We start from the raw sequence: 239,248 nt of genomic DNA, 5'->3' as shown, positions 1-239,248 counted from the left end.
GGAGGGAAAGAGGCTTCATTAATTTCAGTAATTATGACATTTCCTGATTTCTGAGTGGTTAACCACAGCTGAGATATGTTAAATAATACTAAAGCGTTAATTTTTTTTTTCTTAGTGTTTGCTGGTGTAGGTTTTCTTAAGCATTTTCAGTTGCACAGGGTAAATTTTCCATTCTATCTCAGGCGCTGAATTTTCTTTTATTTTGCATTTTGAGCGTAACTTGTACAATGCAGTTGTTATTAGTTACTATTGTTTTACAGTAGGGATTAAATTCCATGATTAAAAGCTTAAAAACTTCTTGAGGCAGAAATCTGCAAAAACATGATAAAGACAACTCATTTTCCAGAAAAGTTCTTAAGCCAATGTCAAGATGCCACTGTGGATAAATAAGCAACAGGAAAGAACAAGAGCAGGAAAATGACTGAAACCACAGAAGATGATGATTAATTCTTATGTCCTAAACTGGATAGAGCTATACAAAGAATGGCATAAGTTAGTTATACCAAGTTATAGTTGTTCTTCAATTGACAAGGCTTCATTTGAACAGAAAAAAATAAAAATAAAAGATATATCTGTATATTCTAAACTCAGGTTTAGTACTGTAGCTTCTTTCACTGTAATGAATGTCACCTATTATCTCTGGTACTATATTTGATAGAATTGATGACGTTTTAAAGTAAAAGTAGGGGCAAAGGGGAAAAGCCCTGTAGCCCAGTGTGTTTTACGTGAGCTGTATCCGCATGATTGAACGCACATGAGATTTGTTTGTGAAGTAATCATTTATTATGCAAACACTAGAACTTAATTATATCAAATTTTATTAAATATGTACATGTTATTACTACTCAAAAGAACTAGTATCATTCTCAGATCTGCAGACTTCTAGCTTTGAGAGCTGCAGCAGAGCCTGTATTAATGCTAGTTTGAAAGCTGTAAGCTAATGCAGTGTCACCGTGAGTGACACAGCACCACCCTTGAAGGCAAAACTTCATCAGCTGTATTCTTCAGTTACAATACAATCAAAAAAATCTTTCATGACAATAATATATTTGTACATTGCTTATATTTCCCAACTCTGTCCAATTTGTAGGATGGAAGCAAAGAATTCTGTCATGTTTAGGATTCTCAGATGCTGAAAAAGGGAATTCGTACCAGAAACATCTGATGGTAAAAGCCCTTTAGAGGCAGAGAAGGGGGCACAGGAAGCAAAGAGAAAGACGCGTCCATCTCCTCTGCTGGTTTCCAACCAGGAGGTCTTAATATTTTTCTTGCTTAGGGTCCCATGGCTTCAGTGAGGATAATGCTTCCTATCAGTGACCCCCCTTCCCATCACCTCTCCACTAAACTGGTAGGTCAGCTTCTTCTTGACCTTCTTGACCTCCCCTGTCTTGCCGTAGTTTCTCAAAGCCCGTGCCATCTTCTGGTAGGTCATTTTCTTGCGATTGCCTTTCTGTATGCCCCAACGATGTGCCAGTGCTTCTTTGTGTTTGGAGGAGAACTGGAAAGTACCTTTTTCTTTATCTACCCACCAGATGCTGTCCTTCATGTCTCCACTGCGAAGAAGGTCCAGAAGGAACTGATACAGACGTATCTTTTTCTTGCTGCCTGCATGAGAGAAAAAAGGCAGTGGAACATTAGTATTATTGTGCAGGATCTGATGGAACAGGAGAATTTGTCAGTTGTGTATTTCTTCAATTTGTTGTATTTATAATAATAGACAGTTTTGCACCATGTAGACATAAAGTGGGTTGGTGTGCCAAGAAGAAAAACATAAGAATAAGAAATTCCAAAGATCTAACCTTTTCTATAGGGTGAAGATAATTGTTTGAAACCAATTGTTTGAAACCAAACAAAAGGAAGTGGGTGGTAGGAGTACATGAAAAAATATTTGAGATACAGATACAACTGTAGTGACAAAAGATTCAAAGAACAAGAGAATGCAAAGGAGTCAGGGAAAGTATAAGGTTTGGCAGTGGGATAAAATACTAACACAGCAGTCCTACTTTTTTATTCATTATTGTCATAGTAATGTAATAGCTGCTCAGAAAGAAACACCATGAAATCCCTCTTTTCACTGACCTGTTTCACCATGCATGATTCCAGGCCCAGGGTCCACACCATCAGTCTCCCCATCTGATACCTCCAGCGGTGGGCTCTGCCTTTCAATGTCCTCCTCATCAGAACTGGGCTGTGGTGGAGAGGAGTACTGTAGGCACATCCGGGGCAAATAGGAAACCTTTGAGAGAAAAGAGTAGTAGGGGGAGCAGGTAGAAGCAGAGAATAAGGGCATTGAGAGAAAAATTGAGATGTCAGAGAGAGAGTTACAGAGAAAGGGGGGAGAAAGCAACAAGCATGTGAGTTTATTTATGTTAACAGTGAATGACTTAGAGGCATTAAAAATAAATACTACACAGATTAAAAAAAACTTCCACATAACAGTCAACACTTAACATATGTGCAGAGATGCATCTTAAGAAAAAAATATTTACAAGAGAAGGAGAAATTATATTGTGAAAGAACTTTCTCATATGTTATATCCTATGCAAGTGATATTGCCCTCCTGAGTACCTTCTCTTTCTAGTTTACATGCATCTCTTCTTGCTGATGATGGAGATAGACTAAGAACTTTTTGTAGTGTTTTTTTTCTTGTTAAAGACAATATATTACTATAATTAGTGTTCTACCTAATATACTGATAATTGCATGAACCTTTTTTTTTTTTTTTTTTAAGTGAAAATCCAAATTCTAACCTTCTGAATAAAAAAGCTCTATTGGTAATAATTGCTCTGAAAATAACTTCAGTGCTTCCAAAACACAGCCGGACTCTTGCTATATAGTGGTTATGTACCAAGATAGTTGAGTTTCTGATCTCTGCTATCCATCCCCTGCATACAATCACTTTTGAGATCAACTTCCTTTCTGCTTTTCTGGATTTGGGAAAGCTGAATGTTTTTTCCCCAGCATAGCCTCTTTGACTGTCCTTGGCTCTTGGTTCAATTCCTTTCTCAGATTTAGTTGCTTCTGACAACGCTAAATGACTGTGGAACTGCATTTATCTCTGGAGCCAGGGTTACACATGTCTATCAGCTTCTTGTCCTGAATTTCCCACTTGAGGAAAGAAATAGCCTTACCACTGGGGATACATTATATTGGATCATGTTTTCTTTTCCTAAGCAGCTATTTGAAAGTTCTCTGTTGATGGGGATTTCTCATCTGCAGAGCTAGCAAGCTGGCTTCTATGCTAGGGAATTCCCTTGGCCTTATATAGAGGTCTTGTCAGGAGCAGTATGGAATACACCACACCTCTGCAAATTCTCAGTTATGTTGTAGTTTGTTAGGGCTCATGATCAACTGCCTGTAATTACTGCAGCTCCTTGATGAAGAATAAGAAATAGACCAGTCTGAGGAGCAGGGAGTAAGAACCTAATTTCTACGTTTAAATAAATAAAAACCAACCAACCAAACAAAAACAAAAAAACAACCATCCCTCAAATTTAGCAGGAAATAAAATGTGGTTCCCATGAAAGGAGACAGATTGCTAACCATGAGAGGTGAGCTCCTTTTGAATTGTTCTTCCTTCCCTCCATCATGACACGACATTTTGAGTGTGATTCCCTCTCTACAAATTTAGGTGCTGAAGCACGGAGTGGGTGTTCATTTCATGAGTCAAACCACCCACCCGATGTCAGGCTTGGCCAAGTGGTGCTTTTCAGATGAGTTTTGCACCAGTTTAAAATGTCCCAATAAGGAGTAGTGTGCAAAGCGCTGGTTTCAAGGCAGAGCAGCTGACGGTTAATGAGTTGGCAGATTGGTTGGAGCTGAACACAGCAGGAAGGCCAGGATTGGGTAAGAGTGTGTGTAAGCTTCCTGTCAGATCCCCAAGAGCAAAACTTCAGCCCTCACCACAGAGTCACCTTCAGCTTTTCTACAGTTACAAAAGCTGCAGCCTCGGGGGTAGCAAGGAAAGAATGTTGTGGGGGAAGGGGAATGAGAAGGTGGGATGATGTTTTAGAACGGAGGAAGCAGAACCTGCTGTCTCTGCAAAGACAAAGGCTGTGGAAACCTGGAGTGTACTGGGGAGCAGTGGGAGTAGATTCTGCTGGAGCTGGAGTGGGAAAGTGGGAAAGTGGGAACATGCTGTGGAAGATGCATCTCACAAGCAAAGGAACATGCAGAGACTAACCTGAGCACTAAACAAAATTTCCTCATTCTGTCTCTATTTTTCCTGTCTCCTGTACTTTTGCTTACACCCAGGTCAGCAGTGCCTCAGTGCCTCCATTTCTTTCACTCTCCCTTCAGAGTAAATATTCTTTTCTTCATTTTTATTAATAGACCATCTGTTTGAAGGTACTGTTGTTTGAAGACCGTTTGTGCTTTGAATTTGATTTGATAAAGTAGTATTCTATCAATTGAAGACCAGAGAAATACAAGGTCTGCTCTGAAAGTTATGCTTTCTGGCTTTTTTTTTATGTTGGCCCACAACCTCAGAGGTGGATGTTGATGGTATGGCAGTAGAGGATGAACCTTCCAGCCAATATTCCATTACATTTTGTTGCTATACAACAGATGGCAGCAGAGGAGCAGTCTGACAAAATGGCGTCTGATGTGGAAGTGCATCTGAAACAAAAGTGTGTTACTGAATTCCACTGTGTGCAAAAAAATGGCACCGACTGACCTTCATTGATGCTTGCTGAATGTTTATGCAGATCAAGCAGTGGATGCGAGTATAGTGAGGCAGTGGATGGTGTATTTCAGCTTTGGAGACAGCAACAGTGAAGGACTGTGGGCAACATTTTTCTAGCAATGATTCAGCCATAGGAGATGTTAAAGAATGGGTCACCTCTGCTGATGCGGATTTTTATGAGCATGGCATGCAGGCTCTTGTTCATCACTGGTGAAAATGCATAACTAATGGTGGTGACTGTTTTGAAAAACAGCATTTTGTAGCTGAGAATTTGTTCAGTCAAATAGTGGTACTGCAATTTAAGTAGAAATAAATAGGAGGCGTTACCATTGGAGAGATGAGACCTAGGTATCTTTGCATGTTTTTCCATTACTTACAAAGTGTAACTCTGCATGACAGCCAGAGGAAGTTAGTTAAGAGGAAAATTCAGCTGAGGAATAAATTTTCCTTCCTGCTTCAGTTTCCTTAGAAATGCCTTGAATAGCAAAGTGTTGCCTAGAACTGTGGCTGAGATGCAGCAAAGTCTGAACTTCAGAGCATGCTGAGTACCACGTGCATGAGCAACCATAGGTTAAAGTGAAAAAAAACCAAACACAAAAACAAAGATTCCTAGCTGGTTAGGAAGAGGAGGGTAGTGATGGGATCTATTAGTGTCTTCTCTCCTTTGGGAGAGAGAGAACACAGTGCCACAAAATTAATTCTCTGACAGTACTCCTGAGACAAAAGATGACAACTGAAGAGAACGAAAGTGGGTTAAACAGAAGTACCCTCTCTTGTTTTTTGGTGGTGTTTCCAGAGACACTGTAACATGGTCAATTTTTATTTTTTGCCTTTGGTTGGATGTAACGGTTGTTACATGCTGGCTGTTGGCACTGAGCAACTGAAAGAACCTGAAGATTCCAATAGGATGATGTTCTATTTTTTGTCCTAATTTTTTGTTTGTAACTACATCTTATATTCAGTTCCTGATTTATTATTTTTTTCTCAGTGATACTTAGTAAGTTTGATGGTTTTCAGTAAGTCAGTTTCCTGTTGATCATGTTAATTTACTCAATTTTAAACTTGTTTAGTATGGCATTTACATTCAATTTCAGTTTGCTTCGAACAAGCAAAACCCCTAAAATAATAATTGTGTGCATCCAGTTTCTCTCACAAAATCTCAGCATTGGCACCATTACATGCAGAAGGGTAATCAGCAAACAGTTCTTTCTCTGGTCTCATTCCTAGCCTGTATTGTATTGAGCACATTACTGTACTTTGTCTGCTCTGGGAAACTCCTTGGCACAAGATAACACAGCTTTCTGGTTGTTTCCAACAATTAAATGGGGCATATTCTTATTGGATCAGGAGTTAAAAGTGGTCTCCATACCCACTTTGCTCTAATATCTTTGCAACACCATGGAACTCATTATAATTTCAGCTTTAGTGAGCATTCACCGGCACTTTGGTGACTGCTGTACTTCAGAGCACAATTATATATATATATATATTTATATATATATAAATTATATATTATATATTGTATTAGTATTAGTATTATATATATATATATATATAATATATATATATATATATATATATATATATATTTTATATATATATTTATATATATATATATATTTTTTTTTTTTTTTGCAAGAGGCAAGGTAGTGTGTTTTGGCTCATGATTTAGCTACTTTCAGATAAAAACAAACTGTGAGAAGAATTCTTTGAGAGTAGCCCTGTTGAGAAGAACTTAGAGGCCCTTGCTTATGAAAAACTTAACATGACGCAGCAGAGTGCGCTTGCAGTCTCCAAGGCCAATGGTATCCTGGGTTCCATCAGAAGATGGGTGGCCAGCAGGGCCAGGGAGGTGATTGTCCCCCTCTGCTCTGCCCTCATGAGGCCCCAGCTGGAGTACTGTGTCCAAGTCTGGGGTCCCCAGCACAGGAAAGATGTGGAGCTTTTGGAGAGGGTCCAGAGGAGGGCCATGAAGATCCAAGGGCTGGAGCATCTCTCCTGTGAAGACAGGCTGAAGGAACTGGGGTTGTTCAGCCTGGAAAAGAGAAGGCTGCAGGGAGACCTCATTGCGGCCTTCCAATATTTAAAGAGAATTTGTAAATGAGAGGAATTAACTTTTTACATGGGCAGATAGTGATATGATAAGGGGCAAGTGTTTTAAACTAAAGGAAAAAGGATTTAGATTAAATATCAGGGAAGTTTTTAACTGAGAGAGCATTGAGGTGCTGGAACAGGTTGCCCAGCGAGGTTATAGATACCCCATCCCTGGGGTTGTTTATGGCCAGGTTGGATGGGGCCTTGGGCAATCTGATCTTGTATCTGATTTAGCGGCAGGAAACCCTTCTGTGGTGGGGTGTTGGAACTTGTTCCTTGAAGTCCCTACCAACCCAAGCCACTCTATGATTCTGTGAAAACACAAGTAGGTTGGCCACAGTATAACATCACTGATGACTTATCTTTACTATGATTCCTTGCTGTAGATCATATAAATTTGCTGGGGTCGCTTGGAAACTTTTAAAACATTCCTGACACTCTGCAGTTCAGAATACTGCCCAGGAGCCAAGGACTATTTTGCTACTACAGTGCACAGCTTTTCAGGCCCGGTTTCTCTGTAGAATTTCAAAACAATTTATTTTCATTCCAAATTTTTAAAAAATCTGAACTTCAGAAACCTCCACAAAGTGCAATAATCTTTTTATGCACATTTTGAGGAACATGGTTTCTCATCATCCTGATTAAAAGAATGTCTAAGCCACATTTGTCCTGAGAATAATGAGTTTTATATCAAGTGTTTGTGCAGTAAGAATTCATATAATTCATAAGCAATCCCTTTGGCATAAAATTATGCATTCCCTGATGCAATCTGTTCCTTGTCCTTAACCGTGGCCATAATTCTGCATAAGGGTTGGTGACCATACCTGATGGTTGAGTCCAATATGTGTGGTTGGGATTGTAGAATCCAAGACATGCATTTGTTCAATCTCCATGTGCCTGTAGAGCTGCTGCAGCTGGGGAGGCTGTACGCTCTGCAGTTCTGTAAAGTGGTTATCTCCAAAGGTCTCAAACTCACTGTGCATGTGGTGTGAATGATATTCCCAGTAATGATCTAAAGAAAATAAAAGTTTGTCATTAGAAAAGTAAGAAACACAGCATTTACATGTCTTTCACTGGTTTCTGCTTTTGCCACTCTCCTTTCTGCTTACTCCATGCTATCCCCGTAGACTTGTCTTTCCTTGGTGACAATCTCTGTATATTTCTGTAAAGTTTCTTTCCCTAATCTCCAAAACACATATGCCTGGAAAGCAGCACTTATGCCTCGTTATGTAGGAAATTTATATTAGAAAGAGAGATGGATTTTGGTGAGAATGAAGCACAAGATGCAAGAGATATTAATGTTGGTGCCTTTCTTAGGAAGAGGCTGTAACAATCCTACATTTTCATTCTCCAAAAGTAAACCAATTTACATACTGTCAGATTGTTGTTGCTGTTTTCCTCATGTCATGGAAATGAGTATATGAAAATTCTTTATTTTCAACAATTAACAAAAAGTTGCAGGAATGCTACACACAAGGCACAGGACTTCACAACACATTTCTGTGATCTGTTTCTTGATTTATTTTCTTCTGAAATTGGATTAATTTCCATACTATTCTCAGTTTTAGATCACTGTTCAATATAAGCTCTCCAAAAATTTCATATCATTTTTGCTGCTCCAAATTTAAATCTGCTAGATGAAATTTGTATCATTGCAAGCTATATTTCTCTTACATGCAGTCATAATCATGTACATATTTATGTATAATCTTGTTTAAAATCAAAGTCAACATCATGTCCTCTGCTCTCACTAAGCTTGGATCTAGCCCTCCAGACTGTAATTGTTCATACATCGCTCTGTTTAACACCAGAATTTCTTTATAATTTCATGTAACTCTTACAGTTTATATCTTGCTATTCCAAGTTTTCTTCTTTTGTATTATTACAAATAATTTCTTCCCCACCCTCAGTCTTTCAGTATAAACCTGTGTATTCAGCTCCTTAATTATACTTGTGCATTTCTCTGAACGTTCTCCCAGCTCTTGGCAATGTTCTGAATGTGATGGGCAAAACTAAGTATGTTGTTCCGAGTGTAGTTTTACTGAAGTAGTAAAGAGAAGAGCAATTGCCTCATTCTGCAGTATGGTGTTATTGTCTATGACATTATCTACTGTACTATGAATATTGTATCCTCAGTATCAATTTTGTTCTTTTTCTCAGGCTCTCACTTCTCATCCTTCCCCATTTATGTTTCAAGCAAAAGTCTCGCCTCACGGGGGATTTCAAAATGGGGGCCGTAACTTTGAGTGTGGCTTCCTTTAGAGGGACCACAGTGACATGTTTATTACAAGTGTAATTGTACTTGCTAAGTTGTAACTTGTAGCCACCTATATATTTCAGGTCTGTATTTGGAGGCTCTAGCAGACTATTAACTATGCTAGTAATTGCTTTCTTTGTCCTTCCTACTTTTCTAAATTGTGAACGAACCATGGACAAACCAAACTTCATGTTTAAGGGATGGAAATGTGCTCATAAAAGTATTTGGGGAGGTGCTGTATTACTTTGTAATTTCTTTGCTTTGTTGTATAGCACAGCACTTTCCATGGGCTAAATATGATTTTATAGCCCTAAGTTTTAATGCATTATTATAAAATAGCAATTCTTCCTAGCTTAGTGTTAGAGATAAATTTCATTTTCTCTTGTAGAAGGGATTTTGTGGATGCAACATACCCCCAGGTACTTGTTACATTCAAATCTGCTCAGGGAATGGCAGAGCACATGAGTATGACTGCACAAGTTATCTATTTTTCCTCTCCTATAGGAGAGTTCGGACACTTTCAGTCTGAAACGTAGTTGCTTATTTGGAAGTCTGAGCCATACTAACTTGTGCTTTCACTTGGTTTATTCACTGAAGAGTTCTTTACTTAGAGCCAACCACAGAGACCCAACTACCACTGGCAACCCATATGATAAATTGTTAATATACTGCATGGTTAATCTATGCTCTTGTTCCTTCAAGTGATTTCACTCTGCTCCCTGTGCAGAAGCTCCTTAGTCAGATGTCAGTGTATCTTCTCAAAGATCTTTGAATTTGAATATTTACTGCAGCAAAAGAGGTCAGTTAATAATCATAAGGATAACAAAACCTAGACAAAACTCTGTCAGGATGTCAACAGTACATTTTCAGCTGTCTTACTTGTAGTAGCTAAGGTAGTAAAGAATCAAGACAGTATATTTCTAACATGAATTGCCATGAGTATTTACGCATGCATACTCCAGGTAGTCTACTTCTGATTCTTAAACATTTTTATCGTCAATGACATTTTTGTACTTCAAGATACTTCTTAATCTGCTGAAGCCTATAATAAGCTTATAACAAGGTTCCTGCTGTCTCTGGGGCTGTTCTATATTCTTTCTTGGGAAAAAAAAAAAAAAAATTAAAAAAAAAATCAGTGGAACATTATTTCTGCATGTTCATATTAATTGCTCATTACTGAATTCCTTTTTTATCGAACTATGTGCTGTTGTAAAAAGTACTATTACGAGGACTTATCAGTAACCACATAATACTAAAATGTTACAAAATAAATATATATCAGAAATTACTTTAGCATATTAAAACTGTGACAGAAGAGAAAACTCTGTATCTTTCTAAGTTATTGACAGTCTCACAGCAATACTTAAGAAAAAGATACTGGTTTAGGTGTATTGAAAGTGAAATTCCAAATTCTGCACTTCTCCACAATAAACCTTCTTGCCTAAGCTGTTGCACATTAAAAAATAAAATAAAATAAAAATTTAACACTCTAATTATCTGCATCTGCGGGTATTAGAGTTATTCCCTTCCATGTTCTTGTTACTGTTAGTTTAATAATGCATAGTAATTCTTTTCAACAACAACAACAAAAATTAAAGTGGAGAGAAGAAAAAATAAAGGAGAAAAAGATTCTAGAAATGGAAAGTGTCTATTATTTTGGTCAAGGAAAATGTAATTAAAAGCCAAGCAATGGCTACATAATGGAGTCATTGTGAGAAAATTCTTGTGAAGTGAAAGAGGATGTGAAAAAAAAATCTCTCTTATAGAGACATGGAGACGGTGTTTGTTTTGGTGTTGTATGTAGTGAAAGGTTATAGGAAGGACAATCATGAGCTCTAAACTGCCTCCAATGGCACGAGGCATGTTAGACTGTTGGGAAGCAATAGTGGACATAAAAACATTGTGCTACTGTTTGCCATGGAGATAGATCCTTAATCTAAAAATGGGAAACATTACTGTAGTTTCTTGGTCATCCTTTGCCCAATGTAGGTTGCTTTGCTCCTGTTATAACAGACAAATAACATCAGATCCAGAAGCTAAAATATGAAATAGGCTTAGGAAAAGTGTTTATTATAGAGTAACAAGGTACATTTTCATCATGCAGTGCAAAACTGTGCAAGAAATTTCTGAGCCAGCTCTTAACAGGAAATGCAACAGCTCTGTCAGCACAGTACTTTTGCCTCATCTAAGATGATGAGTCCTGAAATGGCTGTGCTTATGATCTGATCTAGTGGCTGAATGGTTCTGCCCTTTGCTGCACAGATACTAAATGTGGCAGAGGATTTCTTTCTACCACATTGTACAGCTTAGATGTTCCCATTGTGTTTCACTTGTCAGAAAAAAAGCAAACCAAGAAAAAGCCCATAAAGGAAATGAGAAAAATATTGGATGACACTGCAAAATGATTAACTACAAGACTGCTTTATGTTGAGTAAAATGCCATAGTACTGAGCAATTTAGCAGTATTATCTCTATTAGCAACAGAATCACATAAACTCTCGCTTTAAATCTGACAAACTTCAGTATTTGTATAATGTTAAATGTTTGAAAATCCCTAAGTCAGACCCAGGAAGTCATGAGAATGTCTTAAAAATGTGAGGGGATTTTTAAATGGAGTTTGGAGTTCTTTCTATTTTCCTTGTAGTGTTTATGGCTAAGGTTCATGTTTGGACTTTCCTCCTTTCTACATTGGCTAAAATCCTAACAAAATCAAATCAGAGTTTTTTTATATGATCACATTACTCCAGGAGGTGGGAAGAAAATAAAATTCCAGCCTGCTAAAACTGGTAAGTTCTATTGAGGCTATCAACAAAATAAACAATAGTCAACATTCAGCTTCAAACAAAAGGTGATTTTTATTAAGCCAAAGCTGGTTAGTAATAAAGTAGAGATAAATCTGCAATTACTAAGATTGTGTTAGTGTTACAAAATATGCTATATTGCGTTTACAGACTCACTACTGAACAGTCTCAGGACAGAGTGACTGTCTAATACATGATCACTCAAAGTAGTTTCTGTCCTTTATGAAAGTATGTGCTTACAGTATTTACAAAATAATTGAACTATGGCATGCAAAATAAATTCAGACAGTGCATGTTATGATCCAACACATGGATTTTCTGTGGTGTGTTTTTGCATGTTAGATTGAGTGTTCACTTACTGGCAGTGATCCCTTATGTATTAAGTTAGCTGATGTGCCATGTGCATTTTGCTACCTACGCTACCTACTCAAGTACACATGGAGTAAGGGTTGTCTTTAGCATTGTCTTCCAGAAAAGTGTCAGCAATGTATGTAGCACAGATTTACAGTTTAACCCACTGCCCTACCTCCTTCACAAAAATAATTTGTTATCAGTGAGTGAGATAGTCTGATGCTTGAGCAAGACTCCTAATTAGTTTCTATTTTGTTAGCAGTCCTACATCAGCACAGTCAGGATAATTATTATGTCTTGTAGTACCTATTTGTTGTATCTGGCACTAGGCCTGCAAAACTGGAAAAGGTTTCCAAAGGAGGATGTGGGTGCACCATCCATGGGAGCATTCAAGACCAGGATAGATGTGGCTTTGGGCAGCCTGGTCTAGTGGTTGGCGGCTCTGCCTATGGCAGGGGGGCTACATGATCTTTGAGGTCCTTTTCCACTCAGGCCATTCTATGATTCTATAAAAACTGTTCTGTATATATTCTTAGTAATCTCACTGTATCTAAAGCTGAATTCCTCTTCCACAATTCTGTTCTATTTCTTTTTTTTTTTTCTAATCTAGTTGTGCTTTTTTACTTCACCATTATCACTGCAGCACCTTATTTATTCGTTTTCCCCATAATTTGTCAGCCATTGCACTTTTATCCACATTGTTCTGAACAGCTAGTAGTTCATAACTTCCCTGCGCTTCTGCATGGCTTTTCTCAATATCCTCGCTACCTGGCTTTTCACTTTGTGTACTTCACTCCCTCTGGATGCACTGTTGTTCATTGTCTCTTACATGGTGACTAATTCAGGAGAGCATTTGACATGTTAGGTATTTGGACATAACAAACTACATTGCAAGTGCTGTCATAAATAAAAATTAGAATGAAATGTTCAGGCGGGGATGAAGTTGCCTATTCCATAACCACTTATTGCAGGAGTTAAATTGTTAAATGGTGTTGATTTTTTGGAGTCTTTTTGAAAAGTATGGGTATGACTTAGGCCATAACCCACAAAGGTGATGTTGTGTTTTTGTAATAATTATTATAAATCATGTTAATGATCTGAGCAGTGTAGCTTAGGAACAGACTTCCAGCAGAAAAATTGGGCAGTAAAACAGGTGGAATGATAAGCCTATGAAAGATAAAGAGGTGTTGCTTCTTGATGTAACCTGTGTTTAATGACAGAAATGTCCTTTCCCAGTGCTTTTTCCTACATGGCATATTTTATATTTATTGTTTAATTGTCACAATTGCCTTCTGAGATAATAAATGTTATCCTCATTTTATGGATGTGTAAATAGTCTTGGTTTGTACTGTAAAAACCCTGAATTTCCATGTGGAATTACCTAGGTTTGATGAATGTTACTTCACAGAGGCCATGAGATAACTTATTAAAAAATGAAGTAATTCTTTGTCTCTAGGACTTAAGAACATCATTTGTCTTGTTTGTCTTTCCTGAATATGATGTAGAGAACAAATTTAGGTAGGAATCTTTTTCAGTGTAATGCCCTGTTCTGTAACTTGCTGTCCCTTCAGGTAATTTCTGTCACCACAGATAAAATAGTGCTATGCTATGAAATTGTCAGATGCCTTAAATTATGTGGTGATGGGTCTAGTTGCTATATCAATAGGAGTCTCTTAGGGAAATTCCAGGTTCTGAAGGGACTGCCACAAGTGATACAGAAAAACGGTGCTTTTCCTTCTTGAGTCAATATTGACCCTGATATTTTCAGGGTGGTGTTGTCAGGCCATTGTATTGCACAGTAGACAAAAGTCACAGAGCAGGACTCTCCCCTCTGCATTGACTTACAGTTCAGTCCCCACAAGATTTGAAAATACAGAAGATACCAAAGCTTTGAAATTGTGTTCATAATAATAATGACAATTTATTTTACTTTTAGCTAGTTTTATGTATAAACAGCAACGAGGAAGTTTTACATAGATTTAGAGAGAGGAAGTACTTGGGTATACTGGAGGAAGAGTGAAAGTTGAAGCTAGGTGTGGTGGCATGTAGAAGAGACCAAAAGAAAGAGAAATATATGGAGCTGGAAAAAGCCAAATGCCAGAGAAACAGAATTAGAATAAAGGCACAGAGTACTGAAAACCTAATTCAGAAAGAAACTGGAGATGGGAGCACAAGAAGAGAAGTATAGTATTGCAAATTCATGTCCTCTGACTTCTGAAACAAGCAGAACGTTTTTTGATCTGCAGAGGAAATTAAAAATGCCCTGAATATAATGAAGAATGGAGATCATGAAGTCCCACTTTCCTGGCAATACACTGAATGTCCTGGAAGGCTCTTGCATCATTTACTGTTTTTTAATTTCTCTGTCAGAGAAATCCGTGTTGCAATTGCAGGGTTGGAACAGTACCGTTAAGCAGAAGAGATTAAGCGGAATAGCGTATCTGAGCTAAAATTATGTGCTTGTAATGTTATAGATCACAGCAGCTTGTTTGTACTTCTCCTGATTGTCCTAAAATCTTTTTCCAGTGGTATAGCATGAGACTTTATGTTCCAAGGAGATATTTTTTAACTTACCACCATGACTCTCTCCATCACTGTTGAGATATTGGTAATAGTCATGGGGCTGTCGGTAGAGATCTGACTCATAGGACACCATATCTTCAGAGGGCTGCAAAGCGAAAAGGAATTTTTAGAACTGTAAGCTTAGACAAATTCCTTCAAAATTATAAATTATTCATATCTGCTTGTGAAGAGAAGATGCCAACATATTTTATAGTGCCTAGAAAAAGAAGGGGGAGGCTTCAAATTCTTCTTAAGGAAGCAGAAGTAAAATGCTTGACACCAAATAATGTTCTGCAAGAAAATAATAATAATGGAAAAATAAATCCATATCCATAGATGTTGTGAGAATTTTCTGCTGTCTGTATAACATAACTTGACATGTGGTATTGCACAAGTTCTTCATATCCCTCTCTTGAACCTTCTGCCCAGGTACCTTGGACAGGAGGCCCAAGCCAAGATACCACCACACCAGTACAGCAGAGAAACATTCTCTTTTACAGTAACAGATGCTTTTTCTTCTTTCTCCTGTACACAACAGAGAAAGAATAAACTTGCCTTGCCTAAGCACGATATTCTGGGTGTTTTTAAGCAGGTCTTACTAAATTGTGACAGTTTGTAGGGGTGTAATGATGTCAACAGAGGGCAGGAAAAGAATTTTTAGCAAGGCAGTGGCCAACTAAGTTCATGACAATAATTTCTTCCAATCTGAAAAAAGTCCCATGAGGTCAACAGCAATGTAGAAATGAAAAACCTTCTTGCTATTTGCTCTGAAAGGAGATGATTTCTGAGAGATTCTAATAGAACCATTTTTCCTCTATTAATGACTTTTGCATAACAAACTTGAAGGAAAAGGATAAACTTAAAATAATACAATAACTGATAGAAATACATATGCATATGTTTATGTGCTCATATATTCACCAGTCTTTTGCGAGCTTAAGCTATGGTGACAGCATGCTAGAGATGCAGATGAGGCTTTTCTTTTTCTGCTGCTTTAGATTGCTTGTGAACAAGCACCCTATGGTATTAATTGCCCTTAAGATCCAAATGGAGGTGGTAGATAAGCAGCTGACAAAAGGAAAGGATTTCTTCCTGGAGAAAACTAGATCAGACTTGCCATTGCTCATTAACTCCTGCATTTAATTCTTCTATTTGTCATCTCATTCTGTTAGAAATTTGGTACTAAAAATTTGTCCATTTCCTAAGAATTTATTTTTTATGATGATACTGAAGAAAGCAGGTCAAGAAAAAGATGGACTTATTCCCAGAAGATTAAGATGTTAGAACACAAAAGGTTAGAGAACAATTTTGGAAAGTACCTTGGACCTTCATATATCTTTAATACCAGATAGATGTTTTATCAGTTTATTCTATTAGAATCTGGCAGTAAAATTGCTTAAAACATCCTGGCTTCCAGAACATACGCATTGCCTGGTCATTAGACCCATGGAATACTCAAAGCCTCAGGAGCAAATCCATTGCCTATCTATCAGCTCCCCAAGTAATCTATGATGATAAACGGCTGTTCTGAGGAAATCTTGAGAAAATTATAACCTACAATAGACACTGTAAGGAAATACTTTGGAAACAGACAGTAAGGAAATGCTAAAGAAAGAGAATATCATCTACTAGTACAACAGCAGGAATACCATTTAAGAGACTCCTCTTATTTCTGGTCTCTAGAAGTAATAGTTTCAGTCTCCCTTTCCAAATCACTGTGATTCCAATAAGATTTCCCTTTGTCTAGCAGAGATTTAATGAAATGGGTAACCCACTTTTGGATCTCAGAGAGGTGATCAAAAGAGACAGGCAGCACACATGACTTCTCTCCAGTGCTTCAGTTTTTACTATGCTTATTTTCTTTGTGTTCTCTCTAACCATGACTGATTATATGCATTCAGTCATCTTGATTTCTCACACCTGTAGTGTTCTCTGATCTCATCAAAGAAAAAGCAATGAGGCTTGGCTTTGCTTTCTTTGTAGACCAGACAGGAAGATGACATTCTGAATGGAATTTCTTGTCTTCCTTATCTGTGTAAATTAATTCACCCTACTACTTCGTATTCATAAATATATTCTTTCTGTTAAAATTGTGTAGCCTGAAGAATGTCACTATGAAGTTCTGTCTTTATGGGATATCAGAATTAATACTCAGAAATGGTCATCTGTCATAATTCAGAGGAAAACACAGAGAGACTTCAACATCCAAATGGAAAATGAGTATCATTCTCATTGGAAGAAACCGGTGTTAAAAAAATCATAGAACAGCACATCATGTGGAAAAAAATAACAACACAAACTTGTTTCCTTTCAATTCAAATATGCTAAACTGTCTGAAATTATACATATTTCCCATATACAATTGCATCAAAAGTTGTAACTCCAATAGTAAACAACTTTCCAAAGAAATCAGTATACAGTCAAGTAAGCTTTATTTGCTATGTATAAAATTTCTACTGTGACAACAAAAACGTTATCAGCCATGCTTTTATAGTTCAAACAGCAGTCTAAAAGAAAATAAATGACAACAATTTTAGACATGGAAAAGAATAATTGACTTGCCTAGTTGCATTCTTCCTTAGCTGTCTCTTCTTCCCTAAGATTTTCCAAACTCTTGTATTTCAGTCTAATATATACTTTATCAGCCAATGGCCTTTCACAGACTGAAAGCTGACAATGAAGTCCTACTGATCAAAAGCTCGTTTTACAAGTTCAGATGTATACAATGACCAGGGCTAAAGGAAGGTGTGTTAAATGGACTCTTAAAACAAAACAATTTCCCTAATATTTACAGTTCTCATTGAATGTAGAGATGCAGATACTCTGCATCTTCAAAGCAGTCTGCTTTTACATTGATCACTGTGTTTATGTACTCTGTGTTGCAAGTCTGGGACTTAGTCTCTTTAGTATGAATTGTAGAAATTTTCTTTCTTGATTTTTTTTCTGCCTAGTAGTCCATTGGATAGAATGTGTATATGTCCGTCCTTATTTATTTACATAACCTGGACCAATCCATCACCACAAAGGACCTGAAATGGGAACCATTTTCCATCTTGATGTTTGATCTTCAAGAGTACAATAATTAATATGGGATATTTACATATTTAAGTATGTTTGCCTATCATATATTCCATGATTATCTTTATCCTATGAAAATGTGAGATATTTTCCTCTATTCAATAGATAAAATATATCCACAAACTTGATTTTAATCTCCCTTAGAGTTGTCTTCTTTTAGGTTTTATTTAAAGCTTACTTGTCTCTAGTTGGAAAAAAGAGGTTTCACCCCATGCTGCCTCTTGCACTAATTACCCACTTTGTCCTTCTCTGGAACCTCCCCACCCACACACACATTTCACCATCTTACTTACTAATAGCACTTCCATGACACTGAACTATTTTGTTTCACCAGACAAAAAGCAAATAATGATTTACTTTACAATTAACTTTTCAGCTGATTTCAATGGCCATTTGTTCTATCAATTGTTTTCCTGTAAAACAGTGACTGAAAGATTTGTTAGCAACTCATAGCTGTGGTCTGAAGTTGATATCTCCTTTCCTGCATGCCCTGCAGTGCAGTATGTTATCTAAAACCATATTCCAACCAAAAGAAAGGGGTCAGTAAACAGGATTTTATCTGCCACAGACTTTGGTAAATGGTGAGTTGCTTATATCTTCCTTCTCTACTCTGGAAACTCAAGGGAAAAGCCACAGAACTTATTGGAGAAGGTTTGGTTGGCATTAGTTAAGTGCGATACGGGAGATTCAATTGAATAACAATTTGAAAATTGGCCTTGTCAAATGATTCCAGGTGATCATAATTTCACTGAATGCTTTCATTGTTATCCCAATGTAACTATTCACTGGCATGTGATACAGAAATACTCTACATGGTTTCCAACAATGTGCTGCTGACACAAATTTTAAGGCCAAGGTTAACTATATTAACAGTTATATTATATATTAACAGTATAACTATTTTAGAAAAGATGAGTGAAAATGATAACATGATCGCTCATTGGGCCAGCCTTACCAGACCACTGGAGTGAAGCAGTTTTATGGGACAGCAAGCATTGGAGAGGCTTTTTTTTCCTCTCAAGCCTCCATTCAGAGCTGTGACAGATGACTACTTAGGAATTTGGATATGAATAGCTCCCACTTGGAAGGCTTGGGTCCACTTTGCTGAACTCTGTCATAAAAATATTCATAGTCTTTGGAGAAAGATGTGTACTCCTAAACCATTTGAGTAGCATTTTCCAAAGGACGGTCAAGAGTTTCCTAGCAGAGTTGGGAGGAAGGCAGTTATTGACCCACCCTCAACTGAATGGGGAGGGGCAGAGGAGGAAAATGTTGCTTCACAGGAACCCTTGTGTAGAAACAGGGTAATGTCTCTTCTCAGAAAAAGTCCCAAGAGGCACAGACGTTTATAGTGATGCCATGCTTGGGCTGTAACTCACCCTGCTCAGAGTGCACTTGAAACAATTCTGAAAGTACGAAACACAAAAATATTCACTTTTGAATGCATTAATCACAAAAATAAGAAACAAATTACCCCACCAAGTGTTCCTTTAAGATGTAATTGTATTTTACTGCCTGTTGTTTTATTCACCTGACTTTAGCCAAAATACTAATTTCAACAGAAATTAGAATGTGTGTGTGACTATGTTAGAATTTACTCCCAGAATCATAGAATTTCAGGAGCTGGAAAGTTGTTGAGGCCAACCCCCCAGATTGTTCAACGTATGAACTGGAATTCAGTACTTTAAAAAAGAGTACAGGAAAGTTGGCTTTGAGTGAATGAGTAGACAGAAAATCATCAATAATAATAAAACTGAGATGCTGCTTGCTGGAGTAGTTGAGGACAAGGTTTGGGTGCTTTTGAAGGGGATTTTTGTTAAGCTCACCAAGTAACATATTGAGAAATTTATACTCTTTCTTTTTTTTTTTTTTTTTTTCCCTATACTCTCAATTTTTTTGGATGCTTATGCTGACATATTTTCAAAAATTAAAGAAGATTTTTAGAGTCTTCTCACACTTTGGGTAAATAGTGAACTTTAAGGTCACCACTGATTAACTGCTAGAATAAACAATCTCCCAAATGTAAGAGGCAAGTATTTTTTTCAATCAATATAGATTCCAGACAGAAAAGAAATTCAAATAACCAGGGAGTTTGTTTTTTTGTTTTTTCTGGAGATCTGAAGATAAGGAAATATGGCTTTACTTTCTTTAGGTGGGGCAATAGAAAAAGTGAATATGATGTGCGTTTTGTTAAAAGGACTGTTGGTTGGGCCTTGTCTTTTTTTCACATAAGCAAGTACTGTAAGTTATCTACCACATTAAAAAGGGGGGGGGGGGGGGAAGAAAAAGAAAAAAAGAAAAAGAAAGCCAATTAAAGCACCCTATCTGATATCACTCTAGGTTATACAAACTTCATAAAATCTTGTTAGGGCCTCTTTGTCCCATTTTTCTTAGAAATGCCCCGTGAAGGTTTGTCTCTCAATGACAGGCTGGTGCCATTACATTTTTTATAAAACTAATCTTCAAACTCATGGTAGAATACATTACAACAACATCCCGATGCTTCAGTGTTATTAAAGAAAAAGAAAAAAGGAAAAAAGATAGAACTAGTCTTGTTATCATCCGGAAGAATCTGCATCTAACAGAAAATATTGAAAGGCCCAATTAAGCACAGTGGAGTTTTTTTCATCATTCTCCAGTTACTTTTTTACAACAAGTGAATTCAAGAAAATTCAGATTCAAAAGAAGGTGAAGGCAGAGACTAAAACACCATCAGTACAAAGAGCACAGAGTCCAAAAACCAACAGTACTTAAAATCAGTATTCAACAACTCTGACTGGTAGAAAGTTAATTACGCGAATTATAACAGTCTCCAGATTATGAAAAATTACAGCTTAAAGCAAGAGTTGGCCTAATACCACAAAGCTGGCACTTGTACTGGCTTGCCATATGCATATCATACAGAACTAGTGTACATTTAATCTGTGAAAGCAAATGGAGATCAAGATCCGATATAAGCGTAGGAAGGAAACATTAATTTCCCATTCATTGTAATGTTGTCCCAAGCTTTATATATTCACCCGAACCTGTTTTCCCAGCATTACAAATGTAGACCAAAAGAGGACAATCTCAAATATTAAAATCTGGTTTACTTTGTCTTTTGCTACTAAACCCAATGATCCACATTAGAAATAAAGCCCGCATACTCACAGGGGGAATGAGGGGAAATCCTTCCATTTTGCAAGCTTGCAACATTCAGCCAATTTCAGAGTGAATTTTTCTTAATTCAGTTTTCAAACATCCAGAATAACTGACTTGAAAAATCACATGAAACAAACAAAACAATGAAGAGAAAAAAGAAGGAAAAAAAAAAAAAGAACAAAAATGAGATCCTTGGACTCCGCAAAGTCCCTTTGCAGTGGTGGATCTCAGGATAGGAGAATAACCCTAACAAGTTTTCATAGTTTGCCCTAATAGGTTCTGAGGTGAACTTCTTTCCAAGTTGTATTTGAAGTTCCTGATTTTATCAAATGTCTGTAGAAGGGAGATAGCCCTTGGGTCTATCAGTGCGCTGTGACATCATCACAGCTTTGAGTTTGCATAAATCTCATTTCAGGGAGCTGTGGCGCTCTAACAGGAAGTCTGCCCCAAGCCAGATCTGCCATGGGCAGGTGCTTGCTGTATAATCAGCAACCCAGTGCCTGGGCCTGCTACCAATAAACAAGTCTATGGGTACAGTGTGCTGTGGTAAGCCTGTGTACTTCCAGCTGTGGAGGAACCAAATAATGGTGCTGCTTAATGATCACAGAGCCTGACAACTTTTGTGAGGATAGAACAGTGGCATAGACTTGTTTTAGTAACAGTGCTGTATTGGAATTAAGAGAAAAGAAAGAAAAGAGTATGTAGCGTCATGTACACATTCTCAAATATTCAAAAAAAAAAGAAAAAAAAAAAAAGAAAGAAAAAAACAAAACTACAAAACAACAACAACAAAAACAAATCAAAACCCCAAGCCTTCCCCCCCCCTTTTTTTTCTTTTAAATTTGGTTTTTAATGTTAAAATATAATTTTCTATAAAACCAATGTTTTGTAGAAACTGAGCCCGCTAGACTTTCTCCATAGAATTTGCTACAGATCAAAATTATTTAGAGAAAAATACTAAGTCTTCTTGTTGTGATTTCTTTCTAGGCACCGCACGGATAAAAAAAGTGGGAAAGGAGAAAGCATTATATGCCCCATGTAATGGCTTGACTTCTCAGAGTGCCTTTAACAGTGAGTAGAGAATAAGGTTTGTAGATTGGTATCTGAATGGCTGGATTATGAAATTGCATGTAGAAATTTTGCTTAAACTCTATGCACAAGTTCTTTCCCCTTTCTCGCTCAACACTGCATAGGCTACAGTGAGCACGTGCCCTTCCCACCAAGGTTCAGTCAGAGGCAGGGGTGAGTGGGTCACAGTGCAGGACGTAAAGGATGGGGCCTTGCTGCAATGGGAGAACTCTCATTCTGCAAAATGCCTTCTTGCTTTGCAAATAGTTACTGATATTTTGGAAAAGTGAAGTTGCTTTCTCTGGGTTGTTCCCCTTCAATATGTGCCCATGTGCCACAGGTTCTGCTTTTGAAAGTAGGCTGTTCACCACTCACCTGGGTCTATGTGTGAGGGGGAGTTTTAGCCACTACAACTTCCTCCCTCATACACTGGTAAAACCAGAGGCTACTCATAAGTTCCTCTCATTCCCCACCCTAAGGAACCAAACAAGCAAACCATGTTAGCAATGGGATAAGATCAAAACACGATGGGAGATTAACTTTTGATGCCTAAGGCTGAATTTCACTGTCATCAGTTGATACATAACCATTTCATTCTTAGATTGTTTGCACCATGTAATCTTGGCATTAACCTTGAAATAAACAAGCTCATAAATGGTCCATTTCTGCTTCAGAGATTATTGTCAAGTCTCCTTTTGGATGAAAGCTTAGAATTGGTCAGATCTATCTTGGGAAACAGGAAAGTGACAACATTACAGTCCTAATGATAAAGTTAAATCAATACAGAAAAGAAAGCAGTATACAGTAGCATACATATTCATTGGATATAGGGTAATGAAAGTAATTGTGGAAACTGTATGCGTGTTTAAAATGCTATTTAGAACAAAGACGTATGCTATCTGATTCTCAGTATGCTGAAACATACATTAAGCAGCTACTGGAAGGTTTAAATTGTCATGTTTTGCACAGGGGGTTTTCTATTAGGGTGCAATGTAACTATATTTAATATACTGGAGGGTATTTCAGCACTGCCCCTTAGCACAGGAAGTTACCTAATAAGGGTAGATAGTTTGCAGCAGCCTTTCTGCGCTCAGGGAAAGCTAGATTACCAACATTATCAGTGTTGACAACTGTGTTTAACATACAAGTCATAAACACGTTAAGCTTATCCACATACATAATCAACTTGATTCTCTGTATGATGAATTAGAACAAAACAATAGACTATAAAGCTTGGGGAACAGAAGAAAGTCCAGAAGTTGAATAAGCTTCTCCTTCCTAGGAAGGAGAGAATCTCCATAAATGGAAATGCTAGAAGTTAAACAAAATGCTTGTTTACACTACTATAGCTGTATGGGAACATCACCAGTGGTATTCTTACTAAAATACAAAATAGACTTTCTCACTGTTGAATATAACTGACATTTTATCCTATGTTTGTCATCACAGAATATTTTTGCTCCTAAAGGAAGGCCTTTTGACCTAGATCCTTGCATTTCTTTATTAGATTATTTGCATCCGGAACAACGGTTTAAGTTACCAAACAATTGAATGCTAGACATCTGATATCTATATGACATGAACTGCTTCAAAAGAGCTTTTGAAGTAGGGTAGAGATCTTTCTCCATTATGGGAATTTGGAGGATTGGAGAAAATTCTGCTGAACTAGAAGTTTAAGTTTATGAAAATGCTTAATAATCATTAATCTGAAATATTTTTCCTGTTAGTGTCACCTCAACCATGTGCAGCTTTTTGAAGCAGTTCCTCCTCTACCTCTACCCATTTAATCATAAAACTTTTTCTAACCACAGTCTACCAAAGCAAAAGGATTTCATCTTGAAGCCACATCACAGAGAGGTTCCTTTACCTCAAACCTTGATTGGTGTTCAGAAAGTAATTTTTCTCCCTTTAATAGAAGCAGGTGTCTACATAGATTCTGATGCTGTTTGCTTCTAACAGTAAGACAAGACCTCTAAACAAGCAGTTCCCTTGTATCATCCATATTCTTCCTGGAGCTGTATTTTCCACTGAAATTATTTCGTCTAGAGGTGATGTAGCTGTTGTGTCTTGGAAGTCTGAGTATCCATACAGACAAATGAAGAGCTCACTTACTTCTCTTGAAAGAGCCTTTGGGTCTCTCTGACTGTGGAAGGTGTACGGTTTGGAACTATAGAGAACAACCCTCTCCATTTAAAATCTCATTACATTTACCACTACTGAGATGAAGGTATGAGCTGAAGCCTTTGTTGTATTTTTCTGTAATGAAAGGGTTGGCTCAAGAAAATGACTGCTGCAAGTTACTGGTTAAGAGGAATTTTTTACTACTTCTTCTCATGTTGAGCTTCACCTTTGGATCCTTGGTACTCTGAACCCCATGGGTTTAATATCGTGGATAGACTTGAACAAAGATTTTTCCTGCTTCTTACAGTCCAGATTCCATGAATTCTTGTATATAACTGCATCTGTGCAAGTGTCCAGTGGGAAATGTCATAAAAATGTCATGAAAATATCACAATTCTAACTAACTTCATAATACTGGCAAAAAATGTCATGTGTAGAATGGACTAAATCCAAATCAGAATGAAGACAATCATCTTCTTGGAAAGAAATAGGAATAAATTGGGTGTGTATTAATTCAAAAAGCTTTTGTTAATTATTATTATTTTTTTAACCATATTATGATACACAATTACTTGTAATGTTGAAAAACATTTCATTTGTCATATTTTAGTAACTTTCAAACTGTCCATAAAGCAAATTTCAGCAATTTAGAAAATATCCCATTTTAAATTTATACTGCTTCAAGATCTGCTTACAACCCAGCTATATTTGATTTTTTACTGTGTATGAAAAAACTTATTTTGATTTTAAGGGACATTCAAACAGATTAAAGATTTTATGTTAGTGTTGGGCAGTTTTCTGCATCTCCAGGCAGCAGATTTTCAATTCACATATTCTTGCTCATTTATAATCTGGAGACATTTGTATGATTTCAAGCAGTTGTCATGGAAGAGTGCTCTAATGCCATCTAATCTTGAAGTCCATGTTCCAGAGTTAGATTGCATTAGTAAGATGTAAGCAGTTATGTTTAATATTCCCTCATAGAGTTATACCTTGAAACTAATGCTCAATATCTCATTTCCATTTGAATTCATCTGTTAGTTTCCCTGAGGTATCCCTCCAAATCAGATTTTTAATAGTCAAAATTAAACTATAAAGATGAGTTGTAAAATGGTTCGATGGGGCCTTACATGTAGAGACAGAAAAAAGCACATTTTAGAACTGCACTTATGATATGAAATAAATTGCTGATCTAGAACCACCTCTGGAATTCTTTCCCTGGACCCATAGGGACCCTCTTCAGCCGTGGCAGAGATATCTTTGCTTTGTGAACTTTGACTTGGTTATTTAGGTAACTGTTTAGGTTCAATTTTGAGAGTGTGGTGGTATCTATGGATTTGTGATTTTGCACTTGCATTATATTGGGTTTGTATCAATTATTAGTCTCCTGGAAATCAAAAGAGAAAAGCACTATTCACAAATAACCAACTCTTCAGGTAGATTCTGGGTTACAGCCCTGGTTCCTGTTCTCAGCCACCACTTTCATAAGGACTTTGTGTTCGGAATTTTGTTTAAACAGAGGAACTGAAGCATGAAAAGCCAATACTCTGTGTACATCCTCCCAGGAGACATTTGGCTTTGTAAGAGGTGGAGCATGTGTACAAGCCCCTTGCTGCAGCTTTATGTGTATATGATTAGGACAGGTGTGTAAGACTTGTATATAACAGACTCTGTGACATATTATCTGTAGTGACTTTTTTTCTTACAGAAGTAAGTAACTGGTAAGAAAAATTGTGTTTGAATTAATCTGCTTTTTTTTTTTTTTTTTTTTTTCTTGTGTAAACTTAAATGACCTTTACAATAAGAAATTGAATTGCAGTGATTCTCCAGTCATCATTTTCACTTTCTTGACTGTGAGGTTTTTCAGGTGCCTTGATATTTGCAGGGGGAGGTAAAATCTTGATGCCTTTCACTGATTTTCTGATAGAAAAAGTTAGCAGCTTGGGGTTAGTAGATCTATCTTAAGCTATTTGTTTTTTTAGAGCTACAGTTTGCTTGCTGCTTTGGCAAAGGATACATCAGCCAGTTAAAGACTGCAGGCCTGATGAAGGAGTTGAACAGGTTTTTATTTGGTTGCAGTTGTATTGCTCTGTATTTTTTGTTATTTTGTTCTTTAAACAATATCTAGATTGGTAGGTTTCTTTCCTCCCTCCTGTTATTCCCACTGCTGCAACTACTGGTCTTCAGTTTTCTATACTTACAGTTCAGTATCTGACTGTACTGAATTGTATTTAAGTCTTCTGCTTGTTGTCTTCTCCAGAAGTATAATGTAAAAACAGTAATTGAACAAAGACTAAGGGAGGTCCAGATTTGTGAAGAGTCTTAAAAAGACTTTGAAACTTTTTTTTATGTGGTAATTCAGACAAATTTAGTGTAAAATTAAATACCAACCAAGAAAAAAAAGTGCATTTGATCAGTATTTTGATTCCCCATTCTGCTGAAAGAAGGAGAGAAAATGGAAAATGAAAAAATTCATCTGAAGCTAGAAAGCCCAGAGAGAACAGACTGCCATAGTTCAGACCACTGGTGGATGAGATTGTCTGGAATGAAAGGAAAGCGAAGAAGCTTACTAGTGTCCGGCAAGAGGAAGCTGCACATCCTTGATAGAACCTGCTTGTTTAGATTGGCATAGTGTCAACAATAGACAGCACAGAGACAAGACCCAAATAACAGTGAGAGTAAGAAGAGCTGTGCTAGAAGAAGGAGGCTGAACAGAAGCAAAAATTAAGAGGGATTTGTTTTGTTATAGTGGAAGTACTGTAGCATTTTAAGGAATGTTACAGGAATGTATAACAAGATGCATAGACTCATTTCAGATAATTAACCTGTCTTCCCATTTTAGGAGAAGAAACCTCTGGAGATCACATCAAATAAACAGTGTGGAGAGTTTCAGGGTGCATGGGTATGAAGATGTCATTTAAAAGCAAGACATGCATTACAGAAGTGCAGAGGAGCAGAATGATCTGGATGGTAAATGCAAATGTATGGCTGAAAGGGAAAAAAAGAAAGAGGAACTTTGGGAATCTCACCATTTAGAACTGGATCAATTCACAATAATTCCCAGAAGGAGTTAAACATTTTTCTGGGGTTAAAGTGAATCAGAATCTGCACACGGTGTGCTGGAAATTCCCTAAATTATTTCAGTGGTCATTAAGAAAAGGGAAATGGTTCTTTTTCTGAGTAGGAGATGGTAGGAGACAGAGGAGTAGACACCAAAACAGAGCCACAGATGAGTATTTATAACTCAGCTGACTATCCCCAGATTGCAGGATCCCAGCCAGCTGAGGACACAGACTTTCCTAGTAGCTATGTTTGTTGAGAAAGGTCTTGTTATCAGTGTCTGACTGCTAACACAACGGGCTGAGATAGTTACAATTCAGTTTCAATATTCTGCAGTTATTTACAGTGTGAGAACATACAAGTTAAATTATTGACAATAAGCATTCTGCTGATAAATGGAACTTCATCTTTTCTGCAGTTACCTTATTCCCACTGCTATAGCCCTTGATTTACTCAAGTTTTTTGCTTCTTCAGTCACAGACCTCACGTACGTCTAAAGCTTTAATCATTTGTTTTAAATTTAATTCAAATACTGGACTGTGTATTTAAATTTAACATAGTTGATAGTTGCAGCATATTATTACTAATTTTATTTTTGTTTAATTCAGTAATACATATGTTAAATTTAGTTTAACTAGTACTATATTTAGACCTGTATTTTCCAGACAGGTTTGACCAACCTTTCAGCTTCTGAAATACAGGCCTCTGAAAGTCCAGAGAGTATTTCTGAAGGATGTGAGAAAAATAACAGATCAGTGGGCTTAAATTGAAAAGTCAGGTTCTGTTTATGTTTGTATCTACATTGGAACATTTGAGAGATCTGCAAGTGAAGAAGCTTTTGAACTGTGTGACCTGGGGGAACTCGCTGCCTTCATTTTTTTGCATAGCTTTTATATTGAGAATCATTTTCCACTAGCCAAGATATTGCTGTCATCCCTCAATGTAGGATTTCTACTGTCTTAAGAAGCATCTGTCCCAAGTTATTACCCACATTTTTCTCCACAAGAACAATGGCAAAATTTGCTGGTGCTGTGTATCTCACCCTCCCAACCCTGTATTGTTTCCTCAGCCCTGCTCCTATTGTTTACTGTGGTTGCTTCTATCTCCTTTCCTAGTAGCCTCTCCCTGATCCTATGACTTGATGAAACTTTTTCATTCCTTTTTTATGCAACTGTGATGTTTCTAGACTGCGCTCTACTGACCAATCCATACTGTCTCCAATTTTAAAGATGTCTGAGGTATTGTAGAGGATTCCTTTACAAGTGAGGATATCAGTATTTCTTATTGCTTCACAGCATTATGTTCTCATCATTGTATCACTTGGCATGATCACTGCAGATTACAGCCAACCTAGAATAATTGCACTATTGATCACCCTGTTTAACCTTCCAGAGGCCACCATTCCTATGTGCATTGGATAGTACCTCTTTACTACTTTTTGGGGGGAATGCATTTCTATTTTGAATTTATGCTAACTGTATACATTTACTGCAAAATTCTTCTTCCGATGAGTATTTAGGAATATGCAGAGCTCTTTGAATGTTTTGGAATGAAAACAGTGAGGAAGGGTAAAGAGTTTAAAACAAATTTGGTCTGCAATTAAACAGAAACCCACAGCAGGGGCTGCTGGACTGAGCTCACCATGTAGTTTCCAAACAAGCTGACAGCAGTAGGAATCGTGGTTTATAAAAAGCTGCCAGCAGTGCTGAGCTGGTGAAGAGAAAGAGGAAGCTACAGCGGGAAAGAGAAAAAAAAGCACAACCAAAGGCAACTTCACTTCTCTGCCTTCACTGTTTTTAAATAGATTTGGCTCTAAGTTGCTGGTGGTGGTGCTGTGAAGAACAGCGATAACCTCACAAACTGAGAGACCAACAATATTTTTCCTTTTCTGAGCACCACCTGCAGTTGCCTCTCAGCTCTAAGGGACTTCTTGGTGTTTTTGTGCATGCATGTGAGAATTTGTGTGTGTGAATGTACACCATGTTACCAAAGCCATTGCTCAACAGCATGCCAGTAAATAGAAGTTGACTAGAACAGCTGTTGCTGTTTTACTCCTCCTGTGTACAGTATGATGAGTTAGCTTCCTGAGCATGTTTCCTGGTGATCCCTTCTACTTCAGGCTATGGACCACACTTTATTCCTCTTATCCTTTGGGAAGTGAAATACTGTTTCTCATTTTCAGACAGTAGTATCAGGAAATTGAGGCAGTATCGACTGAATGAATCATCTTCTACTGGACGTTAGGGCTATGGAAATGTGCTCTTGAAGAGTTTAACTGGGGATAGAGGCACAGATTGACTCCTTTCACTTCGGAAAAGGGGTATAGCTGGGCAGATGCTCTTTGGCCAGAAGACAAGCCTCCTGTTAAGCTGTATGTTGGGCCTTATTACAAATGTTAATCCAGGTGACAAAAGATACACTGCACCAAAAGTGATGTGTAACTGGAAAGCCAAACTCAGGAAGCAGAAAGAAAAAAATGGGAGAGAGGCCTATGAGAAAAATTAGATGGATTAGACACTTCTTTATGTTGTGTCACAGCTTTGGTTAATGTATTTTAATCGAGATGGATTAACTTTTTGTATATCTAGTCAGAAGAATATAGGAAAAAGAAAATTTTGCAGAGGAGAAGATCTTTAGGATTCCACAGGTTAGCTGCATCTTTTATTACACTGTTTAGTTATCTGCTTGAAAGTCAGACCTGCCAGAGAGACCTCCCTTCTGCAGGTTCATTGCCCTTGATCTGAACATAGAGAACCAAAAATAAAAACCAGACAGAGATTCCACAAACTGTTTCAATAGCTGTGCAAATGCTAGAAACACGTCTGCCATGGCCATGCCCTAGAAGAATTGGGCGTGATTCCTGAGGATATGATTCTTGAGGAGCTATGTTGAATCTGCTTTAGCTGTACCAGTAAGCCTATATTGTTGCAGTATGGGTCACAGCACTAGCCAAATCTCCTCTACAAGTGAGAGGCAAAGGGCAACAGTAGAACATGTGAATCCCGTGACTTCCTTGGCAGCTAGAATGCTGAATGTAGTTGTAAAGGGTTGTTTATGTATCCAGACTTTGTAATAATATATATATTCTTGCTATCATAGAATTTTGGTGCCAAACCAACTAGCACATTTGTTTGTAGAGCCTGAATATCTGTATATACCAAGATATTTCAGTGCTGTGCAAAAGCCATATATATTTAGCAAACAGGAATGAGTTCCTAGTGGGATATATAGTGCTCTTTCTTTTTTCTTTCTTTCTTTCTGAAAAGGATATGAAATATACAAGACAGGCAAAAAATGTTTCCATTCACAAGTTACCTCCTGATAATGAAATGATGGCCTAACAAGTTGTATTATTCTTCAGAATCTTTATCAAAGAACATTGCTCATTTCTTTCCATTCCTACTTTTCCTCGTGGCTACCATGTATAAACTTGAGGAGGCACTGTGTAGCTCCGTTTCCATCCAGAAAAAAACACTTAGCTCCTTTGCAGTGGACACAAGTCAGGAGTCACTCCTAGTTGCCTACTGATTTAATGAAAAGAAAGTTTCTTAAATTATTTTTTTGTTCATTTTCGTGGTACTGTCAATTCTTAGGTCAAAACTGGATGCAGCTACTATTGCTAGTCATAAAACTATGATTGCAGAGACACCATTAGTGAACAGATCCTCAGTGCCTTTGTGGTCATCAGATAGTCCCATGAGATGGTCTAGGTATGCTTTCAAAGACACAAGGACAATTTTCTCACCTTGACACCAAAGCACTACATCTCAGATGTAGTAGAGAAACTGCTAATTTGTCGTTAGGGAATCCACTTAGAATCAATATCAGCAACACATCTAAAGTGGTTTTAAAGTGACAATGTAATTCTGCAGTTCTGATTCTTCAGTCTATGTGTGTAAGTATCCACATTGTGGGTAAGTAAGCCACTTTCTCCTTGTTGTATGCTCTTAACCAACTAAGTTTTGATGCTTTTATGGAAAAAATGTGGCTGTTAGGATACAGTTGTACCTTTCTTCAAGTTTCTTTCAGTTGTATAGGGATAAAGGGCGCACTGTCTGCTCAACACCAACTATTAAACAAAAAATGTTAGGCCTCTGACACATACACATGCACCACAGGCAGGACCTATAGGTACCAGCCTTGCACAGGTGAGGATTTTTCTGTCTTACAGCAGAAAAATCTTACCTTCTGTGAATGCTAGTAAATCCAGAGATTGCATATTCCTTATATTTTGTGTATATGTTCCAGGGGAGTAAGTTTACTGACTTTGGAGTTGATTGAAAATAAAAGGAATTTCAGGAGAGTATTTATTCAGTCATTTTCCCCCTTTGTCCAGTTCCCTTAAATTGCAGGTAAAACTATTCATAAAATAACCAGAAATAGGCTTTGCAACACTCTACTGCTAAATGTTGCTACTCCTTTTATGCAGTAATGTGAATTTGTTAATTCAAGGAAATTCTGTCACCGCAACTTTTCCTCTTTAACAGACCTAAGATATATCTAACTGATAGCTATAAGCTTGTGCTTGTATTCATGAACATGCAACGTGATCATCTGAAGCAAAAACTCTAATGTTATGTGAAAGGACAGGACTGCAGACTAGCAGTGTCCAGAGTGGACTCTTCTGATGCCTATCTCTGTGAGTAACAGTAAGTTTCCAGGGTGCCCAACAGTGTAAGTGCATGGTATCCTTAGAAGTTCCACATCCCACACTTTGCTAGTGCTGTCCACATTGGTGTTCATCAGTATATATTTGTCAGACCTTGAAGATTAGGTGAGGAAGATTGTTTTCAGTTCACTATATTGGAGCTTCAAATGTGGACACAGTGCATCATCTTTAACCATAATACAATTTTGAGGCTCCTTCTGCAAAAACCTGCTGTTATTTCACATACGTTCCTGCTGCTGATAATCAGTGGATAAACAACTTTCATAACAGAACTGCAACCCTCCTCCCCCACTCTTCCTAGCAGACTGACAGTTGACTCGATGGTTAGCAATGGACTCACAGCAGTCTTGGATAGCCAGTTTCTACATAGCAGGCTGGCCTCTCTGGTCAATAAGAACTCTGCCACTCGTGGAATGTGGTTCTAAAGGACTGGGCAGGCTTATCACATAGGTCTGTGAAGGCCTGTTTCCTCGTGAAGTTTTCAAGCCAGTGCTGGACATGAATAACTACAAAGTGATGTGATTTGATCCCTTCTGTTCAGTTCCAAAAACCACTATTATATTTTTTGCAAAAGTTAGCATAATTCATCATGTCATCCAAAACTGGTGTGTGTTCTGTTTTGCCATCCTCCATGACTTTTAGCATTGGATTTGCTCCCCTAAGACCTGTCTCTCCATCTCTGAAGTATGTGAACGCCTCAGATGAGGTTAAAATGAATTGCCCTGCAAGAGCTAAAAAATTAGCATTGTGACGGGCATTTAATGATGTATGTGATTGAGAACTGCAGTAATTCTGGTTTTAAAGCCAGGAAGGAAAAATAAATGTCATCTAATAATTCATCATTATTCTCAGAAGAGTTTTCTAAGTGGTATGGTAGGGAAGACTAGGATTTGCCGTTTCTTATTCTAGCATTTTCTTCGCAAAATGCAGTATAGATACTGCTAAGCAAACTTGGTGAGATTTTCAGAAAAGAATGGAGTTGAAGAAACCATCACATGAGAGTAGAGACACTGAGCCAGAACGTCAGGATATCCAACACTTTGTCCTTATTTTCTGCATTCTCCAACAGAGCAAATGTTTTTGTCTCATGAGCTGGGAACTCAGGAACACTTGAGCTCAAATAGCTTCATATTAAACCAGTGAGTGAAAACAGGTGAAAGTGAAACAAATGGTGTGCAAAGAGAGGAACCCAAGCTCTTTCATATTCACTTCTCTGTGAAAGGACTCAGGGCAGGCCCCTGGCAAGAGTTCATAAAGCAAGGAGACATTAATCTCTATTAAATATTTGTGTAAAACACTATTGAAAGGTAACAGAGGACCAGGCAAGTGCAGGAAAGGGGATAGGTCCAGGAAGTGGAAAGTATTTGGAAATATTTTAGACAATGTCATCTGTGGTCAAAGTAGACATGTTAAGAACAAGGGTTTTAGCCTGTAAGCAAGGGAATATAGAAGGCATTCTCTCTTAAGTGTATTAAAAGCATCCAGCACAGTATAAACATTTGGAAATTGATTGGATTAAACATATTATCACTTTGAGGCAGGAGATTTACAGCAAGTTCAAGGAGTAACAAAGCTATTTGTTTAAACAGAAGTCTCTGTTCCTCTCTGGTCTAGCCCCAAATGTCAGGACCATACATAGCTCCCCAGAAGGGGCCCACCAATCCTGCCTTCTGATGTTGCTCCTTCCAGAGTTAAGAGAGGTTTTCTAGACTTGCATTTTCTCACTGTCTTCTTTTTATTTGGTGTAATTATTTCCATAATGTTGTAGACCTGGTCTGCTTTGGGGCATGATTGTGAACACAGCAGCAGTGAATTCAGGCTGTAATTGTGAAACTGTTTGGAGCAGGCAGAGAAGCTTGGATCTGGACTGGAAAAGGCTAAAGAAAGTTAGTTTGTCAAAAAAGCCTGATGCTGTGATGGATAAGTTAAATCACAGAGGAAAGGCTACTGTTTAATTCAGTGAGTTTAGTGCATGGTAAAATGCACGTCATCTTGTCTCCGCAAGATTTCTCAAGCATATGTTAGCTAACAGGTGTTAGCCTCAAATTTCCAGACAATCTAGGGGCCAATGTGAGTCTGGATCTCAAAGTACAGTATGAATTTAAATGTTTTGGGTTTTTTGTTTGTTTTGGGTTTTTTTTTGTTTTGTTTTGTTGTGAGGTTTTTGCTTGTTTGTTTTGTTTTTTGGCTATTAAGCAGATGCTTCAACTATTCATTTCAGTTTGTATGGTCCAGGTTGTGTTTTAAATAGGCATGAGGAATGTCTTATATTGATATGAAAGTTTCAATAATACCAGCTGAAGAAAGTTGTAACAAGATGGATCTATTCTGCAACCTTCATACTACATCAGAGAATGATTTTTGGGTTGGTTTTTTTTTTTTGGTCAACTTATATTCCTTGCCTGTCTTTTACCAAAATAGGTTCTTCTGTCAACAAACTGAATTTAGCGTATCTTTAAACCCTCCAGTGTTTTGAATGTTTTTTGGTCAAATGTCTGTGTAAAGGTGGTTCTGTGTTTCAATAACAACCTTACTGTCCATCCACAGTTACTGACTTGTGGGCTTTTTTTAAAGTCTTGTGATGCTTCATGACTTACACATTAAAAAAGAAAATGTTATTGCAGAGAATGGACTGTGTTTCGGTGCACAGAAAAAAAAAACTTTTCTAAAAGTTTTATGATTTCTGGACCAATCTCATGACCCTCTGTGGTCTCTCTTGACTTCTGACTGGCATTCTGAGCATTCCCCACTCTCTTTGCAGCACATAAGCAGGTAGCCCAACACCACCAGGGTTAGAGTTCCAACTCTGGAAAGATTCGGGATTTTTCTGTAAGGATGGGATGGTGATTCATTCTGAGCTCTCACAAGACTATCATGCAGCTGCCCCTGTTTCAAAATCAGCAGCCGCGCCAGCTCGTCTCCATCAGCCTTGAGAAAACAGGAAACACAACGGTCACCACAGGAAGCGGTGCACTCTTACACACACCCCAGAAAACTTAGCTACTGAACCTATTGCAAAATGTTAACAGAACACTGTAGGGTACACAGAGAAAAAGACGAGAAATCTGCTGACCTCTGGGTGCCTGCAATTCTAATCTTCAGTTTCTGAGGCCTAGAGTTTAATTCAGTCATCAACACGTCCTGTGTTTTTCAGTTAAATCCCCTTCAGTAGGACGCTGTTATCAGAATGAATATTATTTCGTTTCATACCCCAAATTTGTACAGAAGTGCAGTCAGAAGCTTCTTGTCTGTAGGGCTGACAGACAAAGATAGCAATAGAAAAGATGGAGAGGACTATGTTTTATTAATCGTGATTAACTGTGTACTCATTTCCTTGGTAACGTGGAAGAAATTGGTGTTTTTAGGGTGGAGATATGTATGTAGACCTTGTGATTCAGATGTTTTTCTTATTAAGTAAGATAATTTGTTTCTCACTTTCTTGGTTGCAAAGAAAAGACTGAACCATAACGTGGCAGAGAATAGAAGTGCCCTGTGTATGTTAAGGAGGAATTCCTCTGAGTTGGAAAACCTCTTCTTGAGGGTGCTGTGGGACATGGACACGACTGAGAGAAGCACAGGGTGTTCCACACAAGAAGCAGAAGAGATGAGAGATCATACACTATGCTAAAAGACTTGCAGTTTGAGGTTTTCTATTGTGCTTGGGTATGACAAATGATCTTAAAAATTTCTCCTCCAGATTCGAAGGGGAACAAATCCTCATTAGGTGCTGGTTGCTGGACAAGTAAAATTTTAGTAGGCACTTTCAAATTAAATAAGTTAGTTGAATTAAATAAGGTGTAAAAGAAGTTCAGTAATACATGGCAGGAGAGGATCAGAAATGGAAGGTGATGCTAGCTATTTAAACCAGATCTAGGCATTATTTTTCTGTTAGATGTTTAATTTGTCCAGTAAATGGGCAGTTTGAGACTTGGTCCTGGAAATAACTGATTTGCAAGTTCTTGCTAAGCTCTCTGAATTATTTAGGTTGGGCCGTAGAGGCTGTTGAAAGCTGGATTTTTGTTGTTGTTGTTTGTTTGTGTCAAAATTTATCAAAAGTTGAAGTGAAAAAGTTTTTAACTTTTATTTGAACGTAATGTTTTGTTCAACAAATTAAATCTTGGTGGATATTCACATTAGTAAGAGAAATGTGATAATGATTTAGGGTGAATTATCTGCCCTCCCTGGTTTGTTTTGTTTGCTTGTTTGTTTGTCTTGATTTCTTTGTTTTAAAAATTCTTAAAAAGAATAAAAATCAGCCAGTAACAGTCAAATTATTCCCATAGCTCTGACCAAACAGAAACAAAAAGTTCAGATTCCTGAAGTCTGGTCTTCACAAGTACAGGAAAGCAAGAAGTATTAATAGCCATATTGCAAGAGTGCTGAGAGTCCTGTACAGAAAGTGAATATATGAAGACAGTGTTATCAGAACATTAGAGAAATATTTCTAGGAAGTTAGCTTGGATTTACTCAAGCAGCAAAATTACATGCAGTATCTTTAAGCAATCTTGCCTGGATGTGAATTGCTGACAGATGAGACAGGCAGCATGGATAAATGCTATGTACATCTCTTCAGCCATTAGTGTAACATCCTTAATATCTTCATTGTCTGCCTTGTTTCAACTGGTCTTATTCTATGGTAATGGAAATACAGTTCTACCAAAAATAAACTGAATATTTTACTGGCTACTGTTACTCCGGAGAATTTCTGTCCTGGTTTCTGTTCTCCATATTGATTTAGTATGGAGTTCATGACTTTCAACCCAGCTTACTTTTGAAAATGCCTAATCTGAAATGAAAACTAAAGAATACTTCATTTTGAAGTAACTCATCATATACAGATTGCTTCCATTTTGCACAGTCATTCAGCAGGCAGCTGTAACTCCCCTCATTACGTTAGCTCTCTTAACAGTAACACACTCTGGAATTTTTCTGAAGCTTACAACCACTTTTTTAAAAGTATTCTGTGTTTTTTCCTGCAATAAAATACATTTTCATTCCATGTGTTCACTGAGATTAGCAACATGACCTGTTTTAATACTAACACATCCAATTTCTCTTCATTTTGATATGACAGCTCTCTCTTCCTGCTGGATATTTTGAAAGTTCTGAGAATATTAGTAGTTGAAGTTGAAGTTTACTGGGCAGAGTACTGCTCTGCTCCTTTTTTCCTGATAACTAGGATGGAGTTTTCCTTTTCTCTTGGTGGCACCCTACACAAAATGTTTGTCTTTTCCTGTCTAGTATTACTGGCTTTCTGTTTGTTTCTAGGATAATCTCCCAGTTCATGGATTTGTTTCAGATTTTCTGTGGAGGTCTTAATTCGGTGTTTTTATGTGGACAAATTACCATATCCTTCAACTCCAAGACATGTCTTACTACTTACTTTGATTCTTAATGAATCAAATTCTGTATCTTTGGGAATGTTATGCATATATGTAGGTTGCTCCAAAAGTAATGCCTTCTAGTAATGTCCGTGGAAACTGCAACAGAGAGTACAGTAGCACTGTTTGATAGAGCAAGTTTTCAGCTACAAAACACTGTTTTTCAACACAGTCGCTGCCATTAGTGATGCATTTTTACCAGCGATGAACAAGAGCCTACATGCTGCACTGATAAAAGATTGCATGGCCATTTGGAACTTTGCTTGTCTTGTCTTTCACATTGCTGTTACCACTGCTGAAACACAGCACCAGCTACCTCAGTGGGATGACATCCACTGTTTAGTTCCATAAATGTTCAGCAACTGTCAGTGATTGTCAATGGGTGCAAATTTTTCTGCATGAAGAAATTCAGTGACACACCTTTCTTCAGACACACTTCTGTGGCAGATACCGTTTTGTCAAGCTACCCCTCTGTTGTCATCTGTCACACAACAACAAAATGTAAAGGAATATTGGTGGGAAGTTTCAAACTCTACTGCTGTACCACCAACATAATAAAGTAGGAGGCATTATTTTCAGAGCAGCTCTCATACTTAAAATTGGCCCTTTGGAACTCCTTATCATGCCCATGTAAATGTGAAAAAATAACCTGTCCTGAGCACAGAGGAGATCCTTAAAATATGTGCTCATGTGACAGTTCATCCTAGAGACCAAACATTCAGAAATAAACCATGCTACCACTTTTTTCTCATCTACTTTATTCAGCTTTAACTGCAATTCACAGTTGCTTCCAGATGTTTTCCAGAGGTCTGATATTCATCCTCACCTCTTTTTAATTTAGCAATTACGGAGATTTCTTTTCTGCTTTTAGCCTATCCAACATTAGTATTAATAACTTTGGTACTTTTTCTTAAGAACTTCTTAAGTTCTGAAAGAAAAAAATCACCATTACCTTCACTCTTATTACTTTAATATGCAAAGCTGTTGTAGATGAACAGGGAAACCATGGATTTAAGTCCTCATATGTTTCATGTGCTTGTTAGACTAGCTCATACTTTCTGAAAACTGTACTTTATTCGTGGTCTAATATGCAGTATGAAAATGATGTAAAGTGTGAGGCAAGAAATAGAAGGGAAGGGGTACATTTTATGCAAATGTACTCAGAAAGTGTTCAGGACTGGTGACTTCTAAGTGCTTAGGAAGCTGTGAGATTGCTGTAGTGCAAAAGGTTCTGGGGGCCTCTCACTGGAGAAAGCATTGTCTGGTTGGACTTAACACAGCAATTTACAACTCAAGTAGTTAGGAAACTGCCCTTAAGGCTAGAAAAATCTCCACCTGTGAATTAAGGCATAAATTGTGTTCAGCTTTATCATATAGGTGCAAATTTGAAAATGGAAAACAGTCTTTAAAATGTGAGCATAGTCAGGATTCTTTAAGACCCAAATGTGCTCTAAAACAGGCTAAGTTACATTTAATTACACTTCAATTTTTTCTTACTATTTCTTTAGGGAGAACTTTGTTGAAGTGTCAAGCTTCTATAATCTCTCCTGCCTATGCCAGTGCAGTCGCTGAGTTTTGCCTTCCTTTCTTGCTACCTTCCTTTCCACTCTTGCTATCAAGACTTCAAAGAAGGCCTCACATAAGTATCAGAAATGCACCACAACAGTAAGCATCATTTCTCCAGTAGCCATTCCATATCACACCTTTCAGTAGTCAATAACTTCTTTCTAATGCCTCATAACCTAACTTGCCCAGGCTGCAACTACTTAGAACTTGTTTCATGAAATATAGCTCAGGTTTCTTTGCTTATTGTGTTGGCTGGCACTGTTAATTGACGGTCCAAGAAAAATAAGCACACAAACAAAAAGTATTAGAGCAATGGAAAAAGGGAAGAAAGAAATGAGGATTGGAAGTTCAAAATGCAGCTTAATCTCTTTCATACTAGCATATTTTAGTCCATTAGTTTCTCAATTCAACTTTAGGCCAAAGCATTAATTGAAACTTAATTTTGTTTCATTTAAAAAAAAAAGTAATAAAAAAAAATAAAAAAGCAGAGAGGAAAAGAAAAAAAGATGCCCATGAGATATGCGAGGATGGGTATATCTGTGATAACTTCAGTATTAGGACTTAATAAGAAATGTAAATGTTTACCTTTTTTCACAGCTTTTACAATGTGTAGGGAAAGCAATCTTTCACTTCTTAGACCCTCAAGACTTGACTTTCATACATCTTGAGCTTTCTTGGTTTCAAGTGCCATCAATTGGATGTTAAGGCTACCAGGTAATCTACCAATAAATAATCTAATCCTCCTCAGAGCTGCATGTGATACATGAAGTATTTTATAGGATTATCAGTAGTTTCAAAGCTAAACCAGTGCAGAAAAATATTTCCATCTTTTCACAATAAGAGAAAAAAAAACTAACATTGCTTTATTTATTGCTCAAAACAAATGCTTTTGCTTTGCCTTAACAAAACCAGTATCCACAGTATGCCAATTATGTCTTTTGAATGACAGAGTTTCTACATGCCAACTCCTATTCTGGTTCCTTCATTTTTTCTTAGAGGGGTTAATTTCCTTATGTCACATTTATCTGACAGAACTCAAGTTATGGATAGAGCTGAACTCAGAATGAACAGATTTTTGTTTCCCTTTGTGAAATTGGTAGCAGTTTTAGCCTCATTTAAAATTATGTGTTTTTTCCCAGGTTTCAATTATGCAGTTGTTTACAATACTTTCTGCCTTTGAGGAGACAGCTTGAGTCTGAATCAGATGACAGAATGACTGGACAATGTTTGTTCTGCTCTGGTCGTTGCTAAGGGAGAGGCTGCAGCTGCCATAGACCTGAATGTTAAACCCACACTTGCTTCTTTTGTAGCCCCTGAAGCATAAAAAAAGCCTTTCTTACTGTGAAAACTTCAGAAGATCTTCCTCAAGGTGGGCTAAGGACTCCTTTGAGGATATCAGCTCAGATATTCCAGTTGAGTTTTTTTTTCTTTCTCTTTTTTTTTTTCCCCTTAAATTTTATTTTTTTATTATTTTTCCAGTGCTTCCTGTCCTGTATATTTTTAATGTTAATGTCTGCTGAAGAACTGGAGTTTGATTTTGGTGCAACATTTTTCAGAACCATTAGTTTCAGTCTCTAACTTTCAAAACTATCAGTCTCAGTCTTGATGACCATGCACTATTAAGATGGGCTTCATTTATCACTGACATTTCCTACAAAGAAAAGCAATTAGAATTATAGAAGGCTTGCGTGGAGGGGAAAGGAAAAAGATAAAATAACCAGACCATTTCTACCCTGCATTTGTTCCAGCTGGTGACAAGCTTGACTATGTCTCTCCCCCACCCATGCAAACAGTGAGCAGTGGTTCTGTAGGTCGCAAATGATATGATTTTGCATTTCTGCCTGCCTACTGGTTTGGGCAAAGTAAAGCAGTGGGGCTTTGCAGAGCAGGACAGCTGGTTAAACTGCTTCCTGCTGTCTGAATCTTTCTTTCTCTTTCAAAGTGAGTTGCAGTAGTCCTTGTGGGAAGGAAGGAGAAGATGGTGGTTTTGCACAAACATTCTCAGTGACTGTTCTTTTTTTTTTCTTTGTGGCAATCTTGGAATTTCCCAGCAGGCTTTTCTTTCCTGCAGCTCCTCTGATATATTTCTTCTTCAGTTTCCTTGCTAAGTCTCTGAGCCATAACCAAACTTGTTCACTCTCTTTAGGAAACATAATGGAAAACTAACCTTTGAGCCAACCTTTGGAATGCCAGGGCAGCAATAACTCCAAAAAGAAGAGGAGGTAGGGCTGCTTCTTGCCTCTCTGGTGGGTGGATTTTATCAGAATAGGTAGTGCTGATCTGTATCGCTCAGCCACACCAAGGTTATACAAAGAGCAGCAAAACCCCAGGAGCATAACAGTAGGTCTGCTTTTAACCTCAACTTTTATCTCTCACAGCCAGCTTCCTTCCCACACCACAAGCACCACGTGTTATTTTATACCAAGGCAACACTCAGCAACTGAGGTCTGTCTGTCCATGGAATGGAAAGGGAAAAGACAGATGACAGGAACACCAGATGTGTGGGCAACATGAGGACTAACAATTGTGGAGCAATGTGCCTACAGACCAGTGCTTAACTGCTTCACGTGGCCTTCTCTGAGTTTTGGCATGGTGGGGCCAGGCTTTTCATTTTTTGTCTAGCTGTTACCTTCACCTTTAGGTGATAAGAAATGAATACAACTGAAAACTGCTGAATGAAATGAGAGAAACCTGAAGAAATCAGGGGGTGATAGAACCTGGTTCAGTCTATCATGGGGCACCCATGGCTAAAACCAGTGCCACCCTGTGCCCCAGGGTGATATATTTGTTGTACCTGGAGAATGGTAGCAGCTCCCATCACAAAAAGGTCATTTCACTCCCCTCCTCATCTGAAATTTGCTTAGCCCTATAGATATGTGAGGAAACTGGTTATACACTTTAACACATTTCCTGAAAATCATCTCTATATGGGGAAGAGTGGTTCTTACTGCAGTTCATGAAGAGTGAGGCCTTCTAGAGCCTTTGGCAGGAGATAAGTCCTTGATCATATGTGCCTTGAAAACAAAGAGAAACAAGGGAACACCTAAAGCCATGAGTCTGACTGAATGAGAACGCATTGGTGTTTACTTTGAATTACTTGTAGATGTGGCAGATACTGGCTTTTCAAGTGCTTCATGCTCAGTGTGCTGCAGAAATTGAAGCAGTATTTTTCATCCTTCATCTCCCTGATCTTCAACATAAAAAGATGAACTGTTTAAAAACACGAGATGGAATAGGCAAAAAACAAAACAAAACAAAACAAAAAAAACCCAAAAAATAGAACAACAAAAGAAAAGAACACAACACTGAGACAGCTGCACAGACCAACAGCTGTGACACACACAGGAAATTTGGATGGAAAGAACCATTAGTGCATTGAGACCATCTCCTCTCCTGTTAGCGGGGCCAGCCCCCTTCTCGCAGACTTTGCGAAAGCAGCTACTTCGTATCAGATATGATATAAGTGGCTCTCAGATTTTGTGCTTCCTTAGTAGAATCTCAGGGAAAAAGCCTTTTCAGAGTTCAGTTCCTGCTTCACCTTTTCTTGTGCTCATTGTGCAACAGAAACAGGCCTCTTCTCTGTATTTAAGAAACTGCTCAGACTACCATTTTGTGCTGCATTATCCAAATAATGATGTTCTTTTGTTGTTCTACAGCAGATTCAATTGCATAACAAAGCCCATCCTAGGATGGCTACAAGATGACTAGAGACAGCTATTTTGCAGCCAACCTGTTAAATGATTGACGTATGTCTTAAAGGTTGGAGAAAATAAATAGCTGGCAAGACTGTATGTGCCTTTTGGACAGCTGGGCACATCTCCCATTAAGCCTCAAATATTATAGATCCATTTTGCAGACCATATGTTTATCCTTTCAGCTCCTTAGGAACAGAGAGTATTACACAGATGGTAAACACAAGCTCAAATTTTAGAGACTGTGTGGTAAGTCTGCACTGTCGTCATCCTGATTTCTCACTGATAAGCTGACCAGTTTCAAGTAATTTCCAATGATAACATCCAAAATAAGCGCTCCATGTGTAGCTGGGTAAATCTCATGGCCAGTCAATGTCCAAAATTATTAAATTAATCTATCCAAAACAAAAAAATGCTAATGTTATTGCAAACTATTAAAGATACTTGATGGAATGTGGGGTTTGGGTTTGGTTGTTTTTCTAGGACTTTTTTTTTTTACTTTTTTTTTTTTTTTCTTTTCAAAGAGCGCTAGCTGGAAAACTATTTTTGCACTGACAAATTAAGAGATCTGAAGTATTGTCTGGCTCTTGAGCACAGTCTGTCATCTCCCACATCTTGCCAAACACAGAAAACCATGTGTTTTCTGTCAGAGTCCCACAACAAACCATGTGGAAAACAAAGGGCTATAAATAACTCCTCCTCAACATGAAAGGTGACTAATCTGCTGCTTCCAATAATATCACCCCCCACTCTCCAAAATCCCCAAATTTTCTTTACCTTTACCTGTCTTTGTGCTGAAGCCACACTGTGGCTCTCCTCTCTTTAGAGATATCATTGCTACTTGTTGCTCTTTCAATCCTCAGTGCTTGCAAAAATACCACTTTAATTGATTAACATGTCCATTGTCTCTGCGGAAAGGTAGATTTCATAAAAGAGCATGGAATTTTAAACGCTAGCTTTGGAGAGTGTGTGCTTGAGGTCTTGTTTGTTATCCAGGATGCTGGGTTAATTTACTAGTTCCCCAGCCAATTCATTTGCATTCCCTATGCCTTTATTTCCCCGGTCAGACATGGGGTGGGGGTGGGGAAACGCATATTCAGTGCCTTGTTTGAAACAATATGCTGCATTTAAAAAACACTAAAACGTTGTGAGATCCGTTGATAAAAATATGATAAAATAAGCACTAAATGCTACTACCACAAAGCAAAGAGTCAGCTACAATTGCTTTACAGAGCTTAAAATCCATACAGGTCTGGAAAAATAAGCAGGGAAGGATTTCCTCCAGCTGTCTCTCCTGTCACTCTCCATCAGCCAGGGGACACGATTCACCCACTCCTTCTTGAATCTGACCAACATTTAATGGAAATATGGTGCCAAAACCAGTGTTGTCTTTATATGTATATGCTAAATATTTCAAAAGTGTGATTTTAACTAAACATTTAGTGGTGAATAAGTCTTTTTATTTTGTGCTGTACTTTAGTATGCAATGGGCCAAACAATGACAGTCCAACTGAACAAGACAGATGATATCATCTGTTGTTAAAAATAAACTGTTCACGTTGCCTAAGTCACACGATTAATGGAAGTCACTTGCTGTATTGTTAAAAGTTATCTTCTTTTGCTCAGCAGTAATTCTTTTCAATAATATCTATTCCTCCACTATCACATTTGATTTAAAGTCTTCTCTGGCACAGGTATCCTAAAGCTGTGCTCACCTACAGCCAAAATAACAATAGCACCAGTAACAATTTTGTAATGTGTTGAAACTCAGCATCGTGTAAAAAACAGCATTTCACAATTTTGGAGTAGTTTGTTATTTTGAATTCATTATGTATTTTGATAACCCCAGGGTGAGTCATAGCAGGGAAGGCTGTTAGTTGATGAAGAACTGAAATCTTTATTGCTATTCCACATTTTCTTTTTGGCTTTGTCTGTTTAGTTGGCAAGTTGTAAAATAAGAATTAGGAAGAGAACGACTGAAGAAGAATATTCCACTGCAAAAAAGGTCTTTTCATCTGTGATTTTTCCTTGATTTTTCTAACTGATGTCACAGTTTCAAATTGAATTTGTGTAGAAGATCTATAGGTGTTTTTTCTTCATAAATTCATTTAAAAAGTCAACATTGGGATTTTTTCCCTTCATATCTAGCAATTCTATAGGGAGTCTATGCATTAGTTTACGGTAGGCAAGTTATACCCCAATCATCTATGAAAATACGAATCCATAAAGCAAATATTTCCACATAAAACACTAAATATTTATGACTTGATACTTAGAAAATGATGATAATGTGAAGCTTTTGGATAGATTTATAATAATCTCTTCCTTTTCTTGTGTTTTTCCAGGCCCCTCAGACTTCCTCCTCGACATAGCTTACCCTCGTTGTGTCATCTGAAATCCAGGATTCCTGTGTATTCTCTGTATTTCATTCCTCTGTAGTTCCTTGTCTCTGGCCATCAGTGCCTCCCTGACTCTAAGCAACCCCTGCCTCTTTCTGTTCTCACCTGTATTCTCCTGTTTTTCTGTGTTGTCAAATGCTTTCCAAATCCTAGCCCATGTCTCGTTTTCCATGTACCTGCTCAAAATTGGTTTGTGGGGAGTCCGGTTACAGCACTGGAAAGACAAAGCATAGTTCAGCTCCATATACAGGCTTGGGAATAAAGCCTGTTGTAACTAAGCACGCTAACAAAACATTTTTGCAGTGCAAATAAGTCCTCTGTGTGGGAGGCCAACTTTTAAAATGTGCAGTGTGGCATTTTAAAATTCCCTTGGGGCTCTGACCTTGTAGGCAGATGTCTTAGACACTGGTAATGTGTCTAAGTGACTTTTCACAGTGATCTGTCCAGACAGCATCTGCTCAGCAAAACTGTCTTTTAGCAGACCAGTACAGGACAGCATCTAATCTCACTTATTTCATCCTAGTCTGAATGAGGAGAACACAGCCTGCTTCACCTGAAGCACCTCTGCAGGAAGAGCTAGGAAAAAAATCAGTGGCTTCATTCTGACACAAGCAGGTAACAGTGAAAGGGAGGGGGCCTTGTTTCTTCAGCATAAATAACATTTTTATGACTCCTGTATCACAATTCAGCAGCTCTGATGTCAAATTACAGTAACAAAAGAGATGAGAGATGGTATGTGTGGGAAGGAGTGTTGACAAAAGCATCTTGTACAACTTCCTTTGGGCTCCTCAGCTGTGCTATCAGAGGTGGCCAGCTGTGTAGGACAAGCCCAGCTTTAGGGGAGCAAAGCCCTAGACTGCCAAGAACCAGCCTGTGGAAATGGCAAGCAATTAGATTGGTTGATAAGCTTTCAGACTCAAGAGCCACTGGCTCTGTCAGCCAGCAGATTAATTTGCTTAGTCTAAGTAAATGCCTGTGCTGGAAAAACTTTACTGTTCACTGTTTAGAGCATCCCCCATTTCTGATGGTGCAAAATGTGTTAAGCTTAAAAATACAAGATAAAACTAAAAATGTAAAGTTCATTAAAACATTTTTAGATCCTTATAATATTAATTTGGGTTTCTTGTTTTGTATTTCAGTTTTTCAGTTACATCAGTTTTGTCTTTTCAGACTCTTCAAGCTGCCCTACCATGATGACAGAAAGCTTCTGAAGGAAAAAGATACTGAGATTCCAGAGGAACTCATGCCAGAAGGTATGGCTTCTCAGAACACAGAACAAAAGATAAAGTACAAAATGCTTAGCATTAAGTTTTGGGGGAAATAAAATGTTCTAGCAGGACAGTATCTCACAACTTTTCTCAGCTATATTTTCTCTATCACTGTGATACCATCCATATTAAGATCAGCTTTCTAGACCTCATCTTTGAGATGTTATGCCTGACTCCCTATTGTCTCCTTCTAAGACGTAGTTTGAATCCACCCCTACAAAGCCTTTCTTGTCCCTATGCTGCTTGGTTCTTTCTTCTAATCATTTCTCATGAGGTCTCTGCTAAATGTACTTCTGCATACAACTTTTCATCACTGACCCATAGCCACAGGAAAATGTTTCTTTGTACTGGATTGCATGTGTATTGCTCTGTTTAATCAAAACTTCAAGCTTCTCAGATGACTATGTAACAGTGAATGCCAGCTGAGCCTCAGTGGTAATTCTCTTTGCTATTCTTGATCCGAATCCTCCTCCATAATAATGTCTGCCAGTGGCACTCCCACTATTGTTCCAGTCCTGGGCTTCTTTGCCAGCTAGAGAAGGGGAAAAAAGGGCTTCCCCCACCTACTTTTAAGTACCTCAGATGACCTTTGTTATCAGTGACACCTTCTTTAGTGCCAGCTTCATACAGCCTCTGTCACTGTAGACAAACAGAAATGGAAAAACCCTAATCTTAAAGTATTCTTCCACCTTGGAGAATGTATTCTGTAATGCAGCATGTCAGATTCAAACATAGCAGGAGATGTTCTCCTTGATCTTCTTAGAGAACTGTTTGTGCCTGCCTATTGTGAAGTTTTGTGTTTTACCCAAAGGGAGACTGCATGAATTCACCTAGTGTCTGGAATAAGACTGTAAATTACTCACTTCAAAACTACACCATTGTGGTTCTTATAAGAAGGAAATGAAGTGGACAAGAATGCCTGAACCTAGAATTTGAGTGGGGAATACTAATAATAGATCCTCCTGAATTTAAGAAGGTAGACAATTTAATTCCAGCTGTGTTGGCTTTGTGGTGGGTATTATCCAGAATCACACTATTACTGCTTTGGGGATCCCTTTGCATTCCATGCACCCCTTCATTATATGGCTTCGATATTTTACCCTTTTTCCACACCACATCTTAGAATATGAACACAAATCTTACAGCCCCAATAAGTGATTGCTGTGCCACTTAAAGGGTATGTACCACCTGTGTTATTTGGAGCTGACAGCACAGGTCTCACTACTTGCAGTAGCTGAGAGTGTGAATCTTGGCACTAGAATTCAGAATATGAGTCTCACTGTGGAAGGATTCAGACCTCACTCTACGAGGAGGAAAAAAGTGTGAATCTTGGTATTTGTGTCTGCAACACTAATACTGAAACATCCATATTGAGCTGCAGCCTCTTGAACTGTATCCTGTGTACATGAAGAATGTGTTAGATTGAAAAAATTACGGTACAGTGATTTTCATTTCTGAACACTGAAGGACATCAGAAAAACATCCTTCATGTTTAGAACATAACATTAATTACTTTCAGATATAACATAAGGAGTGTGTATCACACACATACTGATACATTAGATTGTGGACTCATTATTTATGTCTGAAGCCTGAGCAAGGAACAAACCCATGCTGGTCTTCTGCTAAAATCTACCTTCTGCTAGACCTCCTAGAGCTTTGTCATTCATTGCCATATACAGAATTTCCCTTCCTTTTCTTGCTTACATTTGTTAAGACGAGGTAGGGCACCTTTTCAGGAGGACTGTCAGTGAACTTGCATAAATTCTCTTTATCTCATCTGCCTCATTTAACTCATAAGGCTCTGGCTATATTTTTCCTAGACCAGGCCCATTTTTCTCTTTCTTTCTACAGTACTATGCTGAAACCTATCCAGATTAATGAGCACTCCTGTGGCATTCCCTTTATTCCTTGCAAGCATTAATAAGCTGTAGTGAGTCAGAGAAAGCTCCCAGCTGGAAGTTTTGTGTCTGTGCATGGGAATGGGCATAAAGGAGACACTGTGGCTAGCAGACAAATTTGTGGTGCACACAGAGTTAACACGCTGACAGAAACACTGAGGTTTACATCTGAAAAACCAAATGTAAAAATAATATGATGAGTAAGACTAAAATTCCCTGTTCTGAGCTTCCATGGGGCCAGCTCCCCTCCCCCACCGTTCGGGCATCAGCAGTCACTTCTCCTTTTTGCTGTGCCTTGCAGAAATGTGTCCTGGGATGAGTCAGAGCAGGACTTCCAGGCAGTAGCATTACTGCATTTGGCTCCCATCAAAAATGCCTGCTGCCAAGGCCTTACATCTCCTTCCACATACTCAGAGGGATCCCCTTCTGATTTGCTTGTTTCTCCTTGATCCTCTTTTCTTCTGAACCAGGGAACTGTTGAAGATAGGAGTTTGGAAGGGGTCTCTGGTGGTCACTTAATGTGGTGTTCTCCTCCAAGTGAAGCTTCACAAGTAGATCAGGTCATTCAAGGTTGCATCTTCAGGAGACACCACAGCAACCCTGCCCATCTCTTCTACGGCCTGGCCACCCCACTGGGAAGAACTTTTAAAATTCTTTTTGTCCTCTCCACATTCATAATCTCTCCAAGTTTTTCTGCTTGTCCATGTCCCATTTGTCACTGTTTAGCATCTACTCTTATACACCTATGCTCCTATCTGGTATTTTATGTGCTCTCTTCACACTCTTTGCTGAGGCTCTGGTACCTTCCTTGCAGTTAGCACACACCATTCATGTGCAACCCTTTTTCAAAGAGAACAAGGAAAAAAAAATGCTTAAAAATGTCCTGGGAACAGAAAGTAGAGAGCACACTTAGGTGTAAAGAAGCATGAATTTAGTAAACCACTCCAGTCCCCTTATTGGCAAGTTCTATGGTGAAAATTCAGCCGCTTAGAATGTCTTCCAAGGAGAGCCCATCTCCTGCTGTGGCTGAGGAGCCAGTCTGCCCTTGAGTCCTCTCCTTGACCGAGAGCTTGCAAGGTTTTCATGAGACACCCAGAGCCTTGTTCCCTCTGAGGCCGTGCCTGACATTCTCCCACTGCCCCAGAGCATTGGAGGTGTGGAGGGGGTAGGTTGGCTCCTTCCCCGGACTTGATCTGCTGAAGGATGGGGCTTACACATCTGCTTTCTGTTGGTCAGGCAGCCACGGTACAGCCATATTGGCCTCACTCCCGAGCCCAGGCTGTGCACGAAGCCTTGGTGACAGCATGCTCTGAGCAGTGAACTGCAATGGCAGTGCTTGGTTATTAGCAGGCATCGTAGTGGGATGCCGTGTCACTCTGCTGCATTTGGAGATTTTATGAAGGCCACTCGTGTGTTATTATCCTTGGGTGTAATTGCTCACGTTCAGTAGCTCTGTAATAGATCAGATACAATCTATGCTGTAGATCTTCTCTGCCCCGATGATGGTGAAATCCTGATTTCACCGCTGAGATTCGTTTCGTTTCAACCCTGAAAGTAAAACGGGGAGTTGTTGCGGGGCCGACCGCCTCATTCTGAAGGTGGATGTCACCTCCCTGCGGCGTCAATACAGAATTACAGCTTTCGCAAGATCGCCGTTTTCGATTGAATTAAACTCATTATCGAGTTATTGTGCAATAACATGTTAAGTCGTTGTTGTATTTTTTTTATTAGACTTTGATAATCACGTTGTTTACAGAAATTGCCGTTTTTCAGTAACTGATTTTTTTTCATTAAAAATATACTTGCCCAATGTATGGGACTAGCTCTACTGACATCTCATGGCTTTTGCGATGCACACCATCCCTTTGGAGACTGCACGAGTTGTACCCCGTGCCTCTGCCTGCACTTCATGCCAGTGAGCTGCAGGGACTTTACAGCTTTTTTTTCTGGGTAGTTGCTTCCGTTCCACCAATACAGTGTCCCACTCCAGCAAGAAGCCACAAGGAATCACAAACTTAAGGACAGGTAAGAGCCAGGGACCCCCAGGTATAAATATCAGAGAGGCAAGAAACGGTTACAGGTCAGAAAGGAGGAGAACTGGGTGCATGCTGGCTAGTTTTGTAGTCTGCCATTATAAATGACTTGTGTTTTTTCTTCTCAGATGAGAACACCAATCAATTAGGAATACAGAAACCTAAAGTCACTTCTGGAGAAATGAGGATGAAGAGGTTTTGCGGCACGAGGAAGGCGAGAGGAGGTCCCTGTGCCTGGCTCCTGTTGCCTCATCGCTGTTGTAACAAAATCCCAGCTCTTGGCCCCAGCCCGTGGGACTCTGGCTGAACCACACTGCTCACTGCCTGCTCACAGAACGTCACTGCAGCTGAGAATTCAGCCACCAGCTGTGGAAAAGCTCCATTGGATGCACAGCGTGGTAGCTGCTGCCGCTTGGTGGCATGAACTACTGACTGCACATTTCATCCATAGCGCTCTCTGTGCTGGCTTACAGCAGGATACAAACTGAAACTGAAATCCTGCATTCCCGAGGTCAAAGCAAACCCATTTGCTTCACTGAACCCGGAATACCACTATGGATCCCAGTACCCCCAAATTCTCAACGGGGCTCAATCACCTAGGAAAGCAATGGTGACCATCGCGGATATGATCTGGCAGCACAGGGAGCTGTGCTCTGCAAGGCAGTTGTTCAGGCAATGGAAAGCGTCTGTGAAACACAGGAGCCATAACTGCAGAACCAAGCGCCAACTATTTTTCCTATGAAAATTTGCTTTCAGAATTCAGTGCCCACTATAAACATTCTGCTTGCAAAGTGAGAAAGATAAAGCTTCTCAAACATCCCTGTAAGGCTGTGTTCCCCTTGCATGACTGCAGAGAGCAGCTCAGCTGGCACAGGCTGCTGCTGACTGCCTTCATTCCTAAGTACTGCTCAGCAGCATGATATTGGGCTGATGTAATGGACTCGGGTGGGACTGCAGACAGAAGCAGCAGCATCCACAGCATCTCCGTGTGGAATGGGATTTGCTTTGGAAAACAGTGAAAGCAAGTTCTGCATCTCAGAGAGAACGGTAAGCGATGGAACGCAGAAGTACGTTAGTGTGTTTTGGATGGCATGTTGGAAACTTGAGCTCCAAGCTAGCTCAGCCTGTAGAAAAGTAAATCTTTGTTCCCTGCTGACCTAATTTCTAGAGTACTCACAGCTTCTGCAGATCAGTGTAACAACCACAGATTTTCTTCATCATTGACAGTTGAGAGCGGTGCTTGCAGAGCCCTGGTGTTACCGGGCTGCAGGAAGGCTGTCAGGCAGTCACCTGCTTGGAAACCTGCTAAGAGTCAGGGATGTGTAAAATCGTATCTGTTAAAAGCTTTTTTGGTGGGTAAGTCCTACAGGGGCTGCCATACTTTTCTCCACTGTAGTATTATCCAGAAACTCTGCCCAAACCCAGGTTCCCACCGTGCTCATTGGGAAACATCCACAGCCCAAAGAATTTATAATCCACTTAAACAAATCAAATCCCTACGGGCACATTCCCAAACGCCAGCTCTCCCGCACCACGCAGTTCTTTCTGATGGCTGGTGCCATTTCTTCCTTGTATTTTCTCCTATAAAAGTAAAACCCTCCCCAGCTCCGTTATCCCCACGACACGGCACTGCGAACGTCCCGCAGCACGGCCTTCCTTCACACCGGGTCCTGCCAGGCGCCGCCCCTCGTGTACCCGCACCGAGTCCCGCCGTGCCGCCCGCTGCCGACGCCGCCCCCCTCGGTGCTGGCCGGAAACGCGCGGCGTGTCCCCGCCGGGGCGGCGGCGCTGGTGCCGAGGAGGCCGGGACCGACGTGGCCGGCCGGGGGAGGCGGGGCCGAGGGGCCGCCGGGCGGGGCAGGCCCGCTCCGAGCCGAGCCGAGCCGAGCTGGATGGCAGCGTCCGCGCGGGGCACGGCGGCGCTCGGTAACTCCGGGTGCGGGGTGGGCGACGGGATGGGGAGCGGAGCGGTGGGAGGCGGCGGGATGGGACGAGCGGGGGCGGCGATGCTGCGTTTGGCACCGGCGCGGAACGACCGCTGGGCAGCGCCCGGCCGGGCCTCGGGGCCGCGCCGCCTTCAGCCATGAGCCCCGGTCCCGGTATCGCTCCGGTTCCGGCTCGCCCTCTAAACACGTGTGGCCGCCGCGGTGCGCGGAGCCCCGGCTGGACGAGGCGGACAAAGTTTAGGAAGTAACTCTGGCAGTGAGACTGCGCTGCGGCGTGCTCGGCTCCGCGGGGGCTTTGCGCGGCCCCTGGGAACCCGAGGGACCCGGCCGATGAATACCCGGAGAGGGCGGGCAGCCCCCCCGCGGCTCTGTCTCGTTCTGCGTTGGTCAGCATTCCTCTGATGGAAAAACAGCCCGCCCCATCGGGAGCCGGAGCGACGTCGATGGGAACGGCGGAGAGAGCGGGGCCGCCGGGTCACCGCCCGCGGACACAGCGGTGCGGCGGGGGGCTGAGCTCCTGTCCCACCCCGAGCCGTGAGCGGGGCTGCGCCTCTACCTGCGCCTCCTTGCGGGCCGGTAGCGGTGGGATGGGGAAGGAGCGTTAAATCTGTGTTTTGTTCGCCCGCAGGAACAGGCAGCCCGTGTTGCAGTACGCCATCGTTCCGAGCCCTGAGCACCTTCAGATTTTAGCTGCACGTGCTCTGGTTTTCAGATTATACAAAGAAAAGTCTTTGTGCCCCTTTTGGAAGGGAGGAGGAGTCCCATCAGAGCAGGGCTCGCTGCAGGCTGCCAGTGACTGGGTGGGAAGGGAGTGCTCCGGACACCGGGTGTGCGGGGTCAGGGCTTCCAGCAGTTCAGAGCTCTCCAGGAGGCTGATGCAGGGAGGTGGTGTGTGGGAATTTATTTATTTATTTATGTTTGGCTGAAAGTTGTGCTCCCTCCCTGGAAAATCACTTTTTTCTTTTTTTTTTTTTCCATGCAGTACTCTTTTGCAACTCTAAGAGTAGGCAACCAGCTTCCCAGGGAGAACACTTGTTTATAAGAGTTGCTATAATGAGCTTTTTCTCCTTCTGCCGACATCTGAAATGTCACTGTGAGCAGCTGTGCTGAGACAGAGCTCAATCTGTGTGGTCCAAAAAGGCAGTGTCCATTAGGGGCTGTGGCAGCTGGGCTCTTTGCTTGGTGCTCAGCCTCCCTTCTGCCCACTCAGGTGTGTATAAGTGGCAGGTTCTTGTGCATTTGTTCTTCTAGAGCAGGGAGGACCTTACTGGTTCTCCAGCTCTAAATCATGATCAGAGTGGGCTGCACGGTCAGCTCACAGACTGGCTCAGGACATGTGCTGCAGAGGGTGCTGGTGGTGGTGAACAGGTTCTGATCTCACCATGGCTGGGAGAGTGGGGTACTGATGGGGCTCTGCTAAACTGATGAGCAAATGTTACCATGCCTGTTCTACTCTTATGCGTCTTTTTTGATAACCCAAACACCCTCCATGAGAGAAAGCATGTCTCTTATAAACTTGTTTTATCTCTCTGCCTCATGGTGGCTGCTGATCTCTGAGAACCCAAAACTACTTTCTCTAGAAATTTCTCTAGACTTTCATAGCTGGATTCCTGAAACAGATGCTTATGTCTAAAATTAGGGGTACGTAAAGACCTCGTCCATCCTCTGCAACTATAGTGGCAGGGTATTATTTTCTCTCTTGAGTTTTTTTTTTATCCTAAGACTACATTTTGATTGCTCCGTTCCTTCCCCTTAAAGGCATCTCCAGAGCAGACAGTTTGAATTCAGGGACTTTAGAAACAGTAAATAAACTTAATGTCTCCTGAGGAGCGCGCAGCAATGAGATAGAAAAGCAAAGGGGTTAAGGGATAAAAGCTGCCTTTTGTAGGGCAGACAGTTATGATGTGTCAGGAAGAAGCAAATGGTGGAAATGTGCTCTGAATAATTAGCCAAGCGCAAAGATCAGTGCAGGGTGATGCACTACGTTCTTCCTAAATGCTTTGTAAACATCAGGAATTTATCTCCAGAGGTGTGAGGTGGCTCTGAGCCGCAGGGTGATGCTGGTCAGCTGATGCAGGTATGGAGAAATGTACTGTTTTTCCCTGTTGTGAATAACAAGAGGGAAAAAAGACCTGTGGGTCACAGGAGGTCAGCTGATAGAAAGAGGAGATAGGGCAGTTGGTTTTCAATCACTTATGACCCATGGTTGTCCTCTCTGGAGATCCCTTATGTTACTGGAAAAAAGTGAACCCATACCTGCAGCTTGTTTTCAGAGGCCTGGACGCACTGTTTGCCTTATGTTGCTTCCTCTAGCTGGGATCTCTCCATCTCAGAGACCCTCCCAGGTGTTCCTTGGGGCAGTCACGGGCTCTGAGCAGGGAGAACTAAATGGAAGAAGTGGACCTGTTGCATCAGTTGTGTTTTCTTTTCCAGATTGATTTCCAAAAGCTGTTAACTTTTGGCAGCCATATCACAGAAGAGGTTTGTGCTGCTTTCTGTCATGCTGGGCTGCAGTGAGCAGTCATTGTGCTATGTGTATTCTTTGCATCTTCACGCACGTATGGTGGGGGTACAAATCCTCACATTGTGTCACAGTGGCTTTGCCCCTTGCTGGGGAGCTATTCTCAGTCATATTCAAGATCTAATTCTGTTATGAACACAGTCTGGGGTGGAAAAGGATGCCTGACTTTTTAAAAGCAGGACATTTTCTATGTGCAGGTTGTTGTGCAGGTAGCTGGTAAGTGGAGAGAAGGCTGTGCTTGGTGTGATCTGTCTCTTGAGCCCCTGCACCTCCCTGGGCAGATGCCTCTGGCTGGATGGCTTCAGTCTGCATGTGATGTTCAGGACAGGAGAAAGTCTTTTTGGTTATGATGTTTGCAGAGCATCTGATCTTCTTGTTCTTTTGTTTTCCAGAGGGGAATTCGGGGGGGATTCAGTGGCTTTATTTTACTGTAGCTTGGAGGGTCTGGGTGCATAGCTGTGGAGGGGACCTGAATCTTGGTGAGGGAAACTGAAGGAGCTGGCAGCATCCCAGGTGTGTGTTCCAGTGACAAGGGGTTTGCACAGCAGAGCTGGGCAGAAGGCAGCATCTCTGGCACTGTTTACTCTTACCGCCATCAGCAGCCTGGTGCCTGCTCACTGTACTGGTGGAGATGAGTTGGTATATGGAGTGCTGTGAGATGAAAATGCCCCTTGCTTCTGTCACTCACCATTCTCATTTCTAAAAGATTATTAAAAAAAGTCCAGTATAAGAGATTCTACATAACCTGTTTCAGTATGTCACAGTTTTGGCTCTATTTAAATTGGTTTCTTCATGTTGAAGCCACATCATGCCAACTCACTGAGCTGATTCCACCATGTGGAAGAGTTGACTGCTTTCCTCTTTCTTTGTGACTTTTGATGTAAGCAGACTGTTCTGTTCCCTCCAATGTTATCTTTTCAAGACTAAACATGCCCATGTTCTTTGGTCTTTTTGTCTAGATCATGCTTTCTGAACTCCAATTTTTGTTTCTATCCTTTGGATTGTCTCTGATTTTTACATCTGCTTTATAAAGTACAATACATGAAGTAGGTGCTGTCTTTTGGTTAACGTGTCCCTTGTCGGCAGGAAAATAGAATCCCTGCCTCTGTGTCACACAAACAATATAGCTATTAGTGTGTTCCAGGTTGACATTTTACTGCTTTGTAGCAGGCTTATCATGCTGGCTTGGAATTAATTTCTGAATCAGTGTAATCCATGTATGCCTCTTTATTATTATTATTTTTTTTATGGCATGTTGGAGTTAATCTTCTGTGCCCATCTGATTTATTTGTCCTTGGTTTACCATTTTGTATTCATCTTTGAGACTGGTTTAGCAGGATGTATAGGTAGGTCAATGTCTTCCTTCACAGAGTTGCAGGACCCTTCCCTTTAATAATCACTTTCATTGCTTGCTGCAGCTGGGCCTTCCTCCAGCAGTTATCTGGTTCAGGGACTGAAACTGGAAAAACCTCTTGGGTAAAAAAGAAAATAAACTTAGTTGTTTTGAACCCACCCCCTTATGGCATCAGGTGTGAGCGTGGGCAGGGGATACTGACTGAGGAGATGTGGGATGAGGAGCAGCACTACTGTGGTGTGAGCCCTTAGATTTGTTTTTAACACCCTGATTTTTTGTCTTGATGATTTCAGGCCCCTTTCTGTTTGGCTGTTATTTAATGTCTTGCTATCTTTATTGCTTTCTTATCTTCCAGGTAACTTCAAACTGATCAAACTGATCAAGGATCTTTCAGAGGACTGAAGTTACTGGTCTGTAACTTAAGTCTCTCCTCCATCTCCCTTTTTATTTCTTTTTATAAAGGTAGATGAGGCATGATGCTTCTCCAGCCTTCTGTGGCCTTTGCATATTTCTGTAAATTTTCAAAGATGTTTCAGAGATTACCATGACTGGTTTCTTGAACGCTTTCAGGTGAATGCCATTATTTCCTCACAGTCTACAGCTGCCTTGTCAACAGTTGTTATGCTTTTCTTTTCTAACCTAGTCTGTTCTCCTGTTGGCAAACTAATTTCTCTTGTCACATTTCACTTTTTCTTCTGGAGACTGAAGGAGGCATTTGTACTTTGGCCTTTGTATCATTTGCTTTCCTTTCCTGTTTGCTTATGAGTAATTATTTTCTTCTTCTAACAGCCCTTTTTCTTTCAAGTTTCGAGAGTCCTTAGTAACAGCTGTGCAGACTTTGATTAAGAGTCCATCTAACCTAATATCCTTCTTGCAAACATTAAAAATAGGGCATGTATAATTGATACTTTACAGCTTTTCTTCTAGCCTTTGTCTCCTTTCTGACAGAGATTTTCTGAGCCTAATGTGAGCTGTCTAACTATGAACAATAGATAGACAGATTAGTTGGTTTATTTTCCTCTTGTTTGTGTCCTGTCCTGTGTTAAATCCACCTAAAATTTTCCTTTTTCTTTTTTTTTTTGAGAAGTGCCTGCACACAAGTTACCTGCTAGTGAGGAGTTAAATCTGCTTTTATTTTGTAGCTGACACTCGCTGTCATCATGTGACGGCTGTTAGTACTAACATTTGAAGAGACGATGATTAATCATCCATCACTGTTCCTCTCCTCACCACTCATAACATTATGAACCTCTACTTTTTAACCTGTCCCTCTTGCCTGTTATGTCTCATGCTGCACTGTATTTCATAGTATTGTTGGCTGTCTTTTTCTATACAGTAATCCTACAACTGCATGTGTGTCTTGGTTTTTGTAATTCTAACATACTAATTCCATGATAAAAAGTACCAGAGAGAAAACTGGTACCAAAAGGCAGAGAGAAGACTAATCATTCTAGCCCCTTTGCTGAAGATCTTTCTCTGAGACCTTGGGAAACTGAAGGGCAAAGACAGGGGGACCTGAGGGTCCAGGCATTGTGGAGTCCTTATCCAGAGCACTGGAACAGAGGTGGTGGAAGGCAGACTCTTTCACAAGATGTCTCATGCACAGTTTCACACGCCTGATGATAAATAGCGTCCATTATTGATATGTTGATAGCAGAATTTCACATGATACTTGGGGAGGGAGGGAGAGAGGGGGAGTATATCCACCTGCAGTAAGATGTTGAGGAACAGGGTGTCATGACCAAGGCTGTTTCTCCTGGGTGATGGAAAGGAGCTTCTTGCATGCTCTCAGAACTGCTCTTCTCTGTTCTTTTCAGACATTGGCCAGCCTGGTTGAGACCACTTAGCGATGACAGAACAAAAGCTTCTGCTCAATGGGGCATTCTCCTTGATTCTGATCACGGCCTGTGAAGCTCAACAGCTCCAGAGGAGTCATGCTGCCACCAGTTCTGGTCCTCTGTGTGAAAAGGAGGCAGAGTCCTGGGGAAACCTGTTAAGCAGTGAGCGGCTGGATGCCTGGATCTGTTCCCTCATCGGCTCGTTCATGGTGGGGCTGAGTGGGATCTTCCCCTTGCTGGTGATCCCCTTTGAGACAGGAGCTGCTCTACGGTCAGAAGGTCAGCCTGCTACCTGCATTAGCCTTCCTGAAGACATAGGTCCTGGCTTATGATTGTGACAAACAGGACCTCGGATCATGCCAGTATTACAGAAATACAGTCCTCCTGTACAGACACTCAGTTTCCAGTTAGTTTAGGCCATGCCTGTCAATTTGACAGGGAGTCCTCTCACAAATGCAAGTCCTGGAAGGAGGCTGCACAAAGAGTATCACTTGTTGTGCACACTGGGGAGCTGCCTTGTCCAAAACCTTCCCACACACAGCTGTCCCAGTCAGGTGGTGCAAGGGCTTCTTGCACTCCAAGCTATTCCTTTCATGCAGTCTGTTTTGAAATCTTGGCTTGCAGATGCTTCTAATTGAGGTTTTTTTGTGCAAAAGCTCAGCTGGAAATATTTTGACTTCTGAGTAATAATTGGGTTTTGTTTATTCTTTTAGCTGGATCACGTCGTTTGAAGCAGTTGTTGAGCTTTGCAATTGGTGGACTTTTAGGGAATGTGTTTCTCCACCTGCTTCCTGAAGCCTGGGCATATACATGCAGTGCAACAGCAGGTATGAAAGCTTTTTAATCCTAGAAGCTGCTCATGCTGTCCCTACTACTACATTTTTTTTTTTGAATCTGTTCTATCTTGAAAACACAAGACCAGCTAGACCAAGTCAGCCGTGCCTATGGGCAACACCTTGCCTATAAATCTACCCTTATCACAATGCTACTCCTAGAGCCTTTTACTTGGAACTGGGGCCACTCCATTGGTATTTAGTCGCTTTGAGCCCAAATGTGTTGCCCTCTCAGTCTTTGCTCCTGGAGAAGCAATGGGAAATTTACTGTCAGAAGAGACATTGATTAAGATGGTGGCTAGAGAGGTGGGAAAGGAAATGAGTACATGTGATAGAGACCCGTATTGGTCAGCAAACTAAAATGTTGGGGTTTGGATGGGGCTTGTGGTATCCATGTATCTCTTTCACTCCTTGGATAGTCTGGCTTGTTGAAACCTACAGGGATTGTATCTTTCTTCTTTGGGAAACTTGTTATGAGAAGGCAAGTGTTACTGCATCAAGTCAGTTGAGGAACCAAGAAATTCTTTGCTAAAAATGAAAAAATCAGGGAAAAAGATGTTCTGGTTTTCCCAGGCTTCGTTTGGTCTGTCTCTTGGGATTTTAGATCCTCCACAAATCTGCTGATTCTTTGGTCCACTTCTTATTCATGGCTCTGGTACTGTTAGCAGAACCTGCTGTCCTTTTTACTCCCTTGCTATATGGTTCCAAAATGTCTTCCTGCACTATCTTGTTTGCTTCTGACATTGTTCTGAAGCTTGAAGGTTTCCATGACCCGTATATGCCCCACTGCAGAATTGTCGTTCTTCCACTGCAGTGCAATCTCAACTACTGCAGCCAGGCTGAATGGTTAATTATCTCACACACTTGGAGGTAATTGAAAAGAAAGTTTATAGCTTTGGGCTTAATAGCTTGCCCAGGTGTGGCAGAAAGGCGAAGGTGAGTCCATAGCTCTACTAATGTCAGACTTCACGTTAGGGCTTGCTTTTTCGGTAGACGGAGGTGCAGTATTTTTGTTGATGTAATCTTCTCTTGCCTCAGGGGCCCAGGGAAGTTACTAATGTTTTCAAGAAATAATCTGGATTGCACTAAAGAAGTAGAAGGGGTGGGAGCTCTCACTCTGAGAGTTCTAAGATGAAGATATCTCTTAGATCAAGAATGAATAGGTTAATGTTACTTGCTATGAGAGAGATATACATGTTCCCTACTTCTTGCAGAAACAAGTTGGTTTTTGGTGTTTGTTTTTGTTTGTTTGTTTGTTTGTTTTTTCCAAGATGCTGTTCTTGATAGTAACATGAAGATTTTTCTCTTGTCCTTCAGGAGAAGGGCAGAGCTTTCAGCAGCAGAAGCTTCTGGGTCTCTGGGTGATCATTGGTTTCTTGACTTTCCTGGCACTAGAGAAGATCTTCCTAGAGAAAGAAGAGGAGTGCCCTGGTGTGGTAAGTGAGCAGCCAGAGGGGAAGGTGTGCTGTTCTGTTTGGATCATGAGTCAGACATGTAAGCAATGTACTGAACACCCCATCTATCCTATCTGACAGACTAAGCAAATGATCTTGGAGCTGCGAGCAGCTTACCAGTGAAGCTTCTTGCTACTTCTTTGACACTGAGTACTAGAAGTTTTTTCATCTCTGTGCTTTGGTTTTGTGGTTTTAGCTGAGATTTCTCACCTGGGCTGGTTTTGTTCTTGTTGTGGTACATGTGAAAAAGAGCTCCCCTCATGTGGAGACTGGGAGGTGGAGTGCTCTGTGGTTGAGACTTTTGCTCAACTAAGATTTGAAGAATGACAGCTTGCTGACATGTGTTCCACTCAGCGATTGTGACTCACTGTCCTCCTGGGTCCTCAGTCAGAACAAAGACCAGCATTCTTTGGAAGACCTGAGTATGTGCTGGACCAGGCATTTATTCCATGGAGTTGATAACGTGGTAGAAGGGGTTTATAGTTGGCCAAGTCTTACTATGTGGTGGTTCACACATGAGTCACCCAGCAGTAGAGGGGAAGCACTGACAAAGAGGGACCAGAAAGTAATGCCAAGATAGAGGAGAGTGGCTAGTCCTAGGCCATCTCCTGGTTCCTAACAGCAGTTTATATGGGCCGTTCACTACTTGCTGTGTGGTGCCTTTTGAGAGACAGAAGTGCAGGTTGGACACTGGACAGTAGCAATTAGGTAATGCTTTGGCTGGACGCAAGAATTCTAAAATGAACTGTGACTTCTTTTCTGGAGACTGAAGTCTAAGATGAACAGTTAATTTGGAAGCTGACAATCCCAGACATAGACAAATTCTCTGGACTCTATCCTAGCACACTAGGAAAAATTCAACTTTTTTCTTTTGCCCCTGATTCCCTCTCTCTCAGTTTTCCTTCTCCTGATCCTTAAGGAAGTCGTTGCTCTTAAGTTTAATGCTACAAATGTGACAAAACACACTCTGAAATCTGTCTTGTTTTCAGTTGTTGTGGCTAGACTGGGATACTGATTGGTGTTGAAAGGACAAAACCATTAAGGCTGAAGAGTTGGATTTCTGACACAGACTTGCACTCTTTGCTGCGGATGAAAAGGCAGTAACGAGCTGTTTTCTGCTGATTTAGGGCTGTGATGACAAGGCCCCTTCTGGAAAGATTCCCAATGGAAGTGGGTACCCTCTGCCAAAGGTGGCAGGCAAATCGCAAAGAGCAGGAATAAATTCAACTCAGTGTAATGGCTCTTCTCTTCAATCTTGTCGAACAGACAACAGAATCAAGGTAAGAGATGCACAGAGTGTTTGCTTCCGATTAGCAGCTGTCTATTGCCAAAAGAGTGAGCCTGTTTTGTACTTCTGTCTCCAAGCCTGAACTTCCCATCGTTTCTTTTTGCTAAATATCATCTGACTCTCCCAGTGAGCCTATTCTGGGAATTTAAAAGGCTAAGATCTATTTATTTATTTGTTTATTTTTCTCCTGTAGCCTTCTCTCCTAATTTAGCTTCTTCAGTCAGCTTTCCATGTGAACTTGTAGTGCTGGGTTAAGGTAGATCAACTAACTTGTAGGATTAGATGTGGAAAATGGAAAAGGAGGACTGTGTCATTGGGTAGAAACTAGTCTTTAGATTGGCTTTTCTATCAATTTTTTTACAGTCTTTTCACCGTGAAAAACTCTGGCTGAACAGTACAAGCAAGAGAGTAAAAGAGACATTTGGCTGAGGATGACCTGTATTTTGAGTTAGAAAGTGCATAAAAATATGAAACTTTGTAGGAGGATGACTATGAACAGAAAGTGTGGTTGCACAATCTAGCCCAAAACTGGATGTGTGGTCAGTCAGAAGCTCTTTGTTTTTAAGTCAGTTTTGCTATAACCTTGTGTTTCTTTCAACACTGTATGAAAGATGTGCTGCAGTCACTGGGTGATTGGGTACCCATCACATTCATGTAATTGGTACACAACACTGCACAGTCTGCAAGGTGCTGCCCTGGTGTTTCTGAAGGTGATAGCAGTGTAGCAGTCAGTATTTTTGGATTTCAAAACACTGTGCCATAACTTTGAGTCCACCACTGATCTCAAGTAGAAATGAAGTGTTGATGAGGGACACAGATGTTCAGGGCCTTTTCCTAATGTGAGAAATAATGATGTGTTTAATGCTAATTCATGTGGCAAAACTTGAGGAACTTGAGCTAAATTTTTAATTTGTCTTATTACAAGCAGATATTAAGCAGTAGATTAAGGAAGAATGCAGATCATGCTTGCAAGACAGGAATGGTTTCCAGGAAGTCAATGCTGTGGAAAAAAAGACCAAGAATAATGATAGGAAGTTGTTTGAATGCACTCCTTCCATTATGATGCAGTCAGGAGGATGAGCAGGTGAATAGGAAATAGCATGTAAGACAAAAAGTAAGTGTTCCTGCCCATTCAGCTATGTTCTTGACTTTCTACGTTACAGTATACCTGATATTTTCCTGTAGCATTATTCATTATATCCAAAATAGTACAAAAAAATTGCAGTGTGATCAGGAAAGATTTGAAATAATCACTTCAGGTTTGCAGTACATGGAAAGTGTTTTAGCTTGTAGTTTTATAGATATGATAAATCAGGTCTGATTTAAAGTATTTTGATAGCCGTGATAGAGACATGACTGTTTGAATAGCTAAAATTGTACTAAATAGGAACAGAAATTGAAGGCAACTTTGTATCAGAGAGTAACTTGACAGCACTCCGCTTTACCTAAAGACGTAGAATCTACGTTGCTTGTGGGCTTTTAAGCTGTGGTTTAAGGTGTTTTCTACAAAATGTGCTATAGCTTAAGGAGCTGTGGGCTTTATGTGGACATGGAAGGAGGCTCTTTCAGTTGCATGATGTAGGTCTAGTTGACCATGGAGAGGCTTTCTAACTTTGAAATCATAATATGTCTGTTTTCAGTCTCGCAGACTCTTCTGAATACACATGAAATAGAAGCTAATGAGTTAAGATGTAGTTTTAGCTTTCTACCTTCTGGGCACATGATCTTAATATTTTAATAGCCTTTCTGGTAGGGGAGAAATTACTAAAACCACCAAGGTACTCCTGCTATGTTACCTTATTTCGTTAGGAAATGGTGTAAGCAGTCATTCCATCTGTCTGTCCATCTGTTCTGCCTTTCATTTTTTAGTAACTTCTGAATCCGTAATTAAGCTTACCTAAGTTCAAGAGGGGTGGTTGTCTCAAGGGTAATCAGATTTCGAGTTCCATAAAAATCAGCATGGTGCTAGAGGAGGAATGCACACTAAAGTGCTATTGAAAACTCTGGTAGTAATTAGATGCTGCGTGCTGCTTGGCGGATCTGCCTGATTGGCAAATCAGCAGGTGAGTCTCATTGCCCTTGTCTGGTGGGGAGGTGGCTGACATGGAGTGTGCTGGGTGGAAAGGAACATACAGATAAAGCCTTGCTGGAAGCAAGCAAGGTAGGTGCCTTCAAAAGAAAAAAAATCCATAGGAAACCCTTCTTTGGTTCTACTGTGCTCTTAGTAATGCTTATTTTCAAAAAAGAAAAAGATGATTTAAAGAAAAGTCACCCTTCAGTAATTAGTAAGCTGCAATTGGTTATCCTGTTTGAGTGCAAAGAATGCCTCCCACCTGCAGTATATAAGTATATAAGCTAGGACAAGTTGTTACAGCAGCAGCAGGAGAGTAAAGGTTCTAATATACCTGGCTTCCTTTGCTTCCGAACATAGATTGCTTCTGCCCTACATTGCAGCCTTTATTCATTCAAGAAGTAAAAACACTGTAGAGAACATTTTCCTTGCTTATCATTCACTTTCCCTGTAGCACAGAGATCCTTGCAGATTTGTAGAAGTGTGTTTTATTGCACAGTGACATTAATTCTAACGCTTGAACATAAACACTTCATCTTGCTGTGCTCTTTATGAACGATGAGAACATCCTATTAGATATTTGCAGAATGTAAATGTCAGAGGCTCATAACTGTCAAATCAACCCAATTTATTTCTGAACACACCAAGGCTTTGCTTCTTTCAGTGACAGCTTTTGCCCAAGCCACTGACAAGCTGAAGTCATAATGTTTTAATCATGAAGTCTATTTTTTGCCTATACAGTGGTATGGGAAATCATTTTTGTGTAAAATGTCTGTGAATAATTATTACTAGCCCATGGGGAAAATGCAAGCACATAAAATCCCAACACGGGGAGAAGAAATTGTAGGCAGTCATATTTAACTGAAAATAAGGAAGGATAAGACAAGCTGCTGTGTTTGTGAATCCGTCTGCACACGTTATTACTTTGTGTTTCCTGCAGTTAAAAATACGTGCATGGAACTTCTGCATCCATTGTGGAGATGTTACTTAGATCTTGACTTAAACATAATCCTTGGGCAGGCTTTGCTTAATTCCATATTTTCATGTTTCACTTTCATACACACTTTGAAAAGCATAAAGCCTTTGAAGATGTTCAGAGATCGTGTAGTGGAAAGCACTCACTGAAAGGTGATGCTTTTTAGAGAAATACTTCACAGAAACCTCCTCCTGAGCTTGTTGTACAGACTGCGGGAAGATTCCCCAGGGGGAATTGATAGAAGCAAGGAAGAGCAGAAGTCTGAAAAGGGCCTCTGAAACCCATTGGCACGTGTATTTCTCCAGCTAAGCTTTGGCACCTTATGGTAAAGTAAGAGGTTATTGCCTTACAGTTTCTAGACGGTCTTTCCTTGGTACCCATTAGCTGCTGCCCTGTATCTGCAGCTAATGTATGTCAGATTCATTCTTGTAGTCTGGAGAGCCTGGATTGATAACAAACTGCAGTGAGCTGCAGTGTCTCAGGACCTACATGCTTTTTTTATTGTTAAATCTTACAGAAGTTGGGGAGGAAGCACAATAGCCTGTGAGCAGATCACCTTGAGTGGTATCCTGGTATCATTTTATATCAGGCACATAATTTTTCTGAAGATAAACATACTCAACATAATGGGGACGTCTAACATAGAGATGGACTTTGAGAAAGGAAGCTGGTGTAAGTTTTAATGTTCAGACGTATGCATCAGTATACAAATGCATATACGTGCTCTCCAGCCTTGCAGCAGGTGTTTTTTGGGGGGACTGTCATCACATTCTTCTTTTTATTCTTTGTTAAGGGAAAGCAAACCCACATGCAGAAGCTTTTTTTAGTACAACATTTCAAGATTTATTTATTTTTAAAAAGCAATTTCAGCAGCATTTGTTCCCTTGCATTGTTGCCAACTTGTGAAGGAGATGTTTAACAGTTAGGTATTAAAATACATGACTAGAAGGTAAGTCAGGTCACACTTATAGCCAGTCACCTGTTTAAGTTAATGAAGTGTTTAAAAATTGGCTCATTTTGACTTGGACTTCATGAAATATTTTTCCTTTTTCAGTTTGTGTCTGTATTTGGAGCTCCTTTGTCATTTGCATTGTCTCCATTTCTCCTCCAGTAAGATGACTTTCCTAATCTCAGACAGTACTTGCTTACTCCAAAACTGAGTTTGTTCTAAACATTTACTTGAGCACTGATGTAGTTTGTCACCAGAACTGCCGTGTCTTCGCCATTGCCACCTGAGCATGACTCTATGTAACCTGTGCCTTGTCTGGTGCTTTCTTTTATCTTATATCGCTTCATCAGGGGCTCTTCCTTCTCTTTGCAGATTAGCGGGTACCTCAATTTGCTGGCCAACACCATTGATAACTTTACACATGGCCTGGCAGTAGCAGCCAGCTTCCTGGTTAGCAGAAAGGTAAGGTTTCAGTCACCAGCTTTATACTGAAATGGAGGTGCCTGTTCTCAAGTTTGTCCACAATGTGTTAAAAACAAAGAAACAAAAAAAAAAAAAACAACCCAAAACAAAGCCCAAAGATTTGAAGAATTATTTCCTATTTTCTGAAAGTTTCTGAGAAAAAAGGGTAGATCTGACCCTTTGTTGCAGCACTCCTTCATATCTGGGCCATGTTTGTCCTTTGTGCATGTCTGGGGAGGGGTTAGCTCGTCTGCCCTTGTAAATAAGAATCCTGGAGAAAGGATCTGTGATGCGTGCTGGAAGCCTCATCTCTCATATCTGAGGGACTGTTTCCTTCTCTCCTGTGCTGTAGGTTGGGTTCCTAACCACAATGGCCATTCTCCTGCATGAAATCCCACATGAGGTGAGAGGACTTTGTATCTTGTCATCGGGAGTGGGGGGGGGGCATTGCATTACAAGGGTGTTTCATTGCCTAAGTGAGGAGAATCTGCCTAATGTTTTCTTGTCCATTTGAAAGCTCTCTTCTGGGAGATGCGAAATGTGGAAAGCTAAAAACAGTCTAGAAGTACTTGGCTTCCTCTGACTGAGAATGTTTGTTTACTGTTGGATCTTGATTTTTGTAGGTTGGGGACTTTGCAATCCTACTTCGGGCTGGGTTTGACCGCTGGAGCGCAGCCAAGATGCAGCTTTCTACAGCTCTGGGGGGAATTGTAGGGGCCTGCTTTGCAATATGTGCACAGTCACCAAAAGGAGCAGGTAAGGCTCCCTGGGACTTCTGTAGGAATATGAGGGGCTCCTGATCTCCATGATCTTCATTCTTTTCTCTGTTCTTTCCTATGGTTTTGTCTCCATAATAGTGACAGCTTTTCTGTACTTGTGCAGGGGAAACTGTAGCCTGGATCCTCCCTTTCACTTCTGGAGGATTTCTGTATATTGCCTTGGTAAATGTTGTGCCTGATCTTCTGGAGGAAAAGAACCCGTGGTAAGTGCTTCTTCCTGTTGTACTGCAGCACTTCTGACTGCTGTGGAGCAGAGCTGTGATAGTTCCTATGCCTGTTCTGGGAATACATGAATGTCAGCTTCCTGAATCCCACTGACAAGGCTGCTTGTTGGCTGTTGAACTTGCAGGACTACAGAGACCCTATGAAACTTGAAACCCTTCCAATGGGTCAGTCCTAAAGACTGTGCTAGTGCAGTAATTAGTCCAGCCAGCTAAAGCAGAGTGCTGAGGAATATGTCCAGTAAGGTGACCCTTTTTCCAGTCTGTCTTCTCTTGGTATCTAGTAGCTTAGGGGCTGTAAGAACCAGGGCCCCATGTAGGCTTTTGTGTCTGATAACCACGCATGAACCTATCCTTCATGTGCTTCTTGCATTTCTTTTATACCTTGTGCATTACTCTGGGCTTTCTGCAATCTTGCATAGTTTGACTGCACTGCATGAAATGATGCTTCCTATTATTTGCTTTGTAGTCTCTTTCTTATTAATTTTGATTAGATGTCACTGTGTTGCTGTGTGACTAAACAGTAACTTTCCTTATCTACACTGTTATATATGTCCTAGTTCATGTGTTCTAGTGCGTGCAGCCTTTCTTCATTTGTATTATTCTAGTTTCTTGGAGACTGAGTGAGACTGTGGCAGCTGTACCACAGTAAATCTCCTCTCAGATCTCCTGGCAGAGCACTCCCCAAATGTTCCTGTGTACTTTAGCTGTAATGACAGGTTAACTTCAGTAGTTCGTATGAGAGACCTTCACTAATCTAATTCATTTTCACTGAAACAAATCAGGAAGTGCTCCAAAACATCGCTGCAGTTTCATCTGAGGAGGCAGGAACCTTTGGTAGAGCGATGTTAATTGCCAGCTGGAAGCTTTCTTTTGGGTTGGTTAACCTCTTGTCCTGGCACAGAAAATGGAGTGGGTAGTAGGTACATAGTCACTTTTTGCACCACCTTAAATTTATGCTTGATTAAGGAGTGGTAAAATTCATCAGCTTTTTCTTTTAAGTTGTGACTATTTGTTAAGTTGAATGAGGTCCCTAATCCATCTTTGGACGTGCTGCACAAGTGCTGGTTCTCTTGTGAGAAGAAGGGCAGGAATCTGCACTTATGTGGCTGACTGACTGAATCAGCTTAAATTGATTCTGAAACCCGAATCTGAACATTGCAGCTGAGGGATCAAATGTGTACCAGATTATAGACAAACTCTTAGTTTTGGGTGCTGGGAAGGAGTCTTCTCAGCTGTGCTAATGGGGTCACACAACTGCCATATTATTTTTATGATAGATTTGGAAGGGCACAGAACAAACCAGTCATGAGCCAGTAGACTGCTGCCTATTGAGACTAGTTGGTCTATATTGCCTCCTAATTCTGCTGTTTTTGTCCCCAGGAACTCCCTGCAGCAAGTTCTGCTCCTGTGTACAGGCATTACAGTCATGGTGCTACTTGCTCACAACTGACTGACTTCTGCACAGACCTCACGATGCCTCCCAGAGCTACCACAGAGACTCCGAGATGTTACAAAGCAATAAGGAACACTAATGTTACTTCCTATGTGTGTGCGTACAGATCTGGCTGCTAGTGTGAGAAGCAGGTGAGAGAGGAGGTCTGGGTGTGTAAGACCTGGCTCTCCCATCCCTGTTCTGCTAAAAGTCCCACGCGCTGGGGCTTCCATTATATTTTTAATGGAGCAAACGATACAGTGAGCAGAATGAACTGAACAGATGCTTCACTGAGAATGGATGATGTTTCATTTGGTTCATTCTGACAGAACTGCACCTCCCAAGGTCTTCTGTGAAAACAACAAAGGTGGTTCTTGCAGCTGATGAAGAACTTATCCTGCCACTCTAAGGGCTGGAGACAGAACAGGGATGGCAAAGCAACAGTAACCCAACAGCTTTAGCCATGGCTAACTCCTTACCACAAGGAGTTACGGTGCTAAGAAAATCTGCTTTTTAGGTAGGGAGGAGGGGCTCCTTGTCAACTTCTCTGGCTTTTCATTGTCATCACTAGTTTCTAAAGTAATATTGGCTTCTGCAGTCCCCTTTTGTACTTAGGTTGAAAACAAGACTAGAACTTGAGGCGTTTCAGGATAGGTCGCTACAATTAAATGGTTTAGCTTGGAGATAACTTGTCTCAGCCACTCCAACAGCCAGCACAGCCTGCTTTTTTTTCTGAAAAATGATCAGAAATGTTTCTTCTATTGCCGAACTATAAGCTCACCTACATCTGAAAATGATGCCATGTAGCTTCTGCTACTGGCTTTCCTCTCCTCATAACCACTATCTGAACATGGCTCTGAGCCTGCTCTCAAGACCCAATTCACCCACCGTTTGCCCCACACCGGTCTCAGAGTCCTCCTTAGATGGAATGGTTGCCATGTTATCTGGCATGCTACTGCAGTCCAGGACTGCCATGGTTAAGGCCTGTCTGGGCAGTTTGGACAACGACTGAACACAGTACAGCCTGGTCAACAGCATATATTCCAGGTTAGCTTTTCCTTTGTTCACTGTAGTATATTTAAGCGCGTGCTATAACCAAATAGTTGATTTCTGGGCTTTATACCTCATAGTGGAGTTAGTCTACTGGGGATGAACTGATAAGAAATAATACTGGTAGCTCTTTAAGGAAGGGCTACAGCAGCAGGGAGTACAGGAGAGAGGGTGAAATGGAAAGAGTGAAACTGCTGGTGGAAAGAATGGATCTGGAAAAGCTGTGTGGTAAGTAAGGAGAGAAAATGCAATAAGCATGCTTTGAAGTTTTTCTGCTGGTATGATGCTTGGGATAAAATTTCTGGCAGTTTTAGGCCAATAAAAATGAATGATATTTCTAGTGCTTTGCCTCTCAGGGCAAAGCTGGCAGGGCTGACCAGGCCCTCATTCCACGGGGATGCATGAGTACCACAGAGGTGTGCACAGCTGCCTTCTGCAGTGCTTATTCTCACTTAGTATTAATCTGTTTAGAAACTGGTCTGATTGAACTAGCAGAATTGTTGGACACGGAACAGGTTCCACAATATGAATTGCACCAATTCAGTTCTGTTTTTAAACAGCTTTTGTGAATCAGTACGACTCAAAGACTTGGTCTGCACAAAGCCTTATCGAGAGGGTTCATCCCTTGAGGGGGTCCTTTGGGTCAGAGCAGTGAGACAGGTGTGCTGCCCACAGTAGAAGCATTTACTTTCCTCAGAGGTTCCTGAACTGTAGTCAGTTATTTTCTTACGACAGCTCCTGTCCTACTTTCCAGAGGAAGCTGGAGAGCTTATGCTTGCAGCTCTCTCTGCCCAGGAGCTGCTGTCTAAAATTTTGTCAGCATTCCTTGCTCACAAAATAACTTGTTTCTCAAGGAGGGAGGCTTAGTGCAATTTTAATTTCTATTTTCTTTAAAAGTTGCTTTCCTTTGTCAGCTATCCCTCGGACATTCAGTTGCTTGAAGCCTGAATGTAGCATCCGCTTTTCCTGAGAGGAGGATTAATCTGATTGTTCTGCAGGAACTGGAGGACTATATTAATCCCCTAGTTCTGGTTCTGTAGTTTCCCCCAGTCTCCCTGGGGGCTGCAGCTAGCTGGACCATGTAAGTAATAGGGCTCTGGAGGAAGGGTTTGTAGAGAAAAATGTGGCTGTTGTTTCCCAAGATGTCTTTCTTAAAATTAGGATGGCATTTAAGTTGAAGGATTGCCAGGTGAGCGCCTGTGAGTTGGCGTTATTGCATCAGCACCGAGTCTTGCCAAGACTAAACCACAGTCAGGAATTCATGCTCAGCGTTCAGGAATGTCAAGTGGATGATGCTGAAGAAAGAATCTGTGAGTTGTTTTCCTTGGCTGCTGACAGAGGCCTGGAGAGTCTGCGGTTCTTGGGAAGACACCCTGTAGGAGGTAGCAGAGGGCTTATGGGAGGGGCTGCTTAGTTTTCCTCTATGTGCAATGTCAGCCCTGGGGCTAAGGGTGCAGAGCCTTGGGACAAAATGGAGCATCACTCCACCACGTTTGTCACTTTTGGAAATGCAGAGAGACTGGTATTTTCTAAGCTCTATTTTTTTTCAGCTGCTCTTATGCATTTTCCCCCTTCATCTGTATTGGTCTGCTCTGCATGGAGACAATAGAGATGAAATAAATGGTTTTCAACGTGGGTTTGTGTTTTTTGCTGAATTCAAATTACACATTCAGATTTCATTGGAATTGCAGAAGTGCATCTCTGGGTTAGCCTAAAGAAGACTGGACTGTTTTCTCCTCTGACTTTCACAACAGAAGGGAAGGTTTCTAACCCAGTTTGCTGCTCCTGCTGCCATGGCACTGAGTCAGGAGTGCAGTGGTCTGATTGGAATTCTTGATTGCCAGTCTCTGTCACCTGGAACGTATCACCTGGTGAGTTACTCCCCTTTGAGAGGAGAATTTGCATAGTAACTGAGTATCCAGAGAGTTCTGCAAGTGTGCTCTGTGTGATGGTGATAGCTAAAATCCACAAAGCCCACCTGTTAGTTGTGTTCTTCAGCTCTTGACACAGAGCTGGTTGCCCACCATCTGGGACAAAGACATTCACCACATGTAGGAAGAGCCTGGTGAGGAAAAAAGGGATTATCTTTACCCTTTGAAAGTGCAGGTTCAAAGTGTGTCTTATCCCACTCTTCATTTGAAAGATTTTCAGGCTATAAATGCTGCATGGTAATAATTGACTGTCAGCTGAAGAGCACTTTACGAAGAAGGAGAATGATAACCAGGGAGTTGGAAGAAAGTAAACACAAGTAAGTGATGGGGGGCATGACTTGGTGGTATAGGGGCTTTGGTTGTGCTGGTACTAACGGGCTTTTCTGTCCATCTCCACCATGCTGCCTTCTTTGGTTTCCTGTGGGTCTGTGCTGCGTGCTCCTTCTGCAGCCCTATCTCCCTCTGAAGGCAGAGCTGCCCAGGTGCCTCCATTCAGAGTGCCTTTTCCATAATAGCAACAGCTGGAACTTAGTAAGGGTGGTGATTTTGCTGGAGCCCCTTTGAAACCTGAGCCTGAGGAACTGGTGTAGGGTGATAGGCTGGAGCAGCGGGCCCAGGTGCACCTCATTAAGTTCAACAAATCCTTGCACCTGGGTTGAGGCAATCTGCACGAGTCGGGGCGTGAAAGGAGACAGCGCAGCCCTGCTGAGAAGGACTGGCAATACTGGAGGATGGCGGGGGGTCCCTTCCAGCTCCAACGATGCAGCGAGTCCGTGGTAACTGGGCCGTGGGTTTAGGGAACGTGGATATTGGGATGGTTCTGAATGTTTCCAGGGCAGCTTTGTTGGAAGATCCGCGTTGTTTAGGGCAGCGAGTGGCAGGCAGTGATTTCTCATTGTTGATGCGGAAGGCTTGGAATTTAGCTGGTGTATGTGTGAGAAGGACCCTTCAGAGAGCAGCCCTCAGACACCCTCCGTTTTGTCTGCCCGCACGGCTCGCTCCGGCCGTGAGTTGAGGTGAATGCAAGCCGGATCCCGCTCCGCCCCTCGTCTGTCCGGCCCGTAGCTCCGGCCCCGATTCCCTTCCGGGGGCGTCGCGGCGGGCGAGTCCCCCAGCCGGGCTCAGTTGAAGCGCCCGCCCCCGGCGCGGTAAGATGGCGGCCGCGGCTCAGGCGCTGAGCGGTGCGGGGCTGCTCCTGGCCGCCGCCGCCCTGGCGCTGCTGGCCGTGGCCATCGGCACCGACTCGTGGTACGAGACGGACGCTCGGCGGCACCGCGAGCGCTGCCGCGGCTTCGGCCACAAGCGCAGCGACCCGCCCGGCTCCATGTCGGCTCCCAGCTCGCACCTGCCGCTCCGCGCCCGGCCCCCTCGGGCCCTGCTGCCCGGCCGGCCCCCGGCTCCAGCCCCGGCCGCCGCCGCCGCCGCGTTGGATTCGCACTGCGGCCGCCGCTTCAACTCCACCGTGTCGGGGCTGTGGAGGCGCTGCCACCGCGCGGGCTACGAGCCGGACAGCGAGGAGCTCATCCGGAAAGGTAAAGGGGGAAAGGGGGGAGAGGCGGCCTCCATGGCGCCGCTGTCCTTGGTGCTGAGCGCTGCCGCGGCCCGCTCTGCGCCTCCACGCCCGCTCGAAATGCTGCAGTGCCGGGTGGGAACGCGGGCTCGGCAGCACCTTCCATTGGCCGGTACCGGGCCTGGGGCTCGGGCTGGAGCTTTATCCCAGCCCTGACGGCTTGTTTGTAGCTCCCTGTTGTGGAGCGGGGGTCTCTGCATCGCTGCAGTGGGTGGCTGACGGGCCTCCGTGGGGCGATGTTTGTGTGTGTGACACACAGGGCTCCAGGGGTGACGGGAGGGGAAACTGCGCATCTAGTGCTGGTGTGGTACAGCACAAAGCCAGGGGGTTCGTGGTGTGTGGATAAAATAACAGGGCTGGGTGGTACATGTAATATAGTGGGCTGGTTCGTAAGTCAATAAATGACATTTAAATCAGGCTTAGGATAAGAAATGCTGTACGTGATTGATGGCAAATAACAGGAGCTGCTGTTCCAGCAGGTACCTGCTAGCACAGCGAGAGTGGGAGTGGGGAGAAGTGCTTCCACTGAAGCACAAAATGGAAATGCTATCTTAAGAAAACATGAGCCGTTCTTCAGTGGCTTCCAACTGTGATGCCAACCCAGTGCAGCAGAGGAGGAATAGACTGGTACTGTGCAGTGCAGCTTGTCGCTGTCTGTTCGTTCCAGTGCACAGTGGTGACTTGTACTTTCAGAAACCCTATGGCAGGAATGTCCAACCTGCAGCCCAGTGCAGTTCATGATTCACCCCATCCACTGCCCTATGCCAAATGGAATGGCTTTGCCCTGCTGAGTGGCTCAGCACCAGGCACACAGCTGTCATTCAGCAGCCAGCAAACTTCAGTGTACTGGTAATCCTATCTGGGCTGAAGACAAGATATTTGGGCTCAGTGCAACGTGAAGCTGAAATTATGACTAATAATTTTATGCATTTTGATGCATTGGCTAAACATAGTTCTGTGAAAAGCAAAAAATACGCAGCCGTGCTTTGTGTGGTGATAAAGGAGTTTGAGAACAGGTTTTAAGATTGCAAAAAAAATTATACATTTTTTTTGTATGGTTGCAACTCCATTGTCAGTCAACTTAAATACACAACCTGCAAAATTCCAAATGGAGTCTATAGATTTGCAGTCAGACATTCAACTCCAAAATGTGATCATGCCTCTCTACTGGACTTCTTGTAGGCCTGACCTTAGCAGAGAGAAATACCCCTTGCATCAAAGTCAGACCTTATTCACGTCCTCACTCTTTGGTATTGTGTACCTTTGTAAACAGATGTTTTCAAGGACATAGGACAAATAGAATTTAATGAAAGATATTTTATTAGTACCTCGAGAACTCCTTAAGAATTGCAGCCTGATGCGTTCGTTTCACAGAAACAAGGTCATGTCCCACTAGCTTTACAGTTCTGTTGTTGTCCTTTTAGGTTCTCATAAAAAGTATTAAAAATTAAAATGCTTTGTTTGAAGTTAACTATGCCGTATATTTTATGAGGGCTGCTCCAGAAGTAACGCTTTCTATTTTATTTTGTTGGGCCACGACATCAGAGGTGCACGTTGGCAGCATGGCAGTAGAGACTGAGCCTTCCTGCCACTGTGATGTGCTGCTGTGTGGCAGATGGCATCAGGGGGCAGTCTGACATGGATGTGTGTATGGAGCAAAGGTGTGTCACTGGATTCCTCCACAAGGAAAACCTTTCACCCACTGACATTCATTGATGCTTGCTGAACGTTTCTGGAGACCAAGCAGTGGCTGTGAGCACTGTGAGGCGGTGGGTGGTGTGTTTCAGTGGTGCTGACAGCAACAGTGGGTCACATCTGCTGGTGCAGGTTTTTATGAGTGTGGCATGTGGGCTTTGGTTCATCACTGGTGAAAATGCTGAGCTAATGATGGTGACTATGTTACAAAACAGTTTTGTAACCGAGAATTTGCTCTATCAAACAGCATTACTGTGCTTGTTGTATCTGTTGTAATTTCCATGGAAGTAAGTAGCAGGCATTGCTTTTGGAGCAGCCTATGTATATGTGGCCCAGGCAAGCCGAAATGTAGTGTAAAAGACACCTGTGTAGTGCTGTGTGATTACCTGCTTCTTCTGTTGAATTTCCTAGCAGCAATTTTATGCATTTTCATTTTTATTTCCATGTCGATCTTGTTTCACTCAAGGGCGGCTTATTAATTTCATTCTCCTAATTGTCCCTGTAATGTAAAATGTTTTTCTGCTTCACAGCAAACCACCTGCTTTCAGCTCCCACTGGAATGAAGAAGGGCTGGGGAAGGGATGGATGGGAAGGAAACCGCTTTGGTTGGTCCTCAGTACTTTTGGTTTTGAGGGGTTTTCCCTACACTGCTGTGGTCAGACTGAAAGGGCAGAGGCTCTGCTCTGCATGGGTGGGGGCTGATCTGCCTTTAGGTCTGACGCGTTGAACTGGGAGGGCTTGGGAGACAAAAGGTTTTCCTTGTGCTTTCTTTTTTTCTTCTACTGTGCTAATAATGGACTCTCTCCCTGCAAACCTTACTTCCCTTGCATTCTTTGCCTGTGTTGCTACTCTAAAGACTTACACATAGAGGGGAAATTATTAATAATAGTTCTTGTAGAGTCAGGTCTTTAAATAGATATGACTCTCTTCTTTTCCCTCCCCCTGACCTGCTTTAGTAGCAGCCTTCCCTTCTGGCTGTCTTTCTCCTCTTGGGCAGCTGTGCTAAAACAGCCTTTTCCAGCATGTGGTCAGGTGTGGCTGTTGCTTTTAGCTCACCAGTGCTGCTACATCTGCACCTTCCAAACAAATGGGCTTTATCTCCGAGTGTGAGCTGAAGCTCTGTGCTCTGCACCTCCGGAGTCCTACTTTTGTTTGATTAGCTGTAAGTTCTCAGGCAGCTCTTTGGTGATGTGCGATGGCACCTTCTATTCCTGGAACTGGAGATTTTTGTAGGCTTTGCGTGGCAGGGATAAACAACGTTGTGAGAGTCCGGTGGTACTTTTGATGATGGTTTGTACTCTTCAGCATCTAATACTTCTGGAATAAGATTTCCTTTCTGGGTATCTCTTGAGTCTTGTGGGCAGGGAGATCCTGCAGGGGTTTGTTAGATGCTGCTCAGTGGTCTTGTCTGGTCAGTGAATAACTTCTGTTTGCGAGGTGCTGACAGTAGAAAATGATTGACCAGGACAGCTCTGTTTTGCATTACTCGGAGGGTTCATTTGAACACTGTGCGTTTTAACAACAGTAAATGGAAGGAATTTAAAGAAGAAAAAAAGAGGTTGGTCACTACTCATAAACTGAAGGGTTTATAGCTTCTTATAGCTGGTTCTTGGAAAGCTCTGGGATGGGACTGGTGTATCTCAAAGTGCTGGGCAGAGGTAACTTCTCTGTAGCACCGTGTAGCTGAAGGTAGGAACCAGGGGATGCTCTATTGGAGGAACATGGAAGCTTGTGGTAATGATGAGGCCCTTATAGGGAAGATGGCTTCATCCTGGTGTCTGTGCTTCCTGTCCTCCCAGCTGATGAGAAACTGGAGGAGTTAAAGGAATGACTGCTCCACTGAACATGTATTATAGTGGGATATGTAATGAACAAGCCATTCAGGTATGGCCATTGCTAAGTGCAGTCTGTTAGTAAACACAACTGCAGATTTGCCAGATCTCGAGACTGTTGGGTGATGGTATGGACAGGGATCCCAGCAGTTCGTTGCTTCTTGTATTTATTTTTTAATCAAGAAAACAGCACATACAGTACAACTTGCAGAATGTCCTTGTAGTGCCTCTAAGGAATGCTAGGATTAGGATGGCACACAACCTTTTTCTTCTAGGTATGCAGTCTAATGGAATCTTGTGAGCACAGGTTCCCTTATGTCTTGCATTTTCAACTTAGTTGTATGCCAAAAACCCAACATTCCTCTTAATTGTTGTCCTTGATCACCTCACTACGACATTCTATTCGAGCCCTTGCCTGAAGGTAAACTTCAATTTTGGCAGGCTTTCTTATTGCGCTCCTCAGAGTCTGTTACAGATGGGGTGGGAGAAATGGAGTTAGTTTGCTGGCAGGTTTCTGAATGGAGAGCAGGATGCTGTCCCTGTCTGATAGCCACTGATTTAAGGTATGTGAAGTTCTATGTTGAAGGACTAATGGCGATACCTTTGAATTGTGGCTTGATTTTGTGATAACTTTGAGATGGAAAAATGCACTGAATGCCGTCCATGGGGTATCTGTGTATGTATATCTGCTCTCTGTAAATTAGGTTTGAGCCTTACTCAGCAAAATGGAAGGATGAACTGGTCACAGGAGATGCAAAATTTGGCTACTGAGAATTGCCTGGATGTGTGCAATAATAGCGTGGGAGACAGCAGGTTATGCTGAGCTGAGAGACCACCCTCACTGCTCACCTGGTCCTAACTCTTACCTGCACGTTTCAGCTCTGACAAAGTTGGAAAAGGGCCCCCAGTGAGAGGCCACCTGACTCACATCAGAGCAGGACAAGTGAAGTGGGAATCTTAGAGGAAAAATGGTCTGTAGTGGCAGAACCAAGAGCTGTCACTAAGCCTGTAGATTAGAGGCCAGAGCTGAGCTTTGTGAGCAGTGTAAATCTGAGAATTCTCCAATGTCTGAGCTCTTCACTTTGCGACCCTGCTTTCTTAATGTAGGCTTATGTGCTGCCTCCGTAAAGTCAGCACTTGGAATTCTGGAGGAGGAAGAAAGTTTTTAAACCAGAGGCAGAATGAACTGTTATTTGAAAACCCCTGAATAAGCAAATTTGTGTAAGAAGGCAGTGAGGTTTTACTTTGTTCTCTGTTCATGTCAGCCATTGTAAGAACACAGACCATGGATTTTCCCAGGCAGTGGTGGTACAGCTGAAGGGTCAGCTTTCAATGCGTTGCTGCTCAGAGGGTTTGGGAAATCTAGCTTTGGTCTTTTGGGGGTGTGATCTTTATTTATCTGCTTGTTCCACTTCAAGTACTAAATGTCACTGTTCTTTTAGCATGGGGGATTTCAGGTCCACTTCCCACCTGGAGGCTCAGCTTGCTTACTGGGCGGTGTGTGTGTAACTCCCACTCTTCTGAAGCAGGAGCTTCCTCCTCGCAGGGCTCTGCAGGAATAGCTGGATACAGTCCCAGTGAGTGGTGGTAAAGAACAAAGTCCTATTTCCCATGGCTGAAGGAGCAGCTCAAAGCCAAGTTCTTCTCTCGGGCTTTCCAGCATCTTTTGTGAACCTGTGAGACTGCAGCTCCCTGTCAGAGACTGTCCACCAGCTTTGCTGGTCAGCTGCGCCTGAATGGTTTCTCTGCTCCAGAATTCAGGTAGAGGTGGTGATGACCTGTAACCACTGTTCAGGGGAGCTTTTTGTACTCTTTAGCTTTATTACCTTTCTGGCTGTTCCTTCCCTCCCTCACACCCCCAGTATCTTCACTGCTGTTGGTTGTTTTCTGAGGTAAAAAGCACTTTCAAGAGGAGAATGTCCATAGGTCCACATTTGTAGAAGGGATGCGCTTTTCTTCAGGCTATATTGACAAGCTGCAGGGTGCTGTTGTTCATTAGAAGTGCAAATGACTACTGTGGTGAATTCAGACTTTCCTCCCCCTCAGTTCACTTCCCAGCATTTATTCAAAAAGTTCAAAAAATGATTCAGCTCTGCATTCCTAAGAGACAGAGCAGCCGTGTCGGTGTTCTGACATGTTCCTCACTTCCCAGATATCCCAAAGATGTTGTACCACTTCCTCTAGGAAGCTTTTGGGTCCTCTGGTGGCTATAATTACTGTTCACCCTCAGGCTTTTCTTCTTGCAGCCCGCCTGTGTTAGCTGGGTTCCCCTTTTCCAGTTTTTCTTTGTAGCAAGGCTACCTCTGTTCCAGGTCCCCAGACTTTGAAGGAAGCTGTTCTTTTTGATGACATTTGCTCTGGTATTCCCTCTATGTGAGCTCTGCTGGGCCAGCCATCTCAGCAACAAGCTCAGGGCACGAGGGCTTTGCTCTGTTTCACACTGCTGTGTCTTTTACAGGAGTTATTCAGCGTTGCACTGCTGTGAAGTATCACTACACCTCCAGCTCTCTGCCACGCAACTTACCCGTCAACATCACCAACACCATCCGGCAGGATGAGTGGCACGCTCTCCGTAAGTAACACAGAGCAGAGTATGGGTCTGTTTGCATTGCTCGTTGCCTTGAATGTCTTACCATGGGGGGTGTTTAAACCAGATACCTGTCACTGGTCTCTAAGTATAACTGTGTTTGTTAGTGAGGATGGGAAAGCAGCCAAGAGTATAATTGGAAGAGACTGTAAGATTTGGAAGGGCTTATGCAGGGGAATTCAGGAATTCCAAACTGCATCGTGTGCTGTGAGTCGAAGCTGTATTCTGGATCTTGAGGGTAGACCAAGGCACTGTGACACTGTATGTCCTGAGCTTGTGGTTCTTCTGCATGCACACAGCTGACCTGATACAGCTCCCTGACAACCAGCTCTTCTAGGGAACACCTCCGTTTGTCCCAACCCACAGGCTGCCTGGTGCCACATCCTTTCCACACAGATGGCTGAGCTGTAGCCTGTCGATGACCATGATTTGGTCAGGCTTTTCTGCTCCCTGTATTCCTTTGGTTGTAGTGGCTCCCTTAATTCTCAATGGTCTCAGTTATGTGAGAGCAGTGCTGAGGAAATCTGCTATAGGCAGAATGAGGAGACAAGAACAGCACTTGTGTTACGGATCATGAGAGTGCTGTCCATATCATCAGCATTTATTTTTTTTTTTTTAAGAACTTGTTACTGTAATCCTTCCCTTGGTTACTGTATTGATCTTCTGCCTCCTGTCTTCCCACTGCTCCTGTCTTCACCTCAGACCACCTGCCCTCTGTATTTGCAGTGTGTTTTTTTTAATTCTATTTTCAGCACTCACCCCAAAATGCAGGAACCCCCCCACACCAGTTCTTGCAGCACTAGTTTGCAAACCATTGCAGCATTTGTATGTGCCCCTTCTGCCCAATGCTGTTTGGCTGCATTGTGTATTTTGAGCAGAATTGCTCTTGGTCAGCAAAGGAATGCCCTCTAGTTGCACAGTGCCCAGCTGAAGGGAGTCGGGTTGGTTGAGTGCCAATAGTTTCAGTGTGCTGTGCAAGCTGCCTATCAAGGAAGCTACGGGAGGAGCACATGCATGTAAGTAAAAATGTTTGCAACAGCAAGTCCTGTTTGGGTGCCACCATCTTTATTTTATTCTTGATTTTTGTTTTGTCTCCTAGATCTGCGGAGGATGACAGCTGGCTTCATTGGCATGGCAGTCTCCATCATCCTGTTTGGGTGGATCATCGGTGTGCTGGGGTGCTGCAAACAGCAGGAGCTCATGCAGTATGTGGCTGGACTGCTCTTCCTAATGGGAGGTGAGAGCCTATTACTTGTCTTTTGCTCCTGGTGCTGCTTCTGGCGCCTGGCAGGACCCATGCTTGCAAGTGGGTCAGAGGGTGGTCAGGCACTGGAATAGCCTGCCTGGGGAGGTGGTGGAGTCGCCATCCCTGGCAGTGTTCAAGAAGCACCTGGATAGGGAGCTAGGAGGCATGGTTTAGGGGTTTCCTGTAGGTATGGTAAAGGGAGGACGGTTGGACTAGATGATCTTATAGGTCCCTTCCAACCTTGTGGTTCTATGAGTCTATGATTCTTAGTGTCTGGGCAGCCCCTGCTATATTTGTGCATGGGCTTTCTGCTCCAGAAAGGCTGTGTGTGCCCACAGTCCTCTTGCCTGCTCTGTGTGCAGCCTGCTGCTCCTGTCAGGAAGGTTGTTTCATAGCTTTCTCTAGGGAATCTTAAAGAAAACAAATCCAAGTTCAGCACCTTCCTGCTGCTTAAAGATGCTCACATCTTTTGATAACAATGACTTCTGTACTTTTGCTTGTCCAGCTGAAAAACAAAGAGAGTTTGTTTCTTTACTTGAAAGGAGCATAGCAGCAAGAAATGCACCAAAAACTTCCTGAGATGTTGTGAGGATATGGATCCTTAAATTGCAAGCAGTAAATAGGCAACTTTTCAGTAGCTGCTCATCTTTTTCTTAATTGAAAGGCAGAGCTGCTAAGTAAGAGGTCAGGTGTCAGCATCTGTAATGAAGGCCAGCAAGGAACAAAATGGTCTAACAGCATTTCTGTCCATTAACGTGGTTTCTATCCATTGTGATGGTAGTTTGTTGCCATGTTGCAAATGGGAGGAATCTTCCCCTGCTGTACGAGAACCTTCTCCAGAAGCGTTCTGTGGAGATGCACAGGAAGCCAAGCTACTGCTGTGGTATGAAGCCAGTGAGGCTGAAGTTAGCCTTGCGCTGGCCTTGATCATTCTACATGTTGCTTAGCTGCATGTTCTTGTGCTTTTGTTTTTAACGTTTTAATGCACAGCACTGAGGGAATGAAGTGCAACAGGTAGACTGAGAACCCTGAGTGCTCTGCACTTAAGCCTTGCTGTGCTGGGCATGCTGTCAGCAGTAAGATGTCATTAGTATTTAGACCCAGAGCCAGAGAGAATAAAGTGCTTCCCCAGCCTTGGGAGTTATTTTCTCAGTTTGACAGGATCCTTTTTGTTACCATGGGTGCTTTGGAGAGCAGACATCAGCTTGGACGAGCTGTACTTAGGCTTGACCAGGATGAAAGAACTTTCTGCATAACTCTATAAAAGATGTGTTGGTTTTTTTCCCATTAATAATTAGACAAGATTCTTAGTGACTAAAAAGTGATCTGATGAATTTTAGCCCTGCCTCAGCTGTCTGATCTCCAGAACTGTTGCTTTTAACTTCCTGTGGTTTCACAGAGATGACAGACACTGCAGTTAGTTAATGCTGTAGCTGAACTTTAATGTACATTAAAAAAAGCACAAGGCAGAACCACTGAGGGAGTCTGATCCTCGCTGATATTCTGGAGCTTAGCAATGGAGAAGCGGTTGATAAAAGCCCCCAGCACTACAGCTGGCAGCAGTGTGGAAGTTCCCAGAGGAAAGCAAGCAGTGAGTGCTGCAAACTGGGCTTTAGCTGTTTACCTTCCACAGGAGGCGTTCGTCCCTGGAAATAAAGCCTTTGGAGAGCTGCTGCATAACGAACTATGAATGACTGAGATTTAAACAGCAACACAGGGAGCTAAGACAGTACAGGTTATTTGTGATGTGAGATATGCTCTACTTGTGTGTATTTGCCATTCTTTTTCCTTTCTTTTTCTGCCCTTTAAAAGTGATGGGCTGGATGTAAAAAGGTGTAATTTTTATTTTTGAAAACGTACAGCTTTAGAAATGCCTGGGCTGGAGGAGGGGAATGAAACAAATGGAAACAAAAACAAGCAGGGTCATTAACCTGAGGGCACTGTAGAACACTCTGGCTTTTCTCCTGCAGGTACCTGTTGCATCATCTCTCTCTGCACATGCGTAGCTGGGATCAATTTTGAGTTGTCACGCTACCCTCGCTACGTCTACGGGCTGCCAGAGGACATCAGTCATGGCTATGGCTGGTCCATGTTCTGTGCCTGGGGAGGCCTGGGCCTTACCCTGCTGGCTGGGTTCCTCTGCACTTTGGCCCCGTCCCTCAACACTTCGCGGGCATCCGTACAAAAACCCAGACAAGAGAACGGGGCTGTGTGACCTCGGCGGGGGTGAGGAGAGACTCTGGAAAGCGCAGCCTGGGCAGAGCTGTGGGTTAACACCAGAAGAGGCGGCGCGTCGGTGTGGGGAGCGGTGCCATAGCTGTGGGAATACCAGCCTGGGGGGATGCTGCTACAGCCTGCAGCCATGGACACGGACATTGCAAGTAACTCCAGGTTTGAATTATTGCCGATTTGCTCATTGATGGTTTAAGGGGGGACAGTTCTGAGTTCTGTTTTGTTTTTCTTCTGTTTACAAGGGATTAAGTCCGAGGCTGTGTCTTCTTTTGTGCTGTTTTTTGAACTGTACCTCCGTGGTCCTGTTACTGTCCAGTTGTAAGGGATGTTTACGCACCAACTCTATTGCTGCAGGTCTGTGTAATTCAGACCCAAACTAGGGCAAGAAGCTCTGTGAAGTTGGCTTGAACACTTTTGCAACAGACTTGCCATAATTTCCCAAAAGAACCGTGATCTAAAGCTGGGGTTTAGGCCAAAGAATTAGCCCATCATTAGTATTAATTTATCTAAAGCAGAAATCTGTGCTATTCTATGCTGTAGTATCAGCTTTTACTCACCACTAAAGCTATTATTTCCAAAAGGAGCCTGCTGTAACTGAGCAGCTAGACTGAAAAATCTTAGTGGCTTCAGGAAAAGGGGGGTAAGTTTTCCTCAGCTTCTTACACAGGTCAAGTTATTCACTGGGCTACCACCTTGTTTCAATGAAGAGATGTACACAACATGCAGCTTACTTATCCTACTGCAGGCCAGCATAAAGTATTATATAGTTAGAGCTGCTGGGATCAACCTTCATCGCCCAAACTTGTGAGTACAATTCCTGTTCTGTAAGAGATGAGTAATTCTCCCTGAGCTCAAACAGCAGGTACTGCTAATATTGCAGAATGTACAGCCCCCTCTAATATTAATGTCCAAAGGAACTGCAGTGTGTTTTCCTCAGGAACGTGTGGCTTCTGCTCACTTCACCACTCACCCCTTTCCAACGCCAAACACCCTGAGCACAGCACAGCAACAACACACGTGCTCTGCTGGAGCAAGTTCCCTCTCTAGAGTGAGCAGTAGGGATCTCGGAACCAGCGCAAGTACTATGGCTAACTCAGGAACACCCGCCAAAGTACTCTGGGTGCATTTTGCTTTCATCCATCTATTCGTTCTTCCCTCACATCCCCGCCCCTCTCCCAAGTGTGCAAAAACTGCACAGGCAAAGATGAGATGGCCAGCAGTTGGAGATGTTTACATTGTATTTCAAATACAATACAGTGGCATGTAAGATACTTAATGCTAAAGTCAGTGTATTTATGAAAAGTGTAATTTTTAAATGGAAGTTGTAATTCTCAACTGGCATTAAAAGTACAGAACGACTTGCTCAGTGGATGTAATTGTGACCTCTCTTTTTTCAGCTACTAGACTGTTCCACCACTGCACTCCCATCTATCAGCAATGCTGTTACAGCTTCCAGAGTTAAGCTTAAGGGAGAAAGTTACAGCATCATTCATGTGAGGGTCCTGTTCACCTCCCCATGGCAGAGCTGAGTGCTGAAAAGCTTTGTCCGGATTTTGAAAAGGTGTACAGCCCATTCGCTGACTGCACGCATAAAACCAGGGGCTGCTGGCCGAGCAGCAGAGCACAGAGTCCAAAGTACACTTACAGCAGTATTACCTGGTGGTCCTCCTGAAGTAGCAGAGCAGGATTTAATCCATAGGCAGCATGACAGGTGCTGAGGACAGGAGCTTCTTACCTTCCCTTCTGTCAATGTAGAGCCACTGAATGAGGGCAACAGCCCCAACACATCACCGTTTATAGAGGGGGAAAAAATGCTTTATTTTTTCCAGACAGAAAATAAGTGGTACAGTCCAGTCTAGTCCTGTCCTCTGCCACAGGCACTGCCTTGACTGGGCAGAGATCAGGCATAGTACTGCAGATTGGCTTTTTTCTTTGCTTGAACCTCTAGGATTCCTTCCATGTAATCCTCGTGGGTGAGCTCTGTAGCTCCGCGGCGGAGGGCAATCATCCCCTGCCCAACAAGACGTATTTTAGCAAGGTTTACGTTAATTAGCACCACTCTAGCTTTCTTACTTCCCTCCTATGAGTGCTGGATGCTCTAGAGGATTACTTACCGCTTCGACGCATACAGCCTTGCACTGGGCTCCATTGAAATCATCTGTGCAGCGAGCCAGTTCCTCGTAGTTCACATCAGGGCTGATTAGAGGGGGGAAAAAGAAGTCTGAGGACTTGCCAAACAAAAGCAGTGTACAGAGCTTCCTTAGCTCCCTTGGGTTTCTCCCCAGAGGAGGATACCTACCCCTCCACAGCCCTGAAATACCATCAGCATTAGTGACAAACACAGCCCCAGATCACACCTATCCCATACCTGACATTCATTTTGCGTGAGTGGATCTGCATAATTCTGGCTCTGGCCTCCTCATTAGGCATCGGGAACTCAATCTTGCGATCCAGTCGTCCAGAGCGGAGCAATGCTGGGTCCAAGATATCAACACGGTTGGTTGCAGCAATCACCTAAGTACAAGTATGGTTATCAGCCTGAGGCACCTGGAGGACAGGCCTCTCCTGTCCCCAAGGATCCACCAAGTTTCATCCCTGGACACTGTTTTACAGCCCCTAATAAAATGCCCTTGCCCTCAGCAGCACTCTGCTAGATCCCAACCTTGACTTGTGTATTGGGCTGGAAACCATCAAGTTGATTAAGCAGCTCCAGCATGGTCCTCTGCACTTCCCGATCACCAGCCTTTTCACTATCAAACCTGAGGAGAAAATGAGGGGAAAAAAGAAAGATCAGCTGGACTCCTTAGGCAGAGGAGACAGCTACACAGCTCCTAAGGGCTTCGCAGCATGTACCTCACCTTTTAGTGCCAATGGCATCCAGTTCATCAATAAAGATGATGGAAGGAGCTTTTTCCTTGGCTAGAGCAAATGCATCTCGTACCAGCTTGGCTCCATCACCGATGAACATCTGCACAAGTTGTGGCCCTGCCAGTTTCAGGAATGTAGCCTGGGAAGTGAAAGACAATCCTATGTCTAGTTTTGGTTATTTTTCAGTAGTGCCAAACCTGAATTCTACAGAAAAGCCTTAATTAAAACAACCAAGTAAACAAGAAAAGTCCCAACCCTCATAACACCAGCTTATAGGTAAACTCCCTTTCCCCTTGGAGATGTTGTCTCTCCTTCTCAGTTAGTGTTCTGCCACAGAGTAAGTATTCAAAGGTTCCTTTTACCTTGGTCTGGGCAGCACACGCTCGAGCTAGAAGCGTCTTCCCTGTTCCTGGAGGCCCATACATAAGGACTCCTTTGGGAGGCTGTATACCCAAGTTCTCAAATTTTTCCTTATGATTCATGGGCAGGACGATGGCCTCCACAAGCTACAGCAAAAGAAAAATGTTCACTCAAAACCAAACTTCACAAACCCAGGCTGCCCCGTTTAGGAAGTTCAAAGCCTGCTGTCCTCATTCACACTGGTATCACCTCTTGGATTTGTTTATCGAGCCCTCCAATGTCGCTGTACTGCTCTGTGGGTCTCTCATCCACTTCCATGGCTTTCACCCGTGAATCATATTCAGTAGGCAGAGTCTCCAAGATCAAGTAAGAGTCCTTGTTCACACCCTACAACACACGAGTTCTTTGCTTTTACCAGGCCCTTCAGATAGCAATCAAAGCACACATAATCAGAGGTGATCCACTAGACCTCCAGGATGCAGGTTTGACCAGCTCCAATACTAGCATTCATCAGATCACAACAGCTTGGCAAGGGGGACAACACAACAACTGGTCTGGCATATTTTAGAAGGAAGAGGCCCAATAAAACAGGTAGACAGCTAAATTCTGGGCACTTAACTGTCTGTAGAAATAGGCTCTCCAACATGACTTTTCTATACTACAAATATTATTGCAGCCAGTTATTCTAAATCCAAATTTTAGTACAAAAGCGATCTCAGCAAGACCTGAACCGATGGTGTCCCTTCTAAAGGAAAAGGCACGTGCAATTTTCTGGCCAACATCACAGCTAACAGTCACAACAACAACACTCACCACCAGATCTCCAGGCTTCAACTTCTCAGCATCAACCAACCCGATAACAGGCAGGAAGTATGTCTACAAGACAGGCATTACAGTAAGCAAAGCCATCTGTACTGGGACAAGGAACTTTACAGCACTCATAGAATCAAAGAACCTGTGAACCTGTGCTGGCTGTAACCAATGACTGCATTGTCTTTCAAGTATTCCTCAGTAATTTCCAGAATAAAATCCATGATTTTACCAGGCAGTGGCAGGCCTGTCAATACCAAGCCCTTCTTTGTCGCCCTTCCTGAGAATTAGGACAATACTTGGCAGCTTCTAGACAACTGGGACCTCTCCAGATTCCCAGCATCACTGAAAAAATACTCCTGAAGGTCTCACAATGACATCAGCCAGCTCTTTGAGTACCCTGGGATGAATCCCATTGGGCCCCATAGACTTATATGCATCCAGCTGGAGCAGCAAATCCCAAAGTTCAGAGCTGCCTGGGAGCTGACCGTTCCCTTTAGTCACTGTCCCCCACCTCAGGGCTCTGGAGGCCCCAGTGCCCATCATAAGTGTTAAAGACAGAGGCAAAGATGGCATTAAACATCTCTGCTTTATCTACATCCCTATTTGTGAGGTGACCAACCTCACCAAGTAACAGACCAGTGTAACTTCTGGCTGCTCCTCACACCTAACTGGACACGTGGCCCTTACCTGCCGTGTAGAGGTCTTGATGACAGCACACTTGCCCTTTCTCTGGGAATCCAGGTCAATATTCGCTCCATCCTCCTCCTGGTCATTGGGGTCAACATCCAATAGCTGAAAACCAGAGTAAAAAATCTTCCCTATAATGTAACCAGACTAATGGTTTCTAAGTTACATGGAGTATGCAAAATGGAAACAGGAATTTTTATTTGCAGTAGAATCTTGAAAGCACTGAAGTACCTTATAAATATTTATCATTTCCTTTCCTCACGCAGCAGCACAGAAAAAGACACTATACAGCCCAGAACAAAGCAGCAGCTAAAGGCACCGATTGCTTTTCTCCTTACAGCAACTTACATTAAGATCTAAAACACTGATACCAACCAATCCTTGTTTTCCAAAGTTGAGAACTGCCTATGCTTTAAAAAAATAAAATAAAATCAGATAAATAGATTGATTCACAAAAACGACACCGTGTTACATCTGCACTTTCAGAAGATTTGCAAAGTTATCTCAGCTGACCTCTTAAAACAACCAGTGCAGGCAGGGACAAGAAGATGCTGTGAATAAAATCACAGAATGATAAAGGTTGGAGAAGACAGTAAGACCACCAAGTCCAACCGTCAGCCCGTCCTTACCATGTCCAGGAACAACATCCACACACTTGTTGAAAACCACCATGGATGGAGGCAGCCCATCTGGGTGCCTCACCATTCCTTCTGATAAGAAATTCTTCCTAACATCTAACCTGAACCTCCCCCGGCACAACTTGAGGCCGTTACCTCTTATCCTAAAATACCAGTGCAGTTAAGGGACAGAAGCTGCAACATGGCTGGCAAGTCCCTGAGTGTGCAGGGACTGCCACCTGATGTGTATTAGTTATGAAGAAAACCACCTGAAAATTTGTTAATTCCAGTCCATTCTCTTCTTTCTTTCTTTCTGTATAACTCTTAAAAATCTTTTTGATTAGTGTTTCTTAACTCCTGCTGTTTTAACTGCAGAACTCATCTTCTTGCAAAGCTGGCAATAGAGTACAGATTTACAAGTAGCAGACCCACTGCTTTCAATCACCCTGCTATATTTCATTTACTCAGGTCTACACTAAGTGGGGCTGTGTCACCTCCACTAGCTGTGTTACGTACAGAAGCCCAGTAGCTAATACCTCCCCAAGAAATGACCCAGACGTGAAGCAGGCAAGTGATATACAATGCCAGGTCATAAATAAAACCAGCAGAAAAACCCAGAAGTGACTTGACTTCAGGATCAGAAATAGTCTGTCAAACACCGTGTCTCCAATTACCAATGGGCTTCCTATCACTTTTCCTCCCTGACACAAATGTACACTTCTCTCTTTGCTCCAGAAAAGCACTCACCTCAATAACATTTGAGACCAGGTACGGCAGAGTTTTGTTCACTTTGATCTTCTCGCTGTTCTCTTTGATCTTATCTTTCATGGCCTGAAGCTCGTGGGTCACTCTCAGCACTTCGCTCTTCATGATCTGGAATCAGTATGCAGAAGAAAGAGGTAGAAATCACAACAGCATGGAAACATACAATGTATGTTATTCTGGGAGTACAATAATTGTAAAAATGTAAGGCAGGGGAGACAATGGAGCTAAAGAGTAATATAAAAATAGAAACAGTCATCAAATTAGCCTAAGTAATATCTACCATTCCTTTCTCCCCAGTGTCACTGGATACATTTACCCTGATCAACACATCAGCTCACAGGGTTGCAGTTTGGCTCAGCTCACAGCACAGGGGGACAAGCCTGTTCCTCGCCTTTAAGATTTCCTTCTTGAGGAATGTCCAGCCTTCCTGGACCCCTTTGCCCTTCAGGACTGACTCCCAAGGGATTCTCCCAACCAGAATCCTAAAGAGTTTAACAACAGCCCTTTGGAAGTCCAAAGTAGCAGTTTTGGTGACCTCCCTCTTGAATTCTTCAAGAAAAGAACTCAACTGTATTGTGCTCACTATGCCCAGGACAGCTTCTGACCACACCTCCCACTGATCCTTCTCTATATGTATGTGAACAGCAGGTCTCACAGGGCACTTCCCTGGCAGGATTTCTTACCAGCTGTGTCAGGAAGGATCTTTTACACACTCCACGAACCTCCTAAACTGCTGCTGCTGGGCTGTATCCAATTTCCAGCAAGTACCAGGTAAGCTGAAGTCTTTTGCAAGAACAAGTGCCAGTGATTGTGTGACTTGTGCCAGCTGTCTCTGTAACAAGCTCCCATGGGACGTCAGCCTTGTTGCTCTTTCCCCTGATCCTCACCCACAGGGACCTGATCCTACTCCCAGTGTTAAGCTCTACAACACCAAAACACTCCCTAACATAAAAATCCACCCCACTGCACCTCCTTCTGTGCCTATCCCTCCTATAGAGCTCACAGCCCTCCACTGCAGCACTCCAGTCCCAAGAACGTTCCCACCATGTTTCACTGATGGTGACTAAGTTGTACTTTTCCTGTCGTGCAATGGCTTCTAGCTTCACTTGTTTGTTATCGATGCATGCACTGGTGTAGACGCACCTCAGCTGGGCTGCCAGTCTCACCCTAGCCCTGCCATGCTGCCCCTAGGCTCCTCTCTAGCAAGCCTGATTTTATCCCCTCTCCCCTTTAAAGCTAATTTAAAGCCCTCTCAGTGAGCCTCACTAACTACTGGGCTACGATCCTTTCCCCGCTTTAAGTCAAGTAGACCCTATCTGTTATCAGTAGGCCTTGTTCGAAATAAATTAACCTAAATCCCCTGATGGCACTGGCCTAGAAATATAGATAGATAGATAGATAGATAGATAGATAGATAGATAGATAGATAGATAGATACAGAGCTAAATAAACATGCACACACACACATCTATATGCATCCATTTGGAAATTATTTGTTGCTGAGATTAAAGAATTGTGTGCTGCAGTGGTCAGCAACACCCTGAACTGAAAGTATTACAGTGACACATCAAAACAACCAGAACATCAACAGGGAATGGCAGAATCAGGGCTTGTGTCCACTGAGCTCAGTGGGAAGCAGTGGGACTAGCAGCACCTTTGCAAGGGGATGCAGCATCACTGCTTCCAGTGGAACAAATAAAAATGCAGGTGCTGCCTTCGTCTACAAGACCATTCATATCAAGACCTACATATAAGAAACAAACACATCTCTTACTTCTGTAGAGAAAAACACTTCTTGTTCTCCATAAAAATCAAATCACCCAACTCTAGAGTAATATCCATTACTTATCTCCCAACAGTATGACAGCAAAGCAAAGTACAACTTGGGCTCATAGACCAACTTATGCTGAGGGGGTGGACCTCTGGGGGCCTCTACCTCTACCTGCTGAGAGCAGGGCCAGCTGCACTCATACCATATTGCTCAGGACTTTACCCAGCTGAATCTAGAAAGCTCCTAAGGACAGGACTGCACCATGGGCACTACAGCTCCTCTGCACAACCTGCTGCACTGTCCTCACTGCCCTCATAGGCAAAAGGCTCCTGGTGCCCCAAGAAACCTCTCATTTTTTTCAATTTATGACCTGCCATTTATGGCTCAGAGGACTTCAATATGATATAAAACCTTTCTAATAACAACAACAACAAAAAACACCAGGAAATTGAAACACAAACCAAAGTATGTTGGGCGCGTGGTAGATAACTTACATTTCTTACACCTCATCATCATGTCATTTTAACTTTACAGTGAATTTTTCTACTAACTAGAAGGAAAATCAAATAGAAGATAAAGTTCTGTAATCCCCAGCCAACAACAAATACATTTATATCCACAATTACCACACCTAACATGGGTGGTTCTCGGTGCTGTCTGAGAGGCAGCCACTCACTTTGTGCTCCTGCTCCCAGCTGCTGTCACAGCCTGCCAGCTCTGGGAGCCCCATGGGCAGCAAAACCACAAGGTCTCTGAGCTGTCTGCACCTGAACTGGCTGACGGGGGTCTATGTAATGGAAAATCCATCCTTCTCTATGAACTGTTTCAAACTCTTGATGTTAAGCACAATATTGTACTGTAACACAATTATTAACTGGACAAAACTATTGCAAGAATTGAGAAAGAATCTGTTATATAAAAAGGAAAAAATATATAGAAATTTAATTCTAATGGTCTTGGAAGCATTCGAGGAATGTTTCCAAGCCTGCATGAAGGGAGCGTGCCCAAAAATATTTCTGCTACTTTGAGTATGATGCTCTTACTATCAAATGGAAAAAGCTGCTTACGCTTAATACATTCTACAGCTTAAAAATAAGATGAATTTATCTATATTATCCTGGGACAGGCCTAGGCCTTGTCCTGTTTAACTCCCGGGCCCCGGGCCCAGCCGCTTTACCTTGATCTCGCTGTCGAGCAGGCGGGTGCGCTGCACGATCTCCTCCGTAGACATCTTCAGCACCTCTTCTCCCACGCCATCCTGCAGGGCACAACGGCACGGTCAGCCCCGATCCCCGGCCCGGCCCCTCGCCCCCCCAGCCCGGCCCGGCCCGGCCCGGCCCGGCCCGCACCTCCGACTCATCCCACACGGACGCCATCTTTCCCTCAGTGAGAGTGCAGCACACGGCAGATTCCTCACAGCAGATTCCTCCCGGCGGACCCAGCGGTGCGTTGCGCAGGCGCAGTGCGCTCCGCAGAGCCGTGTAGCCGTGCAGCCCCGCCGCGACCCCGGTCACTCAGCGCCCCGCGGCGCTGCCCCCTCCCGTGGCGAATCTGCCGGCGGGAAGGTGGCGGTCACCGCGCGGGTCACGTGCTCCGGCCAAATGTGCTGCGTGATGGCCCCGCCGCCATGTTGGTGCGGGGCGGTGCCATGTGTGCCCCGGTGGCGCAGTGGTTAAGGACGCCACTTTGCAACACCGGAGGCCCTGGGTTCGAATCCCCCCTGTGGCGCAAGTGGTAGAAGTGCCGCTCTGCTACACAGAGGCTCGAATCCCGGGGGTTGGACTCCATGATCTCTAAGGTCCCTTCCAACCCGCACCAGACTATGAGACACTGATACTATGATGATACTATGGGGGCGGCGCTCCCCTCCCTCCCCTTGCCCACCCCGTAACGTGCGGCACAGACGGGCTGGTGGCGGACAGTTTATTGCGGTGGGTGCGGGTACACAGCTCAGCCGAGGGAGGCGGCACGAGGCGTTGTGCCTCGTAGTGTCCGTAGTGCCGGTCACACGTATCCGGGTTTCACCGACAGCCGGCGGCAGTTGGGGCAGCCCCGCGTCCCGTTGGTCTGCAGGCACCTGCGAACGAAGGCGGGCGGGTGGATGGGGGCCTGGACAGCCCTGAGATCTCCTGTGTGCGGGGCCGGTGCAAGCACTGCAGCACCGCGTTCCTCTACCAGAGGAAGCAGGTAGGGAGTGCAGCCCCCCAGGCTCTGCGGGCAGTGCCGTAGTGCTGTAGTGTTACCATGATGCTGTATGCTTAATTTCTGGAATTAAAAATAACGCCATGTACAACTAAGGTATCCTCCGTGACAGCAGCACAGTGACAGACTGAATGCCGTACTCAGTTCCTTACATCTCACCTACCAGAGTGACATGGAGGGGGTCAAGCCACCTGTGGGAGAAGAGATCTCCCAAGAGGAATTAAACGAGATCATTGTGAACTGAGCCAATTGCCTGCAAGGACGTTATGACTAAATCTCACCCTCTCAAGCTGTGGCTAATGAGATCCTGTGGAACACCTGGGGAAGAGCACACACAGCTGTTCTGTTCTGGGCACGAACTGCTCCCTGCTCTAACATAAGGGCAAAGATCTTTAGTATTTCCAGCTCATTACTTCAAGTGGAAGAAGTGGGAGCAAGGCAGCGCCTGCAGCTGGTTGTTCTTCTCCCCAATAGACTCTCCACACATGCCACAGTACAGCTCCATCTCCTCCACGCATTCATGGAACTTCACTACATGGTCACGCAATTCTCGCTGCTGCCCCTTAGTGCGATAGATCCTTTCACACAGACAGTGGAGCTTCAGCAGACCAAGCTGCGCATGAGAGGCAGAAACAAGAAAAATGAACAAGGTGAAGACAGAGCAGTAGCAAAGGGACAGGACCACTATGGCCCCAGTCAGTCAGCTAGAGAAGCGTCAGCACAAAAGGGACAGGATCAGTCTTAAGGACATTTGGTCTCGCAGCACTTCCTGCCATTAATCCTATTTTTCTGCATCACTAAAGGGGACACCGGCTTTGAAGCACTCTGATGCTTTTTCATCGAAATGGTGTTCCTGAGCTATCCACAACATACATTGCATTTCACCTCCCTCTGCCTGCAGCCAGCACTCAGTTCAGCTGTGGCACAGGACAAAAGTGTTCTTCAAGAGGAGATCCCTAATCCTCCAGCTCTGCAGTTGCTTCGCATTGCGTTTTTAATGCTCCCCATTATCTCCCGCTGTAACCCCTTCCTCACTTCTCGGACCTGCACGTTGATGCCAGTGCCCGTAACTAAACACAGCAAAGCATCACTTGGTTAATGTAGACACATTAGTATGCAATTACAAGTCTGGATGCTTGGCTTACTGAATTACCTGACTGAAGACTAGAGAAAGTAATGAAGAGAAGCTATAGGATCCTACCTTGTTCCCTAGTCCCTCTGCCAGTTCCTGTGCTTTTTCAATGCTTTCCAGGGCCTGTGAATGGAGGAGAGCATATATTATCAATTCTCAGTCTGATATATCAAAAACATACGTGTATGAATGCCCTGACAGGAACTGAAAGAAGTAAAGAGATACAGAGTGCAATTTAGATGAACAAACATCCCTGCAACCCTGAATACATGGCTGGCTGGTAGATATATCCCACCAAAAGGTCATCCAGAAGAAAAGCTTTGTTTCTAAAGAAAACAAAGAAAATAAACCCCACACAGATAACCTGAGAACATCCTTTCTGTCCTAGCCACATCATGCAAAGAAGGGCTATGATGCTGGCAGAGGCTGGGGTTTCTAAGCAGAGTGAATACACTTATCTAAATTCAGTCACACAGTCTTCAGGGTTGGGATGAAATGTAATGAAAGCAAGTCTTGTCCCCATCCTGCCTTACAGGCCCAATCTCTTTGAGCAACTCCTATTTCATTTTTACAAGAGGAAGGGATCAGCACTACGAACATGCTTTTCCATTTTTGTCTTGCTCTTCATGCATCAACTTTGTCCTCCCTCCACATAGCACACTGTAGAAGTGTACTGCAAGTAATCTTTTTCAGCTTGAAGGAAAGTGTTTAGCACGACAACTGTTACACCAAATGAATCTCTACTTTCCCCTCCATGCCAGTGTTACCCGCTGTTCTGATACCCAGTCTCCATTTCCCAGAACTACAGAAACCCACATCAGGTTTGTTAAGGGGGAAGACGACACTTCCCCTGAACCGCAATATTGATGAGGAATATCATCAAATTTCTACACTTGAATAGTAGTAATGCCAAGTTATTGGAGTTGAGAACCACATGAGATGAAAGAATGCACTTTGAATATAGAGGAGATGGCATTAAATCTGTGGCAGCAACAGCCTAGGATAAGCAACTTTCAGAGGAAGTAGACAGGAGCCGATGGGAAGCAGAAAAGATATTTCTGAGAGGTGTGCCTAGGAAAAGTGACTGTATACTGAAAAAGTTGAAATTAATTACTAGGATTAAGAAGGTGAAGCATATGAGTTGGAAGGAAGAGGTGCTGAGAAGTACAGGGGACAGTTTGTCTTAGAGAGGAACACAGACTGCGCGAGAGTTTGGGCAAATAGGCTGCCACATCAGCTGGGGAGGAACTGGAATAGACACAGTATTAACTACATGCAATGAAAGGAAACTGGGACTGTCTGAGGAAACTGGAAGCTCCAAGAAGGCCAGGATAAGAATAGGGAATCTGCAAATGGAAAGCTTTCTTAAGTAACTGATACTGGGATGGAGCAGCCTGAGAAATGGAAACTGGGATGGGTAAGCTGAGGAACAGCCTTGGTCAAGCATTCGGTGCCTTGACATTTAAGGAGGTCATGTTTGGGATGATGGGCATAAGGTTTGACCATTAGGACAGACTTGCTTCTAATGCTTGGAGCAGAAACCAAAACTCATTAGACTCATTCCCTTCTTCTATGGGTGTCAGTAGGATTATGGATCTCTGCAAAGCCCTTGCCAGGGTTTCACAGAGATCTGCCTGTGATACCAGAGGATGGCAATGGCTGAAGGTGGGACGAGGGAGCGCAGAGATTAGATGAGTGCTCTGAACATTTTTTTGTATAGAGGCCTACCTGCGTCCTGTCCCATAGTTTTGACTATGATATATGAGAGATACATGATATCTGAGGTTTCATTAGGCAAAGTTTTGAAGTCTACAGTTTCTTCTTCCAATGCAAATGGTTTTTACTTACTAAGATTGCGAGGTCTATTTTACCCAATTGATTTCCTGCTGTAGGGAACTCAGATACCGACTGCACTTTGAACATGTTTTTTTCTGACAGGTACATGCTTGCTTTCCTTCTGAGAAGCTTCATTTTACCTCCCATACTTTGTGTCTCTCATTATTGGTAAGAGTGTAACTTCAGATGTCTACACCCCAAATGGCATCCCATTGTGTCACTATATTGACATTCTGGGTCCTTCAGCATGGAAGACTAACTTTTGAGCATTCCCTTCTCCAGCCCACTAACAGTTGGATCTGCTGCATCTTGTACAATCTGGATTTTAAGACATATATACTGCCTAAGCACTTTCAAAACAGTCAAACTCACCCTCTTATACTATATTGACCCATTGTCTGTTCTCAAATCCTTTTCTGCTCATTTCTCTGCTTCACGTCACATTTTATATACCTTTATTTTCTCCAGGAATTCGTGGTCATATCTGTCTGCAAAGCACATGGTGGAGCTGTAGGGCTGTCTAAATATCACCACAGTAATAAGCTTAGTCATATTGCTAGAGAGTAGGCAGCAGAATCTATTTTAGAGCATAAGCTGATTGCCTGCAGTGGCAGAAGCAGACTTCCTTCCCTCAATGCTGGTTTCTCAGTGTAGTGTTTAAAAGTCATCAGGACTGACTAATGAGACACTTCTGCAAGTCACTAGCCTAACTCAGAATGGATGTTCATACTGTTAAGCAGCAAATTCCTGGCTGAGAGCAACCATCTGGAGAAATGCAATTGCACAAGCAAGAGACTGTTGGTAGAACAAAGGGGGACAGGTCTCTATGCATCTGATGAGCATTCAGCTCAGAAAATGACTGCTCTCATCTCATCTAAAAGACTTATGCAGAAACAAGTCCATTACTGACCTTGTCCAGCTCCTTCTGGATCATCCAGCACTTTGCCACTCCTAGCAGCACCTGGATCTGACCCAGGCGGTTTCCAATCTCTGTCATGATGCTCATGGCAGAATCATACCGGGGAAAGGCTGTCTGCAGTGGCAGGGAGGAAAACACATATTTTGCTATGGCCTGCTTTTCACACCCTCTTCCCACCCCTTCAGTCCTTCATGGTAGCTGTACCTGGACATCTCTGCGACTGAGATGAATATCAGCAAAGCACAGCAGACACAGTGCCTGCAGAGGCCGGTCACCATGCTGAAGGGCAATCTTCATGGACTCCTGAAAGAAATTGCCTTTGTTCAGTAAGGGAGCTCCTGGCTCAGAACAAATGGAGCCAAGCTGTACTGCAGCCATTGAAGGGTCAGCTCCAGAGAAACGGCACAGCATTTTTAGCTAGCTCAGAAGTACAGTCTTGTTCATGTTCCTAACTAGAGGACACTCATCGTCTCTAATTTTGAGGCACACAGTACTACTAAAACCAGAGCTTTGAGACTGGGAGACAGTGGGAATATCTAGAGTCAGGTATGAAAGCCATGGCTTCCCTCTTCCTCCCAGTCCTGTCCTGTAGGCAAGATCCCACCGCAGAGACCTCCACCAGCTGTGTCTGCTTGCACCCTGTACCTCACAGCAGTTCATAGCGTCAGCCAAGCGCCCCAGCTTCCGATAGGCCACTGCCATGTGATACTGGCTCATTGCACGGTACTTCAAGCTCCAGCCTGCTCCATAGTCATTCACCAGCTCTGCTGCTTTACATGGGAAGAACAAAGCTTTCTCATAGTCCTGTAAGGCAGACAGACAGTAGTGACAGCAAAAGAAAAAAAAAGAAAAAAAAAAAAAAGGAAAAAAGCAACTGTTTTTGATTTACTAATACTGCAACAGCCAGCAGATTTCTGTACGCCCTTCTTCCCCTGCCTGTCCTCTTCCACGTGCCCTGCTTTCTTTATTGATGTGAATATCAAACTGTGGAAGGTGGAACTGCCATATGCTGAATTCATATTGCTCTCTATTTTCAGGACATGTGAGAAATGACACAGCACATGAATTTTATATAGTATGCCAGCAGCCGTATGCTGCCACAGTCATTTGGTCTCTTCTGTAACTGAAGCCTGAAAACAGTCTCTGGTTTTATGTTATCTCTGCTTTCAGCATATTCACGGAGCCCTCATGTTCTCCATATGGCAAGTCAGGATCTCTCAGAGGCTGGTTATTCAGCCAAATAAGGAAGCAGAAACAAAATAATAACAGCCTTACCAAATCCACAATACCTAGTTAAAACACATGAAAAAAAAAAAAAATTTAAAAATCCAAGCACCTTTCTGCACTACAAAAATTTAGAAATAAATCTTGTTTTATGACAAGTACTTAAGAGCATTAAAGATATCTAAACCACTCTCAAGTGAGATACTTCAGTTAGCGAGTCTTCCATTAGTGACAAAAATCAAGGCTTTTTCAAGAAGAGACATTATTTGTTGCATTTATAATGGAAGTTAGAACTGGCAAATCACCTCACCCTCAATTCCTGCCTGGAATAACTATTTGCCTCCACCAGTAGTTCAGCTAGAATCCTTTGAGCTCTGCCTGCTTGCAGACACTGCCTCCTGTGATGTGATCTTCTAAGCTAAGCTCGATCTTTTCAATTCACAGCTGCTTCTGCTGCACTACATAAGCATTCCACCAATCCTTACTGCGAAGAGGAACGTTCTGCGATGATTTTACAGTGTAGAGATTTAAACTTGGAACGTTCTGTCAGCACTTCTCATCCTACAGCAGATGTAAGTTAAAATTCACAGTGCTTTCCATGAGGCAATTGCCCTCCCATCCTCCCCTCCCTTGGATTACTGCACCTTTATCTGGGCATAGAAGTTCCCAAGGCTACAGCAGACTCGACACTCCAGCATCTTGTCGTCATTGTTGTGTGCATAGCGTAAAGCTTTTTCAAAGCACTCCAAAGCCTTCTGGAAAATGCTGAGGCCCAGGAAGGCATTGCCCATGCTGAGGCTCACCTGGCCGTTCAGCTGCAGGCTCACAGTGGTACCCTGCATGTTCAAGCATGTCTTACAGTAAGATATTGTTTTCTGGAATTCACAGAGTTTCTCATTGCTGCGAGCCAGGTTTAGATAGCCCTCTGTAAGGTAATTTGGGTCTTCCAGCTCCCGTGCTGTGTCAATCTGCACCACTGCAAACTTCAAGTAGAAAAGACCGTGTTTATAAAAGGCATGTAATTTACTGAAATACAGCTCAAACACTCACAGAGTAGCATCCTGCACTGGAGAAGTGGCACATCCCTGAGCAGGGCAGCATACATCATGTGGCGCTGTATACAATGAGCAATTAATTATCTGGAGGTTTACAAATAAGCAGTCTATGCACATGAGCAATCTGAAGAAACCTCTTTTTCAGCCTCTCGGACATGGAAATCGAGCTGGCAGTTAGTGGAAAAAAAAATGTTAAATGACCCTAAAGAGAAGCAGGTGAGGCAGAAAACCTCTGTCAGCTCTGCTTTCTTTTGCTCACATAATTAATTTTGCTTTCTCTGGAAGGCTTAAGATATTGAAGTACTCAATTAAAGAAACTAAGTAAGCTATTTCATCAATTTTATACTAACAAATTATAGTCTAGTATTGGTTTGTTTTTTTTTTCTTCTATGATTCTCTGCATATGACTCTAGTAAATTTTAAGTCTTTTCTTCTTTTAGACCTCAAGCTCTTTTGAGTAGGGACTCTTCTGTGCTCTGTGATGAACCAAACACACTGCTGGCTTGAATTAATACTCAGAGCAAAGGTAAATATTCAGCAATTTTCTCCATATGTGTTTTCATTAAAGAATAGCAGTCAGATTTACAGATAACGATTCCTAAAGGCACCAACTGCTTCATTTTTGCACATGGCAATACACAATAATTTAAGCCACTAGAACACATTATATATTCCACAAAGTAAAAACCAATACAATTGTTTATGCTTGGGTGTATATGTGCACCCTCTCCTTAGCATTTCAAGAAACTTGCTACGTGGGCTCATTAGCACATGTTAGCTTTTTCTTTCCTGCATTCCCTTACCTTTATGTAAGTTCTTCATTACTTCTCGATTCCATGGCGTGAAGCAACTTTTCTCTCTGAGAGACTGAGCGTCATAACTCTTCTTCAATCACAGTTAATTTCACGTGTTTAATTCAAGACCCTTTTTTCCCATTATTTCCTCTCTCCGTGGTTAATGCTAATGTTTTCCAACCTCTGTCTTTGATAACTTGCTGTGTAAAATACTCAGTTTGACTGAAGCTATTTGTTTTTCCTAATACTAGGAGGTGGTAAATACAGTTTTTCAAATGAGATGTGCGCACCCCCTTCGCTATTTGTGCTATATGCTGAATGATTACTAGTCTAGTAAGAGGCAGCCAAAAAGATCAGAATGGCAAGGCCCTTTAATAAGACCCTATTTCAGGCTGGGATAGCTACTTAAGACTGTTAAAACACCGTCCTGTTCTCCAGATTCCTGAGTCACTCTCCCCAACACTGTCTGCTACTATATGTATGCATCCTGTGACTTCTCAGAGCCATTCATCAGCTTCTTTTTATTCATTTCATCAAATGTGTTTATCCTCGTGCTTTTTTGTATGTTGCTTCAGCTTCTTTTTACCACTCTCTGATCAAGCCCTGTATCCTTTCTCCAATGCTGTCCTCACAACTGGGAGCCCCTCTCTGACCTCAGCTGTCAGATTCCTCCTTGAACATCTTTCAACATCCACCCCCTCCCACTCCCAACAAAGAATCTCTGTTCCCCTCTTAATCAGTCCCCATGCAAACAATTGTAATAAAAACAATGTCAGATGTGTGATGGATACCAAGCAGTTGAACAAGATAACAGACACCTCTTCACAAGACTACTGCTTATTCTTCACTAGCTACTTGATCTCTATTCTGATGTACACACTGAAAACAGTTTTTGCTGGAGTAAAGGTTCTATTTTCATACCTTTCTCTGAAGCTTCATCACATGGTGTGCCTACATGAAGAATACATCAAGAAAGGTCCCCATGATTACCTAGAGAACCTCATTAACCTAGGAATCCTGAAGGATAAGACCCAATAAGAAGTTGTACTCTGTGTATCTTGTAAGCTAGAGCTATCAACACAGCGATTAAGGCAGCTCACAACGTGCTCCCAATAGCTAGTACATCTTACTGTATGCAGTATAAAAGCCCTGTTTTACATTCTTATCTCCAGTCATGCTCTGCTGTGGGTACAACACAATTGCATGCATTCATCTCCAGTTTGCCTTACCTTCAGCATATCTTTGTATCTGCCCATCTCTGCGTGAGCAGTGATGAGACAACCCAAAACGCGAAACCTGCCAGCAGGATCCGCAGACTTCTCCAAAACCCTCATCCAGACTTGCAGAGCCTTTTCAGTCTGATTAGATTGGTAAAGATGGAGTCCTTTTTCTATCTGTTGCTTTGTCTGGTCCTGACCCATCTCCCATGCATTAAAAAGCCTCATATACTAAACTCTAAATGCAGCAAAAATGAAAAGCCTGAGAGAACACAACATAAAATGCCCTAATGCAGGAGGGCGGGTTGTGTGCTCAGAAAGCTTGGAGCTATAAAAGCCCAGCCATGCCAGGCAGCTGGAGCTGTGGAAGGCAATGGCAAGGAGTGGTTGTTTGGCAACGAAGGTAGAATCCCAAAACCACTAAACGAATGTCTTGCTCACTAAGACTACACCAGTGCATTTGCCTGTCCAATCCCATAAACAAAGACGAAAAGCACAACGGGGAGAAAGAGAAAAATCTCAAGTGACTGGAGTGAAACTCAATCTGAGCAGCCACTGCTAGGCATCTCCATTGGCTGCAGCTGTTCCTGCCAGTCGTGCTCACGTGGCTCCCAGGAATGCTGGTCAGCCTTTCAGCCTCCAAGGTCAGGGTGAGCCAACTGCCCACCCCAGCCTGCCAGTATGCAGCTTATAAATACCTCAGGGAGAAACAGACAATCAGCTGCAGCCACAGGGATGTTATGTTTGCCTCTCTTTTCTCACTTGCTATTTTCTTTTGCAAAAGCACGGTGGTGATGGGGTAACTTGGGAGGTAGTGGACAGCTAGCACTGGATCCTTAGGAATAATATATACATCCAGAGAGGGCCACAAAAATGATCCAAAGGACAGAACATCTGTACAAGGCCGGGGGGTGGGGGGGGGAATGAAGATGCATCAAGGACATACAAAGTGTTTCAGATACAGAAGTCCCCAACGCAGCTCTGCGAGTCTTTTACTGGCCAAACAGAAGAGATGGCAATTCAGAGTTTCAACAACATACAAAAGCAGGCATATCTCCAGCTACATCCATGCTTCTGTATGAATACGACGCCTAAAGCAAAGGCAATAACTGATGGAACACTGGTTGGATCATCTTCGTCTGGGTCATGGCTGCCTAAGGAAACACAAACCCAAAAGAGCCTTTCTGACATAATATTCTTAAAGAAACTATGTCTCTCCAGAGGTGGGTGATGGGATGGACACATGATGAAGACTGATCCCTGTGGAAAGCAATAATGATGACGTGGCCATCGGATTTCTGCACTTCTAGAAACTTTAGAGGCCCAGGGACAGCAGCCATAAAAGAATCAAGCCAGTCAGGACTCAAAGAAGGGGAAGCAAGCAAACAAAAAAATCACGTAATTCTTTGCTGGAGCAGAATACTTCACTTTATTTTTACACCTGTCTGTAACTTAAACTCATACTGATACTTCTGGACCACTTTACTGTAACTCTGCTCTTATATCCCATGATGAAGGATCAAAGTGCAAAGGATGCCTTGCTGTGTGATAAAGCCATTCCACCAGAGAAATGAGCTGTCTTGCTTTTTGCTGATCACACTGAACTTCCCTGTGTTTGAGTTGCATGCTATTCTACAATGAAACAGTGCTTAGTCTCCTAAGAGCCCACTAAAATAATCTGCCAAGATGAAAACTTGAGTCTGGAGAACCACCAAGCTCAGGTTAATCATCTTCAATGAACAGAAACACACTGTGATATGGACAATAACACTTTGAGTCCAATAAATCTGTCTAAATACAGAGGGGTAAGTGGATAGCATCACCTAGATACCGTCTACCTGTACTTGAGTTTAATGACAGAGTGATCAACCTGTGGCTCAAGACTTCTCTAGATCACATGAGAAGCACACACAGCTTCTATATTAAACCATCAATGGTTTCTTCCAAGGAACCGCAAATAAGCAAGCTTGCAAGGTGTGTGGAAATCACAGAATCTCACCTGTTACGCCGTGAAGCTATAGTCATACACATATCAACTTTCTAACAGTGACCATGCTGAGCTGTTCAACTCCTTGCCCATTATTTTTCATAATGCCCTGTGGCTCCTGGCCATACGAACACAGCAGAACATGGTGGTAAAAATCAGGAATATTGGAGCCTGGAGTCAAAACAAGTAGTGAGAGCTAGAGGAGAATGTGAGAGGACAACAATTTATCCTAAAACATTCAATATCAACACTTAATCCAAAGATTTGTGTTTTACTGTTGATGTTTATGAACTTAAGAGCTTATGTAAAATGCTGATAATTTTCAGAGATTAATACACTGGTTCTTATTTCTAGATTAATAGCCTATTGATTGGTGGTGGACTTAGGCTAAAAAAAAACCCCAAAACACCTCCAAAAAAATAAAAATAATAAAAAGCAATTTATCCAGAGGGATCTACCATCAGTTCCATAAGTTACAATGGATAAAGCTGCCATTAACCAGCTGGGTAAGATAGGGCTTGCCATCTTTGTTGCACAAGAAGGAATCTTCCATCCCAACTAAGCAAGCCGCTTCTCTCATTCAATTGTTTCTCTCCATCTTTCACCTCAGACATATTTGAACTGAAATATCTCCAGCCTCCCTTCTCAACAGCTGCAAATTAACTGCAGCACACTATGCAACAGGTGGCTTGGCGCCTCACTCTGCAACGGGGCACTGCAAAGGAAGGAATGCAGCAGTGAATCCTGGTACTTGCAAGTATTCTCGAATTTACAGTCATGTAGGAAGTAATGAGGTGAAAGCAAGTATGCCATTTAACAGAGGAGAAGAACATGGAAGAGGAATATGGCTTCCCCTGAATGTGCTTGCACTCTGAGATGGAAGCCAGCAGAAGGAAAGACCATACTGAACTGTAGAATCATTCACAAACATAGCAGAGTCATGGTCATTGTAGTACTTTCCCCTCTGAGAGGGGCAATACTAATATCAAACTAGTGTCAAGTTTCCGAATGAATTATATTCTGCTTATGGCAAATATTAACCTTTAAACAACACATTTCAAGTAATTATTGAACTTTACTTCTAAAAGCAAAGCAGGCTTTGCTTATCACAAATTTTAGCCTATCATAAAACCTGAGCTACTAAGTCCTGAGGTGTTATAAAACGCCAAGAGGTTTTACGAGAAATCCAAAGAGGTTAGGATTTTCAGAGTAGTATTTCCAGGGGCAGGAGAACAAGGGGCTGCAGACACCTCCATGTTGCAGATCCAGGACAAGTTCAGCAAGCTTCGTCTTGTCTGGAGTAAGGAGGCTGTGGGAGTGGAAGGTATGGGGTCCGTAGAAGTAGAATGAGATGACTTCTCCAGGAGTGCTTATCCAATCCTACATACCACCATGCACACATTCTGTTAGTATATAGCTCAAGTCTGGTGTTATGCTGAAGTTAATCAGCCCTTCAAACACCAGAAAGCACATTGCATGGGCAGGGTGTGAGGCTGGATATGTCTACAACGCATTCCCCAGTGAATCACATACTAGCATTATCTCAGATGTTTAGGACTTGAGCAGCAAATGACACAAACGGAAACAAAGTAACCATAAAAACATTTTCAACTGTACCCAAAGTAGCTGATCAGCACTGAAGGCAATTCTGTGCATCCAGAACAAGTGACAATGGATCATGGTAATTTTTGTAGTTCACAAGTAAGAAACTGAAAGACAGTTCTCGTCTCTCCTCAGCATCCCACACCTGGATCCAAAAAGAACCTCAAAATTAAGACACAAACTCAACACACAGGGACTCTTCTCAAACAGTTTAATAGCAAATAAACAAAGGAAGGTACCACACTTGGCATATACAAAATGACTTATTGTCGGTGTGTCTGTGCAATTAAAACAGCTTTAAGTTGCCCTTTGGGACAAAAAAAAAAAAAGAAAGAAAAAAAAAAAGAAAACCAACACACACACAAAAGGAAGAAAATTCCTTTAACACGTACTCGCTTGATCCAAACTTGTAACATATCTTTTCATTTTTAAATCCACTACACAAACTCTGCCATCAGAAAAGCAAAACGTGCTCCTCTGCTTCTTAAACCATTGAAGTAAAATCCATAATTCTCTACAGAGTACAACACAATTTCACACAAAAAGACATTTTGTTTTGCAAATCAAAACAAGAAAAATAAAGGAACAGCTCAAACAAGGTAAAGAAAAGCATTTCTATGACTGAACCACGACTTCGAGTTGATTAAATCCCATTACTGCAGAACAGACTCTACATTTGGTCATAGTGGCAATTTGTTTTCTCGTCACATTGTGAATCACTTTACATTGTTTTCTAGTAGAAAAGGCAAAAAACTGTACAAAACCCCTAGTGTTAAATACAATGTTTGTACCAATAAAAAAGCCCACAGGTTTGTCTCCAAAATGTAAATTTTCTTTTTAAATTATTCACAAAAAGCAGCCAAAAATCAGAAAGGCAGCTGCTGCTCCACTGTCTCAAATCCATTAAAACCACCATAGAACAATTAAAACAACCAAAGGAAGGAAAGGAAATAAGAAAGGAAAGAAACATCCAACGTTTGGCATTTTGGTTTTCTTCAGACATTTTTCCACAGGTTTCCCCAGAGTTCCTTATGGAACCAAATGCGCATGTACAGAAATGTATTGGCAGTTACTCAATACACTGCAGGGTATCAGTGTCCCCACTGACACCCAGCCCTGTGCATTCAGACTGTGGGACTAACAGCAGCCAGCCCACAACCCTACCTTCAAAATAAACAAGTCTCTATCCTTTTCTCACCCAGCCTCACACTTCATTCCCAGGTATATGTACCAAATCCCAAAAATGTTCTGTCCCTTCAGCTGCTTAAAGACTGTCTACGCAGATCTAACTAGTTGCTATCAATGGTATAATATCCTCAGCCAACTCAGGATTGGGATGGAATCTTCACTGCATTTTCATTATCCCAAACACTGGACAAAAGTACGATTTCTATCCAATCAAACATAATTAATTTTCTCAGCAAACTCCTTTCTCCTGGGATTCCATTTCTTGTCATTTTATACTGTTCAGTTATCTACACTAGCTCTCTTCTACTTCTGACTGAAACTTCACCACAGCAAAACACCCTTCAGGTGCCTTCATCAAGAAGCTACCTCCCACCTTCTACCTGTGCAGATCTTCAGTAGGGTCAGAGGAAGCCTGCCATGCAGAAAGCAGTGGTCTGTTCTCATTCATTCTGCAAGCCAGAAAAACTGCTCAGCTCATTACCCAATTAAAAACTAAACAAAAACTAAAAAATCTCCGTAGAGATTCCCCAGCTAAGGCCCTTGAGAAGACAGCTGGGGATGGTACCCTGTTCAGGTAACAGCTTCAGAGGCTGTCGTATTGTGCTTGTCACTTGGGAAAAGAGCCAGCAGTTGCACGTCTAGGTTTACAAATGCTTTCTCTAGAATATTTCAGATAGTTTTATTTCAAGAGCTACCCTAGATCTTTCCAGGATCCTGCCACCACCACCAGAGTCTGACTGATGGTATTAAGCTGAGGCTGGACTTCATAAAAATGTGCCCTGAATTATGTGAAGTTCTAGTAAAGAGTGTTCTAAAGGAGCCCTAGCTTCAGAGAACTTTAGAAACAGAAATACCACGAAGTTACCCCATCTTCCTGCTTCCCAGCTATCCCCTTCCACCAAGACTCCTACTACAGGAACAGTGCAGCCCAGCCCCCAAGAGCCTCTGACAGTGCTGGAGGTGGAACAAGGTCCAGGTGCTCTGTCAGGCAGACAGTCTAAGTGCACAGGTAGATGCCCTCAGGTGGCTTCTGATTAGATATTTGTCATACCAAAAACACCAATTTAAAAGGATACCTTTGAAACCCATTAAATTGCTCAGTTTTTGCACAAACTATAGAAAACAGAGAGGTGAAGGTGATATATAGGAGGGTGTGAAGAAAACAGCAGGAAACATGCAAAACATTTCTGGGCATGATCTCAGTTTGAAAGAATAAAACAAAAACATCACATTTTGCTGAGGAGATTGTGGTTACGAAAAAAACAAGCATGCTGGGGCTTAACAAAATACAACATCAACTTTGATCAAATTTTCACTGCAGACTGATAATCACACAAGGAAGCGGGGGAAAAAATAATAAAAAAAATCATTGAATGTAAGGGCAAAAACGTAGCTACAGTCGGAAGGAAATGTAGTTCAAGTGTTTTCTGCTGATGCCACTCAAGTCACAAGTTCGAACTCAAAAACACATGCTGTCTCCTCAAGCACAGAAACCAGATCAGCAAAATGTGACTAGGAAGTCTCCTCAAAAATCGAATCACGCGACATAATCGACTTTATCTTCAAAACTGTGTTTTTAAAACTAAGCACACAGAAAAAACTAAGCCTAGAAAGTGATTGGCTGTATGTTCACAGAAATACAAACACTCCACAAGGTATGCTAGCAAGGCTGCTCTGAAGACAATTACAAAGAATCAGATTCACAAAATCAAGTGGTTATCTTACGAAGGTCTAGAAAAATAGAAATTCTTTTATATTCAAATGCAAGTTTAAATATTCCCCCTTCAGCAGTCTTTCTAGCAAAACCAATTTGGCAGCACAAAAAAAAAAAAAAGAACCAAAAAAAAAAAACCAACAAAGAAAGAAACAAACATAATAAAAATACACATCAGCATCAAAGGTCAACACAAGGTCAAAGGTGAGAGTTCAAGCATCAGAGAAGCTGAAGAGACAAGGATTTGGACGATGTACTTGAACGCCACATCGACATGCTTTAGGCACAACGATGAACAAACGGCAGGAATCTAGAAAAAAAACAAACCAGAAAGAGGGAGACCCACTGAGTTACACAGAGCAGTACATCCAAACAAGGAGAGAGAGAACAAGAATGGGCACTGTACAATGAGACCTCCTGGGGAAGGGAGTTGACAGGGAAGGGCAGCACATGCCAACGATGGACAAGTAAAAGTCAAAGTACATGAAGGACACCAAGTAAACATCAAACTGCCAGAAACTAAATGGAAACAGAGGCCTCGATTTCCCTCAGCATCCACTCTGTGGCGCATGCCATGGCCTAGTGCCACACTGACTAGTATGTGTTCACCCTGCCCCGTGCCTGGGGTCTCCACTAGCTCTGTTTAAGAGAACAGAGCAAGCAGACAGATTCCAAAAAATAGGGCTCTGGTGCTCACAGTCAATCACAGAGACTGAGACTGTGAGAGACAAGACAGAGGACTCAGGAGGGATTCACATGTGATTTGACAGCTGAGACTTTTCTAGCATCCTAACATGGGAAGTTCATAGGCAGTGTGGCAGCCCAGGAAATCCATTCTTTCCTTCAGCTACAGCCCCTTCTCGTTCCCCAGTAGCCCATGAAACCGGAGTTGAGTAGTTTGGAACAGGAAAATAAAAAGATTATACAAGACAAGTAAGTGGAACCAAAAACCCTACACATTAGAGAACTTCTTAAGACTTGACTGCTAGTTAAGACTTGTCCTAGCTGAGCACTTTCTGAACCATTAGACCTGCACAGGGATCTTCCTTTCCCAGACTTTTATATAAACAGCCCCCAGCTCCCTGGCTTCGCAAGGAGGGGATTCTGGGCTCTGAGAAGCTCTACAGTCACTGTTGCCAGTTTGATGAATAGAAAAATACGTTTCCTGAACATTTCATAAGGTTTATAGATATGTTAATTCTTAAATTTTGATATACCTTTGTTTTCTCCCTTCAACCTCTGAACTGAAAAAGAGAAGAAACATTTTGGGAAGAGGGTGAGAAGCAGAGCAGGGAGAAAACAAGGCTTTTCTCCACATTCCTGAACTCTGTTCTATCTCCTGTACGCTGCCTTATTCTCAGCACCTCTCAAAGCTGGAGGTTACAGACTAGTGCATGGTGAGACCTCCATATTATATTACAGCATTCACAGTATGTTCAGAAATACAAAGGATTGTATTCTAGCTCCAAAGCAAAAGGCTGTACACTGTCCACTAAAACTGTGAGACTACTTACAAAAAAATGCTCAATTACTTTATTCTTCATACTTTCCAGTTCAGAGAAAGGACTTTGCGTGGAGCTGAAACAAACTCCAGCAGAGTACAAAGCAACTCTTGCAATTATTTCCACGGTTCTACAAATGCTCTAGCTGCGAGGGTTAAAATCCTAACCACAAACTTCTCATGATCTGAGGCATGAGACAGATTACAAGGCAAGAAATCAAGCAACATCCAGCATGCACCATTAGGAGTAGAGAGCGTGGTTTGTTTAGGCTTTCTGAATACATTTTTCAAATATTTCACTTAGAATTTGCACTCAGAGTCGCTTGGTTCCAATTAAGCTATTAGGAAGGACTCTCCTACAAGAAGAGAAACATACATGAGAAACTGAATGAGAACTCACTTATTTGGGGAAAGTTATTTCACCTTGTCCTTGCTCTATTCTCACAACTGTGATAAAGTACTGCAACTACTCTGCATTCTGTAGCTTATACTTAGCAGTAAGTATGCTCAGGGATGTATAACACCCTTATGTTTAAGCATCTGTAACAAAAAACTTTCAAAGCATTTTGCTTGTTCATAGCAGCATTCGCCATTTGCAGCTTGCTTTATTCAAGTTTTTGTTTGTTTGTTTTTAAGATGCTTCCAAAGAAAATAGTTAGAAACAACTTCATAACTAGATGGGTTCTGCTCAGTTGCCCTTCCCTATCTCACAATTATTAACAAGAAACAGATCAGCTGATTGTATGATGCAATGTGTAACTTGTTATTCAGATTTAAAGCTTTTTCATTTATTGATTTATGTGCTGGTCAAAAATTTTCTGAGGTACCTATTTTCCAGAAAATACTTTACTAGCTGTAGATTCTATTTCGTCATTAAAATATAAAAACATATTCACTGCCATTGTCTCATACTTCAGAGAAATTCCAATTCTCTTCTGCTTAGACTTCGAATTTAAAGACTATGTCTCAAAGGCATTTTCTAACAGGGCAAGCACTGTACTGCAAAAGAGAAAAGAATAATTTATAGAGAGGGTTTCTAATTTTGGATTGTTGGTCGTTTATGAGGCAGAAGAATCTATGAATTCATTTGCAGTGGTACTAGATACTAAGTAGCATCAGACTAAGACTTAAATCATTCATAATGCTTTCATATTATTACAGTATATCTAGTAAAATCAAATGTCTTCTGAGACAAATGTAAGAAGTAGACACATTTCCATCTTGCTGCTTACTTAAGTATTTTCTGGTGACACAGGTAACACCTAATTCTGTTTCAGGAGAAATCTTACTAGGCTGTGCTGTTAAAAAAATAAAATGAAAAATCAGATTCTTTGGCTTGAGTTTCAAGAAATGTTGCCTGTGTGGCTAATTAAGCCAATCCCTCCACAGTTTACTTGAATTCATCTGATCTATACTGAGCTATCCAAGAGTAAAGCATCTGACACAAGAACACATTATAATCAAGAAACATCTGATGATACTTTCCAATATATACTATCAAGAGAGAGTCAAGCTTGCCCCCAAATGGTTTTGCTACTTCTGTTTCTCATGCCTTTTTAACATTCCTTCCAGTCTCACTGTCCCTGGCCTATACAAGCATGCTTTTAAAATTACTATTACTCAATTGTTGCTGTGCAGATAATTTCCTTATTTTTAAGCATTGCTCAAAGAATTTTGATATATTCTTTCACAACAGATACTAATCAGAATCTAATCTTTGTTTTGGGCAGTTTGCCCCTACCAGGTCCCAAGAGCTGATTGATCTGTTTTGTGCTTGAATAAGACAGGAATTAAAAATCTGACAAAATAAAATAGACCCCAAGCTTCCTTCCCAGCAGTCCCAGACCTTCCTTCCTGACAGACAGGGAGGAAGAAAACTGACTTGGAACTGGAAGGCAAGAACCTAAGTCTCTAGATTGAGCAGCAGCCACCAGAAAGACACAGGAATATTGGACTTTATCTGACCGGTTCTGTGATCAGAGAAAAATCTGCTGAAGTCACAAACTAGATACATTTATTAACTTTGGCAACATATACACTGATACACCAAAAAAGGGGAAATCTTAAACAAATACAGAAGAAGGGCAACATCTTCAGCTGGTGAAAATTGATGCAGCTCTACTGAAGAAAGCAGAACTACATTGATTCAAACCAACTGAGGATCGCATATTTTAGAATTTAACCTGCATAGTTTTTTGGTTTTTTTTAGTGTGTGTTTTTGTTTTTTCCTTTTTGGCAATACTTATAATATAGTCATGCCAGTAAGGCACAAGAGCTAGCCCAAGTTACCTGTCTAAGGTGGTTATGTCTGGGAGGAGTCACTGACCAAACAGAGTAAAAGCCAATCTCCTAAGCACCTATCATCTGCAACAATGCCCAGCTTGATTTCTAAGTCACAGCACTGAGGACAAGCTGTAGGATGTGAAAGCTAAAACGTCTAATTTTGGGCAACTGAAATGACTACTAAAGAGGCCAGAGCATCAGATTAAAAGAAAAACGAGACAAAGTTCTCAGCACAGTGGGGCAGGGTGCAAAGAAGGTAAGAGTGACTGTAGAGACCCCAGAGCACAGCGCTCTCCTCCACTGGTTCACAGCATTCATCTCTCCCATTTGGCAGTTGCTGGGCTGCAAACAGGCCACTCAGTAGTTTCAATTGTGCACATTGTTATGAGTGTAAAACAATCACATTCAGGATTCTACAAAACCCTGGCCTTTTTTTTTTATTTTTTCCAGTGAAATAATTTAGGTAATAAATACTCTCCACCCTGGAGCGGTATAAAACTTCTATAAAAATAGAAACAACATTCTTGGTTACAGCAGGTTGCACCTGGAGCAGCTGCTCCCAACTATTTTTTTTTTCTTTTTTTTTTTTTTCCTTTTTTAATTTTTTTTTTTTTTTAAATTTTTTAAAGTATATTATTTATAAAAAATCCCATTGTCACCCTGGAGGCCTTCACACTCCAACACTCTCTTCTCAGAAAACCAGGACACATCTTTCCCATCGTGTAGAATTCAAGTGTACATGGCTCACTTAAGTGTTACGTTTTTAGAGAGATCCAAATAAATAACATTGAAGGGTACCACATGCCAGCATAACTGGGAAATTTGGCAATCTGGCCTTTGAACCTTTGCCACCACAAAATACTTTGAATAATACTGATAGGTTTGCCTACGTGCCATCCGTATCTACAGGCATCAACTAACTGATTTCCATTTTAGCAACGAAAAGGGCTCTTCTGCTATGGGTCAGGCCTCGTACTTCTGAGGTTTGAGAATGGGAATGCACGAGATTCTCTATAGCCACTCACTGCTTGTGAGTGCACAGAATAAACACGATGGTTTGATGGGTTCAGTGCTCCTCCTGCTGGAGCAGAACTGAAAGTCCAAACCCTACGTCTGACTCCACATATTCATTATTTAGCAGCTGACTCCCAAGCTGTGGCGATAGCTCAGGCCCTGGGAAACAGCATCAACAACTGGAAATACAAAGGAAACAAGGACGAGGAGAAAATATGAGGTAAATGGAATTTTTGTTACAGACACACAGAAATTGTAAACTTTCTCTTGTGACAGAGGTGGGTTTTGGTGGTTGTAACACAGGACTCTAATTTCTTAAAACAACTCAGGCCAGAGTGTCAAAAGTCCTTTGAGCCCCTAAAACCAGGGTATAAGGCCCTTATAGCAATGCACTAGCAATTTCATGAGTACAAAAAAAAGTTTGTGTTGGTTGAAGGGTTGTGTTCAATCTTCCTTCAGTATAAAAGATAATGGTAGCAGAAGGTGGAATAAGACTGAATGGCTCAATGTTTGGTACACACAACCTTAAAGGAAAACTGCAGTATAAAGAAATACCTATCTACTAGACTATGTCACTGCACAAATCAGATTATTATTATTATTTTTTAAATAGATACTTATCTTTGTAACAGAAAGACCAAGAAAGCAAATCCTATAAAAACATGTACAAAGCAGGAGTTTCAAGAGCTGTTCTAGGGTAACTCCATGCTTTGTATCTCTATTTAACAGTTATTTTAACAGAGAAACAAACAGCACATATTATGCTTATCAGAATGAATTCAAAGTAATACTCCGTGAAAAGGACATTACTTCATAGAAATGGAGAATGTAACAAATTGTTAGGGAAAAAAAAAAAAGCTGGTGAAAAAATTCTGCAGGTTATCAGAGATGGAAAGTTTCCTGTTTCCAGCCTCAGACGTATTCATCCAGACTCTACGCCATGTCTCAATAAACCTAGTTAAAGGATAAGTTCTCTTAAAAATGGTGAAATCCACTGCATCTCATTAACATTCAGCGGCAAATAGTGAAATTTTCTGGGCAGACATTATCTAACTTTATAAAGTGCTGTGTACATTCACAGTGCTACATACACACTATTTTATATACAGCAAACAAAAAACCACTGCAGTTTTCCTTTGGCTCGTTAATGTGTTCACCCTTCCAGCCTGTCTTCACTTTAGAGATGATTTATTAATTCCTCACCATGGCATACAGTAAAGGAAGCGTCAAAGAGTGGGTGTGGCATGACAAAGGCTATTTGGAGTTGGTTCTTTGCTCACCCAAACTTAGATAAACTCAGTTTTCCTTCCCCATCTTTGTTTCCATCAGCTGTTCAGTGTAATTTCTGCTTTCCCTCCTCCTCTCCCCATGGCAGTGTGGTGTCAGTTCTGCTTCCCCTTTTTTTCCTCTACCCCAAGGCAGTGTGGTTTCAGTTTCTGCGGCTCCCTTTGACCTTACCTCCCCACCCCACAGGAGCTGGCATTGGTCCTTCTCAACACACACTGGTTACAAACACAGCAAACTTAAATAAGGAAAAAAAATAAAACAAACAAAAAAAAAACCTCAGCGATATGGCACCTAAACTCCAAAGTAAAACACTGGAAACAAAAGCACAAACTTGTCCTTCATTCGAAGCAGGATTCTCAGTAGAGGCTGCAGCCGAGTCTTCAGGGGAAGACGTGCCAGATAGAACGGCATGGATCAGCTTCCAGGACTGTAAAAACACAGCCTTAGGGCTTCGAATCACTAAGTGCGCTCCTCTCCAACTTACCAAAAGATCCTTCTCACTCCAGTCCCGGAGGGGAGGGGCGCTCAGTATGGCTTGCTGTCATTCTTAGAGCGCTTGAGCTGTACTTTCAGACGCTTCATGCCAATCTGAAAGCCGTTCATTGACTGAATGGCAGCCTGTGCAGAGACAGGATTGTCATAACTTACAAAACCTGAGGAAAAAGGGAAATACACAGTCACAAAGTGCCAAAGTTGTCCAGAGCAGCTACTCACAACTGTAAACACACTCACAAGGTGAGAGAGGCTTTCATGAAATGCAATTTTCCAGAACTGATAACTGTGTAGAATATTCATAGAAATATCTTTCTATGAGCTCTATGACAATGTATTGTTTTCGGATATACTGAACTTTGGGTAAAAGATAAACCAAACTCAGGAAATGTAAAACAAGATTCCCTACAATTCCAAGAGGAAAAAAAAAAGTATCAATGCATTTTTTTAATAAAAACTTCCACCTGGGAGAAAATCAAACGCGGAAAATGTTCATCTGTATGTGAAAGTTCAGTAAAGAGACAAAAGTGAAGAATACGGCACGTAGGGACATGATTTAGTGGTGGACTTGATAGTGGATAGTGTAAGGTGATGGGTGGACTCGATGATCTTAAGGATCTTTACCAACCTGAATGATTCCCTGAATATATGATGTTGCCATTGTGCAATTAAGTCAGTGAAGAAGCTGTCACAGTGGTGTGAGTGTGGTATTTGTACCAATATTATGTTTAAGCTTCTGACAATTTGTATGATGTTCAGAGAAATAACATCCTCAAAATGAACTTTCTCAGGGTTTTGAAAAAAAACCTGTTCTTAACTCCAGTCAGTGGTTGGCATTAAAACCTGGGGAGATCACTCCATATGCACATCCTATAATCTGATGATCGGCGTACTTGTTTTTTTTTTTTACTTTCAGAAAGCACCAACTTATCTGCAACTTTTGGACTACTCAATACTAAAAAGCCACAGGGTATTGTGTTAGTACAGTGCTTTGAAAACAACAGAGAAAAGTTCATCTCTCTTATACCATCACAGGCGTGTGAGTTTATAGTACAACAAAAATGCTAAAATCGCTCCCACTGCTGTTTTGTGGAGAAAATGAAGCTATGAATCTTTCAGTCCACATGTGCAGTTTTCTGCTATGTAAGCCAAAGGAGAATGTGTCTTTTGCTCCTGTAGCAATGCAGACATCAGCAGTCAACGGGAAATAATTTATCTGAATAGCAACAATAGCACAATGTGTTGATTTACATTTTATTTTTTTTTTTTAAATAAGATTCCTGCCCCAATGCAAGTCCAATCGAAATACACAATAGGCAGAGCAAAATTAGGCTAAGGAATGCAACCAAAATTACATACTAAATAACAGCTGAAATAGCTTCTTAATTGCAAAGATTTCAGAATTAGCAGAAAGCTTTACAAATGGCCTTCAGAGCACTTACCGGGCATGAGAGTCCAAACCTTTTATGATGTTTGGTAGCCGTAATAGTAACAATAATAAAAATAATAGTAGAAATAATTCATAATGATAACGTATTAAGTAGTATACACAGCAATGTAAAGAGTTCTTGAAAAGACTATCAAGAAGAGGAGGAGCTGTACCATAATTAGAATTTGAAAACACCACTCATAGTCAATTACCTTAGGTACTAATGGTAAATTTTGAGGCATATTAGCATGAAACCGCAAGAAGTCACAAAGAAAATCAGGAAAATTCAGCTAAGACCTGGAAGAGCTGAGGTTTAAGTTTACAGATATGGAAAAATCACTTGGCGTAAAAGCTAAACTGGACAATATACTGGAAAAAGAGATTACTAGAAAGAAGTCATGCGTCTACAGGTAACAGTTAGACCCAACGTACCAAAACACTTGCTTAGATTGGTCTGCTTATCAATGAAAACCTTGGCAGAGACAACATTTCCAAATGGCATAAACATCTGCAGCAGATCCTGATCCCCAAACTCCTGGGGGAGATGGTAGATAAACAGATTGGCTCCCTCTGGACCTTCAAATAAGCAAGAATATAAGTTCAGGAAAAAGAAAATAAATAGTGAACATAAGCCTACATTATAGAAAAAATAGAAGAGCTGAAAGACCATTCTAGCTGGATCTTCTAGAGGAAAACAATGAAATTTGTTGTATGCACTTCTGAAGAGTATTTGATTCCAGAATACATCAACTTGATTGTTTGCTAGGTGGGACTGATCATTCACATAATTCTAGCTCTTTCTTTTGGCCAAATGAAATAAGGTAAATCTCAACTGAAGCTGTAAGTAATAAGACCACAAGTAATTTGACAGATTATTTTCTGAACACCACCCCACATCCTGCTGAAAGCTGACTCTTGTATTCTTTATTTTATACTATATTACATTGATTCAGAAATTGAAGAGTGGAGAACCGAAGAAACAAGCAGTAAGGATCTGCAGGATGAGGTGAAAGACAAAGAACTTCACATTCAGAAATACCAAGAAACCAAGACTTGAAAACAAAATAAAGACAACAACACCCTACACCACCATATTTTTTCTCTAAAATATGATATATTAGGCTGAAGACTCATGCACTCTACTCCCCCAGTAAACTGGAGGAGTACTATTACTAAGCATTTGAGGCAAGTTAAATACTAGGAGAAAATATCTATATAAAAAGAACTTTATGAAGTCCTTAGTAGAGACGTCACAGGCTTTCCTTCAGTTTATTCAGTAACTACTGTTCTAAACAACACCACCAAATTAAAGATTTGCATTGTACGGTAGCTGCAAGGGCTGGGCTCGCCCTTTTGAAAACTCCTCTGAAGTTGCTTGTAACTTTCTGCTTACCTTCTTTTTGACTTCCTGCTGCACCAATACTCTGCTGTGTTAAGAGACTCTGGTTATAGAGTGTGGGCAATGCAGCAGCAGCGTATTGCTGGATTCCAGAATAAGCCTGCGTGAGGGCTTCCATTGTGCTACCTGTCCCATTTGAAAGACCACCACTGCCAAGTCCTCCATTTAAAGCTGCCATGCCTGTAAAGAAAGAAGTGAAGATGACTGAGTACTGCCATTAAGTTGGATCAAATATTTCATTACTCTGCACTACTGTAAAAAAGCAAGGAGCAGGAAAAACAAAATTAGCACAGCTTGAGAAATGATAACCTGCTACTTCCCCAGTCCACCACAACACACAGCTTACCTGCTAGAGAGCTAACATTCAGGCCTGCTGTAGCCCCTGCCAGTGTCTGCAATGCTCCAAGAGAAGCCATGGGATTAACAGAGGAGCTGCTACTGGAGCTAGGTGAGGAACCTGCTATTAAAATAAGATAATTAACTTCAAACAATACCTTTTCATTGTGATAATTCAGCTTCTCCATTAAATCATCTCTGCAGGAAAAGCTAGTATGGAACAAACCAAGGCAACAGAATAGACTGTCAAAAACACTTCAAATGCATAAAACTTGATTGATCTTGTACCAAAACTCTTTGCATTTTTAAAACTTCCTACACTATAACTTCTATTTTTTGCAGCAGTAACAATTTAATGACATTTAAGACATCTGAGATTCAATCAATTTATGAGCCACATGTATACTTTGTATCTCAATCAAAGTGACTAGCAGCAAAAGCTATTACTACTCCAAGAAGTGACTAAGATTTGCTACAGATTAACATGAATCCTTGAAAAACCACACAAGGTGAAGATGACCAAAATCACGGATATTAGGAACATAGAAGAAAGCACCAGTGAAACTGAACATATGGTTTTCCAACATAGCCAAAGCAGGAACAGCAGACGCCCAGACACATGAAATAATTTTCCACTAAAACCTGTACTGCAGCAGCTGGGACTATGGCCAAGAAAAGGACTGGAACAGAAATCTAAAATACAACCTTATCCCCTATTGACTGCACCACTAACACCTTCAACCATTTTTACCTCAGCAAGTAATGTCTACACAGATACAGTCCCTAGCAGACTGACAGCTGAAATGTCCTGCTAAATTCTGTAACAGGTAAGAGTTACAACTGAAAGCTGGTGCTGCAGAGGCATCTTGTAGTCTTTCAAGAGGAATTTATGTCACATCAAATGGGTAACAGAAGAACTGAAATTCAGGCATTTTCACTTTCCTTCTCATTTTTTTTGTTTTTTTTTTAATTCTCACTGTGCTGTATATATCCATTAAAACTTTGAATTGTTCACATCTTTCAAGTAGATTCACATACATTTCATATTCATCATTTTATACAGGTGGCACCACATCTCTGCTGGTGTGAAACATGGAATGTGGTAATCAAACAGAATGCAGCACTCATCTTACAAGTCAGGGCAAAAGTGTGCTCTTGTACCTAACAAAAGCTGCAGAAGAACCCAGGAGCCGTACTCTGGATGCAGTTCAGTTTTTGTACTGACAGAGGAAGGGACAAACTTGCTCTGGGAAAAGTTTTAGACAAACATTCTTTGCATCAAAACGTCCCTAACAATATTTCAAGTCGCTTACTCCAAAGAAAAGGAGATGCTTTTCATCTTACTATCAGTAACATTTTAAACATCGTAAAAAAAATACAGAGAACAGGTTACAGTAATTCTCAAGTCAGTAGAAAAACAGCACAGCTATCTGAATAAAAGCCAATATTCAGAAATAATACAGCTGCCTTGATTTTAGAGTATCACTTGTTCTTTGCAACACTTCATTGCTAATCTCCATAATTCAAGCAGACACTTTATTTGACAGATGAGAACACCATTTTAAGAGAAATAAAAAAGTAGTGGCATGGGAATGAAAGAATGAAGCCAAGGCTTGAGAGCAAAGTAAAAGACAGAATGGATCCTTCACAACTTCAAAAAAGGTTGTGATTTTAAATCCATTCATCTAAACCACTGCAAAAAGATAAACACATTTAGTTTGGTTTAGCTGGCTTAACAAACATCCGCTTACGCAAATAAGAAATGCTTTAAAAGATGAATGTAGCTGGTAATAAGAACAAGAAGAAAATACAACATATTTTCTTCATCATGTATATACAGGAATTGTTGTTCAGAGTCAGTGCTCCAGTTGTAATGGTGACTAAAGGCACATAAAACAATAGTACAGCAAATACACACAGCAATTACAAAACAGTACTTCCTAGGTACTGTTCCAGCAGTCTGCAGCATTAAGAGCTGTTCAGCTGAGGGCAATGTCTTTGTATTTAAGTCATGATTTTCATTCATCAATTATAGTGCATTTTGAACTTTTTTTGTTTGTTTGTTAAACACCATTGTGTTCTAAGGTTCTGAGTTCTGCCACCTAAACATGCATCGCACAAAGAAATCAAAGAAGTTCAGAACTTCATTTGTTATCCTGCGATTCTTGCACCAGAACATCTAATGACCAGTCTCTTTATTCATCTCCCTGTTCATCTATTTCATGCCACCAATATATTTGTTAGACTTCTATCATATCCTCCTCCAACATCAGTCCTCTATTTCACAGACTCCAGTTGCTATGACTAGGAAAGGAGTTCCATCCCTACTCATACTCTCTCTTCTTCTGTTTTTCTAGTTTTCATATATTGTTTTAGATTGGAAAAACAATCCACAGCACGAGGGATGGAAAAACAATATAAGTTTATATATGTGCTTTAGTCCATTCCTAATTCTTAACATTTTTTTTTTTATTCCTCTTGTTGCGTTTCTTCCTTCTTGCTTACTACTCAAGTTAAATACTCTTGGATCAATGTACTGAATTACACCTGGCTAAAACAGCTAACCATGAGATTACTAACTGATTTTTTTTTTTTTCCCAGAAATTTTTAGCAGGTAGTTAAGAATAGCAAGCGAAGATAACAGAACTAGGACAACCAGCTTACGAAGGTGTGTAAACTAAGAGACTTTGCTGATGCTTTCCAGTAGAGAGCAAGTCTGTTCCAGTTCAGTCATCCAGCATACTTTACACAAACAGTTTTTTATCTAAGGCTCCAGCCTCTGTAATCTGGACTACCCATAGGTAGACACAGCAGCGGTACATTCAGTTCCAAATGGTAGCTCTGGTAGCTGCTTTATTACAAAGCTGAATGCATAACACTTCTGAGTTCAACCACAGTGACATACAACCTACGTTTAGTCAAAAGATTGCATCATGTAGACTTCCACCTTTTCCAACACACAAAAGGTATCAGTGCAGATAAAAGAAAACCAAAAGGAAACACCCCATAATTGCTGTCTGGATTTTTCCACCACTTATGCAATCTGAAGACAGTCTGGGAGAGATGGCCAAATAAGCATTAGGCGAACATTTGCATGACAGATGGACAGGAGTCAAGCTGGTAGTCATCTCATCTGTAGTTAGGTTTAAGAGGTTATCACAGTAGATGTTGCCATATGTCCCACACAGACAAGGAAGACATTTACAAACACATGGAACTGAACAGCTATATTCAGAGTGTTTAAGGTCTAGGTACAATCCAGAAAGGATGCACTGAATGCTGAGTCTAACAGTGCTCTATGAAAATACAGTGTGCATGCACATATAAGTATTAATCCAAAGACAATACCAAGTTAGGTTTTAAAAGTGATGATAGTTCAGACTGAAGAGCTAGCATGCTTTGTAATTATGAGAAATATGAGACTGAATGCTGTGTATATACACCAAGGCTTTCTTTTCCATTCAAGTACGGTTTTAAATGTGAAATGTATAAGGAAAAACCCTTAAACTGATTTTGTTTGGTCAGTGGCTACATATAGACCATTTCACTCCAGAATTATTTTTAGATTTTTTTTTTTTTTAATGAAAGATAACCTCTATTCTTTTAAATTATATTTGAAATTCTGTTTTAAGAACTTACTGACTGCTAATTGTTAGAAGCTTGTGAACAATAAACTAATCTGTCTGTATAGAATATTAACTCAAATGACACACCATGATTACTTCATTGTAGATGCACAGTAATTTTTGTATGTGATTGGCCATCAGAAACTCGCTCGGGCTCAGCACAGCTGGTGATTGAAATTGGACTGTTGTTCCTCACCCTCAGCTTCTCCACCAGTGTCACTGATCACAGGTACATAGTCCTAAGATGTGTATCTCTAAGGTAGAGAGCGGTGGGATAGCTAAAATACACAGAGGAGTAAGCAATCTCAAAGAATCATACAATCACGCATCATTTCAGTTGGAAGGGAACTTTGTGGATTATATAGTCCAGCTCAGCTCAAAGCTGGTATGTTCTCCGATTTAGGGAGATCTGTTCACAGCCTTTTTCAATGGAATTCTGAATCTCTAAAATGACGGAGATTCCACAGCCCCTCTATAGCACCTGATTCTTGTGCTTGATCACTTTCTCCACAATTTTTTCTCCCCCTTTTACAGCCAGTCAGAATTTACTGCTATTGTGTCCACTCTTCTTGTTCTTTTTGCTTTACACTTCTAAGAAGCTGGTTCTCCCTTTTCTAACATGTACAGCATTTTAACTTCACAACCTGTCAGTCATGTTCCCTACCTCAAAAGATAGAAAAAAAACAGTTCCAGTTAGCGGATGACAAAGCAAACAACGGAAGCTTAGATCTAAACACTAATTAAACTCACAATTCCTGCTCTGCCACTGCACTCCATGAAGAAACATGGGAGAGAAATTCACAGTCACATTTACTTCCATTGTTTCTCTTTGCCAAAGCAGCAGTAATAGATTGTAAATGTAGTTATTCTATAGCCTCAGCTCTGTGGGAGTTTTGTTTGTTTTGAAATACTATACAATAGGATACCATAACTGATAGTCAAGATAAATGATGAAGTTTTACCTTGAAGGATTTCAGACCACAAAGTTTTTATGTATAACAACAGAATGCTCTGAGCTGAATTCTCCCTCAGGTAGAAAAGTACCCACAGTTTAACTCCTGATCAAGTGACACATAGTTTTCTAAACAGCTGTTTCTTACAGACGCTTAGTCTTGCTCTATAGCACTCCTAGGCAATACAAAAAGCCGCCTGGGGCAGTTCAAAGAATAACCCCCATGTGCTAGAGATCTGCATGTTCTGCTTCTATGAGGCAGCTGTGGTATTTTCTTCACTAATGCCAGAGAAACATAAAGTGGACATTTCTAGTGCATTACTTCATGTTGAAAGCATCTTCTGTCTCCATGTCTGCAGGAACAGGGTACACTTGCTGCAGTATCTGCCTAAATTCACAGCTAAGCTAAATATGAGATGAGACTCTAGCAAAACGACTGGAAAGAGGTCACCTACCCTTCTGCTTCATGACCATTTCAAAACTCTTTTTTACATTAAATTAAACTGGCCATTTGGAAGAAGAAACAGAGCAGGTTAAAAAAAAAAAAAAGCGCCTTTGCTGGTGGCAAAGATATATGTACCCTAAGCAAATGCCAGTGAATCTGCAGGTAGAACTCTTATCTATTGAAAACATTAAAATCAATTAAAGGTCTCTATCAACACAACAGTAACAGAGATAGACAAAATAGTTGACATCCATCCTGAAATGACTCCCCAAGGCAACCCATGTCATAACACACCATGGCACACCATGGCATAGGCAGTCTCTTACCTGAGCTGGTGAGCACACTCAGGGGACTGCTGGAGGAGGTGAGTGCAGCGGTGCCACTTGGTGTATTCTGAGCTGCACTGGCTGCAGCTGCTAACGCAGCTAGGTTCTGTAACTGCATCGCATTCAGTCCTGCAACACATTGAAGAATATACAGTTTCCCCTACAATAGTCACCATCATCCAAGCCTAAGATCCACCAGCCTCAGTACATCATAATAGGGTAGGCAATAATGGGAAGGAGCTTAAGAACATCAGACTTCAGTACTAGTTACTGATCTATTCAACCCTATGATTCTTTGTTACAACTAAAAAGAAACATATTTTGTACATAAAAATGATTCTCCTTAAAAGACCATGATCTCAGATGCAAATTCCAGTGCACAGACATTTTCAAGCAGTGTTATGCAGTCCAGTCACAAAAGCATAGATTTTAACTGCTCCAGAGAGTTAAGCTGCGGTTTGATCGAATAGATCTGCAAGCCAGAGAACCTGTCTAGACACCAGGCTAATAATCTCATCTTAAATCCCTCTACTCTCTTTACATGGGAACAGCAACAACTGCAGAATTCTTTTAAGATCTATATAACACAGTGGCCAATGTCATACCTTTAACCTGTAATCAGCTGAACATCAAATTGCTTTGTCTGGCCTCCTTGGCAGCCAAGAAGCAGCAGTCAACTGTGAGACAAGGTTAAGTGGCAACTCCTAACCACAAGACCAACCACTCTATACACAGACTAGTCAGCCAGTCAAACAGAAGTGGTAAAGAAAACAGAAAACATTAAGCATGTTGTGGGTAATAAGCCAGGAACACTCAAGTGAGAGGAAGATGCCTTGATGAACTTTCTTCAGACATTTACATACCTGACTCACCTTCAGTTTGAGTTATAATTTTTTGATTGAATGATCCAGTCAGTATTGACATTAATTTGCCATCTTTCTTGTCACTGTATTATCATACACACTGATCCTGTTCTAAAGACTCCTGCATTTTAGCCAGGTTAGCTAGCTCAATTCTTCCATTTCTTCATCTTCCCTTTCACATCTCCACATTTGTCTATCCTAACAGATTTCTCATCTTTTCATGTAACTTTGTTGATGTGGTTCCTTGTCTTTTGGATGCTGAGTAAGTACTTGGTGACAAAGCACACACGTCAAAATCCCAGCTTTGCAAATAAGGATTCAAACAGACAACATAAGGATGTGAATGGCAATGCAGAATAAATTGTTCATTTTCTTAGTGGCTTATTCTACCTTTAGCCTTTTCTTTTTTTAAACTCATTTTGTTTTAACTTTCTGACTGAGTCCGTATCTTTAATTGTATTTAGTGCTCAAAACAAGAGGATCTTGACTTCGTTTATATTCTCTGAGATGCAATTGTAACAAAAATATTAAGCTAAAACCTAAGTTTTGTTGTCACTGTTACTGTGCTACAGAGGGTTAAAATTGCAAGTGCTAGAGATAGTGAAGAACAGAGCAGCTTGCTTCCTTTCTGAAGCAGTTTGGCATGTACACACCGCACCTGCTCTCCTGTCATCACATTGTTTTTCCTTCTGCTTTCCAATAGGGTCAAGATTAAATTTAGTCTATAAAGCCCAATGCAGACTGGAATCTAATTACCTGCTAATTTTTCTATCAATTTCAAGAAATGTAATCAAGATATTAATGGAGCTTTGAAAATAAAATTCTCCCTGCGTAGAACTAGACTTGGAAAATTCAGAACACCGTGCAACATACTACTTATTTGCCTGGATTATGCTTTTAAGGTGTTTTTTATATGGTGAAGACAAAATTACCCTGAAAACTTCACATTCAATTTCATCTAGCTAGGCCTCCACAGCAGCCCCATGGTAACAACATGAACTGCTTTTAGTTTCTCTCCTTTACTACTATGTGCCTTCATACATAAGCAAGAGGGAAAAACTGGCACCATGCTCATATCTGTACACATCACCATCACAAAACTTATGGGTGTGCAACACAAGTCAGATGTATACAGACCACTTAATTGCTCGTGGTCAGTGTTTGCACAGACAGGTCATAGCCTATTGCTAATTACCAAACAACTCAAGGAAGCCATTTTAAAAGCTTTAAATGTTCAGTACTAAAACCAAAACTATGTAATGCTGCTTTTCTTTTTTTCCTGCCACAAAAAGCATTCAGAGAATGCGGTAAACGGAGTTACTAGCAGGGGTTTTATTATTCTGAACCCTATGAAGGTGGAAGGGAAAATTAATTTTCTGCCCAATATCGAAGCTTTAACAATATTTCCATAACTCTGGAAGAAAGAAGTTAAAACTATTTTGAATATGCTCTCTTATAGAACACACATCTGTACTTGGTGAAAATTTTGACCAGCAGTTTATAGCTAAGAATCTGGCTCATATCTATTAAATTGGCATTTCTGCATCATAGGAATACTGCAATCAACTAACTCAAACACAGAAAATAAAGAAACAGAACGAAGGACTGGCTTAAAGCACTATCAGCACTGCATTTGCAACTCCAAAGTACTTAAAAACAAGGAATTTAAAACAGGAGACCTAAGAAGTTCATTGTAACTGAAACACACGCACTAGTGCTTATTTCAAAATACAGTGCTTCAAATATGTATCTATTTTGATGAAAATAAATACATACAGTTTTATTTTATTTTATTTTATTTCATAAGAGATTATAATTTCAAATGCCAGAGTTAAGGGAGATGAGTAGCATACCACAGCTTATGGTCAGGACAATGATTAACTAAGATTAAGAGGGAACTTCCACACTCATAGCAGAGGGTTCCTATTATTCCGCAGGATCAGTAAACTCAGTATTACTTATTACAATGCAATGTCTACAGACTTCTGGCTACTACTGGCTCTACCCTCCCTCCTCTTTGCTTTGGTACTAAATTTATCTTCCAGTGAAAAAACTCACCTCCCATTGGGTGGAGGCTGCTCAACGTGTTCAGGTTCCCAGATGAGGCTGCTGCTGTTTGCTGAAGGAGCTGCAAATAAAGCTAGACATTACACCAAAAAACAAAACAAGAGTGAGAGTGAGGGCTGGCTCCGCTTCTGGGAGAAACTGCACCACACCACAGCCAGAGTGCCGTCACAAAGGGAATTCCCACTGCTCACACATCACATCGTAGCAAAGAGCATCAAAAATTCCTCTTACAAAGCACAGCCAGAACACCACCATGGTGAAAATCAGCATTGCCCATGCATTATGTTGCAGCCGAAGCAATAGCACAATGCTTTTCACGCTCAGCACAGTCAATATACTAGCTGAAGCGAACTTTCTATCTAATGCACAGACAAATCAGTACTGAGACTCAGTAACAAGAAAGCTCCTTTTCAAAGTACCTCAGGCAGGACTGCCAAGTGTAAGGATATACTACCTCACGTCAGACTTTACAGCTAACATCACCCACACAGGACAAATGGCATGCCAAAATCAAAGAGCCACTGTGAGAGAGGATCTCTTTCATATTCCTTAAGCACAGCACCCATCAAAGAAATTTCAAGTCCTAGCTAGGAAGCTATTTAGGAAGATTTCCTATTCCTTTCTCCATTTCCTATGTACTGTTTTAAAAAATCCCAATCTACCAACTACAGGAGTAATAAGAGAACATCTCAACTTCAATAGTACAGCATGTCAAGAATGAGATGAAGTTTTCCTTTTCTGCTCCCTGGATCTTAATATTGCATGAAAGCAGTTCTCATAACTACTCTAACAACCCAGAGCACATTAGTTTATGAAAAATTCACCCTTCAAGTACCCAGTAAAACTGAAACCAGTGACAAACAGCAGACTGCACTCTGTTGTATCACTGTCACAAGGGAGAGAACAGTTTCTCTCTATTTGCTGGTGGTTTTTGTTTTTTTTTTAATTGTGCACTGAGCTGCTTGATCCTTCCACCTGATCAGCTTTTCTATCTGCACAGCACCAAGCACTATTCTATGTTTCACTGGAAAAGGATGACAGAAATAAATGCTCCATGATGAACAATGGAAGAATACAAGAATTACGCCATCATTATGTCACAAAAGACATGAAAGAATATTTAGATGGATAAACACAGTGCCCATAATATATGAAGAAAATCTTCCCTATGCAAAGTCATTCTATACATAATAAGAAAACAAAAAGTTTCAGTGCTTACTACTTCAGAAACTCGGGGTGAAATATTCACTTAAATGCATCCTGACTAGCTGTTAGGAAATGACAATTCCCTTGTAATCCAGATTCCTCATCCACCATGTGGGGGTGATGAGAGCCCTATTCCTGCCTATAAGGAGCCTTCAGAATCCATCAAACACCAAAAGACAATCAGACACCAAGCTACAAAGACGTGAAAAGAAACCAGGTCAGAAACTCACTGCTAAGTATTGCGGTCCAAGCGTGTTGAGTCCAGCCAGGTTTCCCCATACAGAAGCAGCACTGATCTGTTGCATTTGTTGCTGGAGTTGCTGAGCAATTCGTTTCTGCTCTTTGTCCTTCTGCGTGTCTGCAAATTTTACCACAATGGGAGAAGAGCAACCCTGCAAATAGCAATTGAAACAATTACATACTTACCATCACAAAACTACTGTATTAAGACCCAGCCATTGGAAACATTTCTGATACCCTCCCCAAACATACGTAATCAAACAATACATTTAATACCTCAATTGTTTTTTATTCTATTCTGTATTCTTTTATTTTCTCTGCAGGTGAGGTTTCTTGAGTCCTTAAAGCATAAGCAAACACAAAAGCCCAGAACACAAAAGCCCAGAAGCAGTATTTATGTACTTATCTTCTCTAGTCCCCTAAACTCCACAGTGACTGTCTGACAAATTGCATCCTCTCTTGACATTCACTAACTTGACTTACCTCCATGGTTTGTGCTTGGTGCATTGCTTTGATTGCTGTTTGCGCCATGGCTCTTGTTGTAAAAGTCACAAATGCACAACCTGGGGAAAGAACACAAAAGGAACCAGGTCATTCACTATATATGCATTTCTAGGAGAAAGAAAGCAATGAAAATGGCTATTGGAAAAATCACAGAAATAACTGAAACGCCACCCTGAGGTGCAAAGAGCAGCAAACAGCAGAGAACAGTCAGACAGTTTCCTGCTTACCTCGGCTCAGCCCATCTGGGCCCCGTAATATCCTGCATTCTTCAATCTGCCCAAAGGGGGAGAACATCACTCGGATATCATTTTCATTGCACTTCTTCGATATCATTCCAATAAACAACTTCCTATCTTCTACTGCTAAGAAATCAAAGGACAAGAGTATTACCAGCAAGTATGCACTTACTAGATCTTATTTTCTCAAATTTTCCTCCATCAACTGCAGAATCACATCCCCTCTAATTTGAGGGGCTGCTTGTCAAAACCAGATTCCTAACAATAGGATCTTTTTGTGTTAAGAAGATTGATTTTAGATATCTCAGTGAACCAGACAGGTCCTTGTTCTACATTTTACTGAGCTGCAAGAAGTGAAAATAAATAAATGTTGCATTCAGCACATCCCCCTGTACCTCCTACATTCATCGCCTGGTGAGCAAGAGTTGTGTGCATTTCAGTGGACTATATTCACCGTTTCTCATCTCTTCATTCTAGACTGCCAACACACCTCACCTGTATCTAAACAAGCATGTTAGTTGCAGAAGGCTTCTTTCAAGACTATTAAATTACCCTCTCATGTCGATCATATGAATCAAGTTCTGCCTATTTCCTTATGCTCTTGCCAACAGTGGAAGCAAAAGTAATTATTTTAGTTGTTTCATATTAATCCGTTCAGATCTTTACCAAAAGCATGAAAATGACAACTCATATCTGAGCTGCCTGTTACCATATATTACCTGAAAATGCCCATGCTACCAAGTATATTAGAATTCAAGGAAAACTTTCAGTGCAGACTACTTTAAGATAAATGGTGCAGAGACAAACATTTATTCTCATTTGTCAGTTTGTGGCTATTGATGTCAGAACTTTATACCTCTCATTCTACGGATATGAAGGTGCCAGTCACCTGTTACAAACTTGTAAGTGAATGAGGAAATTATACTCAGAATGCCATCTGGACAAATAAAACAGTTTTCAAATAAAACATTCAGCACTATAATATGACAAATGCTGTAGCACAATTTGAAGCTTCAAGACAAAAAAGTCCTTTATTTAGCATCGCAGTGAGAGGCAATTTATCTGCTGAGTCTTCCCTGGAGTTGGAGAGAAAAATTCCAAGCCATTCCAGCTGGCAGGGCTTCAACTAACCATTAAATTTTAAAAGTTGCACCCAATTCACTGTTAAACTCGTGGAGCACAAAGCTGCTTTCAGATCCTTAATATAGTCCATTTTTAGCTCAAGAGATCCAGAATTCCTTTTGTGAACGGCAAGTTAAAATACTTTTTAAACTGATGCCTTCATATTTATATTTTCACCTACATCTTTTACTAAAATTCATATAATCATATAATAGCCTCAGAACTGCTACCCTAGAACACCACTAAGTACACTTCTCCACCCCTCCCCCTCCTCCCCCAGCCCTTTCCATTATTTTCCCAGGAAACACATATCTGTGTGTGTATGTGTCTGTGTATGCATAAACTCATATAAACACACATGGATAAATGATCATTTTACTCAGTGCTAGATGTAAATGTCTGAAATGGTCAATGTGCAGGAGTACATTCACAGTATTTTCTCTGCTGAAGCGCTGACTCCCACTCCAGCCACAACAGGCTTTCAAATCAGTTAAGCACCTGAAAAGCATTTCTAAATTTCAACCACCTTAGTTCAACCAAGAACGCACTGGATGTTTCCCTAACCAACACCGTGTTTTTTTCCAGTGAACAGCAACAGTGGTAGATACTTAGTCATGAAATTCTAGAGACCTCATTTACACTACCTACTGTATTGAAATCATTTGTTTAAAAAAATAAATAACCCAAACCCCAGTGCAAGATGACTGTCAGAAGCTGTTCAACACAAGGAAAATCTTGAAGTTTCCCAGTTGAAATACATGATGCCACAAAATTCACATTTTAGTAAAGCTTACCATTATTCTTTTCACTATCAGCTGGTTTCATCTGGATAGGATGGTGCATCTGAAATGCAAACAGATTATTTAATCATAAATGCATTCACTTCATGCTAGATGATTCCCACAACAATGGTGAACGAATGAGTTTGTAGCCTATACTGCCTCAACAGAAGGGCACATATAACAGTATATAAGCATCTGGAAGAAAAATCTTTTCCTGATTATATACCATCATTCCTCCTTAGAAATTATTATTACACAAGGCATGTCTACCCACTCACTACCATATCTATTATCATTCCAATTACGTGATATTTCTAATTCTAATAGTTCCCTTAAAACAGGACTTCAGAGCAAGATAATGTATGCTTTTATATCTGTGGTGTCAGAGATCAGAAAGACAAGGCAGAGCTTTGAAGGGAGCATCTCTCTTCTCTTACCCCTGGGAGAATCTTCATGTTGTGAAGAGCGTTCTGTGCTTCTAGTGCAGCTTTACGGGTATAAAATGTAACAAAACAGCACCCTGCAATCGAAACAAAATGCTAAGCAAAGGAGAACACTATGAATCCTGACCTGCTGTAGAGAAATTACGTGTCCCACTTCTACTCTTCCAATAACAAGCAAAAGAAGCTAAATACTGAAAAAGGTATTTATCACAGATTCTAACTGTTGAGAAAAAGATTCCTAAGTGTAATTAAAACTGACTCAATGCCACTAGCTTGCCATTAAAAAAATCATTTAGACACACCTAGCAAATAACTCTTGGCTAATTTCATTTCTAAACTCAATTATTTGGTAGTATCCAGAACTTCCACCTAGTTTCACTGGCAAGACAATATTGCATGTTTCTGAATTACAAATCCAGGTTCACAGCAACTGCACACACTAAGTTTTGTATTTTGTTTGAAACAGTGACACTTCTAGCAACATTGTGGCCATCCTGTAACATTATAGCAATGCTCCAGAGCAACACAATATTTATTAGTGGCTCTGCTCAGCATTCATAATCTATACTCTTCATAAACCCCCAAACAAACTGGTAAGACTGGAACACTGTAAAAGCAGCCGAGTACTCTAGTTTCATATGAGAAGTACAGTTCTCACCTTTGCTTTGAGGAGGGTTTTGGCTCCGGTCTCGCAAGACATTGATTTCATAGACAGCACCATACTGTTCAAAAAGTTCTCTTAGATCTTTCTCACACCAGCTCCGTGGGACCTGACCCACAAACATCTTGATAGCATCTAGATCAGGTTGATCTGGGTGATCCAGTGTACCATTCATTTTCTTTGAGCTGTGAAAATTCAATGAGGAATTTCTGTTACTTAGCTTGCCACAAAGTCTAGATGTTATTGCAGTTGGAAGCAGTATGCTTACGGTGAGTTTTAAATCATTTTTACATCAATATGCATATATTTACATGTATACGCCATATACATAGATATGTACATTGCTTGCCAGTAAATGCAAATTATATATATATATATATATACACACACACACACACACACACACACACACACACACAATCACACATTCAGAAAAGAATTATTATTACTTGCACTCACTGGCAAGCAACATACTTGGAAACCACATACTCTCTTTAAATGATTGTTTAAAACTTCACCTAAACTTTACTCTTATAATGTAGTCAACATCTGCTTTTCACATCTGTAGAGAGGACTGGAAAAATACCATTAATTTAACTTCAACATTTTACAGAAAACACCACATAAGAAAGAAACACAGACTCATCTGACCCACAAGTTACTGTATTTATTAACAACTACGGAAAATTAAGAGGATATTTTGTGTATGTTTAAGTATGACTGTCTGTAACTATTTCTCAGAGTGAATAAATAACTTAAAACAGAAAAAACACAACTGAACCGAAGAGAAGCCTCATTAAAGGTTTTCAACACAGCAGCTTTGTCAAACTAGGCAGCTTTGAACAATACTTGGCAAAAAAGAAAAAAGAAAAAAAAAAGAAAAAAAGAAAGAAAAACGCAGTACAGATGAACAGGTTGGGCCTGAACAATCTTAGTTCCAGAGTAAATCAAGCTGACTAACAGGAGGCTGCTAAAACAGGGAAAGAGACATTTATTAGACCATAACACAGATGTTTTGAGTATGGGGTTCCTCAAAAGGCTTCAAGGCACCACATGTATGAATGTAACACTACTAGCCATATGAATACTGTTTACAGCCTGTTAATAGAACTGCACTGTACTCCATTCAGCTAGTTGCAAGCTACACACTGCTTTCGGAACTACCTTCTCATTGCCTGCTGAGTGCAAGGTGAGGTCTTGTTTTTGGTAGTAAGTCTGGTATACCACAGGATCTACCTCTGTGGAAGACTATAATGGCATTCTATTGTAGCTACAGTGATTAGCAGGCCAAAATTGCTGACCAACCCCTGCATAATCTAGAAAGGACATGGGGAGGACAACAGTAACCATGCATTGATTCCCTGCTGGCCCCCAAACCCTTTGTTGAAGGACACAAGTGTCCACCTTCCAGGGTACTCAGCTCCCTTCACTTCTGCCTTTTGCCCTTTTAAAGATTGTGTTCCACTGCTCATATGCATCAGACTCCTCTCTCAACAGATTTTTCCAAAAAAATTCAAAAGGAGGCAACATTTAGTTATTATTTCCTCTCAATATTCTGCAGTCCAGAGCCTGATAAAGAACTGCTGTTATAATTTCCCAGCAGTATCAACAGACCCTCAGGAACTTCTTACCAGAAGGGATGTGAATAATCACAAAATCTTCTACTATCCAACCTTTCTATAGGGCTGGTATATCTCTTCAAATATCCAAAGTAAAGAATACCGTACACAAAGATGTAGATTCCATGCTTTTTCAATTCGATTGAGAACCAGAAATCACTTAACCTCCTCCAGTAACAGTTTTCAGCCCCACATTCTTTCCCATGAGTGGTTCTAAGAGCACAGCCCACCTCCTGCTCACCGAGCAACTTTCATGAGACTTTAACACTATTTCACAGAATCTTTCATTCCCGATTAAAAGGTAGAGTCTGCAATCATCAATGGGAGAGAAATGGAAATGTTCACACAACAACTCATTTCAATAACTGATTCTATAATATCAGCACCTCTTGCATACTGTAAACAGTACGACCAAATAGCTTTACTCCTTCTCATTCCTTTTCCTAAGAAACAATCGTGTTTTGGGTTTTTTTTTAATACCTCCCAGCTCATCCAGAACCCAGTGTCCACTCTTCATGCCTGGTATTGTTTCTCCACAAATTTCAGACCTTCAGACCCTCCTATCCCTCTTTTCCCACCATCACAAGGGAATGTATTAGACAGCAGTGGCTTCCAGAGACAGCAATTTCAACTATCACTTTGGTTACGAGCTTAGACATGAACACACAATACTTACACAGGGCTAGCATTCAAGGAGCAATGGTCCACCATCATCTCTGGGAGGAAATCCAACTTGAACGCAGCCATCACCTCAGTCCGTCACAAACTACTAACACTAACACAGTATATTGCCTAACCCCTCAACAACTCCACTTCCAAAAGTCCTGCAGGTCTTAACACTCGGCCACACAAAAAACACTCAAACCACAGAAACAGAAGCTCAGGGAGACCAGCAATAGACACCACAGAAACAGGCTGGACTGGGAAAGGGACATGGAATCCCAGATTAAAAAGGGGATGTGACCATGTGAAGGGAGGCTCAGCTCAATACACAATGAAAATGCTGATGCACTGGGCTTGTTTTGTGCAATTTTCCCTGGCGAAGCAGTACTGAGCGCACTGTCAGATAAACAGAGTGTCAGATCCATGAAGATAGCAGTGGGTAACAGAGCAGAAAGAATACAAACTCCAGTTTTTCCACCCCCAACTAACTCCTTGCCTCCCAACATGGCAGTCCAAGACCTTGAGACACAGACAGTTCCCCATGTCACCAGTATTAAAGCAGACAATTTGTTAAGTGTAGTCCAAAGGTTCCTTCAGCACAAACTTTTTCGGTGTCTGATTAACGACCTTGTTCTTTCCACCTTGTGCCAATTCTGACACACTCCTAACTTTCATGGAGACAAATCTGAATCTACCAAAGAAACTAGAACTGAGGGAACTAATGGGGAGATAACCTTGACAATACTGAATGCATTGTGAGATACTTGCGGAATATCTGATTGCAGAGTATGCTACAGAGCCAGCTGGGTGTGTCTGAGCACCATACGATTAGCTCAAGTCCAGTATCCAGATAAGCCTTATGTATATGTCCAATGCAACTACATAATAAACACTTAGAGCATCACAGAACCCATACTGGGGCGGTTGTGATCATTTTTCTCATCTGCTAAGGACTGCAACATGTACCTGTAATCGAAATGCCACTGTATGTGGATTTATTTATGCATGCAAAATTAGAGTACGCCTATTATTTTTTTACATTATTAACTATTTCTAACCTCTGGAAAAAGACCATTTTCTATCTTCTGCCTGCAGAGAGATTTATTTAAAGGTTATTAAAAAGAGCTGGACCTTTTAATACAGAGACACAAGCACATTACTGCAAAATAAAAAGGTGTAAATTTATCACACATGCAAGACATTCAGCAGCAACTACTGCATGCATGCTCCTGCTACATGGCAAATGCAAGAAAGCTTATTCCTTAATATTTTATTATTTAGGTGTAAGCTATCTGCTAAGCACCACCCCTACAGGCACATAAGCAGGCACTGTGGAACAGGAGTCAATTTACTGCATTCAGTAAATAGCCGGTATTTGCCTTCAGATACATCTCACAGGCTTCCTTCTTGAAAAACTCCCCGCTATACAAAACATATTACTTTCAAACGCTGAATTCAGCCTGGAGTCCACTTTGTGGGACTGTTTGAAAAAATAAAAATAAAATCCATAAAAGTAGAAAGTAAGAAAAGTATCTCAGATTCACATTTTAAGAGCAGCAGCAGATGTAGTGGGGTTCTCTCCACTGTTCATGTAACTCCGTAGCTCAGCATTACAATTCCTAGCCTTACCAACGAACATCTCCTGTCATCTTTTGCTTTTTTAAGCAGTTGGTAAAATACTCCAGCAGCCGTGTTCATTATAGGTTCAATAATAGATAATGCTGCTAAGAGATACTCTAGAAAATGGGTTTCAAAAATGTTACTGAGATTGATTCGTTTACTAAAGAAAATCACAAAGTCATTCTGATTTGCTTCTACCCTCACCATTGTCCCCATCTCTCTGCACCTCAGAATTGAAAGCTTATTTGCTTGCTCCATTAAAATGAAAACACAAAACAAGTTACAGGCAGAGAAGCTCCCAAATCCTTCACTGTCACACTGCTCCAGTCTACATCAAGTTCAATCTACTGGCTTTGAGAATTAACACATTAGTTTTGTGCAACTATCCCACTATACGTTAATTTCATATTCTTGTTATACTTACTCTCATTTCTCCTGTTATATGACCACTTTTTTTACGTAAGCAACACTGACAAGAATATTTCACGTGCTGTTATGCACAATTTGCAGAAAAGGAAAAATCAATACTGGAATGCTGGATAAATAGCTGAAGGTGCATTAGCCAAATACCCACGCCTTAAAATAGCACAATTCTGCTGTAACTGTGGTGGTTTCAGTGAAAAAGCAGTAGTACAGAGAACAGATTTGTTCTAACATTATTCAGTTGAAGGCATGAACCTGATGAGATTAGAAGTGCTGTGGACTTTGCTTGTAAAAGTAACAGAAAGAGTGCAAAAAGATGGTATTTCACTACTGCATGGAATCTGGAAGAATTAAATGAAGCTCTTTCTTTGGAATTATAAAAACATGAAAGTCATCCCAGCCATCGCTCACAAAGAAAGAAAAAGTACAGAGCAAAATGCACATATTTTTTGCTCAGATGTCAAATTCCTGCTGGCTTCCAGGCCCATTCTTTTACTGCTTCTATTCAAAGGATAATAGGAACAATGTCTAAAATTCCAAGCTCTATGGACTGTAGCTGCACATTTAAAAGTGGTGCTAACCTGACAGAATGAACACAACAGTCCTGTGCAATCTACATCTCTTTTTTGCTTTCCTGAAGCCCTAAACTATACTGCAAAATATAGCACAGTATAGACTCAGTCCACAAGGGAATAATGCCAAACATTTTGCTTTTGTTTTTATGCTTGCAGAACTACATCGTATCCTTGGGGGGGGAAAAAAAAAGGTAAAACAAAAAAGAAACAAAACTCCATGTAGTAATTTCTTTCACTAAGAAATCCTCGTTCAGTTCAATGAGCAATTAGCTCTGAAAGCTAAATATAATACCCCATCTTTTATTTTACACAATCTGAACCTCAGACAACATACACAGCTCTGAAGCTGAGGGACTCCTGGAATGGAGAGAGCAAACTATGGGAAAGGATGCAGGCTATAGGGAAATCAGACACTGTGGAGCTTTGAAGGAGACAGGTCCTAGAATAAACTTCCCCTTGTATTATCTGTGCACATCCAGATCCCTACAGTGCTGCTGAATTGCACTTTTGTTTTTCAACAGATAAAACCTAGGTTATATGCATCAAAATACAGTAACTGCTTGTCAATATTTTCTTGTTTCATTGTTATCACGTAGTAGTGATCAACTGTTTTCTGCTTATGTGAAAACGAAACATCTCCTCATACCTCGATAGGTTTTGCCAAAACTGTAGTTTCTGCTTCTGCCAATCTGTACAACAGTTATTCACTGCAAGTACTCAAATTTGATACATCAAGAATGTTGAACTTACCATTAAAATACATGAAGCTTTGGGTTGCCTACGATGCAAATTAACTGAAAGTCATTTTCAAGTACTTTCATAGAAATTCCTATATGAAGAAAAGGATAGGAAAGGAAGACAACTGCTTTTATCTGAGAAAGCAGCAGTTCCATCAGAGCACATAATTCCTTCATGCCCAGCAGCATTTTCACAAATTAAATAACATCTATTCTAAAAACAGCTTGTAATGCATCAAATATCTGAAATATATTGAAATATTTTTTAAAAAATCTATTTGAAGTAAGGCAATATATTCCTAATTTACTTCCCTGGCATGTGAATGAAACCCTGTTTACCTGTAGGTTCTACTCCAATTAATTCTATGAGCGATCAAAACAAATGATTTCTGAGCTCCTGCCTGCCTGACAAACCCCCAGGACTCCCAGCTCTGCCAGCAGAAGCAGCAGCAAGACACCTATTGCTCTGCCCTACAGGAAGATGCCCTCTCTACTCACATGAAAAAGAAAAGCATAAGCTCAGCTGCCATTTTTATTTGGCATTTACTGCTCTGCCATTTTTAGAAAACAAATGGTAGATTCAAAAGTTTTCAGGAAAGAATGATGGCACAAACCTTGCGCATTGTTTCCTTTAAAAGGAAGCAACTAATGAGCTGAGTTCTCCGTGGCAGAAATCTATCATCTTCTGTCAATCAATTAAAACAATTCTGGATTGAAGCACAGACCACAAACAGACACCCAACTGTTCCTGTTTGTTCCCTGTGCTGCATGTGTCCAATCGTTACAGAGGGCAGAAGCAGAGACACCTGGAATGCTGGGTCGTCTGACAGGCCAGGGACTTCAAGCCTTCATTTTGGTGGAAATACAAACTGCCAAGTCCATGAATTGAGTAATGCTCTAACAGAACCCTCTTTGACCTTAATGTAACAGTAACAATGGTAAAACCACATGGGAAAGTTTTGTATATACAGTATTAGCACACATCAGTGTGAAGGCAAACACTTCTGCACTGATTGCCACACATGCATGGGACTGACAAGTCTAGGCATCACCCTTCTCGCTTTTATTTTAAACAAGCACTGAAACGAATCCTTGCGTCAACTGCAATAGGTCGTGCCTGGCTATTGTTTTCCCAAGTAGCCAACACCTCCAAGGTAGCTTTTCAAACCACAGACAAGAAAGCAAAATCTCAATAGCTGAGATAGCATTCCTTCTCTCACCAGAGGAGACTGGGTTTGTTTTTTGTTTTTTTTTTTGTGCATAGGAGGGCAGATTCGTGTAACTCCTTGTTGGCAGGATACTGCTGAGATAAGAAACATTGACTAGAGGAAGGGCAGGCTGGACAAGTACTCAAAGGAAACCTACCATAGGCTACCAGATAAACCACACCAGGTTCTGAGCAACTGAAAATATGAAGACTGAAAGATTACTGCGTCCGTTTTGCAGTCAAAAAGTGAAAACAAACAGTAGATACTGCTACTCTGTGAATAGAGAAGGCAGAAGTCTGGAACTTGTCAAAGATTCCATATATCTGTGCTGGGAGAAAAGAAGGGCAAAAAGAATGACTGAACAAAAGGAAGAGTTGTCTTGTTAGAGCTAAACCAAGTCACACATAAACTGTGTGAACACAAATTAAAATTGCTAAGTTACTACTAGCAATTTATTCAAATGCTTTCATAAGCAGCAAAAATAAGAAAGTAAATAGCACTTCTGGCCCTAAGGAAATGTAACAGCACAGTTACCAGTGTATGCACTTCTTAAAACGCCTTGCAATTGCAATTCAACCTGTGGTACGTTCAATATCTGGCCCAGTCCTTCAAACAACATACACCAAATGGGAGACGGCAGCCCCACAACATGAGAAGAAACAGGTTACAACACCTGATCAAATCCAAGAAGCCAAACCCTCTCCCTCCACAAGGTACTGCTGTGCCGATGCCTGCTACTACCAGGGCACCTAACAAACTCAGAAGCTGAATCATCAGCCTCAGTACCCACTTGAGGCAGATAAATGAAGCTTACAGACTTCAAGACTGTGGCCCCCAAAATTCATCAATTTTCCTTTCATTGCCTTTACCTGCTGGCCTGAGGGAAAGCACAAACACGCCGTGACCAAGACAGCAGGGCTGTGCTATCAGACTTGGCAGTGCAAGCACAGCCCACAGCACTGCAGACAATGCCCTGCTTCTCTAGGGCAGAACAGCTGCACCAGACTGCCCTGACTTCTGCTTTCTTAGCACACAGCCAGCAGCTAACACAGCAGCACAGGGCTGCTAACCCAGTGTTTGACCTGCTGCAGCTGTGTTTGTTGCTTCAGTGGCGACACTACAAATGCTCACACAAGCAATATGAAAATAAAGAAGAAATGGGAATCAACTGGCCCACTGGGAGGAAATGGAGAGGAAACCACCTCCTAAAGCAGCCTCAAACACCCATCTTCAACCACAACATTTCCTGTAATCCTACAATAATGAAGAATAAGTAAGCTGATCACCTTCACAGTTCTCTGGTTTAAGGTTACTCAAAATAACATGCAAATACTTGATATAAGACTTCAACTATCACAGCCCACAATAGTGCCATCTACAGAGACAGATGGCTTTAGTTAGGTTTTACTTGCATTTTTCCAAGGGCAGTCAGTACCTGGCCACCTTGTTTTCAAGGACAGTACCTACGTAACATCAGTTAATAGTCTGCTATACTGGTACAGTGAAATAAGAGGTGCCTATGTCAGGAAAATCTTCACATTGTAACATTTCTCAATGAACTCCACCTTTTCTTTGGTGTCTGTTTTCCTTCTTATACTTGCTCCCCAGTGACACATTAAACATACATGTATGCCATAAAAATATAACAGGCAAGGTACCTGGATTGTCATCTGTCTGTTACTAATGCAAGGCATTTTCTTGTTCCTAGCTTCAGATTTCAGTTTTGTAGCTGAAGCTTGCTGATGACAACTGGGATCTTAAACATGTATTCAATTTCTGTCTTTCCCAGACACGTTTCCTCATTAAAATCTGGCATATTTCCTCTTTTTTTTTTTTTCTTTTTTTTTCTTTTTTTTTTTTTTTTCAAACTAAAGGAACTGAGAGGGAAACAAAATTATCTTTATCAGCTACTTCTTGGTGTGGTAGCAGTGTGTTACAAAGCAATAACTCATTTAATGCAAAGTAGATAGCAAAGGCCTGAGAAGTAATGGCACGAAAGAGAACTGACGTGAGGTAAATATACAGATGAACAAATTGCTCCAAGGCCAACTCATGAATCTGGAGCAATTAATGCGTGACAACATATTAAAGCAGCTGTACTTGTAGAACAGTTAATGGCAAGCCTTAATGCAGGCACCCCAGAATAATTAACTTTGCCAAAGCAAAGACGAGGAGTAATCATTGCATGTTTATCCTTGTTTGCGAGACACTTTAACATTAATAATTGATACAAAGAAACAGCACTGTTGCACATATCCTAGGGCTAATGCTTTTGAAGCAGAAGTCTGTAAGTTTCTTCCTCCTGTTATTGACTTACTGTTTATGAAGCTGCATAGCCATTAAAAAAATAAATAAATAAAAGAAAAAGGATTTAATTCTGTTACCCTCATTTAAAACACCTGTCATAATTCCAGCAAACAGTTTGGGAAGCATTTTGAGTTCTTATCATCATAGTGCTAGGACAGAACAATGCTTATACTTTGCCAGAGGCAAGCCATGGAAAATTAAATACCGAAGAGATGTGAAAGACCTGTGTATACTCTGGCAACGTAGACAGGAAAAAAATCTTGAGAAAGTAGGAAAAAAGGCTTGGTCACAACAATAGAAAGAGGAAATAAAGGAGCAATACGACAGAGCAGGAGTCAAGGCAGGAAATGAGAATACAAGAAGTGAGGATGTGCATCTTTGCCCTGTGGAATGACAGAGCTTTTAAAAGGAGGCAGGATGGAACACTTAAGGCAGCAGAAGGATTCAGCTGTTTTGTTATTTTTGTTCCCCTTGCTTTTTCTTGGCTGAATTCAGACCATGACACACATAGGAAGTGAGGATGGTAAACAACGCCCAATATTCCACAGATCAATGCTTGTGAGCCCTCCTGCCCTGCAAGCAGAGGTACAGCTGCATTTATGCTGCCCTTCTCTTCTTTCTCCCTCCCCAAATGCTCTTTCTGAACTTACAAGAATGATTTTAAATTTTAAGGTTAGAAGAGGCCACTACTAACAGCCAAGAGTTTACCATAAGGTACTTCTTTCACCTAAGAAGCAACCCTGCAAGTAATTAATTCTATAGGACATGATATTTTAGATCAGCTTCAGCTTTAATTTACGAATACAAACAGGACCTAGGAACCTGGTTTCAAAGAGGCCTGAACTTTGCTATCTTTTCCTATATTACAGGAAGGTGCAGCTTTGTACTTAGTCAAAACGACGCATCAGAGAGCACGGGAATGGCTGAGCCACCTAACACATGATCTTAATTCAGAGGAACTAACTTCATATTACTGAATTACTCTGCTTTCTGATAGTAAAAATCTTCTTAAAGAACAATCCATTCCTTAAGATTCCCCCCCTCCATTTTTAATGTCAAGGGACCTTCTGGACTAAACAAAGCAACAAGTCTCAAGTTTCACTGCCCTTTGCAGCAATCAGAACAACCACGCAAGCTGTTCTCACAAGTCTAATCTTGAACTGTTTCTTCTAATAGTACCAGGTACAAAACGTGAACAGTAAAAATTATACTACAGTAAAAACAAAAATAAAACACTATTTCACTCCAATTTCATGTTATCTGAAGCCTTTACAAACAGCACAGACAGCTACAGAGGAGTACAATACACATTTGAAATATGAAACACTGCAGTAATCCTTCCTATCACAGTACATTAATCCCTTCCATGTTCCTTGTCACACTGTGACAAGGCATGATTTCCTCTGGCTTTTGGTACAGGGATGTCAAGCAGACAATTATTTTCACCTTCAGGAAAACTAAAAAAGGACCATTGTAAGGAAGGAGCAGGACAAGAACACTGACTGCTCAGTCTGCTCACAAAGCGCTGGAACAGTGTAAAGGTAAATTTGTTTGCTCAGAAGAACATCAGCACAGTGAACATGTATTTGACAAGTGACAATCCAGCAGGCAGAAGTTCCTCACTCCTGAAACTGTCAGTGCCCACACGGCATTAATTCTTGACAAGAATATCCACAATTTGCCTTGGCAAAGCACGGCATACAAGTTTCTGGATAGTAGGAAGAAGCTCAACTCTGAGGATAAAGTCTCCATTTCAAAAACTTGGAGACAACAACTACCACAAAAGCAAGAAACAAAGGCTCACTGATTCCTCATCTCAAAGCAAAGCCGGCTCTTCTTCATTTTCATACATCGTACCAGACTAGAATCAGAATTCCACCACAGTTCTATCCCAATCCATTTCTGTACTGTCAATTTATTAAGTTCATCATAACAGGTATTTTACACTTAGATGCATACAAACAATTTTATATAACCTTAACAGATGTTGAAGAATCACTCCTCTTTTATTTGGCCACCTCTCTACCTTCACATTGAGACAAATTAATTCAGAGTTGTTTCTTTTAAGGATGAGAAACTACGTATCTTGCACCCAAATGAGGTTTTCCTTTCCATAACTTACTTTCAGCAATCAAAACCAGGACTAGTTTATCTAAATAACGTGAACATTTTGTTATTTCAATTATCCAAACTAACTGATTCTGGAACTGCATTTTGTAACTGGTAAAATCCTTTAAGTCTGAAGAATGAGGCCTAATCACAGATTAGACTGTCTCAAAAGGTGGAAATGTCTCAGACACAAACACAGTAACCCCTCTTTCCTATGTTCTTTATGGTCCTAAAGGAGTAGCAAAGGAGAGGGAAGGGCAGGCAACAGTGTTATTTGCTTGGGAAAGAAGCTGCATGCTGTGCAATACCTGCAGTGCCTGGATACCGATGCCTTCCAACAGGTACTTCCAAACAATCACCAGTTTCTAAAAACCACTCAGAAATTATGGAATTCCTGGACTGCAACTATTCTGGCAAGCAGGACTGGCAACTTCTATAAGCTACCACATCATGTAAGATTTTCCACTGACCATAGATCTTAGCTACAAAGAGGTGAAAACAAAGTGTGAAGGAGTTTCCAGTACCATCATTCTTCTTGCAGCTGAGAAACCTGATTAAGCTATGGAAAATTCAAAGCCAGGCAAAGAACAATATGGTAGTTTTGTACAATGGGACAAACTCAATTTTGTCCTTTCAGCATTCACAGGAATTTGTAAAATCATAACATGGCTTTATTCCCTGAAATCTCTTGAAAAGGGACAATTACTTTAATCTGGATCTCTGTATCACATTTCACCTTCAAGCTTAGATAGATCTGTTAACAAGCATCCACCTCGTCAGCAAATCACTCCAAATATTCCAAAGCTGGTATTGATGGGATACGCTTTTCTTTTAAAAAGCCTTACATTTAAGACTGAGGCAGGGAGAAGATCAGCTTCCACTGAAATTGAAATAAAGCACATAATTTTCATCTCTCAAGAGCTCTGGTAAAGCTACCACCAGCATCCTGTGTAAAAGTTGGGAAGTACCATGGCTGCTATACCATTTCCTTCTCAAAGAGCCTCCTTGCTCTGCTGATGGACTAAAGCACACCTGAAGTATTTCTGCCACAGTACAGGTCATTCTAACAAGAGCAGCAACCACCACAATCTGAGCATGGAAGTGTTACTTAACACAGCAGCCACAAGCCCTTAAGCTGCACAGTTACCATCTGATCTACTTTTTTGTTGTTGTTGTTGTTGTGCGGTCAGAAGAGTTTCACTCAATCCAATTTGCTAAACCAGAGAAGTAACCACTTGATTATGAAATAGCTTTTAAGCAGGTTAGCAAAGTGACTGTTTCCCATGTAGTCAAATTATCATGGGAACTGTGTACAAAAAAAAAAAAACAACAACAAAAAAAAAAAGTGAGAAAGAAAGAAAAAATAAACCCCAAAACAAGTGGAAATCAAATAAAGCAGGAAGGAGAAACTGGCTCATGAAATTACAACCCTTACTGGACTTCAGGATTCAGCGGAACTGCACCAGAAAATCCTCACATTTATCTCCAAGAGTTTCCATACAAATATTTTCCTTTTATGCTGCAATTAACAGAATGTCACAGCCCATACAGAGTTTTTCCACTAATATCTTTAAAATTGTATGTACTACAGAATACTTGAGATTTACTCCAGTGACTAAATTACTATCAGACACACAATCCTACTTTGTAGTTACTTACATTTATAAAACTATTAAATTACAGACAAAGCTAAAGAAGCCTATTAGCTAGACACCAGCAGTCCTGAATTGTTTACACTCCCAACATCCTTCAGCAGTGCAAGGGCAGCAAGCTCCAAAGAGCTTAAGGCTGAGGGAATACTGCTCACTGCAGTAGAGTGACTGCTTTCATCACTGAAAGTAATGACAGCTTCTTTCGGAAGCTCTGAAATGAAACTCTAATAAGCAGCTGTGGGCCACAAGCTGTGGTTGGTTCATACCTGCAGCTATGCACTTCTCTAGCACTTCCAGTCTTCACTCTAAAAGAAAAAGAAAGACAGACGTTGAGTACTCCAGAATTAGAATCAGCTGATAGCAATAGTTACAACACGAATTGCATCTAGCAGGAAGTATGAGATCTGTGAGACTAAAGCTCACTTCTAGTAACACAAGTTATCATACTGTGGTAACAATCCTCATTAGACTGCTCAATAATTGATCACAGCACAAGCTACTGTACATTGAAACACAAGACTTTCATTTCATTTTATTTTCAAATTTCTTCTATGCTTCTGCTTAGGTTGTACACTAAGTTTACGGCTGCCCTGAAATACTTTACAGAAAACACAAGTTCCATTATCTGTTTACAGGCAAGCAACCAGAACTATCATTCATCTGCAAGAAGAGTTTTATATGGCTATTTGAGTGTGCACATCTTCCTTGCTTTGCAGGCCTCTCTATAACCTTTGTTCTATATTCTTTGAGAAGTGTGAATAAATGATCCTTGTCCTCTTCCAACCCATCTTTTAATACACTGGGATATTTATCACATATACTCATGCCCTCTTTTCCACAGGGAGACCTCTTGGAAATTTTACATCCTTGTTTTACAGCTATTTTAAATTCCTTCCTAACTTGTTCAATAATACAAATAAAATATTATGCCCTCTGAATAAGTACAGTAGCTTAAACAAAAAGTTGGAGTTTTCTTATAAATACTAATTAAGAAAAATAAAAACCAACCCAGGAATCCAGAGAAATGCCACTTGGTTACCTAAAACGCCTATTTTCAAAATAGATGGATGAATCATGGATTCACTAATATATTCTAGAATATCACTGAAAACTGGTTACCAGTAACACATTTTTGTTTGGTTTCAGAATAACGTTTGAAATACTGAATTCAGAAGAAACTCACGTACCATTTCAGACAGTAACTTCTACCGGTGATCCTAGGAAATATTTTACCTGACTACACCTTATTCCACCTCACCCACATTCCTTCGCTTTTTTGAAGTTTCATTAAAGAGTATTTGTTTATGGCCCAAATGTGGTCTCGGATTCCTGCTAACAGCCCTGGCTTCAGAACAAGTAATAGAAATTTTAATTTTTCTTCCATTTAATTCCAAACTATAGAAAGTATCTAATCCAAACTGAGATGTCATAAATGCTGAGTTACATTCCTGTGATAATCAACTTCCATTAAAACCTGAAATACACAGCTCATCGATCACGTAAATGTCTATGGATACACCAGTGAACAGCTTTCTAAATGTTAAAAAGAAAACCTTCCCTTAGCATATGGAACTATGCTAAACTGTAGAACTAATTTAAAAACCTGAAAGGAGATGAAATACAGCTAGCATAGCCAGAGGGAACCAGAACTCTTGGATACATTTAAGAAAACAAAATACGCACCTCACAGAATCAAAGACAAATTCCAACACAAGAAAAACTGCATGAAAGCAAGGAGCAAATCTGACAAGCACCTGTAGAAAGCCTGGGAGAATGGTCTTAAATCATAAGCGTTCCTCAAAACAAAACTGTTTCAGTATGGCTCATATAATTGCATGCGGAACATAAATACACTGAATACTTGATTCGAGTTCACACACCAGACAGACACAGCCCAAAGGGCAAGAAATCTGACAACTTTTTTCCTTCTCAGAAGAAATCAGAACTCGGATTCTTCGGATGAAGGTACACACAGCTGGCATGTTCCTGCAAGCCCATTCACCCCAGTTGAGCATCAGGCTGATAGCCAGCTGTTTTCATAGTTGTTTGAGCAAAGGTTCTTCATGAGGCCAACAAAACAACTAATATGTGAAAACTGGGACATCATATCTTTCACTAAGGCTTTTCCTGCAGTTATCCTGCTTTACTGAAATGCTGTAGCTGGGCACCAATGTCACTTCTAATTTCTGGTATCCGAAGCTGGCAGGAATGATGGCACCACGTGACAACCCCAGGCAGAAAAATGAAGATTTAACGCTTGGCCCTGCCGTACCCAAGAGAGACAAAATAGACCCACTGATGAGCAGAGAGCCGTAACTTCCTGTATGCCACACAGTACAAATAGAACTGCAGCTGGTAATGAAAACAAATAGCTCTGGCTGCTAAGTACTGGAGGACGGAGATGAGCCCAATAAATCTTGTGATACCACTTTGTTACTTAGTGGCAAAACTTCAGTCTCCCCAGCACCCAGGACCATCTATAAGAGATTACTGGATCAATTAATGGGTTCTGATCAATGAAATTACTTCCACAGTCAGCACTTGCCTACACCAGTTAGCTCTGATTTCTGATTGCACCTTCCAGGAATTTAACATCTGTGGGACATCAAGCCTACCACTTACAATGAAAAAGAAACAGGTAAAACAGACCACATGGATCACGCTCAGATACATCATGGTGCCAATGTTTTCTTACGTAAATCAATGGTAAGCCTGGACTCATCATGGATTTATACACATTTAGTACCAATATAGCCAATATGAAAGACTTTGAAATACAAAAATATCTATTCTAGGGAAGAAATTAAGGAGAGCAATGACACATCTGAGAGTGGAGGAGCAAGCAAACTGGATACATGAGATTACATAGAGAGGCCTAAACAAAGTAGATAGAGTTTTAATGCAGCAGTTTAGGTCACAACCCACAAGAAGCAAGCCAATTTCCACCAACATTACAAGACAAAAAGACAACAGAGAGAGCAGTAAGAAACCTGTCAGGATCCAGAGGCTCCTACGCTGCCAGAAACTTACCATGGAGACAACCACACTTTCTAATCGGAGGATCATCCATCTTCTGCACTGTGGACACCCTTGCACCTCTCAACACTTGGTGCAACACAAGGACACAATATGCTTTGGTTTTTTTGGTTTTTTGGGGTTTTTTTTTGTTTTTTTTTTAACAGTATTTTGATATCTTCATAGAGCATCTGAACTATAAAAAACACTGTAAATAATTTAGAAACTCCAGTTTTTCCTGCATTAATTCACAGCATAATTCCACCAAAATCACACATCAATTAATACATTCGCAGGACGCCACGGAACATTCTCCTGAGCATCATTCACAAATGCAGCACCATGCTTAAAATGAGCTTCTCTCTGCATAAAGAACTACAGTGTCCATTCTTAGCTAAAGTTAGATAAGGAGATCAAGAGACTTTTTTCCTACTGATTTCAGTAGCTTTCTACTGCACAAAACACGCTTGTGGCTCTTCTGGGGACCCTGAAGCACCCCACCCAGACTGCTAACCTTTGGTGCTTAACACTCAGGAACACCTGTGCCAAGGCAGCTTCACTTACTCCTCTCTCCTCAAGGCCCCAGAACACTCCCTGCTGTGAAGGCTGGATCCGTCACCCTGCCAGACCTTTGTGAAGGGGTGGGAGGGAAGAAGTGCCAAGGACCAGGGCTGTCCGTGTGCTTTGCCAAGAACTAGAGAGGCTCAGCCCTTGCTTTTAGTTTCACACACATATTTTCAGGCATTCTTCACTAACATCTCCATCATTTTTTTCCGTTCACTTTTCCTGGAAGGCACAGCATGCCGTCAGCTGCTTTCCACTGCTAACAGGAACTTTATGACACAGCAAGTGCTACAAATAATGTTCTAGCTGCATGAGGCCACCAAACAGACACAAAAAAAAAAATCTTGCCAGATCATCTGAGTTTCTGTGCCTCGCATCTAGATTCTACAGGTACTTCATACTTCCAGAATCAAAACCACCTAGAAGAACCAACACGGCACACTGTCTCTTTATCTTTACAGTAGGAAAGTTACCAGTTTCTTCCCCAAAAAGAAGAGCAGACTTCTCTGCATAGCAACGCCAAACACGGCATGTATCAGATCTGCAGACATAACCAAGTGTGTCAGGAGAACACCTAGTACCTCCCTGCCTAGGACCAAATGATATTTCCCACAGCAGATAACACACGCAAACAATTTTTAATTTAACTTTCCATGTTGTATTTGCAGAGAAGAACTGATCTAAGGTCTCTAAAAAGATGGGATAAAAACGTGGAGAAAATGCACACGTACAATTCAAGATACTACTACTGCAGATCCATTTTAAGTCATGCTCTTGGCAGTAGAGCACAGCTCTTCCCTCCCCTGCTATCTATCCCTGTGTATAACGAGCCTGGGGAAGGAAATGATCCAGGTTTGATCCAGCCCAACTACAGGAAACCAGCAGTTTTAACCCAGAACCATCTGCCCCGATTCCATTCACTGCACAACCTCAGAAAAGGCAGCACAAAAGAAAGGGGAAACATATGAAAGATGGAACTAGCTTCTTTCCAAAGCAATATCAGCATATGCTCGTTCAGATGACTCATGGATCTGCATTACCAGATTTAGGTGTTGAGTTTGTCATAACTAATTCTCTTCTCATTATTCATTTTTAGTTTTAAGGGCCCCAAGTGATGAGAGTTCCACTGTTTCCATTATGAACTCACTACAGTTTGTGCATGGTCTTCCATGTAATTACCTTCACTTTGTAGCTCTGCACTCATGAACCACTTCCATGATTTAAAGATGTCAGCCCCTTCCTTAGCTGTATAGTTCAGCTTTTGAAATCAAAAGTAAATCCTTTGCAATCTCAACTTATCAACTTCACTTAAATTACTTATCAACCTCACCCAAGTTTAACACCTCTATTTCAACAGCCTTTACAAATGTAACTAACTTCATTCTGGGCTGAATTCCAAATTCCCACAATCTTCCCACATACCCACCCCTGACATGGCATTATTCTTCAACTGCTCAATTATGATACCAAAAAAAGTTAGCGCAGAACAGAAGTAATAAACACTTAAAAGAAATGAAAAACAAAACCCTCCTGCTGTAGAATTTCAGATTTCCTACAAAGAACGTCAGATAAAAGTTAATTTCTTCCTCATCTCCAACCTTGATGTAACTGTTTTTACAAACAGCATAATAACGCAGTCGATCCAGAACAGTTTAACAGGTATTATCCCCTAAACTCCAAGTATACACACACCAAGTAGGATTTCCTGCGCTTACACATCTAAAGCACCACATTTTGCTCCACGAATCACTGGAACTCCTGGAAATGGGCAGCGTATGAAGTCTCTCTTTTTGCACTGGCTGGCAACAGATACACAACAAATTTGCTACACAGCTCAAAGCAGCTGCCTTCCAAGAAACACAACTGACTGCTTCGTTTGGACTCAACAATGTCCCTGACTTAAGCATCATTAAGAAGATTTTCACAAAATGGAGGATTTAAAACTCCTAATGCCATTCTAAAGCCTGGCTATATCTCGTCTACACAATGCACTTGGCAAACATGCATTTCTATGGAGTTCTATCAATTTATCATGACGTCTTTCATAGAACAGATAAACAACTTTTGAACATGCAACAGTCTGCTTCCAAGTGTTGGTTGAAAGTGCCTGATCACACGCCTGCTACAAGATTACAGGCAAAAATTAAGTACGTTATTGGAGAGCACTTCAAAACAGAAGAATTGTACAAAATGGACTGTTGGCATTGAGTAGTACCAACATTTGCTTTTGATTGTTACCATAAATTTAGAGATGATTTATACTGCTTGCGCCACTTTGTTCTGGTAGCACAAATCAGAGGATGTCGGCTGGGGAGTCAGGAAGAGAAACGGGAAGAAAGGCTGAGAGCTTTAAGAGGATGTGACAATTCCAAAATACATAAGAATGCTCAAGAAAGCAAGCTTAATAGTTTAGAAATCTCAGTGTTCACAATGAATCCCACAGGTTTGCCTGATGAAGCTGAGAAAACCACCACAGCGTATCCCTATTACACAAAGAATGATCCAAAAGCAGTTACAGGATAAAGACGCTTGAGCTCATGCATGAGATGATGAGATGTCCCTCTGTCATACATCAACCGCAGCCTGCACTCACTGTGGGATTTAGATGAGATCCAACTATTCACCTCCAGGACATCCACATGCCAAATATGCGGCACACATGGCTTTCTCAGTAGGAAATACCCTGAAAACACTGCAGTGGTTGGAAAGTAAAATAATTCACCTTGATTTTCTGATTTTTCACTGTTCTCAAGAAAGATTTTAAGACGATACTTCTACTTTAAAACAACATTTTCTTCACTCAGATTCCAGAAACAGATTTCAGTTTGCACAGATAATCAGAAGGCAGGAAAGACTGGAAGTGGGCAGCATCCCCCAAAAGACAGAAAAATAGTACTTGTATCCTATTTCCTATTCTCCCTTCTTGATTTCTTGCTAATGTTAATGGCAGTAACTGGATCTGCCATTATTTTGAGCACCCTTCCACTACTGTATCAACAGTTTACTACAGTCCTAGAAGCCAATAGACTGCCCTCACTATTTGTTCACCTGATCTAATGCTTAAGAAAACCCTTGTGAATAGCCCTCCTACTGCCTGCAGAGCCTAAATACAAAATATATGCAAATCAACAGCCAGGGAAGTCCTAGTAGCAAGCTTCCAGCTCTTCCTAACAAGGTGCTTCCTACAAGTCCATCCCCTTTCAACACCAGCTCCACATTCCACACTACACTGGCCAAGGTCTAGTTCTTCATTAATCCCTCCTGCCCTTAACAAGCAAAAGCAGCACTCAGATCTTCCAGAACAAATCACATTTTCATTAATCTTCATGGCAGACAGGGACAACAGACCTTCTATGGCAATGACCAGGCCCTGGCTGACCACTCCCCAAAGCAGGCAAGGATATTAAACCCTCCCAGAAGACGGCAGCTCTACGGAGCTCACAGTAACTTTGCTGGTGCTGCTGCCACTCATCACACACTCTCCCTGTAAGACAACAGCTTTCCCTCCTCCACTCCCAGTCAACTACATTCCCAGCTTGGACAAATTGCATTTTACATATAAAAAACAAACAACAAAGCATGACAAACAGATCACCTTTCACTAGGAACGCCAGTCTTCCCCCAGACGCAGACAGACAGACAGACGTAACGACAGAGACTGTGACCCTGGCTCTCAATTCTGCTCAGCAAATGCCGCACACACACAAGGCCGGCCACAGCGCCTAGTAGCTGCTGCTGCTGCTGTACAAATATAGAAAGTGGAACAAGCATTTCAGCAGAAGAGATTCTGCTCGGCTCTGCAGGAGGGAGGAGCAGGGAGCTGAACTGGCCCAAGTGCTTTACCCATACATGGTCTCTGACAGAGCCCGTGGCTAAGACAAGTTCCTCCACACACACACGCACTCGTTCACCATCACGCTGTGCAGGGGAAGAAAAGATTGAAGCGTACAAACTTAAAGAAGGAGTCACTGCTTTGAAATGAGTCCAAGTTCACTTTGCTCCAGTACACCTCGGCAATACAGAAACTACCAATGCTCTTCCTCACCCAACAGAATTTGGCAGCAACTTGGAAGAGAGACAGAAACCTCCCTTCCAGGGAATCCCCACGTTCAGCAGCATTTCAAGAACTGCTGAACCGGCCAGGTCTCCCTTGTTGGTTTTGGAAGCACACACACACTTGGTACTTCTTGCCGAAGACCCAATTGCAGCAATCTTTTTGAACCTTTTCTCCCTGTGCTGCTGCCTGTTTCTCTGTTTGGTGTATTGCATGTTTTACGTGGTGATAAATAACTTAGAAATTCTAGCAGAAAATTTTTCTCATCGGAGTAAGTGTAAGCTGTAACTTTCAGCTATACTAGGAATGTAGCAACAGAACCAGAAATGCACTCACACAAACTCCAGAGCAGTCAAAAGCCCTGAAGTAAATACACAGCCCTTTCTGCAAAGACCTTACACATGGCTCAATCTCAGCAGTAAACTCCAACAGCTCTTTTGACTGTGCAGGGACTCCTCACTGTTCCACTCACAAACTGTGCTAAGCACTCTGCAGTCACAACACAAAGACAGGCAACTCAATACGCAGAAGAAATACAACTCTTCCCTAAGTCAAGCCGTCACAAGACTTCTTTTACTAATTGTTATTTAGAAGCTTACACAGAAAACAGGAATCTGTGGATGGTAAATACCAAGCAGGTAAGGGTGAGGTGGCAGGAAGATTTTAAGACAGTGATCTATAAGGGGATCCAGCATTATCAATGGGAGAAGAGTTTCCTCCACACTGCTTTGCCTACAGGAACTGCAAGACAAATGACATTCAAAATAATTCTGTTCCTGAAAGATGATTATTGCATTGCTTTCTCATGGGAAGAAGCATTTAAAGCTTTATCTCGTAAAAGGTTGGTAGGTATTAGGACGCTTGGTATCCATCCTGATGATCTCTAGAGTAAGTCAAGGAAGATGCCAACACTTTGTATGTGGACTTGGACACCACCAGATACTTCTGTTTCAGACTCCATAAACAGCCATGTCCTATGGTTTGGGAAAACAGGCACGAATCTTCCATTTCCAACTGATTCTGAAGGATCTGTGGATATCACAGCTCTATATGTGCTGCAATTGCTTTTGAACTACACAGTTTGAGTACAAAATAGCAAAGAATATTTATGGATGCAGTGAAAAACTGAATTTTAAATAAGATGTTTGATGAACGATGGATTTACTTTGACACGTGTAATGCTGAAATCTAGCAAATAACAACTACATTATTGCTATGAAAGGCACAGTACAGGACAGCCAAGCGAAAGCTACTGCAAAGACCTATTTTCAGACCAAGGTTCTGAAAAACTCCAATTAATTTCAAGTAAAAACAATATAAACCATCCTGGAACTTCAGCTGAACTCTTCAAACAATCAAGAGAGAAAATGGTTCTGAGAGAACACATAATGTGCAACCACAGGGAAACATCTCTCTGCAAAGGGAAGCCTGCCATGTACCAGCATGGCACAGTGCTCACTCAGCAGCCACTCACCCTCTCATTCACATCCTCACTGAAGACTTCCATGAGACGCGCTGCTGATGTGGATAAAGAGCCCGAAGTGCCCACTCATTTGCCTGCAATATCTAAACCAGTTATTCCTAATTACATTTACAACTAATTTTAACCAATGCACGAAATGTAACAGGTAACTCTAAGTCCACTTTGCATCATCTTAGTCTAAAGATATCTGCCAAGCCAAGTCATTACATCAGTTATAAGCCTACAGCAGTACACACTGGACAGCTCATGGACTGTGTGTGATTCTAGTTCTGCGATTAAGCTTTCACAGGGTATATAAACTCACACAAACCATCTCCAAAACAGAAATTCCTTTCTGAGAGGTCTCCTGCTCAGCTCGGGGTCTTTATTACTTGCTCCTTGTTGTTGCTGGGTGAATTCAGGGTAAATGGAGAGTCTGCAACACATGGAGCTGAAATGGCTGAAAGATCCACGCTTCTCAAGCTGTCAGAAGGATTTCCTCTACCTGAGATGACAACCATGCCCCATTACATTGCTGTCATAAACAAATGCGCCTGCTCTGTCTGCCACAGTTCAGACCTGTGAGCTACTCGACCCTACAGCAAGTCTTTACAGATTTACCTGCCCCACAGCTTTACAGCAGTTTACATTTTCTCCTTTGTCCTCCTCAGATTTCCTGCCCCTAATGTATATTTTAGCTTTACGTGCTCGGATCAAGTGTGAACAAGATGACATTAAAATGACATTTGGGAACTCCTGGAAGAGCAAATGCTGAAAGGCCCTTTTTCCACTGATATGCACCACAGAATCACAGAATGACCCGGGTTGGAAGGGACCTCAAGGATCATGTAGTTCCAACCCCCCTGCCTGGCAGGGCCACCAAACATACGCCTTTACTAGATCAGGTTGCCCAGGGCCCTGTCCAACGTGGTCTTGAACACCTCCAAGGATGGGGCATCCACAACCTCCCTGGGCAGCCTGTTCCAGGGCCTAACCACTCTCCTAGTGAAGAACTTCAAAAAACATGAAGCACCTTGACAGGACAACCAAGCAGAGACAGAAGAGGTTGTATCTGGCATTTTTCCACATAACACAGGCAGCTCTGTGTCAAGATGAAGTCCATTAAGTCTGCTGGATATTTCTTCCAACAAAGCCTCTCTCCGACTTCAAAAAAGCCTTGCAATAGGATAACAATTCAAGGTACTGTGTTCCAACCCCTCCAGAGAAATAACTTACAAGGGCCTGCAGAATTTCTTTTAATTTCCAGCTCCCATTCCAATAAACAATTCAGCATTTTATTTTGCTTTGATTTATAATGTTGTGGCTTTTTTTCCCCCCCCTCCCTAACCAAATAACCAATGGATTAAAATGGTACTTCTCACCTAAGGGCAGTTACCAAGGCAACAAATATCTGCCAAAGTCCTAGGGAACGGTAAACTAAAAGACAAGAAGCAATACTGAAAATGCCTAGATTGCAGGAAAGCATTAAGACACTCAGGTCAAGCCTGATAAACAAGAATGCTGAAACATATCTGAGAACATTGGGCTCCTGCAGCTGCTTCAGTAGCAAATCTCGCATTATCCCTACTTAAGGCTTCTGCTGGTATGGAGAGGTGCAGCCAGGTCCTGGAGCAGATAGAAAAACCCAGCCCCTATTCAGAGGTCTCTTCATCAGAGATGCAACAGGACATAAAGCTGCCAGACGCAGTGCAGCCACTTTCATGTTTCCTATAACAAGAAAGGTGTAAGGACTTTTAAACACGTGTCACAGTAATGTTACTGCCAGTAAAGCTGCCTCTTACAGACCTGGGGACAGATATCTGATGTTGCGCACAGCTCCCAAGAATACCACTAAAGGGAATAAAGTAAAAGAAGTTTATTACGGATACGCAGTGCCAAGTCACTGCAGTCTTCGCATCCAGCTGATGAGCTGTGCTATTAAAAATAAAAGCAATAGAAAAGACAGCTAAAGGCACTGGGAGGTTATTCAGCAATTATCGGGACTGTGAGTTGAAAGATCTGAACCTGAAGCGACAAACACGAGCAAAAAAACAAACCAAATCAAGCTGCTCAGGAAGGCCGAGCCCTCACAGACCAGAAGCAAAAGCATGTTTTAAGGTGAAAACCTCCACCGAGTTTTTTTCTAGATCAAGTGAGCTCCCGGTGGATCCCCCCCAGGAGCACACAGAAAAGGCACAACGGGAGAAAGGTGCAGCATTTGACCAACGCTCTCTGACGATACTGGCATGAAGAACGGCCGTGCCTTGAAGGTGACAACGTCCGGGCCACGAATCCTCGGGAACTCGAAGGAGTAAAGGTTCCGTGCTTTATTATAACGCAGCCTCTCTACTTCCTCCTCATAAACAGCCCTATAAAAATCTCACTCTCTTATTAACCTTTATTGCACCTTCACGTGTTTACCACCCGCTTTACGACCGGCCTCTCCTGCTTTTTATATTCTACTCCAACGGCGTCCACCGCCACTCCCCACACCTGAGGTTTAACGCCTCGCACGGCGCTGACCTCCAGCCCAACACTCACCCCACCCACCCTCCTCCCCCCTCACCGGTCCCGTAGCACGATCCCTCTCCCGGCGCTGCTCGGTAGCGCCTCACGCCGTCGCTCTCCCGCCCCCCACCGGCGGCGCCGCCCCGGGCCGCGCTCGCAGCCGCAGCGCCCCCAGCCGCCACCCCGCGGCCCGAGGCGCTGTCACCGCTCGGATCGCGGACAACCTGCGGCCCCCACGTCGTGGCCGCCGGCAGCCCGGGGTAGCGCGCGGAAGGAGGCGCCGGGCGGCCCCCACGGGCCCGATCCCCCCGCGCTGCCGCGGGGAAGCGGTCGGGGGGAGCTTGGCGCGCTGCGGTGGCTGCCGCCGCGGCCCTGCACGGCCGGGCTGGGGGCTGGGGACCGGGCGCCCGCGCTGCGGAGCGGGAAGGCGGCCGTTACCTGAGCGTGGCGGGTCGCGCTGTCCGCGGACTCCACGCCGCTCCCGCCCGGCCCGGCCCGAGCTCCTCCTGGCGGCCGCCGCCCTCACCTGCCCCCGGAGATCCACCCGCAACGGCTCGGCTCCCTGCGCCGCCTCGGGCCGGCTTCGCAAGATGGCGGCACATCCGGGAGAGACCACGGCGGGCGCGAGGCGAGGGGAAGCCGGAGCCGGCCGCGTTCCCTCAACCGCGGTTGGGCCCGTCCGCGCCCCACACAAACGCACCGCGCTCCCCCGCCCGATGCGGTGCGTCCGTCCGCCCGGCCGGCCGCGATGGAGATGGGGGTGGCGGCGGCTCTGGGCGCCGGGGCGGCGCGGCTGCTGTTCTACCCGACGCTGCTGTACACGGCGCTGCGGGCGGAGCTGCCCGCATCCCGCCGGCCATGGTTCCACCGCATCGACCGCGCCGTGCTGCTGGGAGCGCTGCCGCTGCGGAGCCGCAGCCAGAGGGTAAGAGTAAGGGTAGGGGCGGGACGGAGGAGCCCGGCGGAGCCTGACGGTGGCTGTACCCGCAGCTGGTGGCCGAGGAGAACGTGCGCGCCGTCGTCACCCTGAACGAGGAGTACGAGACACGATTCCTCTGCTGCTCCGCGCGGGTGAGCTCCGCTCCGCATCGCGGGGACCGGGAGGGGCGGGTGGGCAGGAGCCAGCACCTCGTTGAGCCATCACCTCGACCCATCACCTCATTGACCCATCACCTCGCTACTCAACGCCTCGCTGCGGTCACGGCGCCGCTGCATCTCCATGTCGGTGTCTGGGCAATGTATGGGCAGGCTCCGGGTTTTCTTTCTCGGAGTTTAAACGGGTGAACGTGCCGCTCGTTGCAGGAGTGGGAGGCGCTGGGAGTGGAGCAGCTGCGCCTCGACACCGTGGATCTGAGCGGAGTCCCCACCTTGGAGAACTTGCACAAGGGCGTCGAGTTCATCCTGAAGCACCGCGAGCGCGGTCACAGCGTCTATGTGCACTGCAAGGCGGGCCGCTCCCGCAGTGCCACCGTGGTGGCGGCATATTTGATCCAAGTAAGGAGACACTCAACTCAATGGGGTTTGCTTTCACACACTCCACGCGAGCACAGCCAACAGCTGCTACCCGCGTTTGCTCGAGAAGCACCTGAGCATGCACTGCTGCATTCATATCCCAGGACTTTAGGGTTTGCACTAGACACACATTTAAAGAGAAGGAGATAGCAAAGCCCCAAATGCACCCTGTTGTCTGCTCTATAGAACATGGCAAACGTAGGGTAAACGAACAAGAGACACTTAGATTTGCTGAACAGTAGTCTACCCTTTCTTTGATGATCTCGTTTATCTTTGTATGCCTCACTCATGGCACAAGTTATTAGCACAAGTGCTGGCAAAGATGGCTTGATTTTACAGGAAAGACAAACTGCTGTTGTGCCAGAGCTATGAAATGTGTGATATGATGCTATCTGCAGCAGCTCTGCCAAAGTAGTCAGACTTCAGGAAGCTGTTTGGGCCACTAACATAGCAACTTCTGAGCAGGTTTTGAGAGATTCTGAGATTCTTAATTGATTCTGGGTTCACCAAGCAGATAAATCTACTGTTTTTGTTGCTCACACCTTTTCCCTGGCTGTCTGACGTGATGAGCCTCTTTATGCTCCTTGGTGAATACCACTCAGGATCAAGAGATGTAGCACTGGCTTTCTGAGTCCTCTGCAGAGCCATCTGGGTTAGCACTGAAAACAAAGTCCCACATATGGATCCTACTGACGGTGCTATTGAAGACTCTTTCCATAGTGATACACTAACTCCTTATGTACCAGGGTAATTCTAATGTTTTAATAAAACACTACCCTTTCTTTCTGGTCTGGTGGGACTAGGACAGGTAACTACTGACAACGTGCAGGAATTCTGAGTGAGATGGACAGTGAAGGTCCTAGGCAGCAGCCACCCATCCCTCCTTAACTGAGGAACTCATTCCATGACACTGCACTGAGATTCAGGCCCATCTGAGGAGGTTTAAGTAAACAGAAGGGATAAAGATGTGAGTTCCTTAACGGTGCTAACATTGCCTGTAGCATCCAGAGGGGGCTCTGTTAACTGGTGCACGGATGGTGCATGGATTTTCACTTCCAGGGTTTCTGCCTTTTCAGCTGCATCACTGGAGCCCTCAGGAAGCAATAGAGGCTATTGCCAAGATCCGTCCCCACATCCTCATTCGGCGTAAACAAGTCCAGGTCCTGGAGAGTTTTCACAAGGATGTTACTGCTGGGACAGCTGCATAGTGTTGGTGAGAACTACCAGAATCTCAGTCTCAGCTCCTTTAAGTGTTGTACTTTTCAATGTTCAATAAAGATATTTTTACATAAGTTATGGTAAAAGGAGAGTTTGGGCTGTTTCATTACAACTTTTTTTCCTTATGGCCACTTATTTCTTGGAGCACTATCATTCTCACTCACACACAAGCGATGGGCTGAACCACGATCCATGGAAGGCTCTGTAATACTGTACTGTACTGTAATACTTGCAGCCAAGAAAAGAAAACTTTGTCTCAGCAGAGACTTTATTCAGATTCTTACCCAAGGGGTTACAGTGCCAATAGAGAGGGGTAGGAGGAAGTGGTCTTAATTCCATCTTTTACCAACAGTATGTTATGATTACAGGTGGGGGTTTCCTGTACAGTAAAGGAAGCCAATGCTCATAAGAACAATCTCCTTTATGCTTGGTGATGACAGAGCAACAAGCAAACTCCCAGTCTGTTACCACTCCTCTAGGAGAAGTGCTGAATAACGCAACCTACTTGGGGTCAGCTCTGGAATCTGTCTGCTGTAACTTTCTGCCAGTCTCTCCTGCAACAGGGACACAGGAACGTTTAAGTGGGGACATCCCTGGAGGACAGACAGCACAAATCTAACTCTGCGACTGACAGCCGCAGCAACACGTATTCTCCCAGGCAGTTAAAACTTACCGTCTGTGCCAAGGATGATGTCCTCCATATGCTATAGGATTTGTGGACGGGTTCCAAGCTAAAAAAGCTACTTGCTGTGGTTTGGGCCTCAAACACAAGCAGCTTATCGTCAAGGGATCACAGTAATAGCATTTAGTCCATCTGAAATCTAAGATGCATCAGTTCAGCTTTAATAGTGCTATCTAAAAGAACAGGCCTGTACTTCCTCTGTGCAGATGGGCTCTTTACTGGATGCTGTGAGCTTGTAGTAATTGGGACTGGTGCTGAGGGTGGTGGGTACGTCTGATCTGTGCAGCAAAACACCATTGCTGCCTGTCTTACTACTGGGCCTGTTCTTCCCCATTAGGCCAGGACAAACTGCAGGTTAGTGAGCAGCACTTTGATGCCACTTGTGACTGTTACAACAGAGGTGGCTGGGTTAAGTTTAAAAGTATTTGCATCGCCCTTTTTATAGCGGTCTCGAAAAACGTAGATGCTGCCATTGCAGCTGGCAATCTTCCACAGGGACGGTACTGAGCTCCAGGCATCTGGCAGGCACAGCCGAGTGAAGCTATCCAGTAAGGGATTATAGCAAAGCAGCGAGTCCCCCTCAGCTACAATGAACACCACATCCTTGTGGACAGCAGCATGCATGCGCCCTGCAAAAGGCAGTACGTATGGTTTCACGTGGCATTTCTCCGTGTTGGTATCATAGCACTGTATAAGCCTAGAAGGCTTGGTGAAGAAGTCCAAGTCATTTTCTTCCCCGCCCAGCAGGTAAATGACACCGTTAAGATTTACACCTGCAGCCCCAGAGACAGCCACCTCCAGTTGGCTGGTCTCTGTCCAGACATTGTCTCGCACTCTGTAATATATGACAGCATTAGAGAGAGTGTCTTGCAGAGTTTTGCCCCCAAGGGAGTATATTGCATCCTTGCTTGGCACGGAGACAAGAGTGTGCTGAAGCCGGTCACGGGGCAGAGGGGCACACCATTCCCAGTCTATAGTTGCATTGTTGCATTTCCACATGCGTCGTGGAATGGAGCCACCGACAACGTATAGGTCACTACCATGTTTGCAGGCAGCTGTAATCTGGTGACACAGGCTGTTCTGGCCACTCACACTGATGGAGTCATCATCAGCACAATGCAGAGAGACAGCGAGTGAATGTGTTCGTGATGACTCCTTTCCAATCAGGTAGATGTGAACATTTTCTCCGATCACCTAAGAAACAAGGAATTTATCAGTCTTAGCAGAACTAGACCTTTTTACACGAACATCAGAGATGATTTTTATCAGCATTTTGGGACCCACCTATGAGCCTGAAGCACGCACTCTGCTTCCCAAGCCATGCTGCTATCTTAAAGCATGCACTCATATCTGATAGAGCAAAGAATCAACAGACTTCACTGGAATCTTTGTGGCTGCAGTTGAGCGAAGGGCTGGTCACATCGCTGATGGAATAACTATTACAAAAGGAATGCCAAACATTTCTGAATGGTCTTCCAAAGAACTGAGCATCTGGTAAAAAGTTATTTGTGGCAATGCTCTGACCACCAGTGAAAGCTCCCTCAGCTTACAACTGAAAAAAAGAACAAGTCAGTGGGGTTGCTATTTGTAACAGTGAATGTGTTCCTCATACAAATACCATGAGTTTCAATGGCATTTGTGCTTTGTAACTTTCAAATCACACCTGTGAGCAGAGTATACCCTGCTTTGGGAAGTGCGGAACTACTGAGCGTCAGCCTGGAAGAGAATGTCTTTTTATACCTTCAGACTTGATCGCAGAGTCTCTGAAAAGCCTGTACGCTCCTCCTTGTTGAAGTTGATCCATGTTTCTATGGCAGCCGTTGGATTCTGAGAACATGGAACGCCATCTGTGGTTTGGGGACAGAAAGGAATTTATGGTATCTATAGGTACAGAGGAACATCTTTTCCTGCAACTCCTTCGCCCCCTCCCACCACAAGCCCTACCTTCTAGAGAAGGAAAAAAATACAGAGGTTTGTACATTTTGGCAGGCATGATGAGCAATGGCAGCCAGACAACTGCATGAAGTTTCCTTGTTTAAGTATTAGGAGATAAAGCTGGTAACTCTAAAGTGTTTCGGAGAAATTTTGACAAGAATTCATATCTAAGAGGAATGGAGCAGGGAAGGGGACCTGCACTGTCTTGTGACAATGAAAAACATTACCTTAATTAATTAAACATTTAGGCATAAAAATTCTCTTATTTAAGATTGTCAGCATTTGCATTTCTTGAATCACTGACTGGTCCTAGAAACTTATCTAGCAAAGGTCACCTGCAGGAATTGTTGTCTTGAGGGTCAGCTCTCTGGCAGCGTTCAGAGAACATCCCTGTCACTGCTATCCCGTTAACATTTGGAAATCCCCCATGAGCTACTATAGCTTTCTTTAGCAGCGTGACACTCGGCGTAACAGACTGCATCAGATTTCTACCAGTTTGCAGGCATAACTAAAAGTTCCTGTTATACCACAGACTACTGCATCATCACCATCATCAAGATACTATTTAGAAAGTATTGCCTTGTAGTCTGAAAGTCAGCTAGCTGCTCTAACACTCACATAATTAATAGCCTGTGTTCATCAAGAGGCTTCCCATTTAAAGAGGCTCCTCACTTAGCAGTTTGCCCTCACAACAAACCCTGAATTCAGCCATGTTGAAGGCATCCTACAAATTCTAACTCTTTTTTTCTCCACACTGAAAGGGACAAGAACAAGGGAAAAAAGAAAAGCAAGTATTTTGACACTATTCAACAGTAAAAGGCATTTCTGTAGGCTAGCTGTTGGATGTAGTGGTTAAATGGAAAAACCTGGATTTTAAAACTGACCATGGGGCACAATAAAAGGTAGGGTTAACAACTTATATCTAATGACATTTATTTTAATCCTTGCTAGTAATAACTTCTTCTATTTAATTGTACACTGACTAAAGAAAGAGCAATTGCAGAAGTTCTTCCCTACCAGCAGTGAGAGGGTATTTCAGCTCTTAAACTGTTTTCAGGAGCTAAGTTTGACCATAAAAACTAAGTAACATGAATCTATATATGGAAATAAATGACATGGAAAACAAATTCTTAAGTAATTATTTTACTTCAGGTCCACAAACATTAAAGGTCATAGTCCTCTGAACTATGATTACTATGCGGAATCGTTATGAGGACGGGCTAAAGGGTGCTTGACCTCTATAGCTTCATTTCATAGTCTCAGTATTTTGTTTTTAATGAAGTCACAACTTAGTTCAAAAACTGTAGCCAGGGATAGTTACCAACATTACCTGAACTCTTACCATCATTTTTTGAGCTCTCAGTACATATTCTGAAGGGGTTTTTGACTCTTAATTTGTTTAATTGCAAAATAAATACTGCAATTCTGCATTGCAACATCTGTAAAGACTCAACTTTAGAGGATACTTTTAAGTCTCACCCGACAGATTTGTTAGTATTCCAAAGAAGCCAGTCATGGCAGGTTTACTGTTATACCAGCACACAAAACACTGACACACAAAGTATTTTACTTGTTTACAGAATTATTTTCTAAATAAATCAAGAAAGGATTTCTAAATGAAGCAAACTGAAGACCCGAGTCCAGCACATCTAAATGCATGAGCTTCTTCTCTGTTCTTGCTTCCTCTAACAGTCATATGTACAAAAATAGAGTAGTGACTGAAGCACCAGGAAAAAGTTTTAATGTACTGCCTGTAGCTCTGAGGGCAGCAGAGAATCCTAAAGGGCTGGTGTTGAATGAAGTAAGTTGTTACTGTCTTGACACATCCTTCACAACACTAAGTCATTGCATCCATTACAGGTAATTACTATATTACCTAAGATGTTACAATGCCTCTGTGTCAGTCAGCTGAGCGTCTAACCTTAATAACCCTAGCAATTATATAAAATTCTTAATAACACCAACAGTCTAGAAATATGGCCTGTGTGCTCAAGCCTTACAAATGTTGACTTGCACTGCAATGTTAAATGACGAAGAATTAAAAGAAAAACATGCTCATAAGATGTTTATTCTGTAAGGCTTATTGGTTTTATTTTTAATGCAAACAAAAATAAATGATGTTGAAAGCTACTATGTTATGTTTAAAAACCTGGGATACTTTCCATCTGTTGACTCAGAAACTGCTGAGAATTACCAGCATTCTCTAAGTCTCTTTATTTATAGCATAGATCCTTCATTTCCACTGACAGTGGTGGTTTTTTTTTTCTGATTAAATTATCCGGCCTGTTTTGCATTGCTTAGCTAAGCCTCTGAATAGACAGTGATTATGAAAGCTTGTATCTTTCCATCTGTTTTATCCCCGCTGGACTCTCAGACTCAAAGTCTCTTCCCAGATGCAGGTCATGGCTGGTCTCCAGCACTCCTTACCTGTAAGGATGTCTGTCAGCAGGCGAAGAGGCAGGTGCAGGAACTCTTCCGTGTCTTGCAGCTGAGACAAATGTGACTTTGCACAGTGTTTGGCCGCCGTGTAGAGCTCCATGTCACTGTGCTGGTCTGCCAGCCACATCACCTGCAGACAGTTCCTGACCTGCACTGTACGGGCCAGAAAACGGGAACATTCTTCAAAAAGGGCAGTCAACTGGTACATATCTGCCACTTCATAGGTTTCCTGCAACTCCTCGGCCCTCAACTTTACGGTCCCATGGTAAATATAGTCCACAAGGAGCTGAAAGACACTCTCACTAACATCCTGCAGCTCAATCACCCGGTTGTGAGCCTCTTTCAGGTTTGAAGTGAACATGGAACGAAAAAAGCAGCTCTGAGCTGAGAGGACCAAACGGTGCAGCTGGAATTCTTTGCCTTCCACTGATATCGTAACGTCAGCAAAGAGCTCATCCTCCAAACACAGTTTCATAATCCCCTGGGCCACGCGGCCCGAGTGCGAGCGATCAGTGAAGGTGTAGTTAACAAAGTAGTTCTCTTCAGCAGAGGAGCCTCCAGTCTCTTCTGACGAGTCCATGGTGCCGCACGGATCAGACCTCCAGCAATCTGTAAAATCACAACGATTAAAAGGCTTTCTCCTTCCACTAACAAGATTACGCAATCCTTCAGGATACGGGGAAAACCAAGCGTGTTGGTAAGCAGCCAGCGTATTTCAGACACCGAACAGAAATAGCACAGCCAGAAGCTTCTGCTTGAGTTTCAGAAACTAAAACAACTCAAACAAATTAGAAGTTGGCGTGATTAAAATTACAATATATACCCAACTCCCAGTGAGCACAGCATCCCAGCACAATCAGAAGATTTGCATCTTTCCACAGCTCATTTCACTGGCACAAAGAAATACTTGCAAAGCCAAGAAAAGCAACGCTACTGCTGCTGGGCTGGGTGGAAGAGAAAGGGGTTAAAGTATCGCAATGCAAAGATCAGTTAATTAGCATCCAATGTGTTTGAGTTTTTGCAACGCATCGAGTAAAGTGATTTTGTTTTTACCAAAAAATCTGCCAGGCACAACCATCAGTCCCTCAAGCGAAGTATACGAGGTAACTGATGGCCATATTTGCTGATGTGCCACTCATTTTCAGCATACAAAACAACTTGCTAGATGCCGTTAGTCACCATTTCCTAAGTGACAAGGAGAACTCGGTCTGCAACACTGCTGAGCAGGCGACAGAGATAACTGGCAGTGTTCCGAGTTGAAGAAGCTTCTGACCCAGCTAAGGACTGCTGCAGGAAAGGGGCTTTAACACAGCTCCTGGCAGCATTAACAAACGGAGGCCTGTTTGCATTCCCTCTAGTTCTACACCTCGACTATCCAACTATGGTGACTGAAAGCAAAACTGAACTGATTATTTCTGCACGTGATTTCCAGTACATGATTTCTCAAACGCATGACTTCTCTCCAGGAGATTAATGGTTACTTTCCCTGTTCCCATGCCTTCAAACACTCCTGCTCTTGCATCAGCCCTGCTGGTGCAGGACGGCTCCTCATTCTTCACTGACGCTTTGTTCACAGGAGGTTGTTCCCCATCTCACGGGCTGGACAGGTCCCTCCCATCTTGGACGGTCTGTTTTAAGCATGACCTTTGTTGTACAGCACTCATCGGACCGGCTGCACCATCCGTGATGCTCCACGATACTGAGGTCGTGACCCAGAACAGCTCAGCCCTACACTTCCAGCATTAGCGGGTCCGAGCCCGTCCCGCAGCGCTCCCAGCCAAGCACCAACAACCGCAGCCCCAACCCCACGGCAGGAGGGGCCGCGTCACGGGGAAGCGTCAGCAACGGCTACAGACCGCGAGGGAGTACGTGGGGTTCACAGCAACATAACGCTCAGAAACAAAACGGTGCGACACCCACCTGCGGCTCCTCCCTTCATGCCGCCTCGGCCCCGTGCTGCCCCAGCGGCTCCCGCTCGGCCCTCACCCTGCGCCAGGCGCCGCCAGGCACTCGCCGCTTCCGGCACCCACCCGGAAGAGCCGCCGAGCGATCCCAGCGCGCTTCCGGCTCCCGGGGGAAGTAGTTCGGTGGCGGCGAGTCCTTCCGCTTCCGGTCCGTGCCCTTGCCCGGCCGTGCTGCGGCGGCGGCGGGATGTTGGCGGCGGCGGTGCGGGGCCTGGCCTGGGCCGTGCGGCGAGGTGAGAGCGGGAGGTAACAGCTGGGTAACAGCTGGAAAACAGCTGGGTAACAGCGTGTCCATTCTGTCCTCAGCTGGTGCAGGCCCGGCGGCGGCGGCGGTGCAGACCCGGCTGGCGGGGGGCTCGGCCACGGAGACGCGACGTAAGTGAAAGGGGGGCTGGAGGGGGGGGCTGTTTTCGGAGGGCTGTTATTCAGGTAGCTCAGTTATTGAGGTGGTTCTCAGTTATTCAGGTAGCTCAGTTATTCATGTGGCTCAGAGGCAGTGTCCCTCAGCCTTATGGTGTTATTTTGATGTCGTTTTTATGATAGCAAACTCTGCACTGCGTTGTGCATGTATTGTATATTTAGCTTCAGGTTTACCATGTGTAAGCTTTATGGGATGCCTGAATCTGCCTTGCTTCTGAAAGAGCTACTGAGAGACTGAGAGTGGTTAAAGGGATTTTTAAGGAGGTGCTGAGTGTTGCTGCTCTTTCTGTGACGTGCCCTGCTGGAATCTGTTGTTTGCCGTAGCTACTGTCAGACCGAAAAATGAAGTGGAACAGAAGCAGCTCTGTGCATTCGGGGAGTATGTGGCTGAGATCCTGCCCAAGTACATCCAGCAAGTACAGGTAGGTGCTCCGCAATTAATTGTTCTTGCTGGGAGGCAAGGGACGGCATGAACACACCACCTGTTAGATGTCAGAAGCTGTTGTGTGGAAGGGAGATGGTCAGAATTGCATGAAAATTACAACTACTGTTGAGCCACTTTCTCTGATGTCATTGTGTCTGCTGTATTGTGTACTCTGTATGATGTGCTGCTGGATTCTGTGCAGCGTTCAATCCTGTTAGCACGTGCAAGTTCCCTTTCATCCTTTTCATCAGGTGACCTGTTTCAATGAGTTGGAGCTTCTGATCCATCCAGATGGGATTATTCCAGTTCTGACCTTCCTCCGAGATCATACTAATGCCCAGTTCAAGTCCTTGGCTGACTTGACTGCTGTTGATGTCCCATCTCGGCAGTACCGCTTCGAGGTAAGAACTGCTCTGAGACACCAAGCTCAGAGAGTTTCACAGGTGCTAATGGCCATGGGTGCTGTTGCAGCTAGAACTGGATTTTGTACTTCACACACACAAAAAAGTCTGATACTGCATGGATTCCTAGTTAGGCTTTCCTGTTCTGTTCTGCTAGAAGTCTTTTTGTGGGGAGTGGTAGTAGCTTGTTTTGGTTTGTTTATACAAAGCCTTCTTTCTGGCTTGATACAATCTGGTGCTCTTCCTTCTTCCTCCTGGGCCTGTCAGCTGCTGTTAACACAAACAGTCACAGTTTTCCTTAAAATCCCATCAATCTTCTCCTTAACAATTCTCCTTCCTCTGTCCAATTTGGGCGGATCATCCTTCAAATGGGAGAAATGATGTAGTTTAATTCCCAGCAAGTTACAAGGATAAAGAAAAGTAACTGGTTTATTTTTCCCCTTGGTTTATCTGTGGTAACAAATTTAACATTCCAATTGGATCACTGGATACTCAGAGTACTTGGTAGCTGTTTTCTTTGAGACAGGCTATTGTCAAGTGTTTTCATCCCTCCAGTATTCTCTTTCTTTAAGATTTACTGTTCTTCATTACTTTAACTCTTTTTCAATAATTGATGTTTTATAAATCCCACATACTTTTTGTTACACTTCTAAGGAAGAGATAGTGCATGGGACTCTCAGTTACGGTGCCTTTCAGTGCCCAGCTCCTAAGAGCTGAACATGATTTTGCTGAAAAGGAGTATTTGAAATGGGCTCGATGTATCTTTGCTCAGCCTGTCCTATATTGCAAAGAGACCTTCAAAGTCCTTACAAGCCCAATGCCTTCTTGTACTCTGCTTCAGATTGTTTACAATCTCCTGTCTCTGCGATTCAACAGTCGGATCCGTGTGAAAACATACACTGATGAGCTGACACCTATTGACTCAGCAGTGTCTGTGCACAAAGCAGCAAACTGGTATGAAAGGGAGGTGAGTGCCAGCCTACCTGGGAGCAGCCTCTTGAGGGGGGCTGTGTTTTCCTGATCAAACTTGATACTTAGGGCACTGAGAAAGAAAGAAGCGTTTCACTGACTTCTTATTCTGAACAGGGGGAAACAAAGGTGTTTGGTTGTTTTTTCTTTAGTTCTTTTATGACTTGCACTGGTAGTGCACAAAACCAGGCAAGGAACTGAAATCCTGTGGATATAATAACAAAGGGTACTTTGTTCAAAGTAAGAGGAGCCTGTGTTAGGCTTGTTTGTTTTCATGGTTAGATTGGCCTCCAGGTGACCTAGTGAATCGTGGAGGTGCTAGAGAGATTAGAATGGAGATAGACAGTCTAATTCAACTTGTCTCCCTTTCATTTAGGTTTGGGACATGTATGGTGTTTTCTTTGCCAACCATCCTGATCTAAGGCGAATCCTCACAGACTACGGGTTTGAAGGCCATCCTTTCCGGAAGGACTTTCCACTCTCTGGTTATGTAGAGGTAGGAGATGCATTCATGTCTGAAGTTATAAAATCTCTGAAACAGTCTTATCTGAGTTATACAGAGATGCTGTTGCTTTATAATCTTTCATCTAAAAGGGAGCTAAAGACATTTAACTGGTGCATTTAACAGCAAGCTGTACATATCTTCAGCATCTGAAATCATCATATGTATCATCTGCAGTAAGGCAGCTCCTAAAGATAGGAACAGTGAGCAGATTTAATGTGCAGTGTGCCACAGACACTTCCTTCTTGAGTAGAAAAAGTGCTTCTTTTAGCATGAATTTTTCCCCTGGAAAACTGTTCGTGCCTATGGAAGTAAACGATCAAACTGATCTTTATGCACCTGCAACTCTGCTTTGTGGAGTTCTTGTAGATCCAAATGACAAAACTAGAGTTTAACTATTTATCTATTGTTTACTACTGTTAAATCACAAGTGAAATGAGCCTAGTTTCAAAGTTTCTGTATTTGCAGAAGCATTTGTATTTGGTGCAGCTTTGAGATTGTGCTGAGTCTCAAGAAGAGACAGTGAAGTACTGTAGGCAACAGATGGTTCTGAGGAAATAGAAACAGTGCAGTCCTGTAAGTGTTGAGAAGGCAGCAGATTTGGAGATCTGGAATGACATAGTAAGGATAAATCAGTCCTACCTAGTATTCACCCACCCTTGCCCTGTGTTCCGAATGTTATGCTAAGAAGCACAACTGAAACCAAACAAGCTGACTTGATGGCAATTCACAGATACTCATGAGAGCAGTCCCCACCTACGATGGAATGGATGGACCACCTTACTGCAGTGACTCAGGAGAACTTCCTTTGCCATATGGCAAACTAAACACATTATTCCAAGGAGACTTTGTATGGACTGTAGGCTAGGTACTCCTGATTCAGAGTGGTTAATCAGGACACCTTAGGTGCATGGCAGGAAAGAGATCAGTATTTCTGGAGAATAAAGAGGTCCTGGTTTCATCTGCAGGTCTCCTCTTTGTGAATTAGGAGAACTAAAGCTGTGGTAGAGGCCTGTGTTTTATCCCATCCATGGTACAATAACAGAGGTTACTTGTACTAGAGAGTGATCTTGGTCATTACCAATTACATCCAATGGCAGAGGAGGCACTGGAGCTGGATGAAAATGACTGTCCTTTGCTCTGCTCTAGGTGCGGTATGACGATGAAGTGAAACGGGTAGTGGCAGAACCTGTGGAGCTATCTCAGGAATTTCGCAAGTTTGATCTGAATAGCCCCTGGGAGGCATTTCCTGCTTATCGTGAGTCTCCAGAACCCTTGAAAATAGAAGCTGGAGCCAAGAAGGAGGATGCAAAATAGCAGCATTATGGAGTGGGTGCATGGCACCATCCATTCTGTTCAGATGTAATATTTATAGTAATAAAAAAGATATGAGACTACTGTTGCCTGTCATGATCACATAAATTGTTTTTTCCAACCTAGATGAAAAAACAGAAGATGAAGGATGTTAATTTACAATCCTGGTTATCTAACTTCGAGCTCCAAGATACTGGATTGATCATTTTGGCTTGGAAATTGAATGGAGTTCAGGTATCTCCTGTGACTAAGCTCCTTCAGATACGTGGCTTCTGTTAGCTGTCCCTGGAGGCTTAAGTCATGACCTGAGCCCTTACTAGTACAAATTTCAGGAGACTCCTGAGATGACTGTGTAGCTTAAATAATAGGAACATTTCATCTCCGCAGTAGGTTCTGGGAAAACTATAATAATGCAGCAAACACTCAGAGCTCGTGTATAGGATTCTGGACCAGCTGTTATTAGGGCAACACAAGAAGCACTTGATATCAGACCATAAAGACAGTGGAAGTACCTGCACTGTCTCTGGGAATTCAGTCTATGTTGTGCTGGCAGTTGCAGGTAACCTCTCACATACTACTCCTTCATGCCAGCTTTCTCTTTGGAGTTTAGCAGCCTTTACTTTCTCCAGCTTCTTCAGACTGTGGTTTTCCCTGCAGCCAAAATGTTTCTCTTCCCTTGTCCTGTAGACAAAAGTGTGTGCATTTTTGTCACCCTTCCAATTATTCTGAGCTCTGTGACATAATAGCATTACCACTACCTTTGCTGTTGTGGAAAATCTTAGCTCTCCAAAACAAGAAAATAAATAAGTATCTTAGTTTCTGTCCACCCACCAGCTGTTGATATTACATTACAGCAGTCATCAATTTATAATGTCTTTTGTTCATCATCCAAAAAATGCATAACAGTTCTGCACCGGAAAGCTGACTGACCTCATTAAGATCTCAAATCTATTGTGTAAGAGATTTTGTGAAGTAACTCACAAACTGTAGAGATTATCTGAATCATTCCAGTACTACATAAGGGCTTTTTAAATTCTAAGATCACTAAACAAGGTGAGGCTGGATAAGGCCTTGGGCAACCTAATCTAGCAGTGGTGTCTCTGCTGATTGCAGGGGAGTTGGACTAGATGGCCTTCAGAGGTCCCCTCCAACTCTAAGGATTCGATGATTCCTAAACAAAACAGGAGTTGGGAAGGCCAGAATATGGGACAGAGAAAGGGACTGAAATAATTAATTCACTTAAAAAAGGCAGCAAATCATTGCAACTAGAGTATGACCTGTCAGCAAGAAGAGCTGGACTGTATGGTAAGAATCAGGTTTCTATGTTTGTGTTCACCCTACCTTTGGTAAGCATGAATTTCTTAAATTCTTTTTTCTTCCTTAATTTGTTGCAGGCTGTTGTGGCCAGCAGTGTTTGGGATGTGACTCAGAACAGCATTCTCTAATTAAAGCTGGTAGCATTTGCCATTATTATTAAAAATTACAACTCTTTACATGAAGAAAAAAAGGAGAAAGGAACAGAAGTCAGCAAAAGTTCGTTATAAATAATTCCTAGGTCCCCTTAGGAGCTGCCAGTGTTTGAGCTGATTAAATAGGAAATGTCCATTTAATCATTTCTACAGTATATCCCACAGCTGGTTCTATTTTCTGTTGCACCAGGTCCCTTGCGTGCCAATGCTCATTGCACAAGACAGAAGTGCATAGCACCACATCTGTTACTGTGAAAATTATTAATAAAGAATATTTTTCCCCTGCCCACTATGTTCTTCATTACCCATCTCAGGGTGCTTGAAGCACCATGACATGACTTATGATGTATGTATCACAGTACGATAAGTCAGATACTGTCAGTGACAAAACCACCACACATGCTTGTGCAGAGGGAGAATTTGACTGACAGCATCAGACAACGCACTGTCAAGTTAGACAAAATGCAACATTTGCTAAAGAATATGCAGAGTCCAAGCAGCCAGCCCTGTGGGGACAAGCACTGACTCCAGCAGGTCTTTAATATGTGGAATATTTACTAATGGACCCAAATCTCTTCTAATTAGAGAAGTCTCAGAGCTTATAACGAGTGCAGTTTACTCACCCAGACATACTATCCCAGAAGACAGGAGGGCACACAGCCTCACAAAGTGCTTGCATAGGAACCTGCTTGCTTTGGGGTCATTGTGGCTGGTGGGCACTTGCTTCACACTGGCAAGGCTGTTATCAGCATGGTCAGACACAATGTTGTTGTCAAAATCCCCTGTCACTGCCTCCATAAGGCTGTCAGCTCATTTGCCTACACAGGATATTCCAAATGTAGGAGGACATTGGATGAGGCACATATGTGCAGCAGCTGACAGAGAGATGTCCTATTCACAGGAAACATTTTCTTAGATCTGAATAGAGTTTAGGTGATGATTCACAGTCACCATCTTGAGCTTCCTCAGCTGACTATGTTTTACTGCTGTTTTCCAGAACACTGGCATTTCTCCCTACAGCAATGCAAGCAGCCTCTTCTCACTGCTCATGTGACTGTTGATGTATTAGGGTATCCACCCCCATTGCAGCCACAGTCTGTATGGGCTTCAGGGCTTCAGGCCCTGACTTAGCATTTCTGCTATAATGGTGAAGAATCTTCAGAGCAGTGCATATAAGGAGTGTCTGAGGTCATTTGGCTTGTTCAGCCTAGAGAAGAGGAGGCTGAAGGGAGGCCTTGTGGCAGCTCCTCATAAGGGGAGAAAAATGAGCAGCACTGATCTCTTTGTTAACAGTGACAGGACCCAAGACCTGCATTGGAGATCAGGCTGGGTATTAGGGAAAGGTTCTTCTCCAGAAGGCGGATGGGCACTGAAGAAGTACCACAGGGCAGTGGTAATGGCCCTAACTCAGAGTTCAAAAAGAGTTTGGATAATGTTCTCAGACACAGAGGCTGAATTTTGGGTGGACCTGTGCTGAGTGAGGAGTGGGACTCAATAATCCTTGTAGGTCTTGTCCAACTCAGGATATTCCATGATTCTGCAATTCTATATCTTGTTTCTCTTTCCCACCTTCTAGATTCAGGAGGTCATTGTGGAAATGCCACCACCAGCCAAGGTGCCCCTGAAGTAATCTGACATTCTGAAACTGCTCCTATGACAGATGGCATGATCAGAGGGCATGTGGAGGAGCTGTACCGTGCACATTCAGCTGTGAATACCTGGCAAGGACACAACCCCTCAGGAGGAACAGATGCACCACCTAATGTTGCATTTGCACAGGCAGAGGCTATGTTCAACTGTCAGGAACTCCTGCTTGCTTCGGAGCACATCCCATATAGCTACTGCTGGTTTACAAGCACCTAAGGCACATGTTTATCCTCACCACAGCTGTCTTTCTCTGTAGGATAGTGAGGCAATTCTGCAAAATTCCCCCAGCTCAAGGCAACAGACATTACCTTTGCTACCACCTCCTACCTGCCACTTGATCAGTCATCTGAATGCAGCCTATGGGCCTTCTCTCTCCTTCCTCCCACCAACATGATTATCTTTTTCTAGATACTTCAGCTGCATGCAGTTCCTAGGACATATTCCTGTTGACAAAATCAAATATAACTTATGCAGATGTTGGTCAAAGTCCTGGATGACCACTTTGTCAGGTATTACAAAGCCCCACGGATGCATCCTGAAGAGAGGTTATTTCATGTCCCAAAAGATGCGGGATTGCTTCTTCTTTATTTTGGCAAAGTAACTTCTAGACAGTTGTGTGAATGCAGTGGGTTTTAAAGGATTCAGAAAGCACACCAATCTCACTGCACAAATAGGACATCAGAGTCTATATCTTGAGTAGCACATTATTTACAGTTTAATAAAAGATATCTCAGAATAAAGGGATATGACTAAAGCAGCAGCAGCAGAAAATAATGAAAACTGAAAGAAGCATCGTTTAATTGTAATACAGCCAAGGCTGTGACAGAAATACAGGCTTTACTTTCATGCAAATGGGGGACAGCTATCTTCTGCAAAGGGAATCAGATGAAGTTTCACCTAAGTAATTCACAACACCTAAAGCAGACCTTGCTCACTGTAACCCAAAAGTGACGGGAAAGGATGATGAGGTGCTAAAGCCTGACTGGCTCTGATCCCTGCTGTTTGCTAGGTCAATATATCGAGTATCCCTTCCTGAAGGTTTTTTAGGGAGCTGGACAAGTAATGTTTCTTCTGCCTGCTTGTATATTTTGGCTGCTACAGCCCTAGAATGAATCTGCCCAGACTGCTGGCCTTATCTGTTTGTGACACTTCTGGATTGTTTGCAGATTTTCAGACTCAGTAAAAGGGAAAACTGAACATGAAGCCAAAGGAGTGGGGACATTCCACGGAGATAGAACAGGCACTGTGCAGAGGAGAAAGAGACCAAGAAGTCCCCCCTTCTTCAGAGGCAATCACATGTGTTAAAAGTTCTTAAAACAAATAGCTTTGTATAATTAATTGCAGTGGAAAATCAGTCTTTGGAAGAGAAGCGTAAATAATTCTGCCAAAACTAAAACCATCAAAGTCTTCCAAGTTTCCAAAATACGACAAAAAATATCCTTTGGGGTTAGTAAGTTCAGCTGCAAGGCCCTTCCCAGGGCTGCAATCATAAACACTGAAAGGCGGATCTATTCTAGCAGAGGCTGCTGGGATCAGAAGCAGCCAGGAAAGACACCACGGCAAACAGCTTTCACTGCACACCCGGCACAGTCCGCAGAGGGGATGTGAACCATTACTGGGCAAGGCTGCTATGGCCCAGATGCAGCTCAACACCTGGCTGATCCTGTGCATGTTCGCTGGATCCCAGAGGCTGACAGGTAGGAAGTGCACCTGTTTGTTTGTGATGTAGCTTCTTGGCTTGGCAAATATTTGTGGCATTCCAGCAGTACTACACTTGGCCTGTTTCTTCAGATATGATCAAATGCATCAGCTAGCTGTGCTGATGCAGGAGAGGGCGTGTTAGCTGGCATCCTAGCTGGCTTTTGTACAGCAGGAGAGACATTAATGCCTACCTGCAGGATGAAGACCTGCTGCTATTTTATCTGCAGGTTTTCTAGATGCTTTTAGGGGAAAAGAACAACTGTGACATGATAAAGTAAATAAGGGATTTTCTTATTTTTTTTTTTAATCTCCAAATTACATTTATCTTATTATTTCAATAAATTATTTGTTATGCTTTGGTTATATTTATCAGAAACAGTAGTTTTGTGGCTACTGTGGTCACTGACTTTACAAGCCAGTCAGATGTTTCTCATTAGAGGCTTCTGTGAATTTAGTGTATCAATTAGCTGAGAGGGGAAGACCAACAAGGACATTTTCATAGGGCGTAAAAGCTTTGCTGGCACGTCTACGGAGGAAGAGGAAAGAGCAGCTACATTCCAAAGCTACAAGTGGCTCAGATAGGGAGCCTGCAGCTGTGCAGAGAAACAAACCTCAGTCTGTGGAGACAGCAGTACACAGGCAGCTTGTACATCTCCCTGAAAAGCTTTAAAAAATATGGAAAGCTGGAAATAGGGTTTGGTAGTAGTCATCACGCACATGCAGCATTAAATAATTTTTCTGCTTTTCATAAGCACCTGCTGACCTTAACTCTGGAGTACTCAGTATATATTCTCTCTCTTAACATAGAAAAGCCTTCCACCATGAAAAATAAATATGAAAAGAAGTGTCAGAGAGCTTACTAGTTTATACTGGTTTATATTTAATCTTTCATGGAGCGAGGGATCCATAGAAGGGATTCTTGGCTCATGACTACACAGATCAACATGGAGAAGGGAGGAGCTGCAGCCTCCATCCCGCAACCCTGGACAGAGGAAACATGCAGCTTAGAAATACTGAAGGCTTAATTGACAACCAAATGATAGAAATAAATAGGAAGGACCGTGATCTTGTGGTGTCCAACTCTGCCTGATGTCTTCCAGATGAACATCCTTACAGCAGAGATGGTGTCAGCGTCAACCCACCCCGCCGTGGCCCAGAGGATGCCGACGTCTTGTTAGAGGTCTCCTGGGCATTGGGGGCCTCTGAGCAGAGGCACTGCTAGTGCCTGTGCTCCCATCTGCCTGCACGTAAAAGCTCCTGTGTTGTGCACTGTTCTCACTGTATTTTGGGAGTGCCTGGAAAACACCTCAGAGGGGTGGGCTGGTGCTGGGAGATGCAGGTGGGAGGCGAGGCCCAGATGGGGCCCTGTGGGGAAGCTGAGGCATGGGGCCAGGCAGAGAAAGGGTGTGGTGCTGGCAGTGATGGAGGTCGAACAGGCAGCTTTGTAATGCACATGCTGCTCTTCTCTTCTAGATGCTCTGGGGAAGGCTGGACATCGAGGCCAATGGGACGGTCCAGCTGCGGGATGAAGAGCTGGCCTCCCTGCGCCCGGCACGGTGGTTCATGCAGGTCTTGGAGGGTGAAGTTCCCAAGACACCGATGGAGATTGAGCAGCATCTGAGATATTACTCACAGACTGATACCCCTTTGACTCTGACAGAGTTTGACCGTCTGCTTTTCACCAGTGTTTACTGCGCCTATCAGATCCGCTCAGTTCAGGGTCTGGATAAAAATCTCTGGATCCGCTTTTTCTCTCAGCTAGTTGATGAGATCTTTCGTGACCTGTGCAAGGGGCTCTGCCCTGCAAATTCCACCCTCCTCCTGGCTTCCTGGCCCTGGAAGGAGAAACCTTCACATTTAGCATCGCTGAAACAATTTTATCGCTCTAACCTGGCCAGGGCTAAGAGAGACACTTAATGAGGGAAACTACCATGGGAAGGTGTGAATCTGACCTCAGCTGCAATCTGGGCTGTTTCAAGTGCTGGCAATCTTTCCACATCGTTCTGGACCTTGCAGACATACGCCACATTATACACAACATTTTATTTTTAGATAGAACAGGACATAACTAAAAATTGCATCTCACACTTTCCTTTTTTTTTCTTTTGAGTGGGCTGGGCTGATGTGGGCAGTGCTATTTAGAAGTGTTATCCATCTTGATTGCTGATGCTTTCTAGGGAGATGTCCTGGCAGGTTTTTTCCAGCATGTTACACTGGTGTCTTAGCAGAATTTATCTTGAATAATTCAGCTCGGTGTCCTCTATTCTTTCTGTGGTCTCAGCCAAATGCAGTCTCTTTTCTCATCTCCAGTAATCAGCTAAGCAGATGCTGCTGTGTTTCGCAATACAGGTAGTGTGTTTAATTTCAGCTTTCTGGTTATGCAGTTCACATTATATGTACCTGAAATAATTTTCCATCTGTAGTGTTTGTTTTTCTTAAAAGATCGACCTAAAATGTATGTATTCTACAAAGCTTCCTTGTATTGTATATTATATTTACATATGTGTACTGCTTTGTGTCAGCCAGCAGTTTGGAATACACTTTTTATATCTCATTTAAATTCCCAAGGATAGTGACCTAGTTATTTCTTCAGCAGATCTTACCTCTTCTGAATTTCTTTTTCTTACTGCTATGGCACTTTACAAGACAAACATAACAACCACACAGTCTTTATCCTCAAAATAAGAAACATAATTGTTTTATAGAATGAGATCGTTAACCTTCTCCACCTTACACAACGCTGTGTGGAATTAAATAAATGTGATTATCTGCACAAGAAGGTTTTGATTTTTTGTTTGTTTCTATTGGGTTTCCTGCTGCCACATTAATTTTGAGTATTTGTTGCATGTGCAGATGGTGGAATCTGTAATTTTCATTCTATCAATACATTCTTAATTTTCCATGCTGGAAAAGGAGGTGTATGACATTCAAAGAGGGAACTGCCAGCTTTTGACCTAGTTTATTTTTCTCCAAGCCACTGCTGCCCAGCAGATGGAGAGACAAAATAGTGAGACGGGAATAAGAAGCCTGGGAGGAAGAAGACACAGAGAATGGTTTTAGAGGTCAGGTTAGGGCTACAAAAGGCTACAGAACAGATTTACACCATTCACTAAGCTTTTTTTTCCCCCCCCCGAGGATGTAGGTGGAGGGACAACGATTATCACTGTCTTTGAAGTATAGATTCTAGGAAGCCAGTGTCCTATTTCAATATTCTTCTGACACACCACACACACACACACACACACACACACACACACCCTTTTTTTTCTTTAATGTACCTCCAGACATCCTTTTCCCAAACATACCCTCAGTCTTTAATGTCTATGATGCATATGGTGCGATAAAGTTAGGGAGTGCTTGCAAACACATACAGTTCGAGCACAGAATGGCATTAAAAGGCTGAGCTGGGATGCAGCAGTGCCTGGAAATACTGCCTTACTGCAAAATGCAAGGTCGGAGCTGTATGAATGTCTGGGTAAAGGTCCAGGGGTTGGCTTGGTGACTCAGATGCAAGCGTATTTGTTTGAATTCAGGTTGTTGTTAAGGTCAGCTTGAGGGCTTTGCTATTTGTTGAACAGACTACAAATTAAACTCAATTAAGCTCAAGGGTCGCCACACAGTTCCAGGCATGTTTAAGATGGTGCATTTCTGCAGTGTATTTTAGGAGACAAACCAGGGTTTAGCTGAGCTTAACTGCAGCAGCACTTCACCGCACTGCGCTGAAGCTTCCAGCCGGCTGGTTTCCTAAATCCCAATTGCTGCCTTTTAGGAACATACCAGTGCCCTCTACAGCCACAGCAGTCCCACTGCAGCAGCACTACGGCTCGACGGAACACAGCCCGGAGGAAACCACTGGAAACACAACTGCTGAGCATACCACTTAGAGGTAATTTTGATCCCATTTGAGCTAGGTTACCAGCATGGCATAAAGGTTAGCCATATCCTTATGTTCAAGGAGCTCATTTCTGAAGACGTTAATGTCAATGCATGGCACAATACTATTCACATATAAGTCATGACCTAAATATTAGATCTTTAAAAGTAGTTCTCTTACTTACCTTGCTTCTAAGAAATCTTGTTTTAGAGGCTGGGTCATTGCTAGATTTGAGACCTCATCCTTTACCACAAGAAACAGAAATAGACCTTTCTTTTCTTATATGTATTATTTTCATCAAATGGAAGATGAGATTCTTAAACACTTTTCTTGTGTGTTCTTTTTTGGTTCAGGAAGGTCAGATTAAGAAAAGCATCAAATACTGTGAATCTTCCAATCAAGCCCTAAGAGGTACCAGTACTTGGCACACACGAATGTACAGTACTGCAGCTCGTACATTCATCACACTGCTTTCTCTCTTGAACTGACACCTCATTCAGTTACAAGAACACAAGTTTCACAGGCAACAACAAATTCAAACCTGAGAAAGTTTTACCACCTTTTGTAATTTTTATTACACTCAATTTCATTACATTTAATTCCTTCCCACATATGCAAGGAAAGTCACCACATCCTCTGCTTTCTGGATGCTAGAGATCTGCAGCAACATGACTACAGCGTTTCCCTGACCCTCAGCATTTCACTACATTGCCCTGCCCCTGCCCCAGAACTACCTCATGCTTTATGCTTAAGTCAAACACCAACACAGGACACACACATACATTCCTGTACAGACTTTTCTATGGATGAATGACAGACACAGCAATGGCCCTGCAGTCAGGGCACAAACGTGCAGCATAAAGAAAGCACTGTACACATGATAGCATGCTCAAAGTAGAGGACTATATCCAAAGAGGAGCAATACCCAAGTTCGTGGCAGCCTGGCTTTTCTCATGCTCCTTTCACATCCACGTTTAATTTTCTGACCCTTGGAGTGAGCTGGCACCTGGGAGCCGCTTTGGCTGAGGGTCTGAATAGATCAGGAAGCCTGTGAAGGTGATGTACTTGCCATGGTTGCTGTAGGCACCATAGCCATCATGCTGATGGCTGTAGAGCCAGACGGTGTCCCCGTACTGCAAAGGCAGCATGATACTTTGGCTCTGCATTTCCCGCCTCTTGGAGTGGTTGTCATCATAGATCATGGCCTGCACCTCATTGTGGTTCTTCATAAGTTTGACTGACATAGTCTTAAAGGGCATTTTGCCAATGGTGAAGGAGAAATAGTATGCACCAGGTATACGGCATGAGAAGATGCCAGTGGAGGAATTGAAATCTTTCCCAATATTCACAAACTCTGTGTCAAATGTGATGGGCTCATGCTGGGTTTGCTTGCCATCTGTGCCCAGGAGACTTTGTGAGCGGGCAACAGAAAATGCAGAGCGAGGGTCTTGCTCCTTCTTGGGCTGATCGGATAACATATGTCGCTGTGGAGCTACATTCTGCTCTCCTGGAAGTTTCTGAACACTGTGACGGTGAGGCCCCAGCTCTTGAGAGCTGAGAGCATTCTGGAAGAAGGCAGAAGTGTCTGGATAGATTAGATAGCCATTAAAAGTTGTATAGGGGCCTACATTGCTGTAAAGAGCATACTTGGGGTCTCCATGTAAACGTAGCCAGACGGTGTCACCATAGTCAAGCTGCAGCATGGCACTCTGGCTGGCTACCTTCCGTTCTTTGCGGTGATGTTCATCATACACAATCACTTGCACCTCATTCTTGTTTCTCATCAGCATGACAGACAAGTTTTTCTTTGGATATTTCCCAACTGTGAAGGAGAAGTAGTAGGCTCCAGGAATACGGCACCGAAACAACCCTGTCTTGGGATCAAAGTCATTGCCAATGTTTACATATACCTTGTCAAAGGTAATGACCATCTCAGAGCTCCCTTCCATGCTGCTGGTTCTGGCCACTGAGAAAGCAGAGCGAAATTCAGTATTGCTGTCTACTGGGAAGCCATCTATACGCATTAAAATCACGCACCAGAGGAAGCCAAACAGAGTCTGAACCTTCAGTGCCATCATTGTATCTGAAAAGAAGAAGAAGCACATTTTAGCAGGAATCATATTAATTTCCAGTTCATACTTCATCTGAAACTCAGATCTGAATCCTGCTAAATAGGCATCAAATTCTATATAAAATACTAAGAAGGTTTCAAGTTTTTTCCTGATCAGTGTACAGGATTATATCTCAGTTGTATCCCAGCACCATTTTGGTATTTTCCCAGTGACAGCTGGAACTTTTTTTCCTGTACTTGTAGGAAGAAAAATAATCTTCTCTGAAAGCCTCACTATCCCATAGTTTGTTTGTAGAACACTGTGCTGCTCACACTGCAGAGGGATCTCAGATTTTGCTGGGGCTTTGCCAGAGCTCTATTTTGTAGCACTTCTATTCATAAAACCAAGGATGAAAGCAAGCCATACGCAAGCCTTATATTATGCAACTGAGATTCAGCTGAAGGGCAAGGAAAAGAGAACATTTGTTCTAGAGGTTCCCATGCAGATCTTATTGCCTGGCACTGCAGCAGCTGTCACACAGGATGCAGGAGCTGGAAGCCAAGGTGGTAGGGCCTGTTATTCAGATAGATTTCATTGTGGACCTGTGAAGAATGTAAAGAAACTAGAAGAAGGGATGCTTAGGGACGAAGGAAGGCAGTGGAGAAAGTGAAAAAAAAAAAATGAAAAAAATAGAAAGAAAGGCAAGTCTCCCAAATTATAGGATTCCTCAGAGAGAACTTAAACACAAGAAACAAGGAAATAATTCACTATTCAAAGAATAGACTAGAAGGAAAAATGTTCTGACCCTTAAAAAAGTGGGATAAGTTCAGAGTTAATGGGATTTTCTGCCTCTAGTTTCTTTTATTTTTTACTTGTGGATTGATGCCAAAAATCACCTATTAGTGCTTTCAGGCTGAAAACAAAACTGCCAGTCATTCCAGGGAGAAGCTTCTCCCTCTGTCACCTCTCTGTGCTTATTAAAATATCATTCAGGCTGGGAAGCAACTGCCTGGTTTGCAGTCTGCCCCCATCTGTCACCCTAGAACTGGTGCCTTGCCAGCCAGCAGACAATGAATTCACAGACTGGCAGAAGAGGAGCAAAACATGTCACTCGTAGGGAGAGGGGTGAAAACAAATCCTGAATTAGAAAGGACATAGGGGTAAACATTTGAAAAAACTAGGGGATGAAACAGTAATAGTAATAGAAATAAAGCAGATGGAATCCACATAAGACTGTGAGGTGGTAATGGGATCCTCTTCTGGCAGGATGTGATACTTAACATCTCTTACAAATGAAAATTCAGTTTGACTTACAGTTCCTGCTCCTTTATACTAGAGAATAAAACTGAAATCTGAATTGCAGCCCTAGCAGATATTGTCCTCCATGCCCCCATATTCTGAATGCTTTTACCAACTTCAGCTGCTTCTCCTGAACACACCACACCCATGGAACCCTATGGGCAGCACTGAAGAGTATTGAGAGAGATCACTTATTTATCAAGGACACTCCATCATCTTTGAAAGGTCAAGGAGATTAAATGTGGTTCCTGGTGACCAGAGAAAGGCAAATGTTGCGCTCATCTTCAATGGCAAGAGAGATAACCTGAGGATCTACAAGCTTGTTGGCCAGTACACTCCTCTCTTTGCTTCCTCGAAAAATCACAGAGCATTATCTTCTAGGAACAAGTGCAGGAAAGACAAATGATGTGACTGGGAATGCTCAGCATGGATTGATCAGGGGTTGCTCACGCTTAATCACGCTGACTACCTTCTGCCATAAAATGACTAGCTTTACCTGTGACACTCAGAAGGAACTAACCAGCTGTCTGTCTGACGGATAATCTCATACCCAGCAAATGAATTTAACTGCCAAGTATACACCTCCATGCTGTCTTTCTTTTTCCTCACTTTGTCTTTTAGTTGTGAGCTCAGCTTGTGACTCTTCCCATGTCTGTGCCGCATTTGGTCACTACTGGAGTTTAAACAATACTAATAGGCCCTAACATCTCACCAATAACTAAATGCCAAACAGCCACACTGTGAACTTAGCCTCTGGTTCTGTAGAATTGTTTTTGCAGAGTGCAATGCTACATCTAGCAGGGAAGGCTCATTTCAGCTTTCAGCTTAGTAAACCAGTCCCTAAGGGCAAGCTTCTAAGGGCTGTTAGATGTTTCTGATTCATACTCACTCACTGTTATTCCAGCGATCGCCCTGGTGTGGCCACATGGAGAAGCAGGCAGACTGTGACATTCCTGCATGCTCTTGAGGCAAAAATTGACAGCAAAGAATTTAACATAGATGTTTTTAGTCACATTATAGGGGAGTTGGGGAATATACCACAGGCAGGACACTGTTGGTCAAACTCAAAAATACATAACAGTTTAATGAACTCTATAGTGAATCTGACCTCATTTTCCTTCAAATGACCACTATCCTTGTTTCTATCCCAAAGCTAATTTCTTTGTATTCAGGTCACTCTGAAAACAGCCACTTACAACACACTCTGAAAACACTCACAATTGCATAGACTCTCTGCTGCTGCAGAGTCCCTTGTTTTTACCTCTTCCCCATAACTTACTGTCAAGTCATTTAAATAAGGTAGTTAATTATGCTGTGTTTCCATTAGCAAATTATTTCCTTGACAGCTCCCACTCACCACTTTCAGGTTTACTCAGGTTCTTTTATCTATTTAAAATAATTTAGAAAGTATCTAATAACTGCTTCTCACATTAAGCCAATCTAAGAATAATTTGCCAGTCATTAAGAAGGCTCAGTTAGATACAAGGCTGCCATAAACAGAGGCAACTTGCAAAACTCTTGGACTTGAGTATTAGCCCATTAAATCTGCAATAGAAAGCTTCCAAAATGCAAAGGAAAGGTCTTTGGGAGAAGAGGCACAAATCTTTTCCTGTGGTAGCTTTGAGACACCGTTAGGGACATAAGGCTGGTCACAGACACTGCAATGGAGCCTTGTATTCTTGCTATTGAATAGATTTTGAAACTGCAGAGTGAAGTGAAAGATCCAGGCCAGAAGCAGAAAGTGGATCACATATGCGGCATACACAGTAGCTGTGTTATGCTCACTACATTTATGTACAAATCAGGACACTTTGCTGCCCTACCGTTTCTTTTTATGATAGTATCTACGGTGTTAGCACAGAAGTATACAATGAAGCTAAGCAGATCCAATAGATAAGCAAGGTATGCTGATGCCTTTGCATCAGGGAGCACCAACAGGGGACAGCAGCCTGCTGGGAAGAAGACAAGAAACTAATTTTGGAATAGAAGGCACAAAACATACGATGTTCTCAAAGGTACTGACATTAAATTAATGACCTGAAAAGAAGGGATTAAAATGGTAGTGACTCACATAGCAAGACAGGAGTTGCAAATCTTTTTTTTGAAAGTAAAGAGATAGAATTCAACATTTGCATGACCCAGGAAACATGAATAGCTTTGTGCTAGATAGAGGTGATTTTTCTGTCCTGGAACAGAATCAATCCATGAGTGGAAAGACAATGAGCTTTATTCTTCTCTTGAAATCCATGGATTTTAGAAAAGTACTTTCAATAATAGAAAGGTCACCCCATTTCCAGTCTCGTAGGTCAGGTCTTGCAAAACTCCAGAGGGTTTTCTTTTTATTGCAAAACATTAATGAGCCAGATTCCCTACATCTACCCTAGGCAAGAGTCCTTTAATTTCATAAGATCATAATATCACTGAAGAATGAGTTACAAAAACGAAGTGATGCACTTGGATTCACTGTTAGTAAAAGTTCATAAAATTCTGTAAGCAGCAAGAGCAAAGCCCTGTTCTTCTTAGCTCTTGCTCTAATAGAAAAGGACAGTTACAAATGTTTCAATTATTTCAATCAGCGAAAGCTTGTGTAATGAACAGCGTTCTTGGACTACTGTTAGCAAGAATTTTTCCCCAGATACCACATACCGTCTGCTCCACTCACTGGATACAGTTTAAGAGCATCGCTGCTTCCAACATCAAGGAGAAATTATATGTAGCAGATCCTCAAATGCAAAGTATAAAGAGTACTGTACGACAAATGCAAGGGCTGAACTTTTGGCTTTTGGCTTTCTCTGCTTATGATGAAGGTGTTTTTTGAACTCTGGATCAATCCAGAGAGGTGAAACACTGAAGCATTGGGATGCTTTCTGGAAATTACAAACCGCACTCTGAATCGCAGAACTGTATGGCGTAATACAGAAAGCATTTCATTTTACATGTTTCCTTGAGTCAGCGGAGTCTGTCAGCATAGTAACACAGCTTCTGTGCATTGAAAGATCTGTGGAGAGACAAGAATTCTTTTGAAATGCCTCAGCTGTAGCCATACTCAGGAAAACAAAATGGAGAGACTGTTCTTTGGTAGAATCCTCTAATATTAGCCTGCATTTTAGAATATTAATTAAACTTGCTAAATTTCAACTGAAGCCCCAGTAACTCTGTTTAAGCTACAGTGATGATATATAAGATGATATATATATGCATTGGTCCAAATAGAAACATGATATTTATGATATTAACTTTTTAATCCCGTAGCAGCATTCAGGGAAATTTGCAGTGCCAAGGTGGCATATTCATTTTGACTAATATGCATATGTAAAAATACATTAGTTTAGACAGGCAAAGTGGTGTTTCAGTACAGAAAGCTGAATATACCCTAAGTGGGAGCCAGCACTTATTCTTAACTAACCAGTACTTTAAAATGTAATACAGATCACTTACATACTTTTGTTAATGAACAAATTACACAAGCCCAGCCCTTCATCACATACATAATCCTCATGTAACCAAGATTAAAAAAAAAACCCCAAACACATCAAGTAAAAAATGTATTCTAACACTGATCTGAAGTAGGAAAAAAATCAGAAAACACTGTTAGAACATTGGAGTTTAATCATAAAACGTGTTGAATTTTATGAAGTTGCTCTGCACTTGCAGTTAAACAGACTGTTACTAAACTGCCACTGAAATCACATGAACAGTTAGCAGTAAAAAAGCTAGCTGAGAATAAGCTCAGAGATAAAAAGGTTTATGTGCAAACACAGGCCAGAGAAGATTGAAAACCACCGCCTGAGAAATCCATAAGACTCTGCTGCTGTACAGTGTTTATTTAACACAGCTACCTTTAGATATAAAACACTGAGACCATTACAGCAGAAGGAATTTTTGCATGGATCCAGTTACAGTTACGGTAACGTCAAAGTTAAATCACCTCTCTATCCACCCCCAAACCTAGTTTCCTTATTTAGCCTGGTTTATGTGTGTACCAGAGATGCTGGGCATGTGGAATAAGGCTTTGTTGAATCAACCCATTTCTCTGGGAGTAACCAGACTTCTGCATCAGGAAGATCACACTAACATCAAGGATTAATCAAGCCTGGAATATCAGGAGCACTTTTGTAGGTGAAAAAATGTAACTCACTTCAACAGCATCTACCACAAGGATCTCCCAATGGCATCGTGATAATTTTACATTCAACTTCTTACCTTTCTCAGATTAAGACATTTACATCACAGTAGTAAAGAAGCTGAGAGCCTGCTAAACTGCACATTGCTGGACTCTGCTGAAGAGCATCACATACAAAGGTGCAGTAGCAGGAATGTCACTTTGATTTTCTGTACTTTACAGAAGCCACATATTTTGTGTTACTCTTTCCTATTAAAGACTGTTGTACAAGAGACCACTGAGATACTAAAATGACATACTGGAAACTATGATGCCATCTCAAAGCTTGTTCTCTTTCCTCTCCATAATGGTTTTATGTTTTTGATTTACTTTCTGTGAGTCTGTGCTCTTATACCTCCTATCAGCCAACATTTTAGTATAATTACTTGCTAAGTAAGGTCCTACACACACACACACACACAAAAAAAAAAAAAAAAAAAAAAAAAAAAGAAAAAAAAGAAAAAAAGGAAAAAAAAGGAAAAAAACTACAAATCTTCAGTTTTTCTTCTCTTTCTCTCTCTTGCTTCTGTGGGTACATAGATCTCATTTTTCCTGGAACTCTGTGCCTACATTAGTCTCTTCCTACTTACTCCCCTACTCAACAGAACGTTGCTCCCTAGTCATTGCTCTAAGACCTAATATTGGGTAAAAGTAAGAGGGGATATGTTGGTTCTTGCTCATTGATCATCGCATTATTAGTTAGGATGAGCTTGTATAGTCCAATAATTATCCCCTAAGGACACTAATGGACAGCTGAATGTCAGCTGGCATTACATGCAAAGACAATGAAATGTGCTTTGGTATCCGAGTCTTGTCTCAGCTCACTGTCTGTTAATGGTTTATTTAGCAATGCAACAAAAGATGTTCACAAGCTGGGTCCCCCTCTTGCTACTCACAGTTAAGAAAAAACTTTCAGACTGGGTAAGATTCAGTTCCCCCTGCTTGACTGATCAACTTGAAACAGTATAATTGCTTTGGTCTTTTATCCATCAGAGGCTGCAATATGGCACGCTTTGGGAAAATATAACATACTATTGACTAGTACTTTCTGACAGTAGGCTTCACAAATCCATCTGAAAAGAATGAATCATACACTGGCATATTTGTCTACAAGAATGATGCTTTCCTTAAGAGGTCTGGGTTTTTCTTCTTTTTCTTTTCTTGACAAGCAAGGTAGAAAATCATGCTGTCTTTTAACATCTGCCTTTACACTCATCTAAAGAAATCACCTTCATTTCTTTTCATGCCCTGCTGTTTTATTACTGTGAAGCTACTGAGAGAACACTGTGAATTGCACTGCAGTGCTGCTCTTTGCTGCCAACATGCTGCAACATCTCAATTTGGAAATTCACTGAGCTCTGTTTTAGTGAAGAAGGTGATCGAAGGCATTAAGATCTATGTATCTCCATAAGCTTTACTTCCATCTCTGCTCTGACACTTTTTTTTTGCTCTCCTGCTTTTCCTGGGTCAAGACAGAGCTGAAATAGAGAGCTGAGAAGGAACAACCATCATGCATTCAGCAATAAGCAGAGCCCAGTACTACTAAAAGATGAAAATTCTGCCCTGTCAATGAAGTCCTGCAGTATGCATAATGCTTCTTAATGTTAGTTGCTTTATTGAATAACACTTACCATGCTCTAGGTACAGTAGCATTCCTTCTTTCATGTCCATGGAGACACGATAAAAAGTAGCAAAGTTAGTCACATCTGCTAATGCTGACCCCTTCACAATCAGAAGTGTGTACATGTATATGTACATAAAAATATATGAATGTATATAACAAGTGATACACAAGCAATTGCTCACCACCTCCCAACAAATGCCCAGCTATCCCCTCAAGCAGTGGCAGAGCATGAGATGAACTCCCACCCCCTTCAAAACTCCTTCTGCATGATGTCATATGGTGTGGAATATCCCTTTGGCCAGTTTAAGTCGCATGTCCTAATTCTGTTCCCTAACAGTTATCTGGGTCCTTTGCTGACAGTGGCCTGTCAGCAACAGCTTAGCAGCAATTATAAACATCAGTGTGTTATCAGTATTGCTTTTCTTCTAGAACCAAAAGCATAGCATCATGCCAGACATTCTGGAGAAAACAATTCCACCCCTGCTGAAAGACACCATTTTACTAAAAACTTCTTCTCAGAAGGCTTTATCTGGTGCAAATGAGACTCCACAGGACTATGAATTTATCATTGATATCTTCAGGAAAACACAAGTTCTCGCTTTCCCCTTTAAAACACTGAGCATATTTTAGTAATGGATTTAAACAGTTTCTCATCTTGTTCAGCAGGAAGCTACTAAGTTCCTCCCTTAAACCATTTACAATTTAAGTTTTCTCAAATGTGCTTTTGAAATTGGATTTTTTCTGTTAAAATATGACACAGAAGTGCTGCAGACCAAAAGGCACAGTGTACTGCCCTGGATGTTGGATCAGAAAGAAGGATTTACTGCATAATATCCCCAACACATATGTAAGTTTATAAAGTTTTCTCCTTACCTGCTTTCTGGCTTTGCATTATTTCCAATATTTAAAGAGAGCCCATCCACTCTTAATGGCAGTCAAAATGTTTGTGTCACTGTTTCTTTAGAAGTCCATCTGTACTAGAAAGCTGCTGCTGGTAAAAGGCTTTGGCACTGCCATGAAAAAGCACTGCTGGACACTGCTGTTCACTCATCAGTTCCTCATTCACACAGAGAAAGCACTCAGTGCCTGTCAAGTGCTCACAGATTCCAGACTCATCTGTGCAACCAGACTGTTTCTTCTTAGGCAAAACTGTCCTTGCTAGCTTGAAGCTGTTGCCTTTGATTCTTGCTTATAGGAGAATTTTGCTAAAATATTAAAGAAATGACTGCAGCAGCATACTTGAAGTAAATAAGTTGCTCCAAAACTAACGTCTCCTATTTATTTCCATGGAAACCACAACAGATACAAAAAACATAATAACACTGTTCAATAGTGCAAATGGTCAGCTACAAAATGCTATTTTTTAACACAGTCATCGCCATTAGTCATGCATTTCCATCAGTGATGAACAAGAGCCAGCATGCCACACTTGTAAAAATATGCACCAGTAGGATGTGATGTGCTGCTTCACAGCTCCTAGATAGCATCACTGCTGGGAAATCACTGACCATGGAGTGTGTCTTTCATTGGACTGGGAGTCTGAAGGCATCAAATCTGGACTATACAGTGTTTGTGTGTGGCTGGACAGCCCAGCCAAGAATGGCAACATGCTCCATGGTCCTTAGACTGATACAGGGTTTGGCATTGTTGTGTTGCAAGAGAAAGGCTGTCTTCTTCACTATAGCCTGACTGGAAGTTCATGCCTTCATCTCAAACAGTGCTGCAATGTAATGGTTGAAGTTGATGGTTTATCCAAGTTCCAGGAAATCCAGAAGGACTACTCCTTTCCTGCCCCAAAAGAAAGTGTGCACCAACTTACCCACCGAGAGCTGTGTCTTGAACTTATTCTTTGATGGGGAACTCACATGTCATCACTCCATGGACTGCTGGTTAGAATCTGGCTCCTAGTAGTGATACTACATATTGTCATCACCAGTAGTGATGTGATTCAGGAAACTGTCACCTTCATCCTCACAGTGGTTCAATATGTCCTGACAAACCTGCATATGGTGCTCTTTCTGTTCCTGTGTGCGCATTTCTGGGACCCACTTGGCACAGGCTTTCCAATATTTTAACACAGTCACCATCACTTCCAACACACTGAAGATGATATTAAGCTCTGTACACAGTTCCCTTGTCATAATCTGCTGACTCCTGCAGATGAGCTCACTTCATGGTGTGACAGTTGTGCATGGCTGTTCAGAGTGTGACTTGTCTTTCACATCACTGTGTTGCTGAAACATACTATCCACTGCCTCACTGTGCTCTGGTGTATCCACCATTTAGAGACCATAAATGTTCAGCAAGAATCAGTGTCAATGGGCCCCTTCTAAAAAGGCCTCTGTCTAAAGTTCTCCCTTTCCATAACAATTATCAACAGCTTCCAACAGCAGCCTACCACCTGCAGAACTCCCTCCAGCATGTTCAGTAATATTCTGAACAGCCTCTCGCATTTCCTCCTAAGTTTCATTGAGAAACTTCATTCTTGTTCCTTCTTCTACAAGCAAAAAGGAGGGGCCTTCTTTTGAATACCCCTTCTGTCTCCTTAGTAAAGACTGTGTTGGGAGATCACTTACTCATTAAAAAAAAAAAAAAAGAAAAAGAAAAAAAAGAAAAAAGAAAACAGAAAGAATTATGGGAGAAGGCTGAAGGAAAGTAATGGGAATCACTGCTCAGTCCTTGGGTGAAGGGGACATGAATTTACTTTGAAAGATCTGGGGCACCAAGTGATTAGCTTTCTAGGTAACCCATTTTTCCTAAATTTTCAAGCAGCTGTGAAAGACAAGGGCAGGGAGAGCAACCAGAACATTTCAGTTTGTGCTCCCATGTCCCACTGCAAATCAAAACATGAGAATTTAAAAAACATGGGTCATTCCAGTTTGAGAGAGTTTAAAGGACACCAGATTCTAATGCTAACATGTTACAGTTCACACAGCAACAGCTTTCTAAAAAGCTCAGCCTAATTCTTCATCTGCACTTTGTCTTGTTCATTCAGCATGGGATCCTTCCAGCAGTTGCTTTGCAGCCTTTTATTCCCAGAGAGTATTTGTTTTTGTGGAAAAGATTCCCTATTGACTGTTTGGTCTAAATACCATTTCCACTCCTTGCAGCACAGCTTTAACTCCTCTCAGAGCTTTTCTTTCATCTGAGAGGAGACCTATAAGGAAAGGAAAAATCCTTCTCCCCTTAGAGGATTAAAAAACTCTTTAGTTGGGCTCAAAACAAGTTCAAAAGAAGTTCAGGATCTTATGTGCAGTAGCTCATCACTACAGCATCCAAAAGAGACAGTCATTGCTCTCTTCTTTCCTTCCACCTGTCTCTTCATAGAGTATTTTTCATCATGCACAAGGGACCGTCTGTTCCATTTATATTAAACAGAGTATGTTAAACTATGAATATTACAGGACCTAGATTTTATCTCCCTGAAGAGACATCTAAGATCTGATGTAGAACTTTGTTTTATTTTATTCCTGTTCTGAATTCTAATATTTTATTTCATCTCTAAAAGAAATCATATTTGGACAAGGGTATAACATTCAAGGAGTAATACACTACAAGAGTTTGTATTTTCAGTTCCCATCATTTTGTTAGCTGCTAATCCTCATTGATTTTTCTTCTTTCAAATCACCAATTTCAGCCTTCAAATTCAGGTAAGTCTCTGTTTCAGTGAAATCAGAATGCCCCGTTCTGTACATTTTCTCTAAAATGAGCTTTTTCAATGATTTTTTAGGTTTTTTTTTCCTACTTCTCTACCAGGTTCTTTTTAGGAAGAGCCGCGCTGTATTCCAGAGGCTTTGTTACTTCTGGTTATTTTACAAATTTTAGCAAAGTACTCCCAGACAGATTTCATTTCATTTATGTGAAAAGAATGTGTTACTATCCAAATCATTAGAAGAATACATGCAGAAGTGAACTGAAGAAGTTACCCAGTCTAAGGTACTCTCCCAAGAGAGGGCCTAGTCAAATCACATTCTCCAGAGATAATTTTCTAATGTGTTCATAAAATGACTGAACAACTTTCCCAGACTAAATATGCAGCAGTTCTCTTATCCCACATCCTAGAAAATTATCTCTACTGTCTAAAACAATGTATTTTTTTTTTCCTGTTACTTTGTGCCTTCTGTTTAATGCACCATACTCTTCTGTTTTCTATCAGAAGATATTACCCAGGCATCTTGCTGGTCTTTGGGCTAAATAATTTAAGTTTTTTCAAATCTTCTTACAATTCACATTTTTCTAGACCTCTGAAGAGTTTTGCTGCCCTCCTCTGCAGTCTCCAATTGAATCACACCCATCTCAGCATGTAATAACCAAAACTTCATGAAACCTCCAAACTGAGGTTTTAATAACACTGGAAAGAGCAGGAGAACTGCTTCACTTCTTTCAGGCTATATGTCTTTTATATTTCCTAGCAAGAAGTTTGCCTTCTTTTGCAGCAGCATGACATTGATTCACGTTCAGCTTGTGATCTGTCACAACACTCAGATTCTTTTCTGCAGTTGCAGCACAGTCATTTGCTTCTCTCTTGTGCTTTTACAGTTGGTTAATTCTGCCCTGGTGCAGCACCTTGAAGTTATCCCTACCAAATTTCATCCTGTTCTTTTCCTAAGCACTTCTCCCAACTTACTGGAATAATTTTGAATTCTGATCTTTTCCTCCAGAGCATGTCAGATCTCACAGTTTCTTGTCTTAGCCAGATGTCATTTACTTACTCTTTTTATTCATGTCCACGTCAACTAAGAAAACACTGAAGAAAAGCAGATCCAGAACACACTGACACAGCTATCATATCTGTTTTCAGCAGCCTGCAGCCCAACTGAAGGATTGGCACAGACTAAAAGCAAACAGTTTGAGCTCTGAATCTTTGAATATTATTTAAAGAATATCTTCCTGTTCAGAAAATAGTGTTTCCTCTGTTTATAGCCTTCACCTGGTAGGCTTTGGATCCCACTGAAGCAAATATTTAAATTAATTCAGGACCTCAAATATAACTTAAATTAAATCTCTCATCCACGACACAAAGAATCTTCAAATGTGTAAAACAAAAATAAAAGCCATTTCTGCTAGAATCTGCTGGAAAGAATGAAGGGAAAGATACAGCCAGTTCTCTTCACAGATTCAGGGATGTATTCAAAATGTTGTAATTTACTTTGAGTTAAACCAGCAGTTCACAAGGGAAGGGATGCATTGAGGCATTTAGAAGATTTTGATCAGCTAAGTATTTTCTTTGCACCTGCCTTTAACCAAAAGACTGCAGGTTCCTTCCTCACAGCTCAAACACCTGTCACAACACTCATGAATAGGCACATAGCACATCATAAACCTTAGTGTACATGGGCATAAAGAGGACCTGGCCTTCCTCCTGACAACAGTGGCTCAAATCTCTCAACTGGTTCCAGCTCCCATTTCATTAACTGCTTTCATAGCTTCCCCAGATCCTTTTACCCAATACAACAGTTTGACTAACACTGTTGCTGAACCCCTGACAACAAATATATATGAAACGGATTAACCAGCTGAAGGATGAATAAGAAGAAATAGGACTTTATGATTCTATACTGTTTTCCAGTGGAGCTCTAGTAATCAATTATTAGCCTCAGGAGTGACCCCTTACTGCTCTAATCTGTGATCAGCTCCTGATTCTGACTGAGCTACCTCTGCTGGAAACCTCAGACCTTTGATTAGAGGCAGCAGGAATTCCTCCTTTGTTCTCTAACCTGTCTGGAGGATGTATGCATCTAGAGAGAGGCTTTACTGAAACAAGAAATCACTCAGGGGGATAAAGGTGATTGACAAGAGAGACAGCAGCACAGCATTTGCACATTACTGACTTATCTCATTTGAACATCAGGCAAATTCCATTTCTTGGCAAAGGTAAAGATTTAGGAAAGCTGAAAGGAAAACTTAATTCCTCATTTATCTGTGCTTGCATATGCTAGGCAACGGGGTCTATCAAATCAGAAAGAGCTAAAGATTTTCAGCTCTGCTGAGTGAAACCTGGAGTCAGTCAGGCAGATTCTTTTACTAAAATATGACAAACTATCAAATAACAAGCCTTAATATCTTCCAAGGCAGTAAGAAGATGCAATATTACAGACCACTCAACAAGACGTAATTCTAATGCAAGTTGAACTTCATTCTCCTTAACTACGCATCTTTGAGTAAAATGTACACCTCATGCTTCAGGCAGTGAAGAAGAATGGATAAGTGCGAGAGTTCAAGAGTAAAACCTACCTGATCCTAATATCTGACTTCAAACGCTGGTAACAGCCCCACTTTAGTATTTTTAAGACTCTAACATTTTAATCTGATCTCATTCTAATCTCATGCTTTAGAGTCAAAGTAGCAATGAACACCTCGTGGGAGAAGTTCTCAGCTGAGAATATTCTCAGAGGTGCTTCCCATCTTGGAAATGTAATGTTGCTAGCAGACTTGTTTCTTTCAGTGCTCTCTGCCTACAACTAATTAGAAGAAAGTGAAACTTGAGCAGAATGACCATGATCACCAGAAAGATCACTGCATACTCACTGTTGCGTTAGCACTAGCCTTTTTGGTCTTCACATTCTTGGGTGTTATGCACAGAAGATGCAAACTTACCACAGCTCTCTGCAGCCCAGGCATACAGCATTTCTCTTTGTGTCTGAGTTCATCCAGGTTACTGTCTAATATACCAATGAGAATACTGAGAAGCAGAGATCAACTATTGGCCTTGCTGCTATTTGGAAACTTGTCTACTATTATAAGAGAGAATGTAAGCACTGCTTGATTGCAGGTCACAACTATATTTCAACAAGTAAGGCCACTGGCCTTTGTGGGTCCATCTAGCCTCCCATACTTGGAAAATATGAATGGTTCTCCATTTATCAATGAGTATTCTCTGGAGAACATGGCAAATGAACAGATGATCACATTAGTAAAACACAAATAGCAACAAACGAGATTCCAAGTTTTGTCACCAAATTTCTGTTTCCAGTGTATTTAATTTCTGATACTGTTTCTTCATTGGCAAAATAGCAAATGTCAACCACATGGACAGCTCATCTGATTTAAACCAATGCCATGCTGAAGCCATAGGTTCTCCCTTATGGAGACCAAAAGTACTTTTGTGGCATTAACTCTTTCAGACAGAAATTACAAAACACATTTCTAGAACCTTGTCCACTAGTCAATCAGTACTCACGCTTCAGCTTTATTGCAGCTTTTTAGAGGTGAACAAAGGGAATGCAGAGGGTAATGTGCCCTACTGGGAATCCTCACTTTTCTCTGACATACATTTTACTGCTATAAATGAACTCTTAAGAATGGCTACACGAGCAAACAGCTGCTATGTGCTTAGATCAGATCACAGCCTCAATGGCAAAGTATTTCAAAGTCTTGTTACACATCATCTCCCTGGAGAAGAGAAGCTGCAGAAGGTTGCAATAGCATCAGAATGAATAATTGAAGCAAGGCTCATTCAGTATGTGCATAATGAAGGGTCACAACGCTGCCTTCCAGACAGCTGGCAGAGCAGAAACTCTCCAAATGCCTGGTAGATACATCATCTGAGGATGCTGACCCACTTCCCTGAGAGCTTTGTGGGTGTGGGTCGAAGAGATGACATTGGGATTGTCAAGTACACAGAGAATAACTGAGCTACGTTATCTGGTAGAGTACTGTGTATAACAGAATCAGCTGCATACACCAGTCTTGGGAAATCCCATGAGACTTAGTTCCCCTAGGAAGCTAAAGCGTTAATTTCCCATCTGAGAAACTGCCCCTCGGGACATTTTTCACGATTCCCTTCCCTATGGCCGGCCCCCGGGAGGTTCTCCAACCTCGGTTCCAAGCGGGGCCACGATTTCATGCTCGTCCCCATAAACTCTACCCGTTTAATAAGAGTGGAAATTAGAAAAATAAAAATAAAAAGGGGACTAATTCAGACATTTCCCGCTAACCTGTTGGCCGGACCAGCCCCTCCGTGGGGACGGAGAGGGACCGCAGCCCACCCCAGCGTCCCTCCGCGCCCGGCTCCCCGTGGCTCAGACCCGGCAGCGCGTCCCGAGCGCCCGCCCTCGCAGGACGGACGGCCCCGCTCGCCACCGCTTCGTGTGCCGGCGACCCCGCAGGCTCCTCCGCGGAGCAGGCCCCCTCCCATCACCCCGTCCGGCCGAGGGGTTCCAGCCCCAGCCCCTTCCTCTACAGCTGCAGCCCGGCCCCGGCGGCAACGGCTCTCCCTGCCCCGTACCTGCGGCCGCTGACGGCGATGGGCGGCGCGGGGATAGGCGCGGGGCCGCGACGCTGCCGGCACACTGACAGCTCGGGAGCCGCGGCGGCAGCGCGGGGGCCGAGGTGGGGAGGGGGCTCGGGCACCAGCGGCTCCGGCGCCGAATCAGTGTCGGGAGGAGGGCCCGGGGGCGGGCGGCATAGGGGAGGGAACGGCGGCGGCGGGGCGAGGGGCGCGGAGTCGCTGTCACCGCGGCGGCGGATCGGCCTCGGGAGGCGGCGCAGCCCTCGGGCTCCGGGGCGGGGGAGGAGGGAGAGCGCAGCTCTAAGGGGCGGCGGGGCGGTGCGGAGCCGTGGGGGGCAGGCCGAGATCCCCGCTGCCTTCTCGGAGGAGAGGCGATGGGAAGAGGGCCGGGGGGGGTGTGCTGGACGCGCACCTAGGAGAGCGAGCTGGAAGCACCGTGCTCGGGTGGGTGTCTGACGGAGAGCTGACGAAATGGTACAGCTGGGGAAAGCGAACGGCTTTTGGTGAGCTCGTGCTCTTGTCCGATTTCGTGATCGGAAGATTTTTGGATCCAAACGCTTGTCTGTGGAGCGGCTGCATCATTTGGTTCAACAAAAGCTCTTATCTATCCCTAGAAAGCTCGCCTTGCTTAGGTCATCACACAGCAGTGAGGCTGCTGCTTGTTCCTTTGGAGGTCTGCATTGATTTTTGCTGACGGCAAAATAGCAGGCTTTGCACACTGCTGCTCTACCCTGAAGAGCAAATTTGAGGGTTTGTAAAGCATGTTTACTGCTAATCCAGTAAAACCACCTCAAGTTGACTTTCAGAAAGAACATGTGAAGATGGGAATGGTTAAAAAAAGTTCTGGCTTTCCAAAACCAGGCTTCTTTCCCTCAGCTGTACCCCACATTTGGAGAGATAGGGATGTCAGTGTGCTTGTCCTGGACGGTGACTGAAGCAGCTGGCAATGCAGCCCCTATGCTACTTTGTTGCTCTAGGACTGCTTTCACCTGCTGTAGCATGAGAACCTTTCTCCCAACACTACTTTAACCCCACTGCTTCCTTCCCTTGGTGTCACAGCTCACGGGCACCAAGGTACCAAGAACAAGGCCTATCCTCACCATTCACAGTGGCAGAATGGAAACAGACAAACTAACAAGGGAATGACTTTCCTCAGATAAAGAGGACTGGCAGGTGAGATGACCAGAATGTTATTTCAGGCTATTTGTAGTGTCTTTTTCCAAATAACAGATCTAAAGCAGAGCGCACAGCATTAAATACATGCCACTGTGCCTGTCCTCCTCAGCCATCTATGCACCTGTGGCTGCTTCTGCTCCTCTGTTACATCCTTATCCTTTCCCACAGCAAAGCAAAGGGGAAGATGAAAAGCAGGATGAGGGATGAGAGTTACAGACTAACCCTCATGTGGTTCTGCTAGCAGCTGACAGCTGAACAAAGTATCCTGCATGGGCTCGCATCCAGCTGGTACTGCTGGCTAAACATATTCAGTGCTCTCTTAACAGCTTCTTTACACGTTTCATAGGGCAGATTACTCAACATCTAATTTACTGCTCTTGGAAGAATGAATGGACCACTGACTTCCAGGAGATGAAAATGCTCATCTTGAACACAGTCCAGACAAATGCATTCCTTTAATCGTCTAGCAATGATAGCCATGATGAGTAATTTATCACCAGTATGATAGTAATGTTATTCTAAATATATATGTTGCCAATGCGGTCAAAATGATTGAATACCAAGATATTACAGTACTGTAAGTTAGGCACATACTTTGCATTGTCCTGTGCAATCCATGGTTTTCCCTTCTGCTCTCCTTCTGCTGGCTGTGCTTCTGCCTTCAGCAGTTTTTTCTTCTCACTGGGGCAATACTGCTTCATGCCTTCTTTTCCTCAGCTTGGGGGAGGAAAAGGGCTGAGAAACGGGCTGTGATTCTGCTCAGAGCAGCCAGTGGATTTGCTCCTTTTCCCTGGAAAAGTGTTGAAACAGAGCTGAGCTGCTTTACCTGGGAAGGAGGCAGAAGAAGGCTTTGGTGGGCAAAAATGGAGAAGGGAAGAGGGAAAAGTGTTAGATCTTCCAGTGGCATCTTAAACTGTAACCTTCACAGCACATGGAAGTCCTCCTAACAGGGATATATCCCTTGAAGCCCCACGGGAGTACTGTGATGCCTTTGTGTGTGTGTGTGTTGTGAAAATTCTTATGGCACTACTAAATGACAGTCTTAGAAATGCTTTTCCAGTTTATTGTTCTTCACCTTCCATAATCCTTAGTGAAGGCTGCTTCTCTTGGGATGAAATGTAATCCTGGATACGACAGGAGCAAATTAATATTCTTAAATGATTCAGGAATCATTGACAGGGATCACAGGGAGAAGGCTCAACAGTCAGAAAACACAAGAAAGCAGATATCCTTGTAGCAGACTGGCAACGTAAGACACAAGGAGAACAGACAAACAGAAAACACTCAATTTATGAAATGGTGTTAGAAACTCAGCGAGTCACCTGCTGAGGAACTTGTCGGGCAAAACAGAACAGAAAATTTTAGGAGATACCTGACAGGAGTTCTTGGAAGGTGAACAAGAACTGCTGGTGACTCCATGACAAAAAGGGCAGATAAAGCCAACAGCACAGTGATAACAGGGCAGCACGCTGCAGTTTTACTGCACTTGACAGACATGAATGCTCATCTTATTCACTAGAAAAGCAGCCAGAAGGATGTAATACTGACAACAGAAGAGGAAGATAGAAAAAATATTGTTTGAACTCAGTGTATGGCACACATAAGCTGTCAAAAGAATTAAAAGGGAAGAAACATTCTGCTTGTTCATCTTCTAATGCTCAAGTCTGAGGAACCAGGATAAAAAAATGACAGTTTTCTGCTTTAAAAAGAAATGTGATATGACTGGAAAGACTGAAGTGTCAGGACAATTCTCACGACTGGAATATTGAAGGCTCACATAACCTAAGTAGAAAAGAAGCTGAGGTTATAATTTCAAGAAATTTCAAATTCTACCAAGCATTCCTCTATGACCAAAGGGGAAGAGAATGTCAAAAATGCTCCTGAAACAAACTAACCATCTTCCCTTATATTTGAAGAAGTTAACAGACATCAGAGAAATATACACCTCTGAATTCCACTGGGACACCTGCAGACACATACACGGGCCTTGGGTTAATGGATTTCACAGTCAAATCTATCTAACTCAGCTAGAAAGCAACCAACCAAACAATTGCTTTAAAACAGTTTTCCTAACAACTAAATCCTATCCAAAAACTAAAAAAGAAAACAACACCTCATATTTTCTTGTCTCTTTCTTCTTCAGTCCTTGTCTCTTTTCCTTGCAACTATTCTGGAAGATCCAACCCTTTCATATTTAACTCTAGTATGCAAGTGAATAACTTAATCAAATCTCGAATGCTTATATTCTATAATAAAGCCCCAGCTCCAATTTCTAAAGATGAGAATCAGCATACCCAGGTAGGAAAGATTAACAATACCACTGTTCCTGAATCTAGGCAAAAGTCCAAGCAAAATCCCACAATTAGTGAATGATAACTATATAAGCAGAGATGCAGTGTTTACCTGAAAATCTGAGTATTAAGCTCTTCATACTCAAAGGTAAAAACTGGAATAGAAAGTGAGTCAAAAGCACTGAAAGAAATCATTGCAGGATCGATCAACTGAATTTGATTGTTCACATTTTAAAATCTTTTTCAAATTAACCATTTTTTCTTCCTATCAGCTCTCCCTTAAGGATCCTTGGGATCCAGAATCCTTCCTTATAAGTTGAAATAATAAAACAAACATTCTGCCAAGCTGTCTTTTCTGATAACTGTGCACCTGGGAATTTCTGAAACTCCACAAATACTGCTGAACAAAGATAAGCAGCGCTGCTCTAAGAAGTAACCTCTAACTCTTTGCAATTTCTTGTTCCTCAAACAGGTTCTCGAATGCTTCAGATTGAGCATTTAAGCTGTCACACAATGACTTGCATTAGGAAAAAGATTTGTCTGAAAAATAGTCAAAGGTAAAAAAGAAGGTGATTCATCACCTGGAAAAGTTCCCTGCTTCTGCTCATTGTGCAGTTGTCCCAGCATGTGTCAGAAACTGGGCATGGTCAAGGACAGCCCGAGGCAGAACTGTCATTAGAAGAAATGTTTGTCAGCTGACAGCCTCAAACACACACAGCCTCCTGCAAATACCATTTTAGGCTTAAATAAGCCTTCTGGATATGCTTAGGTAGTATTTTCCAGTAATTTTATATGGCTGCAAAACTCCTCTAAATCTGAAATCCCAAGCCAAATGATCAACATCATATTCACTACAGCTTTTCAGGATAGCCCTTTTCACTTCCAGAATTCTCAATTTAGCACTTAACTGTATCTGTGGAAATCACCTACTAGTCTGCAAGTGTGTTAAGTCACATTATTTTGGGCGAATAATGACACAACAGAAGTGTCTGCAATAAATTACCCTTCTATACTACCCTGCCCACTCAACAGAACACAGCTATAAAGTCTCATTTCTGAAGCAATTATTTCTTTAATGTTTTTCATATATTTTCTTTAATATATATATATACTATAATTGCTGTGGAATAGCAGACTCTTCCTTCCCTTCTCTGTTAAAGTTAACTTTGATTTAACCCCATATCACCATAAAAAAGTCCAAGCCACTCTCTTCATGTGTGTTCCTGAAAAGGACAAGTGATCAGAGGGCAGCAACATCCTCAACTGTGTTACTTTACGAACATTGTAGACTCAGGAATAAAAGGTAGGTATAATTGCTATCACCAGAGAATACACCAGGAGTGCATGGGTACAGCACTTCGAAGATGTATTTTCCACTTCACCCAGAGGATTTCCTTAAAAACTTGTCACAGTCAGTGAAATCTTTGGTGAAAATCCAAAGATTTCAATAGAAATACAGTTTATCTCTCATTCTGTTTCTGTATTTTCTGATCAGCTGTTGATTCACTCAGCAATTGCAACAGGGGTCCAAAGGTGTTTTCCAGATAAGCCAGGGAATCCTTTGTGAAAGCCTGAAACACTACAGAAAATTACCTGTAATGTATTCTGTGCACACACGCTTCTTGGTGCCAGGCATACTACTAAAGATTTGGCCCCATAGAAATATACACTGAGTAATGAAAAACTGAAAACAGAAGCTCTGAAATTTGGACATTCAAGACAAACTGCAGTAAGAATTTTAGTTCAGCTCCCCTTGGCTCTACTCTCTGCTGTTAACCCAGTCTTCTGTTTGGTCTTTGTTTCCTATGCCCATGTCAACCCAGCAAGAATGCCCTGAAGTTACAGTGGTGCTAACTTGGAATGTTTTTATATTTATTTGAAAGTTCACATATGCACAACACTCATTGAAAATGCGCACTTTTTTTTCCCCAACAGCAAGATTTTGTGATACATTGTTCCACTGAAACTGAAAAGCAGCCTCAGTAAAATGTCTCTACACATCTTGACAAAACACTTTGAAGAGAAGCCAACAATGTGTTATCTTTCTTCAAAATCATCTTCACAAAGTATGACTGTATTAAAAATCCATCTATAGTTGTAACCACGTTGAGCTAAAAGACACACACCATATAACTGCTGGAGATTATTGTCAGCTGAAAATAATTGATACTGTGAATTTGTATCACATCGCTTTTTGTAACCATCCTATCATGTAACTACATAGACAGCTTGGCCACACTCAAGACTGTCCTGCAAACTTTGAAAAAAAAAAAGAAATTAAAGAGGTTCCATGTTGCCAAATTCTTCCCACATGTTGCAGGAAACTGTCTCTTTACTGTATCTGGTATAGCTCAGTGTTTTCCTCAGCTGCAACTTTGCCATAAAAAAACAAACAGCAAATTGCTCAACACATCTCCTGCATCTGGGAACCACCTCCTCTCTCAATCTTGAGACTTGGGTGCCATGAAAGATGGCTTCAAGTCAGTTTCATCACTCAAAAAGAAGTTGTCCTTCAAAAAATATTTAAAGCCTTGTTAAAGTTTTATGAACCGCTCCTATGCCCCTATTTTTTTCTCTGTTTTTCCATTAACTAATGCTGCCAGTTTTCCTACACAATGGCTATCAGTGCTAAGTTCTACTTATTTAACTCAAGAGGCAAAAGTGAGTACTTTTGTCTTTTCTATGTGCCAGTTCCTTTGTCTCCAAACAAAGAGCTTCAGAATTTGAATCAAAACACTTTCCTGATTTTCGGATCTCTAATTGAAAGCATAGGATGAACTTAACACACATTCCATTCATTATAATTTATGAATAACTTTCTTTTCTTGTTGCTCACTGAAGCAAAGATACTGAAGTACAAACTGTATTCCATTTTCTTCCAAATATCCTACCTAACTGGACAGAAGCTGTCATCATGACCTACTTTCTTTGCAGTTCTGCCCCTGCCCCTTCTCCCTGCCCACAAAAGGAGAACAATGTTTTTAATTTCATTCTCTGTAGGAAAAGGAAGTTGATCAGATTTCTCCTATTTGGCAGTTTCTGACACTGTTAGAAATTATATTTTACTTGTATTAAGCTGCTTAGAACATTCACAGTTCTAAAAATGCTAGCCCTTCATACTGAAATGTTTCTTTCCTTACCCAGTATGCTCCAGCCCACTGGAATCTCACATGTGAATCATGCAGTCTCAGATTGTTAGCTATACCATTTTCTATGCAAGTTATACTTGTGGAGATCACATACAAAGAAGTGGTAGAAATAATACTGTGTGTACTCCCAGTGTGCATACCTTGCAACAACAAAGAACAGTATTCCTTCAGCATCTAAATGCTTAACAATGCATGCCGTGGGCACTTACTGTATAAGTTTTTCTTAACAAAAATTCAGTTTCTCTTTAAGAAATTAGTAAAACCTAGAGAGAAATGTCTTTTCCATTATGGCCATCCTAGATGATTTCTCTTGAACGTCTGTGCCACTGTTAATTCTTCCAGAAATTAATTTCATTTACCACTATTTATCTTCTTTGATCATATCTTTATTGTATATAAAAGTTTTTCCACACCCTAATCCATGCTTCTATGACCTAAAAACTATTCTGGGGTGAATTTGTTATATTAAACTAAAAAATACCAATCTCAGTATATACAATGAAACTCAAAGGCAAAACTAAGCAAATTAGTCCAGCTAACGCTGACTTGAACGTTTCTTCCTGATTACCAACATAACGGAAACCCAGCTTCCCCCAAAATAGCCTGAACTTTCAAATTACTGAAATACAATGGCCCATAAAGCTCAGCTTCCTAACCCAAATGTCTACAGTGAATTAAAAACAGCCTCACAGTAGCAATGAAATGTCTCCGGTGCTTACTCATCACAGCAAGCAAAGCCATTCCTGACAAATTCTATCAAGTTAAGCTACAGCGACCAGCAGCTTCTTTCTCATCATCCAGCTGTACTGGCATGTTAAAATTCCTGTCAATTACATTAAAAGTCTGCCCCTCTCCAGGGCGCATCAAAGTTCAAGATAAAACAAAACAGATCCAGTTCTTCAGTACTTCTTTCTCCTGTTCAATAGCTCTTTTGCCTGCCAGGGCTGAAAGCAATACCTCTCTAAAGTCTGTTTTTTTCACAATCACTGCCCTTTCTTTTAAATTTCTATAAAATTTTTGCTTTTTATTCCTTCACAGAGCCAATTACTGTGCAGAGCAAGCTAGGTACTTCTGCTTTGCCCTCCAGATCGCGATATAACAGGACTTTGTGGAAAAAAGCAGATATTTTAAATTGGACTGCTGATATGGCCATTTTCCATGTTAGAACCTTACTTGGATAGTTAGAGATGAATCAGTATCTACCCATACATATTACTATTTTGTACTCAAACGATTTCTCTCTAACACTTTAATATAATGTCTTCTGATACACTCGTATGAAGCTTACATCCAAAGGGACACATATCACAAAGCCAGGTGTAAGGCAGACCATTGGCCAGGCAGGCGGTTTAAATCCCAGAGATAGGATGTACTGTTGGCTGTGGTGCTGTGCTTTCTGTCTCTTACTATCTCCTTCTCCTTGAACATGGTGACAAACCAGGGAAATAGAAAAGGATGACCACTTTGTGTTCTCTGTTCAAACAATTTGCTCATTCTTTCTTTCCTTGCTTTAATGATTGCACAACAACTAATCATGCACATCCGCCTGTATGCATTGCACAATTAAATATGCTTGTGCTGAAGTGTTTCTTCCTGGTTTACTCATATGTTCTGGAATTTTTTTTGCCCAGGTGTTAGATTAAGGCACATGAGCTCTAACACCTACATCTTGAATCATGCATTTCCTAAGCCAGCTTCATGCCCTAACTACTGGTTGGATTGCCTATTCTTAGATCTCATCTATGCTGCCAACTCTTGCAGTGCAATTACCAGGAATGGTTTTTGATTGTCTTTGAGCCTGCTGAAGAGTGACTTGAGAAACTTGAACTTTCTCATATAATTCATCCTTCCTGGGTAAAAAGGCGTAAGAAAAGTCAAATGGTTTAGTTAGCCTCAGCCTCACAGTCCAGCAAGGACAGATATCAGACCTGCTTGCTGCAAGAAACAAGAAAGTTCTTTCTCCATCTTCTCAGGGGCTCATATTTTTTCCAAGGTAGCAAAGTTTAAAAGAAAAAAAGACAGAGAAAGAAGGAAGGAAGGAAGGAAGGAAGGAAGGAAGGAAGGAAGGAAGGAAGGAAGAAGGAAGAAGGAAGGAAGGAAGGAACGGAAAGGAGGAAGGAAGGAAGAGGAAGGAAGGAAGGAAGGGGAAGGAAGGAAGGAAGGAAGGAAGGAAGGAGGAGAAGGAAGGAAGGAAGAAGGAAGGAAGGAAGAAAGGAAGGAAGGAAGGAAGGAAGAAAGGAAGAAAGGAAAGAAAGGAAAAAGGAGAGAAAGGAAAAGGAGAGAAAGAGAGAAAGAAAGAAAGAAAGAAAGAAGAAGAAAGAAAGAAAGAAAAAGAAAGAAAAGAAAGAAAGAAAGAGAGAAAGAAAGAAAGAAAGAAAGAGAGAAAGAAAGAAGAAAGAAAGAAAGAATAGGACAGAAAGGAAGAAAGAAAGAAAGAAAGAGAGAAAGAAAGAGAGAAAGGAAGAAAGAGAGAAAGAACGAAGAATGGTAGCTCAGTTCCCTCTTTTGTATTCTTTCTTTCATCTTTAGAAGATGGGATTTGGTTCTCTTGGCTTGCGTCCTTCTGGTGGTGAGTCTTAATAAGCTTAATAAGCAAGCAGGTAACAGCTACGACTGGGATCCAACAGCTGGAAGGACCACAAGTGCTAGTCTGCTAGCGTAGGAGGAATATTAACGAGCTATCTACCTGCTGGAGATGTCTGGTAGGGATTCCATCACTTCAGAGGATGAGGTTGAGACTGAAGCAGGCAGGAAGATCTCATATTTTCTGTGATTCACTTTGGCAAAGATGTTTGGTTTTTTTTTCCCTTCTTTAAATATTATTTATTTATTTATTTTTCAGTAGTAAAATAAAAATAATGTCTATAAATGCCACACACACACAGTCTCTCTGAAAAACCTTGGACTCTGATGTATATGACTGCGAGCATACTCATTCTGCAAGTAATTTCAGGATCACGAAGGAAGGTTCTTGTGAAATTAGCAGCAAGTCTCTAAGTGCAAGAAAATCAGAATCAATTGATTAGTTGCAAAGGAAAATTACAATGCTCCCTCCTGAAGTCTGTAAATAAGTATGCTTATGTTAGGGAAAGGGATTAGAAAAGCTGAGTGTCCTGGAAGATTTGTGGAAAATCATTTCACCTTTTTGCTTTTGCCCTTCTAGTGCAAGGATTTAGCTTCACACACTGCAGACAGGAAACAGGAATAGATGTTGACACAGCACAAAGCCTCATGCCATACATCACAAATTATGAGCAAATAGATGGCAAACTTACCCAAGGGATTTCTGAAACTGGTCAAGCTCATGTCAGACTGACTGGAGTATCAGAGAGTTATGAAAGACTGATACATAGGTACACAAAGGAAGTAACAAAACTGCATTACAAAAACACCATGTTCTGAAACTCTAAATTGCACATACTAGGAAATACAGGAATCAAAGAGAATGATTCAGATGTGACAATAATACACATTTGAGACAGCTTTTCTTGGACTAAACTTAAAAATAGTTTGTAATGCATTAGCATCATCTACTGGACAGTGTAGGGAATACAGTTTGGAAACTGCAACACTGAATACAACATACAGCAATGCTGTATTTAGCAAACCACCCAGAACACGCTCAAGATTTCAAACAGTTAAAAAAACATACACACAAATGCACACACACAAAAGTGTGGCAAAGACTTTACAAGAGATTTCAACCTAGGAAATCCTAGTTTCTAGTAGTGGAAAATGCTATGTGATGGCTGTGGGAACAGGAGACATTTCTGAAATTATAATACGGGCATTTGATTACAAATATAATGTTTACTAACAGGTATTTAATTATTTTAGATGTAGAACAACAGAAATATCATTAATGATTATTTGTAAACTCCTGAAATAATAACCAAAGGTCTTTGTGTACCTTTAAGAAGAAACCCAGGGAAACAATTTACAGTCTGAAAGCAGCACTCCCAGCCACCAAAGAGGACAAAGGAGATCAGGTAGTGTCAGAAAAACACACAGCCTAGTGGGAACTAGAAGTCTTGAGACTCTTAGCTGTAATGGTTGCTGGCAGTCATGCTGAGAACTTGATGAGAGCTCCCATCCTGCAGTGCCACCTGCCACACCTGCTGCAACAAAAGGGACTGATGGCACTACAAAGAAGATGATGGAGCCCCAGTACTGCTGATTCTTGTGGGAGGAAATCTCATTCTTTGGGTTTTGCATCCATCAACTACCCTGAGGGATACTGCTACATTTCGTGATGATTCAGATGAGAAAAGCTTAAATCTGAGCAATACAGGAGTGTTATCACAGAAAAGGACATCTTTGTCTATTGCCCTCTGTGTCAGAAGAAACGTCATATTGTTATATTTATACCATTAGAGCATTTAACATGCCCTATTTGGTGTAAAAATTGTACAGAGTATTTATCCGAAATACTTTACTATCTTAACATAGGAAAAAAAGATCAACAAACAAATCCAGAAATGCTGGAAAAGAAAACGTCATCTTACAAAGTCATAAACTTGCATTATGTAACACTGCAGAACAGCCCCAGCTACTGATCAGCTGTGTCTAAATGCTTATGAATACATATAAACAGTCAGCTTTTTCTTGTATCCTGCAGCAGAAAGATTGACTATAAAATTATATTATGCTTTCATAAAATGACCTTTCTGTATTATTTTTTTTAATCTATTTATTTATTTATTTAGGTTTTAGTTCTTATTTTCTATGTGCTTACTTGCATTGTATGCTGATATTTGCAGCTGGTACTAAAAATGGTAGGGGATGTGAACGGTGGGTATTTAAGCGCAGGTCTTTTATTAAGCTTTCCAGAGATCTTTGTTAGATTCTTCAGCTCTGACTGCCTTAAAGAACTGCTTCTTTTCAGCATTTTACCACTCCTTCTAAAGTTTAGAGAGGCTTCACAGAGCCTTATTTCTTTTGAACTGCGTACATAAAAGTATAGCAGGCAGACAGTTAGAACCCAATTAGTGGCAATGCTGCAATGAATTCAACAAACAAATGGTTAGAGAAGAAGAGTAAGGATGGTCAAAGAATAATAGCATGAGCGTGTTAGAAGATGATTGCTTGTGATTCTGTGCCGTTTCCTGGTCACTTAACCATTATTAAGATGCCACTGTTTCATACAAAGAGGCAGAGGTGAATTATAAATGGGAAATAAAAGGAGCTATTTTTACTTTATTCACGAGCCATCTATCATATAGTAAAGCCAATGTAACACAGTGCTTGTACAGTTCTGAAACACAATAACAGAAACTGGAGACAGTGGTAAACTGAAGGGGATGATCAAAAGCACCAACACAGAGTAAGGGCACTTAGTTAACTTTTTAGTTCATGCAGTTGAGGAACAAAAGTAGAACCTGTCATAGCAGAGGAGGAAGAGATTAGCGGTTGAGAAAGCAAATAAAAAATAAATTAAATATAATAATAAAAAAAAACAATATAAAAATGAGGCAATCAACATTTTCAATGATTCTGAGTGTGTTTAGCCCAGAAGCAGAGACTCTAGTTGTGATGGAAGAAGAGGACCCAAACAACAAGGTAAGGCATTTGGTCAAAGAATAGAAGAGAAGATTTTTGAGATATATGAGGGAAAATAGAGGATAACAGCTTGCACATCAGAGCCATATAAAAATCATGATGTTTAGACGGTATATCTCAGTGGTTAGGAGAGTGATAGAGATAGACTGAGAGTAGTGGAACATTAAGGCCTTTACCAGCTCCGGCTATGAGCAAGCCACAGAGAGACCAAAGGGAGGACTGCACAGAGGGAGGGAGGTCAGGAGACAAGAAGTAGATTTTTCAATGTCTGATCTGAAACCGTGCCACAAAGAAAAGGGATAGTGGAATGGAAAAGAATTATGCTGGATAATAGCTGGAAAAGGAGAAAGACTATTCCTAGGGTTTGGATTGTGAAGCAGGGGCATGAATTAGAAAAGGAAATTAAGGGGAACAAAGGGTGGAAGGATTTCTAGAAGCAAGGAACAAGCAGTGCTGTTAAAGGCTCAAGACAAGATGAAAGGGGAACAGAGACTCAAAATTTCTTTAGGAGACTTGATCAATTGAAGCTAGAGCACAAAGACTTCCCTTAAGCACAAACTGACACCTCTCTATCTTTTCTGAGGGCAAGATCTAGATATTCTGTCCTTCCTTTTCTTTAGAAAGGCAATTTGCATGACAGAACAAAAAGAAAAATAGCTAAAAATATACCGTGAATCATGGAAAATTATATCTACTAAATCTCACAGTGTACTGCTATTGCCATAGTAACCCTCGTTGCTAGATTACTGCAAGCTGTTTCTTTGCTAAATTTTCCTGGAAGCTTTGCCAATTTTCAATTTGGTTTCAAAATGAAGTTTAATAAAGAATAACACTGAGAACCCACATTTCATCCTTCCATTTCTTCTTTGCAAACTCTCCCCCACCCCTTTTATTCATCTTTCAAAGAAATATGTCTTTCAAGAAACAGTTTTCAAAAGCATCTTTTGCCAAAGGTGCAAATGGACTTCTGGTGGGATTTGCACAGTCTGTTGGGATTCTGACTCAATATTCAATTCAGTGAAATGTAATCCTCAGTTGGAAAAAGAGGCATTACTTACAGCTGCTTTTTTGGTTGTTTTTCTCATTCCACTTTACAGAAAAGTCCATCTCATCAGTGGTACAGCATCGCATTTCATGATTAAAGAAAGTGAAAAATAGCATGAGAGGGAGCAAGAAAAAACACTCCACCTCTTTGTCCTTCACAGTTTTCCAAAACTAACAGCTTCTAATCCCCAAACTAAGAATAGTAGAACCTAAAAAGAAAGGAAGAGACTCAATGAATGGATTCACCTTTTTCTTTCTCAGATATTGCAGAGCTGCATTCATTTCACATGTGCTTCAAGAAACAGAACTTCAGATTCTGCTAAAGGTAACTTTTCCTCTTTTACCTTGTGGAAATTTCAGGAAACTAACATATGTAATGTGTAGTGCCACAGTAGATGATCTGACTAAAAGATCTTGCAAAACTTTGTTATTTAAGCTCACCATAGCATTTGATACCTTGTTGATAACACACAATGAAACACATGCAATGCTGTACTTGCAGAGCAATATTGCTGGCCTTTTCTGTCCAAAAGTGGAATCAACTCAACAGATTGGCATCCTTCTGGCAGATGTGCAGGCTGATGAACCAAATAACATTCTCTGGCCAATTAGTGACAAAACCACGACGGTCAGAACCGGACCATATTTTAGACTTTGCCAGTAGATGATCACTTTGTCTGTGTGATATAGTTCTTCAGAATGTGAAAACCAAATGCCACTCATTTTTTTCTTTGAAGAAGAGTAACAGGGGTGATTGCAGACATCTAGAGGTATTATTAACTTACTTGTGGAAAATTAAAACCATTTATGGGTGAATTTCTGTGGCAATTGAAATACCTACTTGTGAGAGGAAAAAAATCTGGATGTAGAACCAGAAAGTTACTGTTTGGCTTGATTCTTAAGCATGTTAAGCTGAAGGCTGACTGGTCAACGAAGAGACCCTATGAGTCATCAGATGCAGAAAGAAACTCTCATGTTTGCCCCTGGCATATGCTGAAATGCAAAAGGGATGTATAATGGGTATGTAATTTCTTTTGCTTTGAGAAGAAAAAAAAAAAAAAACGCTGAAAATAGAGCTGAAGGCAGTGCTTCTGGTACAAAGGGCTTTTGAAGTCAAAGCTATTAACCTCTTAAAATATGACTCAGTCCTCAACATAAACTTATTCTGGGCAACAAAAACTTGATTCTTGCTGCTATGTCAGGCTTTCAAAGGTCTCCTGGTTAAATCATAGACTGTCATGTTTCATCGGCAAAATGGGTCTGTAATACCAATTCTCCTTTACTTTTGCCCCTGCTCCCTCCCTCTGGTTAGTGAAGAGAAAATCAGTAAGTCTCTGCATGTGAAGAGTTATTTTTTCTTTAATAAATAAGCATATAAATATACCAGAAATGAGTATCATGACAGAAAACACGGCAGGAATCAAATCTTTTGCAATAGAACAGGGAGCTGTACAAAATATACAGATAATACCCCCTGAAAGATTCTCTGTGTGAGTGTAGGAATTTGGTATCACCACAGAGGTGTACAGTTGTATCTTTATAAGTCTGAGAGAAGCTATGGAGAGTAGAAGCCTCATCAGAGACCAACTGATGTCTGTAATAAGTTACAAAAATTCATAAAACACTGGAAAGATTTAAAAGGGAAAGATATCAAAAGTTCTGAGCAAAAGGTTTATGCAAATACAAGCTCTATCAAAGGAAAATTATGGTATATACTCATAAGTAGGTCAGGTCTGAATCACTAAATTCATTTTCAGTATTGGTTTAGGAAAAAATATTTCATATATTTAATATTTGCAAACTTCTCTCTATGCATATTTACACAAGTCAGTTTAGAGTAAACAATCTCAAATATCCTCACAGCTACTCTCAAAGAAAGTTCATTTACCCTTGAGCAGCTGATACACAACAGCTTATTGTTCCAGCACCTACATGTACGCTGATTCCTTGCAATAAAGTCTGAGTAACAGCTCTTTCACACAGATGTCTAAAATGAGCACTGGATTTAGGTTCCTAAAAAGTGAGGAGAATCTTACATTTAAATTCATCTTTCCAAAGTTGTAAATGATAATCATCCGTTAATGCTGCAGGATGAAAAGCTGTGGATGAAGAACTGCAGGGTGGAATTAAAAACTCCAAATCCCTCCCACACCTACAGTACATGCTGTAAGAGCTGTTCAGCACTATGTGGAGGAGATCCTGGGGTTAAACTTCCAGTCATAATAAAGCATATAAGGAAATTGGAGAAACCTGTCAGATGTCAATATTTCATAGTATTGTAATTAAAAGGCTAAGATTCTCACAAATGTTCACAGTCTGTGCCTTCTTCCTACCCTTTGCAGACACAAAATTGTCACAGTCACTCCCACATATTAAAATGTCTCGTCAATCAACACTCCTTGTCAAAGTATGTGGCCAGATGACACACATTGTGCGGTACAAGAAAAGGAAGTTTCTCAACAGAATTACTGAACTGATGGATCTGCAGTCTTCTGTTATGTTTTATAATTGGGCTGACTTTAAGGGAGAAATTCCGTTTTATGCAAATACTAGTCCATGTAATAACATTTCCAAAGCTACATCCCATAAAAGCCAGGAAAAAAAAGCATTTTCCTCAGTAGCACATCCTCGATTTGAAGCAACATGGAGAGCTCCCCTGGAAGTCACCAGAGAGGGAGGAAGTATTGTGCCCAGTGAGGTTTCTCTATTAGGTACAAGGGCAGCAAATTCCACCATGGTGTAGTTCAGGTAGAATCCTCTAAATTAGTGAATGTTTTGGACTCTTTGATCTGGTTTTCTAATGCAACAAACATCATTTTGTGGTGAGGAGAGAGACAGCTTGCTTGTCCATCTCAGAGGTGTTGGCATGCAAGGGAGTCAGCCTGGAGTTACTGAGCAGAGGCAGCACAAGCGCTAACTACTAACTCAGCAAGTCAAGCTGTGTCTCAAACAGTGAAGCAAGCAGAAAACCAGGGACCAATCTAGGTGTGCTCAGGGAGTGAAAGAAAAGGAAAAAAAACTAGGGACACAGTTCTGTGGGTCACAGAGGTCCATTATTTTTGCTGTTACCAGAACAACTTCTTTGCTAAAATGGCAGCAGTCCAAGGGTTATTCTTGGGTCTTCTCTTACATTTTAGAGTCCTTTGTTGCAGAGGAAAGAATAAAAATGCAAAGCATGTTCCATTCCATGCTTAACAGAGGGCCTTTATTGACATTCAAAAACTAGAATTCACAAAGCAAACAGATTACCAATTCAACATCAGGACAGTTACTGAGAACTTGTTTTAATATCACAACTGTTTTTTTCTTCTTTTCAGTTCTCAGGATTCTTGGGTAAGGGAGTTGCAAATTTATGAGACTTGACCTGATCTGACACGTTCCTGTCATTAGAGGTCAGCTGTGCACTCATCCTGGCAGATCTGCCCAGACACACACACACCATTGCAATGCTAATACCTGTATACCATTTTCAAGTTGTTCTTGGATTTCACACAGTGAACCCAAGCAGTAGCTAACTTCAGAGTTATACTCCATTTTTATCATGGTAGTAGGTTTTAAATTGTTTTGCAAAGTAGTGACCAGTTCCCAGTCACATAAACTCTAGCTAATAACTCCACCAATGGCCCTTGAATTGCTATTAATTTCATGCACTTACAGAATTTGCAGTGCTTACAGCCTGATTAAAAACTTGAAATACTGATATTTTAGGAATAGTACTTAAAGGGGTTCTTATAATTAGCAAAATTTCATCTAACAAATTTTAATATGGAGATGGCCTTGCAAATTTGGGTGTTAGAAATAATTCACTATTGGATTTCTCATTTAGAAGCTCCCTTAGCTAGAAAAAAAAGCGAGCTATTAAAAATTATTTAAACTTTAGTCTGAAATGCCATTTCATGGCAAAAGAAATTTAAAAAAACATTGAGGAAATCAGGAGGTAATAAGATATTCTGATCTCTCTTTTTTTAGTCTTGGGAGAGTTTCAGGGGTTTATTCATAGGATTTTCTGATGAGGCTTTGCGTAATAGCAAAGACTTGATGACCAATTAAGTCCTTTTTTATTATCTGTTTGTAGAAGTGTCATTTGGCCAGAAGCCTCAGGCCAGAAACCTTCGACAGAGTCTTATCTCAGCCTTAAGAAACTGAAGCTATAGTTGTGTCCAGATTGTGGCTCTTTCTAACTGAATCAGTGGGCAAGGCAATGTAGTTAGTATAAATATTTAGAATTTTTATCCAAAGACTTGCAGCACTTTCCCAGAAGAGGTAACCACAGCAGAACAGCTAATGTCACCAGGTGATATCATTAAGCCTATTAGCACACCTGTCACGGCAGACCACAAGTCACCTGATTAGCACAGGAAACACCTCATTCATACATCATATTTATCTGGAAGCAGATGTCCTTTCATCAGCACATTGTATAGAGGCAACAGAGGTCCTATTGCATCCTTCTGCTTGTTGGTCTGAGTGGTGATTATCAGTTTTTCACCTTTGGAAATCTCTGCCTTTCACAATTATTATCAGTTAAAGGTAGCTGGGGGTGAGCTGCTGTCACTGATGCCATGTAAGGACAGTTCCAGAAAGGCTGCTTACAGGAATATGAAAATGTGCTGAGGGGCAGGGAATTCGACTGGATAATTATCAGTTAGACTGAAAAAAACTATTGAAATGGATCCTTGGTGCCCAAGGAGAATGTCATTTCTTTTGATAGTGTGGTTCCAAACAGCACACAGATATTTCCTTTTCCCCTAAAAGGAGAAATAACAGGGACAATGGTTTTCTGAATAAGAAAAGGAAGAAAAAGTTAACTGATGTTAAAGGTGCTTCTCTGAATAGTTGATGTGTTTCTGAGGCTGACAATATGCGGCATGAGAGCCTGCTTAGAGCAAGATCTCTGAAATCAAACTATTAACTTGGTGAGCAAAAAAAAAAGTGGGCTTCTTTTCCACTACGTGCTCTGACTGCAAAGCCAAAAGAAGAAACATAGCTTGAACTAGCCTGGCTACATCAAAGGTTCTCCAATTTCTGCCCTCCAGACAAATTGGTCCAGACTACACTGCTAACTCACAGTGGCAAACAGATTGGATGCAGGCAGTTTGAAAAGCTCTCCGCTCTAAGCACATACTGAGATTACTGTTCTCCCCAGGAGTTGTGCAGCCTTATACTGCAGTTTCCTACCTTTTCTCAGCTTTCACATGGTTTCACATCATGATTTCAGGGTACCTCTGACACACAGGATGGATGAGACACAGCAAAACTGTTCTCTGAAATTATAGAGATGGATTAAACATTTAGTGTAAGGTACTTAAGCTTGGAAGTGTTATGAAATAGGAACTATTTCTAAGCTGAACTGCCAGCAAGTAGATTTTGCATGGTTTTCACATTTCTATGCTGCATTTCCTATATCACACAGTAGATGGCAGAAGTCAATAAAAAAATTTCACTGCCATTTTTGCAGAAGGAAAGTTGATCACATTTATCTTTGTTAAGATTCTCATGTTTAATTTAAAACAATTTTACACCAACCTTTTAATGTTTTTGGACATTCTTAATGTTCATAATATTTCTCTTGTTGCAGGGTTTATTTCTTCTTAATGTAACTTGGATTATTAAAAGATTAATCTTTCAAAATTGTGTTGATACTTCAGATTTTTTGATGAGCACTGAGATTTACTGGACAAGTTTAATAAATTCCTCAACTTAAACTACACTTAAGGTTCTGGTGATATGACATATGAAATATTTACTTCCATGTTACTTGCATTTGATTCCATTACTCATACTAGAGATAGCAGAAGAGAGACACACAAAGCATAAAAAAGAGAAATAAATAACATATCAGAACCAATCATAGTTTGGCAAGTACAGTTTCAAATATTCAGTTTCAAACTCTGAAAAACACTAAGTGAATCCCCACTTTAAAGCTTAATAAAAAAAGAAAATATTTTACTTTCTGGCCATCAGTCCAGATTCCTAATAAAATATTTAATAATGTTACTTTCAAGATTTTGAACATTAACTGGAACTTTATAGAGTTCTCTCAAGATTTCTCTGATTCCTACAGGGGAGCTAAGATAAAGTATGTGCAAGTTTTAAAAAGATATAAGCGAGCTCATAACTATGAGAAACACAGTGATCTGTTTTCAGAATTAGTCTTTGTATGGGAAACTGTTAATCACAACCTGAACCTCTGATTAACCATCTGAGGCAACTGACTGGTCAGCTGCGGGAGCAAAGGTTTGTGGTGAGATCCCATTTAAAGGCTGACCACCACTAAGGCAGCATCTCTTTTCGGAGGTTGTTCCTGTGCAGAGTTTCTACAATGAGCCTTAACAGTCTTGCAACCCAAAGGGATCAAGCAGGGAAGCATAATCAAGGATTATGAGAATTTATTCTCTGAGTATAGTATGGTTGAGCTGGCAGTCCAGGGACTGTGCACTGCACCCAGCCCACCTCTATGACCTAAGAGGAGACAAGAAAGTGTTTGACTGGGTTCACTGTTTGCCCAAAAGCCAAAATCTCTGTGTTTGCAGAAGTTAGGGGTTCTAAGACTGAATTTTCATGGGAGGAGGGATCCTCTGATGCAGGAACATGGCCCAGCACCTACAGACCCCATGTGGTATCTGAGCCTGCTGTCTGTCCTTAGTGGCTAAAGGAGCTGACTGTGCTGCTTTAAGATATCAGAGAACAGGTGATTAAATATGGATTCAAGCAAGGATTAATGTGAATGTTACCTTAACTGAATGTGTGAGTCCTGTAAAGCCATTAATTCTGGCTGCTATCCCCAGGGTTATCAATTATCTCAGGTGTGACTCACATCAACTTCTGGCTAAAAGGAAGAGCTATCAGCACTGCTATTTAGTACGAACAAACAGAAGTTCTCATCAAAGGGAAGGGATTGATTTACCTGTTACTGTGAATTCGTCAATGCAAGCTTAACTGACAAATCTGGTTTAACATGAATGAGGAGTTCTAAAGAAATAATTTGTAGCTCTACGTAGAAAATTCTAAAACAGACTCCTTGATAACATGTACACACCCTTGTAGATAAGCAATCCCTTTCAATCATCCCTTCTGACTACACGTACACCAGAGCAGTGCTCAGCTGGGGCTCCCCAGCCTGGAGGAGACCTTATAGCAGCAGTATTTCTTATGGGATATGTATCTTTATTATACAATTGAATTTATATTAACTTTTTACTGATGTGTAAACTGAAGAAGCAGCTGGCCACTGCCTTCACACTGAGATGTACAGGCAGGCAATGGTTGAAATGTTCTTCTCACAGCTCTGTGGTTCTTCTGCTCTAATGAAGCCATAAAGATCTCTGGCAACAGTACCTTCTAATTCCACAGCTTGTCCTGTAAAGTTAAACAATCTATACAGATTCTCTCTTGTTTGGTTCAGACATGGAGATATTTCCCTCCAAACTTCCCAGTTCTTCACCCTGGATCAGTTGTGACTGTAAGCATAGAATTGTGACCACCTGCCTGTGAGACCGATACTTCACAAAGTCTCAAAAATCCAACTAAGCAGTTCATCTGCTGCCAAACAAAGTTCAAACACTTATCACATCTGTTAGATACATCTTCAGAATACAGTGCCATAAATCTGATGCCATTTTAGCTTGGAGGTCACTGTCTTGGTTCCCAGTTTCCAAGATGAAGATATCCTAGACTAAGAGCTCTTTGATGAGGAAGGCTAGAAACAGACACTTGGTTCCAACCTCCAGCCCCTTCTGGCCTGACTAGATGAATTTACCTGTTTACAGATTTAGTTTCCTTCTAAGAATCGCAGACTGGATACCATTATGTCAGTTTTCCTGATGGTGTGAAACTACATCAGGCAACAAGATATTACAAAAATGTTGTTTTATCAGCTAAATTAAGCAGTCCTGTAACATGACTTTGTGCAAAGCAAATACAACATTCCTCAAATAAGCCTTCATGCTACAGATCCTCCCCAGAACTTCACATACATATTTAATTTCCCTCCTGAGCCACAGGAGCAACTGTGAAATACCCTCTACTCTGTGTTTCTTCTTCCACTACTTCCTCAAAACTATAGTTTGTCTGGACACAAGATGTGTTTTTACAAAGTTTTGTTTTCAAAATGCCAACCTGTTCAGAGTCCTAGAGGAAGCATCAACATGGAATTTTAGCAAGTCCTGAAAGTGGCCTGGAGGTTGTGTTTACTAAACCATCACATTATTAACAGAATTTGTTTTGATTAAAAGAAACCAGGTAGACGTACCCTGATGAACCCACATTAATTCACTCAATGTGCAAACTAGTTTAGTCAGATAGGTACAACTGTGTATTGAACAGCCTACCATACCAGCTTTATGCCAGAGTGACAGCACACCGTGACATCTACTGGAAAATCTTAGAATTTAAAGAAGACATTAGATATTATTTTGGGGGCTTTCTAAGTCAGTAGACGGTGCTGCATGAACTGAAAACCAGAACAAATCAGGGTCATTTGCGACGTATCACTGGTTATAGATAGATCTATGAGGAAGTAAAACTAGATCTTGTCACATTATTTTCAGATAAAAATTATTTCTGATTTAAAATATCTTCTTAAATCTATCTCTACAGAACTGGAAGGCTAGTGGATGAATTTCACCTTATGCTTCCATCAGGACTGCTATTCACAGAGAAAGAGAATGAATAGAAGACTGACTGTCTCCACTTCAGACATTTTTGTATTTCTAAACTATCATTAAAATGTCACAGCCCCACTGCAGTCCTGTTCCCTTCAGGATTTTTCCTCTTATCGCAGCAGTTGGTAGGTTTGGGATCCTTGCTTTCCTTGCCATTGTGCACAATTTAACACTGCCATCAGAGGAAGATAATGACTGTACATTACAGAAAGTTTTTGTGTTTTCGGGTTCATATGCCAGAGTGTAAATGAATCTGTTGGTGATTTAAATTATTCCCTTAACTTTTTGAGGTTTCACAAAGCTGTCTGCTCTTCCTTTAGCAATAATTACAGACTGTGGCAAATCAGCCCACCTTCTTCGAGTAGACTGCAAAGGCCGTATTTACAGTCAAATGTAAGAGAAAAAGGACTGAGAAATTTTTGTTATATTTTCACACCTCAGTGCTTTGACAGGTCACCGCCCAATTTCTAAATTGAAATATATCATCAAAATTGGTATTAATTAGTCATGTATCAGCTCCTGGCAGAGGCCAGAAGCTGAACAGATCTTGGAGACCAAATTTTTTCATACTCTTGCAGGAGGTCTCTGTAGATCAGGGTAATGTTGCATTCAGCAAAGGCTGAAAAAGAGTGGACATGGGGAGAGCCCTTGCCATCCAGATGGACAGAGGGAAAGAGCAGGGTAGGCAGGTGAAACTGTGCACACCAATCTGAGATCCAGTCTGGCTTTCCTGAGAGCAGCTGAAGGAGCAGCCAGAATAATTGTAGGGATGTGGGGCGTATTTGCTTAAATGTTCTCCATGCTGTGTCTTGCCTCTGAACTCAGAAGATGTTAGACATCCTTCTCAAACCCCAGGCAGCAGGGAGGATTCAAAAGACATTAGTATCCTTTCTTACAAGATTCTTAGGTGTTGTTTTGATGCTGTGAGATACAAACCACGTGGCTGCTTCTCTACCTAGTCCTCCCTAGATTGCAGGAGTATGTAGAGTGGGCAGCAGCTCGAAACTTCTACTCTCTATTTCAGAGGCAGACAAGGCCTGACCTCTTTCTCACCTGGTGGGTCATCTTGGAGATGCTTTTGCCCTTTCTGTCCTTTTAAAACTCTTGAGACATTTCCCTCATTGTCTGTGGTGGATAGCCAGCAGAACATGAACATGGTCTGCAGGAGATACTGTTCTGCAAATTCCCTTCATAGCTGCAGAAGGGCAGCTAAGTGCACCAAATAGCTGCTGTGTATATCAGGGCAAAAGAGTGTCATAGGGCATTTGAGAGATTTCAGGTCAATAAAGGGATTTTTTGTGTCTGTGCTCTTGGTGTATTCAAGGCTACTCAGACTAAATACAGCTCATGAGCAGTTTCACATCTCTGATACAAGGAAGCATGCTGTGATACTTCTTGCCTTGTACATACACTGCAGATACCTGGAAGAAAAAAACAACACAACAACAAACTCGAGAGCTTTTGATCTGAAGCCAGTTTCAATCTAAACGGGGTAGTCTTGAAATCACTGGGATTTACGTATAGAAATTTAACAAGAATGCAAAATGCTATATCTGGACCTGCGACTCAGCTCTTGTCTAGTCTGGATCCACAGCCTCTCAATGTATTCTAAATCTGTGTTTTCCTATTACATTTATGTATTCAAGCGTAGCGAAGATCAAGCAGTCAGTGCTTGAAAGCTTTGCATGTTGTGTTGCCCGACTGTCTTCTCTCCACCTCTGGAACTGTCCCATTTGATTGCCAGGATTTCTTCTCCTGCACACTGCTCTCTATTCTCCCCATCAGACAGCTCATGCAAGTTGATGGTGCAGGTTTGCTTTCACCGACTCCAAGCCTTAAGTGATCTCATGCAAAACCTTTAGGTGCATAGTTGTACGCCAACGACATGTTTGCATGCTGATATGAAGCTGTGCATTAGCACTTGGATCACTTTGGGGGTTCCGGCTAATGGAAGGAACCCTCTGTTCCTTTACAACATTCGCTTTCCACAACTCAGACCAACAAATGCCTATCATATGAAGTGACCTCTAACAAGCTGGTATTTATTTCCTGTAAGCTTAAGCCCTGATTACTCAAAAAGCCATTGCATTCTTTCCACCTTCATCAAACATTCCTTTTGTGTCAGATGAGTACACTTATTTTCACTAAAGACACAAGCCTTGGCTCTATGAGTATGTGGTTCAAGAAACTGTTTCACTCAGTTGTTTCTCCAACAGGCTCGATATAATTGCACATACTACAGTAGACCCTGTTTCCCTTCCTCCACGTTGTAACAACTTACTGAAACAGTACAGACCAACTTCTTGATATACATTTTTCCTCTTCCTACCTCCTACTCACACAGAAATATGAGACCATTTAATTTTTTAATGTACATATTTATGGACACATTTTCTCTCTTAATTAAGCTATTATTTTATTTTAAGGGGATGCCATCACCATAAAAATCAACTAGCACTGAAAGAATGAAATGATTTGCTTTTCATCATTAGCAGCATTTGGTTTTTCACTGATACCGGGATATGCCTTCTGAAAATAGACCAGTAAGTTCACTTCTCCTTAAGACTTCTTTTTTTTTTTTTCTTTTGCATTGAACAAAGACACTTCGAATGGGACTCAAACACAGCTGAAAAATACTGAAAATTATACCCACATTATCTTCTCAATGAAATTACAGAATAAGAGCTACTGCCCAGAGACTGCTCTGTGTGTTCTGGATTCTACGAAATCGAAGACTTGACATTCTACCAGAACATACAGTTTTAAATGACTGCCCAGAAGGTCTTGCCAGCTGCTCCTCACTGTTTTGTTGTACTAGAGGAAAGAAAATGAAGTTGTAAAATGTGTTTTAAAATTCTGATTTCTTGTAAGCATCTAGGTTGTGAGATTACGTGTCTACGTGAGAAATTTCACTTCCCAACTTCGTACTTCAGTCAAAATAATATGTGCCTCTATCCAGGTTGCTATTAATTGATGTTGCTTCAGTCTGGATTGCAAATGCTAAACCTGAGATAGTAATATGGCTGTGTATCCAGCCACGTAAACCAAAATGGCAACAATATCTGTGAGTCTTGGGATTTGACAAGCAGCTCATCAAATCTCTGTTTGCATTGAAATACAGATCTGATCTTGAGAAGAAGACGAGCATCGGCTGCTGATGTGGATACAGGTTTGATCTAAAATTAACTATGTCAGAGATAGCCTGAGAGACTGTTCTCTCAGGTCTGCTGGCTGCTCTCTGCATGCTGTGAAGGAAAAGTAATAGAGAGTTGAAGGTAAGAGGAGGTGATTATGTTTGAAATCTTTTTCTCCTGTTTAATTGGTTTAGCACAGCTTTTCACTTTCTTCTTTGTCTGCCCTGCAGCTGGCCTTGATGTCTTTGCAACCAAGTTGGTTCTCACCACAAGGACAGCACCACAGACCACAGAAATTGTTCTGAATGTTGCTCTGATAACCCAATCTAAAAAGACAAAGTAACTTTTAAAGTTTCTGTGTGACTGAGCAGGAACACCCCAGCACTCTAACGATTTTGTTTGTGAAAATAAAAATAACGATCCCCTCATGACAAATAATCTAGAAATGGATTTGTCTGTGCATTGGCAGGCTGTAATTTTAGCAAAAGTGACAATCTCACATGGAATGTGCACCACTGACGCAGGTGTGGAAACACTACTTTCTTCCTGGTGAGAACATATATGTCCCCTTCCACATTAGTCTACCAAATGAGTAAGCTTCGCTTATCTGATCCATCTTCTGAACTACGTTTTCATAAGCATGTTTAATACATTAATTTCACACCCTTGCATAGACTGAAGGCTTCATAAGGCATATTAGGAGTGTTACTGACACTGAGAAGATAGATGAAAGAGTGGTTTATCATACTAGCAAACAGCATATGTGAAGATTTGCCCATGTCAGCTATACTTATAGAAATAGCATCTTCCAGAAATTCAGGTCCGAGTGTTCTTAAGAATAGTCAGTTGTTCATTCCCTGGGATCTCTTTTGTTGTGAATGGATCTCCACTTGGAAAAAGAATCAGTAAGAACTGGTTCAAGACAGGAAATCTGGAGTACTAAGCCTGTGAGAATTCCAGTTGTTCTCAAGCTGAAGAAACTTTCCAGTTCATCACTAGTTGAAGTTATACATATGATGCTGTCCCCAAAGCTACAGGGACATGACTTCTCTGTGGAATATAAATAAGGGAGGAAATATGGATTTCTTCAGTAGGGTGATAAACAGATCAATATGACATGAAAGAGATATTGATGGGTATGAAATTTATGTAGTGAAGCGTAATCCTTCTATAATTTCAAAATTAAGATAATTTCACACTGGAACTTACATAGAGAGATTTTATTTAGCCTAAACTGAAATTTCACAATGATGGTCAGGAGAAGACATCGATTTACAGTGCAAACTGGAACCATGTCAGCACTTGGAGGAAGAAATTAAGGTGGGCATTTTACTAAAAGAAGAAAGAGTAATTATCTCAGCAGCACAGAGAAAGGGAGTAACTGCTGACATGTAAGTTAGCCATCCAGTAAAAGAAAGATGTAATCAAGTGAGAAGTGGCATTTTATTCCACTTGGAAGGATCATTCAGATGAGATACAGGGCAATTCAATATGACACACATAATTGCTTCCAAAGAAAATAAACAAATAACTGATACATAGCAGTGAATCCCTGCACAAATCATAGCAAAATCTGAAGAGGGGGGCTCTCTCTGAATATGACAGATAAATGTATTTATGGCTAATTGAATTATATTCTAAAGTCAAGAGGCTGTCAAAACATCCAAAGAATGCTGATTTCTGACATCAAATCACAGCTTGCAAGGCAGGAAAGCCAGAGGGTTCTGGGGACGTGTGGGGAGCACCAATACTCAGGCAGAGCTGCAGATATGCAGTGAGATCTTCTGATTCAAGCACTGCATTTCCTTGTCAAGGTATCCTCAGAGAAATGAGAAAGAGAGTAACATCACTGAAATAAAACAATCCAGAATTCAGATTTACTACTGTGTAGATCTGCAAGATGAATATGAGTTTTACTTTGCAAGAGACCCAGATGTACACAGGAAAAAGAAGACAGAAATCTCCCTCTGGAAGATACACAAAACCTCCTAGTACATCACACTATTGAGATAAGCTTTTCCAAGCTTATCTTGCAAAAAAAAGTCTGATTTACTGTGTATTTATTTATTCTGTACCCTCGCATGTCTCCCAGCAATAGCCCTAATTGCCCCTGAGCTCTGTTTGGTCCAGAAACCAGCTGGCTCTAAGACATTTGCTGACAAACAGGATACTCAATGGTTCAATTCTTCCTGCCTCTCCCTTGGGTTTCTCCTGCTGAGCACATGACATATAAATACAGAACTACATTTGAGACATCCACCATATTTTAAGTACCAGTGATACCAGATCTGCTTCCTGCTAAAACAGTAATTGATGGGAGATGGATTAATAGACAAACAAATAGCTTAGGGAAGGGGATGAAAACAACATTGGCTCATCCTAAATATTTTAATATCAGCCACTGTTTCTCCCATTAATTAAGAATGCCAAGAATTACTAGGCACATGGGGAATAAGAATTGATTTTGCAGATTCCTGACTGGAAGAAGAGAAACAATAGCCTATTTTGCAAATTCCTGAGATTCTTGGAACAGACTGTAGGCACAGCAGTGAAAATGCTTACTATATAACTGCAGAAGTATATGGAAAGCTATAATAAGTGCCAATAGTTTGTGTTTGGCTTTTCACATTCTTGCCAAAGATCATTTTTCACTCCAAGGACATTACTGAAAAAAGCTGACTGTGAATTGTTAAGTGCCTACAGCTACTGCTTAGAGGAACAGGCAGAGTAGGAAAGAAAGAGTTTAACATCATCTGTTGATGCCCTGACTGTTACTGCTACAGAAATTTAAGGAATTTTGTAGTGGGATGCATACATCATCATATCACCCTTTCATAACATTGCTTGACTGACCAAAAACTTGTTCCAATGAGACTTTATGTTGCTTAACTTCCAGCTACACTAAGGACTGTTGCAACCTACAGGAACTTTCAGGACATTAAATATCACGTTAATAAATTACCATTCAAGTGCCCACAGGCCATTATTCTCTCTCTCTCTCTTTTTTTTTTGACACAGTTTCTTAAAGAATGTTTAACTGCAGAATAGTTTTCTGTTATTCCTGAATTACCCAAAAATAAAAAGATCCAAGACTTAACAGATGAGCCCCCCATAAAAATAGAGGAAGTTCAAGACTGGTTTATATTATACAATGGAGAGCAATCTGTTACTTAAAATTTCAGTCACTAGTAATTTGTATTAAGAAAGGTCTCTGTGTCCTGTCTTGATAAGAACCAGTCCCAGGCAGATTTTGTAGAGATTATGTATGTACTTTTAGATGCCATGCTGTATATCACAGAGGTGAGCCTTTTATTTCAAGAACTGGAATCTGACGTTGCAATTGCACAGGTGTTAGTAAATCATTCTCTGTCACCTCCAGAGAGAAGTAAAGATGACAACCATCATGGGATAGGAAACAGTCTACCTTACATTATATACAATGAATGCAAACTGCATTGAAAATCAATTAAGTAGTGCAGGGAATACTTCTCATTCCCTTCTTTTAAAAAGGAATTAGAAGTCATTGAAACAAACAAACAAAAAACAACAACAACAAAACAAAACAAAAAAAAAAAGAGAGAGAAAAACAAGATTTCAAACCATATAACATCAGAAAACAGAGTAAGGCACCCACATACCCTGTAGAATGAAATATAAAATCAATTTGAAGCCTCTTAAGTTTGCACAAAAGGAAGGTGAAGTGACATAGCTATGGGTGTCTGGAGGACAGAGTCCCCTGGGAAATGGAGGACACTGTTCTTCTCAGAGTCTGAAACTGCGATTCCTCACTCAGGGAAATATCTGCTTAGCTTATAAAGCAAAACCAAAATAAATCGCAAATAGAGATAAAGAATTGCTATCATGTGTTTTTGTGCTGAAAAGTCCTCATGAATGAACACTGAAACATTCCATTGTAGCTCAGCATGACACTGAAATACATATCTGGGATCTGATTTTGGAAGTTTAACTCATGCTTCTTTGATGAAATAAAGCACAGGCATCCCCTCCTGCAAATCAGTGTCACCTTTGTACTCCAATGAACAGTTCAGTACAAAATTCACATACAGATAAATCAAGGAAGCCAGCCTACAGGGGAAAATAAAGATGTGAGGCAGGGCACCTATGGAAGCTCTGGGACACTCAGGGTATCCCTCATGGTGGGATCAGGGTGGCAGGGTGTCATTCTCAGAAGAGCATAATAACTTCATAATGTCAGCCCCTGCTAAGAGCCCACCTGAGACTAAGTAATGTCAAACTCTAAATGGCAGCATCTCATGGAGGACCTTTCATACTCCTGCCAGCTCTCCAGTTTCATTTAGGTTATGCTGCGTTGTCACTTCATCAACCTCTGAACAACACAAGTTCCACTCACCTCCCCTCACAGCTCCCGCTGGAATGGGTTTCCTCCACCTGACTGGCACCTCTGCTGGGGAGTAGGGTCCTCAAGACAGAGCTGCAGCAGGGCAAGCTCCCCATGGTAAGGGTAAGACCACTGCTTCGATGAACCTCCTGCCCTCACCTCTTCTGAAACCATTCCTTTGGTTCACAAAATCCTCAGTCTCTTCCAGAAAAGATGTGCAGAGAAAGCAGGGACAGACTTAAATGCAGCTGCAGATGAAGTTTCATTGTTGCTTTTCCCATCTTTGTGCTGGTGTTGAAGTGTGTCTCTCTGAAAAATGCCTCAAATAAGATGTGACTGGCTACCCCCTGACCTACTGAGTGGCTTGAAGAGTACTTCTGCGCACAGGATTTTCATTCCGCAGGTACTGAGGATGTCTTTTCATTGCCTACCCTGCAACAAAGTGACTGAAATAATGCCGCTTTTCCTGCTGCCCTTGTAGCTGGCAAGTGATGTCTGATTGAAGCAGCTCCCCTCTCCTGGTTACTGAGTGTGCTGGGCCAGAATTAAATGAGCTCGGCATGGTGGGCAACTTTCCCATCCATGAGGAAAATAGAAGGATATTTTGAGAGACAACACAGAGGTGTACTTTAATAATTCAAACTAAGAAAGAAACTCTTTGAAGAATCAAGAGTGGGTAGGTATTTTGAAATGGACTTGGTTAGGCGATTGCAAATCTGCTGATCAAACCAGGCACAGCAAGAGAGTTGTTCCAAATAAAATGAGATTAGAAGTAGTTGCTGCTTCTTAGTAAATGAGTTTCTACAAAAAAAAGTAATTGTCATCTGTTTGCTGCCGCTTTCCTACAGAGAGGAAAACATGGCAGTGTTATGGTACAAAGCAAAAAACATCTCTAGATCTAGTTGAGGGGTTGATTGCAAGCTTTGTGCAGCTGATTGGCATAGGCAAAGAAAAACACGTTCAGCACTGTACTGGCAAAGGACATGCAATTAATGACTTACAATCCAGACTCAGCCTTCTCAGTACAATTTACTTGGCTTGCCACCTCATGCTCATGTTTTCTTCTTGAGAACCACTTGGGTAAGGGTATGCGGCCCATGCATTGGCATGAGGTGGTGTTCCTGTACATTTGTCCTTGGGTTAAGCTCTTCTGTCAACCTGGCTGAAGGCAGCTATTTAATTATTTGGGGGAATATATGGAAGAATTGAAGATAATTGAACAAGCCAGTAGCTGAAATGGTCCCTTCTGTTAAAAAAACATAAAAACTCGTGTGTCTCAGCACTTGTGGATGTAATGCACCTCTGAAGAACAAACACAAGTAGGCCATAACAGCATGTGAGTCTTAGCTGATGGATGCTCACATCTCACAGATGTAAGTTTAGTCCAGTTTTAAACGTATCTCAAAAAGTGCAAAGTCTGTGGTGCACTGTGGAAAGTGAATTGATTTCTTGCCTCTAAAGGAAGTTCTGCCCCATGGCAGGTGTGGGGCAAAACGGAGGCCCCTGCAGCTCCTCCTGTGCCTAGAAGGCTGCAATCTCAGTTCCCATATTCCTGTGCTGCTGATGGTGGTGTGGGCACAGGCTGGTGTTCAGCTGCCTTTAGATACAAGTAAATGCTGTGCTACTCCTCCTGCGGCCCCACAGGAGCTGGAAGTGCTGTGCAATACAATCTTCCCTCACACTGCCCCATTCTGCCTCCCAGGCCAGGCTGGGGGAGCTGGTGACGATAATGTTGGCCAGACATTTTCTGTGTGGAGACTTTTTATACAGAAAGCATTTCTGTGGGCCCCTCTGCCAGCCACCACCACAGTCTTCTCAGAGGCAAGCTGCAGCTCTGTCGGCAGTTCAAAGTCACCCATGTTTCCAACCCTTGCAAGTCTCAACACCAGCTCAGTTCACTGTCTAACCTGCATTTGTGCGATGCTTTTGTGTTTTCGGACCTGCCGCGGTGCCTCAGCGCAGCCCACGGCCCGAGGGCGATGGCGGACGCCCCGCAGACGGCGGCGCTGGGAGGCTGCTGATGGAGGCCCGCCTCGGCGCAGGTCGTCATCTCTGAGCGGGTGCTTTCCTTAAGGTAAGTGCTCGTTCTCATTTCCGAGCGTCCTTCCGACAGAAACAAGGCGGTGTGCAGATCTCAGGTCACCAGGATTGACTGACATCGCATGGGAAGTGTCTGCCCGTGGCGCTGTCTGTGAATGGCATCAGTCGTGGCTGCTCCTGGCAGTCCTGCACCTCTCCGCCGGCGCTGTGCTGGCCGGTGCTGACCCTGAGCCTCGGAGGCGTCAGAGTGTGGAACAGACGAGAACATTAGCCAAGGAACTGTACAAAGAAATAAATCTCAATCGATCTTTGTGCAAATCCACGTCAAATTCATGTGCCCTGTCCTTTCCTGTAGCCAGCAGGCAGCTCTACCCACAGGCCCACGTGCTGTTTGTGCCAGTCTTGCCTCAACTGCACCCGTGTCTCTCCCACGCAGCCTTTGTGCTGCAGTTCTCCATGCCCCAGAGCTCCCTGTTCTGTAAGTTAGATGTGTGTGCACATCTTTATCTACCCATATCCATATAGCAATCTCATATAAATCTGATGGGATGCCTTGTTCTCTAGTTCCTTGAAGCTTTTCCTGAAGGCGCTGCTGCCTTTGTTCCTTTGTGGAACATGAATTTATCCCAGAATGTCACATGTGTACTCTGTATCTCCGGAAAAAGGGTTACATTTATTTCTGTAAGCTATCATGTATGCTTATGGTGACATGTGTATGGTAAAGCACTGTAACAGATGCAAGGGAGTTGCACACAGTTCCTAAACTGGGAAGGACAACAAGCAGTTGCCTGCAGCTAAAAACAAAGATGTGTAGGTACCTGTCAGGGAGAGTCCTTAACAGATGTTTCAAAGCTGTATGAAACATTTTGGTAGTGTGGAGAACATGCTGGCAAGTGCTCCAGGAGGAATTTATGGAATAAGGAACTTGAGTGCAAGCGTCTGTGCAGTGCTTTGCCAGCGATGTGCTGCTGCTGCTGCTGCTGGGAGATACAGCAGGGAGATACCAGGAGCTCCTCTGTGGTGCATCAGCGTTTTCTGTGTTCATCTCAGGTATAAAAGTGGAGGAACTGCTGAGAACTCATTAGCCTTTTTTAATGTTGTGTGGAAGCAAAGTGATCTGGGGATTTCTACTGAAAGGACATTTGGTTATAAAATTCTACCTGAATGCTTTCACTCAGTGCTAAAAGCAATGCAAAAAACAGGGAGATTATTAGTGAGAGAAAAGACTCTCTCTAATTCTTTTCAGTTTGATTACACTTTAAATACAATTATTCTTGCTGTTTGACCTATATATGACCTTTATGACTTGAAAAAGTTATTGCTTTTCATTTGTTTCTGCATCTTAAAAAATGATGGGGAAAAAAAAAGCCAGAAGTTGTCTGAGGAAGCTGAGGAACCAGGGAAATATCTGTAATGTGTCTGAGCTCACAGTGAGAAGTTTGCCAGAGGCTGAGACAACAGTCTCAGAAACCTCAGGGCACTCAGAAACCTCTGTTAGAGTGGAGGTTATGGGTTTGACTTTTGCAGACCTATAATCAGTTTTGGTTTATTTGTGAGGTTTCTTTGCCTCAAGATTTTGGTAGTCTATTTTAATATCACAGATTGGTTTTGGTCCCTTTAATTTACCACTGTTCATCATGCTTTACTACAGCTTCACAATGAGAACTGTGCACATGCAGTCTTTGTTTTTATGTCAGCTTTCCATGGAAAATAATTTTGGAGTTGCAAAGCTAAGCATCTAGAATTGGAGAATGAAAGATTAAATCAACAAATCCTTCAAGAATGTGAATCTCCTTCTGCTCTCCCTGTTTACTCTTGAGATCTTTTGCTTTTAAATTATATCTGGAGCATGCTCTGGCTCCACAGGGAAAGATGTGCAGCCCCATGGAGCTGTATTGGGTCACTATCAAAGAACACTGTGCACACGTCTCCCAAAAACTTCACATCTATTTTTGTATGGGATGGAACAATGAGAATAAACTGCAAAATGTAAATGTGGGAAAATACATCATAGAAGTCACATACTTCTTTTTGGAAAGTTCAAGAAAGCTTCCCTGGAAGTTCTGGGAGAGGTAAAATATCCCCTCTGCAGTGGCTGCAAAGATGTTGTGCAGCAACGTGCTGTGTTTCTGGCAAAGGGTGGATTCTGTAGGGCTGGGACATGCTGCAGTGTGGCCTGCGTTCCAGGAGTTGTGCTACACAGCAAGGCAAAGGCTCAGCTTTTTACTAGTTGTTTTTATGTCTCTTGTGTTCAGGTGGATTATTTCATTTTCCCTTGTGATTTAGGAATAGTTTCACTTACTGCTCTGTGTACAAAAAGGCAGTAAGGCAGGGATTGTAAAGCATATCTATCTGATAGCAGCTAGGCTGCTCAATTGACATGTTGGAAAGGCTGGTTACATTGCATGTGCCAAAAAGGAAAATGGATGATCCTTCAAAGTTCTAACAAGCATCATTAAATGATTTGAGAGGACTTTATTCCCTGAAGCCCCAGGAAATAAATAGAATGGAAACCTGTGATCAATCTGATCAGAGCCATCTGCAAGGGTCATCAGAAAATAATTTTGTCAGGAAATGTGTCTTCTTTCTTGAGTTTCCCGCAGTCATTTAATGTACAAATATACCTCTTGCTAGTGCCAAGGTGGAAATAGACTGGTCCCATATTGCTGAGCTCCTACCAACAGGTTTCCACAGTTTGAAAAGCTGCTTCGGGAGCAGGTGCTGATGCATACGTCTCACTGTGGTGCAAAGCAGTGTGCCAAAGGATATGTGGCTTGTCATACTGTTCCGAAAGCAGTAAAGGAAAAATGTGCAGGTTCTTGTGAGCACATCTGTTTTCTTTCTGTTTTTCCCTGAATTAATCAGTGATTGTCTGGAAAGTTCAGTGATGTTCCTATGACTGACCAAGTTGCTCCTTATGTCTGCCTTTGGAGAATGCATAAACATGGGATGCTGAAGTAACTCTGTACACCTCACAGATAGTGCTTTCTTGACAATATTTGAAAAGTTAGACTCATCTGAAATGTGGCAGATGGATGGAACTGTTTCAATGGGGCATGGGATTTGTCAGTCCCCAAACTGCACCAGCCAGGCCTTGGTAACTGATTCACCACCAGCACTGGTCCCAGTGGCAGACATTAGAAATCTCACATTTTGATAGAAATGTATAACTGACATGATGCTACTACTTTGCTATGTGGTTGTTACAGGCGCTACCTCTGCCCCTCAGTCTTCCAGCTGTGCAGTTGTGTTGATTGTACGTTATTGGCTTGTGAACTTTATTTCATTCTTTGTGCATAGAACTTTGAGAGTTTCTTGAAATAACTGAAAGAAATGCTAAGTGTTAGCAATGCTTTTGGGAACTGCTTTATCACACCGTTGCACAGCCAGTTTGGAGAGCAAGCTATAATGTCCCTGTTAAATGGGAATGGAGAATGATGTGAAATCTGTAGTCTTCCTTTGCTCAAGATACATCTGGAAATTAGTTAGTTAGTTGATGAACAGCCATGTCAGCTTGTATTTATGTTCATATGCCTTAAAGCACTCATTTGCAGCACTCCCTACTCTCTCTTTCTTTCTTTTTTTTTTTTCCTTCCCCCCCACCCCCCTGTAATCAGCACTGTTTTAAATGTAGCTTCTACTGACTTGAAACATCAGCCCATTTACCTGTTTGTTTCTGACCTTGAGGTAAAGGGGAGCTGCTTTATCTGTGGAGTCAGGATGCAGCTGTGCAGTGGGTTTGCTGGCTTCCCAGGAGGACTGTATGCTTGCCACATATGAGCTGTGGCTGTACAGGATTTTTTTTCAAGCCAGCACAGATATGTGCTGACATGGAGAGAGAGCATCTCTCATTGCTCTGTTTCTGGAAGTATCTCCCTAGATAGGGCACCAGCATTTGTGTGTCCATGTAAACTAAATCATCTAACACCTTTTCCCCCTCCTCCTTCTGCCCCCTTCTCTGCTTTCTTCTGTCTTCTTTTCCCATTCCCTTTCTTTTTCCTTGCCTTGCCTTTCCTTGTCCTTCTGCCAGGCCAGTTACCTGATCTAGCTCACTGTGTGCTTGCATGGGCAGTGATGCTGAAACAAGGAACATAGTGAGACATAGTGCTTAGTGATGTGTAGATGGGCAGGACCATTCCATTCAGCGCTGGCACAAATTTCAGTTACTTTATGTTCAGGCAGAATAGTTACAGGAGTAATGCTGCCCATCCCTGATCTCTGCAGGAGAAGCAGAAAGCTTCTGGGGGACAGGAATCACAAGCTTCTTTCTATTAGAAACATTAACATCGTGTAGCATCTAGAGGAATGAGTTTGATCCTAAAGTTAGGATCTTCAGTGCCATCATTCAAAACCAATCTTCTTATTCCCTTTCAATGATTTCAGATTACTTACTAAATGTTCAGTACAGCATGGATTAGGAGTGCATATGATGGCAAAGACATAGTCAAGGATTGAGCAGAAATGAGGGGACCACCACAACAATATTAAGGAAAACTGTAAGCCATTACAGATCTTGATGTTAAGATGCTGAAATATTTCATACCCCTATAGTGGAGTACCCAAAGGCATAGTGAAACTGAGGGAGTAATTAAGAGTGAAGCATGTAGAGGGTGTTTACATACTGGAATGATATGTATATACTGCTCAAAAGACTAGAGCTATTTCCAGAGTGGGAGAAACACACAGGAGAAGCTAGACTTAATTAAGAAGAGTAATAATTGGGCTGGCTGTATTTCCTGATGAGCTCTATGGTGCCTAAGCAGCCTTTGAAGGAAAGCATTGTTCCTTATATATGAGACTTAAAAAGCTTCAGTGCTCTGGAGGGATCAATTGGAAATGTACAATGGAGAGCAGTTTTGCAATGGCAGAGTGCCGAAATGCACCAGGCAAATGACAGCTGTCTCACTCCGGAACTGTGACCTATTCACAAATTTTGGAAGAGTTTGTCAATTGATCCCTATCAGAGTAGTCACTTACGTAGCTTGTTCACCTACTCAAGGTAAAGACATGCAGAAATTAATCTTTTAATTTTTCTCTGCTAGCACACAGCAATGTGGTGTGGTTTTTTCTTTTTTTCCTCAGCTGCTTTTACTACAAAAATTGTAGCGACAGGAAGAACCTGAGGTACCAATCCTCAAAAATTTAAGTAGATTTTTTAAAAAGAAATATAGCTAACTTATTGCACTTCCTCCTGTTCCCCAATCATAACATTTATCCTCTGTAACTTGAAACAAATACTTGAAATTCTACATAATGCTTAAACAACTAATTGACCTGACACTCTGGAATTCCCGTGTGCTTTGCTGAGCTGTGCTTTTGAATAATTTACCAAAAGAATGGTAATAAACTATCAAATATTAATTAAGCTTTCTAAGGAACATACGTTGGAGGGCTTTATCTGAGTTGCAAGTGTGTTAATTTCTCAGACAATCAGTGTAACTCTGTCATCATGACCAACCGTAGCTTGTAAGTTTGCCATCTTTCATCTCAGAGCAACTTTCTGCTGATGCTGTGTTACTGCAGTCCAGAGCTGATATTCCTGCTCCAGGTATCTACTGGGCTGGAGCCTCATGTCTCCATGAATAGAAAATATTGGCTGTAATCATGCTGGTTTAAGAACATAACAACAGCCAAACCTGTTCAGATTGATAGTCCACATGGGTCAATATTCTGTCTTCAAGAGTGGTCACAAATAAGTGAGGGAGAAAGACAGTGCCAGAGAGCCTGGGGGCAGGCAGTGACTGAGCAACAGAAATGCCTTACAGTGACATCTTTCAAAAATGTTACCTCTTTTTACAGAAGTATGTTTGGTAGGGAAGCTGCACATCTTTTCATGCGTTACCCATTATGGGAAGAACTTGCTTTAGTTGTGATCCCAAGTGGAACTGATCATTTAAAACCTGCACTAATTGTAGCTTACTGAAATACGTTCCCATCATCCTGAAATACACGAGTGGCTTCTATTTTGCAGAGCAGATTGTTGTCAGCTTATCTGGTTTGAAGAAGAGGATGGATGCTAAGAATGTTGGTGAATACTGACCACTGACAAAAGAAATACACAAAAAACCCTCAGTATATCTATCTACTTTTGCCTGAAAAGTATTGAGTCGCATCCTCTTTACTAATTTACTTTTTGTATGATTTCCTAACAAAGAGCTGCTGTGAGAGAAATGCTTACATGTTACACTTGAGCTAAAAGTTAATGCTATCAAAGGAATTCTGATCATCCCTTTGTCTTTGCCTTATCTTGAAATTTTGAGAAGGGCACCTATTTTTTCTCTTGCTCAGCAATATAACTGCTCTTATGGGAATCAGGTATCACAGCCTCAAAAATCACTGCTCTGGTTAGGTGGCTGAAACAAGAATCATCGGTGGGCATCTCCTAGAACTCTTAAAACTGATTTATACTGAAGAGTGTTGAAAATATTTCTGCCTTCATTTAGTTGGTTTATTCTCCATGTCCTTTATGTATGCTCACTTTCAGCTGCCTTCTGAGACAGTCAAATATGCTCCCTGTGCTCTCTTCCATGCCCATTCTTTCTGACTCCACAGGAACAGAGCTGCAGGAGCAATTCTATTCTATTGAAACAGTTGAAAGTAATACATATTTTCTCTCTTTTCATACTTGTATGAAAGCTCAGCTTCTCCACCAGTATGTGTGTGTATGGGAAAGTTGGGGAGGTAGGAAAGTTGAAGTCCCAGTATTTTGTGGATAACACTCCATTCAGGTTTGTCTAATATGAACTGAAACCATTGTGATCTCATAGCTCCCAGTTGCCCTGAATTGTTGAGCAATTTGCTGTGGCTAAAGGTAGATAGGATAGTAATGAATAGAAGTGCTCATATGGAAATGCTCTTCCTCAATAACAGTCACTCCTGTTGAATGCAAGCCTTAGGGTCCTACTAGACTGTGCTACACAATCAATAGCAGTGGAGGTGAAAAATGTTAATTATCATTTATGACTGGCAAGGAGTTTGTGCTGGATCCTATTAATGCAAAACTGGCCTGTGGGACTGATGTAGTTCTAAGATATAGACTGGAACTGTTGTGTTAATATATAGGAATAATTCATCATGGACTGAAATGGGAAGACTGAAAAGGGCACAAATTTTTGAATACAAAGAAATTTGCAACTGGGGAGACTGGTTAAGTGGGCTATATAGCCATGAAATTAGGATAAGAAGTAATTGTGAATGAAGAGCCAGCTTCGAGGGAGACTGGTGATGATGCATCCAAAGGATCAGTTCTCAGACCAATTCAATTTATGGTTTCCCATAACATAAATACACTAGTATGTTGATGAAACTTTCTTGTGGACTAAAGAAAGGAGATATCACTGAATGGGTTATGGTACAGAAAGAACCAGGAGACCTTAAGTGTCTGAGTCTGTGAAACAGGTTGTCTTTTAATATTTCAAAGTATTAATATCATGTAAAGAATTAATAACCAGAAATCTTGGGACATGCTCAGAGTTCATGAGTTGGAAATGACAAGGAAAGACACGAAGCTGTCAGTGTAACAGAGTTATTAAAAAGAAAAGAGTGTAATTTTAGGAGTTGTATGAATCAAGTTAAAGAAGAAATAAGGTACTAATGCTGTAGTACAAGAGACAACTGTGTAAAATTCTGAACAAACATGTTCAGGAGACAAGTATTAAAACAGAGTAGGTGATGGGATTGGAGTTTGTAATACAAAAGGGATTAGCAGAGTTTGGTTTAGCCTTGGTAAACCAGGTGCATACTTTCCAGAAATGGAGTCTGAGGAAAGAAAAACTGAGAGAATAAGAGGTCTTTCAGCTGAAGGACAGTGCTGGCTATAAAACAAATGATATAAACTGGCTAAGAAAAACTGAATTTCTTCTGTTTTCCAGACTTCTGACCATGAGAACTGTGACATTCTAGGGTAGCCTCTGAAATGGATTTCTAGGATAAGAAACATAAATGATTTTAAGATGGCCTGTGATCGGTTTATGAGAAGGCTGTATTATATGGTTCTTACAATAACAGGAGTCATTAACAGCCTTTTTATCTCTTATCTGACATTCAAAGGTCAAATGAGCAGCAGTGGAACCAATGAAAACTGGTTTGCAAGATTTTCTCTCTCTCTCTCTCTCTCTTTTTTTTTTTTTTTTTTTTTTCCTTCCAAAGAAACAAAGCCATTGGGGGAATAGATTTCTTGTGTTAGGTGTGATTCAACTGGAAGGTTTGAGCATCACTAGACCCAGTTTGCTTTCCAGCAGAATAAACTTTTCACTGTTACGACACATTCTCTGGTAATGGGAAATTGTGTAAGCAGGCTGCTTCTCCCCACTGGAGTCCTTGTTCTGTCAACCTGGTTTGCTCTTTGGATGCACAGAAGGAAGAAAACTGTTCCACAGTAAAGCTGAGTAGCTAGGAGAAATAGTAGTGCTGGGTCTGACCCATCGCCTTGTTCTCTGGCTCACGTTTTATCTTACATTGTGGGGCTATACACCAGTACATTCATGAACTATAGGGTGGAAAGAGAAGGAGTCAATAGTTTTGTGTACTTGACTTTATATACTACTTAGAAGCAAAGGCTCATGAATGAAGCTGCTCAGAATCAGGTAGTGTTTTCATTCAGAATGAACAGTAACTTCTCTAAAAAAACTGATTTTCGTATATATTTTTTTCTTATTCATTCTTAACTTACAGATGCCTGGTTGCCTAGCTTAAATCTCAGAAGGAGACTGGTTGGTTGTTGTGTTTTCATGTTAAGCCTCAGTTATTTTTAAAAGTTCCTGGAAAAGGAAAGTGGAGAAAACATTCCTTGAAAAGCACAGTCATCCAGCACACAGAGTGCAGTGTTGAATGCGGAAGATATTTGCACTCGAGTCTGCTCAGAATACTGCTCAACCTGTCTTCCTGCCTCCTTATCCCTGTGGCAAAAGCTCTCAAGTACAGATCCTTCAGTGTGTGGCTATTATGTGGGAGAGAAAGTGGAGGTGCTTGAAGGGACGTAAATTTATTCTTTTGTTGGTCTAGCTAGAATGTTGTAGTGGTAGATGAGTGTCAGATGATAGATGAAAGCATATGGGTGGAAAAACGAATAAGTTTGGTAGGAATGCTTGTGATTACCATTGCTGTGCTCCTAGCTTGGATAGTACCAGTTACAAGCACCCCTAAGACTTGTTTAGTCAGGTCCTTCTGACCTGGGAATGCATCTGATCATGTGTATCCTGAATAGGCAATGATGCCGTGCACACAACTAATGGGAATGAAACATGAGAAAGCCAATGTACTTTTTGGTGGTGAGCTGAAGCAAAGGAAGTACTTCTGCCCACACAGCAAAGATGCCACCTGGATAGAGATGACTGGCATGTTTTGAAATGTGGTTTCTAAGTATCTACTTGTAAGACCTGTTGCTACCCCCACTGTACTTGTGGTATAAGCTCCACTGACTTCCATGCTGTAGGAGCAAGAAATTACAGCTTCTTTCTGAGGTCAGTGAGAATTATCAGTAAATTTGCACACAAGCCAGTATAAACAGATGTTGTTAAGGCTTAATATGATGTGTCATTTGATAGCAGTTCAAAGCATTGTGAAATCCCAAGCATCACCAGTGGGTCTTTTAGTTGTTCTTTTATTCACTTTGAATCATGATGCAGTGCAGCAGCCTTGTTGTGGAAAATCATCTGGGAAACACCAATAAATATGTTACAGACACAACAGACCACGCTGGTTCCAGTTAGTGTCAGGGTCTGTTGCTCTCTGAATGCCTTCTGAAGCTCCTTAATTCCAGTACCTTTAACAACAGCTCTGGCTCTTGAATCAGCTTTGTACCCACATTCAATCCTTGCATATCAGCTCCCCCAGAAATGTGTTTTAATGAAAGCCTCTTCTCAAAGAAAAAAAATAAATCGGTCATTTTTCTTTCCAAGATAATTGCCTACATGCAGCCTGTGAAATGTCACATTATCATACAAAGACCCTTTAAGAAAACACTGCTCTGTTGTAAGCACATTCTGTGAAGGAATTTGGTTCTCTTCCATGTTTAATAACCTAATTCTGGGAGTCTGAAAATACTTTGGCAGTGCCCAAGTTATGAGTCCAGTCCTGAGGTGGAAGGAGAACAACACCCTTCTCAGGAATACTTTGCCCTCACTTTGCTGCTGAGAATCCTGAGATATGGAGAAGTTTAAATAGTCAAAGTGCTGTGGTGGTGCTGCATTGATGAATTTGCAATACTGTCTGTGAATTCTGTGGTTTAATTGAGAAGACATTCTTTCTGCTGGTTTCTCAGCATGCCTCTGTCTTTCTAGAAGAAATTTGCATGGAAATAAAACATTCTGTTCAAGTTTATTCATTCCTGCCACTGGGCACTACCCACTGCCAGAACTTTCCTGCCAGTAGTTCTGTTGCAGAGGATTATGCAGCAGGAGCAGACGAACTGCTGAACAGATCCTGGTTTTGTATAGATGGCAACAGAAAAGAGGAAGGGCGAGGAAAAAAATGGGGGGATATCACAGAAAGAAATGGTGCTGCTCCTGAACTCAAATGTCTTTTATTGTTTTTTGGCTGATAGATGCAATGCTGTAGATACAGCTCAGAATTCGAATTAACTTTCCAGAACTGTGAATTAACATTAATTAGGGCTCCTTTGCAATAAAAGGGGAACTTCTCATCCATTTTAAAGCTGGATGATTCAAACCTCAGAAAAAAAAGACTGAGGAAAATAATCCCTTCTTTGGCAGACATACAGGCAGGATGTTAATTAACAGGGCTTGTAATTTTTATGATTCTTTTACAGTGTCCTTCAAACCCTTGCAGGATTTATCTGTGAAAGGACAGTAGTCCTATTGCTTGGGAATCTTATAGAATACTTTTATTAGTTCTACTGGTTTTACTAGTAGTAAAAGTATTTTCTAGCAGTAGCTAGAAAGAAATACCCAGATGTGAATACTTCATGAAAAAGGTACTGCACTATTCATTTTGATTCTACCTCTGAGTTTTCAACGTGGTCAATATTTTTCAAGTCAGAAACTAACATTAAACAACCTACATTCATATTTTGAAAAGTCTACCCCATGGAAATCTTGCTACTTTAATGAGGTAGCCACTAATAGATTTGAAGATTAATGATTTAAACACTAGTTGTTACATAGATTTTGTTACCATTGGCACAAATCATTTTTTCCTCCACAGTCCACTCAAGTAATGATGACATGATTTGAGTGACTTCCCAATTAGGTGTTGGAGAAATAACCTACTGCCCTGGCTCAGACAACTCAAAGGAGCTGAAGAGAATGTGGTAGCCCTGGAACTGGAAGTGGAATAGGTCTGTGCCTGGCCTAGTAAATCCTACTGTGGTTTAAAAAGAACACCACCACATACACAAAATAAAAAATAAAAACAGCAAAACATAATTACCCCCAAAAAACCACCACAACAAAAAAGCGATGAGGATCCTAGCTCCAAGAGAGGCCTTTAAGAAAACATAGAAGGAAAACTTTAGCAGACAAACATACTTGTGCCAGTGCTCAGTCTTGTGGGGCAAGTGGTGTGGGGTGACCCAGGGAAGACAAGGGAAATGTCTCAAATTGTGTATATGTGTCTGTATATGAGGGAGGGGAAGAAGCGAAGTCTTGCTGCCTGTTGGATGTACTCTGGTCAGGATGTGTTTGCATCACTCTCAGACTGGTGACAGGTTCAGAGACACATTCTGTCTGGCTTAGCATTGCCTCACCTTACCTTTGGTTCAGCACAGTGTGGAGACGAGCACGAACTCATTTTCTTCAGCTCCTTCAGCTGGGTTTTGCTTGCTATCTGACCTCCACTCTGTGAAATCAATGCTGCTAGCTGTATTCTGCATATCTGACTTTAAATTTGGACATATCTCTATGCTGTACAGTAGTCAGTGATGTGGTTGTATACTCAGAGTGACAAGAACACCTATCTCTTGTTGCTTGTTGTGCTCAAATCTCTCTGTGAGAACAGACTGCTACAAACAGGGAGCAGCCGGAGCTCTGTTGCCATTCCTTGGGATCACTAAACCCTGCTGTGCCCACGGTCTGTCTGAAGTTCCATGTTGTTTCCTGCCTTACTTCCTCCTCACTGCTTCCTGCATCTTTGCTGTACCCAGTGAGGCATGCAGCTGGTGCACTGGGTCAGTGCTGCAAGATGCCCTGCAGAGTTTGGGGCATAAGATGCTATGCTTAAGTTAAGCCCTTCTTAGGGTAAGAATATCGTTCTCTGATCCCTGCTTGTTTGATCCCAGCAGTGTGAGGGTTGTCTAGGTAAGAAATCTTTCCACTTGGAAATACAGTATTTCAAAAGTGAATTACACCAGAAAATGGAGGGCCATATTGTCGGTTTTGATTAAGATCCCTTTGAACAAAGGCAGTGAGATGAGAATGATCCCCACACCAGCCTCACAGCCAGCTGTGGTTCTTATACTGTGGTTGCTTGGGTGAGCACAATAGAAGTAATAATTTGAGAAATATGTTGAAGATGGTAGTGGAGGGGCGTAGGACATGATGCAATCTAGCAGTTGCAGGTGAGAAAAACATTTGAAAGGAATCCATAGACAGTGTGCCCCGAAGCTTTTCAAGCTGTAGCTGACCCCTGCTCACTCTAGGGTTAAAAGCTAGAAAGGAGATTATCTGCCTTTAATTCCCCTGCCTGGGTGTAGGCTCATGTACTCAGCCAGAGCCTTTAAAGGCTTCTGTTTTAGAACCAGATCCTATTCTGGGCAGAACAGTATCTACAAAGATGGCAATTTGGCTAAAATGTCAAACTCTTTCATTGCCTGTATTTCACACAATCACAGAATGGCTTGAGTTGGAAGGGACCTTAAAGGTCACCTATTTCCAACACTCCTGCTTTGGGCAGAGGCATCTCATGTTTCTCAAAACCACATCCAACCTGGCTTTGGATGCTTCCAGAAATGGGGTATTTGTAGTCTCTCTGGGCAACCTATTGCAGCACCTCAACACTGTCATAACAAAGAATTTCCTCCTAATATCTAATTTAAGTCTACCCTCTTCTAGTTTGAAGTCATTACCCCTTGTCCCATCACTTGCATATAAATGTATCTAGAGCTGTGTTGTTTTATAAATGCTATTTTTTTATTACAGGGTTGTGAGAGTTCAGTGGGTGGA

At 41.6% G+C, this 239,248-nt stretch overlaps 11 protein-coding genes and 1 long non-coding RNA gene across 42 annotated transcripts; 6 read left to right on the top strand and 6 right to left on the bottom strand.

The window, feature by feature from the left end:
* Window positions 1-178: 178 nt before the first annotated feature.
* SPI1 (Spi-1 proto-oncogene) lies at window positions 179-21,361 on the bottom strand. Of its 2 annotated transcripts, XM_032445016.1 has the most exons (6): window positions 20,978-21,361; window positions 14,762-14,855; window positions 7,603-7,790; window positions 6,450-6,719; window positions 2,080-2,236; window positions 179-1,605 (listed from the first exon to the last, which is right to left on the bottom strand). In XM_032445016.1, the coding sequence occupies exons 1-6, from the start codon at window positions 21,020-21,022 to the stop codon at window positions 1,289-1,291; spliced, it is 1,071 nt and encodes a 356-aa protein (XP_032300907.1). In that variant the 5' UTR covers window positions 21,023-21,361; the 3' UTR covers window positions 179-1,288. The 2 variants fall into 2 exon arrangements, with proteins under 2 accessions (XP_032300907.1, XP_015720045.1); XM_015864559.2 differs by lacking the exon at window positions 6,450-6,719 and having other exon boundaries at window positions 20,978-21,350.
* Window positions 21,362-34,091: 12,730 nt separating this feature from the next.
* Window positions 34,092-50,945, top strand: LOC107314803. The gene is made up of 3 exons (XR_001555630.2): window positions 34,092-45,539; window positions 46,095-46,177; window positions 50,255-50,945. It is a non-coding gene; the product is annotated as an uncharacterized LOC107314803 (long non-coding RNA).
* A 42-nt stretch (window positions 50,946-50,987) lies between these two features.
* Window positions 50,988-70,939, top strand: SLC39A13 (solute carrier family 39 member 13). 5 transcript variants are annotated; one of them, XM_015864468.2, is made up of 11 exons: window positions 51,954-52,052; window positions 56,303-56,357; window positions 57,765-58,064; window positions 58,499-58,612; window positions 59,936-60,054; window positions 61,200-61,352; window positions 65,729-65,818; window positions 66,171-66,221; window positions 66,442-66,574; window positions 66,701-66,800; window positions 68,202-70,939. In XM_015864468.2, the coding sequence occupies exons 3-11, from the start codon at window positions 57,797-57,799 to the stop codon at window positions 68,269-68,271; spliced, it is 1,098 nt and encodes a 365-aa protein (XP_015719954.1). In that variant the 5' UTR covers window positions 51,954-52,052; window positions 56,303-56,357; window positions 57,765-57,796; the 3' UTR covers window positions 68,272-70,939. The 5 variants fall into 5 exon arrangements, with proteins under 5 accessions (XP_015719957.1, XP_015719953.1, XP_015719954.1 ...); XM_015864470.2 differs by lacking the exon at window positions 56,303-56,357 and adding an exon at window positions 56,410-56,517 and having other exon boundaries at window positions 51,963-52,052; XM_015864469.2 differs by having other exon boundaries at window positions 51,982-52,058; window positions 56,318-56,357.
* Window positions 70,940-71,582: 643 nt separating this feature from the next.
* Window positions 71,583-83,767, top strand: LOC107314802 (transmembrane protein 178B-like). Its single transcript, XM_015864472.2, has 4 exons — window positions 71,583-72,766; window positions 78,790-78,903; window positions 80,018-80,155; window positions 82,135-83,767. The coding sequence occupies exons 1-4, from the start codon at window positions 72,388-72,390 to the stop codon at window positions 82,377-82,379; spliced, it is 876 nt and encodes a 291-aa protein (XP_015719958.1). The 5' UTR covers window positions 71,583-72,387; the 3' UTR covers window positions 82,380-83,767.
* On the bottom strand, window positions 83,617-91,769 carry PSMC3 (proteasome 26S subunit, ATPase 3). Its single transcript, XM_015864465.2, has 12 exons — window positions 91,627-91,769; window positions 91,455-91,535; window positions 88,489-88,614; window positions 87,125-87,229; window positions 86,438-86,500; window positions 85,874-86,011; window positions 85,627-85,770; window positions 85,255-85,403; window positions 85,059-85,155; window positions 84,765-84,910; window positions 84,511-84,592; window positions 83,617-84,407 (listed from the first exon to the last, which is right to left on the bottom strand). The coding sequence occupies exons 1-12, from the start codon at window positions 91,651-91,653 to the stop codon at window positions 84,297-84,299; spliced, it is 1,269 nt and encodes a 422-aa protein (XP_015719951.1). The 5' UTR covers window positions 91,654-91,769; the 3' UTR covers window positions 83,617-84,296.
* Window positions 91,770-92,168: 399 nt separating this feature from the next.
* Window positions 92,169-104,313, bottom strand: RAPSN (receptor associated protein of the synapse). Its single transcript, XM_015864444.2, has 8 exons — window positions 100,669-104,313; window positions 98,235-98,573; window positions 97,012-97,170; window positions 96,571-96,669; window positions 96,358-96,480; window positions 93,681-93,734; window positions 92,893-93,092; window positions 92,169-92,354 (listed from the first exon to the last, which is right to left on the bottom strand). Exons 1-8 carry the CDS (start codon window positions 100,882-100,884, stop codon window positions 92,282-92,284), a joined length of 1,263 nt encoding a protein of 420 aa, XP_015719930.1. The 5' UTR covers window positions 100,885-104,313; the 3' UTR covers window positions 92,169-92,281.
* Window positions 98,471-155,489, bottom strand: CELF1 (CUGBP Elav-like family member 1). 21 transcript variants are annotated; one of them, XM_032445111.1, is made up of 14 exons: window positions 143,541-143,579; window positions 130,359-130,546; window positions 129,695-129,777; window positions 129,270-129,318; window positions 127,345-127,479; window positions 127,097-127,176; window positions 126,604-126,765; window positions 125,159-125,240; window positions 122,238-122,366; window positions 116,899-117,012; window positions 116,547-116,732; window positions 115,586-115,729; window positions 113,717-113,885; window positions 98,471-98,573 (listed from the first exon to the last, which is right to left on the bottom strand). In XM_032445111.1, exons 2-13 carry the CDS (start codon window positions 130,534-130,536, stop codon window positions 113,758-113,760), a joined length of 1,470 nt encoding a protein of 489 aa, XP_032301002.1. In that variant the 5' UTR covers window positions 130,537-130,546; window positions 143,541-143,579; the 3' UTR covers window positions 98,471-98,573; window positions 113,717-113,757. The 21 variants fall into 21 exon arrangements, with proteins under 21 accessions (XP_032301002.1, XP_015719915.1, XP_015719925.1 ...); XM_015864429.2 differs by lacking the exon at window positions 98,471-98,573 and adding an exon at window positions 155,316-155,489 and having other exon boundaries at window positions 104,443-113,885; XM_015864439.2 differs by lacking the exon at window positions 98,471-98,573 and adding an exon at window positions 155,404-155,472 and having other exon boundaries at window positions 104,443-113,885.
* A 22-nt stretch (window positions 155,490-155,511) lies between these two features.
* PTPMT1 (protein tyrosine phosphatase mitochondrial 1) lies at window positions 155,512-157,693 on the top strand. Of its 3 annotated transcripts, none has more exons than XM_015864451.2 (4): window positions 155,512-155,802; window positions 155,868-155,948; window positions 156,180-156,371; window positions 157,466-157,693. In XM_015864451.2, exons 1-4 carry the CDS (start codon window positions 155,626-155,628, stop codon window positions 157,595-157,597), a joined length of 582 nt encoding a protein of 193 aa, XP_015719937.1. In that variant the 5' UTR covers window positions 155,512-155,625; the 3' UTR covers window positions 157,598-157,693. The 3 variants fall into 3 exon arrangements, with proteins under 3 accessions (XP_015719937.1, XP_015719939.1, XP_015719938.1); XM_015864453.2 differs by having other exon boundaries at window positions 157,449-157,693; XM_015864452.2 differs by lacking the exon at window positions 155,868-155,948.
* A 163-nt stretch (window positions 157,694-157,856) lies between these two features.
* On the bottom strand, window positions 157,857-164,721 carry KBTBD4 (kelch repeat and BTB domain containing 4). 2 transcript variants are annotated; one of them, XR_001555620.2, is made up of 5 exons: window positions 164,584-164,721; window positions 162,652-163,272; window positions 160,030-160,136; window positions 158,281-159,483; window positions 157,857-158,161 (listed from the first exon to the last, which is right to left on the bottom strand). XR_001555620.2 is itself a non-coding variant. In XM_015864443.2 (4 exons), the coding sequence occupies exons 1-4, from the start codon at window positions 164,600-164,602 to the stop codon at window positions 158,623-158,625; spliced, it is 1,608 nt and encodes a 535-aa protein (XP_015719929.1). In that variant the 5' UTR covers window positions 164,603-164,721; the 3' UTR covers window positions 157,857-158,622. The 2 variants fall into 2 exon arrangements, 1 of the variants encoding a protein (XP_015719929.1); XM_015864443.2 differs by having other exon boundaries at window positions 157,857-159,483.
* Window positions 164,722-164,731: 10 nt separating this feature from the next.
* On the top strand, window positions 164,732-168,740 carry NDUFS3 (NADH:ubiquinone oxidoreductase core subunit S3). Its single transcript, XM_015864448.1, has 7 exons — window positions 164,732-164,860; window positions 164,934-165,002; window positions 165,372-165,469; window positions 165,723-165,872; window positions 166,714-166,839; window positions 167,218-167,337; window positions 168,493-168,740. The coding sequence occupies exons 1-7, from the start codon at window positions 164,815-164,817 to the stop codon at window positions 168,658-168,660; spliced, it is 777 nt and encodes a 258-aa protein (XP_015719934.1). The 5' UTR covers window positions 164,732-164,814; the 3' UTR covers window positions 168,661-168,740.
* Window positions 168,741-168,863: 123 nt separating this feature from the next.
* Window positions 168,864-176,253, top strand: FAM180B (family with sequence similarity 180 member B). Its single transcript, XM_032445119.1, has 3 exons — window positions 168,864-173,470; window positions 174,575-174,654; window positions 174,948-176,253. Exons 1-3 carry the CDS (start codon window positions 173,404-173,406, stop codon window positions 175,389-175,391), a joined length of 591 nt encoding a protein of 196 aa, XP_032301010.1. The 5' UTR covers window positions 168,864-173,403; the 3' UTR covers window positions 175,392-176,253.
* Window positions 176,254-177,894: 1,641 nt separating this feature from the next.
* C1QTNF4 (C1q and TNF related 4) lies at window positions 177,895-204,651 on the bottom strand. Of its 3 annotated transcripts, none has more exons than XM_032445118.1 (2): window positions 204,606-204,651; window positions 177,895-179,431 (listed from the first exon to the last, which is right to left on the bottom strand). In XM_032445118.1, exons 1-2 carry the CDS (start codon window positions 204,634-204,636, stop codon window positions 178,323-178,325), a joined length of 1,140 nt encoding a protein of 379 aa, XP_032301009.1. In that variant the 5' UTR covers window positions 204,637-204,651; the 3' UTR covers window positions 177,895-178,322. The 3 variants fall into 3 exon arrangements, with proteins under 3 accessions (XP_032301009.1, XP_015719933.1, XP_015719932.1); XM_015864447.2 differs by lacking the exon at window positions 204,606-204,651 and adding an exon at window positions 194,712-194,925; XM_015864446.1 differs by lacking the exon at window positions 204,606-204,651 and adding an exon at window positions 187,358-187,391.
* Window positions 204,652-239,248: the final 34,597 nt, after the last annotated feature.

The sequence above is a fragment of the Coturnix japonica genome, chromosome 5 (genome assembly GCF_001577835.2).
Source record: "Coturnix japonica isolate 7356 chromosome 5, Coturnix japonica 2.1, whole genome shotgun sequence".
Lineage (NCBI taxonomy): Eukaryota > Metazoa > Chordata > Aves > Galliformes > Phasianidae > Coturnix > Coturnix japonica.
This window is presented reverse-complemented; position numbering and strand designations above follow the sequence as displayed.

Bases quoted from the DNA above. Each gene is read 5' to 3' on its own strand.
- FAM180B (XM_032445119.1), top strand. From the start codon at position 173,404: ATGGCCCAGATGCAGCTCAACACCTGGCTGATCCTGTGCATGTTCGCT. The intron at 173,471-174,574 runs GTAGGAAGTGCA...GATGTCTTCCAG, and splicing joins TGGATCCCAGAGGCTGACAG to ATGAACATCCTTACAGCAGA. The intron at 174,655-174,947 runs GTCTCCTGGGCA...CTTCTCTTCTAG, and splicing joins ATGCCGACGTCTTGTTAGAG to ATGCTCTGGGGAAGGCTGGA.
- SLC39A13 (XM_015864471.2), top strand. From the start codon at position 57,797: ATGACAGAACAAAAGCTTCTGCTCAATGGGGCATTCTCCTTGATTCTG. The intron at 65,819-66,170 runs GTAAGGTTTCAG...CCTGTGCTGTAG, and splicing joins GCTTCCTGGTTAGCAGAAAG to GTTGGGTTCCTAACCACAAT. The intron at 66,801-68,201 runs GTAAGTGCTTCT...TTTTGTCCCCAG, and splicing joins CTGGAGGAAAAGAACCCGTG to GAACTCCCTGCAGCAAGTTC.
- PSMC3 (XM_015864465.2), bottom strand. From the start codon at position 91,653: ATGGCGTCCGTGTGGGATGAGTCGGAG. The intron at 91,536-91,626 runs GTGCGGGCCGGG...TGTGCCCTGCAG, and splicing joins CCGTGTGGGATGAGTCGGAG to GATGGCGTGGGAGAAGAGGT. The intron at 84,593-84,764 runs GTATGGGATAGG...CCCTCTAATCAG, and splicing joins TCACGCAAAATGAATGTCAG to CCCTGATGTGAACTACGAGG.
- C1QTNF4 (XM_032445118.1), bottom strand. From the start codon at position 204,636: ATGAGCTTGACCAGTTTCAGAAATCCCTTGG. The intron at 179,432-204,605 runs GTAAGTTTGCCA...TCTTCTTTTCAG, and splicing joins CAGTTTCAGAAATCCCTTGG to ATACAATGATGGCACTGAAG.
- LOC107314802 (XM_015864472.2), top strand. From the start codon at position 72,388: ATGGCGGCCGCGGCTCAGGCGCTGAGCGGTGCGGGGCTGCTCCTGGCC. The intron at 72,767-78,789 runs GTAAAGGGGGAA...TGTCTTTTACAG, and splicing joins CGAGGAGCTCATCCGGAAAG to GAGTTATTCAGCGTTGCACT. The intron at 80,156-82,134 runs GTGAGAGCCTAT...TTTCTCCTGCAG, and splicing joins ACTGCTCTTCCTAATGGGAG to GTACCTGTTGCATCATCTCT.
- PTPMT1 (XM_015864451.2), top strand. From the start codon at position 155,626: ATGGAGATGGGGGTGGCGGCGGCTCTGGGCGCCGGGGCGGCGCGGCTG. The intron at 155,803-155,867 runs GTAAGAGTAAGG...CTGTACCCGCAG, and splicing joins TGCGGAGCCGCAGCCAGAGG to CTGGTGGCCGAGGAGAACGT. The intron at 156,372-157,465 runs GTAAGGAGACAC...CTGCCTTTTCAG, and splicing joins TGGCGGCATATTTGATCCAA to CTGCATCACTGGAGCCCTCA.
- SPI1 (XM_032445016.1), bottom strand. From the start codon at position 21,022: ATGTTGCAAGCTTGCAAAATGGAAGGATTTCCCCTCATTCCCCCT. The intron at 14,856-20,977 runs GTGAGTATGCGG...TTCGCTTTGCAG, and splicing joins GATTTCCCCTCATTCCCCCT to CCCTCTGAAGATATGGTGTC. The intron at 7,791-14,761 runs GTAAGTTAAAAA...TATTTTCTTTAG, and splicing joins TGATGGAGAGAGTCATGGTG to ATCATTACTGGGAATATCAT.
- CELF1 (XM_015864429.2), bottom strand. From the start codon at position 155,479: ATGTGCCGCCATCTTGCGAAGCCGGCCCGAGGCGGCGCAGGGAGCCGA. The intron at 127,480-129,269 runs GTAAGCTTTACT...TTGATTTCTTAG, and splicing joins TGATAGTGAAAAGAATAATG to CAGTAGAAGATAGGAAGTTG. The intron at 116,733-116,898 runs GTAAGCTGTGTG...CTTTCTTTACAG, and splicing joins GAATGTTAGCTCTCTAGCAG to GCATGGCAGCTTTAAATGGA.
- KBTBD4 (XM_015864443.2), bottom strand. The intron at 160,137-162,651 runs GTAAGGAGTGCT...CCCAAACCACAG, and splicing joins GCTGACAGACATCCTTACAG to ATGGCGTTCCATGTTCTCAG. The intron at 159,484-160,029 runs GTATAAAAAGAC...CTTGTTTCTTAG, and splicing joins CTCTGCGATCAAGTCTGAAG to GTGATCGGAGAAAATGTTCA.
- NDUFS3 (XM_015864448.1), top strand. From the start codon at position 164,815: ATGTTGGCGGCGGCGGTGCGGGGCCTGGCCTGGGCCGTGCGGCGAG. The intron at 165,873-166,713 runs GTAAGAACTGCT...ACTCTGCTTCAG, and splicing joins CTCGGCAGTACCGCTTCGAG to ATTGTTTACAATCTCCTGTC. The intron at 166,840-167,217 runs GTGAGTGCCAGC...CCTTTCATTTAG, and splicing joins CAAACTGGTATGAAAGGGAG to GTTTGGGACATGTATGGTGT.
- RAPSN (XM_015864444.2), bottom strand. From the start codon at position 100,884: ATGAGGCTTTTTAATGCATGGGAGATGGGTCAGGACCAGACAAAGCAA. The intron at 98,574-100,668 runs GTAAGGCAAACT...TTCTACTTGAAG, and splicing joins GATACAAAGATATGCTGAAG to TTTGCAGTGGTGCAGATTGA. The intron at 93,093-93,680 runs GTAGGATCCTAT...TCTCATGCGCAG, and splicing joins CAGAGGGACTAGGGAACAAG to CTTGGTCTGCTGAAGCTCCA.